The sequence below is a fragment of the Ruditapes philippinarum genome, unplaced genomic scaffold (genome assembly GCF_026571515.1).
Source record: "Ruditapes philippinarum isolate M1 unplaced genomic scaffold, ASM2657151v2 ctg4767_1_1_1_1, whole genome shotgun sequence".
Taxonomy (NCBI): domain Eukaryota; kingdom Metazoa; phylum Mollusca; class Bivalvia; order Venerida; family Veneridae; genus Ruditapes; species Ruditapes philippinarum.
The window spans coordinates 1-221,519 of NW_026855004.1; the positions used below are offsets into that span (position 1 = coordinate 1).

The window sequence follows — 221,519 nt, forward strand, 5'->3', positions numbered from 1 at the left end:
ATTTAAGGCACAAAAAGTAGCTTTCACTATCCATATCGTTTGGTTTATACAAAATTTATTTTAGTTTGATTGTGTAGCAGGCCTGAAGCTTATAGACACACTTTTTAATCCGTACCTGGAACCAACCAGTACTAAGCAATGCGTGTAAAGTTTCTTGCTCAAGGAAAAATGACTTGCCTCTGATGGGTTTGAACCAATGTGGCTAGTGATCATTAGATTACTGGTCCGACGTGTTAACCCCTCGGCCATGCCCTGGACAATTGGACATGTCACCTTTCTTGCCTTTAATATCTTAATTTTAAAGCACATCATGGTGATAAGAACCTCCATGCAATAAATTTTATTCATTGCCTTTTTATTTCTATTTTAAGAACAACTACATATTTATCATATGTTGTACATGTGTTGTGTTGTTTTTTTTCCAGATGATGAGAACCTCCCTATCGTACCACCTATATTAGTCACTGTACCGTTTGATTATCCTGAAAACAGTCCCGAATGTTCTACCAGTAGAAAAGATTACGGTAAGTTTCATTATGTTAAAGCTTTTACAAGGACGGAAGACCCTATTTTGTCTATGTCTGCCCACTTACCCACTTAGTTCAAAAGGGAGAGCTTCGGATAAGAAATGCAAGACTGATTGGTTCTATTCTCAGGCCTGATGAAATTTCTCGGTGACAATAGACCAACTCCGGAATTAAGAATATTTGGGTTTTTCCCAGGTAATCCATAGATACAAACAATTCTTTACAGTTAAGCTTCAAAAATAAGCGCAACAGTTTGACCAAACTATTGTGAGTGGTAGTACATGGTGAAGCCATAACAGTAAAAGTTTGTACCTACGGATTAGCTTGGAAAAACCCACATTTGCTGAGTTCCGGATAACATCTATTGATCTCAGACATTAAGTCTTATAGTCGTTTGTCTCTCACTGCTGTTTCAGATATCATTAGTAGTCAGACACTTGCAGGGAAATCGGTAATTATTAGTTAGTTATCCAGGAAAGCCAGTTTGTTGAGCTGGCCACCAAGTTATCACCAGTAATATGTTAGTCAGGGTAAAAAAAAACAGATAAACATATTTTTATTTGCATCAGGTCCTCTGTTCAAATTAGTTTGAATACAAGTGAAGCTGAAATTTCTTGTTTTTGTTAGAATGAATAGTAAAAATTAAGCAGTCAACTGCAAATGTAGTAAAAAATAAGAAGTGAACTGTAAATTCTTAAAATTTCCTTTTTATATACCAACATTAAGGCTGTTGTTTTTGTTAGGTAATTTAGTGGATCAGTGGTTAGTCTTGCTCTTTTTTTTCTAATCCATAAAAGGCAAATTTCTTTTATGTGAGCAAATTATTTATGTTCCCTGATGTATGACAGGACTGTTACTGTATAAATAATATTTCCAGAACAGGCATGTCTTTGATGAAATGTAAAGGGACACAACTTCAGTTATATTCTTTTCACATAAGCATATCAGAGTTATTCCTCTTAGACATTATTGTTTTGTCCGCAGTAATCTTACTTATGAATGAAGCGATATACATGTTTTGACTTTCAAGCCTTCCCAAGGTCATTCTAGCCAGAAATAAATATCATTTTTGTTGTTTTGTTTGGAAATTAATAACCAGCAGATTTTGTTGAGAAGCCCTTCCATCATTGTTCCCATATTTTGTTTTTTTTGATCAGTGTGCATTTGTTTTTTGCATCAAGAAATGTATTGCAGGAACACAGATAACTGCAATGTACATGTATATACTTTGTGTATAAGTAAAAGGTATTTTTTTATGTGATGTTTATATCAAGACTGTCACTCACTGGCATAGATTTTGTTTTCACATGTCTAAATTATTGGGTGGGGTAATGTCAGGTGGAATGACTCGTGATTAACGAGTATGATGCTGAGAGAAAAAATCATGACACATCGTTTTTCTAATAACTATTACAGAACACAGAGTCAGGCAAATTAATTATGATTATTTAACCCTTTGAACTGTAAGAAAATTTACATGCCTGATAATGTATGAAATATATACAGCTATGTGTACATGTAAATTACATGGCAGATTGGTAACCTTTTTTATTGAATATAGGTAAACAATATTTCAGTTTAAAGATCAAGAGCTATTCATTTGATAGATTGAATGTAATGTTCAGCGTAATGATAACTTACCTATATATAGGCTGGTGGGGAAGGGACAAATGTAATTATTGAAATTCATATACATATATTAATAAGCCAAGTTTAATTTGAATGCAGTTTTTAATTAATTTTTCATTTTGTGATTTTTTTGTTTTTGTATGATATGAATTAGAAAAAACAATTAAAGACTTAAAGTTCATATTCAGTTTTATTTTAATTTTTTATATATATTTTTTTTTAATGCAGATTTTCATGATATTTTTGTCAAATCTCGGCAGCTAATCCAACCTTTTTAGTTTTCCTGGATAACTGACCTGTTGAAACCAATTACATCCGAAGTGACCGACTTCTAATACAACATGATTTCTGAATTAGTGTTAAGAGACAAATGAACATAAGACTCAATGTCTGAAATCAGTTGTCATGGAGATATTGCGTCTCAACTGAGAATTGAACCAGCGTCCCTGGAATACTATTTTCTACTTAAGAAAAAGTTGGACAGATTTTATAATTACTTACACATTGTCAGAGATTCTTTCAAGACTATACTTAGAGTACATCATAATTATTATTCCTGTACTTTTTACCTTAACTACTGTGATAATATCTCGCACCTGTGCTACGATTATTATTTTTGTTTGACGAAAGAAAATAGATCTGTCATGAAACAAAGGTTAGGTCGTAAATGATCTACTTAGATAAATGATTCTGACACTGTGTTTTGATGTAGAAAATGCCATGATTTATTATCACTTCACATGTCTTGAATGAATGTCTTGTTTTGAAACCTTGGATATGTTATATACAAAAAAAACACAGGCACACAAAAAAGACAATAACAAAAAAATTATAGAAAGCACTTTATATAAGATTTTTTTTTTCTAGAAATGAAGGTCAAAGTTAATCTTTTTGTTTATTTCATTCAATTTCTGTATTAACATTTTTGCGTATTTTTCTCCCAAATCAAGTCAAATTAAATCAATGACTTGGGAATTTTTTTTCTTTAAAAAAAAAAGTATTTTCTATAAAAAAAGAATGTTTTTCAGCCATGATAGTAGCATCATATGGCTCACAGACTTCTGTTCTTGAGCCCACAAGCATGATTTTTTTTAATGCTAAGTATTGTCATTGTGATGGTACATAAATGTATATTAAATAAGTTTACAGAAGGTTGTTTATACTTCACAAGTTATACTTTATTAAGTGAATGCATTTTACATATACTTGGTGTGATTACAGATTTTTCTATCTCCAATATAAGTGGCAATTCTAGCTCTCTGGTATAGGGTATTAGGAGGCAATATCTTTGTACAGTCTGATCAAGTTGATTATTATACTTTCAATTACATTGATTATAATGAATTCCCTTGGTCTTTACCCTGCAAAATTTCTTAAATTGACTTGTCCAGGTCCATTTGGGAACTGTCCATTTTCAATGAAAATTTAAGTTAGCTTGTGAAAAGAGCAGTGGCATAGTGGTTAAGGTGTCTGCCTCTCAACCCAGAGATCATGGGTTCAAGCCCTACTTGGGTCTTGACCATGTTTCTTCATATGACACAAGCACTTGTTGGTTCCAGGAAGTGGACTCGAAAGTGATTTATATAAGTTGCAAGAACTTGTTTTGCAATCGAGCTTAAATAAATAAATACATGTATGTTTAAACCAACAGAGCCTGGGAGACTGTGCAGGAGTGCAGGCTGGCCTGGCTCTACCCTGGTGACAAAGGATAAGCCCTTTATGTCCCGGCAGTTTAAAATTGATATTTTACATAAAATCAAATGGTAAAAGGTTTATAAAAAGTCTAAATATACAAATTATGTTTTTTCTATGTCTGTATTTTGTTATTAATTGTTCTATTTTAGAGTCAACACCATTCCTTCGTGCCATACAGAAGTCGATGGTTACACATCTTCTAGATCTGCCGAGTAAATTTACATTTACTTCACTACTTGATATGTGGGTAGGTACCATTTATTAGTACAAAGTCATGTCACTGTACTTGATGTGTTTTTTTCACCTTGTCGTCTTTGTGTACAGTATTCTTCACATTTTTGGGTGTTTAAGTTGAAATAAGAGGGCTGTTACTTTTTTATTTACTTCCATATCTAGATAAAATATTCAACACTGTTACTTTGGAGAATTATGCTTATGATCCGGTTGGAAAAAAAAAAACATTTGCATTAATGCACATTCAACAGTATCTATAATAATGTAGGGTTACATTGAGCGGGGCAACTTACTTGTATGTGTGGGCATTATAAATTAACTTGAGCTAGCCCTGAAAGCTTATATAAGATGTGTTGAAATGAGTTTATCAGCCTGTCAAATAGATTTGTCAGTCCTTCATTAAAAAAAAAATTACTTGCCATGACATAACATTATTCGTATTTTTTATATAAAAGATAAGAAATTTATTTATTATATTGACTTTTGTAAAATCAATGATATGGTACATGTGAATTAAGATTAACAGCATTTACACTCTGCCCAAATAAGTCAGCTTATATTGACAAATATCGAAGTATTATATATTTTATAGCGATCATAAATAAGTGTGTGACAAATAGCTTATATTATTACTGCACAAATGAATTGAGTTATTGTAAATGTAAAGTCTATAATAATCATGTGCCACACCCGTAATTATCATGTATACATGTAGATTGTAGTTTTTACTCAGCAGGTGTTCAGTATATGCAAATTAAGATTTTTTTGTCGGAACTTTGTATAAATCTTGTGTATATAAAACATGTATATATATTTCCATTTCAGGAAATGAGTGTGAGGAAGGCATGTGCACCAACCTGAAATTAAATGACTTATTTATCTCCCTTTATAACATAGATCTGGAACAAAAAACAATTACAAACAAATGATGTGCAACACAACATTTTTTCTTGAGCCAATGTTTTAGCATTAAATCACTTGAAAACTCTGTGTTCTGGTGCTTAGCTTTAAAGTTTCACATTTAACACATAGGCATATAGTGGATCAAAAAATGTTTTTGTCATCAAGTGCATGATTTTACATATAAAAACCAAACCAACAAAAAACCAGCATATTAAGAAAAACTACATAATTGGTTATCTATGAAAAAAGAAAAATAACTTTTTAGTGAAACATGGATGTCAATCTATATCTTATCTATATCATATTTTGCCATTCAGTGTGGAAATATATCTGGCAAATAAGTATTTATAGAATATTTATTAATGTCATATTTCATAGTGAAATATATATCATATCAACTCATTTTAAACAAATAGCGTTATTTATTTGTACAATATTTTGTCAACTGGTTTGAAGTTGTGGTGCATGGTATCAAAATGTGTGAGGAGTTATTGATGCATATTGTACATAATTATGTATTATGAATGAAATTAAATGTCGATATATAACGTCTTGCTTGTTTTGATATCCATTTTAACCCATATTTTTTTTGCTGATGTTTAATTTTGAGAAAGAAAAAAAAGCATCATGCCTCCAAATTCTTTCTAATTTTCTTGATCGTTTTTAAAATATTTAAAAGTAAAATATTGTGAAGTGAACTTAAGAAAGTATTTAACACATTGCAAATAGCTCTTTAAATAAAAAAGTTGACAATAATGGCCCTCATTGTGTTAGTCACACAGTAGAAATATGGTGATATTAATGGCATATAAAATGTAAATTTTTACTTGAATTTTACACTTTTCTTAAAATCTTAGTATATTTTTCTGAAGTATGATTTTCTAGAAAAAAATTGGCGCATCTGGAGGCATGTAGCTTTAAAAATTGAGAGAAAAAATATGTGCAAATTCTGAATTTCATGATAAAATTGGTTTGCCTATTGCCCCCAAATGACGTTTTTAAATGAGTAATTTGGTTTGCTGTCTCTGAACAGAAATTGTTGGTGTGAGCCCTAATGGGCTCGTGAACATGCCTTCATATACCACACCAATGCTGGCTAAACCAAAAGTGAGTTAGTAGTACGGTCCAGTGGTAGGACATGTTCTTTGGGAAAGAGAAGTCCAAGGTTCAAGTTCTTTTGAGGGCTCTGCTAATGTCCTTGAGAAAGAAATATTCTCTCTCAAATAGAATATTTGATAGCTGATAAAGGCTTTGGTGATTGAGATGCTCCATTGGTCTCCATTGTGATATTTTGAAATGGAAATATTTTTGATACTTGTACACCATTTGATGCAGGTGTGAACTAATAACTTGTGAATAAAATTCAGATTATTCCCCCATTGTGCAAAATGGCCAGAAAAATGCAACACTTTTCACTCATTTTCGGCTAAAAATCGTTCAAAAATCTATTTAAATATAATTGACTATATTTCTTTATTATCTTTTACAGATTTCTCCATTTTAAGTTGATCACTTGATCTATTCAAACATTTGGGCTTTTTGACCTAAATGGAGTTCCTTTAAGAATTTTTTTTGGCGTTCTGCTGCCTTTTTAATAAATGAGTTAATCTTGTGTAGATTTATCGTTAGTAATCTTCCAGAAAAGAATGTTTATGACAATAAACACTACAACAAACACAATTTATACTAACATTTTTGTTATGATTTGTTACCATAGCGACAGTACAAAATAACGAGAGAAAAATAGTTCCGTGACGGCGGAAATGATAATGAAAAATGTATTAACAATACTTAGGTAATAACAGTTAATGTACGGAAAATTATCGTAAGATGTTTCTTTATTTATCTATTTTTTTACAACGGTAAAAGTAAGGCCTTGAAGTGTTGTAATTTAAGTAATAAATATAGGAAATACGAGTAATTGCATCTGATGAAGATTAAGTGTTAAAAACAGAGAAATTAGTAAACACATTTAATGATAAATAAATTTAATTAAAAAAAATGCATGTTCTTGTTGAAACTACGGAAAATATTTGCTTTAGCTTAAGGCAGTGTAGGGATTAGACAAATTGTATTTGCATGGAATTTTCGTGCACTTGTTTTTCAACAGAATTCACTTTAATTCTTTACAAAAATACATACATGTCCTACATTGTTAACAAACGTTTATATAAACACACATTATTTCTTAGATACCCTATGTAATTAGGATTACAAATAACACATGTAATGTAAGGACAGTGGTTTTAAAACACTGTAAATGGGCTGAAACTGACTGTAAGGCTTCAACATGTGATTTTAACCAAATTATTCTAAATCACTTTTATGAATATAATTAATACCCTATGTCAGCACCTTTCCGCAACACAGTCGGGCATAATTTGTCGTTTTAGTTTTATGAGCGATGTTGAAGTTTTGGGACAGACGGAATGCCTGACAGACACAGATTTACTGACATATAATATACCTAAATCATTCAATACGAGTATTTGGTGGATTCGTACTCTCAATTTATTAAAAATTTTACTACTCTCAAATAACAGTAAATACAACAGGTAAGCCACACATTTTGTTACAAAACATGAAAAAATATGCATAATTTGGGCAATCCTAGGACAATATCTAGCTACAACTAATATTAGCGGATGAACACGAGAAAATCGTGCCAACTTGGCATTTTAAGGGTACGCGAAAATCACCAGGAGGTTAGCAGGTAAGAAAGATCTATACACCCAGATTTTAATAGTATTCATTATTGCTCCTGGTACCCAAGCACAGGCTAGTGCTAGTTGTATAATTACACAAGCACTAAGCAATTACCAAGAAATAGGTAGCATCATCAGTCCTTCCTGTATTTGTGTTGATTATTGCACCTGGGCCCAAGCACAGGCTAGTGCTAGTAGTATATTTACACAAGCACTAAGCATGTACCAAGAAATAGGTAGCATCATCTCTCCTTCCTGTATTTGTGTTGATTATTGCTCCTGGTCCCAAGCACAGGCTAGTGCTAGTAGTATATTTACACAAGCACTAAGCATGTACCAAGAAATAGGTAGCATCATCTCTCCTCCCTGTCTTTATGTTGATTATTGCTCCTGGTCCCAAGCACAGGCTAGTGCTAGTAGTATATTTACACAAGCACTAAGCATGTACCAAGAAATAGGTAGCATCATCTCTCCTCCCTGTCTTTATGTTGATTATTGCTCCTGGTCCCAAGCACAGGCTAGTGCTAGTAGTATATTTACACAAGCACTAAGCATGTACCAAGAAATAGGTAGCATCATCTCTCCTTCCTGTATTTGTGTTGATTATTGCTCCTGGTCCCAAGCACAGGCTAGTGCTAGTAGTATATTTACACAAGCACTAAGCATGTACCAAGAAGTAGGTAGCATTATCTCTCCTTCCTGTATTTGTGTTGATTGATGCTCCTTGTCCCAAGCACAGGCTAGTGCTAGTAGTATAATTACACAAGCACTTAGCATGTACCAAGAAATAGGTAGCATCATCTCTTCTCTTCCGGTATTTGTGTTGATTATTGCTATTGGTCCCAAGCACAGGCTAGTGCTAGTAGTATATTTACACAAGCACTAAGCATGTACCAAGAAATAGGTAGCATCATCTTTCCTCCCTGTCTTTATGTTGATTATTGCTCCTGGTCCCAAGCACAGGCTAGTGCTAGTAGTATATTTACACAAGCACTAAGCATGTACCAAGAAATAGGTAGCATCATCTCTCCTTCTTGCTTGTCTTAATGATGATTATTGCTCCTGGTCCCAAGCACAGGCTAGTGCTAGTAGTATATTTACACAAGCACTAAGCATGTACCAAGAAATAGGTAGCATCATCATTCCTTCCTGTATTTGTGTTGATTATTGCTCCTGGTCCCAAGCACAGGCTAGTGCTAGTAGTATATTTACACAAGCACTAAGCATGTACCAAGAAATAGGTAGCATCATCATCTCCTTCCTGTATTTGTGTTGATTATTGCTCCTGGTCCCAAGCACAGGCTAGTGCTAGTAGTATATTTACACAAGCACTAAGCATGTACCAAGAAATAGGTAGCATCATCTCTCCTTCTTGCTTGTCTTAATGATGATTATTGCTCCTGGTCCCAAGCACAGGCTAGTGCTAGTAGTATATTTACACAAGCACTAAGCATGTACCAAGAAATAGGTAGCATCATCTTTCCTCCCTGTCTTTATGTTGATTATTGCTCCTGGTCCCAAGCACAGGCTAGTGCTAGTAGTATATTTACACAAGCACTAAGCATGTACCAAGAAATAGGTAGCATCATCATCCCTTGCTGTATTTGTGTTGTATATTGCTCACGGTCCCAAGCACATGCTAGTGCTAGTAGTATATTTACACAAGCACTAAACATGTACCAAGGTAGCATCATCATTCCTTCCTGTATTTGTGTTGATTATTGCTCCTGGTCCCAAGCACAGGCTAGTGCTAGTAGTATATTTACACAAGCACCAAGCATGTACCAAGAAATAGGTAGCATAATCCTTCATGTATTTGTGTTGTTTATTGCTCCTTGTCCCAAGCACATACTAGTGCTAGTAGTTTATTTACACAAGCACTATGCATGTACCAAGAAATAGGTAGCATCATCTGTCCTTCCTGTATTTGTGTTGATTATTGCTCCTGGTCCCAAGCGCAGGCAAGTGCTAGTAGAATATTTACACAAGCACTAATCATGTACCAAGAAATAGATAGCATCATCAGTCCTTCCTGTATTTGTGTTGATTATTCTCCTGGTCCCAAGCACAGGCTAGTGCTAGTAGTATATTTACACAAGCACCAAGCATGTACCAAGAAATAGGTAGCATCATCTCTACTTCCTTAATGTGTTGATTATTGACCCTGGTCCCAAGCACAGACTAGTGCTAGTAGTATATTTACACAAGCACTAAGCATGTACCAAGAAATAGGTAGCATCATTAGTCCTTCCTGTATTTGTGTTGATTATTGCTCCTGGTCCCAAGCACAGGCTAGTGCTAGTAGTATATTTACACAAGCACTAAGCATGTACCAAGAAATAGGTGCCATCATCATCCCTTGCTGTATTTGTGTTGTATATTGCTCACGGTCCCAAGCACATGCTAGTGCTAGTAGTATATTTACACAAGCACTAAACATGTACCAAGGTAGCATCATCATTCCTTCCTGTATTTGTGTTGATTATTGCTCCTTGTCCCAAGCACAGGCTAGTGCTAGAAGTATATTTACACAAGCCCTAAGCATGTACCAAGAAATAGGTAGCATAATCCTTCATGTATTTGTGTTGTTTATTGCTCCTTGTCCCAAGCACATACTAGTGCTAGTAGTTTATTTACACAAGCACTATGCATGTACCAAGAAATAGGTAGCATCATCATTCCTTCCTGTATTTGTGTTGTTTATTGCTCCTGGTCCCAAGCACAGGCTAGTGCTAGTAGTATATTTACACAAGCACTAAGCATGTACCAAGAAATAGGTAGCATCATCATTCCTTCCTGTATTTGTGTTGATTATTGCTCCTGGTCCCAAGCACAGGCTAGTGCTAGTAGTATATTTACACAAGCACTAAGCATGTACCACGAAATAGGTAGCATCATCTCATCTCTTCTTCCTGTATTTGTGTTGAATATTACTCCTTGTCCCAAGCACAGGCTAGTGCTAGTAGTATATTTACACAAGCACTAAACATGTACCAAGAAATAGGTAGCATCATCTGTCCTTCCTGTATTTGTGATGATCAATGCTTATGATCCGAATCACTAGAAATTAAGAAATAAGAAGAATGAATAAGTAGAAGCAATGTTCTTAGCACATATTTGTGCCCTTTGCCTTTATACTAATAATTTCAGTTACAAACAAATTAGTACCTTTTATTATTCATTTCAAATTTTTATACATAATATTCTCAATAATAAATGTTCGTACTAAACTCGTTCAAATACTTATTTTTAAAGGCGTTTGGTTAACAGTCTAAGATATCTAAGAAAAACATTGTTATTGTTATTACCTTTCCATATAAACAGTGGTAGCAAATACGTGTTTTGGGGGATATATAAAGGCATCAATGTGAATGACATTTGTCTCAATTATGTATGACAGATTTTTTTACCAAGCTCACACACAAGCTTTTACCTTCGAATTATTTGTGTAAGCTTTGAACTGTCATTGGCAGCTTCGTCAATTAGTGTATATGATTGATAATTGAGTGATAAAAGACAGTACTGTCCTTATAACCAGCAAGATAAAAGTGGCGGTTAATTGGTAAGGTGATAATTAGTTTGTTTGCACGGCGTTTGAGTGATTCCTTGCTCATAATGTTTGTAGTTTGTTTTTGCAAACATTTTGTCGTCTGGTAAAATCATTTAATATTATTCTTTTATTGCTGCCGAATATTTCAAAATAGTTTTAGATTGTTTTAGTCGTTACATTGATAAAAAAAACTTATTATTAATTTAAATTAAAATTATAATAATTTAAAATATTATGAATGAAATTAAATGTCAATAAACAACGTCTTGCTTGTTTTGATATCCATTTTACCCATATATTTTTTTTTGCTGATGTTTAATTTTGAGGAAAAAAACCCATCATGCCTCCAGATTCTTTCTAATTTCTAATTGTTTTTAAAATAATTAAAAGTAAAATATTGTGAAGTGAACTTAAGAAAGTATTTAACACATTACAAATGGCACTTTAAATAAAAAAGTTGACAATAATGGCCCTCATTGTGTTAGTCACACAGTAGAAATATGGTGATATTAATGGCATATAAAATGTAAATTTTTTACTTGAATTTTTCACTTTTCTTAAAATCTTAGTATATTTTTCTGAAGTATGATTTTCTAGAAGAATTTGGCGCATCTGGAGGCATGTAGCTTTAAAAATTGAGAGAAAAAATATGTGCAAATTCTGAATTTCATGATAAAATTGGTTTGCCTATTGTCCCCAAATGACGTTTTTAAATGAGTAATTTGGTTTGCTGCCTCTGAACAGAAATTGTTGGTGTGAGCCCTAATGGGCTCGTGAACACCACACCAATGCTGGCTAAACCAAAAGTGATTTAGTAGTACGATCCAGTGGTAGGACATGTTCTTTGGGAAAGAGAAGTCCAAGGTTCAAGTTCTTTTGAGGGCTCTGCTAATGTCCTTGAGAAAGAAATATTCTCTCTCAAATAGAATATTTGATAGCTGATAAAGGCTTTGGTGATTGAGATTCTCCATTGGTCTCCATTGTGATATTTTGAAATGGAAATATTTTTGATACTTGTACACCATTTGATGCACGTGTGAACTGATAACTTGTGAATAAAATTCAAATTATTCCCCCATTGTGCAAAATGGCCAGAAAAATGCAACACTTTTCATTCATTTTCGGCTAAAAATCGTTCAAAAATCTATTTAAATATAATTGAGTATATTTCTTTATTATCTTTTACAGATTTCTCCATTTTAAGTTGATCACTTGATCTATTCAAACATTTAGGCTTTTTGACCTAAATGGAGTTCCTTTAAGAATTTATTTTGGCGTTCTGCTGCCTTTTTAATAAATAAGTAAATCTTGTGTAGATTTATCTTTAGTAATCTTCCAGAAAAGAATGTTTATGACAATAAACACTATAACAAGCACAATTTATACTAACATTTTTGTTATGATTTGTTACCATAGCGACAGTACAAAATAACGAGAGGAAAATAGTTCCGTGACGGCGGAAATGATAATGAAAAATGTATTAATAATACTTGGGTAATAACAGTAAATGTACGTTATATTATCTTTTTTACTTATTATGAAGTGTTGTTATGAAAGTAATGGATAACTATAGGAAATACGAGTAACTGCATCTGACGACGATTAAGTGTTAAGAACAGACAAATCAATAAGCACATTAAATAATTGTAATTGAAAAAAAAATGCATTTATAAAAACTACGGAAAATATATGCATGATCTTTTAGCTTGAGGCTTTGTAGGGATTAGGCAAATTGTATTTGCATGGAATTTTCGTGCACTTGTTTCAACAGAATTCACTTTCATCCTACATTATCTTAACAAACGTTTGTAAAAGCAAAAATATTAGATACCATATAGTATATGTAAATAGGATTACAAATAACAGTTAAGGACAGTTATTTTTTAATGGAAACTGACTGTTATACGAGTGAGGCTCCAACATTTTAACCAAAAGTTTATCCTAAATCACTTTTATGAATATAACTAGTGGCCTATGTCAGCACCTATCGCAACACAGTCGGACATAATTTGTCGTCGAGGTTGAAGTTTGGGGACAGACACACACATTTACTGACATATAATATACCTGAATCATTCAATACGAGGAATTGGTGGGTGGGGGGACATAAAAAAATTTCGCAATCAGAGTCTCAATTTATTAAAAATTTTACTACTCTCAAATAACAATAAATACTACAGGTAAGCCACACATTTTGTCACAAAACAAGAAAAAGTGTGCATAATTTGGGCAATCCTACCTCAATAATATTAGCAGATGAGCACGAGAAAATCGTGCCAACTGGGCATCTGATGGGTACGTGAAAGTCACCGTGAAAGAGGTAACCAGGTAAGGAAAGATCTATACACCCAGATTTAAACTGCTTGCAATACTGTAGGTCTATTCTTCATTTTTGTTGACATTGTTTGTTTATTTTTGTAAAGAAATATAAGATTAAGCGTATACATGTGGATTCTGTCTTGCATTTGATATCCATCTTACCCACAGGGGTCCGACACACTTGGGTGTGTTCATACAATGCAGCAAACCCCTGTTATCTTACCATATTAAGTAAAGCACTAAGCATGTACGAAGATAAAGGTAGGATAATTCTTCAATCACGTTTACCAGTTGATACCCCTCACCACAGACTAATGCTAGTTTCATATTTACACAAGCATGTACTAAGAAAAAGGCACTGTCCTCTTTTCTTCCTGAATGTGTTGAATATTGCTCTTGTCCCTAGCACAGGCTAGTGCTAGTAGTATATTAGGTAGCATCATCTGTCCTTCCTGTATTTGTTAAATATTGCCCCTGGTCCCAAGCACAGGATAGTGCTAGTAGTATATTTACACAAGCACTAAGCATGTACCAAAAATAGGTAGCATCATATATCCTCTGTGTATTTGTTGATTATTTATCCTGGTCCCAAGCATAGGCTAGTCTACACAAGCACTAAGCATGTACCAAGAAATAGGTATCATGATCTGCCCTTCCTGTATTTGTTGATTATTGCCCCTAGTCCCAAGCACACGCTAGTGCTAGTAGTATATTTTCACAAGCACCAAGCAAGTACCAAGAAATAGGTACCATCATCTGTCCTTGCTGTATTGGTGTTGCTAATTGCTTCTGGTCCCAAGCACAGGCTAGTGCTAGTAGTATATTTACACAAGCACCGAGCATGTACCAAGAAATAGGTAGCATCATCTGTCCTTGCTGTATTGGTGTTGCTAATTGCTTCTGGTCCCAAGCACAGGCTAGTGCTAGTAGTATATTTACACAAGCACCGAGCATGTACCAAGAAAAAGGTAGCATCATCTGTCCTTCCTGTAATTGTGTTGATTATTGACCCTGGTCCCAAGCAGAGGCTAGTGCTAGTAGTATATTTTCACAGGCACTAAGCATGTACCAAGAAATAGGTAGCATTATCTTTACTTCTTTAATTTGTGTTGATCATTGCCCCTGGTCCCAAGCACAGGCTTTTAGTTTTTTTTACACAAGCACTAAGCGTTTACCCAAGAAATAGGTAGCATCATCCCTTCTTCCTGTATTTGTAATGATTATTGCCCCTGGTCACAAGCACAGGCTAGTGCCAGTAGTATATCCATACAAGCACTAAGCATATACCAAGAAATAGGTAGCATCACCCCTGGTCCCAAGCACAGAATATTAGTTTTTTTTACACAAGCACTAAGCGTTTACCCAAGAAATAGGTAGCATCATCCCTTTTTCCTGTATTTGTAATGATTATTGCCCCTGGTCCCAAGCACAGGCTAGTGCTAGTAGTATATTTACACAAGCACTAAGCATGTACCAAGAAATAGGTAGCATCATCTTTCTTTCCTGTATTTGTGTTGATTATTGGCCCTGGTCCCAAGCACAGGTTAGTCCTAGTAGCTGATATTTACACAAGCATTTAGCATTGTACAAAAGAAATAGGTTTGCATTCATTCCGTCCTTCCTGTAATTTGTGTTGATTATTGCTCCTGGTCCCAAGCACAGGTGGAGTGCTAGTAGTATATTACACAGGCACTAAGCATGTACCAAGAAATATGGTAGGCATCATCTCTTCCTGCCTGTATTTGTTGATGATAGTTGCTCCTTTGACAAGCACAGACTAGTGCTAGTAGTATATTTTACACAAGCACTAAGCATGTACCAAGAAATAAGGTAGCATCATCTCTCCTTTGCCTGTATTTGTGTTGATAGTTGCTCCTTGTCCCAAGCACACACTAGTGCTAGTAGTATATTTACTTTACACAAGCACAAAAGCATGTAAATTAGAAAATAGTAGCATCATCTCTCCTGCCTGTTATTTGTGTGATAGTTGCTCCTGGTCCCAGCACAGACTAGTGCTATTAGTATGATTTACATAAGCACTAAGCATGTACGAAGGAAATAGGTAGCAATTCTCTTCTCTTTTCCTGTATTTGTTGTTGATTTAATGGCCCTGTCCCAAGCACATGGTTAGTGCTTAGTAGTATAATTCTCACAAGCACTAAGCATTCTCACCAAGAAATAGGCTTAGCATCATCCTCCTGTCCTGTTATTTGTGTTGATAGTTGCTCCTGGCTCCCCAAGCACAGACTAGTGCCTAGAAGTATATTCACACAAGCACAAAGCATGTACCAAGAAATAGGTAGCATCATCTCATATCTTCTTCCAGTATTTGTGTTGATTATTGTCCCTGGTCCCTAGCACAGGCTAGTGCTAGTAGTGTATTTACACAAGCACTAAGCATGTACCAAGAAATAGGTAGCATCATCTCTCCTTCCTGTATTTGTGTTGATTATTGTCCCTTGTCCCAAGCACAGACTAGTGCTAGTAGTATATTTACACAAGCACTAAGCATGTACCAAGAAATAGGTGCCATTATATCTACTTCCTTAATTTGTGTTGATTATTGCCCCTGGTCCCAAGCACAGGCTTTTAGTTTTTTTTAAACAAGCACTAAGCGTTTACCCAAGAAATAGGTAGCATCATCCCTTCTTCCTGTATTTGTAATGATTATTGCCCGTGGTCCCAAGCACACGCTAGTGCTAGTAGTATATTTACACAAGCACTAAGCATTTACAAAGAAATAGGTAGCATCATCTCTCCTTCATGTATTTGCGTTGATTATTGCCCCTGGTCCCAAGCACAGGCTAGTGCTAGTAGTATATTTACAAAAGCACTAAGCATGTACGTAGCATCATCTCTCCTGCCTGTATTTGTGATGATAGTTGCTCCTGGTCCCAAGCACAGACTAGTGCTAGTAGTATTTTTACACAAGCACTAAGCATGTACCAAGAAATAGAAGCATCCTCTCTCCTTTTCCGTATTTGTGTTGATTATTGACCCTGTCCCAAGCACAGGTATAGGTGCTAGTAGTATATTACAGAAGCACTAAGCATGTAGCCAAGAAATAGGTAGCATCATCTCTCCCTGCCTGTATTTTGTGTGATAGTTTGATCCTGGTCCAAGCACAGACTAGTGCTATTAGTATATGCTTACTGCAAGGCACTAAGCATGTACAAGAAATAGAAGCATCCTCTTCTCTTTCCTGATATTTTGTGTTGATTATTTGGCCCTGGTTACAAGCGACAGGTTGAGTGCTAGTAGTATAATTTTACACAAGCACTAAGCAAATGTACCAAGAAATAGGTAGCATCATCTCTCTGCCTGTATTTTGTGTTGAGTGTTGCCCCTCGTTCCCAAGCCACAGACTAGTGCTAGAAGTACTATTTACACAAGCACTGAAGCATGTACAAGAAAATATGAGCAATCCTCTCTCTTTCATGTATTTGTGTTGATTATTGGCCCTGGCCCCAAGCACAGGTTAGTGCTAATAGTATATTTACACAAGCACTAAGCATGTACCGAGAAATAGGTAGCATCATCCGTCCTTCCTGTATTTGTGTTGATTATTGCTCCGGTCCCAAGCACAGACTAGTGCTAGTAGTATATTTACACAAGCACTAAGCATGTACAAGAAATCGGTACTCATCTCTTCCTGCCTGTATTGTGTTGATAGTTGCTCCTGTTGTCCAAAGCACAGACTAGTGCAGTAGTAGATCTATTTACACAAGCACAAAGCATGTACCAAGAAGTAGGTAGTATTCATCTCTTCCTGCCTGTATTTGTGTGATAAATTACTCCTGGTCCCAAGCACAGACTAGTGCTAGTATTTATATTTACACAAGCACAAAGCAGACCAAGAAATAGGTAGCATCATTCTCTCCTGCCTTATTTGTGTTGATAGTTGCTCTGGTCCAAAGCACAAACTAGTGCTAGTAGATATTTACAACACAAGCAACAAAGCATGCTACAAGAAAGAAATAGGTAGCATCATCTCTCCTGCCTGTATTTGTGTTGATAGTTGCTCCTGGTCCCAAGCACAGACTAGTGCTAGTAGTATATTTACACAAGCACTAAGCATGTACCAAGAAATAGGTAGCATCATCTCTCCTGCCTGTATTTGTGTTGATAGTTGCTCCTGGTCCCAAGCACAGACTAGTGCTAGTAGTATATTTACACAAGCACTAAGCATGTACCAAGAAATAGGTAGCATCATCTCTCCTGCCTGTATTTGTTAATGATAGTTGCTCGTGGTCCAAGCACAGCACTAGTGCTATTTAGATATTTACACAAGCACAAAAGCATAATGTTAACCACGAAATAGGAGCATCATCTCTCCTGCTATTGTTGTTGATAGTTTGCCCTGTCCCAAGCACAGACTTGTTCTAATGGTATATTACACAGAGCACTAAGGCATGTACCAAAAAAAAGTAGCATCATCTCTCCTGCCTGTATTTGTATTGATTGTTGCCCCTGGGGCCCAAGCACAGAATGGAGTTGCTAGAGTATATTTACACAAGCTCTAAGCATGTACCAAGAAATAGTAGCATCCGTCCTTCCGTATTTTTACATTATTGCTCCTGGCTTCCCAAGCCACAGACTATGCTAGTAGTATATTTACACAAAGCACTAAGCATGTACCAAGAAATAGGTAGCATCATTTCCTGGCCTGTATTTGTGTGATAGTTGCTCCTGACTTCCCAAGACAGACTTAGTGTAATGGTTATATTTACAACAAGCACAAGAGCATGTACAAGAAATAGAGCATCATCTCTCCCGTTCCTTATTTGTTGTTCGATTATTGCCCCTGGTCCCAAGCACAGGCAGTGCTAGTAGTATATTTACACAAGCACTGAGCATGTACCAAGAAATAGTTTAGCATCTCTTTCCTTCTGTATTTGTGTTGATTATTGCCCTTGGTCCAAGCACAGACTAGTGCTAGTTAGTATATGTACACAAGCATTTAAAGCCATGTACTAAGAATACGGTAGCATCATCTCGTCCTGCCTGTATTTGTGTTGATTGTTGCCCTGTTCCCAAGCACAGAATAGTGCTGTAGTTTATTTACACAAGCGCACTAAGCATTAACCAAGAAACGGCTTAGCATTCATCTGCTCCTGCCTGTATTTGTGTTGATTGTTGCCCCTGTTCCAAGGCACAGAACTAGTGCTAGTAGTATATGTTACACAAGAACACTAAGCAGTACCAAGAAAATAGGTTGCATCATCTCTCCGCCTGTTTGTGTGATAGTTGCTCCTGTTCCCAAGCAAGACTAGTGCCTAATGGTATATTTACACAAGCCACTAAAAAAGGCCCTGTACAAAAATAGGTTAGCATTTCATCTCTCCTGGCTGTATTTGTGTTGATAGTTTGCTCCATTTCGTCCCAAGACAAGACTTAGTGCTTAGAGTATATTTACACAAGCACAAAGCATGTACCAAGAAATAGGTAGGCATCATCTCTCCTGTGTATTTGTGTTTGATAGTTGAACTCCTGGTTGCCAAGCACCAGACTAGTGCAGTAGTTATATTTACACAAGCACAAAGCATATTACCAAGAAATAGGTAAGCATCATCTCTCCTTCCTGTATTTGTGTGATTATTGCCCCTGGTCCCAAGCACAGACTAGTGCTAGTAGTATATTTACACAAGCACTAAGCATGTACCAAGAAAATAGGTAGCATCATCGTTTCCTCTGTATTTGTGTTCATTATTGCCTTTTTGGTCCCAAGCACAGACTTGAGTGCTAGTAAGTATATGTACACAAGCATTAACATGTACTCAAGAAATAGGCTTAGCATCATCCGTCCTTCCTGTAATTGTGTACATTATTGCTTTTCTAGGTCCCAAAGCACGGACTAGCTGCTAGTAGATATATTACACAAGCACTAAGCATTTGTACCAAGAAATAGGGTAGCATCATTCTCTCCTGCCTGTATTTGTGTTCATAGTTGCTCCTTGGTCCAAAGCACAGACTAGTGCCTAGTAGTAATTACACAAGCACTAAGCATTGCTACCAAGAAAATAGGTAGCATTCATAACTCTCCTGCCTGTATTTTGTGTGAAGTTGCTCCTGGTCCCCAAGCACAGACTAGTGCTAGTTAGTGTATTGTACACAAGCCAAACATGTACTAAGAAAAAGGCTTAGCAATCATTCTCTCCTGCCTGTATGTGTTGATAGTTGATCTGGTCCCAAGCAAAGACTATGCTAGTTAGTTATTTACACAAGCACTAAGCGATGTACGAAGAAATAGGTAGCATGCCTCTCTCTCTTCCTGTTATTTGTGGATTGATTATTGGCCCTGCGTTCCAAGCAACAGACTAGTGCTAGACAATATATTTACACAAGCACTAAGCATCTTTGTTTTTTTTTTTTAAACCAAGAAATAGGTAGCATCATCCGTCCTTCCTGGTAAATTTGTGTTGATTTTTGCTCCTTAAGCCGTACCCAAAGCACAGACTAGTGCTAGTAGTTATATATACACATCATCTCTCCTGCCTGTATTTGTGTTGATATGTTGCTCCTGGTCCCAAGCCAACAGGCTAGTGCTAGTTAGTTTATTTACACAACCACAAAGCAGTACCAAGAAATAGTTAGCATCATCCTCTCACTGCCTGTATTTGTGTTGATAGCTTGCTTCCTGGTCCCAACACAGACTAGTGCTAGTAGTAATATTTACACAAGCACAAAGCATGTACCAAGAAATACCGGTAGCATCATCTCTTCCTGCCTGTATTTGTGTTGATAGTTGTTCCTGGGTCCCAAGCACAGACAAAGTGCTAATGGTAATATTTACACCAAGCACTAAGCACTTGTACCAAGAAATAGTAGCATCATCTCTCCTTCCTGTATTTGTGTGATAGTTGCTCCTGGTCCCAAGCACAGACTAGTGATAGTAGTATAATTTACACAAAGCACTAAGCATGTACCAAGAAATAGGTGAGCATCATCCGTCCTTTCCTGTATTTGTGTTGATTATTGCTCGCTGGGTCCCAAGCACAGACTAGTGCTAGTAGTATATTTACAACAAGCACTAAGCATGCTACCAAGAAAGAAGGTAGCTCATCTCTTCCTGCCTGTATTTGTGTTGATAGTTGCCCCTGTCCCAAGCACAGACTAGTGCTAGTAGTAATTTACACAAGTACAAAGCATTACCAAGAAATAGGTAGCATCAAAATCTCTTCCTGCCTGTATTTGTGTTGATAGTTCTCCTTCGGTCCCAAAAGCACAGACTAGTGCTAGTAGTATATTTACACAAGCACAAAAGCATATACCAAGAAATAGGTAGCATCCCTCTCCCTTTCCTGTATTTGTTGTTGATTATTGGCCCTGGTCCCAAGCACAGGTTTATGCTATTTAGTATATTTACACAAGCAGCTAAGCATGTTTACCAAGAAATAGGTTAGCATCATCCGTCCTTCCCTGTATTTGTGTACATTATTGCTCCTGGTTCCCAAGCACAGACTAGTGCTAGAGTGCAGATAGTAGTCGGGAATAGACACTCTCTTTTATGGGCTGCCGGGCGCGATATCTTACTTCGTCTCCACTTTTTGTATTTTCTACTTGTATAGTCTTCCCATGTTCATTAAATTCGTCTCTATATTTACACAAGCACAGGATAGGTACCAAAAATAGGTAGCTCATCTCTCCTGCCTGTATTTGTGTTGATACTTTGCTCCTGGTCACAAACGCAGACTAGTGCTAGTAGCTATATTTACACAAGCACTAAGCCTGTACCAAGAAATATGGTAGCCATTCATCTCTCCTGCCTGTATTTTGTTGATAGTTTGCTCCTGGTCCCAAGCACAGACTATGTGCTAGTAGTATATTTACACAAGCACTTAGCTGTACCCAAAAGGGGGAAAATTTTAAAGGTAGCATCATCTCATCCCTTCTGCCTGTATTTTTTGATAGTTAGCTCCTGGTCCCAAGCACAGACTAGTGCTTAGTAGTATATTTTACACATGCATTAAGCAGTACCAAAGAAATAGGTAGACATCCGTCCTTCCTGTATTGTGTACATTATTGCTTCCTGATCCCAAGCACAGACTAGTGCTAGTAGTATTTACACAAGTACAAAGCATGTACAAGAAATAGGGTAGCATCGTATCTCCTACCTGTATTTGTGTTTGATAGTTGCTTCCTGGTCCCAAGCACGACTAGTGCTAGTAGTATATTTACGACAAGCACTAAGCATGTGTACCAAGATAATAGTTAAAGCATCATCTCTCCTGCCTGTATTTACTGTTGATAGTTGCTCCTGGTCCCAAGCACAGACTAGTGCTAGTAGTTATATTTACACAAGTACAAGCATGTTTACCAAGAAATAGGTAGCATCATCTCTCCTTGCCTGTATTTGTGTTTGGATAGTTGTTCCTGATCCCAAGCACAGACTGAGTGTAGTAGTATATTTTACACAAGTACAAAGCAATGTTACCAAGAATTAGGTAGCATCGTATCTCCTACCTGTATTTGTGTTGATTAGTTGCTTCCTGGTCCCAAGCACAGGACTAGTGCTAGTAGTATATTTACACAAGCATAAGCATGCTACCAAGAAATAGGAAGCATCATCTCTCCTGCCTGTATTTGTGTTGATAGTTGCTTCCTGCGTCCAAGCACAGACTAGTGCTAGTAGTATATTTACACAAGCACTAAGCATTTTGTACCAAGAAATAGGTAGCATCATCGTCCTTCCTGTATTTGTGTTGATTATTGCTCCGGTCCCAAGCACAGGGGACTAGTTGCTAGTTAGTATATTTACACAAGCACTAAGCATTGTACCAAGAAATCGGTAGCATCATCTCTCCTGCCTGTATTTGTGTTGATAGTGCTCCTGGTCCCAAGCACAGACTAGTGCTAGTAGTATATTTACACAAGCACAAAGCATGTCACCAAGAAGTAGGTAGCATCATCTCTCCTGCCTTTATTTGTGTTGATATTTGCTCCTGGTCCAATTCACAGACTAGTGCTAGTAGTATATTTACACAAAGGCACAAAGCATGTACCAAGAAATAGGTAGCATCATCTCTACTGCCTGTATTGGTGTTGATTAGTTGCTCCTGGTCCCAAGCAGTGACTAGTGCTAGTAGTATATTACACAAGCACAAAGCATGTACCAAGAAAAGTTTAGCATCATCTCTCCTGTCTGTATTTGTGTTTGATTGTTGCCCCTGGTCCCAAGCACAGGCTAGTGCTAGTAGTATTTTTACACAAGCACTAAGCCTGTACCAAGAAATAGGTAGCATCATCTTTCCCCCTGATTTTTGTGAATTATTGCCCCTGGTCCCAAGCACAGGTTAGTGCTAGTAGTATATTTACACAAGCACTTAGCCTGTTACTAAGAAATAGGTAGCATCATCTCTACTGCCTGTATTTGTGTTGATAGTTGCTCCTGGTCCCAAGCACAGACTAGTGCTTAGTAGTATATTTACACAAGCACTAAGCCTGTACCAAGGAAATAGGTAGCATTCATCTCTCCTGCCTGTATTTTGTTGAATGTTGCTCCTGGTCCCAAGCACAGACTAGTGCTAGTAGTATATTTACACAAGCACTTAAGCATGTACCAAGAAATAGGTAGCATCATCTCATCCCTTCTGTCTGTATTTGTTGATAGTTTGCTCCTGGTCCCCAAGCACAGACTAGTGCTAGTAGTAAATTTACACAAACACTAAGCCTGTACCAAGAAATAGGTAGCATCATCTCTCCTGCCTGTATTTTGTGATAGTTGCTCCTAGTCCCAAGCACAGACTAGTGCTAGAAGATATTTACACAAGCACTAAGCCTGTTACCAAGAAATAGGGTAGCGATCATCTCTCCTGTCTCCCAGGTATGTTTTTTGTTGATAGTTGCTCCTGGTCCCAAGCACAGACTTAGTCTTAGTAGTATATTTACACAAGGCACTAAGCATGCTACCAAGAAATTCGGTAGCATCATCTCTCCTGTCTTTAATTGTGATGTCAAATGCTCCTGATCAGAAGCACTAGAAGTTTGAAGAAATAAGAAGAATGAATTAGTAAAAGCAATGTTGTTTTAAAAACATGTTTGTGCCCTTTGCGTTTATACTTGTAATTTCAGTTACCAACAATTAGTACATTTTTTCATTTATTCCAAATGTTTATACATTATATTCTTTATCAATAATAACGGCTCGTATTAAGCTCGTTCGAATACTTATTTAAAAGGTTTTTAGTAAATAGGTAAACAGTCTAAGATATCTAAGAAAATTATTGTAATTGTTATTACCTTCCCAAATAAACATTGGTAATAAATACGTGTTTTGGAGGGATATATAAAGGCATCAATGTGAATGACATTTGTCTCAATATTGTATATTGTATATTTTAACCAAGCTTACACACAAGCTTTTACCTTCGAAATATTCGTGTAAGCTTTGAACTGTCATTGGCAGATTAGTCAGTTATTGTATATGATTGAATTAAATGAGTGATAAAAGAACAGTTACTGTCCTTATAACAAGCAAGAATAAAAGTGGCGGTTAATTGCGTAAGGTGATAATTAGTTTTTGCACGCGTTTGAGTGTGTGATTCGTTGCTCATAATGTTTGTAGTTTGTTTTTGCAAACATTTTATCGTCTGGTAAAATCATTTAATGTTATTCTTTTATTGCTGCCGAATATTTCAAAATAGTTTTAGATTGTTTCAGTCGTTAAATTGATGAAAATTTTAAAACTCTATTATTAATTTTTGAATTTAAATTATAATAATTAATTATTATAAATACATTACATTTGAGATTGATATTATTATAGGTTGTTTAATTCTAAAGATATTCTCAATCATTAAACAATATTTTATATTATTCACGTTCATATGATTATAAAATATAAGGTATAGAGGATATCCAAGTTAATAAATACAGGATTAGTTTTCATCGAGTGGTATCAATATAAACATTTCATGAGTTGCGGTAGCCACGAATTAAATATGATAATTGTCATATCACAAGATGAAAAAAATATAGATAGATTCTTTTATTTCCTCTAATTATGAAGAGCAGAAATATTTATATTCATATCAGAAGATGAAAATTAATCCTGTATTTATACAAAAAATATTTCATACAATTACATGTATATACAATTTTCTCTGTGTATGCGCTAAATTAAGAAGAAAGAAGTCTGGCAAGACACTGTGTACAACGGAAAATAATTTTTTACAGTGAAAATATGAAAAAAATAAAAAACGTATTTTATTTATTTAATATTTCTCAATATTTAATTTATAAGTACATGTATATAATAAAAAAAAATCCTAAAACCATTCTTTGCTTTTCTGTATATCTACTGTGATAAATTATTTAATCTTAACTTTGACTTTTTGAATATTGCGAATCGGTAAAAACCATGCTGTCCATTTTGCGCAAGCGAGCGTCCCAAAATGTTATTACGATAGACCAGCTTGCTATTGTTTGAACACATCTCTACTACTCTGGACAAAATAGGTCCAAGACTTTGTCATGGATTCAAGAATCTTTTTTAAAATGACTGCCAATTAAATTAATCTATATCAAGAAAAAATTATACGATCTTTGCTAGCTACATACATGGTATATAAACCCTGTCACTCCTTAGCAAACAATAGCTTTACATACATAAAACATTATATTGCAATGTATTTAATAAAATAATTAACATCATCCCGTTACGTTGGCTACGTTGTAGGACAAGCTAGATCGACATTCCATCAGTTTTATTACTTAATTTTTTTTCATAAAAATATACGATTAGTGGTTAACGAATATTGTACTGTTTTCGAGTCATACAATTTCACGTGAGGTAGATACCAGACCGTCTATGCACCGGTGACCAGTGAATAGGCAAGAATAAACTATATTTCATTATGCTTTAAATTTGGAAGGACGACAATAAGTGTTATTAGCTATACCAAGAAAACTTATATTAGTTACTATAGCAACAGAAAATAATACATTGTAATGAGAAAAAAGTTATTCTGTAATGGATCATAAGTAGACACTGTAAATTGATGGTAAATACATTATCAATGATTCTTATTTTTACATCATAAAATTCCCTTGTAATTCTCAAGCATGTTATATAGATATTAGCCACCTGGCCCGGCTTTCACTAACGTTCTCAAAGTCAAAATCTCAGCTCAAATCTGAGATTTTTCTCAAATCAGAAATTGAGATTGAGATTTTTCTCAGTTTGGCTTTCACTAAAAAATATTGAGAAAAATCTCAACTTAAGATTTGAGATTTTTCTCAGATATATTGAGACAAGGTTTGGCTGTCTCAGATTATGTCTCAGTCACGCTAAATTAATATTCTCAGGGGTATTTTTACTATTTGCATGGCTATTTTGATAGATAAACATAATTTGACTTTTTTGGCAATCAAATTCCTATTATTTTCATATAGATCTATTTAGTAATATATTGACTGATTATTGTGGGTGACATCATGCGCTCTAATTAATGACGTCATGAAATTATGACGTCACAATTATCATACTGAAAATGATTTTGTTTTCTTTTGATGTACATTCATTCTTGATAAATTTTTTTCATAAGCGTTTAAATATTCACACATTTGCAATTGCTTTTTGTTGTTTTTGTCATTGTTTCTTGTTGTTGTTGTTCTTTTTAAATAAAACAAGAAAATATAGATCTTCTTAAAATTGAAATAAATAAAACAAAACTTTTCCCCCTTTTTCGTCATTTAAATTTCAAAAACAGCAACTAAAAATTTCTATATTAAAATATGGGATTTTACAGGATATCTACGTAAAAAAAAAGGAAAAACTCTATGTTTTTAGTCATAGAAGCCCATCAACAATGACACTAAGATAGCCCCCTTTATGCTTGAAAGAAAAAAAAAAACAGCCCCATTTGAGAAAATTCTAAAAATGTTGAGAAAAATTTTTTTTAGTAAAAAGCCAATTTAAAGGGATTTTTCCCCAGGTGAGAAAGGGAATTTCTCGTTAAATACTGAGAAATTTAATTTTGAGATATATCTCATTTTTAAAGAAGTTATTGAAAGCCGGGCCTGAGCTAAGGTTTTTTGTTTGGGAAAAATAATACATTGTATTTTAAAATGTACTATAAGCTATAGACACGTCTTTTTGAGATGTTTTAAGAAGCGATTTTTTTATAGGATAGTCTCTAAAAAAGTCCATCGACAAAAATTGAGTATTTTTCGATTATCAAATAATGTTTATAGCTGCAATGTACAAGAATATCTAAATATAAGTCTTTAGTTGAAAAACAGTTATGATCTAATCCTCATTCATCTCACAGTATAGATAATTCCCTAAAAAAAATTTGAAAAAAGAGTTCTTTAATGAATATTATTAAATGATAATTTGATAATAATGCAAATAACTTTGGCTAACATGCCAGGTATATCTAAAACTATTTAAATTGGAAAGCACATTTATTTAGAAACGTACGATCTAATACGATAACATATATGGAAATCAACTGTCGGATTTGTTTCGATTTATTTTTCTAAATAAATTTATTCATAATTTCGAGTCGTGGTCAAAAATACCTAGGTAAAATATATTTAAATTTAAGAAAAAAACAAGAAAAACAACAAAAAAAAACAAAAAAAAACTATTAATCCGTGGCAATATGACATCAATTGCATAGTATTTGTTATTGATTGATTCACATGTCGTTATGTTAGCATGACAAAACTTATAAACTGTTGTAAAGGAAAAAGAAGTATGCTAGGACGCACGAATATGGCGAATTAGGTTGATTGATGGCATATCATAAAAAGTATTGTTATAAAACTGCAGAGTAAATCTTTTTGACGAATGCCTTACCACACGACACAAATACTTACACAACATGATTGGCGTGTAATTCAAACATGTATCAGACGTTTTGATGTAATAGTCGAAATATCGAGAAAGAGTCGTTTTTGCCAATTTTCCTCTATTTCATAAACGAACAAAACATAGATCTCCAAGACAGAAACCAAGTCATGATAAAGTGCGCGCTACTTACGTGTTGTGACATAAAGTTAATAATGTACATTCTAGTCATAACTGGTTACGTTTCTATCTCAAGCCAGCAATTCTAACATTGTTTACATTTTACAAACAACCGTTTCATGTGCAGGATGTCATATGGAGTATGCAAGATAGATAAATCATTCTCTTGATTATGATATAAATAAAATATATATTGATCAGCATGTTTTTTGTAATATGATTTCAGTTTAAATTGACTAATATGTTCTGGGCAAGACCAGAAGACTTAGTTTGAATTAACAAGTTTTTTAACTGGGCAAAATGTATGTTATATGCAACTATATAAGAATAGACTAATGGAAGCTACGAATAAACGTCTTCTTAGTGCAAGTAAACGAGTTAACTCCCCGAAAAATTATATGTTACCCTTACTTAAAAGCGAAGGGAAAATGTTCTCCCATATTTTTTTAAAAATAAATTTGCAAGGAAAAAAATTTTAGTGTTTTTTTTGTTTACATAAGAAAACATATATTTTCTTTTTTTAAAGCAAACAGGAAAAATAAGAAAAAAAAGGTTTTCTGTAATGGATCGGGAACTAATTTTCTGTAAATTTTTCCGATAAAAAAATTTTTTCAAAGGGGGTTTTTATTTTTCACATCAAAAAACTTCCTCCTGCTCCTGGTCCCAAGCACAGGCTAGTGCTAGTAGTTTTTACACAAGCACTAAGCATGTACCAAGAAATAGGTAGCATCATCTTTCCTTCTTGCTTGTCTTTATGTTGATTTTTGCTCCTGGTCCCAAGCACAGGCTAGTGCTAGTAGTATATTTACACAAGCACTAAGCATGTACCAAGAAATAGGTAGCATCATCACTTTTTCCTGTCTTTATGTTGATTATTGCCCCTGGTCCCAAGCACAGGCTAGTGCTAGTAGTATATTTACACAAGCACTAAGCATGTACCAAGAAATAGGTAGCATCATCTCTTCTTCCTGTCTTTATGTTGATTATTGCTCCTTGTCCCAAGCACAGGCTAGTGCTAGTAGAATATTTACACAAGCACTAAGCATGTACCAAGAAATAGGAAGCATCATCTTTCCTTCCTGTCTTTATGTTGATTATTGCTCCTGGTCCCAAGCACAGGCTAGTGCTAGTAGAATATTTACACAAGCACTAAGCATTTACCAAGAAATAGGTAGCATCATCACTTCATCCTGACTTTATGTTGATTATTGCTCCTGGTCCCAAGCACAGGCTAGTGCTAGTAGTGTTTTTACACAAGCACTAAGCATGTACCAAGAAATAGGTAGCATCATCTTTCCTTCTTGCTTGTCTTTATGTCGATTATTGCTCCTGGTCCCAAGCACAGGCTAGTGCTAGTAGTATATTTACACAAGCACTAAGCATGTACCAAGAAATAGGTAGCATCATCACTTTTTCCTGTCTTTATGTTGATTATTGCCCCTGGTCCCAAGCACAGGCTAGTGCTAATAGTATATTTACACAAGCACTAAGCATGTGCCAAGAAATAGGTAGTGTCATCTCTTCTTCCTGTCTTTATGTTGATTTTTGCTCCTTATCCCAAGCACAGGCTAGTGCTCGAAGTATATTTACACAAGCACTAAGCATGTACCAAGAAATAGGTAGCATCATCTCTTCTTCCTGTCTTTATGTTGATCATTGCTCCTTGTCCCAAGCACAGGCTAGTGCTAGTTGTATATTTACACAAGCACTAAGCATGACCAAGAAATAGGTAGCATCATCTCTTCATCCTTTCTTTATGTTGATTATAGCTCCTTGTCCCAAGCACATGCTAGTGCTAGTAGTATATTTACACAAGCACTAAGCATGTACCAAGAAATAGGTAGCATCATCTTTCCTTCCTGTCTTTATGTTGATTATTGCTTCTGGTTCCAAGCACAGGCTAGTGCTAGTAGTATATTTACACAAGCACTAAGCATGTACCAAGAAATAGGTAGCATCATCTCTTCTTCCTGTCTTTATGTTGATTATTGCTCCTTGTCCCAAGCACAGGCTAGTGCTAGTAGAATATTTACACAAGCACTAAGCATGTACCAAGAAATAGGTAGTATCATCTCTTCATCCTGTCTTTATGTTGATTATTGCTCCTTGTCCCAAGCACAGGCTAGTGCTAGTAGTGTTTTTACACAAGCACTAAGCATGTACCAAGAAATAGGTAGCATCATCTCTTCTTCCTGTCTTTATGTTGATTATTGCTCCTGGTTCCAAGCACAGGCTAGTGCTAGTAGTATATTTACACAAGCACTAAGCATGTACCAAGAAATAGGTAGCATCATCTCTTCATCCTGTCTTTATGTTGATTATTGCTCCTGGTCCCAAGCACAGGCTAGTGCTAGTAGTATATTTACACAAGCACTAAGCATGTACCAAGAAATAGGTAGCATCATCTTTCCTTCCTGTCTTTATGTTGATTATTGCTCCTGGTCCCAAGCACAGGCTAGTGCTAGTAGTATATTTACACAAGCACTAAGCATGTACCAAGAAATAGGTAGCATCATCTTTCCTTCCTGTCTTTATGTTGATTATTGCTTCTGGTTCCAAGCACAGGCTAGTGCTAGTAGTATATTTACACAAGCACTAAGCATGTACCAAGAAATAGGTAGCATCATCTTTTCTTCCTGTCTTTATGTTGATTATTGCTCCTTGTCCCAAGCACAGGCTAGTGCTAGTAGAATATTTACACAAGCACTAAGCATGTACCAAGAAATAGGTAGCATCATCTCTTCATCCTGTCTTTATGTTGATTATTGCTCGACAGGCTAGTGCTAGTAGTGTTTTTACACAAGCACTATGCATGTACCAAGAAATAGGTAGCATCATCTTTCCTTCTTGCTTGTCTTTATGTTGATTTTTGCTCCTGGTCCCAAGCACAGGCTAGTGCTAGTAGTATATTTACACAAGCACTAAGCATGTACCAAGAAATAGGTAGCATCATCACTTTTTCCTGTCTTTATGTTGATTATTGCCCCTGGTCCCAAGCACAGGCTAGTGCTAGTAGTATATTTACACAAGCACTAAGCATGTACCAAGAAATAGGTAGCATCATCTCTTCATCCTGTCTTTATGTTGATTATTGCTTCTGGTTCCAAGCACAGGCTAGTGCTAGTAGTGTATATACACAAGCACTAAGCATGTACCAAGAAATAGGTAGCATCATCTCTTCATCCTGTCTTTATGTTGATTATTGCTCCTTGTCCAAAGCACATGCTAGTGCTAGTAGTATATTTACACAAGCACTAAGCATGTACCAAGAAATAGGTAGCATCATCTCTTCATCCTGTCTTTATGTTGATCATTGCTCCTTGTCCCAAGCACAGGCTAGTGCTAGTAGTATATTTACACAAGCACTAAGCATGTACCAAGAAATAGGTAGCATTATCTTTCCTTCCTGTCTCTATGTTCATTGTTGCTCCTGGTCCCAAGCACAGGCTAGTGCTAGTAGTATATTTACATAAGCACTAAGCATGTAACAAGAAATAGGTAGCATCATCTCTTCATCCTGTCTTTATGTTGATTATTGCTCCTTGTCCAAGCACATGCTAGTGCTAGTAGTGTTTTTACACAAGCACTAAGCAAGTACCAAGAAATAGGTAGCATCATCTTTCCTTCTTGCTTGTCTTTATGTCGATTATTGCTCCTGGTCCCAAGCACAGGCTAGTGCTAGTAGTATATTTACACAAGCACTAAGCATGTACCAAGAAATAGGTAGCATCATCTTTCCTTCCTGTCTTTATGTTGATTATTGCTTCTGGTTCGAAGCACAGGCTAGTGCTAGTAGTATATTTACACAAGCACTAAGCATGTACCAAGAAATAGGTATCATCATCTTTCCTTCCTGTCTTAATGTTGATTATTGCTCCTTGTCCCAAGCACAGGCTAGTGCTAGTAGAATATTTACACAAGCTCTAAGCATGTACCAAGAAATAGGTAGCATCATCTCTTCATCCTGTCTTTATGTTGATTATTGCTCGACAGGCTAGTGCTAGTAGTATTTTTACACAAGCACTAAGCATGTACCAAGAAATAGGTAGCATCATCTCTTCATCCAGTCTTTATGTTGATTATTGCTCCTTGTCCCAAGCACAGGCTAGTGCTAGTAGTGTTTTTACACAAGCTCTAAGCATGTACCAATAAATAGGTAGCATCATCTCTTCATCCAGTCTTTATGTTGATTATTGTTTCTGGTTCCAAGCACAGGCTAGTGCTAGTAGTGTATATACACAAGCACTAAGCATGTACCAAGAAATAGGTAGCATCATCTCTTCATCCTGTCTTTATGTTGATTATTGCTCCTTGTCCCAAGCACATGCTAGTGCTAGTAGTATATTTACACAAGCACTAAGCATGTACCAAGAAATAGGTAGCATCATCTCTTCATCCTGTCTTTATGTTGATTATTGCTCCTTGTCCCAAGCACAGGCTAGTGCTAGTAGTATATTTACACAAGCACTAAGCTTGTACCAAGAAATAGGTAGCATCATCTTTCCTTCCTGTCTTTATGTTGATTATTGCTCCTGGTCCCAAGCACAGGCTAGTGCTAGTAGTATATTTACACAAGCACTAAGCATGTACCAAGAAATAGGTAGCATCATCTTTCCTTCCTGTCTTTATGTTGATTATTGCTTCTGGTTCCAAGCACAGGCTAGTGCTAGTAGTGTATATACACAAGCACTAAGCATGTACCAAGAAATAGGTAGCATCATCTTTCCTTCTTGCTTGTCTTTATGTCGATTATTGCTCCTGGTCCCAAGCACAGGCTAGTGCTAGTAGTATATATACACAAGCACTAAGCATGTACCAAGAAATAGGTAGCATCATCTCTTCATCCTGTCTTTATGTTGATTATTGCTCCTGGTCCCAAGCACAGGCTAGTGCTAGTAGTATATATACACAAGCACTAAGCATGTACCAAGAAATAGATAGCATCATCTTTCATCCTGTCTTTTTCCTTCTTGCTTGTCTTTATGTTGATTATTGCTCCTGGTCTCAAGCACAGGCTAGTGCTAGTAGTATATATACACAAGCACTAAGCATGTACCAAGAAATAGGAAGCATCATCTTTCCTTCCTGTCTTTATGTTGATTATTGCTCCTGGTCCCAAGCACAGGCTAGTGCTAGTAGTATATTTACACAAGCACTAAGCATGTACCAAGAAATAGGTAGCATCATCTCTTCATCCTGTCTTTATGTTGATTATTGCTCCTTGTCCCAAGCACAGGCTAGTGCTAGTAGTATATTTACACAAGCACTAAGCATGTACCAAGAAATAGGTAGCATCATCTCTTCATCCTGTCTTTATGTTGATTATTGCTCCTGGTCCCAAGCACAGGCTAGTGCTAGTAGTATATTTACACAAGCACTAAGCATGTACCAAGAAATAGGTAGCATCGTCACTTTTTCCAGTCTTTATGTTGATTTTTACATGTTTCGAAAATTAATTTTAACAATGTTTGTAGTAATTTAAGTTTGATAAATAAATAAATGTTTATAACTCAGTGAACTGTTGTAAATTGATGTAAGTTCTGGTTTAGTGGAAGGTATATAAAGGGTTACTGTTTAAATGACATTTGGCTCAGTTATGTGTGACAGATTTTTTAACCAAGCTATCCTTTCCATTGATATTCATTAGAATTATATCTCCCAGTGACAGATTAATCAATCAGTGTATTTGATTGAACATTGAGTGATAAAAGGCAGCACTGTCCATGCTGTCCACTAAGATTAAAGGAGTGGTTAATTGGTTAGGTGATAATTGGCTTGTTTGGGCTACAGTTGAGTGATTGTTTGCTCAAAGTATTTGAATTTTGATTTTCACACATTTCATTGTAATTAATTTATTATTTATTTTTCTTTTGGTTTGGTTATTATCAATTTCAATTTAATTCTATTAAATATACATTTAGATGAATATTAAAATATAAATTAGATTAACTAAAACACTAACTAAAAATGTTGAATTCATTTTATTTTTGTACTTATCTGATTACAAAATTTATTATATTTCATATCAGATAAATGAATGAACAATTTTGCCATTGTTATTTATTAATGCTGGAAATAATTGACTTGATTTTTTTTAAATTTATGCACCATTTTTGATATTTGTTGAACAAACTTTTTTCTTATATAATCATGAATGTGATGAAATTATTTCTTGTATTTGCAATGACATTTATAATAAAATTTGTAATGCATGTTATTGAAATGACATTTATTGCAAACTTGATAATCATTGTTATTAAATACCAAATATGATATTTTGAAAAGAAATATAAAATATAATTAAAAAGATTATTGTGATTCTATTTATAGACAAAACAATGACGTGTTAGCTGATGGGGTACATCTGTTGTTAGCATTCAATCTAGCTAGATCACATACAGGAGGGTTAATACGTACCATTAAAATTCTTCAAGGTTTGTATGAAATTTATTTTGTTCAAATTTAATTCTTACATCAACACTGAAATGGGTCTATGATAGATAATTCTCATACCAAAAATGATAGCACTAACTAAGCGAGTCAATGGAAAAAAAAACATTCCTTTTTAATGTAAACAGTTCTTATTTTGAATATGTGATGAATAGAATATGATATTTGTGTAGGTTCATCACTAAATTTATCAAACACATTGAAAAAAAACCCCAATATTATGCTCGCCGAAGACTCACTTTATGATTGTTTTCAACTTACTCAATAAATTTAGTATTGAACCTACACTCATTTAACATCCTCCATGAAATGAGTGGAAAAAAAAAACAACAATACAGCAGTTTTGTAAAATGTCCACATATATAATGTTATTCCAAATCTTTTAGAGCTCAGTACATAGTTTTTAATTTTCAGATTTAAATCATTAAACATGTAAAGCACTGTGGCATTTTAAGAGAGAGATAATTTGAAGTTAAATGATATTATCAGCAAAAAATCTTGTTTATTTGCTAACTTTTTAATGACATCATTTTTCTGTCTCAGCGGGACCCTTTACCTTTCCCATCAAACCCCAAAAAGTTTTGGCCCCTTGATCTTGCCTTCAATCCCGAAAAAGTTTAGAGCATTATTTTTAGCTCACCTGTCACAAAGTGACAGGGTGAGCTTTTGTGATCGCTTTTCGTCCGGCATCCATCCGTCCGTTGTCCGTCCGTAAACTTTTACTTTAAATGACATCTCCTCATAAACCACTAAGTCAATTTCATCCAAACTTCACAGGAATGTTCCTTTGGTGGTCACCTTTAAAAATTGTTCAAAGAATTTAATTCCATGCAGAACTCTGGTTGCCATGGCAACCGAAAGAAAAAAACTTTAAATATCTTCTTTTAAAAAACCCTAAGAGCTAGAGCTTAGATATTTGGCATGAAACATCTTCTAGTGAGTGTCTACCAAGTTTGTTCAAATAAAATCCCTGGGGTCAAAATTGGCCCCGCCCCAGGGGGTCATTGATTTTCCCTATATGCATATAGTAAAAACTTAAAAATTCTTCTTTTAAAGAACCCAAAGAGCTAGAGCTAAGATATTCAGCATGAAACATCTTCTAATGAGTGTGTACCAAGTTTGTTCAAATAAAAGCCCTGGGGTCAAAATTGGCCCCGCCCCAGGGGGTCATTGATTTTCCCTATATGCATATAGTAAAAACTTACAAAATCTTCTTTGAAAGAACTCAAAGAGCTAGAGCTAAGATATTCAGCATGAAACATCTTCGAATGGGTGTCTACCAAGTTTGTTCAAATAAAAGCCCTGGGGTCAAAATTGGCCCCACTCCGGGGGTCATTGATTTTCCTTATATGTGTATAGCAAAAACTTATATAATCTTCTTTGAAAAAACCCAAATAGCTAGAGTTTAGATATTAAGCATGAAATATCTTCTAGTGAGTGTCTACAAAGTTTGTTCAAATAAAAGCCCTGGGGTCAAAATTGGCCCCGCCCCGGGGGGTCTTGATTTTCCCTATATGCATATAGTAAAAACTTAAAAAATCTTCTTTGAAAAAACCTAAATAGCTAGAGTTTAGATATTTGGCATGAAACATCTTCTAGTGAGTGTCTACCAAGTTTGTTCAAATAAAAGCCCCGGGGTCAAAATTGGCCCCGCCCCAGGGGGTCATTGATTTTCCCTATATGCATATAGTAAAAACTTAAAAATTCTTCTTTTAAAGAACCCAAAGAGCTAGAGCTAAAATATTCAGCATGAAACATCTTCTAATGAGTGTGTACCAAGTTTGTTCAAATAAAAGCCCTGGGGTCAAAATTGGCCCCGCCCCAGGGGGTCATTGATTTTCCCTATATGCATATAGTAAAAACTTACAAAATCTTCTTTGAAAGAACTCAAAGAGCTAGAGCTAAGATATTCAGCATGAAACATCTTCTAATAAACGTCTACAAAGTTTGTTCAAATAAAAGCCCTGGGGTCAAAATTGGCCCCGCCCGGGGGTCATTGATTTTCCTTATATGTGTATAGCAAAAACTTAAATAATCTTCTTTGAAAAAACCCAAATAGCTAGAGTTTAGATATTAAGCATGAAACATCTTCTAGTGAGTGTCTACAAAGTTTGTTCAAATAAAAGCCCTGGGGTCAAAATTGGCCCCACCACAGGGGTGTCATTGTTTTTAACTATATGTGTGTAGTAAAACCTTAAACATCTTCTTTTAAAAAACCCAATGAGCTAGAGCTTAGATGTTTAGCATGAAATATCTTCTTATGGATGTCTACAAAGTTTGTTCAAATAAAAGCCCTTGGGTGAAAATTGGCCCTGCCGGGGGGGGGGGGGGGGGTTGCAGGGGCGAGGTGGCAGGGGGGGGGGACGGGGGGCGGGTGAGATCATTGTTTTTCATTACATGTGTGTAGTAAAAACCTAACATTGTGAAACATCTTCTAATTAATGAGTGTCTTCCAAGTTTGTTCAAATAAAAGCCCTTGGGTTTCAAACTGGCCCCGCTCCGGGGGCCTATATACAGGTGAGCGACCTCAGGGCCATCATGGCCTTTTATAATCATGGCCATTACTCATGAGGTTAAAAACTTAAAGCCAACATTATTTTGGTTTGTTTTGTCTTTTTACTCTAATGTCAAATCACATTCACATTTAGTCACCCCAGATGACTAGTTCCTGGGTCTCAGTTATCATACCAGTCTTGATAGAAGTCAAAACAAAAAAGAATATTATATTTGATGGATTTGAACCCATGACCTCAGAATTAGGAGTCTTGTGCTCTACAACTATACCTTTGCTTTCATGATATGAGCCGCGTCATGACAAAACCAGGATCCATGCTGTTCGCTTACCAACTCTATTACAAGTAGAGAAACTGATAGCGAACAGCAAGGATCCTGATCAGACTGCGCGGATGCGCAGGCTGGTCTGGATCCATGCTGGTCGCAAGCGCATTACGTTGGTTTTGTCATGACACGGCTCATATATTTTAGAACACACAGACTTGTCTCTACCATGTACTCATTTGATGGCCAAGATGTATAAAGCCAGGGACCATTGCTGGGAAAAGATTGGTAAGTTTGGTAACTCTGTTTCTTGATTATTTGTTATTTAAACAAAACATTTATTATCTTAAATTAGATTTATCTTTCTATCCACCATATTGTTGGGTTGTTGTTTTTTTTTCAATGTATATATGTGAAGAAGTTAACAATTATTGAGAAAAACAACCCAGCAGGTCATTACTGGTATAAAATCAAGAAACTTTGCTAGCTATCTGCCTGTCAGAAGATGCTTTTAACCCATCAAAATCAATAAGAATTCATTGTCTGTTTTTTCATCCTACAAGAAGGCCTGAATTTGAAATTTTTTGATTGTCTTATAAATGTCTATTTCTTATAAGCTGTCTTCAACAGTGTTTATTTAAAATGAGTCATGCATACAAGAAGTTGATTGTGCATACAAGAAGTTGATTGTGCATACAAGAAGTTGATCAACTTGTAAGCCAGTTAGATGCTGATAAGAGAAGATTAGATGATTTAATTAAACAGCAACACTACAATATGTCACTTTGCTTCCTCCTGTTTGTTAAAATTGTTTAATATTTTTCTAATTAGCATCATACTATTTTACCATACAATTAAAGGTGTGGGGTTTCGTCCACTCTATAAAAATCATGTGTGGGGTTTTGGACATGTGGGGTTTCGTCCTACATTCATTATATTTACTTACCTTACCAACTCCCCATGTTACATGTACACATATACTGTATATTCAGTAAGTATGAGTTTTTGTGTTACAGGTTATCAGTTACAGTTGACTGTAGCGGGCAGCGATGGTGGTACATCGGAGGAACACGATAATTCTAAACCAGAGAACGTCCTCACACCCTCCTGGACAGACCCTTCACCACGTAAACACTCTTTAATCTTTATACTAGACATATACATCATTTTTTGCTCAATGTGTCCGTCATTGTTACACAACATTTACATTGTTTATACCTAATTAAATGTAATTATAGTAATGATAATAATAAACACTTTATTTCATAAGAGTAAAATATTAACAAATATATTTCTTGCATCAGACTGGCATTTCTGTTAATTTTACACAAGCCAGAAAATTCATCGGACATGGGGGTGCCAGATGAGTCTCATGCTGTACAATGGCATGCTTAGGATGATGTAATTTTACCGTTATGAATGAATTTGTTATTTCATACGCTGTTGTAAGAAAATAGTTATTGGTGTTATGACCTAAATTTCCATGGAAAATTGTTTAATTGAGGTAAAGAGTTTAAAATATAATGGAATATGGTAGAATATGCAAGAAAAAATATCAGACATATGTTTGCAGTTTGAATCTGGATATTCCTCCCTTGGGAACTTGCCGCTGGGCGATAACTCAGCAAGCTTCCTTTTCGCCCAATGGGCAGGTCTCCTCGTGACAGATATTCCAATATCAGCTTTATCATTTAATTTCAGCATATTTGACAGCCGAGGGCACAACAAAAGTGAACATGTTCTTCAAGTCTTCAGAATTGATACAACTATCTAAGCTGAAAATAAAGGTTATTTGTTTATATAATTTTGAATTGTCAATTTCCTGCAAATCACTTTTGGTTAGCACAGTTGATATAATGTAGGTCTACAAACTATGTATTGGTAAGTTCTTCACAAGTATTTCCATTGCAGTGCAGACTTGACCATGGCAGTTTTTAATTTTTTTAATGTTTGAAATTTTCCATATCAACGTGGAATTTTCATGTCAATTTTGATGTTCTATAGCTATTCCACTTTTTCACGGCAGTGTAGTTTTTTCCATGGCAAATTAATTTTTACCATTTTAGTTTGGTTAACGATAATAGCTCTAGAACAATTTGTTCTATGCTTATCATTGTAAATTTTATAGAGAAGTTTACATTTGTTAGGGCAAGGTAAATTATTAACCTACCAGGTATAGAACTTTTATTTTCATGCTATACAAATCTGGATGGTAGGGATAGCAAATTGATGAGATATAATTAACTTCTACAAATAGCATATCTGTTATATATACAGTGCAATTATTATGAAAATCCAAAAGTATATGAACTGGTGCATAGATATTTTATTTTTCCATGTGTTTATTTTGCTCCGGTTCTTTGTACAGGTTGTGTCTGGTGTTAAAGGTGCCAAAAGGGGACTAGTATTTGTTTACAGAGACATGTAAGTAATAAATAAGTTACAAGTTATTGTTACAATCATGCCATGATTTCATTTTATTTTAGCAGTTTGTCAATATAATAGAATGTTTGTAAAGACTTTGTCTTCAGCACTCGTAGAATTGTCTAGTCTGAATAAAACTTAGCCTGTCTGTGTATGACGTGATCCTGGCCTATAGAAATTGACCCCAGCATAATTCAAGTCCTTGATCAAGGTATTTTTAGCTCACCTGTCACAAAGTGACAGGGTGAGCTTTTGTGATCGCTTTTCGTCCGGCGTCCGTCCGTCCGGCGTCCGTCCGTCTGTCCGTAAACTTTTGCTTTAAATGACATCTCCTCATAAACCACTGAGCCAATTTCATCCAAACTTCACAGGAATGTTCCTTTGGTGGTCACCTTTAAAAATTGTTCAAAGAATTTAATTCCATGCAGAACTCTGGTTGCCATGGCAACCAAAAGAATAAACTTTAAATATCTTCTTTTAAAAAACCATAAGAGCTAGAGCTTAGATATTTGGCATGAAACATCTTCTAGTGAGTGTCTACCAAGTTTGTTCAAATAAAAGACCCCTGGGGTCAAAATTGGCCCCGCCCCTGGGGGTCATTGATTTTCCCTATATGCATATAGTAAAAACTTAAAAAATCTTCTTTTAAAGAACCGTAAGAGCTAGAGCTTAGATATTTGGCATGAAACATCTTCTAGTGAATGTCTACCAAGTTTGTTCAAATAAAAGCCCTGGGGTCAAAATTGGCCCCGACCCAGGGGGTCATTGATTTTCCCTATATGCATATAGTAAAAACTTAAAAAATCTCCCTATAAAGAACCCAAAGAGCTAGAGCTAAGATATTAAGCATGAAACATCTTCTAGTGAGTGTCTACCAAGTTTGTTCAAATTAAAGCCCTGGGGTCAAAATTTGCCCCGCCCCGGGGGTCATTGATTTTCCCTATATGCATATAGTAAAAACTTAAAAAATCTTCTTTTAAAGAACCATAAGAGATAGAGCTTAGATATTTGGCATGAAACATCTTCTAGTGAATGTCTACCAAGTTTGTTCAAATAAAAGCCCTGGGGTCAAAATTACCCCGCCCCAGGGGGTCATAGATTTTCCCTATATGCATGCATATAGTAAAAACTTAAAAAAATTTCTTTTAAAGAACCCAAAGAGCTAGAGCTAAGATATTAAGCATGAAACATCTTCTAGTGAGTGTCTACCAAGTTTGTTCAAATTAAAGCCCTGGGGTCAAAATTGGCCCCGCCCCAGGGGTCATTGATTTTCCCTATATGCATATGGTAAAAACTTAAAAAATCTTCTTTTAAAGAACCATAAGAGCTAGAGCTTAGATATTTGGCATGAAACATCTTCTAGTGAATGTCTACCAAGTTTGTTCAAATAAAAGCCCTGGGGTCAAAATTGACCCTGCCCCAGGGGGTCATAGATTTTCCCTATATGCATATAGTAAAAACTTAAAAATCTTCTTTTAAAGAACCCAAAGAGCTAGAGCTAAGATATTTAGCATGAAACATCTTCTAATGAGTGTCTACCAAGTTTGTTCAAATAAAAGCTCTGGGGTCAAAATTGGCCCCGCCCCAGGGGGTCATTGATTTTCCCTATATGCATATAGTAAAAACTTAAAAAATCTTCTTTTAAAGAACTCAAAGAGCTAGAGCTAAGATATTTAGCATAAAACATGTTCTAATGGGTGTCTACCAAGTATGTTCAAATAAAAGCCCTGGGGTCAAAACTGGCCCTGCCCGGGGGGGGGGGGGGTGACATTGTTTTTAACTATATGTGTATAGTAAAAACTTTAAAAATCTTCTTTTAAAAAAGCCAATGAGCTAGAACTTAGATGTTTAGCATGAAACATCTTCTTATGGGTGTCTACCAAGTCTGTTCAAATAAACAAATAAAAGCCCTTGGGTAAAAATTGGCCCGGGGGTGGGGGGCCTATATACAGGTGAGCGACCTCAGGGCCATCATGGCCCTCTTGTTAATGTAAATGTGCATACACACAGAAGTTTATAAAGAGAATAATAAATTCAATTAATCCTCACCTTAGTGCAATAACTGATTAACTGTTGTTAAATTTAGAAGGACTTATTCTGCTATTGCACTCAGGTGAAAATATAATGATTTTGTGTTACAGGGAGGAGTTTAATCTGGCACAGCATGTACAGAGATTTCAGGCCTATGATAGCTGGGGAAAACTAGAGTATCAGTTTAGTGTACAAGTCAGGTAAGGTTATGCGTAGATTCTTCTTTTTATAATTTGTATTATATTAAAAATATAATGATTGGAAAAAAAGTGCACTTAAGGTTATCTACAATATATGTAATGATACTGTTTATAGATTGTTTTTATCAAACTAAGTTTATGAGGGTTGTGCTTTAAATTATACGAAGAATCTAAATGTCAAACAGTGACTTTCCAGCTTTAATTGTTCAATAATATTGAATACATATCAGTAAAACAACAAGAAAAACAAGAAAAAATTAAACACGAGTGTTCTATTTATACTTTGAATTTTTTAGCAGAATAGTTTAGAGCTAGTGTTCTAGCTAGATGTTCATGATAGTCTGGCTAGTTACAATAAGAAGATGAAGTCAAAGTTATTCTGATTCTCGTGAATCTGTTTGATTTCTTATAAAACATGACAAACATGTAATATTTACAATGTGTTTTATATTAACAGAAGTGCTGGTATAGCAGGCAAACCTGACAACCCTGTGGCATACTTTTCATTAGATGATGATTGGTAAATAATTTTCACTTATTTCTATCTGTGTTTTATTGCTACCTGAAATAGTTTAATGTAGCGTATAGTAATGGCTCTTTTGCCCTTAGTTTATTATGTTCTTTGGTCCTATTTTATTTAACTCCTATCACCTTCTTTCTTTGACTGACATATTAATATATTTGGTGTGTTGGCACCTGCTATGGACCTACACCTCTGAGTTGAGTAACAGATTGTCCTTGCCAAGATAACTGAGACAGAAAGCATTTTCCCACTTTTCTGTTTAAATGTCTCATTTGGGAGCATTTGTCATGGTTACTGATATGTTTTGTTTAATATACTCGTTCAAGTCTGAGCTAAAGACATCTATGAAGTAAAAGCACATATAATTAACATATCAATAAAAAAACATTATTTTATCATACGAAAAATGAATAACAAATAGTATAGTTTACACTTTTATTCAATCAACCTTAACATCAAAATGTTCCCAGATATTAAGATTGGAGAAATATGGCCACTTATATAACAGGGAATGCCATAAAGCAACTGCCATATGACGTAAATATTCCATCTAGCTGAGAGTTAAAAAGATGTATGCAAATAACTGGCAAACCAAACGAGCAAAACACTGTGTGGAATAGTATAGTTTCACCAAAAACTGTTACGAATAAAGCAAGCTAGACTCACGGGAAAACCAAAGCAAGCGTAACAGAAACAAGGCAAGCTAGGATTGCCAGACTACGTTGTCATTTGGGCAAAAATCCCTAGAAACGCAACTTGACTTAAAATATTTAAGTCTTCTTGGCAAGCGCACAGTATCCAGGCTTGATATATGACCAAAACTAAAACTATGAAATGACAGGTTTATGAAAACTAGTCGTATTTGCCCCGAAACCGACGGGAATGAGGTCATGACCCCGCCACCGATATCGGAGAAAACACGACCAGCAGATAAAAACTTTATGACACAAAATGCAATGAAGTTTTGGTTCGCCTGATAAACTCTCAGCTAACACTATTTTTTTTGTTCATTTTGATCAGTGATATGATATTATATTTTATTAAAAGTTTTCAGATACTTTACATTTAACTTTATTTGGTAAGAAATTCGTTAAATGGGGATGAAATTTATTTTAATTGCAGTGATGAGATAGAAGTCCCTGTTTCTTGGCACCCAGTTGGACAGGTTTGTTAATCTTATATGGAATAATTGTTCATTCTCTTTACATGTTTAATATTCATAAATTATCTTATATTTTTCCTAAATTTATCTTAATTGTTATTGTTTGATCTTGTTTGTTTCAGTATATACTGATAGTTTCTTACAGTGATCTTGTTTGTTTCAGTATGTAAAGAAAGCTTGTTAGAGTGATCTTGTTTGTTTCAGTATGTAAAGAAAGTTCGTTAGAGTGATCTTGTTTGTTTCAGTATGTAAAGATAGTTTCTTAGAGTGATCTTGTTTGTTTCAGTATGTAAAGAAAGTTTGTTAGAGTGATCTTGTTTGTTTCAGTATGTAAAGAAAGTTTGTTAGAGTGATCTTGTTTGTTTCAGTATGTAAAGAAAGTTCGTAAGAGTGATCTTGTTTGTTTCAGTATGTAAAGATAGTTACTTAGAGTGATCTTGTTTGTTTCAGTATGTAAAGAAAGTTCGTTAGAGTGATCTTGTTTGTTTCAGTATGTAAAGATAGTTTCTTAGAGTGATCTTGTTTGTTTCAGTATGTAAAGAAAGTTTGTTAGAGTGATCTTGTTTGTTTCAGTATGTAAAGAAAGTTTGTTAGAGTGATCTTGTTTGTTTCAGTATGTAAAGAAAGTTTGTTAGAGTGATCTTGTTTGTTTCAGTATGTAAAGAAAGTTTGTTACAGTGATCTTGTTTGTTTCAGTATGTAAAGATAGTTTCTTAGAGTGATCTTGTTTGTTTCAGTATGTAAAGATAGTTTCTTAGAGTGATCTTGTTTGTTTCAGTATGTAAAGATAGTTTCTTAGAGTGATCTTGTTTGTTTCAGTATGTAAAGAAAGTTTGTTAGAGTGATCTTGTTTGTTTCAGTATGTAATGATAGTTTCTTAGAGTGATCTTGTTTGTTTCTGTATGTAATGAAAGTTTCTTAGAGTGATCTTGTTTGTTTCTGTATGTAATGATAGTTTCTTAGAGTGATCTTGCTTGTTTCAGTATGTAATGAAAGTTTCTTAGAGTGATCTTGTTTGTTTCATTATGTAGTGAAAGTTTCTTAGAGTGATCTTGTTTGTTTCAGTATGTAATGAAAGTTTCTTAGAGTGATCTTGTTTGTTTCAGTATGTAATGATAGTTTCTTAGAGTGATCTTGTTTGTTTCAGTATGTACTGGTGAAGTTTCTGGAACCAAGGAAGACAAGTTCTGTGATTGGTATTTCAGGAATTAAGTTCTTCGGTTTCACCAGAAAACCTGTCAATGTTGATGATCAAGTTGTGGTAGGTTTATTTGAATTATTTTGTTTTTTAATTTTCAGCACACTATTAAGTGTTTTACATGTTTATTTGTAGCTGATGAGAAATAAATATGGATGACTTAATCTCTGTAAATGTTGATCACTGTGATATCACTGTACACATTGAATGCTGTGATATCACTGTACATGTTGAACACTGTTATACCACTGTACATGTTGGACACTTTGATATCACTGTACATGTTGAACACTTTGATATCACTGTACATGTTGGACACTGTGATTATCACTGTACATGTTGAATACTGTGATATCACTGTACATGTTGAATACTGTGATATCACTGCACATGTTGAACACTGATATCACTGTACATGTTGGACACTGAGATATCACAGTACATGTTGAACACTGTTATATCACTGTACATGTTGAATACTGTGATATCACTGTACATGTTGAATACTGTGATATCACTGTACATGTTGAACACTGTTATATCACTGTACATGTTGAACACTGTTATATCACTGTACATGTTGAACACTGTGATATCACTGTACATGTTGAACACTGTGATATCACTGTACATGTTGAACACTGTGATATCACTGTACATGTTGAACACTGTGATATCACTGTACATGTTTGGAACTGTGATATGACTGTACATGTTAGAACACTGATATCGACTGTGGCATGTTAGTTGGACACTGAGATATCCAGTACACCTGTTGACACTGTTATATACTGTACATTGTTTTGAATACTTGTGATATTCACTGTACATAATGTTGAATACTGTGATATACACTGCACATGTCATGAAACACTGTTTTATATCACTTGTACATGTTTGGAACACTGTGATTATCGACTGTCATGTTGAAATTACTGTGATATCACTGTACATGGTTGGGCCACTGTTATATCACTGTACATGTTGGACACTGTGATTATCACTGTACAGTGTTGAAAACTGTGATATCACTGTACATGTTGGACACTGTAATATGCACTGTACATGTTGAACACTGTTATATCACAGTGACATGTTGAACACTGTTATATCACTGTAACATGTTGGATTCCTGTAATCATCAGTTGAAAACTGTACATGTTGAAACACTGTTATAGTCACTGCACATGTTGACTGTTATACTGGGTTTTATCAAGTTTCAGTTTAACACTGTTATATCACTGTAAAGTTTTTAACATGTTATTAAATGGGGACATGTTTTGGGCACTGTAATATCAAAATGTACATGTTGAAACATGTGAATCACTGTCCCGTTGAACACTGTGATTTTATCATTTATTTTTAAATTATATTTTTTTCAATATGGAAGGTAAACACCCCCCAAAACCAGAGAAGAAAAGGAAAAATTTTACCCGTGCAGAGATAATACAATATTTTATGTCAAATTTTTGATGACCCTTAAAAAGATTTCCCAGCATGTACAGTACCCGGGGAGGAAGGGACCTAGATTTCCCAAACTCTATACCAGGTTATATCCTGTGTGATATTATTATTACAAATTTTGAAACAAGGTTTAAAAATTTACAACCTTTAAATTTTCATTAATTTAAATTTACCTGTCACAAAAAAAGGGGGAGCTTTTGTGATTTGGGTTTTTCGTCCGGGTCCGTTTCCCTTGTCCCCCGTCCCCTTCGTCCCCCCGGTACCTGCCTGTCCGTAAACTTTTTTCTTTAAAAAGACATTCCTCATTAAAAACCCCTAAAACCAATTTCCAAAACCAAAATTTCAAGGAATGTTCCCTTTTTTGGGGCCCCTTTAAAAAATTTTTTCAAAAAATTTAATTCCCAAAAGCAAAAATCTGGTTGCCCCCCCGGAACCGAAAGAAAAAACTTTAAATTTAAAATTCCCCTTTTTTTTAAAAACCATAAAAGCTTAGGGGCTTTTGATATTTAAACCCTGAAACAAAAACTTCCTTTTTTTGGAAAATTGGGCCTTTCCCAAAATTTTTGTTCAAATAAAAGCCCTGGGGTTAGGGAAATTGGGGCCCCCGCCCCGGGGGGGTCCAATTTGGATTTTTTTCCCCCCCATGCATATAAAAGGGAAAAAAAATTAAAAAAATTTTTTCTTTTAAGAAACCCAAAAAAGAAAAAAACCTAAAAAGCCCCCAAAAGAAATTTAAATTTTTAAAGGGGAAAAAGAAACCAAATTTTTTGTTCTTTAAAAGGGTGGGGGGGGGGGGGGTTTTTCTTTTCAAAAAATTTTTGGTTTTTTTCAAAAAAAAAAAAAAGCCCTGGGGTGAAAAAATTGGGCCCCGGGGGGCCGGGGGGTGGTTTATTGGGTTTTCCCCAAAATGCATTTTAGTAAAACTGTAAAAAAAAAAACTTTTTAAAAGAACTCAAAGAGGCCCAGGGCTTAGATTTTGGGCATTTTAAAAATTTTTTCTAGTTTAGGGGTTTTTTACCAAAGGGGTTTTTTGTTTTTTTAAATTTTTTTAAAAGGCCCCTTTTTTGGGGTTTTAAAAATTTTGGCCTCCGCCGGGGGTTTATTGATTTTTTCCCTAATATGATTATATGTAAAAACTTAAAAATCTTTCTTTAAAGAACTCAAAGAGCTAGAGCTTAGATATTTGGCATGAAACATCTTCTAGTGTGTGTCTAACCAAGTTTGTTCAATAAAAGCCTTGGGGTCAAAATTGGCCCCGCCCGGGGGCTCCATTTGATTTTTCCCTATAGTGGCATATAGTAAAAAACTTAAAAATTTCTTTTTAAAGAACCCAAGAGGCTAGAGCTAAGATATTTAGGCATTGAAACATGGTTTCTTAATGGGTGTCTACCAAGTTTGTTCAAATATAAAGCCTGGGGTGAAATTGGCCGCCCGCCCCTGGGGGGTCATTTGATTTTTCCCTATATGCATATAGTAAAAACTTAAAAAATCTTCTTTTAAAAAGAAAGGAACAAAAGAGCTATGGCTAAGATATTGGTGGCATGCAACAGTTGTTCTAATAGGTGTCTACCAAGTTTGTTTCAAATTACAGCCCCGGGGGGTCCGTTTTTAAAATGATGAAACCCGCGTCCGGGTCATTGTTTTCTTTATAATTGTGTTTAGCAAAAACTTTTTAAATCTTCTTTGAAAAAACCCAATAGCTAGAGTTTTAGATATTTAAGCATGAAACATTTCTAGTAAAAGTGGTCTACAAAGTTTTGTTCAAAAAAAGACCCTGGGGTCAAAACTGGCCCTGGCCCGCCAGGGGTGTCATTGTTTTAACTTATGTGTATATAAAAACTTTAAAAAAATCTTTCTTTTAAAAAGCCCAATGACTAGAAGCTTAAATGTTTTAGCATGAAACAGCTTCTTATGGGTGTCTTACCAAGTTTGTGCAAATAAAAAAGCTCTTGGGTTAAATTGGCTCTGCAACGTTTTGGGGGGGGGGGGGGGCCTATAACAACAAGGTGAGCGACCTCAAAAGGGCCATCATGGCCCTCTTGTATTATTAGCAGCAACCTGGCAATGCTCAGGGCGTGAGCTATTGTGAATCGCCCTGTGTGCGTCGTCCTCGTCGTTGGTCCTTGCGGGTCGTGCGTCGTCAAAACTTTTCACATAAAAAAATCTCCTCATGAAAGGGGAAGGGGGGACTGCACTCAACCCAAAACTTTGCAGAAATGATCCTTGGGAAAAATGGTTCCCCCTTTTCAAAGTTTGTTCAAATGGTTTCGGTCTTGTTGCATTATGTAGGCCAAAGGGCCAGAAAAAAGGATTTTAAAAAAACACAAAATTTTTAAAATCTTCTGTTTTGAAAGTGGACAACATGGGCCAGGAGCTTGATTTTGGGGTACTATGTATGGCATTATGGGTCCATTTACAAAGTTGTTTCAAATTTTGTCCCTAGTTGTCAAAATTGGCCCCGCTCCCCGGGGGGTCATAGGTTTTTCCTATATGTCTATAGGTAAATCTAAAACAATCTTCTTCTCTGATTTGGGCAAAAGGTACAGATTAGATATTGGCATGAACATTGTGTAGGTAGACCTCTATCAAGATTGTTCAAATAATGGCCCTAGGGTCAAAAATTGGCCCCGCCCTGGGGGTCATTTGATTTTCATTACATACATATACTGAAAACTTTGAAAAATCTTCTGGTCTGAAAGTAAATGGCCTAGAGCTTTGATTTTTTGGTATATGGTATCATCTTATGGGTCCTCTACCAAAGTTGTTCAAATTTTGTCCCTAGTGTCAAAATTGGCTCCGCCCGGGGGTCATAGGTTTTTCCTTATATGTATATAGTTAAAATCTAAAAAAAATCTTCTTCTCTGATTTGGCAAAGGCTACAGATTAGATATTTGGCATGAAACATTGTGTAGTAGACCTCTATCAAGATTGTTGAAATAATGGCCCTAGGGTCAAAAATTGGTCCCGCCCCGGGGGTTCATTGATTTTTATTACATACATATAGTGAAAACTTGAAAAATCTTCTGGTCTGAAAGTAAATGGCCTAGAGCTTTGATATTTGGTCTATGGTATCATCTGAAGGTCCAATACCAAAGTTGTACAAATTTTTGTCCCTAGTGTCAAAATTGGCCACACCCCGGGGGTCATAGGTTTCTAAATATGTATATAGTAAAACATAAAAAATCTTCTTCTCTGAATTGGCAAAGGCTACAGGTAAGATATTTTGGCATGAAAACATTGTGTGGTAGACCTTTACCAAAATTGTTCAAATAATGGCCCTCGGGTCAAAAATTGGCCCCGCCCTCGGGGGTCATTGATTTTCATTATATACATATAGTGAAAACTTGAAAAATCTTATGGTCTGAAAGTAAATGGCCTAGAGCTTTGATATTTGGTCTATGGTATCATCTATAGATCCAAAACCAAAGTTGTTCAAATTTTGTTCCTAGAATTAAAATCGGCCCCGCCCTGGGGGTCATTGATTTTTCCTTATATGTATATAGTAAAAACTTTTAAAAAATCTTCTTTTAAAGAACCCAAAGAGCTAGAGCTAAGATATTTAGCATAAAACATCTTCTAATGGGTGTCTACCAAGTTTGTTCAATATAAAAGCCCTGGGGTCAAAATTGGCCCCGCCCCAGGGGTCATTGATTTTCCCTATATGCATATAGTAAAACTAAAAAAATTTTCTTTGAAAGAACCCAAAGAGCTAGAGCTAAGATATTTAGCATGAAACATGTTCTAATGGATGTCTACCATGTTCGTTCAAATAAGAGCCCTGGGGTCAAAATTGGCCCCGCCCCCGGGGGTCCATTCATTAAGCTCGACTTTTTTTTTAGATATATACATATTATATATATACATACATATATATATATATACATTATATATATATATATATATATACATATTATATATATATATATATTATATATATATATCTTATATATATATATGTATGTATATATATATATATATGTAAGGAACCAATATTGTGTATGTATAATATATTATATATATATATATATATATATATATATATATATAAATATATATATATATATATATATATATATATATATAATACATTACATACACACACACACACACACACACACACATATATATATATATATATATATATATATATATATATATATATCAGTCACATTCCTCCATTTACGGGGCATCGGTCTATTTGAGACCATACTTGTGGGTGTATATTTAATGTGGGGCATACATAAGGCCTCGCAACTCTGGCATGTTTAAAAACGATGTATGGGGGCGTAGGCTACCCTTCTAACATAGTGCCCGTAGGCCGGTTTTAGTAGTAAATGATATATGTCCCACAAATGTATATATTTTTAATGGGGTTTTCTGTTATTGGTCAATATGTTTTTCACCTATGGTAAAATCAAATATTATAGTTTTATATATAATATAACTTAGTACCCCTTAGTTCTGTTGTATGGAAATGTTCATTATAGGCCTATAGTAGTGGCGTATATAAAAAATTGACTGCATGAAATAATGCCACTCAACTCGGTCTTATATATGGGCCCCGTAAGTGAAGATATGTGTGAATATATATTATATATATATATATATATATATATATATATATATATATATATATATATATATATTATATATATTATATAATATGTATACATATATATTTTTATATATATATATATATATATATATATATAGACATAAAAAAATCTTCTTTTAGAAAACGCCAATAAAGCTAGACCTTAGATGTTTAGCATGAAACATCTTCTAATGGGTGTCAACCAAGTTTGTTCAAATAAAAGCCCTGGGGTTTAAACTGGCCCCGCTCCGGGGGGCCTATATACAGGTGAGCGACTTTGGGCCATCATGGCCCTCTTGTTTTTTGTATTGATCTTATAATTTAGTTTTCTGCCAGTCAGGGTTCATTGGTCTGGGTCCAACATGATTCTGTATTGATATTTAGGTAAAGAAAGTATGTTAACTTCACCTAATTTTTTAAGTGTAAGTTTAGATCTCAAGCCCAGTTCAACATTTATGTATTCATGTTAATTTTGTTTTCTGTCTGTACAATTTATAAATGCAAATTCATAAAAGGATGATTATCCAATTAACAAAAATTGTCATTCAATTAACTAATTTTATTATTCAATTAATGAATAAAGATGTTTCTTCCTATTTGAATACCGTATTGAAGATTTTAAAGCAGAACAGAAATTTTGATAGACATCATACAAATGACAATAATTAACTCTGCAATGAATCTATTCAGGGGTGAGGAAAAGTGGCAGACATTTTCTCAGATGACATTACAACTGATTTTCTGTCTCCTCCCTGCATTCACTGGACTGTCAGGTGAAAGTAAGGTATGTCAATAAAACAGTATTTTACTTAAGACCTATTTCTGATATACCAGTTCTATTTCTTTGAATATTTACCACATATTTGTATGAGCCCTTATTTACTCAGCACTTATTTGTGTAAGCTCACTTGTTTATATTTTTTATGTTTGAACAATTTCATGTAATTCTTGCCACAATTCTGTTAGCTATATTTCATGGGGCGTTAATGGCCAAGTGGTTAAGGTTGTTGACTTTAAATAAATTGCCTCTCCTTGCTGTGGGTTTGAATTTTGACTGTTACTATGGATTCATTTCATGTCGGAAAGCTAATCAGCTAGGGTGGTTTTACTCAGATGCCCATTCGTGCCTAAAATAATGTACAGAAGGCACCTGAGGTCTTCCTCCACAAGTAAAACTTGAAAGTCTCCATATGATCAAAACTGTTCTGGTGCGACATGAAACCCAACAAAGACAAAAAAAGGCTATTTTTCACTTTGTAAAACATAATTTCTAAAATGATTGAATTTTGATTTAGTTCACATTATATCTTAGAATTTAGCCTGTTAAATAAATTAAGATATTCTTTAACTGTTTTGTTAATTGATCAATTAGTATTAATTATTATTGTTGCAGGTGTCAGCAGAGGCGTTATTTCAACACTTGTGTAAAACTGTAGACAACCAGAAAATAGATAAAAATAGCCGACATTATAAACTGTGTAGACAACTCATTATTGATGGTAAAACACTTATCTCTATTACTTCATTAAAGTGTGAATTAGCAAGTCTATTGAAAAGATTTCAACTGACAAATTTAAATTTGATAAAGCAATTGATTTTACAGTTTAATTGGACTGAATGTTTGGTTGCATTAAGATTAATATTATACAAAGTAACTTAATTGAAGTGACTGATGAATAAATGATGATTGTTTTGAAGAAGTATGAAATTTATCTTACTAAAAAGTGAAGAAAAAAGAAATAAGAAAATGAAGCACAAGTGAAAGTAACAAAAAGTTCTCAACTTGATGTGAGATTCATTCCATCTAAAACAAGCTTATTTTCTTACTTTCATTCACACCAGTGAACAAAAACAAATAATGAGTTTCATCATTTCAGGGGCTGCAGTTTTCTTCTCTGATAAAGAGGCAAGGAAAAAACAGCTGTTCTCTATGATGCAAAAAGTTGAGGTGATTTACTTATATATTATCTTTTTATCTCTCATTACAGTATTGAAGAAGTGAAATAATTTTGCCTTGCTGTGAACTTAAAACTGTTCCTTGATATCTTAGGGATAGATTTCAGAATTAAAATTCTAGAATTAATGTGTAGATCTTCACTCATGTTAACAGAATATTATTTATTGTCTGTAATGTTTAGAGACTTAAAGCTGGTTTACAAGGAAATACCAATTTATGACAACATTCATCTAGTACAAAGAACAGATAAACGAATAAATGTCTGCTTACTTGCCTACTTAATAACAGTTATATGCTGACTTCCCTATTAAATCCATTGTCCTTGTCTATGACAATCCATTCCTGATGAAAGGGATTAAAAGATAAAACAGAATAGTTTTCACTAACAATTATACATCTTTGTGGTGTAGAAGTAAATCAGACTCCTATCTAGAGATATTGGGTTTCAATCTGACTGAATGTGATATTCTCTTTCAACTTGGACAAAGCACGCAAGTGAGATTACTGGTTATGCCATCTAGGAAGCAGTCATCTGATGTTATGGAAACCGTAGTTATGGTGACATTCCACATGTTCATTCTGGTTGTGAAGTCTGGGGCTGCCAATGATCAGTTACTTTCAACCAGGATGTCGATATAATGGAAAAAAAGAATCAAACAAAAAATCAACACTTTTTAAATAGTAAAATTTTATAGATATTTTAAAACTGATACTGTGTGCATACAAATGTTTAACATTTTATTGTTTCTTTTCTGTTTTCAGACTCTGTCAGAGACACCATCAGTTATGCTGGTATTTCAGTCACTGTGCCAATTCTTCAGTTCTGTTGATCCTCGTGGATTACTAGACCTGCCGAAAAATCCCACCGATGTTAGTATTAACTTTGAAAATACTAAATTTATGAAATAGACTGGCTCGACTTTATAGTTAGAAATGTTTGTTGTAAATTAAATGACTTTTAATATTTTAATGCTTTAATTAACTCTTACCCTGCTGAAACTGAAAGTGATTTGCCTTGGCCACCAGTACAGGGCCAATAAAAACACCTGTACATCTGTGCAGTCTGACCAGGCTCTAAACTGTTGGCAGACTATAAATTAAAATGTTGGTTCTGATGAAAGTCAAGTATTGACGAAACTAGTTGACACAAATAAAATATGGTAAACCTGTCCTGGTATTGATGTGTATTACCCTTTAATTTGAACTTACATCGGTTGAAATTTTCATGTTAATATCCGCAAAACTGAATATGGACATTTCCAAAAATGAAGTTCATTTTAGAAATGTAGCAGGCTAAGGGTGAAGTTGCTAACCAAGAAGAGTCTTTGAGTCTTGTTTGAGTGCACAGAGGTTTACGTCTGCTTTTTGTCATTATTGTTTTACAAAAGATGTCCATAATTACCTAAGAATGACATCTATATAAGCTTAGATTTATTCAAATAATTTGGATTTTTTCAAAAATTGAAAACCTCAGACACCTGTAAGCTAATGAATTTTTTTCCAGACATTTGACCCTTCACAAGTTTTAGAGGTAATGGAAACCATGGTTATGGTGACATTCCACGAGTTTAGTCTGGTTGTGAAGTCTGGGGCTGCCAATGACCAGTTACTTCCCTTGCTGCAGTTAGTAAGTTCTCTGCAGACGTCACTTCTTGCTTGGACATGGTGGCAGATGTCAGAAGGGTCAGATGCCATAAAAGTCAAAGGCATGCATACTGCCACTACATGTAAGTGGAAGTTTCTTTTTATTTAAGATCAAAATGACATTGAGTCAGTCTGATTAGTTAAGTAAAAGTAGTGTTATGTATAATGAACTGAAGTTAACTAGTGTTGATTATTTTTGACAATTTTGTTTAAGGAAATATGTCTTATATTATTTTGGTCTTAAGATACTACGTCTTAACACATAAACTGACATTGGATATAAATTTCTCATTACAATTTCTTAGACAAATTAAGAGGAACACATGTAATGAATATCTTAATTTTTTATCCTGACAAGTGATGTAGGGCACATGGCCCTCTGGCTTAAATTACTTAGGTTGGAAAAAAGAATGAACTGGTGCAGAATCCAGTGGTACTTGCTAGGTAATTGCCCACAGGTATATTACCAAAAAAAGTCACTAAATCATACAAACAAAGTAATGAACTGTTGCACTGTATTTTAGCAAGAATACCTTTTATTGCATTCATTTCTGGGCAATATTAACCAAAAAAGTTGGCCAACAAAGCTTTCTTGTTTTATAAATAGCTAAAATATATTTTCAGCACTTTTTCAGACTTACCCATATTTTTGTTAAGTGATGCAGTAGAAACAAATATAAATTTTTCATTATTTTTAAACTGTGAATAGAGTAGAAACATAAATTCTCTTGTATTTCAGATGCCATCCTGGTAGCCCAGCGAGCGACTGAAGCCTGCAAGCTTCTACAGACCAAAGATGAGGAATACTTGAAGGTGCTCGTACCTAAGATAGAGACATCGTTCCTCGGCTCCGTCGTTAGACAGATGGTCTTGTTGATGACCTATCTATGTCCGAGCCTCAGTTCCACCTCGAGGGTCAGTCTGCTGAAGAAATTACAGCCTTTAAACCAGGAGCTGATGAAACTGGCTGCCCTGATACCAGATGTCTTTCCTACTGTAAGTGTTATAAATCATTAGATAAGTGGCCTTAATGACTTTTCGTAACTGTCTAACAATACCTTGTATAATTGACTGTTAAATAAAATCGTGAAATTCCTGTAACTAATTTGAAAATACATGTGTGACATCAGGATAAATTGGTTATGGAAAGATTTAAGTAGATTTTATTTATTCATTTAAGTACATATAATTTAAATGCCTGAGTTTCTATAAGAAAAAGAAATTACTTGATAATATTTATTATGTAATTCAATAATTTATATTTCTTCTATACATATTCTGATATTGGGATGTTATACATGTATAGGGCCTTGTGTCACATACATGTAAACTAGCTTTTCCTCTGTATTCAAGTAAAAATACAATTGTAGATATCTAGATATTATATGTAGACATAATATGTACTATTATACAGATAAGTAGCTCACACTGGCAAAGTGCTCACTCTGAGGATATTGTATTGAGAACATGGGAGGTTGAATCTGCCCACAACTATGAGAATAATGTCCACTATACACAAGTTTTTAGTTGTCCTGGAGCTACCAAGTTTATTGTAGAGTTTGATGCCAGATGTGAAACAGAGAGAAGGTTTGTTGCTTTCAACTGTTTGACTGTTTCCATAAAAAAAATGAAATTAACCCAAAAAAAAAAGCTTTAAACATGTAGAAAAGTTTGGAATGACCAAAAACTGTAGTATTGAAAAATTGATAAACTCAGACGAAAGCCAAAACATTCTGAAGCTAGATGGTACTATGAAAATAGATAAATTCATATCTTCTTTAAACTACTTTTAGCTTTTTAAATCTTTTTATGTATAAAGATGTGTGTAACACAGTTCTTAATCATACACTACAAGTGACCACATTTAAATATCTGGTTCAAATTCAAAAGTAATTGCCTCTAAAAACAATTATATTTTGTTTGTTTTGCAGATATGATTACCTGGTGTTCACAGATGCCCGAGGTCAGCAAATGAGATTTGACCAAAAAGTGGGATCACAGAAATGGCCAAAACAGATCCAATTTATGGGGCCACATATACATTTCTTGTTTCACTCAGATAGCCAGTAACACTGAATGGGGTTACAAGTTCAAGGTCACTGCAAGAGGAAGTCCTGATATGCCCCTCTCCTGGCCATTTGACCTTCAACTTGGACTCACTAAACTTGTAGGAAAGTTATGTGGAGCTACACTCAATGCTAATCCAGGTGAATTTTAAAATTTAGTATAGCAATAAAATTCTTTATTTTACTAAATAATCTAAATGAAAGTTTACACCACTGTATGTTCCACTTAAACAATGTTTTGCACAAAATGTAGGTGATGCAATAGCTCAGTTGGTTAGACCACTGACTGTCACTCCCGAGGTCCCAGGTTTGATCCTGGGTAACACCCTTGGGATTTTTCAGAGACACTTTCAGTGTTTCCCACCTACCTAGAGGTGTACTGGTAAGAATTCCAGGAAATCCTCGCATGTATCAATGCTGTACACTGGGCATGTAAAAAAACCAAGGGGTCTATTCAATAAGAGCTAAAAACTGGTTCCCGGATTCCCTTGTATCTCATAGCAGTCTCTGAAGTCTAGAGTCATGTCTACGTTACCACGAGAGGTTTGCCATTAATGGAAGATCAATAGATAGAACATTATTGAGCCGCGTCACGACAAAACCAACATAGTGTGTTTGCGACCAGCATGGATCCAGACCAGCCTGCGCATCTGTGCAGTCTGATCAGGATCCATGCTGTTCGCTTACAAACCCTTTTACAAGTACAGAAACTGATAGCGAACAGCATGGATTCTGATCAGACTGCGCGAATGGGCAGGCTGGTCTGGATCCATGCTGGTCGCAAACGCACTATGTTGTTGGTTTTATCGTGACGCGGCTCATTTGTATTTTCTGTGTTACAGTTTTACCACGAGATCAGTTGATGGAGCTAGAGGAAGCAGCAGAGCAGGATATATTACGAAGTGAACTGTGGACTACATTGTTTAGAGGTGGTTATATGATAGGAAAACTACAGAGGTCGCTATCTGGCAGATATGTAAGTTAACCCTGACCACGTACAAAAATGACACATAAAAATTCTCTTCGTATATTGGTTTTGATAAAGTATATATAGGGGTGGGGGGGGGGGGGGAATCTGGACTTTCATTTTATTATGAAACATCAGGAAAAAATTGAGTGATCAAAGTTTGTTATATAGAAGTTTTATTGTATATATCTTTATGTTATGTCTTTGATATGGCATTATTATACATTATGTGACATGCTATATAAACAGAATTGTAAATGTTACCTAGGAATCTGAAGATACTACAGTGGTACTAACTTTTCTCTGGAGTATGATAAATGGGGAAGAGAGATCGGTTCAGTTCTTACAGAAATGTAGAGAAGGTAGTAAGATGTTACCTATGGGTGGTGAAAGTGTAACAGCAGCTGTTATAGCAGTATTCTGTGCTCTAGTCTGGCATACACAACAACTGAGAGAGGATCTCGAAAAATATGGTAAGATATTTTTTATCACTTTTGTAAATGTCAATTGAGGGTTGTTTTTTCCAACATACAGAATGATTTTCTGTAAAGACTGGAATAATTTATGTCAATAGAGTTGGGTTTATTTTCCAGCTTAAGGAATGATTTTCTGTAAAGATTGGAAAAGTTTATGTCAATAGTGTTTTGTTTTTTTCAGTCTATGCGAAAGACTTCTGAGTTTTACTGGACAGTAGGTCCTGTAAACTGAAAATTTTTACTGGACCAAACATGATTTTACTGGACCGAAAAAAACCTGATTGGTATAGCATTTTGAGTCACTTGATAAGTGTCAGCAGTCAAAAAATTTGTGTACAAAAAGAAAATTATATTATCAACGAAGTGAAGTTATCTTTTTTCACCACAATCAAAATGTAAACATAAATATTGTTATGGATATTGCTATTTAAACTTTAATTCCATACAGACTATATACTAGCAAAATGAGAGGGTAAGTTTCAGCAAAAGTCTGGCATATGTAAACAGACTTATATATATCGGTAATTTAGTGAAGTTGACAGATTAATTGTTCAATGATTTTGGTACCTTCACAGTACATTTTAATTTTGTCAACATCTAGGACGAGCTTACATATCCCTAATTCGCTGCTAAACACCAGTTGAGCACACGTGTAATTTAGCATTTCTCTAAGTCTGTGGATTAAAAGACGTAAATTTTTCCAATTTATACACTGACACTTCCATCTGTGTAAACAAACTAATAGCGGGTGACCTTTCACATCTGGGCCGCTTATGTACGCAGCCGCTTATTGACTTTTAATTGTACTAGTTGTCGGATATTTTTATCTTACGTTGTTACATTAAAGTTTGCATTATGAGAATGCATAACAGTTGACAAGCATTGCACCAGCTTATATTGTGTAATGACAACATTTTGATATCTTTTGAATGTAGGTAAATGATCGGCCTTTGCAAAATGTTGAATGTAAGGTTTTTATAAAACCTTAATTTTTTACCGGACCGTCGGGCCGTCTATACATATATTTTTATCGGACCTTCTGATTTTTTACCGGTCAGGGCCGACGGTCCGACGGTCTTTCGGAATGACTGTTTTTTCCCAACTTAAGGATTGTTTTATCGGTAGAGAGGGAAAAGATTTATTATTAGTTTTGTTTTTAAGTTAGGGAGTGGATTATTTTCAATAAAATTAAAAAAAAAAAAAATAAATTATTCCTATCCTTTTTGTTTTGCTGTATCTAAGTGCATGCTGTTTTATTGCTTTGATTTTAATACTTTGGGTTTTTAAATCTCTCAGGAAACTTTTTATTCTTTCATGTGAGAAAACTAACGAAGGTGGGTGGTTCTACTCAGTTGCCTCCATTTGCCTAAGGTCTGAAGGTTGTAAGTGTTACATAAACACTATCTGTTGTTTGAATAATTCTGATGTAACACTTAATTATTTTTTTTTAACAGTTTAAGATTTAAACTATCTGTTTTATTTAAAAACAAAAAACAAAAAAAACTTGACTGTTTGAACAGTTTTAATTTGAAAGATTTTTAATCTAATTAACTGTAAAACTGTTATTTATAAGAACAATTCTAATGTTAAACTTTCTGTTGCAAGGGACTGTTTACCACTTACCGTCACCTTTTGGTCTGTTAAGATAAGTTTGTCCTTATTCCATATCCAAATGGTATAATAATCATCTTTTGATTCTGTTGTATACACAATGATACAAGTTTTTGTTGAATGATTACAGTGAACAATGTAAGGGAAGGTAGTGTATCAGACGGTCTATGTCAGGCATACACAGCAGCTGAGACATTACGGCCATTACTGGTACAACAACGTCAGAAAATTGCTGCTGAAAATAATGACAATATAGTGATTAAAGATGAAGATGATCCCAGTAAGTCACTTCTGTCCTAGATATACACCACATCTTACACCGGCTGTTGTGCAGACTGGAATATCTAACTTTGGGGTAACTGCTTCCGCTAAATAGTTACCTGAGAGGTGGATATTCCCATCTATGATGGCAAGCAGTGTTTGATTCTTTTTCAAAGATATTACATGCTATTCATTTTCGGAAAGAATTTACAATAACTGATATTTTCATTTTAGCACTTTTTTCTTATACATGTAGTGACATATGAAATAACAATTTTATTCATAACCACAAAGTGAAATATTCATAAGAACATCAGGGGTGTAAGACATGTTTTTCTAGCTCCAGTGTAAACAGTATACTTCATGGTAATAAAACTATGTATTCTTTTTATTTCCAGCAACAATATGTAAGCAGAAGGCCCTTTATTTGTTGAAGTTTGCTGGACTTACCAAAACTCAGCTGAAACAAGAGGTAATTTCTTTAATCCTAATTCATCTGAAAGCCTTTACTGATTTATTTTAGCTTGACTATTTATTGACCATTATGTTATATAATAGAGCGATCCCCTTAACTCAGCCAAGTGTCTTTAGAATGTTAACACATTTTTTTTGTGATGTTTTTATTATCATCCCTGTTTTTGCTGTCCCCTTGGGGTATTACTTTAAAGTTTGGAAAATCATTTTAAGCTCACCAGCGAGTGCACTGTTAAAATCCATGATAAAACTAAAACATAGTTGCTGTTGCCATACATTTCACATTAACATATAGAACACTTATAAAACTAATATTGACATACCCATATGATGCCAGTTTAGCCTTTTGTCGTGAAATTTTGTACAATATTTTATGAGGAGTCTTCCTTCAACATTAAAAGTAAGAATGTCACCATTGGACGTATTTTATGCCAGTGACATAGCCACTAATCTAACTAGAGTGGGAAGTTAACAAGAAATATTCTGTTTTGAAGGATAAGATATGATGTTCATTGCAATTTCTTTATTTTAGCTAACAAAAATGAAACTGTCGAAGCAGATGAAGAAACATTCAAGACGTGGTGAGAAGTTTGGTAATAAGGTATGTATGAAACAATGTGACTGTAGTGAAATGTAAATACTTGACATACAGTTTGAATATAGTCTTTACAAATTTGTTAATGTAGGCTTGCCGAGATGTATGCTTTTGGAAAATCTTATGAAATTTCACGTTTAGCATTTAAAAGAAAGAACGAATTAAATAAGAAGATTACTATGGTCACAGATAGTCTATAGCTTTAACTATAGCCTTAAATTTTACTATAAAATTCTGTATTTTGTATGTTTCAGTTTGACTTGTCAGAGAAGTTTCCTTCATTTAGACTGGTTTTAGAGTTTGTTCAAGATCAAGCTTGGAGTACAGAAAAGTATGTCATCATCTCTTAGTTAATTAAACAATAATGTCATGTCTCAAAAATTCAATGATAGTAAATCTGGTTGACATATAATTTCATGCCTATAAAATACTATATCATGAATGACAGATAATTGAACATGGTTTGATTTTAGAACTATTTACTTTAGATATTTAAGGATATAAGAAAGCTTAAACTCTATTCTGATGTTATGTATATTTATAGAGTACACAACATGTTATTTTAATGTATATTTATAGAGTACACATTTTATTTTAATGTATATTTATAGAGTACACATTTTATTTTAATGTATATTTGTAGAGTACACAACAAGTTATTTTAATGTATATTTGTAGAGCACATGTGCTATTTTAATGAATATTTGTAAAGTACACAACATGTTATTTTAATGTATATTTATAAAGTTCACAACATGTTATTTTAATGTATATTTATAAAGTACACAACATGTTATTTTAATGTATATTTCTAGAGTACACAACATTTTATTTTAATGTATATTTGTAAAGTACACAACATGTTATTTTAATGTATATTTATAAAGTACACAACATGTTATTTTAATGTATATTTGTAGAGTACACAACATGTTATTTTAATGTATATTTGTAGAGTACACAACATGTTATTTTAATGTATATTTATAAAGTACACAACATGTTATTTTAATGTATATTTATAGAGTACACAACATGTTATTTTAATGTATATTTGTAGAGTACGCATGTTATTTTAATGTATATTTGTAGAGTACATATGTTATTTTAATGTATATTTATAGAGTACACAACATGTTATTTTAATGTATATTTATAGAGTACACATTTTATTTTAATGTATATTTGTAAAGTACACAACATGTTATTTTAATGTATATTTATAAAGTACATATGTTATTTTAATGTATATCTGTAAAGTACACAACTTGTAAGCAAAAACGGTTTCCGATCAATAACTTAAGAACCCTTAGGCCTAGGAACTTCAAACTTGGTATGGTGATTGGTCATGATCAGTAGATGACCCCAATTGATTTTCGGGTCAAGGGGTCAAAGGTCAAGGTCACATTGACCTTGTAAGCAAAAACGGTTTCCGATCAATAACTAAAGAACCCTTAGGCCTAGGAACTTCAAACTTGGTATGGTGATTGGTCATGATCAGTAGATGACCCCTATTGATTTTTGGGTCAAGGGGTCAAAAGTCAAGGTCACATTGACCTTGTTAGCAAAAACGGTTTCCGATCAATAACTAAAGAACCCTTAGGCCTAGGAACTTCAAACTTGGTATGGTGATTGGTCATGATCAGTAGATGACGCCTATTGATTTTGGGGTCAAGGGGTCAAAGGTCAAGGTCACATTGACCTTGTAAGCAAAAACGGTTTCCGATCAATAACTAAAGAACCCTTAGGCCTAGGAACTTCAAACTTGGTATGGTGATTGGTCATGATCAGTAGATGACCCCTATTGATTTTGGGGTCAAGGGGTCAAAGGTCAAGGTCACATTGACCTTGATAGCAAAAACGGTTTCCGATCAATAACAGGGCTGCCGATTATCCGCGGAAATCCGCGGATTTCGTGAGCTCCTGGGTCATTTTTGAGATCGATGTAAATTTGACAAAGACAATAAATTCATTCGTCATATTTTATACAGTACCCAAAAACCGGCACGCTTCGGCTTTTATCGTTACGCTAGCCGCCTATGGTACGTCTGTAAGCGCTTTTCTCATTGGTCATATCGAGTCTTTTCCGGTATTCTATTTTAGAATAACCAATCAAATTACAGTTTACATTGTCGCTCTTGTCTGTTGTCAAAATGCGTCAAAATGTCGGATATTTGTCAAATTTAGAGTCCAGGAAATTGATTTTAGGGCATACCAAATCATCAGAATCCAGGAGCTTCCGGGGGCTTCGCCCCCTGGTCCCCCACCAGGGCTCTGCCCTGGACCTGCAAAGGGGGCTTGCGCAGCCCCCTTGACCCCCGGCGTATTTTCCGCTGATTTTGCAATTTGCTGTTGGCAGCCCTGCAATAACTAAAGAACCCTTAGGCCTAGGAACTTCAAACTTGGTATGGTGATTGGTCATGATCAGTAGATGACCCCTATTGATTTTGGGGTCAAGGGGTCAAAGGTCAAGGTCACATTGACCTTGTAAGCAAAAACCGTTTCAGATCAATAACTAAAGAACCCTTAGGCCTAGGAACTTCAAACTTGGTATGGTGATTGGTCATGATCAGTAGATGACCCCTATTGATTTTGGGGTCAAGGGGTCAAAGGTCAAGGTCACATTGACCTTGTAGGTAAAAACGATTTCCGATCAATAACTTAAGAACCCTTAGGCCTAGGAACTTCAAACTTGGTATGGTGATTGGTCATGACCAGCAGATGGCCTATTGATTTTGGGGTCAAGGGGTCAAAGGTCAAGGTCACATTGACCCTGTAGGTAAAAACGGTTTCCGATCAATTAACTAAAAACGCTTAGGTCTAGGAACTTCAAACTTTGTATGATGATTGGTCATGACCAGCAGATGACCCCTATTGAGTTTTGGGTCAAGGGTTCAAAGGTCAAGGTCACATTGACCTTGTAAGTAAAAACAGTTTCTGATCAATAACTAAAGAACGCTTAGGTCTAGGAACTTCAAACTTGGTATGGTGATTGGTCATGACCAGCAGATGACCCCTATTGATTTTTGGTCAAGGGGTCAAAGGTCAAGGTCACATTGACCTTGTAGGTAAAAACGGTTTGCGATCAATAAGTAGAGAACCCTTAGGCCTAGGAACTTCAAACTTGGTATGATGATTGGTCATGACCAGCAGATGACTCCTATTGATTTTGGGGTCAAGGGGTCAAAGGTCAAGGTCACACTGACCTTGTAGGTAAAAACGGTTTCCAATCAATAACTAAAGAACGCTTAGGCCTAGAAACTTCATACTTGGTATGATGATTGGTCATTGCCAGCAGATGACCTATTGATTTTGGGGTCAAGGGGTCAACAACTTGGCTGTCATTAATGAGGCCTACATGATTCATAAAATTTATGCATATATTATTTGGTAAGATTTGTAATAACCTAAATTGCTGCACACAACCTATAGGGTCACAATAATTATTACCTTGTAGTCATGACCAGTAGATACTAGATAACCCTTATTAATTGTTTGTTCACTGGGTCAGAAGTCAAGCATAATAACCTGATCACATGACTAATTGGCTTCCAACAGGGGGCATACATGTTTTACAAACATATCTTGTTTTAATGTATATTTATAGAGTACACAACATGTTATTTTAATGTATATTTATAAATTACACAACATGTTATTTTAATGTATACTTGTAGAGTACGCATGTTATTTTAATGTATATTTATAAAGTACACAACATGTTATTTTAATGTATATTTGTAGAGTACACATGTTATTTTAATGTTATATTTATAAGAGTACACATGTTATTTTAATGTATATTTATAAAGTACACAACATGTTATTTTAATGTATATTTATAAAGTACACAACATGTTATTTTAATGTATATTTATAAAGTACACAACATGTTATTTTAATGTATATTTATAAAGTACACAACATGTTATTTTAATGTATACTTGTAGAGTACACAACATGTTATTTTAATGTATATTTGTAGAGTACACAACAAGTTATTTTAATGTATATTTGTAGAGTACATATGTTATTTTAATGTATATTTATAGAGTACACATTTTATTTTAATGTATATTTGTAGAGTACACAACAAGTTATTTTAATGTATATTTGTAGAGTACATATGTTATTTTAATGTATATATGTAAAGTACATATGTTATTTTAATGTATATTTGTAGAGTACACATTTTATTTTAATGTATACTTGTAGAGTACACAACATGTTACAAGAAAGAACACAACATGGTCAAGCTGTAGCTGATGTTTATATGATCAGTACAGAACTTATACAAATGTTATCCGAGGACAAACCTTTCCAGGTATACATCTTTTATTCTGTATATATTCTGATTTAAATAGATTTTTGAGAAAATGAAGGATTTGATAATCAATTCTAGGCAAGCATTTCTTGCCAATTCTTAAGCCATTTTTTTGTAAAAATAAGTGTGTTAATTTCATGTTATATTTATATTTCATTGTCAAATTTAAAGAAAAAAAAAAAATTTGTATGATTTTGTATTTTTTTGTATTACATGAACCAGGATAGTTGCCAAGATTTCACTGTGAGGGAATTTTTTTATCTTTTTAAAATTTGTTTTTATGTTTCAGATTCTCATTGTATTGTTTCTACAAGAGATGTTAAGTTATCAGGTTGGGTTTGCTCGACACTATGCGGAAGGTTTAGATGGGTGTGGCCTCGAACAGGAAGCTAAAGTTAGACACTCCTTTTATACACTCATACGCAGACTCACTGATGCCTTCCATAAATACAGGAGACATGATCTAGATCCGTAAGCTATAGTTATTAACAAGATTCACCAAAGTGAAACCGTATTTTTAAAAAAATTGACCGAAAAATGAAATGATAAAAAGATGTACATCTAGTTGTGTTTATCATAAATTATTAGTTAAAAATATGTTTGGTATTTCATATGATCTAGTATAAATGGTTATAAGCTTTATATAAATTGTGCCCCTCTTTTCAGATTCATAGACATTCTTTCAGCGTATGATGGTAGGATTTTTATCAAGGCGCAGAAAACCCCATTTAGACAAACTTTGTATTACCAAGTTTTCTGTTATTATTGTATTATATTTTCAGGAAATTACATGCAGCCTATGACTATATACAGGGAGCTTTGTTACATTTACTGGACATTCACTGGCAGGTAGGTTACAGGAAGTGTATTGTATTGTCCAGTGATTGTCATTATCTATCAGATAACACTCATCTTTGTGTCTCATTTAGCTAGATGTTATTGCCCTATGTCATTCATGTAAAAATCATTGTAAGAATTTGGTGTTCTTTTCTTTGGTGCACCATACATCATCTACTGAATCACTGGGTCAATATCATCAAAACTTCATAAGAATGCTTCTTTTTCTGAAGTGAACCTTTTTCAAAGTTTTTGGAAAAATCCATTAAAAACACTTGTTTCCTTGGCTTCTCTGAGAATTGGATGTTTAATGAATGTTTTATTAAAAGCTACTTAGCACATTTTTATATATTTTAACTCAGACTTAAAATTCTTTGGGCCTTCTTGATCATGTGATAAATTCTTTGGGCCTTCTTGATTATGTGATAAATTCTTTGGGCCTTCTTGATTATGTGATAAATTCTTTGGGCCTTCTTGATCATGTGATAAATTCTTTGGGCCTTCTTGATCATGTGATAAATTCTTTGGGCCTTCTTGATCATGTGATAAATTCTTTGGGCCTTCTTGATCATGTGATAAATTCTTCGGGCCTTCTTGATCATGTGATAAATTCTTTGGGCCTTCTTGATTATGTGATAAATTCTTTGGGCCTTCTTGATTATGTGATAAATTCTTTGGGCCTTCTTGATTATGTGATAAATTCTTTGGGCCTTCTTGATTATGTGATAAATTCTTTGGGCCTTCTTGATTATGTGATAAATTCTTTGGGCCTTCTTGATCATGTGATAAATTCTTTGGGCCTTCTTGATTATGTGATAAATTCTTTGGGCCTTCTTGATTATGTGATAAATTCTTTGGGCCTTCTTGATTATGTGATAAATTCTTTGGGCCTTCTTGATTATGTGATAAGGTGGCTGACTTATAGAGAATAACATGCTACTGTCTTTTGATATCAATTTTATCAGGCGAGGCTGATATGGGCTAGAAAGGTATCATGTATTACATAATAACTGTCAAAATAACAAAATTATCTACTTTTAAATAGCGAATTTCTTTAAAAAGGAGGATTTTTGTTCAAAGAAATAATTCTTGAAAGCAAATTCCTCAGCCCCTGAAACATAGAATTTTCAGTAAATGGCCGCCATTTTCTCTTTCGACTCGGATAAAAGATGCAAAAGAATGTAGGCCTAATACGATAAAATTCTTACCTTTAATTTAAACATTGATCCAAAAATCCACTTAGAATCACATAAACTAAACTTTACTGCAATATGTGTCTTGAATTGTCAAATTCAAAAGTTCATCATAGAAAAGTCAAATCGGCAATCAAACACAAGCTACTGTACACAAACATGCGTCTTATTTTTTAAACAAAACAATTTGTTCACTTATTAAATAATAATCAGGCGAAATTAAGTAAACAGTTACAAGTTCTCAAAGAAAATCGTCCAGCCTGTTTGTTATGATTACATGTATAGTATGACGTGAACATCGATGATGTCATTTGCAATATAAATTATGACGTCACTTCATTTAGTTGGTGCTATTAAAACTATTCGCTATCTAATTTATTCGTAATTGAAGTCTAAAAAATTAATAAATAAATATCGCATCTTGATTCAAGACTTGTAAGGGTATGATATTACATGTACATTGTAGAATTCACATGCTGATGAAAATAAGAATATAAGCAATTGAAAAAAGTCCGTTAAAATGGGCGGGGCTTATTTTTGATATCAGATTACTGACCTGATATCAAAAATAATTATCAGGCAAGTGTTATCGGGCAGTTACCATAGCAGTTGCATGATAAATTGCAAGTTTGGCTCATTCACCTTGCTAACCACTGCGTTGTTTTCATATTGCAAAAATGTAGCCCATTATTCAAGCATTTTAAAGTTATCAACATGAAAGTTGCAAAGAATTGAAATACTTGCTTATCTTGACAACATATTTTCAGCCATATGATCTGAACTTCATTTCTGATGTGAAGTTGCCAGCACTATTTTCTATGGTTGCCAAGGAAACAGTCAAGATGCGAGATTGTCGTATGGAGAAGCTAGATGAGGTGGAGGAACTGAAGGAGTACACACAACATATGAAATGGTTTGATGAGTGTAGCAGTGGCTCGTTTGTTGACTGGTATAAAAACAAGGAAGATTTAGCTGATGATGAGAAAAAGGTAGATAACTTTGCCCTATTTTATTTGCATGAGGCCTGTAGTCAAGTGGTTGAGGTCGTTGACTTCAAACCACTTGCCCTTCATGGCTGTGGGTTAAAATCCCCACAGGGATTTTGGATACTTTCATGTGAGGAAACTATCTAGTATCTAGCTAGCTTACAGAATATTGGTGGTTCTACTCAGGTGCCCCTTCATACCTGCAAGGACACTTGAGGTCTCCCTCCATTAGTAAAGCTGGAAAGTCGCAACAAAAATTCAAATTACGTTCGTTGAGGGGACCACTGTGGATGACTTGTTATGGTGTGTACTGCAAATCAGTTGCCTATCTTAGCTGCTGGTTTGTACTGAACAAATGTACTTTATAATACAGTCAAAGGTGTATTAAGCGACCGGGCAAGGGAAACACCCAAAACGGTCGCTTAATGAAACGGTCTCTTAAGACAGTCAGCGTGATATAAAAGTCAAAATTTATAAATGACATCTTTTTTATTCGGTGGGATTGTTTTTCAACTTCATTTTTATATAAATGTTGAAAAAAGTACGCTCCGATAATCTAAATGGATGCAAATGTAAAAAATAACTTTCTGATATTTATTGACAAAACAGTTTCAAGATCCATTACGTACATGTTTGACATTTTTTCCAGAATTTTTTAACTACTCCGTTGTTTTTCCTTGTCTCCAACACGAAAACCCTATTAGTGAAGACGTTTTCTGTTGTGCATTTTTTTTTTCATTTGAAATAAACAAACTACATCTATTTGTTACGATGAATTTAATGGCCGATCAAGTTCAAGGTCAATTCAATGCAGTCTAAATGTCAACAAGCGAAGCGTATACACCATCTCAGTATGGGCGGAGCGTTGCATTGTTTATCCGATATTATTGGATAATACACGTCACGCGTATACTTAACTTCATTTGCATACGCTAAAACGGTATGGGAAATAGAGTTTTTCACACGTTTATTGTTGTGTTTTGATTGTTGACACTTGTGACTTAACGAGGTGGCGTTCTCTAAAAACACAATTACTTGACAGGTAAAAGTGGTCGTTTAATGAAAAGATTGATGTCAATTAGGTGACTAATTAGCGGTCGCTGGTCGCGTTGAGCAAAAGTCGCTTAATACATTAAAGATATAGAGAGAAAATGATCGGGGGGAATTTAAAGTGGTCGTTTAAGACAAAAGTCGCTTAATACACGTGGTCGCATGGGCAAGTTAGACTGTATGTTATTTTAGAAATTACATTGTTCCAACTAAAAAGGGCTCGAGCTTGTCTTGTATAGTTTATTCAGAGACATGTTGTCAAAACTGTAAATTTGCAAATAACTATAAAGATGCTGATTTATAATATTTAAGGTGATTTATTTATGTAGACTAGAATGGAGGCATATAGTGATTGAACAGTCTGTTTTCTTAAGCAACAAGATTAGGTTTAAGGGTGATGTAATGGCAAAGATTTACTACAGATTATTAGTTAGAACAACAGGATGTATCATGGGAACACACCCTGATCAAAGGTCAAGGTCACACTTATATCTCATTGATTGGTGCTTGTCCGGAGCAAAACTTCTACATGCATGGAGGGATTTCAAATCAATATAACTTGGTACACATGTTCATGAGTGCGAGGCCCTAGTGCCAGGCGCTAATTTCAGGTAGCTAAGGTCAAGGTCACATTTAGAGGTCAAATTTCAGTTTTGAAGATGTGTATAGGGACTATTTAGTCATCATTTATTGATTGATTGTAACACAAATGGCCGCCGCCACGAGAAAAGGGGCACTCGGGCAATTTTTGACGATTTTTATTTTTTATTATAATCTTGTAGAAATTTTATTCGTCTGTGTAAATCTTTTTATTTTATGTCGATATTCGAATTTTTAAGTAAGATACAGCGATTTAACTAAACACACCTTAACTAAAAATTTGCGACATCATCATCAAATTTGCGTGACGTCAAACGTAATTCCAACGAGTCTTAGTAATAAATAGTGACAACGGGCTACAGTTAAAGAGAAAAATGTGTGTTTTAAACAAACACTATTTTGTTTTTTATAATGCACGCTGAAACAAAACAATCAACTGTTCCTTTTTCAGTTCAGATTAACTTAATTTTAATATCACAACGTTCATTCCTCAGCAAGTCGAGGACAAGTCTCATCTTGGTACGCAGGACGCACGTATTTCCTAACGTGCCGGTAAAGGTATTCTCGTCGTTGACGACTTAAACCAGCTGGCTGGATAGAATCAGGAAATGATCCTTCTGGCAGAACAATGTTTCTCCTCATCAATGGAACGCGGATTTCGTCACTATTTGACCTTTCTTTGACAAATATCGCAGTTTTGTCTCCGGCTGTAAATCTGAAGCTGTGGTACTTTTGAATTCCTTTCAGCTGCAGAAAATATCTCATCAGATACGATTTCCAGTCATACCTATTATAGAAAATAAACGACTAAAATGATTCATTAAGAAATAAAATATGTAGCGCGACTCAGCACTACAATAATCATTTAGCTTAATACGTCCAGCCTGATCATTAAGCCTACTCAAATTGAAGATTATATGCGACATTGTTAAAAGTAAAACCAAATAAGAAATTCAACGTTCAAATATCAGTATTTAATGCAAAACTGTGCTCTATTTTATCTTTTCAATATTTTACCAAATTTCTATTACTTTAAACGAATACTTTAATATCGTGAATAGCAGGAATCATCATTACGTCAGTAAATCTTATCGATGTATTATATGGACTTAATTAAAGTGCGTAACTTACAAATACACCGATTCTCTGTTAGGAGACAGATTTAAGAATAGAGTTGATAAATTTTTTGTCAATATAAAAAGGACAATTTACCAAGTCCATGATTGATTGCCATTTGCATTTCGGTACAGGACAGCGAAGTTGTCTTTCGCCGATTTCTCCACGATGTCCGCAAACTGGCTCAAACTCTCACAATCCGATCTTTTAAATAACTTCTTAATCCGCCCGAACCCTCCATCAACAAGACATCTAAAATAAATGTACAGTATATAATTTTATATTTTCTCCGTATAATAAAATAAGTAAAATAGGAGTTATTCTCTACTTTTGTATTCATTTCTCCGTATAATGGCAATACATATGTAGTTGTTTAGTGAACATTGTGAAAATTTGTTTTTACTTTTTTTATAAAATGCACCAAGTTAGCCAGTTTCAAGCAAAAATCAATTTCTTGCTTGAAAATTCATGTACGTGGCATAGGATCGTACACTTCATTACATATGCAAATACTTTACTTTTGATATAATCATTATCATCTTCAATACGAAAAATAATAGTTTCAAGTTTGTATCTCAATACTTGAGAACATGTATTTTAACTAAATATCGACTCTGTTTTTCATGTGCATCAATTAAAGTATTCATACTTGTCCTTTATTCGAAGGAATTGAATTGTTCATATTTTGATAAAACTAATCCTTTATGAGCGTGAATAAATGTTTTTAATAAGATATCATCTCATGAATTTTTCTGCAATGGAATGAAGGGACGCTTTACCATTAATTTAATTAAGTAAAAAAACATGAAACTTACTTTGTATGTCCAGGGATAGCCATAAGTAATGTTATATTTTCATGCAATCCCATATTTATTCTCCAACTCAGGTATGCCAGCGTGAATCTATTTTTGTTTTGAGCTGTAAATAGAAATATAAAAAAGCTTTTTTTTAAGATCAGGTTTTAAATCAAGTCTTTGTTAATACTACTATTACACTGATTTAGAAAGAGGAATATTCGCGGTGTTATTACAAAAAAATGATACAAAGCTCATACGGTATAAAACGATACTTTACTCAATAACATACCTCCACAATTATCAGCATGTAGATATAGACCTTTTTCTCCAAATCCATAGTTAGAGAGACTGTGGTGAAGCATACTAATCACTGAGTTTGGACCGTGAGTTCCGCCACCATCTAAACCTGTGCAGTATATATGAAAATATTGTTTTAACAGGTAAGATAGAAATTGCGTACAAAATAATTGTTAAAAGAAATACATACAAAATACTGTATAATGAATTTATAATGCATAAAGTAATGCAAATACCTATTGACTGATCCTCGTCTATCAAGTAGTTAAACTGTTCTCCTGTAGAATCTACCCGTATTCCGAACATGTTTATTTTTCTACCGGTCACAAAATATATTGGACCCATTTGCCGGCTATGATGTGGTATTGTAACGCACTGGCTGTAGTCAAACGTAAAGTGCACCTAAAACAACAAAAATTTGTAGTGCTATTTGTATTACATAATGTACTCGTATGATGTATTTTCAGTCATCATTTTACAAATTTAAATAATTATACAGAATCGTCATGTGTTGCTGAATAATAAAGTCATGGTTCAAATTTCAATGAAAAAAAAATGAAATTCGTACATGAAAAAACTAATAAACTAATCCTGGATTAGATGAATGTGCTATCAAACATAACGATTTTATTTATCAAATTTAATTATACCCCCGCACAACAAAGTTGTAAGGGGGGTATACTGGAATCAGCTTGTCCGTCCGGCCGTCCGTCCGGCTGTCCGTCGGTTTTTTCTTGTCCGCCCAATAACTTAAGATTCCTTTGACCCTTAGTCTTCATATTTGGCATGGAGGTTAGTCATGATTAGTAGATGACCCCTATTGATTTTGAGGTCACTAGGTAAAAGGTCAAATTCACAGGGGCCTTGACTTCAAAAAGCTTGTCCGCCCAATAACTTAAGATTCCTTTGACCTACAGTCGTCATATTTGGCATGGAGGTTAGTCATGATTAGTAGATGACCCCTATTGATTTTGAGGTCACTAGGTCAAAGGTCAAGGTCACAGGGGCCTTGACTTCAAAAAGCTTGTCCGCCCAATAACTTAAGATTTCTTTGACCTACAGTCGTCATATTTGGCATGGAGGTTAGTCATGATTAGTAGATGACCTCTATTGATTTTGAAGTCACCAGGTCAAAGGTCAAGTTCACAGGGGCCTTGACTTCAAAAAGCTTGTCCGCCCTATAAATTAAGATTCCTTTGACCCACAGTCTTCATATTTGGCATGGAGGTTAGTCATGATTAGTAGATGACCCCTATTGATTTTGAGGTCACCAGGTCAAAGGTCAAGGTCACAGGGACTTTGACTTCAAAAAGTTTGTCTGCCCAATAACTTTAGATTCCTTTGACCCACAGTCTTCATATTTGGCATGGATGTTGATCATGACTATAAGGTGACCCCTATTGATTTTGAGGTCACTGGGTCAAAGGTCAAGGTCAAGGTCACAGGGACCTTGACAAAAAAAAGCTTTTCTTCTCAATTGCTAAAGAATGTCCTGTCCGCAATGTATTGATTTTGACATTTTCACATTTGAAGCATGTAGAATACATAACTTAGCAATGCACTGGCTTAGTAACCTCAGATTTGGCAGGGAGGTTGTCCTTGAGCTCTAAATGGCCACTGTTGATACTGACAAAGTGGTATGCGGGGGTATTCACGCCATGATAGTGGCAGTTCTAGTTTTATCAGCATTTATTTTGTTACCAGAAAAAGAGAAAACAACAACATGGTACATTTATAAAATGTTTACTATTTAGAAAATAAATTCAAGTTTGTATTTATGTTTTGGGAAATTATGGCCACTCGAGAAAAACCAACGTGGATAACCAACGTGGTTTTAGTTTGGGAAAAAACGTATGCCGACCGGAAGGAGGCCAAAACGAAAATGTTAGTCATATTAATTGACCAACAGATTGCCAAACATTAACCGAATACTAGTCACTTATGTTTACCAGTGTCTTATTGATATACCAATACAAACTAATTGACAAAGACCGACACCTTCCATTATCGTACGGATAACCATATAATAATATCGGGTACCGGCAAAGCCACAGAGCCAAAATAATAATACATCAACACGGACCAGCTGACAACCACTGATACCTTCCATTATCCTACCGATAACCGTAAAATAATGAAAACTACCAGAAGCATCACGGAGCCTGAAGTACGAATACCGATTACAAACACACAGATATTACCAAAGCACTAGAGCAATATCTGGTTACCTGACACAAAACACTTGTGTCACATATTATACCGACACATACACTGTGTCACACTTTATACCGACACATACACTGTGTCATACTTTATCCGACACATACACTGTGTCACACTTAATACCGACACATACACTGACCTACTTTACCAGACACAAACAATTTAGAAGTTTAAACGCCAAAGATATAAATTTATAATATTAACGCTGATTAAATACACGGTAATAGTTAAGACCGTAGACAAGATTGTTAACCAGACGGCCGCCTCCCGATCGACATAATTTTTTTCCCGCCACAGTAAATTTTGACAAAAAAATTTATCCTCCAAAAAAATAGCGATGAACACTTAATTTAATAAATTTTCAACAATTGCATCTTTCAAATAGTCTAAATAAAACTCCAAGCCTACAATGTTTAAATGGATACCATCAGGGCGGAAGAAACAGGCGTCATTAATCTCAGTGGTAATAATCGCCCCCTTCCCAGACTCCATGACAATTCTTCGACCTAATCTATTTAAACGCTTTCTCTTTAAGTTTAAGGGCTTGTTTTCATTTTCCGGCCAAGTTCGTGGGAGGATATCCATCCACACAAGAAGGGTGTCAGGAAAGGCATCACGTAAATAGTCGATTTCCTGTTTTATGAGATTTCTTATGTCGGGTGTTTTAAACGATTGCAAGTCGTTTCCCCCCAAGTTAATAATTACCATTTTAGGTGGCTGAGAAAATAGAACCTGCAATTCAATGTGACGCCTCAATCCCGACCAACCAAGGCCTCTTTTTCCCCACCATGCAATGGACACACCGTCGATCTTTAAATTGCTCTTGAAAGTGTCAGATGCGTGAACCCCGGCCCAATACGGCAACGAATCGCCTAACACCCAGACATCTGAATAAAATAGAATCAGGTTGAAACTTAACGTACATACAGCTTAAAAGAGTTAGAGGACCATCGACCTAATTTCATAATGGCATCTGATGGATAACCAGCGATAGCCAGATCAGTCGCCCGACCAATCCTAAAACTGTGTGTCCGGAAATGGCCGGCTCGATAACGGGTCTTATCAATAGCTAGCGATAGGACACGAGAAAATTGTGACCTCAAAATTGGTGCTCCGTTTTTATGACAAAACAGAATTGAAAAACCTTTTGATCGGATCTTTAAATATTCTAGTATCTCAGAGACAGGACATAATCCATTCATATTCCTAGGCAGCTTGATGATAGCTGGATTACCATATTGGCTTGTTTTATAATGGCGAAGACAGATAACGATATACTGTTCATTCTCTTCAAAGTGTACATCGTTAAGCAAAATTGCATGGCCAAGATGACAAATACTTGAAGCTGTAAGTTCACTGACACGAAAAAGGCCAAAATAAGCAAGCGTGAACAGTGCTCGAAATAATGTGGTTTCATAATTATCATAACAAACGGAGTGTAAATTAAGGCATATTTCCTCTAATACATGTATTGTAAGAGGTGCCCGTAAATCTTGCGTAGGTCTACTTCTGCGACAGCCCTCTAATAATTTGTTAACCATAAAGACTTGATTAAAACTCTTAAAACCGAGGATTTTATGAACGTAGTTAATTCCTGCCAAATATGTAGTGATTGATTTAGGGGATAACCCCTTCTCAAAGCAAAATGATAAATATAAAATCATATGATCGACCGGAATTGGCCAATCAGAAGTTAAATTATATTCGTGCCTAAATTTTTCGAATGACCTTATGGCATTATTATATACGATCATCGAGTTTGGAGCTACTGCTGAACTAAGCAACTGTCTAGCTCTTCCCTGAAGACGCTCCATAGAAAATGTGGTACTAGACTGGGCTCGGGGTCTGCTTCCGGGGCGAGTGATCGGAATCGGGATAGCTGTAAACGAGACAAAGAGTCACAAATAGCGTTTTGATGACCAGGCACGTGAATTGACCTTATCCAGATATTTAGTTTAAGGCAACGTAGTGTTATTAAACGTACCAGTCTCATTACTCTACAAGACTTTGAAGACAATTTATTTAATATATGAACAACTGCTATATTATCACAGTGTAAAAACATTAATACTTCGGTCGGTCCCTCTGTTTTCTCTTCCGCGAGTGGACATAGTAGTTTTAAAAATTTGAAATGCTTTTGAACAAGATTCAAAAGTAATATCGGAGCCTAGAAAATCATCTAAATAATGTATTAATCCTCCTGTTTTAAATTTACGGAGAGCACTAAACTCAAGGAAACGCGAAAATCTTTCAAAAGTTATGCAGCTTATTGATGCGCCGAAAGGCAAAGCTTTATCAAAATAAAAGTTATTATTAAAGCAGAAACCAAGTAATTCAAAGTCGGACGGTTTAATAGGGATCAATCTGTAAGCACTACGAATATCCGCTTTAAATAGTTTACAATTCTGACCCAAATTCTGGATAAGTTTAACCGCTTCATCAAAACTAGTGTACTGTACCGTGCATAGGTTAGGATCAATGTAATCATTTATTGATTCACCAGGGGGATATGATAAATGGTGAATGAGCCTATATTCACCCGGTGTCTTTTTTGGGACAAGCCCAATAGGGGAGACGATTAGTTTTGGCAATGGCCGATGTACAAACGGACCAGCTACCCTACCCAATTCAATTTCTTTATTAATTTTTGATTGTATAAGTTCGGGGTTTAAAACTGTCGAGCGCAAATTTTTGGCATTTCGTGGTGCACGTGGACCGTTATATTGAATGGGAAAACCGTGCAAAAATCCTTGTAATAAAAATACACCTTCGGTTTTGTCATAATATCTTAAATATCGTCTTAAAACCCTAACATTAATTGGTGATGGAGCTAATCTATATATATCCTGATTATGAGATATTGTATTTCCACGAATGTTTGACACATTAATTTTTTCTTTGCTGATTGAATGATCCTTTAGGTCTACGAAAGGATTTATTATTAAAGTTAGACTGTGTATTCGAAGACTGTGTATTCGACTGTGGACCGGACCACGTGCATTTGATTTCCGGATGAGGACCGTGACATTTTGAGCACGTGTGTGAGAACTTACAATCCGGCCACGTGCATGAACCTGAATTGAAAGGGTTACATGTATATCTCCTCACGTTTGAGGGGTTTTTGTTAACAGGCTTCAATTGCATACAGCGCCACCACAGATCGTTATTTATCTTTGACCAGGGGGCTGGTGTTATAGCTTGCCGGAGACGAAATTGCTCGTCGTATTCTCGCCAGCAATACGACCCTTGTCTTGCAGCGGCCTCTCTAATGTTATACATATAGTGTATTAGCTCATAGCTTTTGTCAGCGTGATTTGACAAATACACAGACGCATATATCAAAAATGCATTAGTCCATTTTTCAATGTCGAAAAGTGTCTTCTGCTAGGGAGTCACCGTCCTCCTCTGCCTGCCTTTTCCGACCCCTGGTCTGTACATTATTAGGCTGGTTTGCAGTATTTACTGGCCTTGAAGCCCTAACTGGTCTTCCTCTACCACGTGGCATTCCAAACAACGAGATTTCCGATGTAAAATCCGAAGAGTTAATTTGAAGTGTACTCGGACAGCGAGTTGTAAATTGAGAGACCGATGCACGAGTTTCACGTGCTTATATAGTTGTTGAGAGTGATATTGGTTCCGTTTACTACCTAACTAATATATACACAGAAATGGAACCAGTGATTTGTAAACAAAAATCTCGTTCGAACGAGATTGAAATAATTTCTTGAAAAAATAAAGGAAATTATTTTAAGGGAAAAATAATTTATATTATTTCCTTCTTTATTCTCTTTCATCACTTCATCTATCATTCATACTGTAGCAATTTGATAGTTCATTTGTGGTATTTGATTATATTTTATCATGACATAAGCTACAAATAAAGTATACATACAATAGATTAGTGATTTATTTTAAAAAGTAAGATTCATAATAAGAAGCGGTCGAATGTAACTATTATAGCAACGTACTTTGTTTAAATCTGCGGATACTGGAGTTACTGGTCTGTCATGTCGTCTGTGAGTTGACATTTCTTATCTTGCCTGGACAACTGCTGTCTGATATACTTCTCGTTCAGCCTTTGCATCCTGTAAATATAGTACATAAACATTAATCAAATTTTGTGACGTATGTTTTAAATTTTTTTCTTTCAACATCAAGAAACATCCATTATAAAAGCAACGGATGTTGTCATTTATTATGAAGTTCATCGTTTAGCAACTTAAAAAAATAAATCAATTAATTTACCTGCACGTGTTCACGGAGATGATTTGCTGCATCTAATTTTGCGTCCTCTGTCACAGCATCTACAACCTTGTGGCGTAAAAGTTCACACTTATGACAAACATCATCTTTTGGAGTCATTATTCTTATGTGCGGCACAACATTACTCCATACGTTCTTAAACGATGACAATCCAATCTTTCTAACCTGAGACTCTATACAGGCTTGAGAATATAATGTGTGCAGACTACATTTTGTGAGATTAGATGGCAGCAATATAGGAGCTTCTCCGTCATGTCCTCTCGGAGCTGCAGGCATGGGTAAACCATGTATGTCGGCATACCATATCAACCAGTCAACACAAAACCTGATCTCATTGTATCCAAGAGCATGATGCGGTCTTCGTCCGGTGTTGCCATGGGTACGTGGTACTGCCCCATTCATACTAAAATGGTCAACGATGTTCCTCAACGATTTCTTTCCTATATCGTTTATATATAAAAACACGTCCTTGCACACCTTTTTTCCCTGAAACACGTACCTAAATCTTGTCCTTTTTCTACGTTTACCTTTCAAAGTTTCATCAGCACTTACTTGTTGAAGGCTTCCCATAATGAACATTTCCTTCTCACCCCTGTCCATTTCTCTAAGTGACAATATATGGTTATTAATTGTGTCTTCTTCAAAGCTATCCATGCAGTTAGATTTGCATTTACACAGTTTTAAATTCTCACAGTTAGATGTATCGTTATCATTGGTGTTATTGTCGTCAAGCTCTGACCCTGATTGTTCAGAATTACAAGAGTGTGTGTTGCTCATATAGTCATGGACTCTTGACGAAATACTATTTTCTACATTTTCTAACGCATTTTCTAAATCTTCTTCTTCTTCTTCACTGTCCCACTCCTGACTAAGATTTTCGATCGCCTCATGATCATCGCTTTGTGACATAATTTCTGAAGCAACGCCAAATTCCTGAAACAACCCATCCAGCTCCTGAAAATAAAAAAAAAAATATAAGCAATAAAAAAAAAAATACTTCCCGGCCGAGGATTGAACCCTGACCGCGAGCATGCTACGCAAGGAGCTTAACCCCACGGCCACCACATCAACATTCAAAACATGGTGTAAATTTTCTAGTGTATCTTGAACTCACCCAAAAAAATCGATAACAAGGGAGACTACCTAGTTGCTTAGCAGTATGACAACAAACAACTGTCAATAACATAATTTTCAAAGATCGATCAATAAAGGCTTCTAGGAGCATAAAAAAATAACTGAAGTTTATATCCGTACAAATCAATTGATTTGTTTGTTTTAAATACATTGATTTTTGTTTTAAATACAATCTTTTATGATGTTAAAAAAAAATTCTCTGCGCACGGCAGACGAGTGGTTTAAAAGCAAGTTTTCTTCATAATATCAATTTATTTGTAACAATAACTGCATGTAATATATATATTACCTCAAATTCATCCATTTCTGATGGTAAAATACCCTCTAGGTATAAAAATCACGACTTAAATCACCATTTAGCAACCTGTTGTAATGTTTACGGAAATAACGAAGCGGTCGTACTATTCCCGGACTTTTTCACGGTGCGTCAAAATTGCCCGAGTGCCCCTTTTCTCATGGCGGCGGTCAAATGGTAACTATCATGTGACTTCAAGTGTGACACATGTAATTCAGGTTAATATTTGCAAGGTCAAGGTTACTAGAGATGATATATTGTCCAGAGTCTCCTACATACATGTAGAAATTTTATGTTACTTTATAGAATTGTTCACCTCCATGAGATGTAGTGCCCTGCACATGAATCTGGTCTCTAGTCAAAGGTCAAGGTCACACTTAGTTCTCTTTGAAAAACACTTGTCCGGAGCGAAACATCTACGTGCATTGAGGGATTTTGATATCACTTTGCACAATTTTCATCATTATAAGGCTGAGTGTCACAAATGAAATTAAGGTCCCTGCAACTAAGGTGAAGGTCACACATAAAGGTAAATTTCAGATGAAAATACAAAAATATGTATAGGGACCAACTTGCTTGCCTCACTCCTTATCAGCCGCATCTCCACCTAAAGCTTTTGTGACAGTTATATTTTGTGACAATGGTACCCTTGTGTTTACCAAACAAATTTTCTTGTTTGTTTATGTATGCTCTTCATTAACTAATCAGATATAAAATGAAATAAGCATCAAAGTAAGTTATTTAATGATAGGACATTAACCAAAACGTAATATATTAATATTTTCAGGCTGTACAGATGTTTATAGCAAGGTTCTGTGACCTACTTGAGGTAGAAGTGAATTGTGATGGCTGTAATGTTACTCTTCCAGGACGTAGATATAGATGTTTACATTGTATAGATATGGATCTATGTGCCACATGTTATGCTGGTAGGTATCTAGGTCAAATATGGTTGCTGTAATGTTTTAACATGCAACAAGAGAACATCCATGGATCTTTGTAAAACATGTTATGCTGGTAGGTTGCTGTAATATCACAGCCATGGAACTTTGTTACACATGGAAAGCCATGATTTTTTGGCAAATCATGGTTATTGGTAAATGTTAGAATAACATTAATCTGAAACTTTTTGGGAATTTTTCAAAAGCAAGCTGTTTCCTTAACCTGTTTTATTTTGCTGTTAGCAATTTTAACTGCAATATCGAGATTTATCTTCATTTTTTGAAGAACAAATCGAGCTATGCACTCACCCTGACATCAGCGTCATACATTTTGGTTAAATTTTTGTATGCAAGCTGATATCTCCAAAACAACTCAAGGGAATGGGTTGAAACTTCACACTATTATTTGAGAGGGTAAAAGATGGTCAATGACTCTAACGTAGATTTTAACAAAATTATTGTCCTTGGAAACTAACAAAATTCATTATTATCCAGGCTCCAGCAGTGAGAATAGTCAAGCATACTATATTTATACTTAGTTTTCATTTTCTATATGACAGTACATTGTACATCTTTTCTTTGTATGACAATACCACATAAGTAGATAAAAAATGAAGCTGGTATTATGATAAAAAATGGAAAACAAATATTTTTCAAAGACATTTATTTCTATTAAAATGTTTCATGATAAAAGTTCATGCATATATATATTTCATTAACATTAAATTCTATTTAAAGGTGGAGTAGAACCAGAGAAACATACAGATGAGCATGATATTATACACCTTGTGTAAGTTACCAGTTTAACGGCATGTTATATAGCATATAAGTATAAAGCCATGTCAGCTATTTATGTCACCAGTTTAAAGCATTGCCAATTCTTTATGGCACCAGTTTAAAGCCTTGCCAATTATTTATGGCACCAGTTTAAAAATTGCCAATTATTTATGTTACCATTTTAAAGCATTGCCAATTATTTATGTCACCAGTTTAGAGCATTGCAAAATATATATGACACTAGTTTAAAGCATTGCCAATTATTTTAAAGCATTGCCAATTATTTATGGCACCAGTTTAAAGCATTGCCAATTATTAATGGCACCAGTTTAAAGCATTGCCAATTATTAATGGCACCAGTTTAAAGCATTGCCAATTATTAATGACACCAGTTTAAAGCATTGCCAAATATTAATGGCACCAGTAAATGGCCATTTTAACTATTTCTGGCATCAGTATATAGCTATGTCAAGTAATTTTGGCACCCTTATATAGCCATGTCAACAAATAATGGCAATATTAAAGATATATAATTATGACTACTATATATGCCGTCTGAACTTTTTTCTGTTATTTTCATAGACCCTTTTTTTAAACTTAAAGAGTTAAACTAAATTTTCTATTTTAGGTACAAGTGCAACAAATGTCAGGCATTTATAGTTGGTACCAGGATGCATTGTAATGAATGTGAAGATTTTGACCTTTGCCTGGGCTGTCATATGAAGGGCAGCCTCCCCACTGGTCACTCTCCACAACATGCTATAACAAAGTTCTATCAGATGAAATGTAAGTATATGTATAATGGTGGAAATGTGTTTATCAGTAATGTCAAGTTGTTGATGTTGTTGTCTTGTAACTGCTTTTCCCATTGTTGCTTTTCTGTCAAAAAAAAAAAAGATAAAAAAAAAAGAAGATAAAATAAACTTTTATTCTTGAAAACTATACAATGTACAATTAATATGAAAGCATTAAAATTACCATGAAAGTTTAGGGATTACTCTTATTTATTTTATTTTTTTAGCTTTTTAGCTCACCTGAGCTTGCTCAGGGTGAGCTTTTAGGATCGGTGAATGTCCGTCGTCCGTCGTCCGTCGTCCGTCGTCCGTCGTCCGTCCGGCCGTCCACAATTACTTGTGAACACTCTAGCGGTCGCATTTTTGCCTCAATCATCATCAAACTTGGTCAGGATGCTTATCTAGTTGAAAGCTCGGATGAGTTCGAACATGGGTCATCTCGGATGAAAAACTAGGTCACAAGAGCTAAAAATAGAAAAACCTTGTGAACACTCTAGAGGTCACATTTTTGACCCAATCATCATCAAACTTGGTCAGGATGTTTGTCTAGGTGATAGCTTGGATGAGTTCGAACATGGGTCATCTCGGATGAAAAAGTAGGTCACAGGAGCTATAAATAGAAAAACCTTGTGAACACTCTAGTGGTCACATTTTTGAACCAATCATCATCAAACTTGGTCAGAATGCTTGTCTAGTCAATTGCTTGGATGAGTTCGAACATGGGTCATCTCTGATGAAAAACTAGGTCACAGGAGCTAAAAATAGAAAAACCTTGTGAACACTCTAGTGGTCACATTTTTGACCCAATCATCATCAAACTTTGTCAGGATGCTTGTTTAGATAATAGCTCGGATGAGTTCGAATATGGGTCATCTCGGATGAAAAACTAGGTCACCGGAGCTATAAATAGAAAAACCTTGTGAACACTCTAGTGGTCACATTTTTGCATCAATCATCATCAAACTTGGTCAGGATGCTTATCTAGTTGATAGCTTGGATGAGTTCGAACATGGGTCATCTCGGATGAAAAAGTAGGTCACCAGAGCTAAAAATAGAAAAACCTTGTTAACACTTTAGCGGTCACATTTTTGCATCAATCATCATCAAACTTGATCAAGATGCTTGTCTAGGTGATAGCTCGGATGAGTTCGAACATGGGTCATCTCGGATGAAAAACTAGGTCACAGGAGCTAAAAATAGAAAAACCTTGTTAACACTCTAGTGGTCACAATTTTGACTCAATTGTCATCAAACTTGGTCAGGAAACTTGTCTAGGTCATTGCTGGGAATAAATCGAACATGGGACATTTCGGATGAAAAACTAGGTCACAGGAGCTAAAAATAGAAAAAATCTTGTTAACACTCTAGTGGCTACTGTTGTGATCCAAATATTCTGTTAATTGGTCTGAAAGTTTGTTTTGATGATTTCTAAGTCAAGTTCTAACATGGGTCATCTTGGATGAAAAACTAGGTCACACCGCCCAAATATGGAAAAACCTTGTTAACATTCTAGTGGTCACATTTTCGACTCAATTATCATCAAACTTGGTCAGGATGTTTGTCTAGGTAATTGCTTGGATGAGTTCGAAATCGCATGTGAAACTAGGTCACCGGAGCTAAAAATAGAAAAATCTTGTTAACACTCTAGTTGCTACTGTTTTGATCCAAGTATCCTGGAAATTGGTCTGAAAGTTTGTTTTGATGATTTCTAGGTCAAGTTTGAATATGTGTCACCTGGGTAAAAAACTAGGTCGCACTGCTCAAATATGGATAATCCTTGTTAACACTGTAGTGGTCACATTTTTGACTCACCTGTCATGAGACTTGGTCAGAATGCTTGTCTAGGTAATTGTTTGGATGAGTTTGATAATTCAGGTGAGCGATCTAGGGCCATCATGGCCCTCTTGTTTATACTTTTTGGAGAAAAAGTTAAGCTATAAGGATTGCTGTGGCATAGTCGTCATGCAAAACTTAAATGTAGTCCATTGTTTAAACATTTTAAAAGTTATCAACATGAAACCTGGAATACGTGCTAATAAAATAATTCTGTAAGCAAAATTTTTTAGTTATGCCCCTTTTCAATTTAGAATTTTTAACAAAACACCCTTTTCAATTTAGAATTTTTAACAGACAAGTGTAAACAGGGCATGCTGTGCTGTTGTTTTCATGTGTTCTTAGTGAAAACCTCTATTTTATTATTGTGAATACCTTAAACTCCTAATGGTTTATTTTTAGATATGCATGCCAATACATGAAATACTAACAAAGGTATTTAATGTCTGTTTTTGTTTTGTTTTATAGTGAAAACATCTCAGGAGACAGATTCTCTGATTCAGGCATACATTCATCAACATGTGTGGATGTTGTTTACATTGTTGGCCATCTCTATGGGGGATATTATATATAACACGGAGAATGGTGTTGCCATGGACCATGATTACACTTCTTTGGCAACACATCTACAGAATCAGTGTATCTCTATAACAACACATTGTTTACAACAGGTTCCAGACGATGAGGATGGTAAAATTCTATATTTTTTTGAAAGGAAAAAAACAATTGCAGTTAAATGTACATTGCTATACAGTTTAATTTGTTGCTTTCTAAGATATAAAATTCTTTATTTTTAATATGTTTTATATGTTGCTTTAAATTTTTGTGAATTTAGTTTAAATTTTTCCTCAGTGAAAGTAATTATAAAGTGCAGTAAGAGGTCACTTGGGTCAAGGTCACTTTTTCTATAAAGAAAGATTTTTTTCTTCAGTTGCTCATACAGCCTTTGTATATTGACAAACATGCAGGTTTGGGGAGCATTCATCGCCTTAAGCTATATATGAGCAGCGTCATGACAAAACCAACATAATGCGTTTGCGACCAGCATGGATCCAGACCAGCCTGCGCATCCGCGCAGTCTGATCAGGATCCATGCTGTTCGCTTACCAACCCTATAACAAGTAGAGAAACTGATAGCGAACAGCATGGATCCTGATCAGACTGTGCGGATGCTCAGGCTGGTCTGGATCCATGCTGGTGGCAAACCCATTATGCTGGTTTTGTCGTGACACGGCTCATATCATGTTTCTATCATCAGATATTGTTTTCACTGATATAAGACATATCTACATTCTTAACATCTTTTTTCAGAGAATTTGAAGAGGCCTCTGCAAGCAAAAATCGAGGCATCAAATAATGCAGAGGTTAAATCCGATACTGAAGGAAAAGGTTTGTCATATTGATTCTCTCCCTTGATCAACAAGTTATTTTTGTAGTGTGTATGATGGCCTTGTGGTTAAAAGTGTCTGCCTTTCAGCTCAAAGATGGTTGGGTTGAGACTTACTTGGGCCACAACCATCTTTATGATGCAAAGAAACTTTGTTCACCAAATGAACTTTCTTCAACATCAATCTTAAATAATGATTAAGATACTGTCTCTACATGATTGCATTAAACTTGATAATTTTATATAGTGTTTCATAATTGCTTTCTCAAATGTCTTAAATTAGATTGAAATTTTGGATTTGTTTTGTTAAAAAAAAAATTGTTTCCATACTTAGTTTTAGGACAATTATGTTTTCAAGGTCAACAGGTCATATTTTATAGTTAAATATAAAAGTTATATTGCTTCAATTGTAGAGAAAGCAGTGAATTTGTTTGAGGATAGAACTGTTGAGACAAGACAAGAAGAGGCTTTCTCCATTCACTCCCAGGAAAGATTCATGGGGCTACTGGGTGCCATGATTCCTCATGATGCAAATGTAAGTTAATCTAACTGCTAAAATGAATAATTCATGGGGCTACTGGGTGCCATGATTCCTCATGATGCAAACGTAAGTTAATCTAACTGCTAAAAGGAAAGAGTCATGGGGCTACTGGGTGCCATGATTCCTCATGATGCAAACGTAAGTTAATCTAACTGCTAAAAGGAAAGATTCATGGGGCTACTGGGTGCTATGATTCCTCATGATGCAAAGGTAAGTTAATCTAACTGCTAAAAGGAATAATTCATGGGACAACTGGGTGCCATGATTCCTCATGATGCAAAGGTAAGTTAATCTAACTGCTAAAAGGAATAATTCATGGGACTACTGGGTGCCATGATTCCTCATGATGCAAACATAAGTTAATCTAACTGCTAAAAGGAATAGTTCATGGGGCTACTGGGTGCCATAATTCCTCATGATGCAAACGTAAGTTAATCTAACTGCTAAAAGGAATAATTCATGGGACAACTGGAAGCCATGATTCCTCATGATGCAAAGGAAAGTTAATCTAACTGCTAAAAGGAATAATTCATGGGGCTACTGGGTGCCATGATTCCTCATGATGCAAACATAAGTTAATCTAACTGCTAATAGGAATAATTCATGGGGCTACTGGGTGCCATGATTCCTCATGATGCAAATGTAAGTTAATCTAACTGCTAAAAGGAAAGATTCATGGGTCTACTGGGTGCCATGATTCCTCATGATGCGAACGTTAGTTAATCTAACTGCTAAAAGGAATAATTCATGGGGCTACTGGGTGTCATGATTCCTCATGATGCAAACGTAAGTTAATCAAACTGCTATGAGGAATAATTCATGGGGCTAATGGGTGCCATGATTCCCCATGATGCAAACGTAAGTTAATCTAACTGCTAAAAGGAATAATTCATGGGGCTACTGGGTGCCATGATTCCCCATGATGCAAAACGTAAGTTAATCTAACTGCTAAAAGGAATAATTCATGGGTCTACTGGGTGCCATGATTCCCCATGATGCAAACGTAAGTTTATCTAACTGCTAAAAGGAAAGATTCATGTGGCTACGGGGTGCCACGATTCCTCATAATTTAAACGTATGTTAATCTAACTGCTAAAAGGAAAGAGTCATGGGGCTACTGGGTGCCATGATTCCCCATGATGCAAATGTAAGTTAATCGAATAATTCATGGGGCTACTGGGTGCCATGATTCCTCATGATGCAAACGTAAGTTAATCTATTTGCTAAAAGGAATATTTCGTGCCATGATTCCTCATGATGCAAACGTAAGTTAATCTAACTGCTAAAAGGAATAATTCATGGGGCTACTGGGAGCCATGATTCCTCATGATGCAAACGTAAGTTAATCTAACTGCTAAAAGGAATAATTCATGGGCTACTGGGTGCCATGATTCCTCATGATGCAAACGTAAGTTAATCTGACTGCTAAAAGGAATAATTCATGGGGCTACTGGGTGCCATGATTCCTTGTGATGCAAATGTAAGTTAATCTAACTGCTAAAAGGAATAATTCATGGGGCTACTGGGAGCCATGATTCCTCATGATGCAAACATAAGTTAATCTAACTGCTAAAAGGAATAATTCATGGGGCTACTGGGTGCCATGATTCCTCATGATGCAAATGTAAGTTAATCTAACTGCTAAAAGAAATAATTTATGGGTCTACTGGGTGCCATGATTCCTCATGATGCAAACGTAAGATAATGTATAAAAGAAGATTTTTATGGAGAAATTGGATGCAGTGATGAATTTAAAAGCTTTATCATATTGTAAAGAAAAGAGATATTCAATGTTACTGTGTACATTGATTCCCTATTATGGATGCATTACTTTCATTTAATCATTAACCTGCTGGAACCAAAAGTGAATAACCTTTACCAACAGTATAGGGCCAGGTCAGTCTGCACAGCCCTGTAGTGTAACCTGGCTCTATACTGTTGGATGACCAACTTAAAATTTTTATCTCAATATCCCCAAAGTTTATAATTGGCCATTCCATTAATGGAAGCAGGACAAGTCCATGTTAGAAATTCAGCACATTAAGGGCTCTAAATTCCAGACAGTTTTGGTTGGGAGAAAAATGTGTTGGTTTTTTATGAAGCAAACTTACAATTCCCAATAATTTTCAAAATTATTTACATGTAATTTACATGTATGTTTTCTTGCTTGGAAACAGTGTTTAGTTGAAATTTCTTTTATTTTCCTTCCAGCAACATTACAGATACATTTTGTATTACGTTCCCCTCTCTCATTCCTAGCAAAAACAAACTAAAACCACCTATAAACCCCCTCAGAGACATGGAAGTTAAGAAATAATTAAGCCTTAATCTAGTTTATCAGTTGTTTCTGCTTATTTTAGACAATTACTGATTTTATGAAAAATATGTATCAACCAATCCTGTTACTATCTTCTTTAGATGTTGAAATTTATTGTATAGATTGCCAATACTTGATTGATTTATTTATTATTCCCATTGTAATTTCTCTTTTCCAGGCTGGGCCCAGTGGATCTAGTTTCAATTTTATGACGCAAGAATTTCTGAAGCTGCTGTTTAAAATTTCAAGGTAATTTTTATCTGTTTGTTATTTTTATCAATTTGAGATACCAGTCACCAGAAAAAAATGTATCATCACAAGGATCCTTGTAGCATTTCAAGGTAAAAAAAAAATTAAACAATTAAATGGCTTTCTTCCATAACAATATGAAAATAAGTTCTTGGATTCACATAATTTTCCCCTTTAAAAGAGTTTATATATGTACATGTAAAATATCAATCAGATTGTTCTGTGTGTGTGGTTTAGTGGTTAAGGTTGTTGACTTCAAACCATTTGCCTCTCACCATTGTGGATTCAAATCCCACCAGGAACTTCGAATCTGTTCATATGAGGAATTAAGCTATCAAGCTAATTTACGGAACGTCGGTGGTTCTACTCAGGTGCCCATTCGTGCCTGAAATAATGCATAGAGTGGCACCTGTGGTCTTCCTCCACAAGTAAAGTTGGAAAGTTGCCTTATGACCTTGACGGTGTTGGTGTGACGTAAAAGGAACAAAAAATATCAGATATCAGATGAGCTAGTGTTTACTGTGTCTTTTCACAGAACAGAGATAGTGGGTTAAAACTCTAATGTAATCGTGGCCATGTTTCCTCATATTTTATTGACATCATTGTTGCTAGTGTACTAATGTATATTGAGTATATTTGATGTTATTGTAGAGGTCAGAGCGGTCATGAAGTAAACACCAGACATCTTGCCATGGGTTTGTTGGGATTGTTACTGACTAAATGTCCGGTCAAGGTAATTGGTTTAAACATATTTATTTGATATATTTACATTTTGCGTAATGAACGATATTTACACAATACATTTTGGGATTGGGTAGTAAGCTATGACAGCTTATGAGTGTCCTCTCCTAGTCAAGATAATTATATCTCAAAGTGGTACTGTATTGATGTTTTAGTAAAGACATGACTGCTATGAGTTTGTATCTCATTTGTGACTTGTATTTTTGTATGTTGAAACTATTCAGCTGTACAGAAGGTCTGTGTTGCCACGTGTATGCCTGTTTTATCGCATAGAAAAATATGGGACCTTCATTAGATTTATATTCAGAGTCATTGCATGACCTTTAAAGTGTGACTTTAAACATGACCTAAGTAAACTTCTCCTTTATAATGTATTTATCTATTTGTTAAAGATGGTATTAACCCTTAACATGCTGAGTATTTCAAATGGACTTTGATTTTTGAGACTGTCCATTATCAATTTGAGGGATATCAATTTGAATATTTAAAGTTTGTCAGCCAACAGTATAGAGCCTGGTCAGACTGCATGGGTGTGCAGACTGGCCTGGCTCTATACTGGTTGCAAAGGCTTAACGCTTTGGTTTCCAGCACTTGAAGGGTTAATAATCAAAAGTCCTACTTGTAGAAAGCAAATTATATTTATCATTTGGTATTACAGGTAGCAGACAGCTCAGTGGACAGGGAGGTTACCAGTGGTGAAATGGAGGGATACAGTACCATCAAATATCTGTTTACATTTGGAGCCTCTTGTCTAGAAAAGTGAGCATTCATCTACTGAATTTTTAAATTATTTCAGCTTGTTTTATTTATTAAAGTTGGTTATGCTGATAGTATTGCAAATGAGTCTTGTATAATTTGTTTTAAAGCTTTATGCATCCAGATGAGCAAAAATATTTCAATAAAATCAAAATTTGAGCAAAATGTAAAAAAAAAAAGATTCAGGATTCAAATAATAATTAACATATTGTTGCTAGGATACATAAATATTATTACAATATTTCAGGTCTGGTTTAGAATGGTCATGCTCTGTTGCTAGGATACATTAATATTATTACAATATTTCAGGTCTGGATTAGAATGGTCATGCTCTGTTGCTAGGATACATTAATATTATTACAATATTTCAGGTCTGGATTAGAATGGTCATGCTCTGTTGCTAGGATACATTAATATAATTACAATATTTCAGGTCTGGATTAGAATGGTCATGCTCTGTTGCTAGGATACATTAATATTTTTACAATATTTCAGGTCTGGATTAGAATGGTCATGCTCTGTTGCTAGGATACATTAATAGAATTACAATATTTCAGATCTGGTTTAGAATGGTCATGCTCTGTTGCTAGGATACTCCAAAGATTATATAACTCCCGTGAATGGAAACTTGTGCTACACCATCATCTTACGGAATGTGTACAGAATATTGCCAAGGTAAATATACTACAACATTTATTTTAAAGATGATTTTGTAGTTACTGATATATATTTGTTGGGGTTGGGATACTTCTGAAAGGATAGAAACAAGAAATAAAGGGGAACAAATGCATTACATTTCAAATGAAAATTAATCTCAATGCAGCATCATCTTGTGATGTAGATGCCAACACTTAAAGTGCCAAAAATTTTAGTTGCAACATTTATGTGAACTTTTCTGCTCATGTAGAAATATTGTCAAGATTAAAGATAAAGTTTACCTTATACAAAAGAGAATGAGATCAAGACATGAAATCTTTTTTAATCTGTTTTAGAATTTTAGTTAAAATTTTTTACAAACAGATTCACACCATTGAAGTTTTTTTACTTTATACATGTAGTTATTTATAAGAAATAAATGTAAATCATTTAGCTGTTATAGTAAACATATTATTCTTCATTTCAGAAACCAGAGCTGTCTTCAATTTTTGCAATGTTTGTAATGGCTGGTTTTCCTGAGGTATTTGTAACATTATATGGCTAATAAACAGTAGTTTCTTTTCTTTACTCTGCTGGTAAAATGTGTTTTAATATGAAGTATTTTCATTTGTTGTATTTGACTCTGTGGTTATAATTATCGTAATGGTGTACTGGTCATAATTATTTTTCTACACAATTGTTTTTTCAGTTGAGCATATTTAGTTGCTGGTTGATTTGTCCATAATTAATTACCATTTCTTATAACACCTGTAACATTTGGCTCATATTTTAGATATTGGAGCCACGTCATGACAAAACCAACGTAATGCGTTTGCGACCAGCATGGATCTAGACCAGCCTGTGTATCCGCGCAGTCTGATCAGGATCTATGCTGTTAGCTTACAAACCCTATTACAAGTAGAGAAACTGATAGCGAACAGCATGGGTCCTGATCAGACTGCGCAAATGCACAGGCTGGTCTGGATCCATGCTGGTCGCAAACCCGCTATGCTGGCTTTGTCATGACGCGGCTCATTTGATGTTTTAGATATTTAATAGGGATTTTTAACCTTTCATGTACTCTGAATGAGTTTCATCTCGGTTGGGTCAAGGTCATAGTCACTTAGTCTTAAAATATATTGTCTACTTGCTCTCATTATAAGTACAGAATTTATTTTAGTTTTATTTTGTAAGAAACTATAATTATAGTTTGATTTTGTAAGAAACAAACGTAATAACGATATAGCTGGAACCAACCAGTGCTAAGCAATTAGTGTTAAGTTTCTTGCTCAAGATAACAATGGCTTTCCCTTGACAGGGTTTTGAACCCACTCAGCCAGCAATCTTTAGTTTACTAGTCTGACACATTAATAGCTTGACCAGTTAGCCTCTTAGCTTTGTTTGAAGCAACATCATTTACATCAGGCTGACTGTTATTCTTGTTAAATGGTTATTTGTTTCACCTGACATGGTTTTTTCTAGATAGCATATTTAAAATTGGTGGTTCTTTTATGGTTCCAGCTTCTGTCAGAAATAATGGGGTGTAACAAAGATCTTCCTTTACCTATAAAACTTAACGTACAATTGTAACATAATGGGTTTACATAACAACAAAACATATTTCCTGTATATTGTAGGTTTTGACAACTGGAACACTGGTGATGTATAATCATACAGGAATGGATAATAAAAGAGGTGTGGTTCTTAAACACTACCCAGATAAACATACTACCCTGCTTGTAGATGTCAAAACAAGGAAGAGACATACTGTATGTATAATTTTATATATTACTTTATTTGTTAACATTATTACATTGTTTAAAAAAAATAAGACAATTTTTTATATTCATATGTTTCTTTGATTTACATGTAAAAATATATATAAAGGATATTGCATGAGTGTAGGTTTAATACTAAATTTATTGAATGAGTTGAATGAAATCATATTATGCGAGCCTCTGGTTCAATAAATTTAGTATTGAATCTACACAAATATAATATTCTATTTATCACTTATTTAAAATAAGAACGGTTAACTGTTAAAGAGTCATTTTTCATTGACACACCTATGGTGTAACACTAACATTAGCGCGCTTTAATGCTATGTTTATGTATAGCACAAATGATGTCATGTCAAAGTGTTATTACACTAGTGTGATATCGTTTTTATTAAATGGTTTTATTACACTCCTGCGTCGCAATTTGTGATGAAGCATTTTCTTACCTATGTATATTGAATTTTTCTTTTGTATTCAGGTACCAGACAAGTATATAGACTGTGTATCAATGACTACAGAGGTCTGGGACTCTACAAATATTGTTGAGTTTGTTGATATTGTCAAAGATATTGTGGAAAGGAAAAGTTCTGGTAAATATAATATATCATTACAGTTGAGACAGTTCATGCTGTCAATCTGTCAATAATACATACATGTGAACTCTCCCACTTTTAGCGGGAGACTCCCACTTTCTGCAGCCATATTTTCAAAGATTTTTCTTAAAATAAGGTGTATTTTCACAAATTAAAGAAATCTACCTATTTTTGAAGTCAGACTCTCCTTCTTTGTTTATTGCAAATTCTAAAATCTCCCTCTTTTTGAAGAAAAATCTCCCTCTTGATCATCGAAAAAAGCTCACATGTATGAAAATATCACAGGCATTAGTTATATCACAATAATCACAATATTTATGATTTCACAGTGACAACATTCATGTTTTCTCAGTCATGATATTCATGTTATCACAGTCATTCGTGAAATCATAGTCATAATATTTGTGAAATTTATTTCAAGTTCAGTGTAAAGATTTTATTCTGTCTTATTTTCAAAACAGAAAGCTGTCATGTTGAAGAAAATGAAGTTCAACAAAGGTCCATTATACATTTGTAATAAATAAAGTAAAATGAGACTGGGTAACATAGCTTCACTGATTATATGAATATTTCAATTGATTTGTTCACTATAACAGAGAATGTTGATATGATTAATCCATTATTACAGAGAAATTATGTCAAGTAATGTTTCACCAGTTCTCTCTAATGGAATTATAAATGAGCAACGTCATGACAAAACCAACATAGTGCGTTTGCGACCATCATGGATCCAGACCAGCCTGCGCATCCGGGCAGTCTGATCAGGATCCATGCTGTTCGCTTACAAGTAGAGAAACTGATAGCGAACAGCATGGATCCTGATCAGACTGGGCGGATGTGCATGCTGGTCTGGATCCATGCTGGTCGAAACCCATTATGTTGGTTTTGTCGTGACGCAGCTCAAATTTGATTGATTTTCATCAGAAAATAACATGGTTACTGTCGGGGAAACATTAATCTGAATAAAATGAAGTATGTGACATGTTTTTACAGAGACTGTTGAAAATGTAGAGAATTTGTGGGTGTTGTCGCTGGCTTTGAAACTTCTACATAACAGTTTACAGAGTGCCAGTAATTGTTGTATAAATGAGTTATACGCCCCTGACTTTATACAATGTCTTGTTTCCACGGCAAGTAAGGGGACGGGATTTAGTCAACAGTGGTTACTGAAAGATTTGGAGGTAAATTTGTTAATGGTTTAGATATTGTGATGCTTTTACACAAAAATTGGCATCTGACGATACATTTTAAAAAAGGATAATTTGAGCATAATTAAGTTGTATTTATATAGGCTAAACTTAAGTGAAAAACTTGTATTTTATAAATATTTAAGTGCTTATAATTGAACAAAGGTGCTGTACGTTCCCCATTACTCAATTTTAATACATAATTATTATTTAAAAAAATACTCAAGTAACATTGTAATGGGAGTAAAAATGTAATGGCAAACAAATTAAAATAACCATATGGTGCATAACATTTATATAAACTTAATGTTCATGAACTAATATCACTATAGTTTTGAGCAGAGATTATAATTTTTCTGTAATCCCCAGGTACTATCTCTGATGTTGTATACACACGAGGGCTGTACGACTACTGTAAAGAAAGCACCTGCCTCTGTGAACGAGTTACAAAATAAACTCAAGGAAGCGATCAAGAACTCCAAATCTCTGAGTAAAGACGAAGATTCGGACAGTGACGAGAGTCTGATAAGTGACTCGTCATCGTCAGTGTCGTCTGGTAACACGGAGATAAACATCGTTGATGAGCTGGACATGTTCCACGAACTTGATGAGAAAACACAACTCATGTTTAGAGTATGTACATTTGTTTTGTCTTTAAAATTCTTGTGGTGTACTAGCAGTGATGTTTATGTCACCAATATAGAGTATAGATAAACACCCACAAATTGTCTTCACTTGCTTTGTTGAAACATTATGTAAACAAATAGAAATTCAAATGATGTGATCCAATATGTGTTTTGTTGTGGAGCTGCAGCCCAGATCATTAGCTTCTGCTTAACTGAGGTCAATAATTTTTGTCAACCTGCACAATTTCTTAAATGGACTGATGCAGCTTTTATTTATGGAACTGTATATTATCAAGTTTAGAGATATCAAGGTGACAATTTAGTCAGTCTGTCAACAGTATACGACCTGGCTCTGTACTGAGGGCAAAGGTTAATCACTTTTAGTTCCAGCAGGTTATAGGTTAATATGACACATGGTAAATATGTAAGCCTGTCTACTTGAAAACTTAAAATACACTTTGTAAGAACAACTTTCACAATCAAACCTAAATAGCCAGTCTACTTGAAGACCAGTAATATACTTTGTTAGAACAACTTTCACAACTAAACTTAGATAGATATGATAACTTAAATTTTTTGTGCACAATAATTGATCTTAAATTATCTTTGGCATATTTGCAGATATTACGAAGTGACCTGAACTTGCCGATATCTGTGTTAAAAGTTATATATGACATGAATGACAGAAACCCAGATGCTGTGGTGAAAGCTATCCTGGAAAAGTAAGTGTACTTTTTAGTAAAAGGTTTAAAATTTTGAGCGGAGAAACTAAACCTATTTTTTTGTTGAATTTTTAACACTTTATGTGTGAAAGTTTAAAGTAATTCTAAGAGGAATAATGAAATTTCATTGTGAAGAAATGGTAGCATTTGACTAATGGAAGTTTAAGATAAATTTGTATCGCAGCAACACATAACTTGACTTGTCTAAGCAAATTGTAGTTCATGACTCTAACTTGGAAATATGTTTGATAGATATTGTGTCCAGGTAAAGACATTTGGTAAAGGGAAGCTAAAATGTGGAAAGAACTTTATTGCAACTGTTTGAACTGTTAGCCCGCTGTGTTTTGATTTATTGAATGTCTGAAAAACATACTCCAAGTATGATGTTTTTAAAATCAGGTGTCATAGACATGTCTTTACAGTGTGGTATTTAGCAGTATTATTAAGGTTTCCACTTTTGAATATACAGTAAAAACTGTTTACAGTGACCTTCAATGGGAGAAAAGAAAAAAGGTCATTATAGACAGGGAGTCACTGTGGACAGTCTCTACATAATTCATATATATTCGAGACTTTAGGGAGAAGTTGGGAGATATATTAGGCGTCATCTGGAAAATTATAAGTTAGGAATAAACCAGAAAAGAAATAAGAAACACCTCTCAAATAAAACAATTCTACTATAAATCTACTTTTCATAAATGTATACCAATAGCAAACACAATATTTACATATACTGTATACAGGTTGTGAGTATGTTTAGCTGGTAACAATATTCAGGGCAGATAGAGCAGTGCCACTTGCCATATTGGCAATGAGTCATGCTGGTCATCGTCTATAATTTTCATTTGACATTTAATTTTGTATAATCAGCCTGTTTACGGAAATCAATGTTTTAATAAAACATTAGGTACAAATCTTCACATAATTTCTACAGGTTAGTGCTCCGAAAAAAAATTTTAACAGTCGAGTTTTCGAACATAACCACACCTTAAAGACGTTAGGCATTGTTTATCTTTACTCGCCATAACACCGCAGCAATTATGTATATGATTGTGTCTTTAATCATGCAATCGGCTAAAATTGATTGAATCTGTCGCCATTTTGTGTAATTGTCAACAAAGAGCAACAGTGTATTAGTGTGTTGCCGATTGGTCAATGCAAACTGCCGTAGATACAACGCGCGTTCTGATTTGTCAATCGCATGAATACATAATGAGAGAGATATACATAGTGAACGCTTGCCTTGCGGCGTGTATTAGATGATGTTGACACGCGTTCTTAACTAGCGGATTAACGGTAATTGGTTGTAATTGAGAGGCAAACAAATTGTAAACAGACCTAGCAGTGTAAATAAGTATGACAGATCATTAAAAAAATCGACCGACTTCAAAATCACTTTGAAGTTTGTTTTAAGCAAAGTCGCTGATCCGAAGGCGACTTCTTAGCCCAAGTCACCTCCTAACCCAAGCCCTGCTCCCCTTGCAAAAGTCGCTTTTCACGGCTCAAATACCGTAACGGGTGACTAAATCATGGTCCTTGTACGGACTAGACAGGGAGTCGCTACATACAGACCATTTGTATAGTAAATCCTGTTCGGCGCACCTAGCTATGGTCACTAAAGACAGAACGTCGCTATATACAGGGGGTCACTAAAACAGTCTTTACTGTACATGTACTATTAAATTGAATTATATTTCAGTTTTGAAGGTGTTGATGCTACTCCTAAAGAAATCATCAAGAAACTTTCAGAAAAATGGTAAGTCATTCAAAATACCAATTTTCAAAAATATGATTTAACTTTTAGTTAGTTATGCCACTTTTGAAGTATTATGTGGGATACTAGGCAAAATATGATTTGATCTTGCATTGACACAAATAACTATGTTCTATATTTAAGAAAATGTTGCAACTTTCAGTATTTTTGATTTTTACGTTATATTCTTTCATAAAAACTGCAGACGCATGTATACAATAACCAAAGGTAAAACATGCATTAATGGATAGATTTTCATGATCATGCACCGTTGTTGCATGTTTTTTAATATGCTTGACTGAGGGCACATTGTAAAATCGTTTAATGCAGTGACAGCCCTAGTTATTTTATTATCAAAACGTAACTATAAAATGATGTCATACCAGTATGTGAAATGCATGCATTGAACAAGCAGTGGTTTCTTTACAGGAAATACAGATAACGAAACACAGAATAACTGATTTTGAATAGTGCAAATGCAGGCTCAGGCTTTTAATGCATCCTTGTGCTTCTGAAGATTTATATATACAAAAGAAGGTGCATAAAACATCTAATATATGTTGTTTATTATATATGTTACTTTTTGGTATTTTAGTAACATTTGAAAGGTATAGGCAAGTGGTAATTATCAATATATATGATGTATTTCAGGGACGTAATTCTACAGTCTCAGCATCCAGAGGCAATACTAAGTACAACACTGTCAGAAAAAGTCATTGATACAGGAATACATTACCATCCATCCCTCAAACAAACTGAGAGGTGCGTACAAATACATATGTGGAAAAATGTCATAATCATAGTAATTGTTGCTAAGCAGTTTAGTCTTTTTACTAAGCTTTGATGTTTTGGTTGGTTTTAAATCATGGATCTTAAACAAACTGAGAGGTATGACAAATGGGGAAAAATGTCATGACTACAGTTATGGTTGCTAAGCATTTATGCCAGGTTGTTGAGCATTTTGGTATTTCTGCGGAGCATTCATGTTTGGTTGGTAAACGTTAATGTTAAATTGGTTATTAAACATTGACATTTGGTTGCTAAGCATTGAAATTTAATTGCAAAGCACTTGTTTTGTTTTTAAGTATCAAGATTTATTACTATGCAAAAAAAGTGTTAGTTGCTATATAAATCCAAAGATACAGTCTGTATGATTTTATCTAGCATTAACAATCATTATTATGGTTAACTAAAGAGTAATACTAGTTATAGATCAGAATTGTTTGCTTGGGTCAGTATGTTAATTGAGAACTTTTATGGAGGCAGCATCTGAAACTTCTCCTTATGTCATAATGAACACTGAAACAGATAGCTGTCAAGTTTTTCACTGTAGTACAGGAGGGGGAATCTTAGTGTACTTGTAGTTATTATATGTTAGTACACAGTACTCTTGCTATTGGTAAACTTGGCCCAGTAATGATCAAACATTATGTCGGGCTTTAGTCAAAAACCAATAAATTGTTGTCACTGGAAGTGAGAGAATTTACCACATAAAGTTTTGAGCTAGTGACCACGAAGTGCAATCCAACTACACTGAAGATGACTCTTACTATAGATTTTACTGAGTTGGTAACATTGGAAGTCAAATCTAGATTATTTAATGTGTACTTGATAACCTTTTACTGGTATATTTACATTCAGTTTAGCATTAGTCATTAGAAAATTCAATAAATTTTTATTCATTTTTTTTTCAGTGCTTACAAAATATCTTTGAATATATGCAACTTTCAAATGTTATAATTTATGTAGGAAAACAGAAAAATATCTTTGAATGTATATAATCTTCAAATGTTATGATGTTATTTGTAGGAAAATAGAGAAAGCGACAGAAGAGACAGCAGTAGATACCCAGAAACTGATTCAATGTCCGGACAACGATGTCCAGGAGGAGATTGTTAAACAACGGAAAACAAAAAGTGCTGACTTACTGAAGAAAGAGCTAGAAAAACATGGCAAGACTGGCACAAGAGAATATCTCGCTAAGGTTATAATATATTTTATGACCCATAGTTACTCTGAATATATTGATTTATTTGTCAATATTTGACGTAATTTAAACAAGAAGCATTCTGTTAAAGAATGGGGCTCCACTTTGGTCAAAAAGGCTAAAAAACTTGAAATTCTTACAAAGATTATATGACACATTTAAAATAGAAAATTCTACAAAATTTAATAAAGAAATTAACCAAGAATATAATTGAAAATATTTCAAATGTGTGATTCATAGCCAGATTTAAGCAAAAAGCATTGCAGATATTTTCATTTACTGGCCATTTCACTAGATAAAAATTACTATTCTGGGAAAACGGATCCTAAAACATCTAAAATTTTGGGACCCATCAAATCTTGGTCTATTTATGGTATATTATTTATTTACAGGTGAACATGGCTATGTCAGTTTTGTATGCACGACAAGTTCTCACCAGCCTGCTTGCTCATTGGCCAGCTTACGGTCATGTGATCAACTCTGACCTACTTGGATGTAAGGAAGTACAGCAGATACCTTGTGTCCTTGACCTTCTATATAAAACAGGAAGTAGAGATAATTTCCAGAAAGTAAGTTATGTACATAAATTGTTTAATGTTTAGGTACATATATAGAGATATACAACAGCTGTATTTATAAGTAAAATATTAGTTTCTTAGTTTATTCAGAATTTATTTTAGTTTGTTTGTATGGAAAGTATAAGCTTAAAAACACTCTCAAATCCATTCTTGGAACCAACAAGAATTGAGCAATGAGTTTAAAGTTTCTTGCTCAAGGAAACAATGACTTGCCCCTGACAGGTTTAAACTCAAGTGGCTAGCTATCCTTTAGATTATAAGTTTGAGGCATTGACCACTTAGCCATGCCACCACTATCATTTTCTTAATTCTCATAAAAATTCTTAATTGAACATATACTTTATTAATAAGATCAACCTTTTTCTTTTAAAGAAAACTTTTTTGTTTTCATTCTTTATTACTAGAAAAAATCCTTATATGGAAAAGTAGGAAAATGTTGTTATTTTTATTATCAAGGTTGTCCAAAATCTGGTCCACCATTGTGAGAAAGCAAGCTTGGTACCAATAGCTCGGACAGCTTGTCAGTTTATGGAAGAAGTCACTATGTCTGTGATCACAAGAGAGTCGCAACACAATTATAAAACTGGTGAAAATCAGTTGGTGAAAGAAAAGATCCAGCTTCCTGGTGCCTCATTCCTGACTGTCAACTTTGATTCCAAGTAAGATTTGGACTGTTATTGAGACTTTCCAATTTAGCTAAACATGTATTTGTAGTGTATTATACATGTTTGTCTTGCTTTATGATACTTTAAGTTCCCATTTTCAGAGGATATCATGATGCTTCTACAGTTGATTGTAAACAAGATTTCATTTCCTGCTTTCACTTTGGATCTCTACATTGTAAATCTAATTAAAATATCATCATTAAAAACAAAATTGAAACAAACAAAGAGTGTATAATTGTTTAGACAGACTGACTAGGCTTTATTCTGCTGACATAGGCGTGCCATAATTATGTGATAGAGGCGTGTCATCTGGTGACAGAAGTGTGTCATTATCAACACAGGCTTTGTGGATGAAATGTAATGAAATTACAGACGGAAACAAAGTGCACTTGGTTTGATGGTTAGGGCATGTTCTAACCAAGTCCTGGTGTTTTCCATAGGAACAAACTTTTTATCAATATTTTAGGGAGGGTGTTAAGCACTCACTCTATGTTATTGATTGTATGATTATGTTATTGCAGGTGTTCAACAAAGGAAGATGATGTTCTAACATTTAGTTCTTCATCTGACATGCAACAGAATAGTTATAAGATGTCGGGATCTTCTAGAGGTGTTTGGACCAGTTTCCAAATTCCAGGTATATGATATACAGTTATTCGACTCGCTTCAGGTAGATTGACAAATCCAAGACCTAATTCCATTGCTCAAGGGATTGAACTCGTAAAGTTTTAAGTGCAGTTTGAGTTTGTGTCTGGTCTTGAACTTCTACATGCATGATGGTATTTTTAAAATGAATTAATATACATGATTACCATAAGTAGACATTGTGTAGTTTGCAAGACCAAGGTTCATACATGTAGCTCAAAGTTCAAGGACACAGCAAGGGATTGAGTTTGTGACTTTGTCATATAGTCTGTTCAAGTTTGATTCCCGACTATTACTTTTTCATGCATGTTACAGTTGATCACTATAAAAAAATAATGTGTCATGCACAAGGTCCAGGTCTTCAGCTGAAGGTCAAGGTCACAGCAAAGGATTGAACTTTTGATAATAGTCATAAGGGCTACTGGAAAGTTTGTTTGGACCATATCATCTGCATGCATGATGGGATTTATTTCAAAAAAGAAAAAGTTCACATGTTTACTAAAAGTGAATGCTGTCTTGTGTGCCACACTTTAAGGTCAAAGGTCAAATCCTTTTAGGCATGTAACTTTGTTAATACTTCATGGATTGCCAGAACATATAGCATATGTCTTCACCACAGTAAGTAGATTGTTGCATGCAATACCCTTGTTTGCTTCTTTAATGTCAATGTCATAGTTGAAGGTCAAAGGTCAATTTCTGACCGGGTTGTAACTTTGCATTTTTTTTTTTGGTGGAATGTAATAATAATAATGATAATAAACTCTTTATTTAACAAAGGAAGCTTATTGTGATAATACAAGACAAAAAAGCATTAAAGATAACACATATATAATGCAAAATCTTTTTTTCGACAAGATTTTCAATAAACATAAAAATAGACATTTTACAAGCAATTATATAACATTGATTACATCTTATCCAACAGAGATGACAGACATATTAGTATAGGTATATTGTCTATAACTTATCTTTTGATAATAATAAATAAGTAATGTTACTTGGACATTTCTTGAATCTGATTCCTAGTTTGTATGCACGTTTATTCTCACTTTGTGACTTACTTTATGTCACTGCAATCAATGGAGAAATGTTATATTTTAGGAGATACAATATACTATGACTTTGAGACAGAGGTGAGCACAACACATTCACACTGGGGTTATAAATTTACAGTAACAGCTGGTACAAGAGACAGCTTTGAGACCGGATATATCATCCTAAATGATGTACTTACATCAAACATGGCTAGGTGAGAACAGTCCTAATTGTTTATATATTGCACTATACTCCTGATGAAGGTTGTTTTTCAACCAAAACTAGTAGAATAATAAATACAGTTAAAACTTGGCTCGTCTTTTTCTTTTTTTCTATTTGTTTATATTTATATACCAACATTCTTTTCATCTGACAAACCTTTGATTTTTTTAATGCCTATATCAATATCATGAAAATAATTTATTTTATTTTACAAGATATGTTCAGTTTGCAAAATTAATTTGTTATGAATAAATTTGTTAACATGCATAATTACATTTTCATATTGAAATGCAGCAATTTTGAAAAAGAAAAAGTTAAATTCTATCAAACATATCAATATGACAGTGTTGTTATGACAACAAAAACTTGTCATATCAACTGCTAATATACAAAAGTTCAAACAGGACATGTATTGTGTTCTTTTTTCATATATAATAAAGGAATCAAGACAATGCAGATATGAGCTGAGTGACAGAATGAACTTGTGCATGCTATTTTCATATACATGTACATGTACTAGGCTTTAACTTTGAAATATTTCAATTCTCAGTGGTAAATTGGGTTCTAATATTTTATTACAGATGTTTACCATTGAGCGAGTTATGGACATCTTTAGTTTATGTAGCCAGCAAACAGACAGGAACCCAAAGACTGAAAACAATTCAACTTCTCCTCAAGATAGTTCAGACACAGCATCGGTATGTCAAAGTTAAAACACAACACAGTTCAGACACAACATAGGTGTGACATAGTTAAAACACAACACAGTTCAGACACAACTTGGGTGTGACATAGTTAAAACACAACACAGTTGGGACACAACATAGATGTGTCATAGTTAAAACACAACACAGTTCAGACATAACATAGGTGTTTCATAGTTAAAACACAACACAGTTCAGACACAACTTTAGTGTGACATAGTTAAAACCAATTGTTTGAAGTCAAATATTCAAACATAGTCTCACTTTAAGAAAAAAACTTATGAATTTTCCCCCAAGAACCATTTTCTTATGGGTTTCACACTGGATAATGTATGCCTAAACTTTATCCCATTACAAAATAATGAAATATATAAAAACGTTATGAAAGAAATTTCTACCTGGACAGATCTTTAGTATTGGTTTTCCACCAAAGCAGATCACAAAATGTCAAGTTAATAAGCAATGTGTGATATAACATACTTTATATTGTAGAGATACAGAGTTAGAGAAGTTAGATATCAACCTTGGTCTTCTGAAGCCACTATGGCAGTTATATAACAACATAACAAAGCAAGAATCTGAACCCATTGTTATACTACCACCAGTTTCACGTGCTCTTACTGAACTCTTCTTACAGGTGGAAAATCTGGCTATTGTAAGTATACTCCTAACAAATAATGTAGTCCTTAACATACTTAGTGTATTATCAGGATAAATATTTGTTTGATGATGATTGTTCTTCAGTGACAATGAATGATAAAGCATTAAAATGTCTGAATGACAAAGAATAACTGGCTTGTTTGTTTGAATTCTAGCATGCTAAATGAAAACAAAACATTCTAGATTAATGAAAAGTTTATATAGATGAACATCCCTCTGAATTTAGTTTCTATAGATATATGTTTGATTTTTTAATGAATCTGTGAAAGACCTACAGTGGTAGTATTTACAGAAACTTTGAATATTTTCAACAAAATTTGTTTTGTGTTTACCTAAATGTATGACCTGTTGTGCAATAAATACAGAATTGGTCATAGCTAAACAAAATCTGTAGAATATACTCAAAAGTTTCTAATACAGTGTTAGGATGTAGGGGAAATAGGTGCATCAATTTATACAAAATATGCCCTTTGGTTGATACAGTTATGTATGGGGTGCAGAGTTATATGCATTTCATAGTATTGTTATTAACTAGATGTTGTAATTATTTAGGAATGGAACATGGTGAATGAATACCTGATTCTGATACAGGACATTAGTGACCTAAAGATGGCTGTTTCACAGGTGATTGTTTTATACTTTTATACTTTAATTGTAGAGAAATATTTTCTTGAAACAAAATATAGAAATCTTGTTCACAGAATGATACAAGTTTGTACAAGTATTTGTGATATTTTGAAATTACTTTGTTTTAGATTTATGGCTGAGTGATTTAAGTTACTTTCATCATCCTGTATGGGTAGTGTAATGGTTAATATGTCTGCTATTTAGATGAAGGATTATAGGTTTTAGTCCTACTTGGGTCATAACCATGTTTCTACTTTTAAACCAGTACTGGGTAGTTGCCCGTATAAAACCAGTTAGTTCCAGGAATGTAAAAATAAACTTCAAGCTTTCATCACATTAAAGTTTAAATAAATAGTTTGGACTATATCCTGCCAGTGAATTATTTCTTGCTATTCATCTGGCTTTTGAAAGTTCAGCGATTCTACTTATATGCTCTCATTCCTGAAATTATTCACAGAATCACTTGTGTGGTATCCTTTCAATATTGAATATACAATGTTGAATACTAACAAAATTAACATTTATGAATTAAAATACATGACATAATATATGTATAAAATACCTAAATACATGCCATAATTTCTGATTGATTTCTGAAACAAATTACATTTCAACTTGGAGAGAGAAAGGGAGATACTGATGAAGAGGATGGGGTGAGGCTGTTGGCGATGGGGAGATAGTGTATTTATAGATAGTGTATCAAACTTGGTGTGTTTATTTCAGGGTATACAGCGTATAGCAGCTGTAAGTCTAATGATTGGACACATGAACCTGGCTACAGACCTTACATTGGCTGCATTGAGGAGGAAAAAATCACAGGAAGAAAGTGCTGCTAAATCAAAAAAGCAATAACTCTCTATCACAACTTATTCTGAAACTTTTTTTCATATACTTAAAGAGAAAAAGTTCCAGTGATGGTCTATATAATTATAGTTGATGTTTATGAATTATTGGAACTTTTTCCTTACGCTTAAAAAGGAAAAGTACCAGTGAGTGTTATTATAGTTTATTATGAAGTATGAACTATTTACTGGTAACTTTGAATTTGTGTGTGTTAAGCTTATGTTCATGTACTTTTAAATATACTGCTTTAATTAGATTTACTTTCCTTTTGGTATTGAAATATTATGATTTATTATGTTATTACATTAATTTCTGTTGATAAACTGCATGCCTGATAAATTTAGCTTTATCAGTCACCCTCAGCTTTATCAGACACTTCATCAATACATATGGTAATAAAATGAAGAGAATGGATTATTTTACTTCTTACTAGTTTGAAAATATTAAACTGATAAACTTTGAATCAAACAGATTTTTTGAATATTATAGTCTGTTACTTACATTTGACTAAAAACATTTGGGACTATTTCTTATAGATATGACCCTTGGCATATTACTGCGAGCAGCATGAACTTTAGAGGTTATTTCATTTGAAATTTAAAAAAAACACATATTGAAATTGAAAACATGATGAATATAATACCAAACAAGTGTGTGCTATTACAAAATTTTTCAGATTGGCATGAACAAAATAAGGGCACGTCACAGCATGGCTTTTCTCTTTTTTCCTTAGCCTTACCTGATAAACTTGTAATATTAGGTACAAACATGTTATTCTCTACTTAGCCTAAGTTTAGGAATTTTTTATATACATACATGTTGCAGTATTGCCAACCAGCTGAAACCTTTTTTCCTGTGTATTTCAAATATTTTAAATAATAAAAGAAATTCATCACTTGGATATTCTTATGGAAAACAAAATGTTGATAAAGTTGTATAGTGTCTGAGTGTGAACATACATGTATATATATGATGAATAATATTTTTGTGCTATATATTTATATGTTAGATTATGTATCCAACACTTGCCAATAGCATCCATATATAATTCTTTTGTGGTTTTGTTGGTTTGTTTTAATATGATAATACTATCAACATAATTATTTTTGGTTTTACTGATCTTCTATTATAGACCAATTCACTTTAAACTTTCAACTGCAAAATGAAAGCCAGGTAATTCAGCAGGATTTTTTTAGGGTTAACAATACAGTTGTTGTTTAGTGATTTTATTTCATGTTTATTGGTTCATGTTGGTACGATATTGTTTATTACACTTATTGTATTAAAAGAGATCTTTTTTATAGTTTCAATGTTGGAAGAACATACATATGAGCCGCGTCACGACAAAACCAACATAATGGGTTTGCGACCAGCATGGATCCAGACCAGCCTGCGCATCCGCGCAGTCCGATCAGGATCCATGCTTTTCGCTAACCATCTCTTTTACGAAAAACTGATAGTGAACAGCATTGATCCTGATCAGACTGTGCAGATGCGCTGGCTGGTCTGGATCCATCCTGGTCGCAAACACACTATGTTGGTTTTGTTATAACGCAGCTCAATTATGTGTTTGTAATGAGTGAAAAATCTCACTTTAATTTTATTATTTACATGTATCTTACATAATTTTAGTGTGAACGTTTGAAATGTCCTACTTAAGTGAGAAATGTGTTCTTATTTGATAACAAGCAAAATTATCAACTTCTTATACAACTTTATGATACTACATGTCAGAAAATAATATGTTGAATTCTTAATAATGATTTAGTAAGCTGTCTTGTCTCTATTTTTCTGTGTATTTATAACTAATACAAAACTACATGTATGGTAGGTTCTGCCTATTACACACAATGCTTTATTATATTGTTTGTTGATATAGATCCCTTTCAAATGTATGTTTATAGACCCTCTTTGTTTTGTTGATGTTAAGTAATAGCAAATAAGAAATCACACATTTTAAGGCTTAAAACTATGTCAAAATAGTACCATGCAACCTAGAATGGATTTAACAACAACAAATAGCAGACAGCTTCTTGTAAGACTGGACTATTTAATATAAAAGCTCCTCTTTCCTCCTCATGGAAGTCTAAATGTTAACTAGGATTTAAACGCACTTGGCAAGAGCAGTTTCTATTTTTTTTTTATCAACTTAAATATAGTACTCATTTGAAGCGAAACACCTTGTATATATGTCATCTGAGAGCATTGCTTGGGCTCTCAATTTATATCTTGTATCCTTATAAACCACCACTTGTGAAGCTATAGTGATATAGTGTAACATAGTTTCAAAATTTCTGTCAATGATGTTTTAAAAGACATAAGATTGAACAATTCATGTGTGCTCTTGTGTAGATAATAAAGTGCTGAGTTATTTAAAAGTTTTAAAGTTACTTACTAAATTACTAAAATCTAAATCTACATGTAATTTTACTAATTCATTGATAGTTTCTGAAAATGACTAGAATGTCTTGTTTGATATTGTAAGATATGAAACTTGTTTTAATATTGTTTTTGTATTTGTTGAGAGTGGTAATTAACGAACTAATAAATCTGTGATAAAAACACTTCTGTTTCTTTTCAATTAAAATAGTATGTTTGACCTATTACTTTCAATTTAGTCGTTAATAACATGATAAAAATTAATTAACTTCAATCAATGTGTAAATTGTAGATATTTATGAATTATTAGGCCTACTCTTTGCATTATATACCTACCTTGATGAACCAAAACAAGAAGTACAATGTATTTTAATCGAGCTTAAGATATCCAGTTATTTTGACTAAGTTTCATATACTTAAGATTGTTAAAGTGAGCAAATACTGTAGATTAATAATGATCTCAAGTTAGTGGAACATCCATGGACTTACAAAAATATCACCAGAGAGCCACTTGTTTCAAAAAGCACCAGTTGGTTTCACATGCTTTTTCTTGCACTGTAAAATAGATGTGTTGTTTATATTGGTAATAGTAGTGTTACTTGTCCTCGTCCCTGGGTTGAACACGTACGAGCAGGAATATTTGTTCTGTTTTTTGCCAGTCCCTGTAACCCTTGGGTATGTCGTGTCATGCAGTCTTTCCTTGCTGTAATGGCATTTCCTTTATCCAGAAGACCTACCCAGAGGATTGGCAATACAGGGCTTTCAGGCAGCTCTTTGTAGGGTCAAACTCTCCAAGTTAGTCAGGTCAATCATCCACCACTGCCATATGTCTTCTCCACAACACGCACATCTCTGGGGGGATTGAAGAAGTTTGTAATAACAACAACCGTTTGGCATTGAATAAAATACTGTATTTAGCACTTCAGAGCCATAAGTTTTAGGAATATTTAGTGGTATGTAACCTATGGGAAAATTTTAGTAGCGTTCGCCCTATCCTCAACATGAAGAGTAATTTTACGGGACGTAAATCAAGATGGACCGAGATGCTGAACTCCCATTTTTGTCACATAGATCGGTGTTGGTGTGTAAATCAGGATGTGTCGCGTCTTCACAGCAGCTTGCCACAAATATTGGAATAGGTATACACAATCCCATACTATTCAGTTATCTCTATCATTATTCTTTAATGAGATATCTGCCCGAGTTTTTATTCACGTTTCGCCCTCAAACCGATTCGAAACTTCCCATTTATTGAAAGAAATTTAGATGTTAATGACTTTAAAAGTTCACTTGAAAATGTTAATCCTGGATAGGTCATTCCGTTTCATGATCAAAAATTACTGTCAGGTTCTACAACATTTTACACTAACAGACTTGTTCCTGACTCCTGTGCTGTAAAATATTGACTTGCCAAAGCTAGATGCAGAGATATGTTTGTTCTGGGTCAGAATCTCACTTATAGAAGCAAAATATTGTCGTTACACAATGCAGCAAAATATCTCATTGCATAGTACAATTATTTGGAGTAAGTAAAATACAGACGCACCTTGTGGTCAGATCCTCACACCATTTGCAATGGCCCTTACAACTCTCTGTAACTTTTATAATTGCCACACATATGTGGCATCTGTGTTTATCATTAAATTAGTCATCTCGTTGCCTAGTACAGTTAGTTGGACTAATCATTAAATTTGTTTTAATTGAATTTCCAACTGACGGCAATTGATTTGAATCTAAGGCAGTCCCATTCAAAACTGTTTTTAACATTTTATTTTTATAATTCCACAATAAAAACAAAACAATGTATCCTTTATGTTTCATTGGACAGATGAATCAGTTTATGCATGTTTCAGAAAAACAGTACTTGTGGGTAATGAAATACATGTATATGTTTGAGGATCTATGATCTCTGTAGTTACAGTATAATTTTTGTCCACAGTAATGTTGTAAATAATCAGTTGAGATTTTTCATGTTGTTTTCTATTTTTTCTGAATCATTTTTTAATGTCACAATTTTCAAGAAAACAAGGGTAAGCCATGTGACGACAATACTACGATGTTTAGGAAAGGAATGACACCAGTTACTTTTAGATTATGTCCATTGAATGCTCCAGCCAAAAGGACTCAAAATATATTGCAAAAAGTAAAGCTTTTCACATTTAGTCATTCTGATTGTGTACACTATCTGTATAAAAATAAACCATATGAAATAAACTCATCAAGTTTCAATAAAGTTGTAAAAGATGTATTGCCCATCTGAAAAAAAATCTCTTTGACAAGTCTAATTTAAATTTGGCTACCCATTTATTTACAAAACTTCCCAAACCCAAACTTTTTTCCAATGTTTGCTAGTATATTTTTTGTAGTCAAACTACCTGTCAAATGCCTTACAATTTGAGATATTGTGTATTTTTTTAAGTATTTGCAAGAAGTGAGATTCTGGATTAGAACAAAAATATTTGTATCCTAAACTTGAGTTCTTGATGATTCTATTTAATTCCCCTCTTATTATATATGAAATAGATATACTGAAGAAAGGGGGTAATGCAGCTGATGCTGCTATAGCTGTAGCTGCAGCCTTAAATGTGACAGAACCAACTAGTACTGGTATAGGTGGTGATGCTTTTTGTCTCTACTTTGATAATGAAACAAAGAAAGTTCATGGGATGAATGGCAGGTTAGTAAAAATTGATCACTAGAGATTTTATTAACTTTGCTTAGTTTGAGTAATAAAGCATTTTTATTATATGCCTGAAAGAATTTCTGACATATTATGTTATACCCCCTAGCTGGCGTCTGTCTGTCCGTCCGTCCGTTAGCAATTTGGTTTTCGGAGCATAACTTAAGTTCCATTTGGCCCACAGTATTCAAACTTCATAGAATGATTGCCCATATTGGGTAGAAGACCCCTATTGATTTTGGGGTCACAAGGTCAAAGGTCAAGGTCACTATTACCATAAAACTGAATATGGTTACCGGAGCATAACTTAAGTTCCATTTGGCCTACTGTATTCAAACTTCATAGGATTATTGCCTATATTGGGTAGAAGACCCCTATTGATTTTGGGGTCACAAGGTCAAAGGTCAAGGTCACTATTACCGTAAAACTGAAAATGGTTTCCGAAGCATAACTTTAGTTCCATTTGGCCCACAGTTTTCAAACTTCATATGATGATTGTCCATATTGGGTAGAAGACCCCTATTGATTTTGGGGTCACAAAGTCAAAGGTCAAGGTCACCATTTGCTAAATACTGAAAAAGGTTTCCGGAGCATAAGTTAAGTTCCATTTGGCCCACTGTATTCAAACTTCATAGGATGATTGTCCATATAAGGTAGAAGACCCCTATTGATTTTGGGGTCACAAGGTCTAAGGTCAAGGTCACTGAAAGTGGTTTCCGGAACATAATTTAAGTTCCATTTGGCCCACAGTTTTCAAACTTCATAGGATGATTGTCCATATTGGGTAGAATACCCCTATTGATTTTGGGTCACAAAGTCAAAGGTCAAGGCCACTATAACCCCAAAACTGAATGTGGTTTCCGGAGCATAACTTAAGTTCCATTTGGTCCACAGTATTCAAACTTCATAGGATGATTGTCTATATTGGGTAGAAGACCCCTATTGATTTTGGGGTCACAAGGTCAAAGATCAAGGTTACTATCACCTTTAAACTGGAAACAGTTTTCGTTCAATAACTCAAGCATTAATCAACCTACAGCTAAAGTACTTTAGGGCATATAATGCCCCGCCTAGAGGTGCTCTTGTTGTATGAGTAGCTATTAAAAGGTTTAAGTGTATCTTAAGTAGCTAACACCATACATTTTACTCTTACAGTTATTTGCAAGTGTTTAAAATCTGGTAACAAATGACTACAATGTCTTTTAAAAGCTTAAATGAATCAGAACAGAGGTTTTACTTCAAATGTCTGTAGTATAGATTGTTTTTAATTTGACTGTTGATTGTCATTTTTCTTCTCTTATTGAAATGGAAACAAATTCTATATTGTAACAGTGGTAGAGCTCCAGGAAAACTAACCTTAGAATTGTTAAATAAAGAAGGATTTACAGAGAAAAATAAGTTTCCGGCTAACCATGGTCATACAGTAACAGTACCTGGAGCAGCTGCAGCTTGGTGTGATACTGTTGATAAATTTGGCAGTGGCAAGGTATAGAAATATAGATTTTCACACACTAATTGGCAGTGGCAAGGTATAAAAATATAGATTTTCACCCACTAATATGCAGTGGCAATAACCTTTTTTAAAGAAGATTTTTATAAAGCTTTTATGATAGACATGTAAGGAAATCAGACCCCCAGAACTTGGCCAATTTAACCCTTGGGCTTTTATTTGAACAAATTTTGTAGACACTCACTAGAAGGTGTTTCCTGCTTAATATCTAAGCTCTAGCTCTATGGGTTATTTAAAAGAAGATTTTTTAAGTTTTTACTATAGACATATAAGAAAAATCAGTACCCCCGGGCGGGGTCAATTTTGATCCCAGAGCTTTTATAGATTAATATTAGACTAATTGGCAGTGGCAAGGTATAGAAATATAGATTTTCACACACTAATTGGCAGTGGCAAGGTATAGAAATATAGATTTTCACACACTAATTGGCAGTGGCAAGGTATAGAAATATAGATTTTCACACACTAATTGGCAGTGGCAAGGTATAGAAATATAGATTTTCACACACTAATTGGCAGTGGCAAGGTATAGAAATAAAGATTTTCACACACTATTTGGAAGTGGCAAGGTATCGAGGGGTGAAAGCGAAAAGGTTCTAACTCACTTTTTTTACAAAATTCACTTTTTTATATATTTGTAACATAAACACCCAGATACATCTTATGTCAAAATATATTAGATTTAGTTTACTTATAACAGGGTGAAATGAAAAGTTGTCCAAAGGTTCTAAGTGAAATTAACTTTTTTATGCCCCCGCCATATAATGGCAGGGGCATATAGTGTTACCCTGTTCCGTCATTCCGTCATTCCGTCATTCCGTCCTTCCGTCCTTCCGTCATCATCAGTTTCCGTTCATTATCTTAATAACCCTTGCACATATTGAACTCAAATTTGACATATGGATATGTCATGAGAAAATACAGGTAAAGTTCGAAATTGGTCATGGTTCGATGATTTTTGGCAGAGTTATGCCCCTTTTACATTGAAAATAATATGAAATTTTCAGTTTCCGTTCATTATCTCCCAAACGGTTCTAAACATTCAATTCAAAATTGACATATTGATATGTCATGAGAAAATACAGGTCAAGTTCGAAATTGGTCATGGTTTGATGATTTTTGGTAGAGTTATGCCCCTTTTACTTTGAAAATAATATGAAATTTTCAGTTTCCGTTCATTATCTCCCCAACGGTACAACACATTCAACTCAAACTTGACATATTGATATGTCATGAGAAAATACAGGTCAAGTTCAAAATTTGGTCATGGTTCGATGATTTTTTGGCAGAGTTATGCCCCTTTTACTTTGAAAATAATATGAAATTTTCAGTTTCCGTTCATTAACTCCCCAATGGTACAACACATTCAACTCAAACTTGACATATGGATACGTCAAAGGAATGCGGCAGGTCAAGTTTAAAGTTGGTCATGGTTCAATGATTTTTTTGCAGAGTTATGCCCCTTTCACTTTGAAAATAATATGAAATTTTCAGTTTCCGTTCATTATCTCCCCAATCATACAACACATTTAGCTCAAACTTGACATATCGATACGTCAAGGAATGCGCAGGTCAAGTTCAAATTTGGTCATGGTTCGATGATTTTTGGCAGAGTTATGCCCTTTTACTTTTTGAAAATAATATGAAATTTTCAGTTTCTGTTTATTATCTCCCCAACAGTATTAAACATTCAACTCAAATTTGACATATTGATACGTCAAAGGAATGCCCAGGTCAATTTCAAATTTGGTCATGGTTCGATGATTTTTGGCAGAGTTATGCCCCTTTCACTTTAAAAATAATATGAAATTTTCAGTTTCCGTTTTATTATCTCCCCAACAGTATTACACATTCAACTCAAATTTGACATATGGATATGTTTTTGGAATGCGCAGACCAAGTTCGAATGTGGTCATGGTTCAATGATTTTTGGCAGAGTAATGCCCCTTTCACTTTGAAAATGATATGAAATTTACAGTTTCTGTTCATTATCAACCCCAACAGTGTTACATATTCAACTCAAAATTGACATTGGATATGTCAAAGGAATGCGCAGGTCAAGTTGGGAATTTGGTCATGGTTCGATGATTTTTTTTGCAGAGTTATGGCTCTTTCACTTTGAAAATAATATAGATACATCTTAGGAATAAGCAGTTTAAGTTTGAATTTGGTCGTGGTTCAATGATTTTAGACAAACTTATCTTTCCTGAATGTTGAACTTTCAGTTTCAGCACTCATACTTTTGTGGAAATGTATATAGCCATTATGTTGGCTACAAATATGCAATATGCTGTTTTTAAAAGGTTAAGACTGAATAATTTTAGTGCCTTGAACATTGTATAAAAATGGTTTGTGTTAACATTGAAAAGTTTTAAGGGCTTTGAACTTAGAATGAAAAAAATAATTTGTGCAAACAAATTTGGAACTAAATATTATACCATTTGAAATTTTGGCTGCATGCGGGGGCATCCGTGGCATGATGACACATTTCTAGTTTTTAAAAAGCGAAAAGGTTCTAACTGCAAATGGCAGTTAGAACCTTTTCGCTTTCATTGAGTATAAAATCTACAAGATTAAATAAAAACAGCTCAAACTGCATTAAAATAAATGAGATCTAAATAATTTTGGCAGCTTAACCTTTTATTGTATATTATTAAATAATATCACATAAGAAATTCATTAGTTTCAGAGTAGATGCTTTGATTTTGAAAGAAAACTTAATTACTTAGAACTGTTTCGCAGTTAACTCCACTCATGAAATTATCAATTTTTTAAAAGGGAAACAGTTCTAAGTGTACAAGGCCAGTAATGATCACACTTTATTTTAAATAATTTTAAGTGCCTGTGAGAAATTGTATGGTGATATTTGAAGGTAGGGCTATAGATGACGGTTAGAAATCTGATAATGTTACTGAAAGTGACGCTTTAGCTGGTTGTAATAAAATCCAGGGACGAGGAAGCTTTAAGATATGGTCTCAAAACCCGGCGGAGCCCTGGTAGACGTCCAGGGATGATTCGGGAACAACCAGGGTACATCTGTAACTCTGCCTGCAACGTCCGGGATGATCCGGGAACATCAGGCATTCAACCCCGGATGGAATAAAATAATTTATTATAATATCACCAGGCTGATTCGGGAAGGTGTAGCTTTGCTGGCTTCATCCTTAGCCCATCCGGGAACGACCGGGTTACACCAGGGAAGCACTGTAGCTCTGCTAACTCAAACTGGGGATGATCCGGGGTATTATATAGCCAGTAGAGCTATGGTAGAGCCCTGGTGAATGCCAGCAGAGCCCCGGTAAATGCCGGCAGAGCCCCTGTGAAAGCCGGCAGAGCAATGGAGGATGACGATTGAGCTACAGTTGATCCCCGTGTAGTGTCCCGGCAAAGCCCGGTTCATTTCAAAAGAAGTACGGCAATTTGCAATGATTGCACTTGTTTTGTTATAAAACCCTTCCCATTTCCCTTCTGTCCAGTCTTGCAAAAGTATTATTCAGAAAATCATCATGAATTACTTATTAAATAGGAGAAAATATCATTTAGAACCATATTATTGAAAATTATGTATCAACATCATCATTTTTGCGCATTTTCAATCCACTGGGGTTCTACCGGGGCTCTGCCTGGGTCAACCCCGGCTCAGCCGCCGTCATCCAGGAATGACCGGGTAAAGCACCGATATGAATCATAGCTTCACCTGGGCTCTGCCTGGATGGTCCGGGTGCATCCTGGGTATTAGTTGGGAATTCCAGTAGTGCTGCTGGGGTAAGTGTGACAGCAACAATAATTTCACCACGGATCATCCCAGTAACTTACCGAGGTGGTCCTGGGCTCTGCCAGGAGTAAGTGAGACCGCAACTTTAGATGACAATTGGATGATGTTTTTGAAAGTAAGACTTCAGATGATAGTGAGATATTTAGAATGTTTAATGATTATCAGAAATCTGGGTAGGAAAGGTTGTACACAAAATTACAAGATATTGTGACTTTTATATATATTGGGCATTGCAAATGAACTTGGGGCTATGTATGAGTCCAAGAAACTGAGTTGTGTAAATATAGCTAGTGCTATGTGTGACACTGAAATATTATAAGTAACGTGAATGAAAGTGGGGCTATGTGTGCCTTTGAGATATTGAAAAATGTAAATGTAGGTGGAGCTATGGGTGACTTTGATGTATAAACAATGTAAATGAAAGTATAGGTATGGGTGACACTTATGCTAATGAAGGTGGCCTTTGGGACATGGCCTTGAGACATATCATCTCTTTTATGCATTGTTGCTACATGAGGGTGTCTCATGTGTTATGCATATAATTTGAAAAAAATGTGCAAGTCATATGTAATGCACAATTTTTTAAAATATATTTTCAGTTCAAAAATATTTCTGGGACTGTTTATGAAACTGTTTATTGCAAAGATATTCTTGGCCTTTGAATGAAGTTTCAGACAAGTCCAAAAAGTTTTTCAGAGAATATTGTTCACTATTATATGATCTAAAAATAGCTGTTAATATTATTTTATTGGTTCAAACAGTGGTAATTCAGAACAAATTATAAAATCATATTCACTGGGTGAAGTATCATATTCACTGGCTGAATTGGATTTTCCCTATCAAAATTAGAATCAGACTCATATTCTAAATAACTGTACAGCATGGGGATGCCAGATGAGTTGCGTCATTTTAGCGCATTTTATTAATGAACAGCGTTAAAATGGTCATTTTGGCGCATTTATTAGAATGGAACTATGTGCTAGGGATGACCTCATTTAGCCGCTTATAATATTAAAGTTGTTTAAAAATAAATGCATATACATATTGTTAAGAAAATAGTTGTAGATGAAATGACATGAATTTCCATGAATAATTATCTTATTGAAGGTAACCATTTTAAATATGAAAGAATATGAATGTAACTGTTTTATTTTACAGAAAATGTAAGAAAACAAGAGCTGTCACAGGAGACACTGCGAAGCTCGACTTATCAAATACTGGACGCAGTAAGGAAAGAAAAATCAATTATGATATAAATATATTTCTGTATCAGTATCAAGAAAGCAGTCAATTGTTCTAAATTTTTGTACAACATAATGATCTTGTCAATAAATGTTACTTTAATGGAAAGACAGCAATTTGAAATCTGAAAGTCAATCCCTTCAAAAACAAAAATGATAAGAGCAAAAAGAATTTAAAAGTTTTTAAAGAAAAATTATGAGTTCAAAGTGGAAATAACTCTTGAAAAAGAAGCTAGAGTTATAAACCTTGTCATGCCATGATGTGAGTAATGACAAAAAGAACAATTATTTATCTTAAGTCTAGAGTAGATACCATTTATAACAACAAAGATAATACTAAAAAAAATCAATTTATAAGTGACTTTCAAAATTAAATGGGATAATTCTGGAAATACAGGAGCTTGCGTTTTATAAGTCTTATCCATATGACAAGAAGTTATAGTAAAAAGAAAATAACATTTGTTAACATAAATTCAAATTTCAAGGGGGAATAATTCTGGAAGTAGTAATGCTAGAGTTATGTACCATGTCACACAACATGTGTGTAATTGATAAAGAATAATATCGGCCTTTAAGCTGTGTTTATTTAAGAAATAATATATCCCAAACAGTGATTTTATCGCTCAATAACATCACTGTTTGGAGTTCGGATGCGAGGAATTATATCACGAGGGCGTAGCCCGAGTGATATAATGATGCGCATCCGAACGACAAACCGTGATGTTATCAAGCGATAAAATCACTGATTTGGATATATTATTTTCGATTCTAACACGACATCAACAAATAAATGTTGCCCTTACTTGATAGTTAAGCAAAAATTGCGCCTGATTTGTTTCCATAATTATTTTTCAGCGCGTCGGCTTTTTAGTGGTTACGTCACGTGTATAATGATTACGTCATATGTCTAAATATAGAATGTCAAACTGTGCATCTGTTGCATAATAACACACACTTTCTGTTCTTCGGGTCGTGTTAGAATGGCTATTTAACACCGGTTTGGAGTTTTGATGCATAGGAATTGACCACGAAGGCCGTAGGAACATATATTTAATGTTTGAAGTTGATACATTTTTTGTACCTTAAGTATTTAACTGCACCAAACCTTTAATCTGAAATCTGGACGCGGATGCCAGGGCGAGTAGGACAGTTCTCAATATACTTTGTATAGTTCAGCTAAAAATGATTATCAAATTAATTGGCATTTGTTTTTTTTTTAAACAGGTGTAATTAATGTCCATAATGTTCTTTAAAAGATTTGTACACTATCAATTATGACCTTTATTTATGTTTCTAATTTAAACAAAGTCAAACTTAAAATTTCATAATCTTGAAAATGGATTAAGAGAATGTCTCACACCTAAAATATGAAATCAAAATAAAAAGTAAATGCGAAACAGTCCTATCTGGCAATTTATACTCCATCTCTTACTGAATAATTAGAAATGACAAAATGTTGCTCAATCTTAAATTAAATAAGAAAAAAAACATGCTTTTGTTCTATCAAAATGTCACTTGGAACCTTTTCGCTTTGAACAAAAAATTCAAAATATAAGAAATTTTAAGTGCGAAACAGTTCTAAGTTACATTTGATTAAATATCTTGTTTGTCAAGTCTTTCCAAGAATTTTTATTATCATTGACATGTTTCTTAAACATTTCTATGTGTAAAATCAAAGTGTTGTGGATTTTTGCTATTTTACAAACATTTGAGACAGTTTTTTGCTTCTCCTGTAAAATTTTGGAAAATGCACTTAGAACCTTTTCGCTTTCACCCCTCGGTATAGAAATATAGATTTTCACACATTGTTTGTCAAGTTGGAAAGTATAGAAATGAAGATTTTTACATATTGACACTGGCAAGTAATATTTACTCCAGCTGTTGGATGGTGTTACTTTGGTACTTTAGTTCTTGTTGCTACAGAAAAACAATACAAATCAAGTTTTGCAATGTTCATTATGTAACATCTTTCTTCGTCAGTGTTATGTTTTTCTCTTACTGTAGTTAACCTTGGCTGATACACTAGAACCAGCTATAAAACTTGCTGAGGATGGATTCCCTGTACAGAAAATAACTGCACATGCTTGGAAACAAGGTAATCAGATCATTGACATTAATAATATTCGTAATTAGTTTCATGTCTCTTGCTATTGTAAATAAGAATTTTTCAAAATGAAAGCCACCTGTATTGATTTAGTGGTGTATGTCTGTGTAGCCCTACCAGACTTACTAGTACTGGCAGCCCAGCCATATTTGTTGACTTTCAAATCCTTGACAATTCCATTGTTTTGAATCAGAAAGGGAAGTGTGAAAACAGGTTCAGAAAGGAGTGTGTGAAAGATTGACCAATCTATTGAGCAATTTCAGAGAGGAAGATGTAAAGACTTGACAAGTTTTTGAGCCAGTTCAATGAGGCACATGTGAAAGCTTGTCAAGTTATTAAGCCAGGTCAGAAATGAAAATGTGAAGGCTTGACAAGTTAATTGAGTCAATTTAGAAAAGAAAATGTGAATCCTTAATGGTGCTATATCAATAATATGCAAATTGTGAATTTACATATATTATTTTCACAGGTAGCCATTTGCTACTGGAACCTGGCAATACTGATGGGCAGGATCTTCTACTTAATGGCAAGGCACCAGGGCATGGAGATATCATGAAAAATCCTAAACTAGCAACTACTTTCAGGGTAATTTATTAAATTCTGGTCAGTTTTTTGCTTGGTGAGTTGCTGTGATTGCCAGTGTATGTCCTATGATTTCTTTTTATGTGTCAAGAGAAATTCAAGTTGTGTTCTTTTCACACATCATATGTTTAAAAGGAAACTAGTCAATATGACTATAATGTCTACCACAAAGTATTTTCCACAGTCAATCCTAGTTAATCAAGTAAATGAAATAATAATGCACAGCTTTGCTTTTAAGCAAAAACAATTTTAGCTATTGATGTACTTTATAGTCTTTACATCAATTAAGCAGCCTAAAGCAGGTACATTTTATGTTACATTTTGTGAAAAAATCATATTTGATTCAGGAGCATTTCAGACAATAAAGGTATTTTTTCTTCAATACTGTTTAATAAGTCAATTATTAGTTAAACAAGTTTGTGTATAGAGGATATTGAATGAGTGTTAGTTCAATACTGAATTTATTGAACGAGTTGAATAAAGTTATATTATGCGAGCATCTGGCGAGCGTAATATTATTTTATTCAACAAGTTCAATAAATTTAGTAATGAACTTACACGAATATAATATTCAATTTATCACATACCCAAAATAATAACCGTTTAAAGTTAAAAAAAGAGTCATTTTTATTGGCGCGCCTATAGTATAACGCTAACATTTAGCGCGTCTTTACACTATGTTTGTATAATGCTAATGACGTCACGTCAAAATATATGCAGGACCGTGCAATACCATTTTTACGGAGTCGAAAAATTGGCACGGCTGTGTGATAAATGTGTTTATTATATAGGAGTTAGCAGCTAATGGGAAGAAAGGATTTTACGAGGGAAGAATTGCTCAAGCAATATGTGATGCAGTATCAAAGTTTGGTGGAGTTATGTCCCTTGATGACCTGAAGAATCATGTCACAACATTTGAAGACCCAATAAAGACTAGTTATAAAGGTCATAATGTTTGGGAGATTCCACCAAATGGACAGGGGATAACAGCATTGATGGCCTTGAATATTTTGGAAGAGTTTAACTTGAAAGGTAGTACCCTGAAGAACATTTTCACTGTCGTGATAAAGACTTTATGTAAAGAGGACTCACAGTATGGCTTGCCAAGTCTTCCCTATGAACTTAATAAACATGTATTATAATGTATAGGTAGGGTTACAAAATAAAGATTTGATAAACAACAAAATATTTACAAAGATTTATACAAAAAACAAGAAAAAGTTGTTGACAAAAAGACTTTTAGGAAATTAAGAATATAAATATTGTGTTATTATTATTTAAAGTATCTTTATTGTAAACACAGAACTATCCAAAAAACCCAAACCCAGTATACATCTTGTAAATCTTGACTCGCTAGACCAACAGGTATGAAATGAAGAGGTCATTATATATTGTTGATTACAATACTGAATGTATAGGAACTTACATGCACCTAGTCCGATATAGGTTTGACAGCTGTGTACTCATCCAATGGAATTCAATATTATTAATAACCTTGATTAAGTAATTAATTAAATAATAACCTTAAATTGTAATATTTTCTCTTGTTCCAGAAATGGGTCATAACTCTGCTCAGTATTTACACACACTGATAGAGGCATTACGTTTGAGTTTTGCTGATACATTCAAGCATTGTGCAGACCCCTCTAAGGTACATGTTCCTGTTGACAAGATGTTATGTAAGAATTATGCTGCAGAAAGACGGAGGCTTATCAGCAAGGAAAGGTGTGATTTAATTTGTTAGATGTCTTAGGACCTTTATTAGAATAATAAGTAACTTTATGTAAGTAAAGCAAAATCAGCTGACAGTTGTATACATATTGGCTGCTATGCAGGTGTGACCGCTTGTTCAGATGTTACTGTAATGGCAAAGTTTAGATGAGTGAAGTTGTAACTCCATAAATAGGATCAATACATATACATGTATACTCAATCTGGAATTTTGAATATTTTGGGTTTTTACCAGCTAATCTGATTGTACAAACAAACATGTACAGATAAAACTTTGAAAATAAGGCAACATGCTAACTAATCTATTGTGAACTGTTGTGTACCATGGAGCTGTGACAGTATACCTACATTTGCTGAATTACAGATAACAACTATCATTGAACCAATGTTTTATATACACCTGGTAATAAGTTAAGCACAGGGATATTGCCTCAATTTTAGTCATATTTTTATTCAGCTACTTTTTTGTGATGGAATTTCTATTTTAATATGTAATATTTTACAGAGCTATACCTGAAGTATGTCATGGAGAGAGTTTGTCAGGTAGTGACACAGTCTACTTCAGTGTAGTTGATCGTCGTGGTAACGCTTGCTCATTTATCAACAGTAATTATATGGGATTTGGGACTGGTATTGTACCCAGTAATTGTGGTTTCACCCTGCAGAACAGAGGGTACAACTTTACCCTAGAACCTGGACATCCTAATGTGATAGCACCAAATAAAAGACCATACCATACCATAATACCTGCCATGGTGACGTCTGGTGAAACTGGTTAAGTAGTTAAGATTTATTATTATCAAGTATTATAAGAATTCCATCAATTTGTTTCACTCACAAAATGCATGTATGCACACTAATACATGTACATTATATGTAAATTCTATTAAACATGTTTATATAATAAATTATTTCACTCAAATCAGTTTAAACATTGGAGTGGGGGAGTTGATGGTTGGGGGTATTGAATTTGACACATTTATACAGTGATTCATGTAGTTACATAAGTTGGTACATAAAAAACTTCATACATTAATACTCTAAACAACATGTACATGGTCTGAACTGTGAAATTTACATAAGATATGGTATGATATATATCATATTAATTTTTCAATGTACAGCAACAAAGTGAGTATTAAGTTACTAATGGACAGATCCAATCTCAAAACAGGGCAAACTCTTTGCATAAATTAAGCATGAACAAGTTGTTGCTGTCTTGTGAAGGTACATTAATGTTCTTTGTAACTATATTGTATACATAGTTCCTTTCAAGTTGTTTACAATTAAGATAAGAAGTATATGATTTCATTTTTTGTGTCTGTTTGAAGGAGAGTTACTTGCCAGTTATGGTGTAATGGGAGGTTTCATGCAGCCTCAAGGTCATGTACAAGTTTTACTTAACATGCTGGAGTTTGGAATGGATCCTCAAATGGCCCTAGATATGCCTCGATTCTGTATAGGCCATGGACATACGTATGTAAACTGTTTCATAGTTATTACATATTTTAAATGACTCTAGGGCCTGAATTTAAGATAGGACATGATCAAACTATATATACAAAAAAGCATACAATCAGCAGGTTTCTATATTTTGAACGTGGTATCAAGATATTTATTCTAGTGAAAAAAAACACTCTTAATATGCCTGAAGGGAAAAGTGTTTGGCATTCTTTATTTATTACTAAACATGGTATAACCAATTAAATATGACAGTTTATAATATTATAAACTAAATATTGTTAATTTGACCTGAATGTTCAGTTGACTTTTTAAAAAAAAAACAAGGACAAAGTCTGAGGCCTCAGTGTTTTAGTCCACAGATTTCAAAGCAGTTGCCCCACACTGCTGTTGTATGTGAATGAAATAATGCAGGAAAGGGCATTTGAGGCCTTCATCCTCCAATTAAAACGAAAAAAACATGTCATTGAAACCCTAAGGTTCACCATAAAGCACTCCCCTCCAGTTAAATCGGTTTAATGTTTCAGACAAATAAATTTCATTCAAATTACAATGTAACAAGTCAAACTAACCATTTATTCAGATTGCAAGTTTACAACAGTCATGGTCATGTTTTATTTTAGGGTGAAGTCAGGTAGTCTTGAACATGTAGCACTGGAGTATGGTATCCCAGACAATGTGGTCAAACAATTACAGGACATGGGTCATGGTGTAACACCTCATGTGGCAGGATTCTCAAGGTCACTGTTTGGTAGAGGTCAAATTATTGCTCGAGGAAAATGGCCATTTAAACCAGACAATGATTGTTACTGGGCAGGTTCAGACCCTAGAGCTGATGGGATGGCTATTGGATATTAGGATCATATTGATTGTATTCAGTAAAGGAACATGTCTCTTCAAAAATATCAACTTTTTCATATCTATATATATATTGTTAAAGAAATAGTGTTGAATAATGAGAATGTTTTATTATCATTCTTTAAATTGAAATGTTTGGAAACAAAGTCATAGTTAAATTCTTGTTCTATGACCTACTTATATACTTGGTAGTGATTTAAACACAAGATTGTTCTGTTATTTTTCACTCAATTAATATCTTTGGACTGGTGTGAATGTATAATTATAATGATTATGTTTGATTAAAAGTTCAAAACATTCTGAACATTTAAGAAAATTTGGAGGCATGCCCTGTTAATGATTTGCATTGAAATGTTACTAGTCAGATTATATTACTCAGGTTTTTCATCTTATCATATAAAGATGTGTTGTTTTTTTGTGTATGTTTGGTTGCGAAGATTTTTTAAGCTTGGTAAATGATTGTTATATGACAGTTATATAGCCTAACTGTGATGTGTACAGAATAAGGCCATAGTGAATGAATTAACTGATCTCAGCAAGCTTTACAATGTTGTACTTTTATTACATGATTTATATTTGTCTATTCAAGATGTTTATGTTATGTATATGAAGCTGTTTTAATTTCATGAATTAAGTTTTCATAAAAAAAGATAGCAATTATTTTATATTAAAGACTTTTGACAGGTTACCGGTATATGACAATGTGTAAAATGTTGTTTATTATATAACCCTTGCTTAGTGACTTGGTTATATAATCTTACTGTTTACATTGGGTCATACATGTATAATCTGTCAAAAAACTTTAAGACTACATATATTCAAGTGTTATAGCTTGTTTGTCTTGCAGAAGTTTTGATTTTTTTGTGTTATATTTGAAACATGTGTATTTTGATAAATTAATCTTTGTCCTAATGTCATACAGACTTCATATAATGGAATTTTGAAAAATTCTTTTTTAATTTTAAGGATTTAAGTTTAAAGAATCTAAAATTAAGAAACCAACAGTTTAGAGCCCAGTTAGACTGCATTGATGTACAGGTTTGCCTTGTCTTATACTGGCAGTATATATCTGCATGAAAAAAGTGTTTTGCATCATGTGTTAAAAGACTAAGAAATCCATTGACGAAGAATACTACAAACATTTTGTGAAAAAGACCTTTGTCTCTCATTTGAAATTCTACAATTCATTCCATTCATTTTTTAATACTTTTAATACCATATCATTTGAAATATGTAAATTTCAGTATGAATTTAACCCTTGACTTGCTGGAACCAAATTCGATAGTCTGTTATGTCCTTATATCGTATATATCCAGATTTACAAGAATACAATAACTAGTTGTCAACTTTTATTCCATGTCATAGGCATTTCCGGAAGAACATGCACATGTATACATGTATATATCATCTTTATACATGACAATTTTAAATTTATGTATTAATTTGTGTGAAATTAATAATAGAGTTGATTACTATTACAAGCATTATAAATAGATTTTATTGGCAATTTATAATATTGCACATTTGTAATGTTGCTTTATTTAGATAATTTTGATGTTTAGATAATCTATATAAATGGCTACTGTCACTTTATAAGGTATTTTTTGTTGTTGTTTTTTTTCCAGTAAAGTAATTCTACTGTATCAGGTGTATTAATTTTTATTAAGATGTCTGACATGTTAATTGCCCTATGTAAGTGGGTTTGCAATAAACACTTGCTTAGCAGCTTTCAACTTTCTATATCAAACTATATAAACTTGTCAGATGTCTTTATAACTAATATTATAAGTGGTTGTTTGCTATTTAACAATTTATACTATTAGTTATACAAGTTGCTGACAGGATATATGAGCCGTGCCATGACAAAACCAACATAATGGGTTTGTGACCAGCACAGATCAGGATCCATGCTGTTCGATTACCAACTCTATTACAAGTAGAAAAACTGATAGCCAACAGCATGGATCCTGATAGCGAACAGCATGGATCCTGATCAAACTGCGCAGATGCGCAGGCTGGTCTGGATCCATGCTGGTCGCAAACGCACTATGTTGGTTTTGTCATGACACTGCTCATATGTCAGAATATAGAATATATTCTTCCATATATCGCATCAGCAACTTATTTAATTAATTTATAATACCGGTAATACAAATTGTTATTGGAGAGAAGTTTATAAGAAAACCCAGCAACTTTAGACTGTTTTCAAAGAAATGCAGAAAATAGGTGCACTAAATTAAGATGATGAAGGCTATGTGGACTCTTGTGCAATAAAAAAAGTGATTCAAATATAAAGTCATCATAGCAGTGTAACTTGTAACTATTTTTGTGAAGTAACGACATTTGAATCAAGAAATATGCCAAAAAAGAACAGAACGCAATATATAATTTTCATGCACACATGTAAGTAACTATTGGACTATGATGTAGAAATACATTATTTGTACACGTTAAGATTCTTCATGATATATACAGCACCATTGTAACAGTATAAACAGCGCCATGTATGAAGTGTTTAAGACAATCCAAAGAAGAGTTTATTTGCATCATTATAGAAGTTAATTTTACATTTCAACAAATAATAAAATACAAGAAAAGAAACCAAAGGCAATATGCTTTTTCACATTTATAAGCTTTGTTTAGGAATTGACATGTATATGAATATATATTTTGATAGAAATTATAGTTTAAATGTGATTTTTAGCTCACCTGTCACAAAGTGACAGGGTGAGCTTTTGTGATCGCTTTTCGTCCGGCGTCCGTCCGTCCGTCCGTCGTCCGTCCGTAAACTTTTGCTTTAAATGACATCTCCTCATAAACCACTGAGCCAATTTCATCCAAACTTCACAGGAATGTTCCTTTGGTGGTCACCTTTAAAAATTGTTCAAAGAATTTAATTCCATGCAGAACTCTGGTTGCCATGGCAACCAAAAGAAAAATCTTTAAATATCTTCTTTTAAACAACCCTAAGAGCTAGAGCTTAGATATTTGGCATGAAACATCTTCTAGTGAGTGTCTACCAAGTTTGTTCAAATAAAAGCCCTGGGGTCAAAATTGGCCCCGCCCCAGGGGGTCAATGATTTTCCGTATATGCATATAGTAAAAACTTAAAAAATCTTCTTTTAAAGAACCCAAAGAGCTAGAGCTAAGATATTTGGCATGAAACATCTTCTAGTGAGTGTCTACCAAGTTTGTTCAAATAAAAGCCCTTGGGTCAAAATTGGCCCCGCCCGGGGGGTCATTGATTTTCCATATATGCATATAGTAAAAACTTAAAAAATCTTCTTTTTAAGAACCTTAAGAGCTAGAGCTTAGATATTAAGCATGAAACATCTTCTAGTAAATGTCTACCAAGTCTGTTCAAATAAAAGCCCTGGGGTCAAAATTGGCCCCGCCCCAGGGGGTCATTGATTTTCCCTATATGCATATAGTAAAAACTTAAAAAATCTTCTTTTAAAGAACCCAAAGAGCAAGAGCTAAGATATTAAGCATGAAACATCTTCTAGTGAGTGTCTACCAAGTTTGTTCAAATTAAAGCCCTGTGGTCAAATTGGCCCCAACCCGGGGGTCATTGATTTTCCCTATATGCATATAGTAAAAACTTAAAAAATCTTCTTTTAAAGAACCATAAGAGCTAGAGCTTAGATATTTGGCATGAAACATTTTCTAGTGAGTGTCTACCAAGTTTGTTCAAATAAAAGCCCTGGGGTCAAAATTGACCCCGCCCCAGGGGGTCATAGATTTTCCCTATATGCATATAGTAAAAACTTAAAAAATCTTCTTTTAAAGAACCCAAAGAGCTAGAGCTAAGATATTTAGCATGAAACATCTTCTAATGAGTGTCTACCAAGTTTGTTCAAATAAAAGCCCTGGGGTTAAAATTGGCCCCGCCCCAGGGGGTCATTGATTTTCCCTATATGCATATAGTAAAAACTTAAAAAATCTTCTTTTAAAGAACTCAAAGAGCTAGAGCTAAGATATTTAGCATGAAACATGTTCTAATGGGTGTCTACCAAGTATGTTCAAATAAAAGCCCTGGGGTCAAAACTGGCCCCGCCCGGGGGGGGGGGGTCATTGATTTTCCTTATATGTGTATAGCAAAAACTTAAAAACCTTCTTTGAAAAAACCCAAATAGCTAGAGTTTAGATATTAAGCATGAAACATAACTTTAAGTAAATATCTACAAAGTTTGTTCAAATAAAAGCCCGGGGGTCAAAACTGGCCCTGCCCCAGGGGTGTCATTGTTTTTAACTATATGTGTATAGTAAAAACTTTAAAAATCTTCTTTTAAAAAACACAATGAGCTAGAACTTAGATGTTTAGCATGAAACATCTTCTTATGGGTGTCTACCATGTCTGTTCAAATAAATAAATAAAAACCCTTTGGTAAAAATTGGCCCGGGGGTGGGGGGGCCTATATACAGGTGAGCGACCTCAGGGCCATCATGGCCCTCTTGTTAACAAATGACTTGTGATATCCATGAACATAAACAAAAATTATCTTCTTGATGTTTTGTTGTTTTTAGCTCACCTTGCACAAAGTGCAGGTGAGCTTTTAGGATGGCCAACCAAATGGCGTCCGTCGTCTGTCGTCCGTCCACATTTTAAATATTCTAAGGACATCTTCTATGATACCGCAAGGCCAATGTTAATGAAACTTGGCAGGAATACTCTTTGTATGAAGCTCTATCAAGATTGTTCAAAGAATTCCATTTCATGCAGAACTCTGGTTGCCATGGCAACAGAAAGAAAAATCTTTAAATATCTTCTTTTAAAGAACCGTAAGAGCTAGAGCTTAGATATTTGGCATGAAACATCTTCTAATGAGTGTCTACCAAGTTTGTTCAAATAAAAGCCCTAGGGTCAAAATTGGCCCCGCCCCAGGGGGTCATTGATTTTCCCTATATGCATATAGTAAAAACTTAAAAATCTTCTTTTAAAGAACCCAAAGAGCTAGAGCTAAGATATTTGGCATGAAACATATTCTAGAGAGTGTCTACCAAGTTTGATCAAATAAAAGCCCTGGGGTCAAAATTGGCCCCGCCCCGGGGGGTCATTGATTTTCCCTATATGCATATAGTAAAAACTTAAAAAATCTTCTTTTAAAGAACTCAAAGAGCTATGACTAAGATATTGAGCATCAAACATGTTCTAATAGGTGTCTACCAAGTTTGTTCAAATAAAAGCCCTGGGGTCAAAGTTGGCTCTGCCCCAGGGGGTCATTGATTTTCCCTATATGCATATAGTAAAAACTTAAAAAATCTTCTTTTAAAGGACTCAAAGAGCTATGGCTGAGATATTTAGCATCAAACATGTTCTAATAGGTGTTTACCAAGTTTGTTCAAATAAAAGCCCTGGGGGTCAAAATTGGCACCGCCCGGGGGTCATTGATTTTCCTTATATGTGTATAGCAAAAACTTAAAAAATCTTCTTTGAAAAAACCCAAATAGCTAGAGTTTAGATATTAAGTATGAAACATCTTTTAGTGAGTGTCTACAAAGTTTGTTCAAATAAAAGCCCTGGGGTCAAAATTGGCCCCGCCCCGGGGGGTCATTGATTTTCCCTATATGCATATAGTAAAAACTTAAAAATCTTCTTTTAAAGAATTGAAGAGCTAGAGCTTAGATATTTGGCATGAAACATCTTCTAGTGAATGTCTACGAAGTTTGTTTAAATAAAAGCCCTGGGGTCAAAATTGGCCCCGTCCCAGGGGGTCATAGATTTTCCCTATATGCATATAGTAAAAACTTAAAAATCTTCTTTTAAAGAACCCAAAGAGCTAGAGCTAAGATATTTAGCATGAAACATCTTCTAATGAGTGTCCACCAAGTTTGTTCAAATAAAAGCCCTGGGGTCAAAATTGGCCCCGCCCCAGGGGGTCATTGATTTTCCCTATATGCATATAGTAAAAACTTAAAAAATCTTCTTTTAAAGAACTCAAAGAGCTAGAGCTAAGATATTTAGCATGAAACATGTTCTAATGGGTGTCTACCAAGTATGTTCAAATAAAAGCCCTGGGTTCAAAACTGGCCCTGCCCCGGGGTTCATTGATTTTCCTTATATGTGTATAGCAAAAACTTAAAAATCTTCTTTGAAAAAACTCAAATAGCTTGAGTTTAGATATTATACATGAAACATCTTTAAGTAAATATCTACAAAGTTTGTTCAAATAAAAGCCCGGGGGTCAAAACTGGCCCTGCCCCAGGGGTGTCATTGTTTTTAACTATATGTGTATAGTAAAAACTTAATAATCTTCTTTTAAAAAACCCAATGAGCTAGAACTTAGATGTTTAGCATGAAACATCTTCTTATGGGTGTCTACCAAGTCTGTTCAAATAAAAGCCCTTGGGTAAAAATTGACCCGGGGGGGGGGGGGGGGGGGGCTATATACAGGTGAGCGACCTCAGGGCCATCATGGCCCTCTTGTTTATGCTTTCCAAAAGGAGAGCATATAGTTGCCACTTTTTCCATCCGTCTGTCCCCTTTTTAGCTCACCTGTCTCAAAGTGACAGGGTGAGCTTTTGTGATCGCTTTTCGTCCGGCGTCCGTCCGGCGTCCATCCGGCGTCCGTCCGTAAACTTTTACTTTAAATGACATCTCCTCATAAACCACTAAGCCAATTTCATCCAAACTTCACAGGAATGTTTCTTTGGTGGTCACCTTTAAAAATTGTTCAAAGAATTTAATTCCATGCAGAACTCTGGTTGCCATGGCAACCGAAAGAAAAAACTTTAAATATTTTTTTCTTTAAAAAAACCATAATAGCTAGAGCTTAGATATTTGGCATGAAACATCTTCTAGTGAGTGTCTACCAAGTTTGTTCAAATAAAAGCCCTGGGGTCAAAATTGGCCCCGCCCCAGGGGGTCATTGATTTTCCCTATATGCATATAGTAAAAACTTAAAAAATCTTCTTTTAAAGAACCCAAAGAGCTAGAGCTAAGATATTTAGCATGAAACATGTTCTAATGGGTGTCTACCAAGTTTGTTCAAATAAAAGCCCTGGGGTCAAAATTGGCCCCGCCCCGGGGGGTCATTGATTTTCCCTATATGCATATAGTAAAAACTTAAAAAATCTTCTTTTAAAGAACTCAAAGAGCTATGACTAAGATATTAAGCATCAAATATGTTCTAATAGGTGTCTACCAAGTTTGTTCAAATAAAAGCCCTGGGGTCAAAGTTGGCTCCGCCCCAGGGGGTCATTGATTTTCCCTATATGCATATTGTAAAAACTTAAAAAATCTTCTTTTAAAGGACTCAAAGAGCTATGGCTAAGATATTTAGCATCAAACATGTTCTAATAGGTGTTTACCAAGTTTGTTCAAATAAAAGCCCTGGGGGTCAAAATTGGCACTGCCCGGGGGTCATTGATTTTCCTTATATGTGTATAGCAAAAACTTAAAAAATCTTCTTTGAAAAAACCCAAATAGCTAGAGTTTAGATATTAAGTATGAAACATCTTTTAGTGAGTGTCTACAAAGTTTGTTCAAATAAAAGACCTGGGGTCAAAATTGGCCCCGCCCCGGGGGTCATTGATTTTCCTTTAATGTGTATAGCAAAAACTTAAAATCTTCTTTGAAAAACCCCAAATAGCTAGAGTTTAGATATTGTGCATGAAACATCTTCTAGTAAGTGTCTACAAAGTTTGTTCAAATAATAGCCCTGGGGTCAAAACTGGCCCGGCCCCAGGTTTGTCATTGTTTTTAACTATATGTGTATAGTAGAAACTTAAAAAAATCTTCTTTTAAAAAGCCCAATGAGCTAGAGCTTAGATGTTTAGCATGAAACATCTTCTTATGGGTGTCTACCAAGTTTGTGCAAATAAAAGCCCTTGGGTTAAAATTGGCCCTGCAACGTGGGGGGGGGGGGGGGGGTGGGGGGGCTATATACAGGTGAGCGACCTCAGGGCCATCATGGCCCTCTTGTTTCTTCTGGGACATAACTGAAACTACAAGAGGTATAAACAAGAAATTTTGTAGATAGATCTCATTCAGTAGTTGTGCAGTGCAAAAGAACCATAACTCTGCCTTGCCTAATTTTGGAGTTTTTGCCCTTCTTCAATTTTACACTGTGAACATGGCCCAAGACATAACTCTGAAACTACAAGAGATTTCAACAAGAAGTAGTTTCTCTGTGTCCAAAACATGTTCAGGAAGCATTAACCTGCTGTTGTTTTTATTTATTTTTTTTGTCTTCCAAGTTTGTTTAAATAAAAGCCCTGGGGCCTATATACAAGTAGGCCTATATACAGGTGAGCGACCTCAGGGCCATCATGGCCCTCTTGTCTACTTTTGGTAGCTAAACCCTTTACCTCATGAGCATATTGTGAAAAATGGCGGTTTTCATTGAAAAACCTGTTACAAGTTCAAACTGCTATGAAACTATGAAAAATGCTTCAATACTGATGAAACTTGGCACAAATGTTGACTGGACCATAGCCTCTGTAACAGCATGCTCAATCTTAAATTTCCTGTTACCATGGCAATGGGGGTACGTCTCAAAATTGCCAAAAATCACTTTTTTGCATTGTTTTTTTCCATCAAATCTGATTTCAAAGTGTTGCAACTTCTCAATGGATTGAGATGGAGTAAAAGGCTTTTCAGCATTGGTTACACGATGCCTTACGATCGACCGGAGGCCATTTTAGCCTGTCACATGTCCAAAATTTTCTTGGCAATGAGGGGGGCTGCTGCCCCCTTTTAAACCCCCAAAACAACCCCCTGATGTACCTTTTTGATGAGGGGGTGCCGAAAAAGTGATGAATAAATCCAGGAAATGAAATACCATTCAGTCTGCAGAGAACGAAAATAAAGATACTGAAGGAAATGGAAACTTTATGGAGAGCACAGATTTTGACTTATGCTGTGATGATACTGATGACATGTACATTGACTTAGATTAATCAGAAAATGATAATGAAGAGAAAGATGATGATTCAGAACCTTTATATCCAGGTTCTTCTGTTTCAATTGGTGCTTTCATGCTTCTACTAGTAGTTTTCACATCAAAGTATAACCTTATAGGGGATGCCACTCAACAACTTTTAAACATAATCGGATTTGTGCTTCCAAATGGACATAATCTGTGTTCTACATTGCATGAGTTCAAGAAATTTTTCAAGCGCTTAAAAAATCCTCTTGTTTACCATTACTTTTGTTCATATTGTTCCGGAATAATAGAGGACACAGATACCACAAAATGTCATTATGAAGAATGTGGACATAACTTTGACAAGAAATCTGCAAATTACTTTCTTGAGATTCCTCTAAAATGTCAAAAACAGAATTTGTTTAAACAAGAAGGTTTCTATGAAATGCTACAAGGCAGATTCAACAGACGTGCAAATCCTGGGACATATGAAGACATTTATGGTAGAGATGTGTATAAATCCCATTTTACCAATAATGGTATTCTCAATAACCCGAACAACATATCGTTTTCATTTAACACTGATGGAGCTCCGCAGCAGCCTTCAAGAGCAGCAATGTTTTTGTATGGCCATTGTTTCTGGTCATAAATGAACTTCCATATAAAATCAGGATGAAAAAAGAGAACATGCTCCTTGCAAGCCTTTGGTTTGGAAATAAAAAGCCAAGTATGAGTACATTTCTTAAACCAAATTTCCAGAAGAGTATGATAGAGATGTTTAAAGAAATAGAATGCAATTGTCTCCATCAGCTGGCTCATTCATTTGTAAAGGAATTCTTCTCTGTGGAACAGCAGATTCAGGCAAGGAGTTTGCTTTGTAATCATATACAATAAAATGGAGCATTTGCTTGTTGGAAGCGTGAACAGGAAGGGAAGGGAAGACAGCTAAAGTTGGCAAAGGGCATGCTCGGAGCAGTGAACCTGAAAGGACCCAAACGAAATCACAGTAATGTTGTTGAAAATGCACAAATTGCTTTGAATTGTTCAAACACTGTTAAAGGAATAAAGGGGCCATCATGGTTGCTTTTTTTCCCTAGCTTTAACATTGTTGCAGGCATTGCTATAGATTACATGCACAGGGTTTTGTTAGGAGTTGAGAAACTTTTAATTGAATTGTGGTTTTCACAGAAATTCTCTGATAAACCTTACAGCCTCTACAACAAATCAAGTACAGTTGATAAAAGACTTCTAGTCATTCGCCCAACACTTGACATAACACGTCTGCCAAGATCACTACTTGATGTGCAGCATTGGAAAGCCTCTGAATTTAGATCACTTCTTCTGTTTTACAGTGCACCTGTACTTCATGGTATATTAGATGATGAACACTTCGCCCACTACTTATTATTAGTTAATTCCATGCATATACTTCTCAAATGTGGTTCATCAGAGAGACAAATTGAACATGCTGAGACTTATAATGCTTCAGGAATTTTGCACACATTTCCAGGACTTATATGAAGAGTGTTTCATGAGGCTTAATATACATCAGTTTATGCATCTCCCAGACTGTGTTCGGAACTTGGGGCCACTTTATACAAGTAGCTGTTTTAGTTATGAAAATAAAAATGGAGGATTGCTGAAAATGATCAGAGGTAGCCAGAATAAATTGATAATCAGATTGTGACAAGTTTCATTCATACAAAAACTGCCAGAACTGAAAAGCAAATGTATTGAAAATGGATCGGAATGTGAAAATATTTACAATTCTATTGACTCGACAACCATTTTGAAAAGAAGTATATCTGTTGAAAAGGGATTTTATATTCTTGGTGGAATTTCAGAAAGAACATTAGCAGCTGATGAATGTGAGGCCCTTCAGACATTTACTGGTGCTGACAATATTCATGTAAAATACATGTCCTTTAATAGAATTGAATTCAATGACACTTTGATATATGGGCTTTGTTACACAAGAATGGTGAAAAGGAATAATTCTGTGATAAAATACAATAAACATGAAATCAATGCAGTTGGTTTTGGCCATAAACCTAGGAGAAATGATCACATCTGAAAACATTTTAGCACTTGTTGAACCATTGATTTGTCCTGATTATAGTGAAGAAATTAACAAATTACTAAGTGTGCAAAGGTTGAATACTGTTGAAGTTGTAAGGCCCAAGACATTGTTGGAGGATATATGCTTGTATCATTTTCTAAATATTCTGAAATGTATATTTGTAGATTTCCAAACAGATTGGAATCTGATTGAAACTAAATATATTTAAACTAGGTTGTCATTGTTTTTGATCGGTGACACATCAACAATTTCAATTTACTTAAATGCTATATATATATCATAGAGACATCAATATTTTTAGAACATACATCAACATATTTGGTTGTTTGATCTTATTCAGGAAAAAAAGAGGCTTTAAACTTTACCATTATATTATAAAACATGACTTTTACATATCCCTGTAACCAGAGCTGCATTACTGATAATCACAGTTTTTTTTTTTTTTTTTTTTTTTTTTTTTTTTTTTTTTTTGAGGCCCCAACTGGGTAACCCCGTTTATTTACCCCGTAATAGGTATGAGAGGGTCGGGGTCATCCCTTGATACCTTACATGATATCTACATAATATTTAAATCATCATCTATAACAATATTTTTTATATAATTATAATATACATTATATTCAAACATTCAATCAATTTTCATATAATATGTTTTAACAATTATGTATGATAATGTATTATGCAACAGCTTCAAAACAAACAAAGAATATTGGTTTGGGGTAATTGATTTAGTGTAGCCTAATAGTTTATTAAAGTTCTTACAATTTGCCATCCTTCATTTACATGTTTGGTCAAATTTGTATTTTTGTAAATATTCCACGCCAATTTAAGACTATTTTTAAAACCAGGTATTGTCCGGTAACACGATTTTTCTCTTTGACAAATAAATATATCTTTTCAATTCTAAAAACAAATATCATATTTAAAATCATTAACTTCAGAACCTAAAATAAATGATTTACAATTAAAAATTATCATCCAAATTATTATCTTGTCTTTCAGATATTGGAAATAAACAATTGAATTTTTGGACATTCCAAAATAAATGCAACAGAGTTTCCTCTTGGCAATTGCAAAAAGTACACATTTTACTATTGACAATTTTCATTTTGAATAAAAGTGAGTTTGTTGCTAAAGTTCTATGAATTATTCTTGTCTGAAACCACTGAATATAGGAATCTTTGGTACATTTAAATACATTAACTATATATTAATTCCAATTTATATCAAAATTTGTAAAAAATGAGTTCCATTTTTCTTGACATGTTGGTACATCTTGATTTCTAACTAGAAAATTTTCATAAACATACTTTTTGTTATTTTGTGTAATTAAATAGGTTTTCTATAACAACTCATAATAGGGTATTGAACATTAATAAAATCTTTACAAATAGAAATGTTAAGCTTTTGTGTATATAATAATATTGGCTTTTTTCAAACTATGATATTGTAAAAAATTTACTTGTTTTTGTGTCACCTGCTCTAAGTAAGTTAAATCTACAAAATCGCCTTGGGGATAATAATATCATTAACAAATCTGATTCCTTTTTCATAAAAATTTTGATATAAAAGTATCTATTTCCTGCTAACAAGTTATGATTGTAAAACAATGGCATTTGTAACACTTGTTCTAAACTGTCTATACAAAGTTTATCTGTAAAAATCATATAAGCTTTTAAAACATCTATCCAAAAAGCATTTTTAATTTCATCAATTGTCAATTTACAAAACAATTTTCCTGTGCTAAACACTTTATCAATATTGAATAAAGCCATCACTAGCTTATAACATTTACTGTTAGTATTACTAACATACCTTTTAAACCATTTTATCTTTATAGAATGTATATAACTATCAATATCAATCATATTTAGACCACCTTCCTGAAATGTTTTAATAACTACTGATTGCTTTATCTTTGCTTTACCTTCCCATATAAGTTTATAAAATAAGTCATTAAGTGTTTTCAAAAATGCTGAATTAGGTGTTGGTAAACTTGTAAAGCAATGAGTGAATAAAGGAAGGAGTAATGATTTAACAACAGTAATTTTTCCTATAGGTGTTAACATTCTTTTTTTCCAGATCCTATACTATTTTTAACTTTTTGAAGTTTTTCATTAAATTTAACTCTATCATTTTTTCTAAATCAACATCAAATATCAAACCTAACAATTTAAACTGTGTATCACCCCATGTCAGTTTCCATTTTGTCTTAATAGATCTTGTACTGTATTTAAGAGAGCCTATCCAAATAACTTTAGTTTTATCAAAATTTACTTTCAATCCTGAAATTTTCTGAAAACGTGTTTAATAACTTTTAAAACAGTATTAAGGGAATTTTCTGATCCATCTAGCAAAAGTGAAGTATCATCAGCAAATTGTGTGTAATTTTATATTCCTCCCCATCTATATTTATACCTTTAACATCTTTACATTGTTCTTATTTTTATTGCTAAAATCTCTGCACATAAAATGAAGATATAAGGTGAAATAGGATCGCCTTGTCTACAACCTCGTTTAACTTTGAAAAAACTTTGATAAAAATCCATTTAAAAATAAACACAAGTTTCAGTATTATATAAAAAATAAAGATATCCATTTTTTAAACATAGGACCAAATTGAAAAAGTTCTAGACATTTCTCTATAAATGTAAATGATAACGTATCAAATGCTTTTTCAAAATCTATCATCATTACTAAACCTGTATATCATTATCCTCAGTATATTTCATAATATCATACAATAATCGAGTGTTCTCACCAATATATCTATTTTTAACAAATCCTGTCTGATCCTTTGAAACTAAAAATATCTAAAACAAGTTTAAGTCTATTTGCTATTGAAACTGAAGCTAATTTTATAAACTACATTTAATAAAGTTATTGGTCTCCAATTTTTTAAAAAAATTGTTTTGGTTTTTTTTCTTTTGGAATGCATGTTAATTGTTCCTAGCTTTTGATTTCTAGAAAAAGAATTAACAGTATAAGCAAAAAGTTTATAGCTTTTACAACAAAATGTCCATTCTATTCCAAAATATTTTAAAAAAAATTTGCTGTAAATCCGTCACAACCTGGGCTTTAATCATTTTTCATGTTTTTTAATGAAAAAGAAACTTCATCATATGAAAGTAGACCTTCAAGATTCAATGCTTCATTTTGAGACAACTTGGTAACATTACAATTTTCTAATTCCATATCAATCTTAGATTCTTCAGTTATATCACATTTTTATATAAAATTTTCATAATAACTACATGTCTTTGTAAGAATATCTTTTGATCATATATAAAGGATCCATCATCAAGTTCTAGAAAAGGAATAATTTTTCTGAACAATGTGTTTTTTCTAAGTTTAAAAAATAACTAGTAGGCTTTTCTCCAGATTCAATCCATTGTGACCTTGACCTTATCATAGCACCCTCTTATTTTCTATTTCTTAATTCAGTCAATTCATTCTGTAAGTGTAAAAGTTTGTCTTTATTTTCAATTGTCAGGTTTTTGCTCTATAAGATTATATTTCTTCAATTAACTTTTTTTCATAAGTGTTTCTTTTCTTTGACCTTATAAGAGCTGTAAGATATAGTTTTACCTCTTATTTCCATCAAAAGAGTTTCTAAAAAAGTTCATCATTTATAACAAAATTTACATCTTTGTTTTTTTGGATCTAAAACATAGTCTATATTGTATACTGGTAAACAATATTGTAATTTTACTTCATCTATTTTTTTATTTTTAATATCAAGGAATTCAATGTCATATAACAGAGCATTATTAAATTTCCATAAACCTTTTCATGACTTACAGAACTAAAACAAAAATCTAAATATAATTATTGAATGATCAGATTTATAACTAATGTCAATATCACATTTTCGTATATACTGATAATAAACTATTTGATATAAGAAAAAAATCTAGTCTACCTTGTTGTATAGGGTTGGTTCGTCTCCATGTATATTTTTTTCATATTACCATGCAGTTCTCTAAAGGGATCAATGAGGTCTTTTTCTTCAATAATACTTATTAAAAAATTTCTTGCCTTTACATTATTGTTTTTTGATTTATAATTATAATAATCTAAGTCAGGATTTTGAACAAGGTTGTTAATCTCCACAAATAATTAGAGAGTCATTATCATCAAAAGAATCTAAAGTATCAAAAATGTTTTAAAGAAACTAGGACTGTCTATGTTTGGCGCATAAATATTAACTAATGTGAAATTTATAGAATCAAGCATTATTTGTAAAATTTATGAAATTTCCTGAATCATCAGTTTTAACAGAATTAATTTTATATCTAAACCTTTTCTGCATAAAATAGCCACACCTTTGCATTAGACTACCATGGCTTGTAAAAACATAAACCATTCCATTCAGAATAAAATTTTCTTTTCAATTTCTTTTATAAAATGTGTTTCCTGTAGGCAGAGAATATCAGCTTTTTTTGACTGAAATAAATCTAAAACATCTTTTCTCTTTATACTATCGTGTAAACCTCGACAATTGTAAGAGAAAATATTAAGACTACTCATAACTAATATTTACAATAATACATTCAACACTATATCTACAATATACATAGCTACACTTAAGTAAAGTAAATACAATATGTACATGGACCCAGAGAAACACTTCTAAATAACATATTGACCTCAAAAATATAAAAAAATTTGCTTGTATATAAAGAATGAAATACATTTTGCCAATAAACAAGTAAAATTTACTTATTGAAGAAAAATTTTTTGTAGAAGATGCATAATATGTTTATGTTTCATCTAATTATATCAAAAATTGAAACATTCTTTTTCATTGTTATTTCTAAATGAATAACATTTTCAATGAATGAAAATTATAAATTAGAGGATATCAAAGATTTTCTCATAAACGTGTGATTCATTCTCTTAGAGGAGTATAAAACAAACAATTTTCACTTGTTGTGGTATTCACAAGTAAACAAATGAAAAACAGAAACAAATATTTTATTCATAAACAATTTAACAAACTGAATTTTCTGTAAATTATATAGAACAGAGAATATGTTTTATTTAGACTTTGTTATGCAAATAGATAAATAAAACAATTATAATATCATGTGATCATGGTAACATAAAGTGTAATATGAAACTTAGAGTAAATATTAGACAAAATATAATGTTATAAGTAATAAGTCAATATTTCTCTATCATAGCAGTAATAGAATTACTACTGGCAACCTCACAGGATATTGTATACCATATTTTACCCAGTGAGTCTAACCATCCCACTGAAAGTAAAACTCCTCCCGATAAAGGCGAGGGATAGATGTTAACCAGCAGCTAAACTAAATACTTACTGGACAGGTTTTTTTGTAGATAGAGAAATTGGAATTCTTTACAGTATTATTAAAAGTGATACATGAATACACACAAATATCATATGATTATGAATCAAATAAGATTTCTATTTTGAAAAGATGAAAATAAAAGTAAGTGTTTATTTCATCCATATTTCACTCACAAGTTTTATGAATATATAATTACCAGTTCAAAATAACAAGTACTTTATTTAAGATATAGACCATTTATTTAATAAATATACCTATTGCCAGATCAAAATAACAATTATTGTATTTAAAAATATAGAAAATTTTTATACGTATAATGTATATTATACAAGAATTTATAAATTGTCAAGGTCTTCAATCCACAGATCTATTTTAAGCATTACTTGGCAAATAGGATTTATCATTTATAGCATGAAATGGCCTTATATGATAATACAATTTTCCAATATTCTATAAATAACTAAATAATTTACATGTATATAGGTATAGCATGTTATTAAGAATTAACTATCACCTGCTTAGAAAATCACTTAGTTAAGAAATAAATATATTAAAAAGCTACTTAAATGTAGCCATTTTTGCTTATATCAACATAAGAATTTATTGAAAAATAATCTAGAAATATGTACATTTTAACTTTTTAAATAATTGTCTTTAATTGCTGGACACATTAATTTTTTGAAAACAACTGAAAAAAAAGAAATCATTATATTTTAGTCTATAATTACATATATATTTCATCTGTTCTCTTCGTCCTGTCTATGATACATTTATCTTGTAGTAAGTAAGTAAGTAAGTAAGTAACGACTTTATTTAATGAGGCTAGCACATTCGGTTTCCCGATCTTCCATGTGGGCCTCAGCATATACATACAATGTAACATAACAACATATAAATACAATGTGACATAAATTATATACAGTCAACATTTACAAAACATCATTCAAGAAATAAACTGTTAATTTTTTTTCAAAATTTGTGGCATTTTCAAAAACTTCAATATTGAAAAATACAACTAATGTTAAAAAACAACACAGTCATCCTGGTATCATATTTAGAAAGCTATGTACACAATAAAAATGGAAAAATGACATATATAAAAAAATGGAAAAATGACATATATAATTTAAATGGAAAATTGCCAATGAATATAGTTGGCTTGAAATTTTTTCAAAGTTTCAGAATTTCTAACATGTATTGGAATGTCATTCCATATTGTAGGCCCAGAGTAATTAAGTGTTTTCCTAAAACACTCTGTTTTTGGTTTAGGTACAATTAGTTTTTCATTTTGGACAGATCTCAAATTAAAGTTGTGTCTGTCATTTACTGTTTGAAATTTATTTTTCATATACTTAGGAAAGGATGGTTCATTTATTGACTTATACATTAGAATTGCCTTTTTGTATCTGATTCTTTGGTCAAAGGACATCCAATTTAGTTCTTTAAATAGTTCATTTGATGGGGCATCAAAATTTTTGTCCAAAATTATTCTAGCAGCTCTTTTTTGAAATTTGATTATTTGTGAGAGTAAATCACTGCTGCAGTTTCCCCAAATAGTGCAGCAGTAGTCCAAATGTGGCAGTATATATGCATTGAAGAAAAGTTTTCTAGCATGAAGATCAAGATATTGTTTAATTCTAAGAAGCAAATAGAGCTGTGAATTGCATTTTTTAATAATTTTTTGAATGTGTGTTTTCCATTTTAGATTTTTGTCAACATAGACTCCTAGTACTTTTTCATTGTCTGTAAATTCTATTTCTTGATTGTGAAGGTTAAGAGAAGGTGTTGAAATATGCTCAGATTTTGAATGCTTTATTGAGAAATTCATAGCTTTAGTTTTTTGTGCATTTAGTATCATTGAATTTTGTACACACCATGTGCTTATACTATCAAGATCTGATTGAAGATTATCTTCTACTTCCCTTATAGTATTTCCAGTTGAAGTTAGAGAAGTGTCATCTGCAAACATATCAGTATTTGACTTTTTTATATGAAGATGTATGTCATTTATGTAAATTAAGAATAGTAGGGGCCCTAGGACTGAGCCCTGGGGTACTCCGGAGACAACTTCAGCAGATTCTGATAAAAACACCAGACACATTTACTTTTGTGACCTGTCTGACAGATATGATGTAATCCAAGAAATAGTGTGTGAGGAAAGATGATAGAAGGGTAGTTTTTCAATAAGAATTTTGTGATTAACTAAATCAAAGGCCTTAGATAAGTCCAGAAAAACAGTTCCAACAATTTTGCCAACATTAAGTGCATTTATCCAATTATCAATTAAATTTGTAAGTGCTGTTTCACATGAATGGTATGCCCTGAAGCCTGATTGAGCTGTGTAGAGGAAATTGTTTGTTTCTAAAAATAGCTTCAAGTTGTCAGAAACATGTTTTTCAAATATTTTTGAGATAAGTGGGAGAACTGAAATTGGTCTATAGTTGTTTTTGTCAGACTTGAGGCCTTTCTTGTAGATTGGTGTTACCTTTGATTGTTTTAACTGTGTAGGAAATTTTCCAGTTTTAATACTTAAGTTTATTATGGTACAAAGGGGTTTATCTATGACACTTGCTGCCGTTTTTAGAAATTTTGCACTAATGCCATCTAAGCCTGTTGCTTTCGTAATATCGAGACTGTTCAGTTTTTGTTTTACATAACTTAGTTCAACATAGGGGATTTCAAATTTATTTGGTTGATTTGTGCTTTCAGATTTAAAAGATTCTTGAAGAGCAATTTTCATTTTATGTGATAACTCAGTTATATTTTCAGCTTTTTTAAATACATTTGCAAAAAAGGTGTTAAATGTTTCTGCTGTTAACTTTTGATCAGTTATTGGCAAACCATTTTCATCATTTATATAGGATGTCTGTTGACCATCTGTTTTTCCTGATAGACTTTTCAAGTTTTTCCAAAGTTTTTTAGGATTTTTCTTATTTGAATTTATCTCATGGTTAAAAAAATCTGTTTTTGCTATATGGATGAGTTTTTTCACTTGTGTCTTCCAGTACTTGAAGTCATCAACATTATTTTTCTTTTTTGCATAGTCCCTACTATGTATTGCATTAGCTATATCTTCATTGAACCAATCAGCTTGATTTTTATGTTTAACTCTTTTTTGTTTGTATGGAGCATGTATGTTAAGAGTTTCTAAAAATAATTTGTTAAAAGTGTCTAAAGCATCATCTGGATCATTAAACATATCAATAAGGGACCATGGTTGTTTTGACAGATCATTTAGGAATGTATCAGCATTAAAGTTCTTTAAGTACCTGTATTTGATTATATCATGCGTTGGACCCTTTTTAACATTTTTATTTGTTCGTCTAGTAAAAATTATTGGAAAATGATCACTAATTGAAAGTACAGGTACTGCAGTGTATGAGATATTTTGTGGTTGGTTACTATAGATATGGTCAATAATAGTTGATGATGCTGGTGTAACTCTAGTAGGTTGTTTAATAAGTTGAGAAAGATTAAAAGTATTGATTATATTGTTCCATGTTGAATTATTTGAGCCTGAAGCACCAAAATTGTAGTTAAGATCTCCAAAAAGAATTACTTCTTTGTCTTCAGTAAATATTTTATCAAGGACCTCCTCAATTTTATAATTCCACGAAGTTAATGATGAAGGTGGCCTGTAAATGTATCCTAACAATAAAGGCTTTTGCTTGTCAAGTTTCATTTCAAGCCATATTGACTCAATTTCCTCAGACTGTAGGTCAACTCTTAGTTCACATGGCAATGAAGACTTCACATATAAAACAATTCCCCCACCATTTGATTTCCTGTCACGCCTAAAGAGTTGATAATTATTTAAAGTTAACTCTGAATCAGATCTTGACAGCTTTTTCATTTTGAGATATTCTTTCTTCTATTGTGCTTAGCCTTTTTCCGGTCTCTGTCTTTGTTTTTGTCAGACTTTCCTTCAAATGATTATTTTCAAACTCAAGTGAACTTATTTTGTCATTTAACTCTTTAGTTTTTTCTTGAATCTCTTTTTTTATAATGATTTCCATTTTTTGCTGTAATTGGGTCATGGCATTTGTGATTGATCTTGAAATTATTGATTCTATGTCTTCTTTTTTTATGATACCTTTTAAGTCTCCTTTAAGCTCTTCAAGATTTTCTGACATTAAGTCTAGCTGATTTTGTATTAATGACATATTCATGCTGTCATTACTTAATGTGCTGTCATTACTCACTTCTGAAATTGCTCTTTTAGCTGGAGGTTGTTTTCCTGTGTTCCCCTTCATTGATGTTTTAAATTTTGTACCAGTAGAGTTGTCCTTTGACCCTTGTCCTGATCCTTGACCCTTACTAGACATTTTATCAATTCTTATCCTTGCTGTCAAAGTTTACTGTTAAACAACTATTCAAAGTGTAGTATCTATTATTGTCCAATTGTATCCTTAGAATTCCTTTGTATGTGATAAATTATAGTCCAGCTTAATCCAGCTTAATCCATTATCCTTACAATTACAGGTAAAAATCCAGGTAAAAAAAAGTCTAACCACCATGTACATAATCCAAAAAGCAAATGATTTCAAACAATAGAAAAAATTTTCTTTATCAAATATCTCCATAAATCTTTATTTATTTTTCATTATATTTCACCATCTAATGCACTATTTTTTAAATTTCCATTTGATATAAAAATTATTACTATAATATCACTAAAACAACATATTTTGCAGAAAAACTTCAGAGCAAATTATCTGCACATTTTTTCTCACAGTTACCGTAGTACAGTGTAACTTCCGAATTCCGGAACTTCTGAAATCCGGAAACTTCTAAAAACCGAACAATTTTTTCGGTCCCGATTGTTTCCCTTCTATTTTCTATTAATAAAATACTTCTGAATTCCGGAACTTCTAAATTCTGAATTCCGGACGATATTTTCGTAAAATTAGAGCCAAATCAATGCAATTTTACCTCCAAAATCCGGAAATATCTAAAGGTGTGAAATACATTGTAAATCGAGAATGTTTACCCTGCAGGAAGATTCAATCTCCCTGTCGATTGTTTACTAATTAGCGGTGATCGTGTAATTTGACACGCGTTAAAATCACAAACTGTGAAATGGTATGTGTGAAGTGATGTGGTCAATTAAAGTAATTTACGGCAGTCAGTTAATTTGAAGTGTTTATTAGTGGATTAAATGACAATTAATTGGTTCAAACGTCTTTAGGGATTTTATTGCATTTGATGTACTAATTAATTAACAAGCATCGGACAATATGTAAGTTAAATAAAGTGTTAAATATCAATGTTTTATTTTCCTTCACATCTTTATCTTGATTAAAAGAATATTATAAATGATATTACAGTAATGGCCACATTTTCCTTGACATTTAGTGGCTTAGTCTTGTCCACATTATCATAAACCTCTGAATTCCGGAAACCTCTGAAATCCGAACTTTTTGACAAGTCCCATGGGTGTTCGGTTTTCAGAAGTTACACTGTACATACTGCAGTGATTTTGCAAGCACTGGTACTCAAGATACTGAATTACTCTTACAAAATGTTGCTACTACTGGTACTGGTACTGCATTAAAAGGTGGTACTGCTACTGCATTACCAGGCAGTTCTTTCGTTTTGATAAAAATGTCGTATGTCTATTAGTAAAGAAAGAGTAAGATAAACACTTATTAATTGCTTCTATTTTCAATAAAATCTTACTTCAAGTGATATTGTTAACACCATAAAAAGTTGTTATTTACTTATTATTTTTTTATCAGAGGTGTGAAGGTGTTAAAGGCAACAAAAGACTGTTGTTTTAAATGAAAGATGATAACATTGCATTAAAGTATGCTGGTTTACTAAACAAAATGATATGACATGAATATGAATTGTAAATATTGTTTGTAAAAAGTATATTGAAATGTAAAAAAAGTTGTAAAAATGTAATGTTAACTTTTAAAGTAAATAATAATTCAATTTTTTTTTTTGCTGAATAATATTTGCATGTTCTTGAAGTGTACATGGAAATACTTATTTAAAAATTATGTATCATTAAAATATGTAAATATACATAATATGTTATTTTTGTTTGACAGTGTGTATATTCAAAATATGATGAATTTATAAAAGTACTGGTTCTTAATTACTTCCTTAAAAAAAGTACTGGTACAGCCATACCGAGCTATCAAATCTAGTACTAGTAGTCAGGTACTGCATAACTTGGTAAATACTGGTACTTAAGTACTACACCCTTAGTACTGATACAGCTCTGCCTGTAACATTGTAGGCATAGTCAGCAGCCCCTTACATCAGCAAAAAGGGAGACAAAAGGGGTGTTTGGGTAGAGTGTCAGACTCTATGGTCTTGGGTTGGAATGAACCGTCAGCAGAATTTGGCCGCAACTTTCACAATCCCTAACTTTGGCCCGAGTACTGGTTAGAACTCCAGGAAGCAGTCATCAAGAGTAAGTTAATACAAGTTGTAATAACTTGCTCATCCATTTAAGAATAATAGGAAAAATAACAAAGTCAGAAATTCTGCTTAAATTTAGTTTTCCGCTTAACACAGGTTTCCTTAAATGACTAAGTCGGAAATTACGCCTAAGAAATGAGACTCCTAATTGATTAAGTTGGAAATTACGCCTAAGAAATGAGAATTAGTGGAATTTTTCGCCTAAGACTACATTTATCATTTTTCACCTAAGCTCTAGGCGGAATCTGTTTGAGATTTTAGGCGGAAATTTCAGAAACTTAGGCGGACTTTGCTAGAAATTCCATCTCCGCCTTAACCTAGCAGGAAAATGTAGATTTTCAGAAAATTTTAGACGGAATCCGCCTTATATATTATACTTTTTCGTACGGGTGCTTACTGCTGTGATTCAGAGGCGAACTACAAAAACTACCACCAAACACACACACAGGTTGAGAATCATCAACAAGAAAAACAAAGCATATTTATTTTTGACTTAAAATCATCAAAAACAACATAGCATAATTTGTCTTCATGTATTCCTTTTCAGTGATCAACTTTATTGGTACAGACTTGTAACCGTCTCAAAAATGAATAAAACAAACTTTTTCAAAACATTCACTTTATTCTTTATAAGTTCCATAATATAGTATAAACTTAACAAATAGACATCACAAATAAATTATATTATCGAAATAGTATTATCACAGTTAATGTAAAGATATAAAATAAACAATAAATCACAGTAGGGGTATACCAAAGGAGGATAACACATTATAAAGCAATATGGTTCTTTGTATTATCACAATATTACATCAGTAAACATATAATAAGGCAAACAGAGTTACTTATAATTTTGGAAAAGTGTTAAGATACATGTATATGTTATAACTTAAAACAATTTTACTGTCTCTGAAATCTTAAATAGATCTATTGGTTCTTTATTTCAATTACCCGGTACTTTTTCTTTTTTTTTCTTTCATTTTCAGATGAAATAAATGGCCATAATGTCAGGCTTTCAGTCTGCTTATTAACAAATAGTATTAAGTCACAACATATTATAGAGTGCAAATAAAAAGAAAAATCATATTGTGCAAAAATGTAGGGTCCTTGGACGATATCAAAATACTTTGCGAAAATAATGTTTTTTTGTTGTTTTTTTTTCTTTTTTTTAGTTAAACACTACATTATTATTGTCAACATACAATATAATTAATGTAAATGATAAACATACATTTTGAACATGTTTCAAAATACATTGTATTCTTTATCCTTTAGCAAGTAATAAACTTTCAAAATTAAATACATGTAGGTAACATCGTATTTTCAAAGCTGAAAATGCAGTCACTTTTCAACAAACAAATGCAAAATATTTTGAATAAATGCTTAAATAGCGTATAATTAAAATGATTTAATATGAAAACATTTTGAAAATACTGGTTTATAGTGTACATAATACATTTAATACTGGATTAAATACCCTTTTAACATTAACAGAATGAAAACATCTCTGCTATGAATAAAGCTCCGAGTACATGTATAATGATCATTGCATGGTATTACCTGATATTTAAATGGAGGCACTTATTTTATGCTTGATTGTTTGATTTTGTAGGAAGCTAAAAGCTTATAGATACACTGTCGAATCCATTCCTGGAACAAACCAGTACTGAGCAATGAGTGTAACGTTTTTCAGCTTGCCCCTAAGTGTTTGAACTAACGGAATGTGATCCTTAGATTACTAGTGACGTGTTACCAATTCAGGCATGCCACCATTTTTTGCTCGATTTATGATGAAACAATATCTAGCAACTTGTATTTATCACTAGCTAGAATTATTTTAATATATCAGCCTTATAAGTACAGATGTGCTTCACCACCTGCTGGAACAGAAAATGATTTACCTTTGCCACCAGTTTAGTACAATGTATGTGCCACTGGCCAGCTGAACATGTGCAGACTGACTTAAAGTTTTATACTTTTTGTATTTTAATAATGAAATCTCTTAAACTTTGGACTATTAAATTCAAAGCTTGGCAAATTCATTTACCAATCTGTACACAAGGTTAAAGTGGATAAGCATGTACACAAGGTTAAAGTGGATAAGCATGTACACAAGGTTAAAGTGGATAACCAATACAGAAAATATATAACTGATATAAATGCTATACAGGAACTATAATATGTTTTCATTCTATGGTTGTATCTCAAAAAGGTTTTAAGTAAGAGTGCCTCTATCATTACATACAAATGAAGATTTATAAAGATACAGCCTTACAAAACTTTTTGTAAAGTAATGGGGGTTTTCACATTTCTTAATTATTTTTCTTCTTAAATGTTGTTTTACTAATCCTGAAGGCACATAGCTTTGATGTTTATGCTTAAATTTTGAATGCCTCATGGTTGCTGTATTAATGCATCTCACTGAAACTTTTTTGTGCTCATAAATTTTTGTTTTAAGCTAAAACAATAGTAATCTCTGTATCACAACAGTTATCAATAGAGAACTAGTGTTCTGTCTTAGATAATCACACGGCAAATTTCAATCCACCACTTCATCTACTGTAACTGGAATCCTACAAGGGACAGTAATCTCATGCGGTCACTGCAGGAGTGAAGCGCGGTGTTATCCCTCGAGCCGATGCGCGGGAACCCATAGACTTCCGGCCTGTAGGTGACGTAAGCCGGACCTGAACTACCGAAGATTCCAGAACTTTTAACGCTTTCCTTGATTCTCTGTAAAGATATATCGAGATTTAATACCAAGGCATTTAAAGAACTATAATTAAATTGTTTGTGATAAACGTAAAAATATAAATTTCTGTAAGATAAAAATTTAAACAGTTTAATACAAAGATATTGAATAATTTAAGAAAAAAATCTTGGAAATAACCTGTGTATTCATAAAAATTATGCAGTCATGAGTAAAACTGTATCAAATCTATTCACTAAAATGTTAATATTCCAGTTTTACAGGGAAAATAAATTGATTAATGAAATAAAGAGCCCCGATTATGCAGGCAAATAAAAGCCCAAAGGCAGTAGTAATATACAAATCAGATTTTTTTGCAGCAATAGTTAAACTTGAACTGTAGTTAAAATATTTTTGCGATCATTAGAAAATTTGATTTCCAATCAGTTAATCTTTGTAACAGTTTAGTACATTCATAAAGAATTTGTCTATCACAGTTGCATATGTAACTGAAAAATCAGTGAATTGCAAGATGTAACAAAAAGTTTACTTGACCTGTATTTTGATAATAGAAAAATTTACAAGGCAGTATACCAAATTTAATTCCAATAGTCTCGGCAATAGATGAAGTCTCTCTTAGGTTTTTTTTAAGAAAAAATATGCCTATGATGGGCATATATCTCTATCATTAGTATCAGTGGATTGTATCCAATATAGATATCTATATCTTCATTATGCAATCATATTCTAATTCTTTCAAACTAAATATGGAAAATATTAATAAAGATGTTCAAAGTAACCAATTGTTTAATTACAAATTTGCAGTTTAGGTTCAGACAGGCTGAACATATTGTGGTTTCCTAAAGATAATTAATTTGACAGTAATAGTTAATTCAAATTGAATAGGTTTCATTCTTAAATTATAACATAATGGTTGTTCAATAATCTGGAATAAAATTAGTAAAAGTATTATACATGATCATACAGTTACATAATACTATTTCTACTATTTGACACATTATGTTAGTTTAGACAGGTTAACAGTGAAATAGAAAGCATTTTAAAAATAACATTTGAGCCGCGTCACGACAAAACCAAAATAATGGGTTTGCGACCAGCATGGATCCAGACCATGGATCCGCGCAGTCTGATCAGGATCCATGCTGTTCGCTTACCAACTCTATTACAAGTAGAGAAACTGATAGCGAACAGCATGGATCCTGATCAGACTGCACGGATGAGCAGGCTGGTCTGGATCAATGCTGGTCGCAAACGCACTATGTTGGTTTTGTCATGACGCGGCTCATTTATATTTGTTATATCATGATGACACATCATAGCTTATATGTGCAGATATGAAGTCCTGAAATATAAACATGTGACACTCAGCAGCAATAAAAATGGCAGGTGTCCGCCACCAGAATAGAGCCAGCGCAGCATGTGATTTGGTTCAGACTGAACAGATTCAAAGTAAATTTGATGCTTAGTGTGGAAAAGGATGACATTAATACTGTAAAATCAAAATAATTGGCATTAGTAAATTAAAAAAAGAACTATTTCTTTGTATTCATTGTAAAAATTAATAAAACATAAGTTTTTTCAAAAATATCTATCAAAAAGATGCATATAGGTGTGACCCCGAAATGGTCTTAGATAAGTTGATTATTGCCAAGAGGTTTCTACAACACCTACATTCTTGGCTATACCCCTGGTCATTCCATCTATTATCTACTTTTATCCTTAGGGTAATATTATCAGTCAGTCAAACTTATATATTAAATGTGGTTATTATGGTGTTGTTGTTGATGCTGTTTTAGGTAATAATAATAAATATGATCAATATTTTCATAATGATGATAATGAAGATGATGATGATGATGATAATAATAATAATGATGATGATGATAATAATAATGATGATGGTGATAATGATGGTGATGATGAATATAATGATGATGAATAAATGTGATGCAATTATCTATTTGGTTGTGTCTTTAAGTAAAAGGTCAAGCAGGAATAAAGCTGTTTAAGTACATGTTTCCATTAAAGTGTACATGTACTAAGTGCTTTCTACATCACATAATTGTGTCTTTCATAATATCAGGTAAAAAAAGAAGAAATCCTAATAAAGGTGTGCAATAAGTACATGTATACATGTGTTATACTTAAATATAGTATCTTTTTCAAGCTCAACATGACTGTAAATTCCTGTCAATAAATCCTTCAAAAAAGTGCCAAAGTTCTCTTACAAGTTACTTAAATTCCCCCATTACACCAAGTCACTTTTAGTGAAAACACTGTATTTTTTTTTCAAGATTCAAAATCTGTTCAGGCTTTGATCACTTTCACTTTAATTTTGAGTGCATTACTAGTTGATACTGCACTGTTTGAAACTAGGATGTGCAGTGATTTTAATATTATATGATCTGTATATCTGAATGAGTAATAACAATAAGATGACAACATTATCTTGTATCAAAAACTGTCTTCCTTAATATCCTATAGAAGCAGTATAATTTTAAACATTTCATTAAATACAAAACTGCTAATACTAACTTGAACTGCCACTATCATGGCGTGAATACCCCCGCATACCACTTTGTCAGAATCAACAGTGGCCATTTAGAGCTCAAGGACAACCTCCCTGCCAAATCTGAGGTTACTAAGCCAGTGCATTGCTAAGTTATGTATTATACATGCTTCAAATGTAAAAATGTCAAAATCAATACACTGCGGACAGGCATTCTTTAGCAATTGAGAAGAAAAGCTTTTTTTTGTCAAGGTCCCTGTGACCTTGACCTTTGACCCAGTGACCTCAAAATCAATAGGGGTCACCTTATGGTCATGATCAACATCCATGCCAAATATGAAGACTGTGGGTCAAAGGAATCTTAAGTTAATGGGTGGACAATCTTTTTGAAGTCAAAGTCCCTGTGACCTTGACCTTTGATCCAGTGACCTCAAAATCAAAAGGGGTCATCTACTAATCATGACTAACCTCCATTCAAAATATGAAGACTGTGGGTCAAAGGAATCTAAAGTTATTGGACAGACAAGCTTTTTATGGTCAAGGCCCCCATGACCTTGACCTTTGACCTGGTGACCTCAAAGTCAATAGGGGTCATCTACTAATCATGACTAACCTCCATGCCAAATATGAAGACTGTGGGTCAAAGCAATCTTAAGTTATTGGGCAGACAAGCTTTTTTAGTCAAAGCCCCTGTGACCTTGACCTTTGACCCAGTGACCTCAAAATCAATAGGGGTAATCTACTAATCATGACTAACCTCCATGCCAAATATGAAGACTGTGGGTCAAAGGAATCTTAAGTTATTGAGCGGACAAGCTTTTTGAAGTCACGGCCCCTGTGACCTTGACCTTTGACCTGGTGACCTCAAAGCCAATAGGCGTCATCTTCTAATCATGACTAACCTCCATGCCAAATATGAAGACTGTGGGTCAAAGGAATCTTAAGTTATTGAGCGGGACAAGCTTTTTGAAGTCACGGCCTCTGTGACCTTGACCTTTGACCTGGTGACCTCAAAATCAATAGGGGTCATTTACTAATCATGACTTACCTCCATGCCAAATATAAAGACTGAAGGTCAAAGGAATCTTAAGTTATTGGGCGGACAAGCTTTTTGAAGTCAAGGCCCCTGTGACCTTGACCTTTGACCTGGTGACCTCAAAATCAATAGGGGTCATCTACTAATCATGACTAACCTCCATGCCAAATATGAAGACTAAGGGTCAAAGGAATCTTAAGTTATTGGGCGGACAAGAAAAAACCGACGGACGGACGGCCGGACAGCCGGACGGACGGACGGACGGACAACCTGATTCCAGTATACCCCCCTTACAACTTTGTTGTGCGGGGGTATAAATACAAGGTTAGTTTTTGCTCTATTTTTTTAAAGTGCTCATTAATTTATTTTTTACAGTGATTTTTAGAGTGATAAGTCTATGTTGAGCTGAAAGTATTTGATATAATAAAAGTTTACACTTTGCTTGTAAGGTATGAGGTAGTTTGGGAAGTGATGAAGGTAGGGTAATATGCTGTGTCTCCTGACAGGTGCTCTCACACACGTGCAGCCTAGAATAAATACAGGTAACATGCATCCAGATACAGGTATCAAACATTCCCCATACACATCTACAAACATCATTTCTCTAATACAAGAATATGTTTACTTTGTTTTTTGTTTTGATTTATTAAAAGTTAAATTACCAGGTCAATAAATCACTGCTAGCAATCAACCATTTAAAAGTTATTAGCATTTTCTATTTCCATTTACAAATTACGAAATTTACGATTTTAACCAAAGCTTTTCAGTGGTTGAGTGGAATCTGATATTAAGTATCATTTAAAAGTAAGAAATGCTCATTCATTATCCTGTACAGGCTGTTTAATAAAGTTTTTACCTGCATTTCATATGAAAGGCTTTACAACTATGACTTAATTATAAAGGTTTGTAAATGTGTATGAAGTAGTCTAGAATGGTATGTACAGGTAAACATGCTCTATTATTTGGGATTTCACACTCAAACCTTTGTTAGATCTCTCAATTGCAACCTTTAACCATACAATACCAAACATTAATTAAAAAATTCAACATTTAATCACAGCAGAGGATTTCACTGTAAGTCCACACTTATTTATATAAATTATGCTACTTAAAAGAGGCACATATGGTAAAATGATATTGATGCATTTCACCCCATGCTTAGAAATTTTGAGTGATGGCAATTACAATGTATATCTTATGTAATATGAATTTCCTTATAAAAATGGTTAGGGATCTTTAAAAATCAAGTTTGATACAAATAATTTTGATCATTTTGAGAGAAGTCAATGAAAAAACGAAACAAACAAAAAACTTGTTACAGACAGTGATGATCAAGAAACTGGAATACTTTTACATTCAAATCAAATCCTAGTGCTGTAAAAAATTTCACTTCTAACCATTGATGAAATAAGTGTGGACCTTGCTATCTGTGTCTCCAAAATGATAAAAAAATCTTTAGGTCAATATCTAAATGGCAAAAATAGGAAAGCTGAATAAACCTTTCATGAAAACCTTTAAAAGATTATCATAAAATGCATACTGCAGTACAAGTCACTGAGAGTAGCGCTGCAACATTAAACTGACTATACCCAACCAAGATAACAAATTTTGATAATGATGAAATAAAGTCTTGAATGCCAACATTATCATATACCTTATCTGCTGATTCAACATTACACTGTTTGGTAACTCATTAAGTATAGGACATAAGATGCCACTTTGGTAGCAACAAAGATAGACAGGACACATGTTTTCATAAGAACTTCTCATATTGTTAATAGACTGCAGTAGAACCAGTATTTTTTAGATAGGAGGAAATATGAGAATAAAAGAAAGTTCATCTTATTTGAGATCATTACATTATTAAATAAATCACTGTTAATACAGAATTTGTTTAAACTATCATCCCAGAAAAAGACAGAAAGCATTAATTTTCTAAATATAGAAATATGGTGAATGTATACTGACAGTGTGTAAAAAGAAATTTTACATCAATAAATGATGAAACAATTAAAGAAATAGGTCGGCAGATGATATATATAGATTATTATTGACAGAGAAATGAATTTTGTGTTTCATAGGGAGACTTTTACCTTTTTCAAAGACGTTCTTTTATATACAAAATTAACAGTTACATTTATTTGATAACTAATAAGTTTATCACTATAATCTTTTTATTCCCTAGTATTTTATAAAATAATCCTGAATTAATAAAGAAGTTACCACTAATAAAAAGGCCTTGACCAGGTCTTGCAATAAATCATAGTTTTCAATAGATGCTAAAACAAAATTATAAAATATTTTCAAACGACAAATCTTTAGAGTATATACAGACATAAAAGTGTTTAAATTAAATCAAGTAATATCAAGTGGTAAAAAACTGAATAATATATACATATAGTAAGTAATATTTTGTTTCACCCTTATACCACACTACATGTAACCTTATATGGATTAGTCCAACAACATTCATCAATTTAGGGAAAATTTCAAAATATGTTCTGAGTCAGTATATATTTTAAAATGTTCCCTCAATTGATGAATATCAGTATTACTGACCAAATATCAAACACTGTGCAGACCATGACAAGATATCACAGATGTGCAGGCCTTATCTTGCTCTTCACTGGTCTGTCGCCACCAGGGAGGGTTAGGGTTATTTGATTCTATTTCAAAATGTTCCATTAAAAATACATGTTATGTGAAATCATACAACTAATTAATTGAATAAATATTAAACAAACTATTCTCCATGAAGAAAAGTAAACAAGAACTAGAAATTGTTTCTTTTTCCAAACTGAAAATAAAATTTCACGTCAACTGAAATAAATTTCTTATTAATTATGTCACACTGGTGGAAAAAAAAGTTAGGCACACTCCGGGAATGATAACAAATTCTGTGACAATGTTAGCCTATTACCATGGTCAGGTTACAACAAAAGGCAAAAAAACAAACAACAACCAAAAACTTGATTTAAAATTCAAAATATTAACACAACAGATTACAAAGTTGCTACAGGTTTTATGTATCATAAAGTTATCCACTCATATAAATAATCCCCCTATCCTAGGTTACGTCTTGTCCATTCTATTCTATGGAACCAACCAAAAGACTGATATAATTTTTACATACAAAATACATAATAATTCAATTTTGTGGTGTTCATCATAGGGTTTGTTACCAAAGAGAACAATATTTGTAGCATAAAATTCACTGAACTTTTTAAATTGTTTACTATTTACACTGGTACATGTATTCCTAGCAGCTAGGGATGATTTGTCTATGTTATCATTATAAAAGTACATCTGCACTTTAACATTGTCTAACTATATTGTTGCATGCTCAATTTTATCATATTGATATTGAAATTCCTCATTTTTTTTTTTTTAATAGGCTGCGTTCTGAACTCAAGGAGGGACATCTCAATAACACTGATACAGATGAATAAAAGATTTTATGCTCTCTAATTTAATACATGTGCAAAATAAATTAACCAAAAATATAAAAATCATGTAGCAACTTTGATACCTCAACAGTAAGGTGTAAAGAAGTAGATATAAGATTTTACCTGGCCAGGGCACCTTCCACTTTGTCCCTCTCTCTGAGGGCTCTCAAAACCCTCTTATCTGCAAGTTTTAGCACTGTGAATGTTCTTGCAATCTGTAAAACAAATATATCATTAAAATAGTTTAATTAGATTGAAGATGTACTATGCTCAAGTTTGATAATAGAAAATATTAATAATTGCTACAAAGTCTCTTTGTAAATATAAAATAAACATGTTTGACTTCACAAAAAGTAGATATGTCATGTTTAAAATTCTACAAAATATATTTGGTCACAAGATGAATAAATGTATATAGTGTCAATAATAAAACTGGCAGTTTTTTAAGAAAAGACTAACTTTACTTGACCTCTTTTATTCAGGGATGAGCATAGTATATCTTTAACATATGATAAGATGATCCTTTTACATTTGTATTTTGATCATTTGAAAGAGACAATCTTATTTCTTTCTACATAGACTTTTATCTCGTCACTTATTAGAAATCATATATGAATTTGCATTTACCACAGTATTTGAAAAATACCATTTAATGTAAATTTCTGAGAAAGGTAAGGAGAAATTTATAGCAGTGTAAATAAAAGAAAAACAACAAAAAAGGAAAAAAGGAAATAAGACAACATAAGAAGAACATAATAAAAGACAACATGATAAAAATTGAGAAGGAATGAATAGACAAGAAAAAGAGATAAGAATAATAGAATAAAGAAATGGGGAGAGGATAGAAATTGTCATGTTACCATCAGGCGGACATATTCACTGGCATCAAGTTCTAACATCTCCAACAATAGTCGTATAATCTTCTCATTCTTCATCTCCAATGTCCCCTGAAAATAAGAATTTTCCCAAACTTTATTATTGTTGTATTAAAGAAAATCACCCTTCAGAGAAAGAACTTACCTGTTCCCCTGCAAGCTTTATTGCTGAAGATATTTTCATCTTTGATAATTTTAATAATTATATCAACCTTAAAATTTCCCAATAAGAAAAACAGTTTGATAGTTTTTCTATGTTAAAAACAATAACAAAAACAAAAACAAAAAACAAAAAATAAAAAAAAAAAAAAAAAAAAATCATTTCCTTTGTAATTGTTGTGTATATTAATGAATTACTAAATCAATTCATTAAATTTAATATTAGAATATCTCCTATTGTAATATGGTCTATAAACAACTACTGTATGTTTAATATTGTCAATAAAAGACTATTATTTTACTCACCACAGAAATGACTGCCTGAGCTCTGATATCCTCATCCGTGTCCTCTAATCTCCTGAAATATGGAATATACTACATGTGTAAAAAAAATTTTTTGCTCATTATTTTATAACATCTGTTTTGTTTGTAAAATGCATTTCCTGTTCTAAAATCATTTTCTAAAATTTATTTACTTAATTTTGAAGATGAATGCTTCAGGTTGAATGTTTTGATTGAATGATTGACATTAAGCATATAATTTGTATGAGCACATTTGCATTAAATTTTCATGTGGACAACAGAGAGAAAAATCTGAAAGTAAAGGTTTTAATAGAGGAAATATTGTTAGCACAGAAATGCACAAAAACTACTGCTAAATTTAAAACAATTGTTTTCAGTCCTATGCTAACTCCCAACACTTAACAAAATAGTCATGTTTGTACTAAATCATTCTTTACAATATATATTGCATGATTCTAAATCTGTTGATGTCAAAATGTTACATCACTTATCCTATAAAATAGACCAGGAAGTATATTAAAGATTAACTATCTTATACAAGTAATAAACAAAGTTGCTTCAAAGCAAATTGAGAATGTATAACTTACTTTTCAATTCGTTCACATGCCTTTCCAAACATTCCTAATGCAGCGAGAGCCTTGGCTGCAGATACTCTCACATCCTGTAATATAAAATAACATTGTCACATTTGTTATAATGTACAAAATTTTTATAAAAACTTTATTATGATATATTAACTATTTTTTGACTCACTTATTTCATGTTAACATTTATATGCCTCACAACTAACTCAATGCAAACCTTTAGCACCAACAGTGCTTAGATTAAAATCAGGTGTGTGATTTCTACAGCTACTTTTGTGTGATAAACTTGGAAAATTCAAGGTAGTTGGTTTACATGTATTTTGATGGATGGACAGAAAGACAAACAGGGATATAACACACTCCTAAACAAGTTCCATCAGGAAGCCAGGAAGCAAAAAAATGAATTCTGGCATCAGATAGGTCTAACTAACATCTTATTCAACTTACCTTATTAGGATCATCCCATAGTTTCCTTTCTAGAATATGATAAATCTTCTCCTCTTCACCTCTCTTACAAACATTATCCTTACCTAAAATATATTTCATTATGTGATCATCATTTTTAACTAAAGGAATAATTACAACTTAAAATAAAGAAAGAATGAAGTTTTTTTAACTAAGAAAGACTTGAAATTTAGAAAAAGTAATCTAAACAAAATATCAGCATTATTTTATATTTGGAACATACATTTTTGTCTTTGATTGGCAGGGCATAACCTTAATTAATCATGCTTTTATATTATGATCATATTATGATCGTATGGTTCAAACAATTTCAGATCAAGTATGTCATGGTGTAATTAAAGTAGAAACGTCATATTTGGTCTTTTACCAGATATGTCATAGTCAAATCACATCAAGGTTACATGATATCATAGTCATTGAGTCATGTTGGCATCAAGTCATAGATTTCATGTCATAGTTATGTAATGTTCAAAAATTATGTTATGGTTATATCATGTCATAGACATTTAATCATGCCATATAAATATCATGGTTTAAATATGTCATGTTATCATGGTACAAAGATCATGATTATCATGCCTTTTCCCAGTGTCACCATGGATCAGGTTACCAGGCCCATTCCCATGTCAAATATGCTTATTTTTTCCCAATCTTCACAAAAATAATACCAATCCAAATGAAATTCTTGACATCCAAACTGACAAATTTGCTGGAGTTCTTTCCAGTATGGTATCAAAGAGATGTTTCCACACATTTCAATGTCAAATTTTAATGTACATGGATTTTTTTATGCTTTGAATGATATTTGCATAGGTTGGAATAAACAATAATGCACAATTCAAAATACACATGTACTATGCCAAAAGGGCATGAAAGAGGTTTTTAATGGTACCAAATATTTTCTCCAATTACACAATTTTACAACACAAAATTTTCCAAACTGGACTAGGTTCTTTTTCCCAAAATGACTTGGAATAGGCCTGATTACATCATGTCAAAGTTCAGATCTGTTTCACTAAATTTATAAATATACAAATATATTAAAATATTACCAAGAACAATGAGTAGATCAGCAGCTAGGGCCCTATATTTCCATACTGGAGACTTCTGGAACAATGTCAACAAGTGCTGAACAACATCCCAACTTGTACAGTTCAACTGCTTCACCAACACTTCTAAAGCCTATCAAACCAAAAACACAAAATACATGTTTATTTAATATTGATGCAATTCTGTTTTGGAAAATTGAAAATTTTAGGAACAAATTACTTCTAGAATGTTCTAAAAAGCAAATGGTTAAATATTCTAGCTGTAAAGTTAAACATTAAATATCATAATGTAGCAAATGGTCACAAAGACAACAACTACCCAAGTTTTTATTTACCTTTGCCTTTATATGCGTATCAGTACTGTGTTCCAGGGATCTTAGAAGCTTGAATTTAGCATTCTCATCCATGACACAGAGTTTGCCTAGCAACACAGCTGCATCAAATGCTATAGAGTCATCAGGGTCGGGGTTGCAACAAAAATGACTCAAAACTTTCACCAACTCTGGAAATGTTGGGATTTTCTGTAAAATAACAAAAGTGATTATAAAATAGGAACACTTTCTTTAAACTATAAAACTGAAAGTTAATCTACATTTATATTGATATCAAAAACTAGAATTATTTAATAACAAAATGGAAAAAAAAAATATTTCTGGCTTTTAAAGTAAATGATAACATTTTCGCATTAAATATTTTAATCAACATTTGTTTATGATGAGAATCTACCTAAAAGCAAATTATTGATGAAAATGCACTTGCTTAAAACTGGCAATCTTTTATCTATAGACTTTTCACCAATAAATATTATCCAGTTTTATCTAAAGATCGTTTAGAGTGTTAGTTATAAGTTGCACAGCCAACCACTTTCAAGGTCATGTAAAAACTTTGCAAATTCAAGGTGTTCTATTCAGGTGCCCACTAATGACTCAACCAATACACAGAACAGAACCTCCAGTAGTTACTAGCAAGATAAAATCACAGAAATGACCAGTCATTTACACCCAAAATGCATTGCATTAAACATGCAAAAATGAAAGAGAAATTACCTTGTTAACATACTGAACATTTTTTCCATCTATCATGTTCAGAATAAGGTCTTGACGTATCTCTGCGTTGCCAATGACGATATACTTTAACACCACTTGTAACACATCTTCATCCCAGCATCCTGTAATATAAAACATAATACAGAAATTTAATGTATGGGGAGATTTTTTTTACTAACAACAGAAAAAAATGCTTATAGGTGCCACACAGCATAATCAACTGCTATGACAGAAGTAAAGAGAAAATGGCTGTTTGCATAGGAATATTGATATAAATTGTAGTTTAATATGTTTTTGGGTTTTTTTATGATTAGTTCCAATGTCTGCTAGTACATTTTTCTTATTAAGAAACAAAATGACAGTGGTCTTCAGAGTAAATATGGGCTGAAACAGGAAAGATGAATTTGGCTAACCTCCAGTGTTACAAACATAAAGCAACACCAGGGGTCAAAACTATCTCACCTGCTGGAGCTATGAGATGCATGGACTACAGTAATTCAAAACCCATTAAGTCAATTCTTAAAATCATGCAGGGATAAACTGTGGCTGCAATTCTGAAGCCTCAACTCTTAAAGGCAACTCCTCAGCCACAAGGGGGTCAGAGTAAAATTATGAATAAAGAGAAGGTTCATATGAAGAATTATCTGACCAGAATGCTATAAAATAAACTTTTTCAAGTATAGAATAACAAGTTTTTGTTTTTTTTATAAATATTGGATTTATTTTCATCTTATTATCCTCTATTTACCTAATAGAATGAGTGACTTTGCAGCTTCATATTTCACTCTAGAATCTTCATCTACCCTCAGCCTCTCCTTGAGAGCAAAGAACACCATAGCATCACCACATCGTAGTAGACCAAGATGTTTAGCTGCATCTCTTCTTTCCTCCGCTCTTTTAGAAACCAACGATACATGCACTATTGTCTGAAACAGCAAGTACAGAAACTGATACATCTTAACTTTTAAGATAAAATCTCTTAAAATTTGCATAGCCTTTCTTTCCTGTCAAAGTCTTCTTTCTTAAGAAAATGTCTATAAAACAATGAATATTCTGAGTTACAAGTTTCCGGAAGTTTCCTTCAAGGAACATTCTCTATTTTATGAGAATACTGTTACTTTTTTCTACAAAAATGATTAACAGACAAACAGGTAAGTCAATATTTAACTGGCACAGTCAACCAAATTAACTTCAAATACTTTACTTTTACCATGTTTTCATATGCCAAAAGAGTTTAAACATTGGTATTGTAATTTAATAGAATAAGACATTTCCTAAAAAATATTCTATAGCGAAAAAAAAATGAAGGCTGTTGGCAATACTGCTCAGTATATAATGTATTTAATCAACATTGTCGCTAAAACACACCCCAGGGGTTTGAACATGCAAACTTGAGATGACTATCAAATATTTAATTTCTTTGCAGCAATTTGGCAAGGCACACTAGTCATTTACCTTCACTCGTTCCCACTTCAGTCCACCATATTCCTTACCACGGCTGTTTGGCTTCAATCTGGACCATGTGCTCGCTGTAATATAAAAAAGATTCTCGGATTATGTATCCCCATCTTTTCAACTCTTGTATTATATTTCAAACATAACATCAGTATTGTGACAGGTCATTTCCTATAAAAATCATTGTATCACTAAAATATATATTCTATGTCGAAAAATATTATAATATAATCCAAAACGGAAATTCAGATTCACTACTAAAAAGAATTAGATAATAACCTTTTTCTAATATAAACTGAAATCTAAAAAGGGAAAGTTAGTCTAAGGAGTAGAAAAAAAGACCTTTAATCAATGAAAACGAAAAAATGACCAGTTAAAAAAAATTATCAATTAACAGTAAACAAATGATTATCAATTAACATAATTAATAATAAATAATAACATAATCACCCTTTTTCAATTGGAAATAAAGTTATTGTCATTAAGTGATAAGGTTTTTATTTTAAAAAAATATCACTATACATGTTCTTAGGAGATGGTCTTTTGCTTAAAATTATGGTTATTTTTTAGAGACGTTCTTTAAAAAAACAGATTTGATAGTGTATTTAAATCCTCTATAAAGAAATAAAACAGATGTAAAGTATCAATATATCAAGTAAAACCTGAAGTAAGAAGATTAATAAGAAATAAAAACAGGCATTTTCATAGCACAAATAAGCTGCACATTTTGTCAATAAAACAAAACAATATATCTTAGAAAAGAACCAAAGCAAAACATTTCTGGACTTTTATAACAAAAAATATCTAGCAAACAGTGTACATAGGAAAGCATTCACAACTACAGTATAGGTATAACATGACAATTCAAGCATATTTGTCAATACATGATAACCACAGCACATCTATACATGTAATACATAAAAAAATCAATAACAAATATATGTATACTCATATAGAACAAGAGCGATCAGTAATCACATGTGTCGCCTCATGATGGCCAATTTCATGTTGGGACAAATTTTGTGACAGACGGACAGACAGACGGACAGTGCACAACTAGACTTGGTACTGATCATTCCTGTAAAGTTTGGATAAAATTGCACCAGTAGTTTATGAGGAGTAGTCCGGACAAGCTTTTGCGTATCTGGCAAAACACAGAAAAAAACACCTTTTTATCAAAGGGCCATAACTCGGCCAAAAATCATTCAACCGGAAAACCGTGCAATATGCGCAAGGACTTGAGCTACAGATCAATCTTGTAAAGTTTCATTGAAATTGCATTAGTGGTATAAGAGAATTAGTCCGGACAAACTTTAAAATTAAAAATTAATAAAGGGCCATAACTCAAACAAAAATCATTGAACCGGAAAATGCTTACAATATGCACAACTAGACTTGGTACTGATCATTCCTGTAAAGTTTGCATGAAATTGCACCAGTAGTTTATCAGGAGTAGTCCGGACAAGCTTTTGTGTATCTGGCAACACACAGAAAAAGAAACGTTTTTATCAAAGGGCCATAACCCGGCCAAAAATCATTCAACCGGAAAACCCGTGCAATATGCGCAAGGACTTGAGCTACAGATCAATCCTGTGAAGTTTCATTGAAATTGCATTAGTGGTATAAGAGAAGTAGTCCGGACAAACTTTAAAATTAAAAATTATTAAAGGGCCATAACTCTGACAAAAATCATTGAACCGGAAAATGCTGACAATATGCACAACTAGACTTGGTACTGATCATTCCTGTAAAGTTTGGATGAAATTGCACCAGTAGTTTATGAGGAGTAGTCCGGACAAGTTTTGTGACGGACGGACGGACAGACAGACAGACAGACAGACGACGGAGAAGAGATCCCTATATGTCGCCACTACTCCGTAGAGGCGACACAAAAATCAATACACAGCATATTTATGTATTACACAGCGGCCATGGTACTGGTATAAATGTACATGAAAGCACTGAAATTAAATATCACTAATAAAATTCAAAATCTAATACACCTGCATAATAAACATAATTTTCATGTAATAATCTATAATCAAATAGTGCTGTTATAATAATTGTTTAATTATTCAAGTTTTTGATAAACAACATTATAAGACTGGTTTATATAGAAGAATCAATGACAAGAGTTGATGTAATAAAGATCATGTCAATAAAGTCATGTAGTATCATTCTTGAAGATTTTTAAAAATGCAAAAAAGCTTTTATATGTTTATGTGTTATAAGTTACACATTTATATATATATATATATATATATATATATATAATATATATATATATATATATATATATATATATATATATATATATATATATTTTTTTTTTTTTTAAATTAAATTTTCTCAATAATCCTATCAAATTATCTTTTCTATTCATCAACTGTATAGCTGTAAGCATCACAAAGCGAAGCCGCTATATTGAACGAAATCAAAACTAAGCTGACAGACAGACATACAGACAGAAACATGGACACTTGATCAATGCTAATATTTCAGACTGAAATATGGGCTAATATTTCAGACAGACAGACATACAGACAGAAACATGGACACTTGATCATTTCTAATATTTCAGACAGAAATATGGGCTAATATTTCAGACAGACAGACATACAGACAGACAGATGTACAGACAGAAACATGGACAGTTGATCAATGCTTATATTTTTTAGATCTAGCAGAAGCTGACCCTTATACCCAAATTTTAGTCATTTTTAGTTACTTAAAAAAATAAGATTACTAGACAGAAATACAGGCAAGAAGAAGACATCTAGATTAGAACAGACAAATGATCAGACACACAGACGGACAGCTATAGATTTAGATGTACCTCCTGTCTCACTATCTGGTCTATTTTGACTCTCAGCTACAAACAAAGTTATAAACGTATAAAGAGAATAAATTTTAATAAATTTATTAAAACTAACAAAAATTTTAACCCAAATAAAAAAACAATTTAATGAGCAGATATATAACGGGGAAGGGTTCCCCTTTTATGGAAATAGGAAATTTAATTCCTTTAAGCTGTCCAAAAATTTGTTAAAATTTTTTTAGACACTTCCTTTAATCAGTAAAAAAACCTGAGACCTGAAAACTTTAATACATAAGGTATATGATTTTTAATCCAATATGGACATGCATGGTGCAAATAAGTCCCTATAGTGGTTCCTAAGAAAATGCATGTTTTCTTAAAATGAAAATGTCATCCATACACAAGGCTAAATTCAAGCAATGCACCTTTTGTTTTATACATTAAAATATCTGCAAATTTCTCCAGACTATGTGGAATGTAAATTGCCCTTCAGTTTTGATTTAGTACTAAGACTTCTGCAGATGTTTATGCATGAAAAAGGTACTTTGTTACTATATAACAAATCATAGACAACATCATGGAATAAATGGTGATATACAATATACACAATCTTAAGAAAAAACTGCAAAAGGTCATGCAGCATACACTGAAAATTGATTTAAACAAGAGGGCCATGATGGCCCTGGATCGCTCACCTGACACAACCGCATTCAAGCAATGTCTTAAACAAGCATCATGACCAAGTTTGATGCGACTGAGTCAAACATGTGACCTCTAGTGTGTTATAAAGATTTTTCCATATTTGGGCAATGTGACCTAATTTTTGACTGGACACGACCCATATTCAAACTTGACCTAGAAATCATCAAAACAACCTTCCTGACCCAATTTCCAGGAATTTTTGGATCAAAACTGCAGCCACTAGAGTGTTAAAAAGATTTTTCTATTTTTAGCTCCTGTGACCTAGTTTTTGACCAGACATGACCAATCTAAGCACTTGACCCAGAAAACATTCAAAAACAACATTCTTTTGACAAATTTCCTGAATATTTGAATAAAAACTTGCAGCCACTAGAGTGTAAACAAAGCTTTTTCTATTTTTAACTCCTGTGACCTAGTTTTTGACCTGAGATGGCCCATCTTCGAACTTGACCTAGAAATCATCAAAACAACCTTCCTGACAAATTTCCAGAATATTTGAAATCAATACTTGCAGCCACTAGAGTGTTAACAAGCTTTTTCTATGTTTAGCTCCTGTGACCTAGTTTTTGACCGGAGATAACCCATCTTCGAACTTGACCTAGACATCATCAAAACAACCTTCCTGACAAATTTCAAGAATATTTGGATGAAAACTGCAGCCCCTAATGTGTTAACAAGCTTTTCTATTTTTAGCTCCTGTGACCTAGTTTTTTGACCGGAGATGACCCATCTTCGAACTTGACTTAGATATCATCAAAACAACCTTCTTGACAAATTTCCAGAACATTTAGATTGAAAACTGCAGCCATTAGAGTGTTAACAAGCTTTTTCTATTTTTAGCTCCTGTGACCTAGTTTTTGACCTGAGATGACCCATCTTCGAACTTGACCTAGAAAATCATCAAAAACAAAATTTTTCTGACAAATTTCCAGAATGTTTGGATGAAAAACTGCAACCATTAGAGTGTTAACAAGCTTTTTCTATTTTTTAGCTCCTGTGACCTAGTTTTTTGACCAGACATGACCCATCTTCGAACTTGACCTAGAAATCATTAAAACAACCTTCCTGACAAATTTTCCAGAATATTTTAAATCAAAAAAACTGCAGCCACTAGAGTGTTAACAAGCTTTTTCTATTTTTAGCTCCTGTGACCTAGATTTTTTGACCGGTGATAACCCATCTTTCGAACTTGACCTGAAAATCATCAAAACAACTTCCTGACAAATTTCCAAAATATTTGGATGAAAACTGCAGCCACTAGAGTGTTAACAAGCTTTTTTTTCTATTTTTAGCACCTGTGACCTAGTTTTTGACCGGGACATGACCCATCTTCCAACTGACCTAGATATCATCAAAAAACCTTCCTGACAAATTTCCAGAATATTTGGATGAGAACTGCAGCCAATAGAGTGTTAACAAGCTTTTCTATTTTTAGCTCCTGTGACCTAGTTTTTGACCGGACATTACCCATCTTCCAACTTGACCTAGATATCATCAAAACAACCTTCCTGACAAATTTCAAGAATATTTGGATGAAAACTGCAGCCACTAGAGTGTTTAACAAACTTTTTCTATTTTAAAAGCTCCTGTGACCTAGTTTTTTGACCGGAGATGACCCATCTTCGAACTTGACCTAGATATTATCTAAGCAACCTTCCTGACAAATTTCCAGAAATATTTGGATGAAAAACTGCAGCCACTAGAGTGTTAACAAGCTTTTTCTATTTTTAGCTCCTGTGACCTAGTTTTTGACCAGACATGATCCATCTTTAAACTTGACCTAGATAGCATCTAAACAACCTTCCTGACAAATTTCCAAGAATATTTTGGATGAAAACTGCAGCCTATGGAGTGTTAACAAGCTTTTTCTATTTTTAGCTCCTGTGACCTAGTTTTTGACCAGACATGACCCATCTTCGAACTTGACCTAGATAAAATCAAAAACAACCTTCCTGACAAATTTCCAAAATATTTGGATGAAATTGCAGCCACTAGAGTGTTAACAAGCTTTTCTATTTTTAGCTCCTGTGACCTAGTTTTTGACCAGACAATGATCCATCTTCAAAACTTGACCTAGATATCATCTAAACAACCCTTCCTGACAAATTTCCAGAATATTTGGATGAAAACTGCAGCCTATAGTGTGTTAACAGCTTTTTCTATTTTTAGCTCCTGTGTGACCTAGTTTTTGACCAGAGATGACCCATTCTTTTGAACTTGACCTAGAAACCATCAAAACAACTTTCCTGACAAATTTCAGAATATTTGGATGAAAACTGCGGCCACTAGAGTGTTAACAAGCTTTTTCTATTTTTTAGCTCCTGTGACCTAAGTTTTTTGACCGAAGATGACCCATCTTCGAACTTGACCTAGATATCATCAAAACAACTTTCCTGACAAATTTCCAAAATATTTGGATGAAAAACTGCAGCCACTAGAGTGTTAACAAGCTTTTTCTATTTTTAACTCCTGTGACCTAGTTTTTTGACCGGGAGATGACCCATCTTCGAACTTGACCTAGATATCATTAAAACAACCTTCCTGACAAATTTCCAGAATATTTGTATGAAAACTGCAGCCTCTAGAGTGTTAACAAGCTTTTTCTATTTTTAGCTCCCATGACCTAGTTTTTGACCCGAGATAACCCATCTTCGAACTCGATCTGTATTTCATTGAGACAAACATTCTGACAAAGTTTGATGATGATCCAATCAAAAACTGTGACTGCTAGACTGTTAACAACCCAATTATTAGAGTGTTAACAAGCTTTTTCTATTTTTAGCTCGTGACCTAGTTTTTTTTGACCAGAGATGACCCATCTTTCGAACTTGACCTAGATATCATCAAAACAACCTTCCTGACAAATTTCCAGAATATTTGGATGAAAACTGCAGCCTCTAGAGTGTTAACAAGCTTTTTCTATTTTTAGCTCCTGTGACCTAGTTTTTGACCCGAGATAACCCATCTTCGAACTCGATCTGTATTTTCATTGAGACAAAACATTCTGACAAAGTTTGATGATGATCCAATCAAAACTGTGACTGCTAGACTGTTAACAAACCCAATTGTTAGAGTGTTAACAAGCTTTTTCTATTTTTAGCTCGTGACCTAGTTTTTGACCGGAGATGACCCATCTTCGAACTTGACCTAGATATCATTAAAAAAACCTTCCTGACAAATTTCCAGAATATTTGTATGAAAACTGCAGCCTCTAGAGTGTTAACAAGCTTTTTCTATTTTTAGCTCCCATGACCTAGTTTTTGACCCGAGATAACCCATCTTCGAACTCGATCTGTATTTCATTGAGACAAACATTCTGACAAAGTTTGATGATGATCCAATCAAAACTGTGACTGCTAGACTGTTAACAACCCAATTGTTGACGACGAACGACGCACGACGCACGACGCACGACGACGGACGCCGGACATAGCCCCATCACTATACCTCACCATGACCACTTCGTGGTCAGGTGAGCTAAAAAAACAAAACTGGTGAACAAATAAAAATCAGGAAGAAAAAAAATAGCAACAATACCAAAGCCACATTATCCTGGAACAAAATATAGCCTTTCTGTTACAATAAACAACATGTTTGACATACTTGCTCCTAGAACTGCTTTCACTTTAAATATATGTCATGATAATAAATTAGGTCAATCATTCATACAACTGTTTTAAGAAAATCAAAACAAAACAAAACAAGAAATGGCCCTATGTGTAACTGGTTTATATGGACTTACCTTAACAGACCATTATTTATTTTAGAGATTTTTATATAATCATTCTAGAAATCCAGTAGTACAGAGGCTGGCCAGAATAAACATTCAAACAGAGATATCTAAACCACAAAAAAATGTGTAACAGAGTGTGAAGTTCAATAGGAAACAGAATTTGGACAACAGTTCTATTTATTTTTTTCCTGTATATAATGCACGCTCAGATTAAAAATTTTTTACCAGCGGAGATTGCAAAATTATGACAAGGGGTAATGAATTATTCCAAAGAGGGGTTGACATTTTACTAGTTTTCTAGAGATCACAAGTCAAGAATTTGCTGATTTGAACAAGTTTATGCGAGATTTCATATGAAGTTCATATCCAAATCTCAAAGGGGTTCCACATACTAGCCAAACCCCAGAGGGATCATGCCCCACTAAACCCCCATCCCCTCTCATGTATTGGAGATTCAAGTCAAGGCCTTATGAGGGAGACTAATAATAGATACAAGAACTTTAGATTCTAAAAATAATAATTCAAATAGTGAGAAAGTTATCCAGCTATGACGTATCAGTTGTTTTATCATGGTGGTCAACATGCCGAAAATACTGCCTGAAAACTTTGAAGAGGCATTTGCCATTTAACACATAAATACATTTACTAAAAAGCCTATACATTCTCTTCCATGACTTTAGAAAATAACTCATATAATTCATGTATTATTTCTAAAATCACATTTAATGTAATAAGTACTACCAGTTTATAATACTAAATGTGTTTTTGTTTGTATTTGTGATGATATTGTAACTATTTCAATTTCTTTTATAACACATTGCTATATATACATTTGAGAGTGACTAATATTGAATTTACATGTATGTGACTATCATAAGTCATAACTATTTTATACATTATATTGACTACTTGTGCTTTGTGTCTTTACATAAGATTATTTTTATATACATTTTACAATGACATACCATTTACTTTTTTCACAACTGAAATCCAAAAATATGGTATAAAGTACTGCCAAGCTAAGTTTGTATAATGAAAATGTGTTGCTTTGACTGTTCCACTTCGTTATTTTACTAATTTTTTCCTATGTAACAATGTCATGTCATGTGCCATGGCATACATGTGAACTTTTTTCAATGATCAAGAAGGAGATTTTTCTTCAAAAAGAGGGAGATTTTAGAATTTGCAATTAACAAAGAAGGAAGTTCTGACATCAAAAATAGGGAGATTTCTTTAATTTGTGAAAATACCCATAATCTTTAGAAAAATCTTTGAAAATATGGCTGAAAAAAGTGGGAGTCTCCCGCCTAAAGTGGGAGAGTTCACATGACTGTATGCCATGGGGTTATATAATTCAGAGCATGACATAAAATCATTTGAGCAATTCAACTTGTAAACAAAGGTGAACTAAAACATAACATTTAAGGTACCCATTAAAACAAGTTTTACTAAAATTTAGTTGCTAGACTAGATATATATTTGAGCCGCTTCACAACAAAACCAACAAAGTGCGTTTGCGACCAGCATGGATCCAGACCAGCCTGCACATCCGCGCAGTCTGATCAGGATCCATTCTGTTCGCTAACCAACTCTTTTACAAGTAGAGAAACGGATAGCGAACAGCATGGATCCTGATCAGACTGCGTGGATGCGCAGGCTGGTCTGGATTTTTGCTGGTCGCAAATACACTCTGTTGGTTTTGTCGTGATGCGGCTCATATATATTTAATTTTGTTCTGATCAATATATCTTAAATATTTATCCTCAGCAGGAAATGTAAGATGAAAAATTTTGTTTTTACCTTTTGTAAGTGTTCTACTCATTGACATTCTAGTACTTGGTCCTCCTTTACCCCTGTAATGATAAATTGTGGTATGCCAATTAAAACATGTAACTGAAATACTAGTATTTAATAATACTGAAATATCATTTTAACTCGTTTTTCAAGACAAAATGAAGTTATAGTTACTTTTGATATAATATGTGTTACAGATACGCATTTTTCATGTATCAGAAACAAACTTCTTAAATTTTAATTGAGTTTTTAATACTGTAAATTTCAACCAATATGAACGATGTACTATGAAGGCATCAAATAACGGCATTGATCAATGTTAAAATAGATGTCTTGATGTCCTCCTTCTGAAGTTAACTTTGACCCAGCAATAAATTTTTGAATATTTACAGATGTCTTTCAGAACTTTATTGGCAAATGTGGGTTTTTCCCCATCTAATCAAAATGTAGGAACAAACTTTACAGCTGAAGTTTCAAAGGGCATGCACTACCATACACAACAGAGTAATGAAAGTGTTGCGCTTAACATTGATAAGCTGTAAATGTTTAAGTTTGTTTGCACCCTGATATAAGATGGGAAAAACTCGCAACTGCAGAGTTTCTGAGTATCTTTATTACACAAAGAAAAAAGTGGCCATCAAAAGATATACATGTAATACTCGTATAGGCCGCATATGACACAACAATACTTGTCAAACATAATACATTGTAAATTATTCACACAAGCTAAAATAATGCTTCAAAACAAATCAGTCATAAGCCAAAGTGACAAAATGATGTACATAAAATAAAGAACTATGATTTAAAAAAACAAACAAGGAAGCCTGTATCACTTGTAAATGTTATATTGGCTTAAAGCTGCATGTCTCCAGATGAGTCAAACATTTCAACAAAAAAAACTTGAGAAAACTTTTCTAGAATTTTAAGAAAAGTAAAAAGATTCAAATAATAATTTACATGTTATGTGCAATTAATGACTGATATTGCAGTATTTATCACCATATTTTTATTGCATGACTAAAACAGTTAGGATTTTTTTCATATTATGACCTCTTTTTTGGGGGTTATTTATGTTGATTGTTAGTGCTGTGTTTAATGTGTAAATTAATTTCTTTGTTTTCTTCATAAAAATATTTTCAAAATTTTCATGAAAATTAGCATGACTCTGGAAGCATGCAGCTTTAACAAATAAAAGTTGTTAAATTGTGTTCATATATTTTGGCTAAACTGGTTTCAACACTAATAGGCCATATTAAATGATACATCTATTACTCAAAGAAGATCATTTTTATACATCAAGAATAAATCATAAAATAAAATGTCTTATCTTGTATAAATTGTTTCAAAGTTGATTAAAATGAAATGTCTCGTTCAATTCTGAAAAGGCTATTTCATTCTATAATAAAAATTATCATATATATTGCAAACAATTTATCTGATGCTTCCATAAAAATAAAAAAAAATCACATTTATTATAAATGAAAGAATCAGCAACTTGTTATATTATTGCAAACAATACAGTAATCAATCTAGAAACATTAGCAAATATAAGACAAAATTTTAATGTATTAGGAAAATCACTAGCCTCAACAACTATACATACATTATAGAAACTGATTTTGAAATAGTGGACATTGGTGTGCTTTCCCCATAAAAAATAAAAATTTTCTTGTTTAAAAACCCTTTTTAGGCAAGCCTGTTCCTTTTTACATTATCCTTTTATTTTAAAACGTTTTTTTACTGCATTTAAAAAAGAATTTCTAAATTAATAAAAAAACAAAATTAATTAAAATTTTTTAAAAAAAATTAAAAAATTAATTAAAACCCTTTAACAATTTTAATTAAAAAATTTAAAAAATAACTTTAAAAAGGGTTTTTTTATTACTGTTAATATTCCCAAAATTTTTTCCAAAAACCCCAAGTTTAGGTAATTTTTTAAAAAATTATAAAAACCCAAAAAATAACTCTCTATTAACTGGGCTTAGTTAAATAAATTTTGGGGAAAATTAAAAAAGTAAAAAGAAATTTTTTTATTTAAAAAGTGTTAAAATTTTTTTTTTTTGGGATCCCCTTTTGGGCCAAAGTTTTTAGTATAAAAATTTTTAAACTTTAAAAAAATTTTAAAAATTTTTAGCCGCCAAAAAAGACAAAAAAACATTTTTTTACCTTTTTGGGACCAAGCAAAATTTTTTAGCCAAAACCCAAATCCTTTATTTTCAGGAAAAATTTTTTCGGTTACCAAAAACTCTTTTAAAATTTCAATAGAAAATTTTTTTAGCTCAATTTTTTTTTTAAAAAACTTGGGTGTTTTCAGGCTTTTTTGGAAACTTGCTGGTTTTTTAAACCACTTTTGTTTTTTTAAACCCCTTTTAAATTTTTTTTCCAATTAGAACAAATTACGGGAAAACATTGAAAAGTTTACTTAACCATTAACCTTTTGAATTGGTTGGTTTAAAAATTTTTTTCTTTTGGGAAATTTTGGGAAAAGTCCAAATCAAAGGGATTTTTTACATTAAAAAAAAACAAAAATTTAGTTTTCAAAAGTTTAAGGGGGCCCGTCCTTTTACTTCAGAGTTAAACTCTATCCCTTTGGGGGCAAAAAGCCCAATCTCAATTGGGGTTTTAGCAGGGAAAAGGGGCCCGTAAAAAAGTTAGTTTAATTTCATAAATTTTAGAGAAAAGTTAATCCTTTCCCCCTTAAAACATCGGGTTAAAAGGTCTCTATTTACAGGTGGTCTTCAAAAACAAATAAGGTTTATTATTTAAATTTAAAAGGAAAAATAAGGGAAAGGTAACCTTTGGGACAAAATTTAAAAAAAATAAAGGGTTTTTTTCCCATGGCCCGCCGTTTTACTATAAACCCCTTATTTTTTAAATAGGGGGATAAAAAACCCATAACTGAATAAATTTTCCACCCAAATTTTTTTTCAACCCCCAAAAATTAGAACAAAAAACAAAAAAACCTTTTAAAAAAAAGCCAAAAAATTTCTTTCACATGCTATTCATTTCCCGATACATAATGTTTACCAGGGATGTCCTTTCCCTTTTTATTTTTATTTTTAGTAATTTTTTTTTAGGGTTTTTAAAAATAACCCCTTATTCTAGGTAATTTCTCCAGATGGGTACTATTCAATTTTACAATTAAAATTTTTTTATTGGATGTGGAAAATTTTATTTTTGTACAAAAGAAATAAAGTAAACCCCTTTCAAAACTGGGCTTCTTTTTAAAATTTTGAATTTTATAGCTATTGAATAAAAAAATTTTTTATTTGAAATAGGGTAAAATCAAAAATTTTAAACTTGAACCCGAGAGAAAACTAAAAAATAAAAAAGGAGGGGCTTTGGTTTACGAAACCTTTTAAAACTTTAATAATTAATTGGGCATCAAGCTTTTAAACCAATCAGGGTGTTACCCCATTCTTTTTCCCTTGTGATCTTTTTGGGGGGTCTATAAAAAGATAAATTGATATTTTAGAAAAATCTTCATTAAAACATTTAAATTTTTTTTTATCACAAAACCCGTGCGATTTAATGGCTTCCCTAAAAGATTTCATGGTTTTGGGATATATTTTGACATGATGTTTATTTGCATTATACAAATTTTGGGGTTTAAAAACCATGCTAAAAGTTAGCATTTAAAAACCTCATTGCCAAAAGGGGTGGCAATGAAAAACCTCTTATCTGACAAAATAATTTTTTTAGTCTTTAGGTATGTGATAAATGGAATGCTACATTCATGTAGGTCATTACTTAATTTATTGAACTTGTTGAATAAATGATATTATGCTTATAGTGCCTTAAATATTATAATTTATTCAACTGTTCAATAATTTCATTACTGAACCTACCTTCAATCTAATATCCTCTAACGAAAAAATTGTGTGATACAGAGTGCAAAACTGTAATTTCTAAAGATATATAATGACTAAAGCAAAAAAAGTCTTATTGAAACATTTTTAACATAATTCCTATTGCATATGAAAATCTTTCTTGATACAAACATATTTGTTTCTATAGCAATATTTAGAAAATAAATTAGCGCAAGTGCGGTATGTGATTTATGGAAACAATGTTTATAAAGATAAGAAGTCCTACACTTATGCGTGTAATCATTTAATTATATGACATAGACTTACGTAGTTTGCCTTGAGCTCCGTGAACTTCTAGACGCCATGCTTTTCTCTTGTTCTAACATCATACGGAACTTTTTCTCCGTTGTGCTCGGACCGTCCTCGCTTCTTTTTGGCCGATCTCGATACAGCTTCAGCTTCGTCTCTTTGTACAAATTACGTTGATCTACAATTCTGATGGCAGGTTTATGGACGAGTATATCGTCTGTCTCGCAAAACGTGTTTGACAGTCTAGGGTACTCCTTGTCTTTGCTCTATAATGATAAAATATGCATTTGAAACATCATAAAACCAGTCTGTAACAAAAGTTTCTGATTGGCTAAAGCTTAATTTATACATTTCAAATCAACCAATAAGAAAACCCATTTCATCCAATTTCTGATTGCTCATGCTAAAAATAGACTTCAAATTGACCAATAAGAAAATGTTTCATCCTATCTTTGATTCATCAGTTAAAAATGTTGGTCTCAAATTCAGGTGTATTCAAATGGTGTAAGCAATTAAATTAATGGTAATATTTTGAAAAATATCTGATAAGGTCTAACAGCAGAACAAACATGAAATTCATACACACTGAGATTTATTTACAAAATTAATATTTCATATCCATATAATGGTTTTATCTCTCTTGACAATATCATCAATGATTACATATAGATGCTACAAGTGGGGCGCCATGCCAGCCTTCACCTACAGTCTGACACAACTGATGCTTGCACAATTTTTACTTTTGACCTTGAATCAATCAAATAACAGTAAACAATCACAGGGGCTTGTTTCACAATCAAATATTTTTACATAATCAGCTTATATATGTGTATTAAGATATCTTTTTATAGTTTATAGCCCATATAGAACATAAAAAAGTTTGTTTCAGGCACCTATGTGAACAATAGCCAATATTTTCTCTGATTACATACAAGTATTGAAACTAAAAATTGAATAGAATGAAAGCATAACTATAGAATAAAAAAGCAGGAGTTTAATATATGATAATGATACAATATTACTTACAGTTCTAGTTAAGGGTAACATCTCTGGTGGAGGGATAGGTTTTGGATGGTAAACATTTAGACCGGGCCTCAGTTTACTAGGAACTATTTCCTGTGATACAGTCTGGGGACGTGACATGCCGTCTGCTGTTGAAGGTGGCGCTGTTACCATACCAGGCTAAAATATAAATCCAATGGCTTAAAAAAACTAAAAACATGAAGATATCAAAAATTTCAATAGCTCATAAAATTTAGTATACCAGTATGTCACTAATTCAAGTCAAACAAGCATCTAAAAGATCAAAAAATCTTGTAAACTGATGATTTTAAAATAATTTTATGAAAATTAATGAGTTTGACAAAATTTTTACAAGTCATAAATAGTAAATGAACTTATAATCCTTAACAAACTAATGGTATGAATAATACTTAACACACAAAACTCGACTGCACCACAGTATAAAAAAATTCATAAAAATGAAAATATTTCTAAAATCTTAATGATTTTAAGTTTTTAAACATTTTAAAATTCATCAGTATTTATTCCAAAAAAATCTACTGGAATATAAAGGGTTTTTTTTTTTTCGACAAAATAAAATTAATAGGGATAACCTGAAATAATTTCGTTTTTATTCCATTTTTTCCTAGGGAATTTTTTTTTGTTTCCCCCCAATTCAACCCAAAAAGAATGTTTTTTAAAGAAAAAGTTTTATATAAAAAAAATTTTCCCTTTTCTATCCTGTTGGGGGACCCCGATCTTTGGGACCTTCTCTAACACCTGTAATTTTAAAAACCCAAAACATTTCCCCCTTTTTTAACTGATCTGTTTAATTTTGCCAGTTCTATATATTCTTAAATTTCATTTTTCCATTATGGAGAAGCTTTTTTTACATTTCATGTATAAGTGTCCATTTAAAAATTATTTATTTTCCCCTTTTTTACAAAAAAATTGGGAAAATTTTTTTAAAAATAAAATAAAAATCTAAAAAAATTTTTTAACTAATTCTCTTGCACAAAGGGTTTTTCCAAACTTAGTTAATCTTTTGGAACTGATAAACCTTTTTCAAAAGATTGTTTTTTATTTAATTTTTTCCAAAGGGTTTTTTTTTTTTTTTTAAAAATTTATTAAATGTGTTGAGCACATAAACCAATTTAAAAAACTGGGAAAGAAGCTAATAAAATTTAAATTTATTTTTTTAGGGGTGTTACAAAAATTGCCAAAAATGGGGATAAATTTTAACAAAATTTTCCAATAAATTTTTTTAAACCCTTTTGGGTTTTGATAAAAAAATAAAAACAAAATCTAATACAAGTTACAGATAAATAAAAATTTTTGGGATTTATCATGGATGAAACCCTTAAATTGGGGAAACAAAAACCTCACTTTTTTAAATTACTTAATTAAACATTTACATTCCCACCCCGACCTTTAAAGACCTTTAAAAATTTTTATCTAAATGCCAAAAAAATTTTGTTATAAACTTTAAAGGGTTTGGAAATTTTTCCCTTTTTTTTTTAAAAAAAATTTAAAAATTTAAAAATATTTTTTGAAAAATTTTTGAAGGACTTTTTTTCAATACATTCAAAAATTTTTATTCAAAAGTTAAAAATTTTAAAGGGGCAATTCAAGGGTAGCCAGTGGGGGGGGGGAAAAAAAAGGGTAACCCCGGCTAACCAAATTTAAAAAAAAAAAACAAAACCCAAAAAAAAAAAATAATTTATATGTTTTTTTTTTACCTTTTTGAATTTAAAATTTTTAAAAAAAAATTTTTAACAAATAGCCAAAATTTTTTTTTTTTTTACACAGAGTTTAAAAATTAAAAGATTTTAAAACCCTCAGTGAGTGGTGTTAGTGAAAAAAACCAAAAAAAGAAATTTCTAGATAACATCTTCTGTCTTTAGTCGGAGGAGCTATCATTAAAAACAAAAATACAGGGAGGTATATATCTTATTTAAAGAGGGAATGGCATTAAAAAAAATGCAAGGAATTAAAATTTGACATCTTTTTTTTGTAATTTTTCTATGAAAAAAAAGTACCTCTGTTAAAACCCGGGAAACCTTTTTCCCAAAAAAAAAGGGCAAATTTTTTAAAAATCCTTTTTTTTGGGCTAAATTTTACTAAAACTTCTTGGAAAAAACCCGAATTTTTTTAAAACCCCGACTTTTTGGTCAAGTCTGGGCAGGGTCTGGTTTTTAGAGTTTTTTTTAAAATATTTTGTTTAAAAAAAGCTTTCTGTTTTTGAATAATTTTTAAATAAAATTCCAAATTTGGAAAAAACATTTTTTTCACCCTTTTAAATTTAAAGAAAAAAACAATAAAATCAAAAGAAATCAACAGGTTTTCTGAGATAAAAATGTTTAGACATTTAAATTAAAAAAAAAAAAAAAAATTTTTGTTTTTTGATTTTACCATCAAAGTTAGAAAAAATGGTCGTTTTTCCCCCCCTTCCCCGGCCCCCCATTTGTTGTGAATTTGGTTTTTACCAAAATTTTGCGAGCGCGTCAAAACTTGTCCCAAAAAATTGTATGAAAAAACGAAACCCGCTAATTTATCCAGGGCAAGTTTCTGAAATTTTACGTTTTTTACATCTTGTTGATCTTTGGGTTTTTTTTTAAAAAAGCTTTACACAAAAATTTCATCCCAAAATTTTTTCCAGGCAAAATTTTCCCTAAATATCCACAACAAATTTTTTTAAAAAAACAAAAAACTCTCCCCCAAACCCCGGGTCTTAAATTAATTTAGGGAAAATTTAATTTAAATAATTTTAAACCTTTATTTAAATTTGGTAAAATTTAAAATTTTTGTTATTTTTTTTAAAATTTGGAGAATTTGTTTCTAAAGAATTAAAAATTTTTTTCCAAAAAAATTATGTAAAAATTTTGGGGGAAAATTTTGGGTTTAAAAAAAAAAAAAGTGTATAAAGACGCTACAACTTACCCAAAAAAATAAAAGATGATTGGTTTAAAAAAAAAATGTATTCCCGGGAGAAAAGGGTAAAATTTTTTTACTGTATATCATTGATGTCACTTCCCTTTTCCCTTTTAGATTTGGGCCCCGGGAACCCTTTAAAACCTTTACCCAAAGCGTAAAACAAAATTTTGGCATTTTTGAAAAATTTAAAAAAAAATTATTTTGAAAATTTTTTAACCTCTAACAATGTTTTTTTGAATTTGAAATGGAAATGTTAAGAAATATATGCTTGCATTAATTTTTATAATTAAAATCAGAAAATTACTTATTGAAATATATCTCCCTGAGCGGGTTTTTGTAAGGGTGTTAAAAAATCTTTAAATTTTAAAACCCCTTTAATAAAAAAACCCTAATAAATGTATACAAAATGTTTTTATATAGACTTAAACGTTTTTCTATGAAAGTGCCAGGCAAAGCTAGGCCGACATTATGGTATGACAGGGGATCTAACTCGAGTAACACCTCAGAGTACTGCGAGTACTCGAACCTGTGGTGTTCAGACAGCCAGTAGTCACGTGCCTTATCTATGTCCAGTTCCTCTTCCAGAAAACTTTCTTCCTGTGCTTCCAGTGATTGGGCTGCTTCATCCTTTACTGTAAATAATTTCTGTATGTTGTAATTATCATTCTACATGTATATTTATATTATATTTAATACATGTATAACCTGTTAACCTTTAAGAAGAGTAAATCTAGATACTAGTAGTATCAAATTATCTTTTAAGGAATACCCAATACATTATTTTTGACTAGGTCACTGTTCCTATATGGTATTTATTTACAAGCTGTGTGATGACATAATGTTTTGTTATTATTTATGGCTGATTTGATGCATTTTTTGCAGAAAAAAACATGCTGATAAGGATGTTAAATACTAACTCATTTAAAGTTCCATGAGATTAGAGGTGAATCAATTATTTTAAGGATATTATGTTTCAATATAACTGGAGCATAATGCAAGCTACCAATCTTATCAACCTTAGATATCAAATTTATTGCATAAAAAATAATGCTTTTTAATACTTATTTCAGCTTCTGATGCACTATAATCATTTAAAACACAAAACCAAAAATTTCATATATCTTTACATTTATATCTTAATGGATAAAAATATAGTAATTGTTTTGTTTTTTTCAAAATAGAAAATTAATTTCAGAAAATAAAACAAACTTTTTATTACAAATAGAGTGATACTCTTAAATAACCTTATACTTTACCATCTTGAATAACAATAAGCCAACATTACATCTATTACTTCTTTTTTTAGATTTTTTTATTGTTTTGATCTTGTTTTATTTAGTCACACATAAACACAGTAAAAGTGACTTTTAACGGAGAGTAAAGGTAACAATCTGATTTCAACACATTTTTGGTCATATCTAAGTAGTTGGTCAACCATTAACAGACTCTTTCCTGGATAACTAACCAGTCATTACTTATTTCTCTACAAGTGGGAGACTTTGCAGCTAATCCCACTTGATTTCTGAATCCTCGTTGACAGAAAAACTATTTGAAAGCTAATGTTAACATATATGCCATGTTTTTTGGAGATCTATCATAATAGTAGACAAATATTCGAACTGATTCAATACAAAAACCTATCAAACATTAGAAGCAGGTGAGTTCACTCATCAATAAGAATCATTCTTCAAACTGAGAGCTCTTACAATAAATTACATTGTATGTATTGAAACATATCTTTGAAATTTTACATTGTTTCACTTTATAAGTACTTCTACAATAGGACAATATTAAATATTACACATAAATTGTATTTCTAGTGATAATCTACCATAATATGTATCAATGCAATGCTCCTGAGTTTTCATTTTGAAATTGGTTTTTTATAATAAACAGGGTTAAATTTTTAAAAACCCCGAGCTTAATTTATCAAAAAATTTATATCCAACCCCTAGTAACCAAAAAGGTATCCGGTTAATTATATTTGGTACCCAAACCTTTGGTCAAGATGAAAAACTTAAAAGCATTTCCCCCCTTTTTTTAAAAATCAATGGGACTAAAATTTTCCTGTGAATCTGATTTTTTTTTTGTTTTTATTTATAATTTTTTCCCGTGTGACAATGTGACAACATAAAAAAAACAGTTTTTTAACAAAAAAATGAACTACAGGCCTTTCTTCATTTATTTGAAAAATCATAAATTTTAAACCCTATTTTCCCATACTGTTTTCAAAATTTTAAATCAACAAGTGTATTGTCAATATTTAAAATTTTTTTTAATAATAAAATTTCAAACCTTAATTTTTTTTTTAATTATCTTTTTAAAAAATTTTTATGTTTATTTAAATTTTTATCATTTTAAAAAGGAAAATTACTTTTAAAATGCTGGAACCAAAAAAACCCCAAAGGCCCCTTGTTACCCAGTAAGGGATAGTCAGGCTTTCTCCACATATTCCTTGCAAGTTCAAACCCGGGTTTTTATAAAATGTTTGGCTTTACTTTAACTTTTTGAATTTTTATTTCCCGACATCCCAATAATTGAAAAATGGACCATTTCAAAAATAAAAGCTGTCCATTTAAGAATTTCAGCAAGTTAGCGTTAACTTTTGTTGAATTGTCATACGATTTTAGTTGCTATTGACATTTAGTTTATACTAATTTATTTTAGTTTGAATGTGTTGGAAGCTATAAGCTTACTGAAACAATCTCGAATCCATTCCTGGAACAAACCAGTACTCAGCAATGAGTGTAAAGTTTCTTGCTCAAGGAAATAATGGCTTGCCCCTGAGAGGGTTTGAACCTATGCGGCCAGCAATTGTTAGATTACAAGTCTGATGTGTTAACTACTTGGCGCCGCTTCTATTTCATTTCAAAGCATAAAAATAGTTTTTAAGTCTTAAATAAAGTAAGAAAAGTTGACCACTAAATACTAGTAAGAGACAATACTTTATGATTTTAGTGATGGTTTACAGCAACCAATCAGAACTGCCAAACTTTTGTTATGCTTTCAAATTGAGGTAATTTTTTACATTTGCCATAATTGTTACCGCTGAATGACTACATTGTTAGCCATTAATTAGATAATTAACCAAGACTGACATAAAGTAACTAATTTAAACAATTGTAGTAAAATTATATCCAGTATAATTATAGACTACTGTAGTTTATTTGAGTTTTACTGAAATGTGTTCTTATATTGTTGAGTTACACTGGAAAACATGTACTGAATATTTATAATACTCTACAGAAGAGCTTAAATGTTATTTAATAACTAAATAATAACTTAAGTTAGAATATTAAACATAAAACATCATAATATAAATACATTAAAACATATACACAAAATAAAAATAATTACTTTAAAAAAGATCATTCACTAAAAAAATCCTATAATTAGTTTAAGAACATTCATCACCATAGCAACTGATTAACCATTCATTTTGTCACATTTTCATAAGCATTTACTTTGTTAAAACTGACAATCTTGTTATTACACATATATATAATCAATACAAAATCTGTTTCCAGATTTAAAAATAACATATAATATGCATTATAATTTTTATGTAGTGTTCTTAATTTGATGTAGTGTTCTTAAGTCAAGTGGCACTGGAAGAGGTCATATTGCAACTTTCCAATCTTAAATAGTCAAGGGAGACATTTGGTGTCCCTCTATGCATTATTTCAGACATAAGTGGGCACCCATCAACAATAATGTAGCCTTACAGCTTCCTTATATGAAAGAATCAAATATAAAAAAATACCCTGACATATGCACTTTCTTTGGTCATAAAATATAAAGCATTTGGTGAGTTTATAAATCAAAAGATCAAAATTATAGGATCAAAATGATAGGATACAGACAGGCAGCACTTATTATGAAATAAAGATTTCATATTATATGCCTACTGTAGTACAAGATGTTGTGGATGGGAAAATGTCTGATAATGCTTCATTCTGGGTAATTCAGTTCAAAGTTCCATGCACCAAGAAGAAATATAGTCATTCAAAATGAAAGTCCTCATTATAGGTAAATTGCAATCCTCAACTCAAAGAAAGAGGGAAGACAAAATCATGAACTTAATTTATAAATTAAACATAATAATAAATTCATTCCAAGGAGGGGATGAGCAAAAAAAAAAAAATAAGCATTTCACAGCATTTGAAACTAAAATGCAAATTAAGAGTTCTTCAAGCTTTTTTCCCTTTCTTAAGCTTTCATCAATTTCCTGTCATTAGTTTCTGCTATAAGTAGCCAAGAAATAAATGCTAGGGAATCAAAATTAGTTTAATTAATATGTTATCAAAAAATGTTTATCCTAACATTATTACAATATAGACATCGCCTTGCCTTTCATCATTATCTTGACAGCAACTTTAACATAATAAACATATATCCTGAATCATAAGGGAAAATATATAGAAAACATTTTTGAAGACGGATTTGTGTCTTACTGATCATATTGTTTTAAACATGGTTTTATCAGACATTAATTTTCAAACACATGCAGCTGACATACATAGCATGATAATAATTCTCCGGTACCACACAAAATACATACCCATGTCACGAAATGTTACCCTACGTACTCCTATAGTTCATGTCATAAAAATGTCAATATATATATCAAACTATAGTTATATAATAGAAATGCACTGTACAGCCAAACCTGTGCTTAAGAAAAACAATATTTAGAAAAACCTGTTTATATTTCATACTTTATTCTAAAGATTCACAATTTTATTAAGGCAAAATACATAATGATATGTTTGCTGAAATAAATAAACATGACATATACATGCCCAGAATGACCTTTACCCACAGGTTTGACTGTATTCAATACTCCCTTGTCATATAAATATTAAAAAATAAACAAGACTGCTACTTTTTATGCTTTAGAAGAAAACATGAATAAAACAACTGCCTCTCCTTATAATCTAGTAAAGTTGAACAAGAACTTAATTATTTTATTTGATTAGTATTTATATAATTATGAAAACATTAATCATATTTGTAATGAATCATACTTGTATGTTTGATCTAATTAGAGATCAGTTACATTGTACATCATTCATAACTGTTAATAACCTTATTTTTCAGTACATAAGTTCCATAGTTTAAAAAAGAGAAGTATTATCAAAGAAAGTTTATAGAAGGGGCTACATTTTTTAATGAAGAGAATGTTCATGATTTTCTAATTCAGTCCGTTTTTGTATCTTGAATTCTTCTGTTCATATTTGCTACTATTCATACAGTCTACAGTTAAGTACCTAGCTTTATAGCAATTCTAACATAGTCACATATTTCCTCTAGCAAACATGACAGAATATTATTACAAATATACTGATTTTAGATATAATCAACTATGGAACCAACATTTATGAGGAAATAATAATTCTATACCTCTTCTGGTCTGTCTCTGAGGTGTTTTTATTGTCACTGTTTTCTCCTTGCGAAATGATGGTTCAGTTATAAACACAGGGTCACCTTCTGTAATAAAATAAAAATCAACACAATATAAATATCATGTTTTATAATTCTGCAGATAAAAAAAATATGAAGTATATACTGCCAATATGATTTGCATTCCGTAACTTCTAAACTTATATTTTTATATACCAATAATAATAATATCAACTGGAATAAATCAGATTTTTTTCACTCCTGGAAAACTTTTTAAAAATGTCAACACCCGTTTGGATTATGCATTATCCCCTGATTAAACTGTGTGATCTCTCTGATGAAAAATCCTGGAACCACTCCTGATACACAGATGTCAATGCTGGAGTATACATACTGTAAAATGAACAAGAAAACTCCCCTTTCCCTACGTTTAAATGCAGAGGTAAAAAGTTAACTTTAAAATATTAGTTTACCTTGTTGTTCTGTTTGTCTGCTGACCTCACTATATGAACTTGCTGTCTCTGTTTGTTCAGACACATCACTCTTCTCTCTCTCCATATCTTCGTCTTCTTTTCTCTCTATTTCTGCCTTATCACCTTGTTTCTGTTCTTCCTCTTCCACCTGTCTATCTGTCTGTCCCTCTGTCTGTTCATCTGTCTGTCTCTCAGTGTATGCTAAAGTTTCTCCCTCTGTTCTTGCTGTTCTTCGAGTCTAAGGTGGGATAAATTCAAATACATGTATAAGAAATGTATGTGTATTGTAAAATATTTATATTTGAATAAATATGCATTAAAAATAATTAAATAATTTCATATCTAGCAAATAATAACACAATACCCTGATAAAAAGATTTCAAACTTTCTTCTTTTTATAGACTATAATGAATACAAAACTTGAAAATTACTTGTAATGACAAGAAAATTAATTAGAACAGAATTATTACCTCTCCATACATTGAGCTTTCTGTAGGTGCAGTATAACCTACTGGTTTCAGGACAGAAAGTCCCTCTCCATGATGGACTGTCTGTGGTGGTGGTGGTGGTGGTGGAGCACCGCTGTACTCTGAATCAGACTCAGAACCCGAGTCGTCTAGTCCTCGCCTCTGTTGAGCCACAGCTGGTCCAGGTAACATAGGAGGAGGCATGCCGTCATCTGATTCAGACTCACTATCTCCCATACCTGGACCCTGCATCATACCAGGACCTTTCATACCTCCCATCTTCTGATGTGCCAAGAAGGATTCAGCACCTACAACATTTCTTTAAAAATAAATATTCCGGGAGAAAAAGAGCAAAATTTTGTTTATTAATGTAAAGGTATAATAAATCTTTTTAACAAATTAATAGGAATTTTGTGTCGTTAATTTAAATTAGCTTATCTCAGTTATGAGTCATTTATGAAGGGTTTAAATTTTAATGGTAAATAAAACTTGAATTAAATCAATGAAATGATGGCAATAATGGTAAGAAAGCCTGATTTAATATGTGACATGTATAATAACTTAGGATGGTCTATTAAAAATCTCAATGTTATTTAACACTATGTTCATGGACTTTATATTTACTTTCCCCTTAAGGATTCAACTAAAAGAATTGCCACTTTTTCAAACAATTATGTCTTTCAAAGTAAAGCTAATCTAACATCAAATAGCTCTTTTACATTCAGAAAGTGAATAACTTTCACTGTAAACCAATCAACTATTATGTATAAATAAATTACCAGAAGACGGTGTATCAGCAAGACCAGACCGACCTGGTTGATAGTAAGGATCATAGTCAGACTCGGACTCGCCCGGAGAGTACATGTCTGCATGCCGAGTTGTCACTGTACTAACTTCTATTGACATGTTACGACCCATACGCATTGGTCGACCTCTTTCCCCTTCATCTTCACTTTCACTACTATCAGTGGCACTACCTAACCTTGACCTGTATGACCTTTCCGGTGACCTAAAACTCTTCAGGCGTGGCTTGCTAGGCTGAACCTAAAAACAAACCATTTTGCTTAAATTAATCATAAACTCTATCATTTGAGTGTTAAACTACAAAATATCACACAGCTTTAATATCACTACAATAATGATCCCCCAGATTGCCTTAAGATTCAAAGGAATACCTTCAAAAGTTTTACAGACTGATACTGCAAGTAAAACTTTAACCAAGAATTTTCTAAATTCACAAAGGGCTATAATTCAATCAAAATGTGTGCCACAGTTGTGGGCCTTGGAAAGTGACCCCAAGTTGAAGTAACCTTCAGTCAGTGATTTTGAAGATTGATGGTGCAGCAAAATTTTGAAAGTTCACAAATGACTACTTTTCAATCAAAATTAATGTCAGAGTTGTGCCCAGTGAAAAGTGATCTTCAGTTAGGGTCACAAAGACATGTAATAAAGATTCAATTGAATTCTTTCAGTACTTTAGAAGATTTATGATGCACCCAAAACTTTACCTAATATTCAAACTAAAAATTACTCAAGTATTAGACGATAGATAACTTACCCTGAGCCTGGCTTTCCCACACAGTATACCAATTCTATCCTCCAACCACATAACCCTCTTCCTGGCCTCATTTATATCACCTTCCTGTTTCTCCAGGGCCTCATCTAACTCATTTCTAGCAAACTGTAGCTCTGTGTTCACTTTAGTCAAAACCTGTAAGATAGTTTGTTTGATTGGCAAATTTTTTAAAGCAACATGCTTCTGGAGTCATGTTTACATTTATGAAAATTTAAAGTGTTTTCTAATGAGTGTACCTACATTCTGCACCAATATTTAAACTTCAGACTGTTGACAGCTACAGAATCTGCTTGTGCAACTAGTGCAGACCAAGATCATCTCGCACATCTGTGTTATCTGATCATGGTCTGCACTGTTTGCTATCCAGTCAGTACTTATCAAATTTTCCTTTAAAATCATGACTGGTTTTGGCTGGACTGAAAGATTGATTTAAGTTCATTTAAGATATTTAGCATGGTTAAACTGTTTTCTTTCCAAACAACCTGTAACTTCTACAAATAAATCATTTAAAAGAGGAATGGAGAATAATTTAAAACAGGTATGGAGAATCATTTAAAACATGTTTGATGAATCATTTTAAACAGGTAAGGTGATCAACTCAGATGTGTCTATATTGGAAAGGTTTGTCTACAGTACCTGTAAAACCATGATAGCTTTCTCAGATTTCTCCTTGGCCTCTTGTACTGCAGCCCGACATTTATCAACATCCTCTTCATTCTTCGCTGATTCCAGATCAGATAGAGCTTTCTTCAAGTCTTCTTGACCTTTCTGAACTGCCTCAATCTAAAGACAGAAATCTTAAATTTTAAAAAGGTTACTTCTTTCAAAATTATTTTTGACTATTTATCTTCTTTTTCATTTAGAATATTAACCAATATTCCTTTTACCTATTTTATCCCCCAATATGACTTACACATTACACCCAGTACAGGTAATATGGTAATATTACACCTAATACAAATGATACGGTTATGTTACCTCAGTACAAATATTAAAGTAATGTAACATTGAATTTTCACCTTATAAAACAGAGGCCTATATAAAGCCTCTTTCCAGATGTTAAAGTAACCTAACATCCACTACAGATTATATAATATAGTAAGGTAACATTTAGTAATTCTCAGTAGAGACAATATAATTATGCTACACCCAAAACAGATGAAATGGTAATATTACAACCAGTACAAATAATACAAGTAATGTTACATCTGGTAAATATAATATATCTATGTTACATCTGGTACATATAATATATCTATGTTACATCTGGTACATATAATATGGTTATGTTACATCTGGTACATATAATATGGTTATGTTACATCTGGTACATATAATATGGTTATGTTACATCTGGTACATATAATATGATTATGTTACATCTGGTACATATAATATGGTTATGTTACATCTGGTACATATAATATGGTTATGTTACATCTGGTACATATAATATGATTATGTTACATCTTGTATATATAATATAGTTATGTTACATCTTGTACATAAAATATGATTATGTTACATCTTGTATATATAATATAGTTATGTTGGTACATATAAAATTATTATGTTACACCCACATAGATTATATGGAAATGTTACCTGTTCTTCCATGAGAATGTCAGAGCGATGATGCACAGAGTAGTTGGACTTCAGCGCCACACCACTCTTCCCGCTTTTCCCACTTTTCATCGTTAATGGTCTGTCCATTCTGAATTCCTGAAATACCACATAAAACAAGTTCAATACATATCATCAAAAAAAGGTATTTTATTGTTGATGTTGGTGGGGTTTTTTTTATTGAAAATTGTGTTCTACATAGTATTAGAAGATGGATATTTAATAAAGAGATAATGTCCTGTTTTGAAGTGAACGACACTCTTCCTTTGATATTGAAATACCAGTAAGAATATGAATTTCAAACAGTAAACATGGAACTGTGTATGAACGACGTACTTTACTTTTTTGTTATGTCTGCAATGAGTTTAAATGGAGTTTATAATACGGGGAAGTCAAAGACTTTGGCTTGCCTGGCTATAGACTACATGTGTATATTTAAGGAAATCAGATAAAAACAGTTAAAAATATATATAGATTTCTATACCTATCAGTGAAGTTTTCAGTATCATATCTAGTAAGGTTGTCAATTTAACTCAATGATAATAGGGTATTCCGATAACAGTACAATCGCAACTTTTCGGCTTAATAATAATTGTTGAGATGTTCAGAGTGAAAAATTAAAGTGGTGCATGAAATACCGAATGACACCTTTAAAAAGGAAAATGTAAAATAAAAATCAATATTTTAAACGACTTCCATGTTCATACGCAGAAAGTCCGAGCGAGGGCTGTAGCGCTCTTAGATAACATGTATGACGCGTATCAATTCAAATGAAATAAAATTAAAAGTAAACGAAAATTTCAAAAAAAATATATATCCTATACCTAATGAGCTGTGAAAAAATCCTTAGTTAACTGGGCGCCGCCATTTTGAAATCCTTTTAAGCTAGATATAGATATCAGAGCGCTTTTAATAATTCTGACTATTGCTAGCAGACACATGCTAAATAACACTTCCAGTGAAAGAATGATGTACAAAATCAGAAAATAAACATGCATTTCCTTGATAAGAACTATAGTAACGCTTATAAATATAAAAAGTTACTTTAACATATATCCTATTTGATAAATAAGCACATTAAAAAATAACGTTAAAACAACAACTGTGATTAGAGATTCACAAAAATGGCCGAGGGGATTTTCCAAATGCCTACGCATGCGCAGTGGTCCCCCTTTATGTTAGGAGATTTTCAGAATATTCCGAGCACTCAGGTGATAGGTTTAACACCACCAATTTATTTGTTTTGTTTACGGTACAAAATACCTGCAAGAAAGATCTGGTTTACATGTAAACTAAACATGCAATGCTAAAATCATAATTTATAAGAGCTTTCCGTGCCATAGATAGCACCAGTAATTTCATATAAGGCTTTGCCTAATTTCATATTGACGAGAAGCAAACACATTTACTGTGAGCATTGCATTTTTGGCGAACTGGACTAACGATATTTAACTTCAATGTTTTGACCTTACATAACAAAATATATTTGAAATAAAAAAGAAAGTCGGGGAAGATCTTTCAAAAGTAAAAAAAGCATGCACGATTTATTTATTTATCATTATATTTTTTAATTATTTTTTTTTGGTTGGGGTAAACATAAAAAGTTATTTGTCTTTAGGCACATAGTGGGGTTTGGATCTTGACCGCAGGTTCAGCATTGCAGACATCTATTCCAATGGAATTTATTAGTGTTTATCAGTTTCACAGGTAAACGTCGTGTGGCCATGACTTAAACTAGACCCCCTGTTCCCCCTCTACAACCCAAAACCCTTAAAAAAAAAATTTATGAAAAAAAATTTTTTATGACTCATAAGTACAATATTTATGAGTCATAAAAAAATTTTTTTCATAAATTTTTTTTTAAGGGTTTTGGGTTGTAGAGGGGGAACAGGGGGTCTAGTTTAAGTCATGGCCACACGACGTTTACCTGTGATCAGTTTATGATTGGAGTTCGACCTGCTTACTCCGATATAGATATTTGGTTCAAAACAATACCTTTATTCTTTAAGTGCAAATTGCTCAATCACGTCAAAACATTCTGTTTGTCACAATCATGCTTGCAGTTAAAATATAAACAGCTTGAAGCCAAACAGACTGATGGTGGGACACCTGCTAGCAACATTTGTATACTTCCGGTGTCCGGTGACTCGTTTAATCGACACATTATGACTATGAAAATGTGCGAGATATTAAAATAAGAACAGTTCCGAATAGACTTCCTTTTCCGCTTTGAATCAATTCGGGTAAGACACATTCGTAAACATGCATTTATATTTACGTTAATCTTGACTATTAACGTGACATTTCATTATGTTTTAGCAAATCGCAGAATAATCTATACTTAGGTTATGTGATACGCTTACAATTTTTGTTGTAAGTTACGCGTTTAAACGGTTTTGTGCATATAAGTTTACCCGTTCATTTTGTAGTTGTTTATATATTGAAAGATTTGTAGGTTACATTTTCGGAAAACTTGGAAACAGATTTAAAAAAAAAACGTTTTAATGAGTGATTTTCACATGTTTTAACTAGTCTGTTTTGCGAAATAGATGATAGATTTATTTTATTCAATGAAACTTGAAAGTGAGTCCCAGTTTTTTTTTTATTATTTTAGATCCCAGGGGAACTTTCACAGGTCTAGGTTGTCATGATATCTTTATGGACAATTAGGTAGAAGATGAGAATCTTTTGCATTTAAAATCATTTGAAGGTTCTCTTAACTTGAAATTATGGTTCCAAAACCAGGAATTGTTTTGGCTTATTTTATAGTCCTATAAATATGACGTCGCTTTGAGATATTTTTGCTTCTGGGCAAAGCAATCGAAATTGCTCAAAAACCCATAGCATGTGCCGCCAAAAAATTGGGCGGAACGAAAATCAATTAAGACAGCATGTATTTCCATTAGTTTTGACCTATTTATGAACAAAACTAAAAAATAAATATATAGAATCTACCTTTTGTCAAAACATCCGAAAAATCACGATTAAATCCTGTCATGTATTTAAATTCCTTTTACAGCCGATAAACAAATGGCGACCATAACAGTGTAAGAAATTAGGATTTGAATCCACTAGGCTGGTCTGACTACCAGAGTGAAATATTCACTAGCCCAAAAGACATTTCACTAGCACAATTCATTTGTTCAAAACAGTTGTTTATATTGCCTCTGAAAAATGTGAAAATACAGTAGCCTGGCCAGGCTCGTTACTTTGAAAAGTTGGTAGCCCGAGGAGAAATTTAGTAGTCAGGGGCTATAGGACTACTGCTTATTTCGAACACTGCCATAAAGTGCGCGAAATCTGATTGGCTAATTCAAATGCAAGCGTTTAACTGAGTCAGAACAATCTAAAGGAATATTTTTTTAACGAAATAATTGCCCCATGCACCGTCAGTGTGTTCGAATATATTTTCCGTTCAAAAATTTGGAATCAATCTGTAAAGCACCTTGCTTAACCAGTATTGCTGATAGACAAAAATAGATTGTTTATTTTAAATTGATAAGTACATTGTTTGAGAGTTTTTGTGTATGATTGAGCATGAAATTGAAAGAAAAGAAGATAAGCTTTTGAATAAAGCTTGAAAGGCAAGACAATAGACATTTTTTGAATTTTTTATGATGCTATGCGTTTTTGAGCAATAACTATTAGACGTCCGGCTTGACCGACATAAACTATATCAAGCCTGTAACGTCTAATATATTGGACTACTTTATTGGGTCATATTCCCAATTGAAAATAGTATATAAAATCTTTGAAGATGCCATCATAGACAGTAATTGTTTGCATCAATTTAATCACTGCAAAATTTCAGCAGACTTCCCGAAATACGTCGGTCCGACGGACATGTCCGATAAATTTTGATCAGGTCCGACAATTTTTTATTCCGGATCGGTCCGACTGTCCGGCTTTTATCCAAGCCGCATGTATACAAAATGGCGTCGCTAAAGGTGCCAAACCTTGGAAAAACCGAAAACCTACGTCAGAAGAGTGCACAGAAAAGTAATAAAATGATGAAAATATTAGACCTGAGACAAAATTTAATGAAAAATGAAAGCAGAACCATGAATCATTGGTGTATGACAGGGACGAGATGAAAATGCGATGTACGGATTGTGCCGATTTTTACGGCGAAAAAGTAAAAAACAAAAAGTGTCTTAGAAATACAAACACAAGTTTTTCTTTGATTTTGATCAATTTTATTTGGTCCGACAGATTTTGTTTCGGTCCGACAGATTTTCATGGTTTGTCAGACCGAATGTCTGACAGTTTTTTTCAACTTTCAGGAAGTCTGTTTCAGTCATGCATTTTTCCCCAATTTTTAACAAAACACTGCTGAAATTCCCAATTCCATGGGTATGGGTTGTGTTCCCAAAATCCTGGAAAAAATCCCTGAAAACCATCTGTAAAAAAAAATATTCCAGTTGGCTCCATGCTTCTACAGCCAGTGTAACAACCTATTATGTGCATTACAAAGTTCTTCTTTTAACCCACATCCCCTTTCTGGCAATCCCTTGATGTACCTTTTTCTGTCACAGGTAACTCGAAAAGTATTTGACATAGTCATGAAACTTTACAGAAATTTTGATCAGCATGTGTAGTTGTGCACCTGGGTATTTTCGTCTGGATTTATTTAGTCTTTTTGGAGTTATTGCCCTTGACTTAGAAAATTTTTGCAAATTTCAACATAGTCATGTAACCTTACAGAAATGTTTCTCAGCATATGTAGTTGTGCACCTTGTGTTTCACTTGTGGATTTATCCAGTATTTGTAGAGTTATTGCCCTTGACTTAGTAAAAACAGTTTCATTATGTTGTGTTATTTGGTCCTTGAGTGCTTACGTTAGAGTCAACCAACTTTACAGGAATAATGATCAACATCACTGTGAAGCTATACACCTGGGACTTTGCATGTGGATTTTTTTTCAGTTTTGTTTGAGTTATTGCACTTACAGTTGTATAAATTTGCAATTTTCAACTTGTTCATGCATAGCTCAAAAAGTATTTGACTTGTAGGCCTGAAAATTTTTAAGAATGTTGGTCAGCATGTGTACTTATGCACCTTGGGGGTTTGCTTGTGGATTTATTCAGTATTTGTAAAGTTCTTGCCCTTTACTTAGTAAAATTAGTGAAAGATTTTTAGTTTACAACTTGTGGCACATGTAGTCCAAAAAATATTTGACCTGGAGTCATAAGATTGACAGAACAGTGGCATGTGGGGGCACCCGTGTCCTGTGGACTCCTTTCTAGTTGTTTAAAGATATTCTATGCTCAAATTTAATATTAGAAAATATTAACACTAAAACAGGGATTTTTTCCAGGATTTTGGGAACATGACCATTACCCATGGAATTGGGAACTTCAGCGGTGTTTTGTTAAAGATTGGGAAAAAATGCATTGACGGAAATTTTGCAGTGATTAAATGGATGCAAACAAATTACTGTCTATGATGGCATCTTCAACCATTTAAGCACTCTAACAGTGAAGAAGCCCTTATTTGCAAAGATTTTAGAATTTTTATTCAATATTTTTATTTTGTAACTATCAATTGGGAATTTTTTGCTGTGGATTGGGAAAATAATATACTATTTTCAATTGGGAATATGACCCAATAACGGCTATAAAATAAGCCAAAAAAAATCCCTGTAAAAAGCACTTGTTTCTGGTGAGCTGCTCTGGCCATCATGGTCCTCTTGTTTCAGAGTCTGTTATACATGTAGGAAAATCACTGTTAATGTTACATTGTATGTTCAGTATTGGATGAACATTAGTCGTTCCTAAAAGGCCCTTTTATCCTTTCTTTAATCTATTTTTAGCGACCAAGATGGTTCGCATGAATGTGCTGGCAGATGCCTTGAAAACCATAGCGACCGCTGAGAGGCGTGGCAAGAGACAAGTTCTCATCAGACCATGCTCAAAAGTTATAATTAAGTTCCTTACAGTGATGATGAAACATGGTAGGTGTAAAACTTTACATTATATTTAATGTTGAATGTTTATATATATTGTTGAAAAAAACATTTTGGGCAGTAAACATTGTAAACCAGTTTTGTTGATATTATGCATGTTAGAATAATTTTATAGCTAAATTTTCAAAGTGCTTTCTTTTTCTGGTATGTTAATCCCAAATTTTTACAAGGCCTAATACTAGGGTTTGATCATTTATTTTTTGAAGGATTGGTGGTCTTTCCGACCTGCTTGCTGTCACAATTAGTTACTGATCCCAACAATTTTTTCCGTAAATTATGAATGGGTTGTAATTGAAAGCAATTGTTTTTCTTCTGCATTGAATTTAGTCTATATTGAATTTATTTTTAAAAACATCAAACTATCAATGTTGACATACAGGATGTTTGGTTCGCCCAGACTCCTTGTTTGTCAAAGTGGCTTATGGGAGCTGAATGTCCCTTACAGGACTGGAGGTATATTCCCTTTCCACAACATTGTAGAGCAACTGGCAACCAGGTCAGAAATGACCAGGAAAGCTAGACCCTGTATATTCCATAACATTCCCAGAGTTACTATGTAACAGTGACTGGGGAGACAAACCATATAGGGAACAAAACTTGTTACATATCAAAAATTACTTTGCAAAGTATCAAACATGGAAGAAAAAAAGATATTCAACAGTTGAAATCATTGATTTTTCTCCTAGCCAGTTATGGTATTTTTGATTATGTTGAAAGTTGGTAAAAATTTACATTTGGCTTTGACCGAGTGGTTAAGGTCGTTTACTTTAAACCACTTTCCCTTCACTGCCGTAGGTTCGAATCCCTACAGGGACTTTGGATTCTTTCATGTGAATATGCTATCCAGCTAGCATTTGGTTCTACTCCAGTCCAGTTTGAACCTCAAATAATGCATGCAGGGGCATTGGGGGTCTTCCTCCCCAGTGTAGCTGAAAAGACCCCATGTGTCCTATACTGTGTAGGTGTGACGTAAAAATCCTAGCAAAAAGACTGTATGATGCAGGGCAAATAAATCAAATTTTCTTTTGCCATTAAAGCGACTCCACTGAGGTTTGCCTAAAAACATAACATTTTTTTTTTACATAAAAATAATTAAGAAATAATTATACTTGAAATAAATTGAAAAACATATTTTTATGCTTTTCTTTACCTGATTTGAGTGAAAAAGCGTTTGGGTTATATTTTTTCAATTTGAATAATTATTCTGCGAATGATCTGAAATTTTGCACAAAAATAAGTGGGCTTAGCCTACATCAAATGGTACCTTTATCTGGAAAAAATATTTCCCATCATGTCAAAAAACTTCAGTGAAGTCCCTTTAAGTTTGAATATTTATTGTAAGAAATATTGAACTCTTCGTATTGAAATGCTGATTAAAACATCAATGTTGACATCTAAGGATGTTTGGTTCGCCCAGACTCCTCGTTTGTCAAAGTGGCATATGGGAGCTGAATGTCCATCACAGGACTGGAGGTATATTCCCTTTCCACAGCATTGTAGAGCAACTGGCAACCGGGTCAGAAATGACCAGGAAAGCTAGACCCTGTATATTCCATAACATTCCCAGAGTTACTATGTAACAGTGACTGGGGAGACAAACCATATAGGGAACAAAAGTTTTTAATAATTTATAATTGTAGTATTCATGTGTATTTGTATTGATTAATGTACGCAACTATGAGTATGACATGTCAAATTTGGAACAATCAGTCCAATGTATTGTAGGCCTTGAAAATATGTCATTAAGTAGATTTTATTGTATTTGTTGATTGACTTGCAAAAGGGGTAATTTTAAATAACATCTTCTAACAATATATATCTTGTTCTGTTGCAGGTTACATTGGAGAATTTGAGATCGTAGACGATCACAGAAATGGCAAAATTGTTGTCAATCTCACTGGCAGACTGAACAAGGTAGAGACTTAATAATCATATCCATGCTTGTAAATTTCTCATTATTTAATTTTCTGTCAAAAGCATGCATACAATTGTAGTTGATATCGAGACTTTAGTGTTGTTGACTTTGTCATGTCTGTTGCCATTTTGAAGCAATGACATTGTAATTAATTGTTAGCCTCCTAACCTAAAATTGTGTATTTATAACAGTTCTGTTTCCTGAAAGAAATGATTATTCTGTTGTGAATTAACAGCAGTATAAAATAAGTTTTGTATGTTCATTGAAAAAAAACTTAGATGAATACAAATAAGATTGTTAACTATTATTTTCAGGATGCATGACCTAGTGCCACCTACTAGAATTTCAACATGGTCATACCATGTGACTTATCTGGTATGGAACAAACACATTTTTCGCTTGGTTCAGGTATGTTTTTTTCTAAGTATCTACTGTTATACAACCAATTTCGATAAGATAAAACACAGAGTACTGCTATTTGCTATCCACAGTTTAATGAGATCATTTGAGTAACATTTTTTTATCTTGAGTGCCTTAATTTGTATTATCTACCCACAGTATATCAAAATAACTGGTTATATGGGGGTCAGTTTCATTCACTCCTTTGACCGACATGAATGGATGTACTGGATTGTACTGGCTACTTAAAACAAGGAATTTCTAACAAATTTTGTTGTTTTACACCCTGTTTTATAAAAAAATATGTGATTAACCAAAAAAAAAAAAAATGCTATTTTTTTCATTATATACCAGTACATTCATCTAAGATATCCCCCCCCCCCCCTTTCTATACTTTTCAAAATGAAAACAAACTTTTTTCCAAATGGCATGATTGTCAATTTTCAATGTTGATAAGTTACACCATTGACCAAAATAAGTGCTCTTCTGACAACTGAATATTGAAAGGAATTAAACAAATAAAATCCAACCATTTGCAAGTTGAATACAAATAGATTTTCATAATTTGACTTTGTAAATGAAATTCAGTGCTCTTTATTTATTGAAATTCCATAACATCCTAGGAGATTCTATCGAAGATTTTTTTTTCAACCTTAGTCACACATTATTCATTTGACTTTCCTAGCCTTATTTGAAGATATTTTTTATGCGGAGAATCTTTTATGTTCATCCCTCACCCATCCATGTTTTGGAGACTTGTTAAACCATACCTCTGCTTCACTGATTTCTTGATACATGACCCTCTTACTGTAATTTTCTGTTCTGATTTCAAAAAATAGGGTAATGAATCATGTTTGAGGACATTTAAGTTCAAATGTTTATTTCAAATACAAGTGTGTCTGTGTTTAAACTTTGAGCATTATGGCAATTTGTTAAAAAGGCAGGTCACAGGTATATCAATGTCTAGAGGTCAATACCACATTCAAAAGTACAGTCTACTTTCTCAGATTTGAGAGTTGTAACTTTAAAATAGGTCATTGGGTCAAGTTCAAGGTTATCTAACATCGAAATGTTTACAACACCCTAAACTGTTCACATTGTGTAGGATGAAGCTTGAAAACTGCCACATGTTTACATATCATGTTGGTAAATGTTTCACTATATAAGTCTTTGTTAAACTGGTTTCCTCATGGCAGAGTTGTTATTTAAGCAGGGCCATAATCAGTCCTGTTATTAAAGAGAACTGCTGGTAACTGTTACATTTTAAAAATTGAATTGTGGGCTTACTGGTTTTTGACACAAATTTGTTTTCCATAACTATGGAATAGAAATATCTAACAGCGTTATGTCTTGTAGGAAACATGCTGAAAACCTATTCTATTTTGGAAAAAAAAGTATTTTAAGAATGACATGTCCTACCCTTGGCAAGAAAATGGGGTGGGGATGAGGCTGCTCCATGATTGCTGTTAAAAAACAGCATGTTCCCAACTTTTACCAAAATAACTTAAAGAAAAGGCGCCAAAACAGCAGTTTACTATATTGTTACTTTATCTTAAGTATATACATATTATTTATCATATAAATTTACGTAAAACAGTAAGAAAAAAAGTGACTGAATTTGTTACAAATGGCATAGTAGTTTTATTAAAATCAACCTTAATGAAAAGTAATTGGTAATCAAATCATCTCATAAACTCTGGATAGCAAACAAGAGTACTCTGTGTTCGCATCAAAATTGGTTGTGTAACAGCAAAGATACTTAGAAAAAACATGGCTGAACTTTGCAAAATAAATGTTCTTGTTACATACCAGGTAAGTCATTCTGTATGGCATTGCCATATTGATTTATAATGGCTATGTAAAGAAACAAAGTGGTTTAACAATGAAATAAAAAAAAAAGTTATAAAAGATAAAATTCCAGTATATAATTAACTTTTAATGTTTCTTGCAGTATGTTTCTTGCAATATTATTCAAATAAATAACACAAAGTTGCTAATGTATCATTAGTCCTGCCCAACATGGGATTTGAACTTTCAAGTGCCTGCTTGCAAGCAGCATGATGCTGTCGACAAGAAAGCCAAAGAATGAATTCCTTGACACAGTTGTTGTTTGACATTACTAGAGGCACATGTGCACTCTTGTGGTGCAATAAAAGCGTCAGTGATAAGTGTTTAAGTTTGATTTGGTTTTGATTTCAGTGTGGTGTAATCAGTCCTAGGTTTGACATTGCCATGAGAGATATGGAGAAATGGACCACAAATCTATTGCCATCCAGACAATTTGGGTAATTATTTCTTTTTTTCTGGTGTCGGATTTTATTTTATAGTCAGTAATTTAACCTATATTCAATAGCTTTTCATGACTTGGAGTATACCTGTATAAAGAATATTTGTAACAGTTTCACCTCTCATAGATAATTGTATTTCTTAGCTGGACTATTCAAAGAATAGGGAAAGCTATTTTGAACAATGTCATACTTTGGTGTAAGTTGGTATCTTCAAAACTACTGAAGAGATTGAACTTAAGAATTGTACATTAATGATTATGTAAAACATCAATTTTATGTGTTGCTGTAGGCTTTAATGTAGACCATGGATGACACAGGTTAACCAAATCTAGTTTTACTGTATATTTAGAAATTTATCATAAACAATGAAATTGCTAGTACGTACTAAAATGTAATCAATGTTGACATATAAGGATGTTTGGTTCGCCCAGACTCCTTGTTTGTCAAAGTGGCTTATGGGAGCTGAATGTCCCTTACAGGACTGGAGGTATATTCCCTTTCCACAACATTGTAGAGCAACTGGCAACCAGGTCAGAAATGACCAGGAAAGCTAGACCCTGTATATTCCATAACTTTCCCAGAGTTACTATGTAACAGTGACTGGGGAGACAAACCATATAGGAAACAAAAAATGTTTACATATAAAATATTGTTTTAAAAGTATTATTAAACATCTTAAGATTTAGAGTTTTTTTGAAAGCTATTAAACATGGAAGATCAAAAAATGTTCAAAGCTTGAAATCATATATCTTTCTCCTAACCTATTATGATATTTTTATATGTAGAAAGTTGAAATTTGCTTGGCAGAAATTTACAATCTTCAAGTATAGTAGACTGTGGCTAAGTGGTTAAGGTTGTTGAGTTCAAACCACTTGCCCCTCACTGCTGTGGGTTTGAATTCCAAGAGGGACTTTGGTTTCCTAAAATGTGGAAGCTATCCATCTAGTACTCAAAATGTTACTGGATCTACTCGGGGTACAAGTTTTTTCCTGAACTAATGCACGGGTGGGCATCCTAGATCTTCCTCTGCCAGTGAAACTGAAAAGCTGCCATATGACTTATACTGTGTCGGTGCAATGTAAAACACATGCACCATAAATTAAAAAAAAAAAAAGACTGATGCAGCAGAAATTAACCAGTTTTCTTTTGCCACTAAATTTGAATATTTATTGTGAGAAATATGGAACTGTTGGTAAATAAAACTGAAATACCGGTACTGACTAAAACATCAATGTTGACATACAAGGATGTTTGGTTCGCCCAGACTCCTCATTTGTCAAAGTGGCTTATGGGAGCTGAATGTCCCATACAGGACTGGAGGTATTATATATTCCCTTTCCACAACATTGTAGAACAACTGGCAACCAGGTCAGAAATGTCCAGGAAAGCTAGACCCTGTATATTCCATAACTTTCCCAGAGTTACTATGTAACACTGACTGGGGAGACAAACCATATAGGGAACAAAACTTGTTAACATCAAATATTCAGGGTGTCCATTTGACCCCTGAAATGACTGACCCTTCAAATTTCCAAAAGACCTTATTTGACTGAGGTTTCAGGATTTTAACTGGAGGGTCAAATTTTGTTAAAATTATAGGATTTGGCCTGATAGTTGGTAAAACTTAGTCTAAATGACCCTCGGGTGTTCATGGCTTGTGAACACCCTGTTTATTGTTTTGTAGTTTTCTTTGTGTCTATATTGATTTTATTTTTAAAAAAACATATCAAACTGTCAATGTTGACATATATGGATGTTTGGTTCGCCCAGACTCCTGTTTTGTCAAAGTGGCTTATGGGAGCTGAATGTTCCTTACAGGACTGGAGGTATATTCCCTTTCCACAACATTGTAGAGAAACTGGCAGCCAGGTCAGAAATGACCAGGCAAGCTAGACCCTGTATATTCCATAACTTTCCCAGAGTTACTATGTAACAGTGACTGGGAAGACAAACCATATAGGGAACAAAACTTGTTACATTTCAAAAATTGTTTTGCAAAGTATTAAATATGTTAAGATTTAAAGTTTTTGAAAGCTGCATATAGTACATCCTTTCTAGTAGCCCATTATTATCATTATAGTATTTTGTATATTGAAAGTTACAGGTTTGTTTTGTTAGGTAGAAATCAACAATATTTAAAGGTACTTGATTGTGCTGTGCATTTTGCAGTACAAAATAACTCTATTTTTGACATCAAATTTAGATATGTATTGTTTAGAATACTGAACTTGCTGGTGAATATTAAAATACTGACTAAAACATCAATGTTGACATACAAGGATGTTTGGTTCGCCCAGACTCCTCATTTGTCAAAGTGGCTTATGGGAGCTGAATGTCCCATACAGGACTGGAGGTATATTCCCTTTCCACAACATTGTAGAGAAACTGGCAACCGGGTCAGAAATGACCAGGCAAGCTAGACCCTGTATATTCCATAACATTCCCAGAGTTACTATGTAACAGTGACTGGGGAGACAAACCATATAGGGAACAAAACTTGTTTACATATCAAAAATTGTTTTGAAAAGTATTAAACATGTTAAGATTTAAAGTTTTTGAAAGCTGCATAATTATAGTACATCCTTCTCGTAGCCCATTATTATCATTATAGTATTTTGTATGTTAAAAGTTACAGGTTTGTTTTAAAAATCAATAATATTTAAATGTACTTGAATTGATTGTGCGGTGCATTATGCAGTACAAAATCAACAACTCTGTTTTTGACATCAAATTTAGATATGTATTGTGAGAACTTGCTGGTGAATATTAAAATACTGACTTAAACATCAATGTTGACATATAAGGATGTTTGGTTCGCCCAGACTCCTGTTTTGTCAAAGTGGCTTATGGGAGCTGAATGTCCCTTACAGGACTGGAGGTATATTCCCTTTCCACAACATTGTAGAGCAACTGGCAACCAGGTCAGAAATGACCAGGAAAGCTAGACCCTGTATATTCCATAACTTTCCCAGAGTTACTATGTAACAGTGACTGGGGAGACAAACCATATAGGGAACATTGCAAGACTTGCATCCTTTAGAAGAAGTTATTTCAGAGCATTTCTCAAGTCAGAAACTGTGACAGTGATATATTTGTAATACGAATGAGAAATTTTAAGATGATGTGATATATCTACTTTCAGATTTCTGGTATTGACAACATCAGGAGGGATCATGGATCACGAGGAAGCAAGAAGAAAACATCTCGGTGGAAAAATTCTTGGCTTCTTTTTCTAATGTAAAAAAAAAATGTAAATAAACCTGCCAGGGAATATTTGTGTTGTTTTTCTTTTTCTTGAAATATAAACCCAAGTTTCTTGTAATGGTTCAAAACAATGTTTGTTCAAGACATTAAAGGGACTCCACTGAGGTTTGAAAGTCTAAAAACATAACATTTGAATTTCTTACATAAATGAGCTGGAACATTTTAAACAGAAATGCAAAGAAAGTTGAGAAAGATGCTTTGAAATAAATTGAAAATCATATTTTTATGCTTTTCTGAGCCCGATTTGAGTGAAAAGCGTTTAAACGCTTTTCATTTTGGGTCATTTTTTTACAATTTGAATTATTATTCTGGGAAAACAAAGTCTCTGAATGATCTGAAATTTTGCACATAGATTAGTGGTCTAAACTTTTATCAAATAGTAAATTTATCAGGAAAAATATTTTCAGTCCCATCGTGTCAAAAAAAAAACTCAGTGGAGTCCCTTTAATGTTTATCCTGTCCTTGTAAAACTTACAATTGCCCAGTTTTTTTATGGGGTAAAATGCTTTTCTTGAATCCTAGTCATTTGGTTGATATAATGAGATTTGATGAATACATACTGCCTTTGATCTTTAAGGTTTTCATTATTAACAGATGGGTGTTCCATATCATAAGTTGTAATGCTGTTTAAATCCGTTGTATTTTTAGCCTGTAAAATAAATTTTCATCTTGTCCAAATTGGCTGTTTCATTTGCACATCTGAAGCCTGATAAGAATGAAAACTGGATCTTGGATGCAGAGATCAAATTATCCATGCAATTTAATGTTCTCGTTTGTTTTTTTTTTAAAAAAGAAAGATTTTAAAATGATGTTACTTGCAGCATTCATAACCCAAGTTATATCTATAGGAGTTTTCTGTTCTAACATCTGCATCTAGTGCTAATGAATAACATTATTGCTAAGGATTTTCGATGAAATAGTTTTGGGTCAGAATTAAAGTTTTTCTTGTTTACGTGTTGTAAATAGATCGAGTTCATCTTGAAATATTCAACATTGTTACATGTTGATGGGTGTTTGTCTTAAGTATGAATTTAGAATAAAAAGTATGGCAATTAAAATTCAACAAATTTCTTTTGCAATAAGTTGTTTTGTCAAATAGTACACAAAACATAAGCAAGTTTTAACAACTTGAGCACAATTCAGTAACTTTACAGTGAAGGTCATATTTAAACTCTCAGATTTTAGCTTTTCTGTTTCGGAGTAAAGTTGAACCGTAGTGCAAAATTTTTAATGCAGCCCATTATTCAAACATTTTAAAAGTTAACATGAAACTAAGAATACTTTATCTTGACAAGGTGCAGTTGTCAGTTAATACAGTTGTGGCTAGTTTAAGCAAAATTCAAAAATGAATGTCAAGGTTGAATTAAAGGTCGAGTTCAGTTTGACCTTGAAGGTATTGCCAGAAGATGGATGAAGTGTTTTTGTTATGCTATAATACAGCTTTCATTTTGCTATAAGGAACCCTAGCACGTCTTGAGGTATTTGCTTTACTTTATGAAGGTTGCTACCACTTGCCTAATATTTGGTGTACTTGTTTTATACTTCGACAAAACAACATTTAAAACCAAACCTTCATATGAATTCAAACGTGATCTTGACGTGAAAAATGAATGCTGCTCTCAAATATTTTTTTTATTTTAAAGCAAGGGAAAGTTTGGCCCCAGCTTATGGTGGCTCTGTTTAGGAAAAAAACTGCTTGTAGGAATATTTATATATCCAAGACCTTGCTTGACCTTCTGACCTCAAATTCAAAAGGTAGCATCTACTGGACACAGTCCTTGTATCTACTAAGTTTAAACTTATGAGTGAAGGTAAAGGTCTGTCGGGCTATCCTAAAAGATTATGTTCAAATTTGGACTAAGTTATAGCCACTTCTGGCAAAAATCAAGCAAAATTTAGACATTTGACCTTGAAGTTCAAGGTCATTTATGAATGAAGGTCAAGGTTAGTCTGATCTACTAAAAGGTCTTGTCCCATGGGTTGTTGTGGCCAAGTATGAAGACAATACACCAAGAATTTAACAGTTATAATCAAGGTACAATTTTGCTGACAGCAACGCCAAAGTGACTTACAATATGTCTATTTTTTATCTTCCAAACAAAAAGGAGGAGCCAAAAATAACAAATTTTCACTATTTTAATACTGATTGAATCCTTGGCATTTTATCAAATGTCATCGCAACAAGATTGCAGGCAGGAATAAATTCAAGTAATAAGGTTAATTTTTCTTTTCAAAACTGATAATCTACATGTAAGTCAAATAAGGTATTAGCCATACTTTATACTAAACATAATTTATGATGTCATACTTTATAAAAACATCTATATCATAAAGAGATGGGTAAACGTTATGTTGCATTGAAAAAGAGGAAATATTGTCATGGGAAAAATCTTAGTATCTCCAATGCTGTTTAATACTAAAATCAAATGGCACTAATATAATTCTTAAGTGTTTGATATGAATTTTTGTCCAATATGATTGAAGTGTTTTAAATGACTTACAAGCTAAAGTTTCAGGACAGATGTGACCTAGACTATTGAAGAAAATCTTAAACTAATGTGAAGCTAAACATTAAAATAATCCAGTCAATATCCCGGTAAAACTGTTAAAAGGTGCAAATCTAAATACTGTCCATACATATCTTTTATCATTTTTAATTAACTTTAAGCAAATGATTATTCTGACTTTAATATCTACAGAAAAACTTAACACATTAATTACTCAAGCAACCTACAGAATTCTTTATTTTTGAACTGGAGAATATCTGTTTTGTACTAAAGCACAAACTATAAAATAACTAACAATGTTATTGATGAGTTGTCAAAATCATCAGTATTGTTTATAAATACAACCAGATATACATACACACTTCAACAATAGTATCACAGACAAAAATCATGCAAAAACTTAAAATCACAAGACAACAGTCACTCATTTGTAAACATAAATGCAAAACGAACCACCTAGGTGTCTAATGAGTGTTACTTATTTAAAACTTCTACTTTGTTGTAATCATAGAAAATTTTCTTTTTAATCTTTTACTAAATTTTTATCCTTTTTTAAGTAAAAATACATTCCAGAGCCATGTGCTATAAGTTAATATATTTACTTCATTCACATTATAATTTCATCAAATTATTTTAAGTATTACCGATTCTTAACTACTGTTGTAATAAAAAACATAAAGACAAGGGATTACCTAATATGTTTTAATTTAAAAATCGAACAAACCATTGTATTAAATTACATCATAATTTATAGGTTAATTGATCACAAGTACTTCAATAGGGGAAGTAATAGACAATTAGTGCAATAACAACATGGGATAACTTATATTTGTCACTCTACTGTCTCCTGCCTCTATCAACAATATCACAGTACAATATAAATACAATAAATAAATCCAAAATGTAAATAATAAAAGAAAAGGGACATAATTCAAAGTAATACTAATACATCATACAACAAAAATTACATTGAAATTGATAAATTTATATCAATCTTTTGATTCAATTCTCTGTAATGCATGTTTAACATATCTTGAATATTTAATAGGGATGGCAACGAGTAACCGGTTAACCGAGTACTCGATCGAACGTCCGAATATCGGTTAACAAAATTGATATTCGATTACTCGGAAAAAATGTATAATTTCTATTTGATTTGCTATTGAGACAGTTTAATGTATCCAATTAGTTCAAAAATTCGGAGATGTGCATATACCTTCATAAATACCTGTTAAATGCAATCACGACTTCCTTGCAGAGGTGCGAAAATGATACCATAAATTTAATGAGGCGATCAACAGTTTGACACGCGCACATGTGTCGCTTACGTCATCCGGCCTCTTATGATATTTAGTTACCTTTAATTGTGTAACACAATGCAGTTTGTACCCGAATCTTGTTTTAAGGTAACATTTTTGAAAACAAGAAAGGGCCGTATTGCTATTATGATATAATATAAATTAAGGTAATAATTAGAACCGGTTAAACTTTTGTTGCCGCCAATCAGTCTATTTTATTACAAGAAGAAAAAGATGTTTCAACTGCTAAACATGTTTTAAACTTGATATTGCATTAATTAAAATGTTCTAAAGTATAATGTCGTTGATTTAATTTTAATTACTTTGTCTCCTTTGCAGTCCATTCTATGAATGTAATTGAAAACGAAAGTAGCATGCGGACGGTGTTGATATTGTGTGATAAACTTTGAAGATCATTGGAAATCGTCCGAGTAACCGAGTACTCGATCGGAAAAATGACCGAGTACTCGAGTATTAATTTTGGTATTCGTTGCCATCCCTAATATTTAACAATACAAGTACAATGTCATGATCTGACATATTTTCACAAATGTTTTGTATTAAGCCTGTGAGTTCATAATTAGTGCTGCTGTTTCGATGATAATGCTTCATGATAACTATATTTGTATATAAAGTTTGATTTAAAGACACATTATCACAGATAACTAAAATTATCAATTTCTTAATGAATCATGCAAAGAAACATAAAGTAGAAATGGTCAAAATTTTGACAAAGCAACATTTGAAATTTCTCTCGTCATGCAGAAACCTGTACTTGTCCTCTATTGTATGTATAATGCTTTTGGCAAAAGGACAGTACATTTCCTTCAGAGTGAAATAAAACTTCAGACATTGCAATTTCTTGATGTTAATCTGTAATCTGATGCCTTTTATTTAAAACAGTATAAAACTATTCACTGGTTCACTCTTGCCCTCCTTACTATCTTAAATAGGACTTGTCTATCTTTAACTTTTCAATACTAACATAATCACCATCTTTAGCGAAAATTATATCAAAATATTCATTGACCTAAAAGGGGACAGTATTAATCATTATAAACCAGATAGATAGCATGCATTTACCAGATAATTCCGGTCTGCACTGGTCACATGAGAAGAACCAGTTACTCCAAGCAGGCTATGGGTTATTATATTGAATATCTGATAACAATAACTTATTTCTTAGACAATGATTTACAAATAATTCATAAGAACAAATGTCTTATTCTTATCTTTTGAAATGACAATAACACTAAAGTACCTCGAAAGGCACAATTTAGAAGTACAATAAAAGCATAATCATACAATTTTGTTTATCAATGCAATAAACTACATGATAACTAGACTAGAACTAAAAATATAAAATGTGAGTGTGACTTGTCAAAATACTTACTTTCAGTAAATATGAGCTGAACTTAAGTATATAATTTTTTATCTCATTTGACTAGATTTTGTATACATTGTTATTACTTAATAAAAATTATCACAATAACAAAATTCATCAATCATAAAACATATTGATGGAAATGGGACTATAACACATTTAAAAATATTTCAAAAAAGTACCTGAAAAGATGTAAAGTTTTTATACTGAATAAATAATTCCTGATAAAGGTACAATAGCACCGAAAACAATAGAATCTTTAATAAAACTGAGCCATGGTTTGATGTGTAGTTCCTGTTTACACCATTTCAACAGTTTGAATAAATAAACATTAAATTCAATAATAGAAATAAAGAGTATGGTTAAATCTTTTTACCAACAAGGATAGAAATACTGTATTTATTCAACAAAAAAAAAAAATCGAACTTCAATTAGCACATATGTAAATGGTAAAGCAAATTATAGATAGTAAAACTTGATGTATAGAACTTGTTGAATCATGTCACGGTAGATTTTGATGTTACAATTTTGAATCATGTCACAAAAGATTTTGACATTACAATTTTGAATCATGTCACCATAGATTTTGATGTTATAATTTCTCTGCAACAGGTGGAAGACGTCGATTATACTTGAAATCCAGAACAAAATCTAACCAGCTGTCTGGGATTACAGAACGTATTCTGACCAACCACTGAAACAAAACAATAATGACATAAATCATATAACCAAATTTAAAATGTCACATTGATTAAAAGTCATGTTTGTTTGATATTTAATTCTCAATATACAATGCAATCATGTGGAAAAATAAATATAAAACTGCAAAATATGCCATGGTCTAGGAATTGATCATATTAGGGACATTATATCTAAGAAGCAGTTTTCACTTAGTCTAGTAAAATAGTGGTTATATTTGTTTCATAGCTGTACTTTAGTCTATAAACATCCAGGTACATGTGCACTCGTACATAACGTAAGTCAATGTATAACCTCATATGCATATATTAAGGTGACAAGAGACAAAGATATGAGCTTCCTTTATCAATTGCTATTGATGAAACTATAAATAACTTACATTATTGACATCAATTAGTTTACAGGATCCATCAACAAGATAACGTATCCTGGGATGAGTATTTGTGACAGCATCCTCCAAACTGTCTATAACTAAACCGGTTGTCTTGGCAGCATTTTTTGCAGCTTCTACAGTGCCCGCGTAGACAGCATCAAAATAATCCTTGCCATACACAGACTTAACTTCTTCCGAGGCATTTCCCCACATTGTATCCATCTCTTTACGTAACTTATGTAACTATACAATAAATTGAAGAATACATAAACTGATTAATTTCATTATCTGTTCAAAATTTACAATATTCCCTAAAAATGCCAGTGTCTAGATATAATCAATTCAATCTATGCATTGAAATGTATGTATTATGAAAATACACAAATAAGTAAGTATGAACGTGTAAAGTTTAAGACTATCATAGCACAGGACATAGCGTCAACTTTTTTGCAAGACCAGTCACTAGAACAATAAGACAGCAAGTTCCTGAAAAGCCTTTATACAATTTTGTATGCACAATTGATTTTCTAGCCTCCATCATAGCAGAAGTTATTACTATAAAAATATACAGTGATTCCAATAAACACCTTTATTAACTATTCAAATACACCTATTATTACAAAAAGTTACCATTCTATAATTAACTTTATTCAAAATGCAATGACAATACCATACCATACACTTACAGATTTGGCACTAAGCATGCCTGTAGTTCCAGCATAATCTCCTGGCTCAATGATAATGACACCCACACCAAACTTTCTCATCTCCAACCTCAGACAGTCTGAGAATGATTCTACAGCATACTTGGTGCTTCCATACACAGAATAACTTGGTAAACATATACGGCCTTCTGCACTTGTAACATTGATTACTCTACCTATCAAATAAATATGAGCCGCGTCACGACAAAACCAACATAATGGGTTTGCGACCAGCATGGATCCGCGCAGTCTGATCAGGATCCATGCTGTTCGCTATCAGTTTCTTTACTTGTAATAGGATCTGTAAGCAAACAGCATGGATCCTGATCAGACTGCATGGATGCGCAGGCTGGTCTGGATCCATGCTGGTCGCAAACGCATTATGTTGGTTTTGGCGTGACATGGCTCATATTTGTACTATAAGTACTATGGTTTAACTTATTATTCCATAATCAAATGTTTGTAATATTTCTGATATAATTCAATCATGAGTCTCTAAGTTACCCTATGATTTATCCATTTTTATCAGAGTTTAAAGTGAAAAACATCACAAAGTAAATTAATTAATCTCCAAAAAACTTTGTGCCACAAATTTTTCAGAATGATTTGACAAAAATTATCAATTTGCTTTTCAGTCTAATATAAGATGTCCGAATAATATGTTTATTCAACTTAACTTTGTTATACACGTAATCCTTCAAATATTCTTTTCTATAACTTACTGTGTATTTGTTATGCTAAGGAGGGAGTTGCGATAATGGTTAAAACGTCTGCATTTAAACAAAGGAATAGTGGGTTCAAACCCTGTTCAGTTGACAATCATGTTTCCTTTAATGGTATCTCTGTATATGTTTTTTTTTTAATTTGGGTTTGACGTGACACCGACACAGTATAGGTCATTTTTCTAGCTTTACTGGTGGAGGAAGACCTCAGGTGTCCCTCCGTGCATTTTTTCAGGCACAAACAGGCACCTGAGTAGAACCAGCTAGCTGGATAGCTTCCTCACATTAAAGAATCCAAAGTCCCTGTCGGGATTCAAACCCACAGGGGTGAGGGGCAAGTTGTTTGAAGTCAATGACCTTAACCACGCGGCCAGGGACGCCCCCCCCCCCTGTGTATGTGTACCAGGAGGTAAAAGTAACAAGTTGATGAAAATGCTTAATTTTTTTTTTTTTATTAAAACTGAGGTAAAATTACTATGTTTCAACTATTTTATGTTTCTACCTTTGCATTTTCTCACCAAAGGTAAGATAGCCTTGGTGAGTCTGATCACACCAAACTGATTAACTTCTGCTACACGCTTGAACTGCTCCATTGTGCTGAACTCTATATCACCAACAAAATTAACTCCTGCATTGTTCACAAGTGCCCACACACCTAGGATAAAAGAATGAAGTCTAGTTTTGTGTAGGATTTATAAAGAGGATTTATATTCCAGCTTATACTAGGTATATCAGTTAATTAACTTAGATGTATAATAGAATATAGTTTACTGTTTTTAGTAATACAAGCACTAACATGATTTTCTTAAATGTCAATTTCTTTGCCATATAAATGAGTTTTATCAACAATTAAGGTAAGTGAAAGTAAAAAGAGTAACTGAAAGTAAAAAGAAATAAGGTAATCATGCAATACGGTTCTTATCTTTTCCTCTATACTTTAAAATTAGTTCTATTTTTCTAAAAAAAAATAATTTCAACAACAGCTTTTTTTCAATTTTTTTTTTCACAGGATGGGGAAGCAGCCTACCCTTAATTTCGTGGAAAAATTATACCGTATATTTGCAAAAGTGGGGAGAAAAAACATTATGTAAATTCAAATTTGGGGGAAAACTGCATGAATTTAAATAATTTTTCTTTGGCTAAGCCCATGCTATAGAAGGAAAAAAAGCACTGATGTATCATTCAATATAATTATTCATACCATCTGGAGACAGTTTCTGTACATAAGTATGAAGACTGGCCACAGATTGATCACTTGTAACATCCAGCTGTACAACATGTATTCTGCCAGAGTCACTCCATTTACGTAGAATCTCTGCACCATCTCCTTTGTTGTCAAGGCAACCAGCAACCACAGTGAAACCCAAGTAGTCTAGCCTCTTTACCAATGCATGACCAAAACCTGTCCAAAATGTTCCTAGTATTAACAGTCAAATCATTTTTTCTTAAACAATGTAGACTTATCTCAAAGGGAATGGCATTTTTTGTTGACAAACTAGATTTTACTAGATTTTACAAAGGGAATGTCAATAATGCCCATTAACTACAAATGAACTGTAAAACAGAATGTAAAATTTGAACGGGCACCCAAGTAGAACCACCATCATTCAGTAAGCTAGCTGGATAGCTTTCTCACATGTATAATCCAAAGAGGCTAGCATGGCTTGAACGGCAGTGAGAGGCAAGTGCTTTGAAGTCAACAACCTTAACCACTCTGCCATGAACGCCTCTACGTAATATAGAATGGCTTCAGAAATTATACAGAATGTAAATAAAGAGTTAAATTGAAAATAAAGTTATCAACAACAGCAATAAAAAAATAATTAATGTAAAATTGACATTGTGAGAGCCTCTTGTAATAATTCTTTCAATCTTTTCTTCACATAAAAGCTCTGTTGTTTCTTTTCTGTTGCTTCAGTTGACTATTTTTATCAACATTACAATGTATTATACAATCACAATTTCAAAAAAAAATTAAAAAAATGATAAAATTATTTATATATTTTTATTTATGATTAAATTAATTTAATTAATTTTTCTATTTGAGCCCTGCCCATATCTCAACAACTAAAATGTACTATAGTACAGGTTCATTTATAAATTTCTTAAACAAAAAATAATCATACTACCAGTTGTGCATATTATATTATGCGAGCCTCTAGCGAGCATAATATTATTTTATACAACGAGATTGATAAATCAAGTATTGAATCTACATGAAAATAATATTCTATTTGTCACATAACTAATATTAGAATTATTTACAGTGAAAATAATCCTTTTTTTTTTGTTTTTATAATGACGTGCCTACCGTTAATACTAGTGATGGAAATCGGTTGAAATTGTTCAATCGGATGGGACATAATCGATAACTTTTCAAATAAAGTCGCATTAAAAAGAAGTATGACATAACATTTCTTCCCAAGGCAGTTGATTATATTCAGCAACATGAACTTCTTTTAGCACTTTTCAACACAGTTTTAACCTTATATAGTCATAATTTTACGACATAGATTTTATTTTTCAATGGATGTCAAATAATAACATTCACATCACATTATATTACCATTGTTTACATCACATATTGATCCTATTCAACTCCAAATTGTCTCTGAAATGATTTTTTTATCGGCGAGGTGTTCCTAAATGAATATTACTGTCAGAATTAATTCCCTTTGATACTTTTAACATTTTCGACGACGTCATAGAACAAATTTTTGTGAATCGATTATTGTCCCTTTACATAAAAGTAACTGATTATCGGCGACTTGCGACAATCAGAACATCACTAGTTAATATGGAGTCGCAAAAGCAGCACTGGTTTGTGATAAATAAACTAAAGTGAGAGAAAGATAACCTGTATCACATCCTGAGATAACCACTGTCTGCCCATTCATGCTGATGCATCTTTTTGTCAACTTCTTGATTAATGCCAACAGACTACATAACAGCAGGAAACTAACAAGGATAGTAGCAACAATTTTTATGGCTGCAATGAATGGAAGAATCGCCAAGACCACCAGATAAGCTAATTCAAATGAATGAAACGCTATAGATGTTTTCAACTTCATGTTGATCTAAAAAAGAAAAAGTAAAGTGTATTGATAAATTATCCATATAAGTTGCAGCCATATTTGTTTTTAAGAACTTAATAGTTAACACCAGGAAAGACTTTTATACAATCAAAAAAAAGTTAAAAACATATGTAAATGGTCCATTACTGTTAATGATTCAATATTTATCAATTATCACAAAGTAAAAGGGTAAACATTTAATAAGCATTTGCACACACATTCAAAATGTCTTGTTGGGTCCAAATCATTAGCAATACTGCTGGTTTTTATGCATAAAAACAATTATGTGAATAGCGTTATCAAAACTTTTAATTTTATTCAAAATATGCCATATTTCGTATGAAATTAATGTGAAAATCACTTGCATACAAAAGAAGTTTCCTGTGTAAGTATAATTTGTAATATCTGGACATTCCTGTAGTTGTACAGCATGACGAGATATTGTGCTATTGTGCTCTAATTAAAAAAGCGAGATTCTGCCCTAGAACGAAAATATCTCAGAATCAAGCTTTGGCACGTCAATATATTTTGACTAGACATTCCTGGTACCTCCCAATATAAAGTACCTTGAGGATATAATAAGGTTATTTAATATACTCAGGTCAAGACCATGTAGATATAGATAAAATGGTAGCTGGACATGGAATAATGGAAATCAGGCTGTTATATCAAACTAGAAGTTAACTTATTATTACAGGGATTTTTTTTGGCTTATTTTATAGCCGTTATTGGGTCATATTCCCAATTGAAAATAGTATAAGCCGCATGTATACAAAATGGCGTCGCTAAAGGTGCCAAACCTGGGAATAATCGAAAATCTACATCAAAGGAGCGCACAGAACAGCAATAAAAGGATGAAAAGAATAGACCTGAAACAAAATTTAATGAAAAATGGAAGCAGGACCATGAATCGTTGGTGTATGACAGGGAGGAGTTGAAAATGCGCTGTATGGAATGTGCCGATATTTACGGCGAAAAAAATTAAAACCAAAAAGTGTCTTTGAAATACCAACACAAGTTTTTCTTTGATTTTGATCAATTTTATTTGGTCTGACAGATTTCGTTTCGGTCCGACAGATTTTCATGGTTTGTCAGACCGAATGTCTGACATTTTTTTTTCAACTTTCAGGAAGTCTGGTATATTATTTTCCCAATCCACAGGAAAAAATTCCCAATTGAAAGTTACAAATTAAAAATATTGAACAAAAACAAAGTAATCTTTGCAAATAAAGGCTTCTTTACTGTATTAAATAGTGCTTAAATGTTTGAAGATGCCATCATAGACAGTAATTGTTTGCATCCATTTTATAACTGCAAAATTTCAGTCATACATTTTTTCCAATTTTTAACAAAACACCGCTAAAATTTTCAATTCCATGGGTATGGGTCATGTTCCCAAAATCCTGGAAAAAATCCCTTATAAATTAAATTAATGGAAACATTTAGTGGTGTTCACACAGCTAAATAGCCGAAATTTGTTTTATCCGCGTATATAGCGAAAACATGTAAACGTACAAAATTGGTGTTTCATAATAGTGCATAATTATAAAGTTTAAACCCAACATTAGGTTTTATAAACCAAGTACTCATTTTCAAACATTTTTACAAATCACCTTGTTTTTAAAAGCTAGAAACAGCAAAAAAAAAAAATTTAAATATCCACCCAGGGTAGCACTCCACAGTTAATTTCAAGTTCCTGCCGTCAATGTCCTACAAGCAATACGTCTAATAATTCTGATACCAAACTACACAACCTGGAAAAAGAAAACACATTTTGTTGAGAACATATATGACATAAGATTGCAAATCTACAAAGAAATTATCCCATCTGCAATAGGCAGGCAGTCAAAAAATTTGCAATTCATTCCGTTGAAGCCCAAAGTCTACAGTGGCCCGAGACCCAAAACAACACATTTCGACCCTCTGGCAAAAAATATCTGCAAATATACAGGCTAAAGGAACACCGTCTCTGCTTTAGGCAACTCCCTATACATGCAAAATATCACAAAAAGAAACTAGTCCTCAACCAGGTAGATTTTTTGCTACTGCTAAAAGTTTGTAACTCCCCTGTAAAATGACTTCTTTTTTTACCGTGCAATAGCTGTATAAAAGCAATGTTTACAAAAAATGGCCGGCCTTGACATTCATAATCAACAGCATGTGATTTCTGGCCATGTTTTCGAATTTGCCAGTTGATCATATTAGATGTCGACAGAAAACAAATTTTATGCTGAAAATGCATTTTAAAGACAACCAGTCATTTAGAATCCAGATATATTTCACTAATAATCGCAAGAAAATCCTCCCTGGCCATATTCGAGAAGCTGGCTACTTTACCATTACTGTGGTGTGCTACACAGTGTCTTGTAAGATGTGTCCCCTGTACAAAAAAAAGCAAATTTAGACATCATACCACTAAATATTATGGTGTTTGGTGGACAGAAGAAACCGAATATGACTCGGCATATTTCAATACATGCACATATATTTTATATTTTCTTTTTATAAAATCTAAACAACAGAAACTCAATCAGAAAAGACCAGACAATATACATACATACATACATACATACATACATACATACATACATACATACATACATACATACATACATACATACATACATACATACATGCATGCATGCATGCATGCATGCACGCACGCACGCACGCACCAACGCACGCACACACACACACGCATACCCACACGCGCACACATGCACGCAAGACGTGATTGTACGTACGTACGTATGCATATACATTATACTATAAGTTTATAATTGTGACATAACACAGCGGGGATAAACTACATTTATTATATACTTATAAATGAAATATTGAGAAATATTGATGAAATAAAATGCTTATTTTCATTTTCCGTATTTTCACTGTAAAAAGTTATTTTTCACTGCAGTGAAACATATTTTCCGTATTTTCGCTTGTGTCTTGCCAGACTACTTCCTTTTAAATTCTGCCAGTACACAAAATTTAAGGGAAAGTCTTTCAAATTTCAATGTCAAAAAAGAGAAAATATATATAATAAACAGAAAAGTCAAGTTTTTTTTTATAAATACATGATTTATTTTCATCTTGTGGCATGAAAATTACCATATTTCACTCGTGGCTACCGCCACTCATGAAATATTTATTTTCATACCACTTGATGAAAATAAATCATGTATTTATAGAAAAAACTTGAATATCAACAGCGTCATAACAAAATTAATTAAGAGCACTTAAACTTATTGATAAAAAGAATATCAAACAGTCAAAGCGTAATAGGTCGAATGTTTTAAGTAGTACGTGATACGAAATCATGTAGATGACTTTTGATAGCATGCACCTATGGATCTCTTCAGACATATGAAGCTCGAGTGGAATTTTAACCGCCGATTTCTATCTTTGAAGCTAAATCTAAAGAAATGCTTAAAGGTTTCTTTGAATGTTAAGCATTGTTCTGAGTTGAGATTTCATAAAAACTTTCTGTTTTGAGTCCGTTTTGTGACATTTTCTTCAAACGCTCAACAAATATAACTTAGAACATTTTTATTTATGGGTTAATTTTAACGATTTTTTGCATGCATTATTATTTAAACATTATAAATTATCAAACGATAAGTTTGAAAATAAAAAGTCATTTCTGGTATTTATGACCACCACGGATATGACTTTTAATGAACGCTCAACTAATGTAACTTATACCATTTTTATTTACAGATTTTTTGCATATTTATCATTATTTGCATTTTATTATTATAAATTAGCAAGAGGTGTGCATGTCGCGGGGAATACACATAGCAGGTCGTCATCCTACAATCGTAACGTTTTGTCTATAATAATATCCAAAGTTTGAAAGAAAGGGCTGAGAAGGTGCGATAAGTCATCTTGTGTACCAGAGATGGATGCTTGACAATGACTAACTTGGTACAGTGTGACCCTTCAGGAGGTACTGGAGCTGCACCTTGTATTGGCAAAGTACATGTAAATATTGCTGCCCAAGCGACGAGTACGTATAAGTAACGCTATTATTGCCAGCATATACAACACTATTATTTTTACAGTGCAAGAAACAAGAGGGCCATGATGACCCTTATATCGCTCACGTGAATATAAATTTATATTCTTAATCACAAGGAACAAGTAATCATGTATACTATAAACGAAAGCAGATACAAAATCTAAATCTTAAACTGATACTACAAAGTACATATTTGTATCTGAAATAGTGCGATGTAAATACATTCCTGGTTGCTATTGCCAAGGGAAACACAATAGTTGCTATAGAAGTCGTTGGTTGCTTTACAAAATCAATGGTTTCCTTGGAAGTCTGTGCTTGAACTATGAAATTCAATGGTAGATTCAATCGCACCTATGGACAGGTAATGTTTGTTATGACAGCCACTGGTTTCTATGTAAAAAGTCAATGTTTGCAATGGATATCGTTTGTTAATTGCTATAGAAATTTCCTTCAAAATTCCATTTTACTTAGTTCCGCCCATTTTCTCGTTTAGGACACAATCATTTTTTTACTTGGGGATCATACGGCGCTTTTCATGGAATGGCACTAACGTGTCACATTAAAAGTTCAATGATAACCGCCGTAGGAACACATCTGCGGATGGATCTTTAAAATTCAAAATTTTACCATTATATAATGTTGAATACTGCATAGCTTGCACTTGACAGTACCGACCGCCCATGAACAGGCTCAATGAAACCGAGCCTGCAACATTTTAAATTTTGCCGTGTTGGACATTTCTTTAGGGATTCTATTTCTCTCTTTTTTTATCGCCACATCAGCGTGGTTTGTGCCGTGTGGAGGCTAAAAAGTCGCCGTACATACAATCAGGGATGTTTTATTTCCGATCCTTAAAGATCATGCAATACGACATCATTGTGGTATTTTAGTTCTTTCAATTTGGGCTTTTCTACATTGGTGGTTCCAGTATTCCTTACTTATAATTACTGTATAATCACCCTTAGGATATGTTGCCTGCTTTTTAAATTTGTCTTTTGACCGCTTATCTGATATATGCAGGCTTCATAACCTCTGATCCCCTTTCAAAATTCCATTTTGTTGTTTTCTCGTGTAGGGCTTTACTTGCGAACTCGTGCAGGGCTTTACTCGGGAACCATACGGCGCTTTTCATGGAATAGCACTAACGTGTCACATTGAAGGTTCCATGATAACCGCCGTATGAACACATATGCGGATTGATCTAAATTCAAAATTTTACCATTACATGTTTAAATGTTGAATACTGTTTAAGCCGGTGCTAGGGGGCGTGGACAGTAGTTTGCACTTGACAGTACCGTCCATGAACAGTCATTGACAAATAACAATTAATAGAAATGCTATTTCAGTTTGTGGAATGGTCTGCTGACTGAAAATTATAAAAGTACAAATGTATACCTGAAGTAACGGTTGTTGAAGACATTTAATTTATAACGGAATCAAATTTTTTTTAATCTATTTCATCAATGAAATGTAATATCAACAAGATTGTAAACAACACCCTAAATAGTGTTTGAATATTGGTTTTGTTTCAAAGGTTAAATGCCATTTCAAATATAATGCATTACAAAAATTACAATAAATGTCATTTCAAATAAAATGCATCATAAAATTTACAATAAATGTAATTTCAAATACAAGAAATAATTTCATCATATCATCATTATGTTTAAGAACAAAGTTTATAATACAGTAATATTGTAGTGATATGATATATAAAAAATTGAAAAATTTTAAACACTATTTCACATTGGTACAAAATAAAAAAAAAAAAAATTTAGGTACTGTAATAGATCTAGTTAACCTAATATTTATTTTAATATTTATTTAATTGTATATTAAGTTAAAATTGATAATAACCAAACCAAAAGAAAACTTAAAAGTGTGAAAATCAAAATGCACTCAACTGTAGCCCAAACAATCTAATTATCACCTAACCAATAAACCACTCCTTTAATCTTGGTGGCCGCATGGACAGTGCTGCCTTTTATCACTCAATGTTCAATCAAATACACTGATTGATTAATCTGCCACTGGGAGTTAAAATTCAAATAAAATCAATGTAAAGGATAGCTTGGTTAAAAAATCTGTCATATAATTTCAATTTCAATTTCAATATTTATTTGGCATAAACATATACAATGTTCATCGCCAATACACAACTGTATGGCGGATATAATGTACAATTGAGAAAAGTATGTTATTATAAAGTTACAGTTGTAGATAATACAATACATTTGTAGATAATACATACATTTAATAATTGATTAGTCAATAAATGACATTAGTCTTTAAGTTATTTAATTCTTTTGTATTATTTTACAATATCAACACAATGCAGGAAGTTGTTAACAAGCTATAACAATAATTACAAACTCATTTTAAAAAATGATGAAAAAATGCAGTATGGTCATTACATATTTCTTTTAACATTAGCTAAATATATATATCTTTGAGGTTTTGTTTAAAATGCTACTCTGAGTACTAGATAATAAAGTTTTAAATTTGTTCAAATTAGGCCAATGACAATAATATTTCGGCAAACATGCGTTTCTTATTTCTCTATAAAAAGGGCAAACTAGTAAAAAATGATATTCGTTTTCAATACTACTCATATTACATTTTGTACATATTCTAAGTCTTCTGTCAATATTTCTATGCCTTCCCTCTTCAATAAGTAGATTGTGAGCGGAACATCTTAGCCTAGATAATGCAATTCTGTGATTTGTATTAGTGATACTTGAAAAATATTTCTCTGTACAAAAATCTGTTTTTATTAAACAATATGTTTCTAGTTTTGGTGAGTTACGAAGTTCAGAATAAAACTGTTGAATATACTGATCATAGATTGATCTAATAACACATTGAATCTGTAAATTTGTTACAAATGAATTATTCCATAGGTAGGAAAAACCTGTTTCATCTAGAATGTTCTTAACATTTTTAGACCATTTATTTACTGGATTACCATTAAAAATCATGCTTCATAAATACTTTATACATAAGAGAATCTGTGTTTGACATTATCTTAAACCAATATTTAATCATTCTTATCTTACGCATAAAATATAGTGGAAGTCTTCCAAATTCACCATATAATGTAACATTTGATGTTTGTGTTCGTACTTGTAAAGTTTGTTTTAAAAATTTCATGTGTGAACCTTTTCAATATCTGGTGCCTTATGAAAACCCCACACTTCACAACCATAATTCAAAATAGAGCAAAACCATCGAATCAAAGAGTTTAATCTTTTCAGAAATATTAAAAGATACAACATCGAATAATGAATTAAGAGAATACAATGCCTCTTTGTGCTTGTTGTGATAATGATTTCTGAGCTTGAAAAAACATCCGTTAGAAGATAACGTTACACCTAAATATGTAAAGTACGTACAATATTGAGCTTACAATTGTTATATAAATACTTCAAAATGTTCTGGGATTAATTTCCCTTTTTAAAAACCATAGCAACTGTTTTTATCAATGTTAACTGTTATACCCCATTTGTTACAATACACAAGTAAATTAATTAAACAATCGTTGAAAGTCCTTCAGAAGAATATGACATTAAACCAGTGTTCGTCCGCAAAAAGTAATAAGAAAACTTTTCAGTTCCTCTAAAACAAAAACGAATCTATTGTGTCATCAAGAATACATTGATACATATCATTTATGAAAAACAGAAATAATAAAGGCGATAAAGGCTCGCCTTGTTTAACACCTTTTACACTATCAAAACTTTCAGAACACATACCATTAATGTATAGCACTGAGCCAAATGTCATTTAAACAGAAACCCTTATATACATTCCACTAAACCATTACTGGCATCAATTTACAACTGTTCGCTACATACTTAACAATGAACATTTACTTCTTCAATATCAAACTTAAATTATTATAACATTATTATAATTAAAACATTATTAAACAATTATTAAACAATTTCTTTATATTGCTAGACAGTTGCACTTACTGGAATACAGAAAAGGGTAAGAGATAAAGCTACCTATCTCTTAGGACACATTAGTGTTTGTGTAAAAATACTACTAGCAATAGCCTGTGCTTTGGACCAGGAGCAATTATCAACACAAAGACAGGAAGGAAATATAATACTACCTATTTCTTGGTACATGCTTAGTGCTTGTGTAAATATACTACTAGCACTAGCCTGTGCTTGGGACCAGGAGCAATAATCATCATTAAGACATGCAAGAAGGAGAGATGATGCTACCTATTTCTTGGTACATGCTAAGTGCTTGTGTAAATATACTACTAGCACTAGCCTGTGCTTGGGACCAGGAGCAATAATCAACATAAAGACAGGGAGAAGAGCTGCTGCTACCTATTTCTTGGTACATGCTTAGTGCTTGTGTAAATATACTACTAGCACTAGCCTGTGCTTGGGACCAGGAGCAATATAAAATAAGTATGACAAGCAAGAAGGAGAGATGATGCTACCTATTTCTTGGTACATGCTTACTCG

At 33.2% G+C, this 221,519-nt stretch overlaps 7 protein-coding genes and 7 non-coding genes across 16 annotated transcripts; 11 read left to right on the forward strand and 3 right to left on the reverse strand.

The window, feature by feature from the left end:
• Positions 1-396: 396 nt before the first annotated feature.
• Positions 397-5,075, forward strand: LOC132741790 (mediator of RNA polymerase II transcription subunit 15-like). The gene is made up of 3 exons (XM_060730061.1): positions 397-524; positions 4,001-4,098; positions 4,911-5,075. The coding sequence occupies exons 1-3, from the start codon at positions 401-403 to the stop codon at positions 4,944-4,946; spliced, it is 258 nt and encodes an 85-aa protein (XP_060586044.1). The 5' UTR covers positions 397-400; the 3' UTR covers positions 4,947-5,075.
• A 2,558-nt stretch (positions 5,076-7,633) lies between these two features.
• Positions 7,634-107,688, forward strand: LOC132741791 (zinc finger ZZ-type and EF-hand domain-containing protein 1-like). Its single transcript, XM_060730062.1, is given in 57 exon segments — positions 7,634-7,701; positions 33,847-33,971; positions 36,973-37,053; positions 37,782-37,892; positions 38,467-38,552; positions 39,134-39,189; positions 41,331-41,420; positions 41,878-41,940; positions 43,066-43,108; positions 44,253-44,366; positions 50,687-50,745; positions 51,052-51,145; positions 51,755-51,860; positions 52,239-52,309; positions 53,081-53,188; positions 53,823-54,045; positions 54,702-54,958; positions 55,377-55,549; positions 55,894-56,026; positions 56,028-56,169; positions 56,871-57,004; positions 57,264-57,468; positions 59,213-59,362; positions 59,742-59,815; positions 60,350-60,418; positions 60,667-60,743; positions 64,628-64,736; positions 65,026-65,207; positions 65,519-65,585; positions 67,534-67,755; positions 80,315-80,456; positions 81,207-81,258; positions 81,874-82,031; positions 84,341-84,562; positions 85,184-85,261; positions 85,673-85,794; positions 88,296-88,366; positions 89,018-89,099; positions 89,766-89,866; positions 90,421-90,538; positions 90,987-91,040; positions 92,137-92,268; positions 92,756-92,867; positions 93,864-94,051; positions 94,427-94,690; positions 95,305-95,405; positions 97,105-97,161; positions 97,810-97,920; positions 98,968-99,142; positions 99,538-99,714; positions 100,180-100,382; positions 100,910-101,025; positions 102,135-102,282; positions 102,872-102,988; positions 103,487-103,649; positions 104,207-104,278; positions 105,005-107,688. Coding segments are annotated over 57 exon segments (6,957 nt in total). The 3' UTR covers positions 105,134-107,688.
• LOC132741792 (uncharacterized) lies at positions 69,815-79,698 on the reverse strand. Of its 3 annotated transcripts, XM_060730063.1 has the most exons (7): positions 78,081-78,217; positions 77,804-77,920; positions 71,849-72,014; positions 71,605-71,721; positions 71,334-71,436; positions 70,615-70,770; positions 69,815-70,189 (listed from the first exon to the last, which is right to left on the reverse strand). In XM_060730063.1, exons 2-7 carry the CDS (start codon positions 77,861-77,863, stop codon positions 69,886-69,888), a joined length of 906 nt encoding a protein of 301 aa, XP_060586046.1. In that variant the 5' UTR covers positions 77,864-77,920; positions 78,081-78,217; the 3' UTR covers positions 69,815-69,885. The 3 variants fall into 3 exon arrangements, 1 of the variants encoding a protein (XP_060586046.1); XR_009627334.1 differs by lacking the exons at positions 69,815-70,189; positions 70,615-70,770; positions 71,334-71,436; positions 71,605-71,721 and adding an exon at positions 79,522-79,698 and having other exon boundaries at positions 71,877-72,014; positions 78,081-79,052; XR_009627333.1 differs by lacking the exons at positions 69,815-70,189; positions 70,615-70,770; positions 71,334-71,436; positions 71,605-71,721 and having other exon boundaries at positions 71,877-72,014; positions 78,081-79,698.
• Positions 107,689-108,486: 798 nt separating the features above from the next.
• On the forward strand, positions 108,487-125,345 carry LOC132741793 (glutathione hydrolase-like YwrD proenzyme). Its single transcript, XM_060730064.1, has 10 exons — positions 108,487-108,642; positions 110,027-110,180; positions 111,516-111,669; positions 118,714-118,804; positions 119,283-119,398; positions 120,187-120,427; positions 120,949-121,120; positions 121,632-121,900; positions 122,458-122,602; positions 123,211-125,345. Exons 1-10 carry the CDS (start codon positions 108,537-108,539, stop codon positions 123,443-123,445), a joined length of 1,683 nt encoding a protein of 560 aa, XP_060586047.1. The 5' UTR covers positions 108,487-108,536; the 3' UTR covers positions 123,446-125,345.
• Positions 125,346-148,583: 23,238 nt separating this feature from the next.
• Positions 148,584-190,561, reverse strand: LOC132741796 (uncharacterized). The gene is made up of 25 exons (XM_060730066.1): positions 190,421-190,561; positions 188,408-188,524; positions 187,439-187,585; positions 186,785-186,937; positions 186,006-186,270; positions 185,230-185,534; positions 184,760-184,997; positions 184,287-184,373; positions 183,445-183,474; positions 179,287-179,515; positions 178,673-178,679; positions 175,974-176,129; positions 174,966-175,213; positions 170,836-170,888; positions 161,783-161,856; positions 161,076-161,253; positions 160,328-160,449; positions 159,617-159,802; positions 159,285-159,414; positions 158,215-158,297; positions 157,771-157,844; positions 157,187-157,238; positions 156,707-156,793; positions 155,970-156,061; positions 148,584-148,878 (listed from the first exon to the last, which is right to left on the reverse strand). The coding sequence occupies exons 2-25, from the start codon at positions 188,513-188,515 to the stop codon at positions 148,737-148,739; spliced, it is 3,246 nt and encodes a 1,081-aa protein (XP_060586049.1). The 5' UTR covers positions 188,516-188,524; positions 190,421-190,561; the 3' UTR covers positions 148,584-148,736.
• Positions 190,527-202,263, forward strand: LOC132741795 (small ribosomal subunit protein uS8A). Its single transcript, XM_060730065.1, has 5 exons — positions 190,527-190,668; positions 194,238-194,378; positions 196,225-196,304; positions 198,904-198,989; positions 202,135-202,263. The coding sequence occupies exons 2-5, from the start codon at positions 194,246-194,248 to the stop codon at positions 202,226-202,228; spliced, it is 393 nt and encodes a 130-aa protein (XP_060586048.1). The 5' UTR covers positions 190,527-190,668; positions 194,238-194,245; the 3' UTR covers positions 202,229-202,263.
• LOC132741805 (small nucleolar RNA SNORA73 family) lies at positions 194,753-194,986 on the forward strand. The gene has a single exon (XR_009627342.1). It is a non-coding gene; the product is annotated as a small nucleolar RNA SNORA73 family (small nucleolar RNA).
• On the forward strand, positions 195,772-196,006 carry LOC132741803 (small nucleolar RNA SNORA73 family). Its single transcript, XR_009627340.1, has one exon. It is a non-coding gene; the product is annotated as a small nucleolar RNA SNORA73 family (small nucleolar RNA).
• LOC132741798 (small nucleolar RNA SNORA73 family) lies at positions 199,388-199,622 on the forward strand. The gene has a single exon (XR_009627336.1). It is a non-coding gene; the product is annotated as a small nucleolar RNA SNORA73 family (small nucleolar RNA).
• Positions 200,221-200,460, forward strand: LOC132741799 (small nucleolar RNA SNORA73 family). Its single transcript, XR_009627337.1, has one exon. It is a non-coding gene; the product is annotated as a small nucleolar RNA SNORA73 family (small nucleolar RNA).
• On the forward strand, positions 200,727-200,961 carry LOC132741804 (small nucleolar RNA SNORA73 family). Its single transcript, XR_009627341.1, has one exon. It is a non-coding gene; the product is annotated as a small nucleolar RNA SNORA73 family (small nucleolar RNA).
• Positions 201,254-201,488, forward strand: LOC132741800 (small nucleolar RNA SNORA73 family). Its single transcript, XR_009627338.1, has one exon. It is a non-coding gene; the product is annotated as a small nucleolar RNA SNORA73 family (small nucleolar RNA).
• On the forward strand, positions 201,779-202,013 carry LOC132741801 (small nucleolar RNA SNORA73 family). The gene has a single exon (XR_009627339.1). It is a non-coding gene; the product is annotated as a small nucleolar RNA SNORA73 family (small nucleolar RNA).
• A 5,753-nt stretch (positions 202,264-208,016) lies between the features above and the next one.
• On the reverse strand, positions 208,017-215,433 carry LOC132741797 (D-beta-hydroxybutyrate dehydrogenase, mitochondrial-like). Its single transcript, XM_060730067.1, has 8 exons — positions 215,375-215,433; positions 214,631-214,681; positions 212,801-213,020; positions 211,145-211,345; positions 210,446-210,598; positions 209,204-209,397; positions 208,524-208,760; positions 208,017-208,139 (listed from the first exon to the last, which is right to left on the reverse strand). The coding sequence occupies exons 1-8, from the start codon at positions 215,426-215,428 to the stop codon at positions 208,038-208,040; spliced, it is 1,212 nt and encodes a 403-aa protein (XP_060586050.1). The 5' UTR covers positions 215,429-215,433; the 3' UTR covers positions 208,017-208,037.
• Between the last annotated feature and the right edge of the window lie 6,086 nt (positions 215,434-221,519).

Coding starts and splice junctions, on each gene's coding strand:
- LOC132741790 (XM_060730061.1), top strand. CDS start 401: ATGTGTTGTGTTGTTTTTTTTCCAGATGATGAGAACCTCCCTATCGTA. Junction 525..4,000: donor TACCAGTAGAAAAGATTACG/GTAAGTTTCATT, acceptor GTTCTATTTTAG/AGTCAACACCATTCCTTCGT. Junction 4,099..4,910: donor CTTCACTACTTGATATGTGG/GTAGGTACCATT, acceptor TTTCCATTTCAG/GAAATGAGTGTGAGGAAGGC.
- LOC132741796 (XM_060730066.1), bottom strand. CDS start 188,515: ATGGACAGACCATTAACGATGAAAAGTGGGAAAAGCGGGAAGAGTGGT. Junction 159,415..159,616: donor ATACGCATATAAAGGCAAAG/GTAAATAAAAAC, acceptor TTGGTTTGATAG/GCTTTAGAAGTGTTGGTGAA. Junction 156,062..156,706: donor GTGAATATGTCCGCCTGATG/GTAACATGACAA, acceptor TTTGTTTTACAG/ATTGCAAGAACATTCACAGT.
- LOC132741793 (XM_060730064.1), top strand. CDS start 108,537: ATGGACCGAGATGCTGAACTCCCATTTTTGTCACATAGATCGGTGTTG. Junction 118,805..119,282: donor TGCACATGCTTGGAAACAAG/GTAATCAGATCA, acceptor TTATTTTCACAG/GTAGCCATTTGCTACTGGAA. Junction 119,399..120,186: donor AACTAGCAACTACTTTCAGG/GTAATTTATTAA, acceptor TTTATTATATAG/GAGTTAGCAGCTAATGGGAA.
- LOC132741795 (XM_060730065.1), top strand. CDS start 194,246: ATGGTTCGCATGAATGTGCTGGCAGATGCCTTGAAAACCATAGCGACC. Junction 194,379..196,224: donor TACAGTGATGATGAAACATG/GTAGGTGTAAAA, acceptor GTTCTGTTGCAG/GTTACATTGGAGAATTTGAG. Junction 198,990..202,134: donor TTGCCATCCAGACAATTTGG/GTAATTATTTCT, acceptor ATCTACTTTCAG/ATTTCTGGTATTGACAACAT.
- LOC132741792 (XM_060730063.1), bottom strand. CDS start 77,863: ATGTCAACTCACAGACGACATGACAGACCAGTAACTCCAGTATCCGCA. Junction 71,722..71,848: donor AGACGAGGATCAGTCAATAG/GTATTTGCATTA, acceptor TATACTGCACAG/GTTTAGATGGTGGCGGAACT. Junction 70,190..70,614: donor GGCAATCAATCATGGACTTG/GTAAATTGTCCT, acceptor TTTCTATAATAG/GTATGACTGGAAATCGTATC.
- LOC132741797 (XM_060730067.1), bottom strand. CDS start 215,428: ATGATGTCTAAATTTGCTTTTTTTTGTACAGGGGACACATCTTACAAG. Junction 213,021..214,630: donor TTCTAGCTTTTAAAAACAAG/GTGATTTGTAAA, acceptor TTTCTTTTTTAG/ATCAACATGAAGTTGAAAAC. Junction 208,761..209,203: donor GCATGCTTAGTGCCAAATCT/GTAAGTGTATGG, acceptor TTTATTGTATAG/TTACATAAGTTACGTAAAGA.